The sequence below is a fragment of the Anabas testudineus genome, chromosome 4, assembly GCF_900324465.2.
Source record: "Anabas testudineus chromosome 4, fAnaTes1.2, whole genome shotgun sequence".
NCBI classification, from domain to species: Eukaryota; Metazoa; Chordata; class Actinopteri; order Anabantiformes; family Anabantidae; genus Anabas; species Anabas testudineus.
This window is the reverse complement of record NC_046613.1, coordinates 19,462,354-19,691,357: the sequence shown is the minus strand read 5'-3', so window position 1 is coordinate 19,691,357 and position 229,004 is coordinate 19,462,354. Positions and strand designations below refer to the sequence as shown.

General features: G+C 39.5%; 3 protein-coding genes and 1 pseudogene across 3 annotated transcripts; 3 read left to right on the top strand and 1 right to left on the bottom strand.

The window, feature by feature from the left end:
• The first annotated feature begins 14,760 nt into the window (after positions 1-14,760).
• Positions 14,761-78,752, top strand: cachd1 (cache domain containing 1). Its single transcript, XM_026346102.1, has 27 exons — positions 14,761-15,316; positions 38,658-38,720; positions 44,490-44,638; positions 50,699-50,805; positions 55,292-55,418; positions 56,706-56,850; positions 56,946-57,162; positions 57,305-57,454; positions 60,690-60,974; positions 61,073-61,222; positions 62,512-62,635; positions 62,738-62,855; positions 64,171-64,339; positions 64,490-64,632; positions 65,359-65,540; positions 65,996-66,106; positions 67,187-67,309; positions 67,848-67,947; positions 68,240-68,356; positions 68,771-68,931; positions 69,166-69,252; positions 70,016-70,132; positions 70,445-70,596; positions 70,960-71,121; positions 72,046-72,123; positions 72,261-72,362; positions 76,727-78,752. The coding sequence occupies exons 1-27, from the start codon at positions 15,068-15,070 to the stop codon at positions 76,969-76,971; spliced, it is 3,933 nt and encodes a 1,310-aa protein (XP_026201887.1). The 5' UTR covers positions 14,761-15,067; the 3' UTR covers positions 76,972-78,752.
• A 2,463-nt stretch (positions 78,753-81,215) lies between these two features.
• On the top strand, positions 81,216-150,473 carry LOC113151362 (ribonucleoprotein PTB-binding 2-like). Its single transcript, XM_026344322.1, is given in 18 exon segments — positions 81,216-81,332; positions 87,917-88,198; positions 101,295-101,361; positions 121,575-121,882; positions 122,587-122,751; positions 133,138-133,329; positions 137,299-137,419; positions 139,776-139,858; positions 139,945-140,043; positions 140,812-140,923; positions 142,771-143,114; positions 144,105-144,213; positions 145,859-146,040; positions 146,735-146,845; positions 147,158-147,277; positions 149,191-149,366; positions 149,368-149,404; positions 150,136-150,473. Coding segments are annotated over 17 exon segments (2,640 nt in total). The 5' UTR covers positions 81,216-81,332; positions 87,917-87,925; the 3' UTR covers positions 150,277-150,473.
• Positions 150,474-166,252: 15,779 nt separating this feature from the next.
• LOC113152473 lies at positions 166,253-190,008 on the top strand (annotated as a pseudogene).
• jak1 (Janus kinase 1) lies at positions 189,610-222,868 on the bottom strand. The gene is made up of 25 exons (XM_026346184.1): positions 222,612-222,868; positions 213,036-213,247; positions 212,227-212,350; positions 208,748-208,901; positions 207,919-208,082; positions 206,576-206,844; positions 205,711-205,826; positions 205,150-205,332; positions 204,762-204,919; positions 204,361-204,475; positions 203,255-203,453; positions 200,463-200,560; positions 199,405-199,557; positions 199,152-199,239; positions 198,937-199,064; positions 198,619-198,757; positions 196,346-196,497; positions 195,290-195,440; positions 194,362-194,450; positions 194,062-194,254; positions 193,467-193,591; positions 193,158-193,330; positions 192,355-192,472; positions 191,855-191,965; positions 189,610-191,456 (listed from the first exon to the last, which is right to left on the bottom strand). Exons 2-25 carry the CDS (start codon positions 213,238-213,240, stop codon positions 191,331-191,333), a joined length of 3,531 nt encoding a protein of 1,176 aa, XP_026201969.1. The 5' UTR covers positions 213,241-213,247; positions 222,612-222,868; the 3' UTR covers positions 189,610-191,330.
• Positions 222,869-229,004: the final 6,136 nt, after the last annotated feature.

The window sequence follows — 229,004 nt, the reverse complement described above, 5'->3', positions numbered from 1 at the left end:
CAAATCTAATGACCAGGTTATTCAATCAATGGATTTTTTCGTCTTTCTTTTTTTTTCTTCATATTCTATAATAACAATGACAGGATTCATTGGGCTCAAATTGTGAAAGAGTGGTTCAGGGAGTATGATACATCATTTTCACAGATGCATTGGCCTCCACAGAATCCAGACCTTAACCCCATTGAGAATCTCTGGGAGGTGCTGACTTGGTGCAGTGGTCTGACTCTCCCATCATCAACACAAGATCTTGGTGAAAAATTCATGCAACTCTGGACGTTAATAAATGTTGTGACATAGCAGAAGTTTATCGAAACAATGCCATGGTGAATGTGAGAGTAGCTCCTGGTAGTGACACAGCTACCTTAAAACATTTTCTTCTGCAGCTCTGAAACTGTTTGGAACAGTATGATGAACAAGCAGCATTAACAGACTAAGCTCCCATGACTTCTTCATCTGAGTCATAGCGCTCTGAAACTATTTGATAGTTAATTTCTCCCAAGAACAAAAATCATGTGGCGAAGAAAGTAATTGATTGCTGTGGTGATGGGTGTGTCCTGTCCCAATACTAAAATCTTTCTAATTCAAAGCCAGACTCACTACTACCTGTGACCAGACCTGATACTGAGAACTACCACTCCCTCTCCACCACTGACAGGCAAGCCCTGAGGGTGCTCTCTGCTAAAAGAGCTTCATATAGATTCTTGAGGTGGTGTTTCAGGGCGTGATGTGGTGTAATGGTCTGTGAAAGGAGAGGCTGAACGTGCATTTGACTTTAAGAGAGAGACATACTAATAAAGGCAGGAGGAGAGGATCCAAGCAGAGTGCACTGATTGGCTGAGAGGGATTACGCATGTGTCTTAAAAGTACGGCACGAACCAGTGGGATTAAGTTACAACAACATTGTGGAGATAACATGTAAACAGTGAGTCAGAGGAGAGTGGTGCAATGCAGAGGGATTCAGAACCTGATTGTTTCCAGTTGTGGGATCTGGTTTTATCTGAGTCCATTGAGAGGATCAGGAGGAGAACTGAGGGATAGAAGTGACCTGTTCAGAGGACAGAGGTGAAAATAAGAAAGTAAATTTAACTGTACGTTAAGATGTCTCACTTCAGTGTTAATGCAATATACAAAGACTGAAGGAAGTTTAATAATTTTAATAGAAGATTCAAAATTAAATGGAAAGTAGGAAAAAGACAAGGGTGCACTCAGGTCTGGCAATTAAGCTAATATAAAAATTAAATGTTCTCTCAAATCTTGACCTCCATCTTGTGATAGCTGGGTCAAAATAAAGGTATCACTTTAGTTAATGATGAAGATAATAATTGGTGCCCTGGTGAAACTGAAAACACAAATCAGTGAAGCATATTGCTTTAAACGTCACCTTATCGGAGCACTACATGAAGTGGAAGAGTCACTAGCAGGTTCTCATAAAAGACAGAGCTCTAAAATCAACAAGACACTTGTGAAGCTTCCGTTGTCAATGACTGAAACGACGGGTTGCAGAAACACAGTGGAGAGATGAGAGAAGGACAGAGGGATATAGTTTCACTGTCGTATCTGTCAAGGCGGCGCTGGAACCCTCCAACAAGCTCCTGATTGTTGAGGAACATGAGCTGTTTTTGTTGAGGAGCGCTTGACCTCTGCTGTCTGTGCTGCCACACACTGAGCGTGGAGAGAGGAAGTGAAGTGAAGCCTTTGAACGCTGTCAAGTGAACCATCAGCGCCCGGTTTAATTTCTCCAGGGGCCTCGACAGAGCTGGGATAGGTCGTGTGGACTTGTATGTTCATTTGAATGTTTGTTTGTTTGTTTGTTAAACTGACATATTTTGTTTAACACAATCCAGGAAGTCACACTGCTGCAGCACGTGTAAAACCTGATCATAAAACAAACTGTGTACATGATATTCAAGCTGAATTCCTGTTCGTAACATTATCTGCAGACGTGCTGAAGCTCTGCCTTGTGCTACGGCCGTGTCTTTGACAACTGAAACTCATTGTTTAGGTCGAAAGCATTCAGCTGTTTTAAACATTAACAGTCCTCTTCATTGTCACACAGATGCTCAGATGAGCACAGAGTCAGACAGATGAGTGGAGAACAATAGAGTTTATTCATGTTTCACAGGTCCGAGGTCACGTAAGTCCTCCAGAGACGGGAATAAATATTATTGGTATTGTTTTAATCCGTTTTTAAATTAAATGCCACAGTTACAGTTCTGTATTCTGATATTTATCATGTTTTCTGGGGCCACCGAGGCCCAACCTATACCCAGGTGTGAACCTTTTCTTGCCACCAGTTGGCCTCTGAACTGGAAAGTAGGACAACACCTGAACTGACAAACCACACAAGCAGCAGGCAGAGAAGGAGGGAACTTTGCTTTAGTCACCCAATAAAACTTTTTTAAGGCGCATTTTTCCCTTTGCATGAAAAGCACTGATGTAATTAGAAACAACTATTTAGGTGAGTTATTTTCAGGATGCTGGTGTTGTGCATGCTTGTCCTGTATAATGGATCATAATTAAAGAAATGATTTACACCTGTACTTTTACTCCTCAGACAATTTAAGCCAACAGACACAAAAGGCTTTGTGCTTCCTTCAGGACCTTATAGAGTGAACCAGTCACACTGCATTTCTGTTGTGAGTATGCTACTAGCTATATTATAACATGTACTGTGCACTGTCTAACTGTGTAGCTGTGCTAATATGTGGTCAGCCGCTGATTTCACAACACATTTCATGAGGGTGTGTATGCATCTATTAATTTGAGTAGGATTATAATAATTGTCTCCAAATGTTTCAAATACTTTTAGTTCTTTGTTTAGTCAAGCTGAAATAGAGAGTAGATCCATCTTTGTAAGAGCTGAGCTGCATTATATTCAGGAAAATGCTGCATAAATTGAGTGCCTGTGTGCATTTACATACCATGAGGTAGTGTCTAAATAGTTCTAGTTTCAATTCCCCTATTTAAATTGTGCGCGATGTAAATGTCGCACACCACTGTAAACAAACATCCCTACACGTTTTCAACAATACAGTAGATCAGTGGAGCTGAGGGCTGCTGTTTCAACTTCCTGTACCCAAAGACACTGAACCCCGAACCCGTAAGGGGACTTAATACTAACTTGCCAAAGTTTAAAAGATTTGATGTTTGTTTTTGAACTTTTTTTATCTTTTACTTTTATTTAATAAAGGCGAATTTTATTTATTAGCGGTTTTAACATATCCACCCAGATTTTGTCCTGCGATTCTGAGGGATTGAATTTAGTACAGCATGTTAGCAACTAACACATTCTAATTAGCTTTACACATAAGAGTTCGGGATGATGAGAGTGCTATTCGTTTTAGTATTTAGTCATAAACCAACCAAAAATACTCTTACAGTACTTAATGGCACTAATTGAGATGTCACACCACCAAGGTTATTGCATTGTACCATCTGTTGAAAATAGATATCTATATCAACTGTGGCATGGTAGAAATAATAAAATATAGTTCATGTCATCTAGTTGTAAAACAGCTTTTTGGACCATTTTTGTGGTACATTCACCATCACAGAAGAAACACCCCAAATCCACAACAGATGTTAACTTGACTACTTAATGTCGTATGTATATTGACATATAAAGTTTGGCCCCAACAAAGACGTAAGCACAATGCTTTGATTCAGTATAATGTTGTATTGGACTTATTCTGTCAAACAGTATCTCTTATAATTATTTTGTACTAGTACACACAATATGTATTTCTAGTCTCATTGGAATATACATACTGCTTTCCCTTTCTTTTATTTCCTCTGATCCCCCTTTTCTCTCCGTCTCTTTGACTACACTCCCTCCCCCTCTTTTTCATTTTCTCCTCCCACTCCACTCAGCCTCTCTATCTAATAATCCATCCATCTTTGTGCTGGAATGGAGGTCTAATGTTTTCCATCTGTGTGCATCAGTGGTGGGGCTCCAAGGGCAAGGCCTGCCACTCGTTATTCACTCCCCCCCCCCCTCTCCACTTCAACTCTTTTCCAGCAACCTAAAGTCTGGTTCCACTCAGTCCTAAAAACTGATCTATGTCAATGATGGGGCCCCTCCTGGCCCGAGGCAGCAGGAGGAGGTCAGCCAGAACCCTGGATCTGTACACCGGCGATTCTGGGTCACGATGAAATGAGCCACTCAGTCATATTCCTTAAGTTCCCCATCCCAGAATAACCTACCCCAAATACTAAAAGACAAATAAAACACCTTTAAGTAACACATTGTACACACCGAACTCTCTTCTCTCACGTTTAAAGGTATCATTAGACCATGATGGTTCAGTTTTCCAGTTTTTACAACACAGTTCTCAGGATTCCTTAGAAAACTGGAAGCAGAAACAGAGAGAAGAGGCCATTTTAAATCACTTCAAAGTGAAATTAAAAGTGGAATTACTTTATTTGAGATGCCCTACCTTTATTAAATTTAAAACACAGGTGAGGTTTTTTTGTTTTTATTCTCTGTAAGACTACACAACAGTTCTTTATATTTCAACAAGAGCAAGAGCACGTAGAGTCGTGAGAGGCATTATCTCCACGTCACCTGATTTAAAAGCTGAACCCGAACTGTTTATAGAAGTCTGTATTCATCAGTCACAAGAAACTTAACATTTCAAAGTTTTCAAATTAGAGGCTCTCTGTTTAACTCTGGGAATCTTTGAAACTTTGGAATAGATATAATTTGGACATGAGGCGTTCTCTGGTTTCATTGAGGGTTACACTATGTTCTGCATGTGTTTAACAAGATTTCAGTTTCAACTCGTGTTCTCGTTAATTCAATTAGGCTGCAGAGTTAATTACCAATGAATTTAATAATCAACCATTTGATTTTATCATTTAAATCTTCAATAATATTATGTATCCCACTCCCCCATAGAGTGACTTATCTTTACTTACACTTTTTATCCACGGCCCTTAAAACTTCACTGGAATTTTTATTTCTTAATTCTTTTAAAACTTTTTATGATTTTATGCAATTTTTGAAAATACTTACTGTAGCCATTAACATCTGTGGAGCATATTTTGTTTATTTGCTTGTAAAGCGTCCTATAAATTAAAGATCATTACTTATTTGTAAGTCATTTATGAATGGAGAATTTCCAACATTTTTCATTTACAGCTTCTCAAAAGTTATTGATTTCATGTTTTTCTGTTTTGCGTCATTGTCAATTAAATTAAGCAATCAACATGTGGCTAAGAGGAACAGTTTATGAATGGTTTAAAATGCATTTGTATGGCAATATACATGTTTATTGGTACTTCTCATACAGACAATCCTGCATGATTACAGATATAAAATGTTAAATACAGCTTAAACAAACTAATTAAATAAATAACTGGAATAATGTTTAATGTTAACACGTAACAAAAGGGGGTTTAATAAAAAACATTATGTATAATCTTAATGTTCACATAATGACAGTGAAGCCCTGTATACTATCAAAAAGCTGTTTTTAAAGTATGAGTTGCTTTAGAAAGCCAATGTGTTTTAATTTTCTCCTCTCTCTCATTTGCAAAAGTGTTCATAAATCTGCTCATTGTGGAAACTGAAATGATGCGATATGGACCACCCATGTTGGCTACATGTGGCCTGTGGACAATGACAGTGATGCTGGTGTTTAAAAATAATTGTATAGGGGTAGGCCAAACTCTGCAGGAGATTTTGCAGTATAATGACATCTTGTCATGTTGGAGGAATGCACTGGCGCCATCAAAGAGAAATTCCACCCTAAAACTGAATGTTAATATTGTAATTCTGTGCTGTGATTTTTGCATTAAACAAACAAGCATGAGAGTCGTAAACAATATAGCTTGATGATAACCTGTGAATCCATGGGCTGGATGCGTGCCTTTCTGTGCAGAGTTTTCATGCTCTCCCTGTGCCTGTGTGCCTTTCCTCTAGATTCTCAGACGTGCAGTTAGGTTAGGTTAACTGCCTATAGGTGTGAATGTTAAAGCCCTGTGAGACAATGGTGACTTCAACAGGAACAGCGATTAGGATGATGGATGGATTTCAAAAAGGAAGTAATTTTAGGGTAGAATTCTGCAGCACTAAAACTCATTCATTTTAGCAAATTAATGGAAGAAATGATTTGAGGGAGATTTTACTTTGTATAGCTGGCATTGAGACATTCATACAGCCCTCCTCCTTTTATCTTCCCTCGTTCACTGTGACCAACGCAGTACTGCAGTCTCAACAAAACTGCCTTTGTGGAAAAGTCCTGATTTGGATTAAAGGCGGTGAGTGTGTTGTGCACATTAGGCTCAAGGTCTCTTTCAACTCGACTGTGCAGAATTACTGTTCAGATCAGATATGTGATTATGTTCTCTCTCCTGTTTCGTGGTGATAAAAGTTTGAATGGATGTCTTTGCTGTATTAAAAGAGAGCCGTACTGTTCTGGGTTCTGTGTGGAGGAATCATATTTGACATTTACATTCCAGTCGATTAAATTCTATTTTATTTGTATTGAGCCAAACCACACTAGAAGTCACCTCAAGGTTTAAATGTAGATGGATAGTAAATTACAATAATCCAGTCTGGAAGTAATAAATGCATGAACTAGTTTTTCAGCATCACTTTGAGACACGATGCTCCTAATTTTACTAATATTCCTCAGGTGGAAGAAGGAAGTTCTAGAGATTTTATTTATGTATGATGTGAAGGAGATATCCTGGTCAAAGATAACTCCGAGATTCCTCACAGTATTACTTGAGGCCAACTTTCTGTCATCTAGACATCATGTCTCTGACCAAATAAAATAACCTCTGCCTTGTTGGAATTTAAGAGAAGAAATTAGTGTAACACCACCTCCTTTCAAGCTCACGTGATGTCTGCTTTAAGCTACAGATTTGTGAACTGTACCATGGAGCAAGCTTCCTCTGATTCACTACCTTCTTTTTCAGAGGAGTAACAGTATCAAGTATTGTTTCGCGTGAGGCTGCAGTATTATCAACAAGATAATCATTTTGTACTGGAGTAAAGTTAAGTCGACTGCCCTCCTCTGTGTTGGAACTTGGCTCTGAAATAAAAGATGTGATCAGTTCCTGAACAGCGTTTTCAGATAAACATCTACTGTACTGAGATGTTTTCTTAGGTGAAGTAAAGTTCAGAACAATAAATTCAAATGTTATTAAAAAGTGGTCAGATAAAAGAGGCTTTTGGGGAAAACTATGAAATGATCAATTTCAACACCGTGTGTCAGAACAAGATCAAGGGTGTGATTAAAACGATGAGTGGGTTTATTTACATTTTGGGTAAAACCAATGGAGTCTAATAGTGAATTAAATGTAGTGTTGAGGCAGTTATCAACATCTAAATGGATATTAAAGTCACCCACTATGATTTTATCTGCACTAAGAATGAAATCAGATAGAAAGTCTGAGAATTCAGTTAAAAACTCACAGTAAGGGACCAGGGGACGGTACACAATAACAAACAGGACTGGGTTTTGACTTTTCCAGTTTGGATCAGAGAGGCTAAGAGTGAGGCTCTCAAATGAATTCAAACTATGTTTAGGTCTGGGGTTGGTTAATAAGCTTGAGTGGAAGATTGCTGCTACTCCTCCACCCCGACCTGTGCTTCTAGGAATATAATAATTTACATGACTTCGGGGGGGTTGACTCAGTCAGACAGACATATTCATCCTGCTGCAGCCAGGTTTAAGTAAGACAGAATAAGTTGATTTACTTGTACTCTAGGCTTAAGACCTGTTACTGTGTGCATCAAACTGCTTTCAGAGAGTTCAGGATTGACATCAGACTTTGAAAAACACTGATCTGTGAGAGGAGTTTGGTCGGAGCAGTATGTGTATGTTCTCATTAATAATTCATTTTTACCTGTGTGAGACACAGAATTGGAAACACGATGATGCAACGTGGCATGTTGCTGTGCTCCTTCCTTCCTGTAGCTCTCATCCTTTCCTCCCCCCTTTATCCTTTCATCTCCTCTCTTCTTCCTCTCCTCCCGCCGTCCTTCCCTTTTCAACCCCTCCTCTCTCCCCCGTTCTCTTTTGATATCTTTTTTAAGGTCTGTGTCTGTACTTGCATGCAGCACACACTCATACACACAAATACACTCACATTCACAGGTAAACACATGAAACAGCACTTGTCATTATGAGTCCGGACCAGCAGCCAGTTTTCTAATCACACTGTTAATGTTTGTTGTGCACATATTCTATATCTACTTGTGTTTCTACTGGGTTTCCTCGCACATTTTTCACACAAAAACAGACTGAGTCATATTATTTTTCCTCTCTGAAATGCTCACATGTCAAACACAACACTGCCACAAAGCCACAGCCCCAGTCTTGAATAGAGCCAGAAATAGCTCTGGGTTTGACTTGGAATCGGCTTAAGTCTTCAAAGTGAAAATTTTGATGTAGCAAAGGGAGTGAGAGGGAGATGGAGGGAGAAGGGTGAGAGTGAGGGAGGTGGTGAAGGGGAGTATACTGGGGGAGAACGGAGCAGATCTGGTTCTTATATCCAGCTGCAAAAAGGGGGCAAAAAAACTTCAAAGACTCCCATTGCCATGGTAACTGCATGGGTGCCTGCTTTAAAGCCCCAGCCCCACCCTCACCCAGACACACATACATGCAGCAAACGAATTCATAAAAATTGATGGCAGCAGTAGTGGGTGCAGACCATCTCTGTCCTGCTCTTCTCTTTATGGCCACTGCTGTTGTCCATCTCCAGCAGAGATTGTATTGATGTGTGCAGCGATGGGTACTGCTGCAGCTAATTAAAACCCAATAGGGTTCGCGGATAATGCTTTAGTTTTCCTGTGTGAAATGATTGGTTTTGTCTTATCTGGAGGGACTAGAGTTGCTTCTTTATGCTTTTTGTATTGATGTTTGGGGCTTGGTCTCAAAACACTGTGACATGCTATCACTTCATAGCCAGATTTAAATCCCATTTGTAATCAGATCCATGTCTCTGTCTGTCTTTTTGTTTTTTTGCTTTGTTTGTGCAGACCAGTTTTTGCCTGTGTTCTTCTTTTATTGGCTTATATAGAAAAACTATACAAGAGCACAATATAAAAGTTCTTTCTTACATCTCCAAGTTATGATAAAAAAGATTTCTCTAAACTAAAGCATACGAGCACAGTGGAGCAGTTTGCCCCAAGTCACACCAGGACGTAGCAGGCAGTAGTTTGCACATGTGACGTGTGTTAGAATAAATAATAAGATATTGAGATGGCAAGTATAAAGGACATGGATTTCTGAGCTGCCCACATGCTCAACAATGATAAAGAAAACAATTTATTACTATTTGTATGGTAATAAATGTCACTGGTAATAATGTAGTAAGTTTTTCATCAAATAGATCCAGCTATGCCTCCATATCTGTTTACGACCTCTGAGCTTCTGCCTTTTTCCATTTGGCTCTGTCCTTCTTTCAGGGCCATGTGAAGTGCAGGGGTCTGTCATGCATTAGGAAGAACTAGGTCTGGCTGGTTTGTCCCCGGAGCGCTTCCTGTCTGCAGATGGATGGCTGCCCAGAGACGCTGAAGCTAAAGTTCTGAAACTGCCAGTGAGTTCACATCAACTGGGAACTGAGAGGTTGTTTGTGTCTGAAATTATTTCTGTTTTTACCATGGGGTGATCAACGAGGCGCCGTGATCATCAGGAGAGAAAATCATCTCTATACTTGTATGTTATCGCATGTGATTGGCGTTTAGAGGAACTGAGGAGATTCTTCTGGTTTGTTTACTATGTGAACAGATGATTTGGGCTTAGCCAAAATTCTTAATTACTCGATAAGATTTTAGTCAAAATTTCATTTCTGGTACACGGACAGGGGATGAATGATGAATTTCATTAACATGATGATTTTGTTGTCTGAACCAACCGGCGGTATTAGGAGCAGCTGTAGTCAGAACATTTCCTCTGAGTGGTTTGAGGCTGACCCAGGAGTAGCTGGAAGGGAAGACATGGCAAAGAACTGCGGTGAGGACACTCATGCAATGTGTCATAACCAGTGTCGTGCAAGCTCATATCTCCTGTCAGTCAACTTCCTATAATTAGTGAAAACAGGTTGATTTCCATGTTAATGAAAATATTTTATGGACACACTGTTATTTTTACTGCTGGCACTTGAGCAGAAGACGGACCTGTGCTATGAATCTCTCTTGCATGACAAGTAGACGGATTCTCCTCATCAAAGGGATATTTGTGAAGCCGTATTCCACAACTTGATGCGGTACAGGCAATGAGAAACAGAACCACATCTGCATGATCCTCAAAGCAATAAACAACAGTCAGTACAGAGTAAAACTCAAATGACATGCCAACTGGGGCGGACAGAAAAGTGAATTCCTGTTTTACCTTCACATTGACCTTTCATATTTCTGAGGAGACAAAGACAAAAGTTGTCAATTTGTTAGTTTTTAAAAAAAAATCGGTCTCCGACCACATTTGCCACCAACATGGACACAAAACCATGTACATTTAAGCATTATGTGATGTGGAAACTAAGCAAACTCTCGCCCATGTAACTATTATACTTTATATACTGCTTTAATCTCTCGCTGTGCAGCCATCTCTCAGAGAGTTTATTTACATGACTCCTCTATGGGTTTTCATTTCCACCTGTCAACTCTTATTTGTGTGTAAGTTATGTAAGAGCCTTGCTTTGCCAGGAAGAGTGTCGCTGTAATAGTCTAACAAGCCTCCACATGTCACCATGAACCCCTATATTTACTGATTATTGCAATGGGAAATTGTCACGCTCAGTCAGTTGCATTTGGCTTTGGCTTTATTTACACAGCAAGAGAAAAACCAATAGTAGCATCGCACACCTGTGCCAGCAGAACAGTGCTTTCTATTAAGAGCTTTGTAAACTCACAAGATCCGACTTCACATCTAGTCTCCACATCCACTGAACAGGTAAAATTAGTTCCTGAGATTTCCTGTTTACACGTTAAACAAGAACAGTTCAGTTACTGTCTTCGAAGCCAGATGTGACATGCCGGTCTTGTTGTCATGCTTTGAGAAGGACATCCCTGCACCTCAGCCCAGATCTCATTTAATGCATTCACAAATCCTGAATCCTGGGCTAATCAGCCTGACTTCCTGCTCTTCTCCTCTTTATCTTCCTAAACCAGGTGGCTCTGTGGGTCTATTTTGTAATTAAAATAATGCAAATGGGGTAATCCTGTAAAACAAATCCTTGTGTCTCTGTTAATGAAGACCTCTAACTGCTTTCTTGTATAATGAAATATTTGCCACTGAATAAACTCGCAGCGTTCTCTCCGCAGAGATGTGCCAGTCAGGATTATAATTTTACAGACAGATGCAGCGCTTTGGCTGAGCTGCGTTTGGAAAACGATCTAAGAGATAAAGGGAAAAAACAATGAGGGCAACTTAAACTGGTGTTCTGGTTGCAATTATGGCGTAAACCCACTGCAGTGAGAACTCATAAATAATGCCATATTTTACTGTTGTACAAGGCAAAAAGTCTCAGTGGTAAAGCACTGATTCAGTAATGATATTTCATCATACCCACTGAGGCAGTTTGGAAATCAAGTATGAGCTACATGAGCATCTCTCCACATTGAGGCGAGTTATGGAGCATATTTCTATCATAAAATATTTCATATATAGAGACAGAAAATGTGCACAGTGAAGCTTTCATTCATGGTCACATTTCATCTCTGTTTTACAAATATTCACTCTGTTTCCCAGTTGTTTCATTTGAAGCATTCAGTTCAGTTCTGCCACATTTTATCACTGTGTTGTTTAAATATCACATTATATTTTTTAAAGACTGTGCATTTTTATCACTTTAGTCTGTTTTCACAGTATCTTATATTCATGGAAATGTTGAATGTAAAAACACATACACACACAAAAAAAACTGTGTCAGTGCAGTGAACAGAGGCACCTGCTGTAGCAACACACACATTCAGACACATGAACACACACAGTACAGTACATGCCTGCATAACAGGTGCGGAACAGAGAGAGCGAGCATGTTTCCAAAATCCTCCAAACTCATAAACACTTCTCTCAAACAGACACGAGAGCTTTGATGAGGTCAGCTCTGTGGCTGTGAGGAGAGGTGAGAAATTCATCGTATCATTTCAAAAACATTTTATTTTCAGTTATTATGGTTCTTATTATGTTTATTTACACGGTGCATATCTTTCTAATATTGGCTGAGAATCTTTATATAGTTTCAGAGACCAGTCATCGGTCGGACCAGTATAAATCAAGAATGCTCGGTTTCCACAATTAAACCCACATTAGTTTATTAAACAGAGGTTTTAAGGTGAAACAACACAATCCACAGATTTTTTTTTTTTACTTGCAGGACAGGTAATGTATGTGTTGAACACACAACATGCAACCACTCGAGAGACATCCTTGTGTTTGTAAGTGTCTACAAGCATCTGACAGCCATGCAAACATCTGACGCCATCTGCAGCCAAACACAGACAGACGATCCATTCAGGAGTGTAGTGAAGTCAAGAGTCGGGGTCTTTTTTTTTTTTCCTGCTGCACACTGCAGTCTGTAAAACTGTTTGCCTCATGGATCAGTCACACTTGCTTTTTACAAGCAAAGCAATCCATTTGTGTCATGTCAGGGGGGACAATAAGAAGACTGATGAGCTGTTCTGTTATTGTTTAATCAGAAAATCCCAACTTGAGCTTTGTTGCCGTCAGACCTGATTTTACTTCTGTAAATACCACACACCAAAAATATTCCTTCATTTGACAGATGGTATTTCAAAAAGGGCTGAAGTTATTTTGGCTGCAGTGTGAAATGATCATGGTGGGCAGCCTGCTCTAACCTCACTATGATCAAAGCCATGACTAAACATTGTTGACTGACTGACTCAAACATAAGAATTATATATTTTTTGTATTCCCACTCTACAGCAAGTGGCACATTACTAAGAAATAAAACAGAAACCAACAATGGTGTTACAGCTGCTTGTCAGGGTTTCAGATAGGTTACTCTAGCAGATGCACATCACAACTACAATCGTGGTAAACATTTGAAAAAGTTTCTTCAGTCGTCGCCCATGACTAATTGACAGTTCGATATGAGTTTATGGAACTGTCTGAAGTGTTGTTGCACAAGCAGCAGATCTGTACAGTCGTGTGTTTGATCCCACTACGTCTGTCTGTGTGTCTCTGCAGGCGACCTTAAAAAGTTGTGGATAGATCAGCACAAAAGAAACTGAAGGTGGTGAACATGTACAATGTGAAAGGGCATGTTGCACTATGAGATTATTAATAATGACAGACTTTATTTAATTATTAAAGTGTTCACTGAATGTATTATCTACAGGACTTATTACCTACAGGATTTATTTTATCAGGAGACCAGGAGACATAACCCCAGCAAAGCATATAATGTAATTAATTTGTGATAAGTGTGAACGACAATCTCACCTCTCCCCAAACTCTGTCACTTTGTAGTCGTATTAGAGGTTAACGTTTCTGAACCGTCAGTAGCATAACAGTTTCAAGGTGCTGGGGGTGGTGGTGAGTGAATACCAACCCAAAGCTGCCTGTATATTCCACAAGTGACAATGAATTCTCTTCTTGTTGTTCTTCTTTTCACATTTACATTCAGTAAAGTGTTGAAAATGTACCTTTAAACTGAGCCCACTAAATGAACCTGGGTATCTTTGTTATTTGCAAGGTGACATTTCACTGTTCCAACAGAGCAGAACGTTGGTGAACCAGATAATCTCTAAAATGTTATAAGAAGAAGCAGTAAGATGAGTGAGAAGGGTCCAGCTGTGCAGCTGCACATCAAATACACTTTGCAACCCAATGAGAGAAAGAGATTGATTAGAGGTCAGCTGCTGGATGGGTTCGAGAGCTGTTAGCACATCATCACCCTTGATACAACAAATGAAGTATCTGTCATAGTTGTTTTTATTTTTATTTTTTTGCAGTCAGCAATCTAAAGGTGAATTGACCAAATTCACACAAGCCATGATTCTTTCTCAAAGCTGCTCTAGCAAAGTCAAATCGAAGCTGTGGTGAAAACAAGAACTGGATTCAGGAATTGACTCTCTGCTTGTTGCTACACCCATTAATACCTTCATCCATGCTCCATATGCTGCTGTTTGTTTTCCCACTGTTACACCTGTGTAACTCTAAATGTAGTGAATTCTGAATGCCGCCTGTTGAACACATTTTTCTGTTCATGTCTTACTACAGTTCTGTTCCACGCCGACAAAGTTTACGTCATGGATGCTGTAGTGCACACACGGACGTGGAGAATGTAAATGGGATTTCATAGCAGAAGGTAATTTAATCTACATTTATTTGAGGGAATGTTTGAGGATTTTACCAAATCTGGGGGAGAAACTGATCTCGGATGGTTCTTAGTGGCATTTTAGTGACTAATTTCATATCACTAGACACAACATTCATGTGTGTCCATCCTGGATAAGGTCAGTTACAGGGTTTTATTCTCACTTTACATACACTATAATAACAAACTATATAATATAAAGATATTCCTCATCACTTCTGAACTCCTATCTACAGCCCTGCTGTCTCAGCATGAATCACACTAGAATTAAAACTTGTATTTGCCTCCAGAGACCAATACAGGCCTCTCATACAAGTCACTGGTCTAACAATAGTGTGTTTCCCAGCAGCAGTTGAAAGCATCGTGAAACCCTGATCCACTCATACAGAAATCCAGGCGCCGGTAGGACTCCTGGGTTTGCGCACCTCCCACTTTCACCCCCATTGTGGTGAATCTCCGGCTCACACAGACTTTGCCAGACTTCCAGGAGTTGGAGCGAGTGACGCAGACGGAGCACCTACAAGGCTTTAAAAAAAAAAAAAAAACTAAACCGTGTCCTCTTTCACGCATGGATGTGTTTTGTCCTCTTGAGGGATTTCGAGGAGGTGCGATGGTTCGCGCTGCTCAACATTTTGGAGAGTCGTTCCGCAGAGAAAGGGCGCACGTCCTCTACCCTGTAAAGTTGTAAAAGTAGTTTCCCTTGAAGTTTTTTTTTTCCCGCAGCCAGTTCAGACTCCGTGTTTCTCCAGCCTGCAGACCCACTGCCATCATGGCGAGGCGGGCTGGGGAGAGATCCGCGACTTTGACGCCGATTACGCGCGCTGCTTTCCGGGATAAACACCTCCAGCTTCACGGGGGCTTGTTGGCTGTTTCGTGGAGCTTCGTGTTAATCTCCTCGGCTCTTTCTTGTGGATATTGCGAAGCTGACACGGAGTTTTCCATCCTGGAAGAAGCGCAAGTTTTGGCCGATCAAATGAAAAAGCTGTCCTCTCAGGAGCTGGGGGTCTTCACCATGCAGGTAAAACGGGGACAGGAATGCGCCTGTTGTTGTCTTTACATTAGTTTGGGGACATATTTGGCACTTTGAGCCGTGGTGGGTATAAACTGGCACAAACAGGATCAGTGAAATAGGCGTACACACCAAAAAAGATTGATAATCACCGAGGGAAACTTTGACAGAGACCGTGCAGCCAGTGTTGCAGAGCAACAACAGGCTCTTTGAAGTTGACGACGCATTTATCTGGGACATCAACACGCTGGAGGTTTGCTGTCTTGTGTAGCTTGTGTTTCACCTTCATGACTCCACAATCTGTTTAAATAGACGCGTTTTCACAAAGGAGCTCTGTTACTTCATCATTTATTATAGTGCAGCCTGAAAAAGCCAAATAGAAAAGTGGATAATGTGTCACCTGCAGTGATCAGCAGGAGCTCTGAAGCCTCGTTTTATTTGTGTGTCCTCCCCAAAAAAATGTCCTTATTTCTAACAGCAACTCGATGCAATCAGCTGTGATCTGTGCTGAGCTCATGTGATTTATGCTGCGGTTAAAAAGATGGACGGACTATTGTGTGAGATCAAAAGCTACTTAGGATTAAACTGGATGTGCCCTCCAGTGTGTCTGGGCATCTGTAGGTCTCCTTAAAATCAAATAACAGGAGCAAATCAGTTGTTCTGGACACATCCAGGGAGAAAATCAGCTTTCCAACTCCGGGAACAGATGCTGTTTAGAAATAAATCCAGACAATGACTCAGATTTTTGTCCCCATCAGGACGTGAAGAGCCACATTTCCTCCATCATCTGTAGACGGATCATTGCACTGCACCATTTGCACTGCCCAGTTATCATTTAGCAACCTGCATCTTATTATTGGATGAATTCACCGGTCATTTAGTTCCAAATAAAATGAACTCAAGCTGACACTTGTCTAAACTCGGAGCCAAAACAACATAGATTTTTTTTTTTTTTTTCTTACTCATAAAACCAGTTAATGTGTGAATATGAGAAGCTGGAACCAGGCGTTCATTCAGCATGATGTCTTATTTAAACTCTAGTTGGCATGTTTTTACTGGAAGAAGTGAGAGGTTTCATGGTTGTGTGTGAGCTTTTCAGCCTCACAGGAGACGTAACACGTTTCTTTGAATAATCAGAACCCCACGATTTTGAAGATCGTGTGTGGATCTCGACTCCTCGTTGATTTTTGAGCTCAGATGTTTCATTGATTGATCAAGTTGTGGATTCACACACGTTTTCAGCAGCAGTCTTAGCTTCCTGGTTATAGCTCTGTGTAGCTTCTGCCATTTTATAGATCATAAAGAAAATAATCGTTAGCTGTCGCCTAATTGGTTTTAAACATCCTATAAAAACCCAGTGAAGGCTCTAACTTGCCGTGTCCGTCCATGTGGAGCTACACTGAGTCACCAAATGGCAGGAGGTGCTGGGCGGCTTAGTGCTGGGTGTGAGGGGGATGTTTAGCACTTCAGAGCCAGAGGAGCTCGCAGGCCCCGAACACAGAGGCGAAGCAGCGGGGGGGCCCGGGCCCCAAATGGTGCTTCATCTTCTGTGCTTCCAGACTGAGCTGCCTTCATCCCAGCTCTGGGAGTCTGCTTTGAGGGCCTCCTCTGATCCTCCTGGATCTGCCTTTGTCACGGTTCATCCCTCCCTGAGCTCCAGTTTGTGTTCGGTTTCTGTCTGATTCCTGCTCTTCCTGTTCCCCGTTTTCTCTGCTGCTTTTTTTTACCTGTTTTATCCGTTGCAATTAGTTTTTTCTGATGTTGCAGGTGTATATACTGAAAATCAATCGCCACTCTTCCCATGCTCCATCTGCCTGCCTTTCTGTTTTAATTTCATGAGACTAGAAGCCACTGAGATCTAGTTTATAGAAAACAGTTTGGCTTTTGTTCGTCTCACTTTATGTTTCATACAGCCCTGTCAAATTATTCATAAAAATATAGATCCGTCATTGTTCCTCTGTATCGTGGGAACACAGTTGTGAGGCCGTCGTGTTGTTGTACAAGCTGTTAAAGTCTGACTTGGCGTGAAGTGAGTTCGATTGAAGCGGTACGCTTGATGAATTTGTGACGCCGTGTTACCATAAGTGTAAAAGCTGCAGATCCAGTAAAAACAGAGAAAAGAACTGCAGGGATGTGTCGGCCGTGTGCGGACACCTGCTCTGGTGCTCAGATGTGGCCTGAATTGGCGTCTGCAGGTGCCGCTTGAGCTGAATTTCATGTTATCTTTCTGTCTCTTTGGTATTTTCCCCTTTTCCCTGTGTAGTGTAGAAGCAGTTCTTTCCCATGCTGTTATTTCATGGTTTTTATTCATACTCTCATTTCTCGAGTCACATGAGACATTCTTTATCTGTAAGAGGCACCGCCCCCCCTCCATGTTTTCCTTTTGGGCACAGAGACATCAACATGCACCGTTCACACTCTAGTGTTTTGGACAACATCTGAAGGTTTCCTTATCCACCATCTCCATTTAAAATGTAATCCTACTCTCCACCACCCCACCCCTCATTCTCTGGCAGATGTGTAATTTGAGGCTTTCCTAGTCACTGGGTCAACCTTGTTCAATCGGTCATTCAGTTACCCAGTTATCAGGGGACCCAGGGGTGTACAGTTGACACTCTGTTTAAGTCGATAGGTCAACTTTTCAAAGCAGTTCTTTCGGGGTAATATGAGTAACATGCTGTAATTTCAGTTTTTTGGAAACATTTAAAACATATGTTTATCTTAAGCATATAGAAAATAGATGCTCTTAAGCTGATTATTGATAAACTAGGTTCATAACAATGCAATAAATAACAGTAAACCTTTACACGTGCTTAGAGACGGTTTGATCAGGTCTGTAGAAGATATCTGACATATAAATATCTCCTCTTTTCTCTCCACCTGCCTTCATTTTAACCGTCTTATTTCAGTCTCTCTCTTTTCTCTTTTATGTTTTTCCCCCTCACATAATATTAAAGCCTTTGCAGAGACAGGCAGATAGGGAGTAGGAGGAGGAGGGTTTAAGGATATACAGCGGGACATCAGAATTCCTGCCAGGTTCTCAGCAGTACAGCATCAAAGCTGCTTGCCTCTTACTGCACTGCCTGCATGGCTGTGTGCTCAAACAGCCAAGGTTACTATGAGCCTCAGTGGTTCTCTGCTACATGTGGGACAAACCACGCTCTGTTGTTCATTTTCTCTTTTGACTTTAAATCTGTATTTTTCTCTGTTTTGCTCACAAATGTCCGAGGATGTTCTTTTCAGTCAGTAACATTAAGCTAAATGTATATAGGAACCCCTGTACATCTGGTCTGATAGTCACTCTGTGCAGAGTTCACAAACGTTGACTGAAAGTTGAACTGAGAAAGGTTAAAGAGCATAAAACTCAGGCTCTAAGAAAGGAGATGTTTAACATTTTTCTTTACAATAACAGTCACCCAAAGGGCAAATGTATACTTAGTTGTCAGATATATCTCTAAGCAAATTCCTAGACTTGTCTTGTTGGGGCGATAATGGGGCACTTTATGTTCCCTTTCCTCAGGGCTCATACGTTAGATAGTATAACTGTGAGTTCATTTACAGTTAGTGGCAGTTTCAGGGAACTCTGCACTTGGAGTATGACGTGGGACAGTGTTTGTTCACGATGTGCATCCACAGTCACAGGTCTTCTGCGTTCCGGGACAGTGTCAGGAGAAGGTTGCACAGAAAGTAGGCAATTTCCAGGCATTGCTTTGAGTTGTGTGTTCATATGTTGCTCACAGCTGCCAATTGTCCGAGAGAAACCAGATCTCCGCAAAGGCATAGAGGCCTGTGTAGTGTGTGCAGGAGGATGAGGCACTACAGAGATCACACTCAAACATTGACCACACCTTGGACTAGGAGGCTCATAAGATAAAGTCCAGGTAACCTGTGGACCCAGGTAATGTCTAGAGAGGTTCAGGGTTCTAGAGCATGTCTGTGAGCAGCTAAACACAGACTCCTGGCGGCCTTTGGTTCTTCGATGATGGCTTGATGTGTCACTGCTTTTGGAGCAGTTGAAAACCCCATTTAGGATCAGACTCAGATAATATGCTTTAAACCATTCTTACCGATTCCACCTGCTTACAGTGTCTCATCACTGTGTCTGGTTCTGCATGTTTGTTCTATTTTTCCACCTTCTCTCTCTTCTGTATGCGGTCAGCTTCAGGTTGAAGGAGCTACAGGTGCTTTGCATTAGACAGCCTTATGTACTGCATCGTGACGGCACAACTCCTCATTTTTAGTGCAACCATAAATCGTTCTCTGCCTCAGCGGTTTATGAGCCCTTCCAGGCTGTGCTGAACTATCTGCACCTCTGTTCTTTTTCCATTTTAACTGCTGTCTTTTTCCAATCTGTTGTTACAGGGAGTGTTTTTTATACTCCCTTGCTTTCACACGCACTTATTGGATTCTTCGTTCCAAGTTGCTGCTATTACATTAATACTTCATAACTCTAAGTTATACTGTTTTTGTGTTCTTTAGTTTTTATTTTTATCCGAGCTGAATTTAAAATGAACACGGTAACTGATGTGTCTATGACCTTAGTTTTCCAAGGTTTTCTGTATTCTAAAAGTTGCATTGTTGCCTGTCACTTTTATGGCAGAATCAAGCCTCTCTGCCAACAGCTGCATAGTCCCGTAGTGATGTCTGCAGTGTTTTAAAACTTGGAATGACTTCCATATCAGTCTTAAAAAATCTTGGCCTGTCCCAAACATGGGAAAACGGCTCGGTTCTATAGACTACTACCTTTATCTTCCCATCACAGTGCAGGAGAGAGCAGAACAAAGGGCCATGTTTTCATTAAATGTAGGGCTGCTTGTATGTTTTGGCCCACGTCCAGGCACCGAGAGGCTCAGGCACCCCTTACATCCAACTGTCTTGCACCATAGTGTCTCCAACCTCCAGATTTAAGACATACCAGACATGGTGTCCCCAGACTAGTTGGATGATACTAGGAATGAAATGCTGCTGTCAGATGGAAACTTTATTGTGTCTGGATGTAACAAAACAAATGATCAATCTTAAAGTTTTTAATTCCGACAAGGAGTAACCGGTTGAGCTTTGGTATTATAAAGGTTAACTGTAACTGTAAAGACATTGCCTGTTATTTCCATCTATATTTTACAGCTTTTAGTCATCACTTGGGTCCACACTGAAATATCTCATCCATCATTAGATAGATAACTGCAAAAGTTTGCATCAATCCTTCTATCTTTGGTTATTCTATGAATTTCTTCTAGCACCAGAATCAAACTAGGGGCCACTGTTGGGTTAGAAATGTAAACAGATATGAACAAATGTCACCTGTCATTTGAAATCTGACTTTGTGTTTCTTTGAATCTACCTGCAGCCCACTGCTTTATGTAACTTTGTGCTGAAAGCCTGTTGGAACAAACATAAAAACATCTTCAGTTCACAGTTTTCAGTTTTTTTTCAATGACACACAGAGCTTTTGAATGACACAGCTCCCATTCATTTCAATCAGATCCCTTTAATTTTTGACCAGTGTAAGTACAGCCTGGTGCACCGTCTCTTGGCTCCTGCTGGACTGCGGTTGGGATGGAGCATGAAACTGATGTTCTTCTCCTTCTGCACCAGCTGTTGTGGTTTAAATCTGTCTGTACTGTCGTGGCCAGATCATTTATCTGACCGCTTTTTGATCTGTTTCCACCATTTCTCAGTTGAAGATGGCCTCTTTACATTTTCCCTTGACTGAATTTAATGTTGCAGTGTTTTTGCAGGATCCTCAGCTTTGCCTTTTTGTATTTGCTTTTTTCTTTCTCCCATGTTGTACTAACCTGCACTGAAATGGTTAGGTCCTGCTAAAATCCAACCCAAGCCTTTCACTGCTTGCTATCTAAAGATTGAGGACAATAACATTTTTATTTACAGCAGCAAACATCCTGTCGTTATCAGTTTTGCCTTTAAACACTGGGAGACCTCTTGCTCATGTGCATGTGTGCACATGTCCTCATGTATGTGTTGTATCATGATGATGTGAAGTGCGTGAACAGTTTGTTGAGCTTGGTTGACGACCGGCAGAGAATTATTTTAATAATAATCTCCATTTTTAGTTTGTAGGTTTTATTTTTCACTTTGTAAATTACTTCTGTGATTAATCGATTATGAAAATTGCTGATGATTAATTTTCTGTCCCATCCTTGTGTGTCTTTGTACATACTAGCCTAGGTTTTCAGTGATTGTAGCTAACTCCTCTGCTTATTAAGGAGGAGAACTAATTAACTGGATGTGTTTAATCAGCTCATTTGTGTGTGTGTGTGTTTTCGATTCTCCTTTTCTCTATTACCTCACTCACTCTTATTTCTCATTCACTATCACTCTGCCTTGTCTTTCTTGACGCAGCCTCACCCACTCTCTTTATCTAAGACACACACACACACACACACACACAATGTAATGACAAATGCACTCAATGCAAAAGAGAAAGGGATCTTTATTGGTGATCCAGTCTTTGTTCCTTTTTTTTTTTCTACCAGATTCCTGCCAATGTTACTTAGTTAGCTCCAACAGGGCTGACCTGGCAGTGTGAGCCAAGAGACCCCAGGCCACCCCTTAGCAAGTCAGTCCCTTCACTCGCCACAATGGGCAAGACTCAAAATGAACTCTCCCTGAAAGCCAGAAAGAAGGAACGGACAGGGGTGGGGGCTTGTGGTGAAGGCAAGGGAGCAGTGAGCAAAATACCCAATTGGGAGGGCAAAGAGACTGGGACCAGCTCCCTCCCCCAGACCCCATGCATTTGTAAGGCCCCCTTCCCCCTCAGTATGCACACACACTCCTGCAGAAGAGGCTTTGCATTCTTGATGAGGAGAGAGTTGGAGTTCCTACTGTGGAGAAGCAGATCAGACTGTTTTTCATGCCTCTTTTCTCTCTTTCTCTCCCTGGGCTCTGTGTTGCCTGCGTAAACTCGCTGTAAACCCAAACGTCACAGTTGTTCAATGCTGTTAAGTGCGTTTTCTAAAGTTGTCCCAAATTTCCATCCGTGTTTTGTTCCTGTTATTTTTGTGTTGTTTGGGTAACGATTTGACTGTGAATCCACCAGAAGGCTTTGAGGTTCTTCCTCATGGCAGTGTGCAAGAGAGAATAATAAATTAGGTGCAGGGGGTAAGAATGACAGAAGAGTGGAAGAGATGGTGTGCAGCGGTAGAAGCCAGCAAACGACAGGTTCTTAAATTGTGGATGCAACACAATTCACCTCCTCTGTCGCAGCAGTGTACATCGCTGTCTCTGATGGTGAGAAAACATATGACACGTCCCAACTCAGGGGTCACAGGGTGGTGGAGGTGAGCTCAGTTAGTCCAATTTCTCTCCTCACAGCCATTCATACATATGAATACTGCTGCAGCACGGTGTTTGTCTTCAGAAGGTTAATTCTCCGATCAGATTCACACTGTCACGTTGTTTGTACCCTGAAAGCCAGAGAAAGGAGCGTCTGTGCTACAGTTTAACATTTTCTGCCTTAACATACATCTGCATGTGACCATTTTTAAGGAACCTTAATAAGCTTTCAGGAAAACGAGTTACTGACGCGTTCATTACTGACTGGCTTCACTGAAATGCCTCTGGCCATTATTGTATGCTAATTATTTAACATGAAGGAAGTTAAAGGAAATGTGTGTAACACACAAACACGTGAGAGGCGTCAGTATTTATCAGTTTTTATCTCATTCTCGGCAGAAAAACAACTCAAATTATCTAATTGTGATGGTTTTAGGACATATTATTTGAAAAGAGGATAGAGGGAGGGTTCAGGTTCATTTTCTGGTTTTGCTTCGTGCCTTGAGGTCTGACAACATGCTGCCTGCAACCGCACTTAGGTTCCTAGGTTCTCCTTTGTCTACCTTCTTCACCCACTTCATCGTCTGTGCTCTGACAAGGTTCCTATTTCTTGGTGTAATCGTTTCTGTGGGTGGTGGCATGTAGAACCATGCCTTGTGCCTTTTGTCTTCTGCTGCTTCGCTGCCTTTGAAGATGAGTCAGGAAGTGACCTGGGCTAATGAGATGAACTTTGGGCTTTCTGCCTCTGTCTCTGGAAGACGAGGCTGGTTGGAAGATGAAAAGAGATGCATGGTTTTTATTCTCTCACAGAGAAAATGGCAAGGGGGAAAATGTGATACAGCTTGCTAATTAGGAGGTAAGGAGGAGTGTCGAGGCTTTGAGTGCGAGATGGGAAATGAGAAGACTGAAACAACACTTTCAATGCTGGAAATGGTTGTAAACAGCCTTGCACCATCTCTGTTTCTCTCAATATACACACACACACACACACACACACTTCACTGAAACACATATGCATATAATGCTACATGCATGGAGCGACTGCAGCTGTGTTTAGCTATCAGTGTCTCTGAGCTCACTTACCAGCCTGCCAAAGAAGTGGCTTATTTGATCTGGACTGACTCATTTCCAAGATGAGTAATGGAAGGGGAGCAGTAGAGAAACTAAACAGGCATTGGTGTTTTAGGTGTTTTCGACTGAACTGGACATTTTCTCCTGCTGGCATGTCAACATTGCTCCACTAGTGAAACTCATTTGTTCTGGCTGTTATGACGAAAGCGTCATCCTTAAAAAACAAAACAAAAAAAAAAAACAGTGTTTATTTAGAGCTTGAACATGTTTTTAAGATAAGTATTTTAATGCAAACATTTACCTGCACGTTGAGTGTGTGGACATGGTGTTTGCAATCTGCTTGATAGTGGAGATTTCCTCCTCATTGTGATAGCAACCCAGAGGAGAGCAGAGCTTATTTTATCAAGTGAGCCTTTAGGTTTTTAACTTATTCAGCTTAGGTCCCAGATGATCACCATAATGTCTCACACTAGATTCCAGATTCATAAAAATATATTGCTCTTGTAAAAGGAGCATCTTGAAAGCATCTTTTATTGTAGCTCTTGGCCACTTGTTTAAGACACTGGATTTCCTCCATTTTACTGATTGTCTTAGTCTCTGTGCTCAGGTTTCTCTTTGTTTTCTCCCTGGTTCGACTTCACTGCTAAGTCACAAAAGCCATGTGGGTGTTGGGTGAATTAGGCAGATAGCATCATATGGTCTCAGTGGATTACCTTGACTTGTCTCAAGATACCTAAGGAACAGAAACGCAAACTAGTCTCCTATGTAAACTTGTTAAATACACTGTTAAATAGAATAAATCCACTTTAAACACATTGTCAGTTTGTATTGGTGATTGCGTGTGGGTGCATCCACAATGACATAAGTAGTGATGGTGTAGCTGAGAGGTCTAAAGTTTAGCCAGCGGTATTCATTTGTATTTGTATCCTGCAGAGGCTCAGTTAACTCTTTGTACAAGAGCCCTACATTCTCATTCTATTCAGTCTTCTCCAGTCCTCCTTCCAAACTTGTATATCTCCAGATTTGTCTTTCCAGAAGGTCTGCTTGTTGCCAGGTTTGGCTGGCTGGTGCCATGCCAGTGATTTGTAGTCCGTCTATCCCAGGCGTTGGCACCGTCAGCCAGCCGGGGTGTCTGCTGGCATCTCTTGGCGACTGAAAAAGAGACCAGGCCTGTCTACTCATGCAGTCTTTTTTGTGCATTTTGTGGAACTTCTTTTTGAATTGTGATATGTAAATAAATACAACAGTCAATTTAGCAAAAAATGTACTTTGGGTTGCAGAATAGAGCATTAAGAGGTAACTAAACAAAATTCTTTGACTGAATGTCTGGACTGATGTGCTTATAAACCTGCACCACAGACCTTTTCATACCAGGACCTTAAATCTAAATGAAAATTAATGCATTTTTAATTTACAGGCCATTTAAAACATGTTTCCACTCTCAGTAGCACAAAAAATAACCCTTCTTTTGAGTTATTGTAACAACAGCATTTAAAACCTAAACAGTGGCAAAACAGGACTTCAGCAAGGTTTACAACATTTCAGCGTTAAGGTTTGTATTTGACTGCAGAGCTCGAAGTCTGGTGGTATTTCACGCTGTGTCACATTCTGAACAGTGTGCAGCAGCCTTAAACCTGCTCTGTTTTCAGGAGTGCCAGTCAGAAGGGTGCAGTTGATGATCGTGTGAACAAGTCAGATCTCTTACCTTTTCCGGAAACGTTAATCCATCAGTGTTACTTAGTCCATGTGTTAAAGGGCTCTAAGACTGATACTGAGCTCTGTGGGAACGGGAGCCTGTGTGTGTGTTTCAGTATTATGTGTACTTTTGTGTGTGCCCATATGGGTACAAGTAGTAATGTGTTCATTTACATTACTTGGCCTGTGTGTGATTAAAGTTGCTTTGTAAAACGAGGCATCAGAAAACAATATCTTCTGTCGAATTTCGATTAAATGAAAGAACAATACATTGCATGGATGGTGTATTTTTTTAGATATAGTGCTAGTGCCTAGAGTGTTGTGTATGTATTTTCACACAACACATCAAAAAACTAAAAAAAGAAAATAGAATAATGAGGTCCCAAACCAGGCATTTTGATTGACCGTTACAGCAGGAAAAGCCAAATAAAAGATTCTTCTATAAGGGGAGCTGTCATATGTCTCCTCCGTGCATCATCAGCAGAAAGGCTGCTCTTTCTCTCCACACACCCACAACAGCTAAAGCAGTAATCATTTACATACCAGAAACTAGTGAATGTCCTTGGGGAACTCTCTCTCTCTCTCTCTCTCCTGAATCTGCATCGGCTGTTCTCTCTCCGCCTTGTGAAAGTACTCACACTTGAGCTTGTGCACACAGCAATGATTGACTCATGAATCTGAATAGCAGAGGTTTCCAATGTTTAGACAGCATAGGGAAAAAAACTGATGCATATTCAGCTGACATCTCACATCGGCCTGTCTGCTGTCTCAGAGCTCAACTTGACACGTCTGTGAAACAAAACCCTGTGTGTGTGTGTGTGTGTGTTTGTGGTTTGCTTGAGGTTAATGACTATAAACTATATAGTTGGTCTATATATTGGAGCCTATAAATGTAATGAGATAAGATGTGAGTAAATATGTTTAGTCCTGTGCTCTGACTTGGCTCCATGCTTTACTATGCAATAGCCCCTGTGCTTGAAGCTGCACTTGAAGCTTCTTGAGGGAAGAGAATGGCACTTGTTCGTCTTTTCTACCGGGCTTCAGTGCAGCCCTGTAGCGCCAATGCCATTGAAACCAAGGTAGATGCACCTTGTTAATTTTTATTTTTTCAGTGTGATTTGTGCAAGATACATAGACACCTGGGGAAATAATCTTATCTTGTCATTCATACTTTTTAAAAATTGTCATGTCATATTTTCAGGGCTCAGAAACCTTGAGTCCTGACAATCAACTGAAGAATCATCTTTATTATCTTTATTTTTTAGGATGGTAGGAAAGAAAGGGTGCTTGTATTTCTTATGAATGTGTAACCCTTTAAGCAGTTGTGCTCAATCACATGGCTCCACCGTGGATGTTAACAGTGCTGGATACGTGCTGCCCATCAGCCCCTCAGCTAATTTTCCTAGAGGTCACTCACAGTAGTGCAATGAAAACATTTTCTCTATTGGCAATAAAAGAGACAGTCAGGTCACTTTTGCACAGCATATCTTTGTGACAACACATTGTAAAGTCTATGGATCGAGTGGGAATGGGGGGGGAGGGGGGTTGTACAGTGCAGAAGCAAACCAGAATGCCAGAAAAGTTTTTTGGCTTATGCACCAGGAAAACAGAGTCTCTGCCATGATTTAGTCCAGTATCCTGTCGGTCCACCCGCCCTCGAGGGATTTTTGTTAACATTATGTCACCTCCCAGTGTAACACTGATTTATAGAGAAGCTGAATGTGCCTATGTATTTAAAACACTCCTTCTAGCAGGCTTGTGCATCATGACCAACCAGTAGGGATGAGGGACAATTTCTCTTTGTGACAGTAGCCAACTATTCTGAAAACAGCAAATACAACAAGCTATCACCCTCCGTTATTGTAGGAACTTGTTTGATAGACTGCACCTTTATTATTCACCATGTGTAAGTCAAATCTTTATTTTTTACTTTCAAACTTTCATTTCTATTTCTCCCAGTATCATTAGTTTCCAGGTCTGAGTCTCCTGGATTGTATTTCCTGGTGCTTGTAGCTTTATTGCTTTGTTGTGTTGACCCTTGACAGCCTTTTAATTCATACTCTTACACATAAACGTGACTGTTTGTGCACTGACTGACTGCTTCACCTGAGCCAAAATCGGCAGGTGCACATTTCTGGTGTCTTTTCTTGCTTTCTGTTCCTCCCTGCCTTTCATCTCTTTATGGACCCTCATTCCCCCAAACACCATTTCTCTATACTTATCTCTAACATATCTCCAAATGAATTTGTTTTGACTCAGGCGGTTTATGAAATGGTTCCGTTATCAGCTGAGATTGGTTGATAGGTAAATATTTCTCTTGTCTTTTGTCAATCATTTATTCTACTTGCATGAATATCCTCCTTTGTCCTTTCCAACTCTTCCTTCTCTGTTTGTGTCCTTTAGCTGCTGTGCTGATTTCTGTTTACAGGTTGTATTTGTGACTCAACTGCACGACAGCACAGAAAAAGAGGTTTATGTACAGTATGCACATGTATTTTATGTGGATTTTGGCTTTGTGGTAGCTCAAACGGTCCTTTTATTTCACTTGTGTGCAGAGCATCGGCTTACAAGTAATTTGTGCTATTTGGTGGATGATTTTGCGTAGAGGTGTCTTCATGTGATTCTATACAACTATGCACGAATGCGCTTGTAGTCTCAAATTAACCAAAACGTGGGCCAATGTTTTCCTTCCTTGCCACAGCTCCCAGGTTGCCTCCCCTCCGTATGTCAAGCAGCCGACACAAATGCTGCATCTAGTTAAACATCTCATGTCATAGAGATTAATGTTGTGCTGTGTTATGGTATGACATAAAGAAAGTGTCTTATCATTTAAAAACCTTTTCACACATACTCTCTGCATTGCTAAATACTACTACTATTACCACTCCTGCTACTGCTAGAAAACATGTTGATTTAGTGAAAGGAGCAGGAATCACCATATCACGCAAGATGAAAAATCTGCTGTTTACATTATTTTTAATGTACCTGATGGCGTTAGGTAGTACTGTTAGGTAGTTCAGTATAAAAAAAATCTAGATACGTACTCAGGCCTATGTTCAAACAGGAAGGCACTAAGGGTCCTAACAGCTATTTGCATGTGGCAAATGCAGCTTTATATGCATCACTTCTGTCTAACAATCATGACCAGTGCAGGTGACATAGAGACCTTTCATGGGCCTGAGTTGCACGGGATATTGGTTCTTGCTTTGGTCCTGCTACAATGTTCAAATAACCACTAAATCAGGACCAGTCTGTGCCAGATTTAACTTGGCAAACGTAAAACTGGTATCATATGTAGCTTAAGCCTCTCTACAGAGTGACCCATGCCTCTATTAATCAGTGCGTGTAACTGCCCTAACAGTACACCAAGTAGAACAAAGCACCCTGTCTATAGAAAGACCTCACAACAGTGGCCAGACATGATCTCACATCATGCTAAGAAACCTGAGAAGGAGACCACCGCTGGGATTTTTTCCCCCCCACTCTGTCCTGTATCCTGTACTCGTCTTTATCTCTCCACCATCTCTTCAGTCTGTTCCAATGTGTTTTTTCTGCTTCTCCCTCACATGTACCTGCCCAAGATAAGCACATGAATAATATCGTCGGTCTATTGTTGTTCTTAATCCTGTGTTTTAATTCTGCTCCTTCTCCATATATTGTGATGGTTGTAAATGTCAAGTAAAAGCTGTACAGATGAGTCCATAGAAGAGGAATGTGAAGATAATCCAGGGTAGCTTGTACAGACAGTTGCGGCGCCCCATCTGAACGTCCTTTCACTTGGCTGAGAGAGGGACTCTCTTGGCAGGAAGCGAATATCAAAGTTTTGAATTTATTGGCGCCGGGTGATGAGCCCCTTGCGCTGTCTCTCTTCTCCTTTGCTCTTTCTTTGACCCTGACAGTTCTTCAGTTCTTTTCACACACTGTCTGATCCTTCTTTTTCACAGTCCAGCTATAAGAGTCAGTATGAAGCTTTGGCCCTGGAGGGCTGTACCACTAGGGTGTGACTGGGACTTGTGGTGCCAGAGACTGCTGCCTGACTGGCTTTGGGCCCTGAGGTGGCTGTAGGTTAAGTGTTTTGGACAATTTTACTTGGTTTCCACTGCTGCTGCTGCCTGTTTGCCTCCGTCATGCCATTTGTCGTAAACTGTTAGCGCTGAAATGGGTGATCCCGAATAGTTCTCCAGCTGTAAAACAAAATCTACAATTGGCACCACCCTAGATTGTTTGGAATTAAGCATTTTGCCCAACCCAATTCTACATTTACCAGTTTAAAGATTCACATTTCTGTGACTTCGAAGCTGCAAACATAACAAACAACGTCAAGTGTTAGTATCTGTTCCTACAATTTAGGTCCCAAAAGATTGGATGCCCTTTATTTATACAGTCATCTAGTGGCTTTCAACCTCAGTTGTGTCCTGTGATCACAAACACCATCATCTTTGGGCCTTTTAATATAGACACATTCAGATCCCCTATAAAAACACAGCACTTTCTCATTATCCTGCATTCTTTTGTTGAACTAATTTGACTGCAGTGTGGGAGATTTTGTTTTCATCCTCATTCAGTTCTAGATTTTATCAGCTTAATGGAGGTGTTCAGGTATGCAGCTTTGATCTGTCTTTGGAACGTTTTCACATTTGGCTCCACTTGCTACTCCCATAATGCACCACTGGCCTACCGCTACTTCTCCTACATACTGATTGTGTGACTGCTTTCAAGCTAAAACCAAAACCAACAATTAAAGAAAGCCAAATGGGGTGTTTATTAAAAAAATATAAAGTATGATGCATTTTGTAAGAGGCTTACATCCTCTAAAATTAGGAATGCTACCATTTTAGCATGTCTGATTAGTCAAGTGTGATTAGTGTGTGGTGCTGTGGCCTGAGGCCTTGTTTTAATGACTCCACTGCTTCGACATCAAAGGGCCTTGTGTGGAGAGGTAATCGCTTGTGCCCAGTGTTTCTTACCACATGCACCCTACTTGTGTTGTTATAGGCAAATACAGTCTCTATCTTATGCTTAGAGGAGAAACCTCAATAATTAGACAGAGGTTTGACCTTTAAACCGTGTCCTGCTTTTTCACTCCGAGCAAAACAACTTAGAGCTTTGCTGTCTTGCTGTTTCTGTCCCTTGACCTTCAGATTTTTTCTTCTCCTACATTTTCATCGTCACTAAGAGAGAGACAGGAGGGTGGAAACTTACATAAATAAATATAATATGCAAGATTATTTGTCATTTGAGTCAGTGCTTCATATTCAAGCTAGTTAAGCCACCGTTACACACCCCCTCGTCTTTATGTACCATTGTAGTGTTAAATAAACTGAAATCCTGGCTGCACTGCAGAGAGGTTTCAATCCAACCATGGTTTTGCCATCTTTCTTTTCTCAGTACAGCTCGTCTTGTCTGATCTCTCCCCACTTTTCCTCAGTTCTTGTACGCCCCTTTGCTCCCTTCTTTTCTCCTCCACCCCGATTCCCTCCTGTTTTTTCTCTCACATGTGGAAAGCATTATATCCTGTCTGGTGGAGAGGGAGAGCAAACATCCCAGGCCGAGACTGAGAACCTCTCGGGTAGGTGTAGGGGCGGTGGGGAGGCTTTTAGGATCTGCATGGTGGTGACGCTCCCTCTTTCTTGGCCTTGACGCTGTTTGGACAAAAGGGGGTCTTGTTATTTCAGAACCACAGCACCCGACAGTTGACAGGCTTCACCCTCCTACCAAACTGCACGGGAGGAGACCCTGGTTGAAAGAGGGAGTGGGGGATAAAGAAAGTCCTAGTGCTCCTCCTGGTCCTGGTCTGTTGCCTTGTCTGTCAACATTATCTATGCATATTGCTCATGTTATTGGTCAATATGTAGCAGCTCTTGGTTAGGTTCAGTACTAGTTAGCAGTAAATATTTAAAGGTTACTGTCTTCTTTAAATGACGTGCCTAATCACACCCAGCGTTATTTTGGGTGCTCACTAGTCACGAGAATTGGATCTTCTGGTGGAAAACATACAAAACATTGATGTGTGCTGCTTTTTTTCTTTTGTTGTTCCCCACTGAAAAGACATCATATGTGGTTAGTGTGACACATTTGTGCAAAGCCCTGCAGTTCTCCAATGTTGGTTCTCAGTCTTCACTTTATGGTCAAAAGCTGGAAGACCTGACAACAGGCTGAAACCACCACCACCACCATCACCACACCCTCAGTGCTTGGATCCATGTCCTCCAAATTGTGTTGTGTTGTAGACATGTTTTTTAGATTATCTTTTTGAAAATCCACAGGTTGAAAACCCAGGTTTGGGGACACTCTGTGGTTGTGTGCAAAAGGGCCAATCACTGAACTTTCTTTCTTAGCTTTATGGCTAAAATCTGGTTCAGCGGCAGCGGTATGAGAACAAGGCATGAATGCGGTTGGGGGGGATTTCTCGATGGACACGAGGCCTAAAAGTTTAATCTTTCGCTGTTTGTGTGTGGTGCCCAGTGTCGCCTGGGATTTAGGCTTTGCCTTAGAAAGAGCATTGAAATGTTTTATCCATTACAGTGTAAAGTCAAATTACTATGACAACCAAGTTATATTTTTATGAAGACATGAAGGCTAGGAATCATTTATGCATGTGGCGCAATCCTCCCTATTTTTATTTATGCAGACTTTTTCCACATAAAAACCTCACATGCGCAGAAATATATGTACAGAAGAAAATTGAAAATGGAGCACACTAAATCAAAAACAGACGTGTGTTTTTTTTCTTTTCTTTTCAATCCTTTGACTATAGCAAGCTGCACACAAACTGCATTGAACACAGTGTGTGGGCCGAGGCTTTGGAGCCATTGCCTCAGGTTGTCCGTTAGTTAGATTCAAGCAAATTAAATTGACCCCACAGCACCCTCTAAATGCAGCAGTTGGCAGACACTGACAGCCAGTCATTTAATTAGCCAACCTGCCCCACTGGGTCGAAGTAGAAACACACTTAATTAGCAAGGTTTAGGTTTCTCAATGGCCATTATAGTGACATTCAGAGATCCAGATTTGACATGGCTCTTCCTGTTCAAGCCCTCCTTCTTTTTCATGTCTTTTTTTAATTGTGCTATCATCACAATAACGATGAGTTTATGTTGCTTTCATGATAGCTAAAGTGTGCTTTGGAAATCTGTGTCAGGCATGCCTCATGCATTATGGTTAGATATTTATGATGCCTTATACGTCATGAGGAAGAACAATGAAGATTTGTCTTAAATCTGAAGAAGCTATGAAGACTTCTACAAAGATTTTTGCTTTATGAATTTTCTCTTTGTCAGCACTGCGTCTGCTTCATAAACAGCAATTGAGACATGAGCAGGAACCACGTGTTGCAGGTGAAATGCAGGGTGCTGACTGGTGTGTTGAAAAATAATCGACAGCCACGATAGGAATTATGCAAAGAAACCGAAAACCCATAAATAATTTACTGCTTTTGTTTGTCACGAAGCGGCGTAAACTGAATATTTTGTCTGTTTTGACTTTTGGGTGAGAAAACAAAACGTCTGATCTTCATATTCAGCTCAACAAAATGTTTTGATCTTTTTTTTCTTTATCACTAGCTAATTGCAAACTGTATCTGTCTGCCATCTGATCCTCCAGTGTTAGTATACAGATTGGTAGTATTGAATCAAAATGATGAAGCTGCTGTTCAACCAAAATATTTGTAGATGTAGTGTTTATTTATGACATTCATAGGAATCACAGTTAACAGTTTTTAAGCAGTTCTGAGTGTGCAGGGTTAGTGCTCCAAGTTTGTTCCTGTAGAGAAATGAACAAATACAAATGCTGGATCTGGAATCTGCAGGTGCAATTATTTCACATGTTTTTTGTTGTATTGCGAACCTGTGCCCTCTATCCGCTCCACTTTTCCACTCCCAGGTGCCTGTTTCTGTTCTTTGTAGCGTTCAGAAAAAAAAAATTGAGATGGGAGGACGAGGATGGGGATGGACACATGGCAAAGGGTCTGGAGGAAAAAACCAAAAAAAACCAAAAACCAAAAACACACACATCAGAGGCAAAGCTCTGATGTTGCATCCCTGGCTCAAGCCCTTTGTAGTGCAATGAGCGGTGAGTTGGCTGGGGGCAGGGAAGGAGAGACAGAGGGAGGTAAAGAGGGAAAGCCAACAGGAGGATAAAGTACTGAAGGAAGGAGAGAGGCTGAGCTGTCTACCAGCAGCATGGAGGAAGCAGAAGTTACAGTCCCTTGGGCTTCAGGCTTTTATCTGTCGGTTGTATGGAAACCAATCTCTCCGGCTTTACAGCTCCAAAACATCTACACTGCAGCCTAATGTGTGGATGTAAAGTCTGTGTGTGTGTGTGTGTGTGTGTTGATGTTTGTAGAAATATCTTAGAGTGAGATAAGCAGACGACGAACTAAACACGCTCATGTAGACCACATGTGTTTATTTGACTCACAGTTGGCACACAGTCACTCTGACTCGCTCTCAGAAACACGCACACAGTCGTTCAGGGTGTGCTCCAAGTGACACTCCCATTTTGCCCTCCAGCGTGTTTACAGATACATCTCAGACCACTGATCAACAAGCCCTAAAGATAGGATTAGTGTGTGTGTGTGTGTGTGTGTGTGTGTGTGTGTGTGTGTCTGTGTGTGTGTCTGTGTGTGTGTGTGTGTGTGTGTGTGTGTGTGTGTGTGTGTGTGTGTGTGTGTGTGAGAGCGGCTCACAGCTCCACACTGGCCTTTGAAGATGGGTGAATTGCTAATCTGTGTTTTCTCAATTCAGTCCTACCACTTCAGTTGGCCGGACTATTAGCTATGTTTTCTCCATGTGTTTCCCCCTCGAAACATACTCTGATGACTCCCAGTGTCTCTGTCCTTCGGTATTGTCAGTCATCTGTCCGGATTTTATTCACCACTCCACTAAGAACAAAGGAGTCACTTTAAAGCACAAAGGCCTCTTAGGGTAGTTTATGGCATCCCCAGCGGAGCCTGACAGCAGAGCTGAAGAGGCAGGCACCATTAAATGTGTGTCATATACATGGAGGGTTCCCATCGTCGAAGGATGGGAGACAGAGGAGCAGATACAAAAAGGGATTTTGTGTGTGACTGAGCACGTGATCAGGGCGATCGAGCAGCATGTACTTGGTGTACTGACAAGACGGCCTGAGTTTGTAATCTGCTCAGTTTTCTGCTGCTTCTAATACATGAAACAGAATGTCACTGACTACAACCTAGTGTCATTACAGCAAACATACACAGGTTTAAAAAAGCAGTTTAAGGTATTTATCTGAGTAATTCTTCCACTGAAGTTTTCCCATTCCTGTGAACCGCTGGTCTGTGATTAGGATTAACCCCACGCTGGATGGATTTTATAAACTGGTCTAATGAGACAAAGGCTGGCGCTCTGTGATCAATGGACGGGAGGTTTAATGCATTTCTAGAGAGATTAGTGTTGAGAAACCTGCTTAAGGGAATCCAGGGTCTGTTAAGTGTGCATTTTACGGTGGTCTCTTTATCCTGAGGTTAAAAAGGAAACAGAAATTAAATGTTGGTAAAGCTGTGCAGATCTGTTTAGTTCATTCAGAAAAGTCAGTGCAGTCAGTCCAGAAACACGTTCTTCCAGGTCCGATGGATCTATGTCAATATTTTGTTCAAATATTATTTTGGCTATTTAATTACTGCCTGTGTGGGCCCATCTCTGTTTTTTTCCCTTCCTCATTTCCACCAACTCCATCAAACTTGAATGATTGAATCTACCTTTTAGCCAAACAGGATGCAAACAGTGTGCATGTACCTTAACCTTGTTCTGTGCAACATGTGTCACTGTGTGACACGTTCCCTGTAGAGATGTGCAGACAGGCTGGAACTGTAGTGTGTACAGTGTCTACTGTAGTAGAGATTTATGCTATATACTTGTCTAAAATGATGATTAAAACATTTACGAAGCAGCATTTCTACCAGAATCCTAACTTTAAACTCACCGTTGGACTAAACACAGTAAATGTCAAATGTTCTGGTGTCTGTGATTCAAGCTTCTCCATTAAATCCAGTCCTACCCAGAGAAGCTAAGCAGTAGATTGCCTCTGTGTGCCCTCTGTACTGGTGTGTGTGTATCTGTGGATGTTTCACTGTTTGATTATGGGTCAGGGGAGGCCACAGGCCCATGGTGGCTCAGGCAGCCTCAGGCCTCTCCGGTTTCAGAGCTGAACATTCCTCCATAGCTGTGAAAACCACAAAGCAGCTCCAACAACAAACAGTCTAGGCACTGGGGGAAAGACAGCTAACCTGTGGCTAATCAACAACAGCAGTTTTCAGTCTCTTCGGAGTTTGTTCCCAGTGTTTCAGAATCGCTGGCTTAATGGTGAAAAAGCATTTTTCCATTCTAGTGCCCAATTCTCCCCCCAAGTTTCTTTCTCTTCTGTTTATGCTGAGAACATGTGATTCCTGCTAAGTAGTGGCCGCTCTGTTTGTGTGTACTTGTACATGTTTATTTGACCGTTCCACATGTCGGACCTGCTGTTTTTCCACTAAGAAGGGTGTGGAACACTAGACCGTCTACGCACTTCGCAAATAACTTGATAGTGAAGTATGCAGCACTGTGTGTGTAATAGTAACAACATGATGGGACTGTTTGTTTAGCACTGTGCTGTTTGTCACATGGCTCTGTAAAATCAAAGGAACATGCACAAAAAGCTCTAACACAGTCTGTCACAACAAAGACCGACCGCTGACTCCATTTAGAAAGTCAGGATTAGAACTGAGCACTCCAAGTTCTGTTGAAAGCAGATTGACAATTAACAGTGTCTGTGTTTATCTCAGCCTCCAGTTACAGGCTACATTAGATGTAATTGAATTTTCAGAGATTACATTTGACGCCTAATCAACTGGAGTGTGAGCTGAATGGTCTAATTACGGCCCAGAAGAGGGCATTGTAAGGGCAATTTGGACAATTTTCTGTCATTACTTGACACTGTATCTCTGTGTTTGTAGGAGTTTCCTTTTATTCTGTAAAGGTATTGTTCATTTCTATTTAGAAAATTTATTAAAAGTCAATTTGTTCTTTTTATCAGATGAAAAAGGGTGTAATGCTCAAATCGGAAATTCAGGTGGAAATTGTTCTCCTCTATTTGGAAAAGTATATGACTGTGGTGCATCTTGTGTTTAGGAATCTCCAGTGTATTGAAGCAACTGCTAATGTTGCTCTTTGAATGTGTGAAACGACGTGAGACTTTGTTTTGTCATGCTTTGTAGAGACCCGTTGAAAGGTGGGAAGGTGCAGTTATGGCGGGGCTGTAACAGTCAGTGATGAATCAGCTCCAGGTCAGTTGTATGTGGCGCTTTGTGGGTAATTGATGCCCTCGGTAATGTGGCTTAACAAAAGGTGTGGACAGGCAGCAGGAAATGTTTGCCGTGTGGAACCAGGCAATTTAAGGCTTTGTGTGCAGTGTGGCAGCTTACAGTGAAACACCTGCCCACCTCCTGCCTCAACACAAACATTAGTTTTACTCCGTAGCTGCCACATACTACTCTCGTGTTTTGGAAAGTGTGTGTTTTTAGTGTGTCTAACAGAAAAAAGAGAAAATATTTAGCTGATAGGACCCAAGAGACGTCTGAATAAGTGTGTGTGTGTGTGTGTGTGTGTGTGTGTGTGTGTGAGAGAGAGTCCTAGCTCTTATTCAGACAGCTCTTAAAATGTTTTTCTGGTGCTCTCTAAGCGCTGAGGTCACGCCAGGACTCATTTTCTCCATACGTTAATAAACCCCTCTGCTTCCTATTCACTCAACAGTATAAATCAGGGACTATTAAAATGTTTCAGCCTGGAAAGGGAATAGGCAAATTTAACATCACCCTGTGATTCGGGGGCTCATGAACACATTCATTTAGTGTAATGACTCCAGACCGACTGTGTTGACCTCCAGACTTAGCCAGGTGACACATTTTCCTCCTCAGCCTAGAAACAGATGTAAAAAACAGGTCCATACAGTCTGGGGCTGTGGGATGGTTGTTTTTGGCAGATATCAGTGTTTATCATCCTCTCTGGAGAAGTAATAAAATGGCTGCAGATGCACCTGTCTGTGCAGAGGAATGCATCAGTCCTAATGCTAATGTGAGCCTTATTTAGGATCTAGACTTAAGATAAGACAACAATTGGAATACAGTAACTTAATGAAACTGGTATTTTGACTTGCATAACACAAGAAGCACAGGTATCTGTCATATCTGTCAGCACAATGGTTAATGAACATGGTTTTGGTAATCATCTTAATGTTTTATTTCTATTTACTCAGCATATAATGTTGGATGGTAAAGCTCTAAGCTCAATATTCAGAGCTTGTTACAGCTGAACAGACAGATGGACGAGGAGAAAGAGGAGTACAACATGAAGGAAAGGTCACCAGCCAGAACTGAACAGAGGATATTGTGACTGTACAGTATCATCTGTGTCTAAACCACTGTACACGAGGATGCTTGTGTCTGTCTGAAGCTTTCTGAAGTGGCCTCAGGGCATAATGAACATTTTAAGTATAATATCTGTGCACGTATCTTGAACCCCTTCTTAACAAGGGCATAAGATGGTTGTGTGGTGTCCAGGCCAGGACAGGGGGAAGGATTTCTCATTATAGTGGTAAAATATGTCCTCTGAGAGATCTTGTTTGGTCGACATGACACAAAATCCCCTTTTTTTAATTTAACAAAAACAAGGCATGGTGCTAGAAGTGTCCGTCCTAAATGTGTCCAAACAAAGAACTCTAAATTAAGCTTCAATAAAATGCAGTATAACATTTACAAAGTTAAAATTAAAATCGGGGACAAGCGCCTGATCAAAGAATAGGCAGAGAATCAGACCAAATGTTTTCTGCAATGGGCCCATTTGGTCTGCAGTACCCAGCCACAGTGGCAGCTTCATTATAGCTGGCAGGTTTAATTAGCGTGAATGGCACACGGCCACAAAGAGGTCTTGGTTTGACAGGATTTTTTATTTATTTCTTTTAACAAATGTGAGGACGTGCAGTCACGGCACCAAACATAAAAAGGAAAGAATGGTTGAGCTGTTCAGTAGCTGTAATACTAATGCAATAGTTTGTAAATGGCCAGAGTGAGACTGCTTTTGCCATCGGCCTCTTTTTGCTTCTCCAGAAATAGGAATAAAATGTGTTGATGTAATTCCAGCATGTTAATAACAAAGCTTTCTGCTCAACAACACCTGAAGTCAGAAGCTATCTGTAGAAAGAAGCTCTGCTGATACTCGCCCTCAGGTTATGGTTTAAACCTTCTGCATTCCTCCTCATCTAACCTTGCGGTCTCTGTTCCCTGTCTGTGTCTCTACAGAGGATATTCAACTCATTTGTGTACACCGAGAAGACATCAAACGGGGAGACAGAAGTGCAGCAGGTGAGTAGCAGAGACTCCTCCTCTCCTCTCACTCTCTCTCTCTCTCTCTTTCTTTGTGTGTGCATCTGCCTGTTTGTGCATGCATGTGCCATGGATGGAGTCTGTTTGTGGTCTTGCATGGTGTTCAGTTCAGCAGCAATGAATACACACACTCGCACATACACATACACATACACCAGCCATCAGAAGAAAGAAAAGGGGCTCTATTAAAATTCTACAGCTGAAGTCTCATTGGCTTTGAAGTTCTCTGTCTGTTTTTCCACTTGTCTCCCTCTCCTTCTGCTCGCTGTGCGAGTGCAGAGCTGCAGTCAGACAGAATAAGAAAGCTTGAAAGAGACAATGACATCTTTTTGGAAACACACTGCCAGAATTGGGAGATTTGTTTTAAATGACCCTGAATCAACAAGTCAGAATCTCTTTGCTCAGTTTCGGCCCTAGATTGGAAAGCTATGCGCAGAATTTCTGGCATCCGCTGTCAAATCGCACATGACTGTGTGCGGGCATGGCTTGTATGTGTGAGTTTGCACTTGTGCATCAGGGATCTTGGAAGAGTGACAGTAAACACCAGACTGGTAAACTGCCACCAGCAAGAACAGACAGGTTGATGTTTGTTTGCATTTCTCCGGTGACTGTTTTCATCAATGTATTCATCTGTGTCAGCCCGTGCATGTGTGCGACGGAGAAATATATAGTATCTCCTCCTCTTGCAGCTATTTACTATTCTAGAGGCAGCTCAAGTCGGCCTTGAGGCATAGCCGTTTCTTCTTCTTGATAGAAATGAGGCTTATTTTCATTAATTACTTCACAAAAACTGACTTTGTTCATTTTTGATTTTGGTTATGGGCAGCTCACAGAGTCATAGAGTGCCCATCCATTCAGCCCATAACTTCTCTCAGGCAGGTACCAACTAATTCAGGTGACAGCTCTGGCACAGTCGGTTCGCTTGTCCTCTCTGGGCAGAGGGGCAGAGTCTCGGAGCCAAGGCGAAGCTCAATTAGGAGCATATCTGCAGAGGAAGAGGGGAATGGGATCGAGCCAGGTGAAGGGGAGAGAGAGGAAAGAGATACCAAGAGGAGCCACTGGCTTCTTAGACACATTTCTCCTCTGGAAATTCATTATTCAGACATGCAGACATCTCGACCTCTCTGATGCCACAGTCTTTCCTCCTCACTGTCTCCATCTCTGCCTCTGTCTTTTGAGTCTGTTCTATGAATGCATTCTCCTTGTTTCACTCATTGACGTGTGCTGTCAGAGAGAGGAATCTAAAAGTGCTGCCTGCATGCAAGTTCATGGTTCACATGCATAAAACACTGCGTTACCAAGAGGTTTCATTGTTTTAATAGAGCAATGGGATGTTTCTGTTGTTCTCCATATGTGGAGTACAACATATGGAGAATGATTTCTTTAATAGATCAGTCTTTGTTTTTGTTTTAGCTAAAATCATCCATTATAATGTCGACCAGCACTGATGTAACATGTTCTACCAATAATAACCCTATAAGATAACGTACATTGCTTTAAAAATGATCGAAAGACATTAGCTTCAACAGGGTATACTTCGGAAATTGAACATGATGGTTTACTTTTAGAAGCGCTGCATTTACCCTCAACACGGGCTGTAGGCACCAGGTGCTGTGGATTGGTTTGACATGTGGCCAAATGCCAGAACCTTGACTACACAAACAAAGGAAATGTGAACATATACTTTGCTTTTAAACAAAGGTGCACATAAGGAATAAAACACAGAACAAGCCAAGAATCACATACCCAATACACCCAAATCTGTGGTACCGTTAGACGTGTCCTTTTATAAATATAAATAAGTAGAAAATAGACATAAGATGCTACAGTCTGAGAGAACATGTGGTGTACCTGTGTTCAGAAATATGGAAGCTGTTTAGAATTGCTGTATTAGAGGTGGGTACACCACTATGGCTGTGTGTGTGTGGCAGTATTTTGGTTGTTAGTCACAGTCTTTACAAGGTGACCTTTAAGAAAGTAGGATAAGGACAAGTAGAATTGGTTCTGTTCAGATCAAACATGAGAATTTGATGTAGAGGTTCACGTTGCTGTGTTCGCTGTTGGCTTAGTGTATTTGCTCCTACTTGCAGCCTCCAATAGAGCTTCTGAAGTCTGCAGAACAGACCTGTGTGCCTCTTACACTTATCCCTGTCGTTTTACTTCAAGCTCTTCAAGTCTCGGTCTCGTCATAAACACTACTGCCAGTAATTATGGTTGAAGGCTGCCTGGCAAACCTCAAAAACTTACAACACAAGACACGAGGGTGCACCCATTCTACCCTCTCCAGTTTTGTGGCTGGACCAACCCCACTGGGTGCTTTAAACCCTACGAGCTTGTTGGATGGGTTGGAGCGCCGAGAGAGGATCCCTGTGTTCTGTAGAGTGTGGTGAATCTGCAGAGCACAGGTTGGCTTTGGCTGCAGTGGGGATGCATGTAACCCAAGCTTTAACTTGCATAGCTCAAAGTTTCTGGTTTCCCTGAAGTCACTCTATTAAAAGTTCTCCCTCTGAAACGCTGCTCAGCTGAACACTAGCCCGTTTTCCTCTTTTTAACACAAAGTCCACTACAGCTAATTGCCACACTGGAGCGCATAGGCAGTATTGTGTGTGTGGGTGTGTGTGGGTGGGGGGTGCCACATTTGTGTGTTTAGGTTCACAGCTGTGTGTGAGGGTACACATGCTAGTGTCTTGGTGTGTGTGTGTCCCTTGTGGTGGAGTGGCAGTAATTGTGGCCTGTGCCTCGGGCCCCTGTTAAACCCCTAATAGGAATAGTGGCCGGCTGATTAGGTGAACAAGCGGTCAGTGGGTTGTGGTACATTTCCCTCTTCCTGGCTTGAATCGCTGCCATTTTTACAGGCACCAGCAATTATGTGATGTGAACAAAGGAGATCCGGTTACTGTGGAAATTAACGTTTTTCTGTATTAAACAAGACTGAGCAGGTAGCTCACAATGGCTTCGGAAAGAAGTTGGACTGTTTGCACTTTTAGACATTGGTTTTGTCTTATACTTGTCATGATTGCAAATATAATATTTTACCAACTTGAAATAATTAATGAGAGAAATAAGACATGAATTCAAAGTGTATTAAATCTGCTCAGCTTTTGCCTTGAACCCACGGGTTCTGTAGAAGTTGATTCAACCTCTCCCCTTCTGATTTACATACAAATATAAGTAAACTTACCTAAGGTTAAAAACATTTTGGTATATCCCAAAAGCCAATGACTGAAGTGAATAACGTTTGCTTCACAAATTCTACTGCAGCTAAAACGAGTGAAATAATATCATCAAAACAAACTACAACTTCCCAGGATACAAAAACAAAATATTGCTTTTATACAGTGCTGTGAACAAATATTCAAGTCTCTCCTGATTTATTCTGCTTGTGTGTGTATTTCATACTAAACTGTCTCAGATCATCAAACTAAATCGAACTTAAAGACAAACTGAGCAAACACAAAGTGCAAGTTTTCAATGACAATTATTGCTTTTGAAGGAATAGGGCAGTATGATTCGAACTAAGCCTGTGGGGAAAAATATTCACTCCCTTAGTTACTACATCTTAAAAAAAAGTTTTGCAGTGACCTAGTTAAAGTCCAGACCTAAAGTAGCTATTCAATTCAGGGGTGATTACTTTTTCACATCTGTAGATCATCACAATGCTTCATGCTTCAAATATCATGTAAAAGTTTTATAAGTATTTGCTCAGGTTTCATTTGTTTTATATTTGATTTTGTTTGGAGATAAAGAAACAGACACAAGGTGAATTAATCAGGAGGGGGTTTAATATTTTGAACTGTACATTGAAATTTTGGACACTTAACCAAATTAATCACCATTTGGTATCATTAACATCAGTAGTTGAGTAACTCAACTGTGAGCAGAAGGTTTTGAATTTGTTAAAGAGTTTTCAGGTTTTGATTGCACACAGAGAATTTGGAGGAAATGGGCTCCATGTAACCTGAGAAATCTGCCATATTGGATATGCACAGAGCAAAAATATGATCTTGAACAAGACGATTCAAATCTTTATCCAGATCAGGACCAAAACCTCCAATCAGTCCTGTAATGACCACGTGTTCAGTGTATTTTTGCTTAAATTAAGTGATTAGATTTTCCTTGTGTATCCTACTTTGTTATCTAGTTATAGGATTGCACTAAGCAGTTTGTCCCATAGGTTTATAGGTGCTGTATAAATGACGATGGTGGTGATGATCATTTGACAATGAGAGAAATGTAGAATGCATTTTTGTCCTCCCACCCATTAGTTTAACAGATCTTAATAAATCATGTGTGGATCATGTGACAGCTTTGGAAGAGAATAACCTGTGACAGATTACACACATGTGACGGATCAGATTAAGTGGAAACGAGCCTCCCCACTCCTAACATCCTTTGAAGGCGTTTTGGCAAACAGAAAGCAAGAACAGGGACCTGTTGTGAAGAACTGCTGGTGCGCTGCTTATTAATGTCCCCCAAGAGGCTTCTGCAGCGCTGGTTATTAGTTTCCCCAAAGAAGCTGGAACCCCATTTTGAAAAAGTGCTGTTATATGTGTGCTCAACCAGAGCATAGTCCATCAGAGGAGGAAAGACAAAGCATCACATATGTTTATTCAGGGGCTTGAATTTAGGGCCCCAGTTATCACAGCTGAATGAACAGTTGAGTTTTCGTGCAGACGGACCACTTTACTTCTAGTTTTAACCCCAAAACACAATTCACACCTCACTGGAAACTAGAATAATCTTCATTTTCTTAAAATTAATATAGAGGAATCAACATAAACTCACTACATAAAATAGAAAACAGTAAAATCCAATGTATTCAGATAACAGCAGTGTGACTCTATTATTCTTTTTCTTCCTTTTTCATGCTTTAGAAATATTTTCAGCAGTCTCTGTTCTCCAGCCTCAGGCGTCCATAATTCTGCACTGCTTTTAGCAGTGATGGATTTCACACTTGGGGCAGATTTAACTACAGTCCCCAAAGCAGTGTGGGACAACTTTGATATGAATTCATGTGTGTTTGTGTACATACAGTATGTACATACCTTTTGAGCCTCAGATTTTCATACAGAGGGCTCTAAATGTGTGTGTGAACCCGTTTTCAGTCTCGCGGTTCACACAGACACCAGTCTATATGTACAACCACACCTCAAACCAGAGTTGACAGATTTATAGTTCTCTGGGCTAAATTAGAAAAAAAACAATGGTGTTTAAAAATATGAAAATGTGGGCTGAGGTTTGTAGAGTTAAATTCTGGCAACCTGAGGATAGAGACAGCACTGTTTGCTTTGCTTGCACCAATATGCAATTATAGTTTTACTAGATCTGTCACATCAATGTTGCTGAAAGAAGACTAAATTTAGAAGTTGTGTATTTGTATTCAAAACCTAAAGACAGAGTAGAACGCAGAGTCTGCGGTGAAGGAAAGGAGGTGGACTAGAGAAGTAAAAAGCTAAGGAAAGTAAAATATTGTGAGTAATCAGTAGACGAGTTAAAGAGTTTAAACATACAGCTTTGCTGATTGGACAAATTCCTTACTCCTGTTTCTATTCTGACTCTACTTTACAATACATTTCAAAATTGGGAACAAGACCACTATTTGTTGGCTCATACCTTGATCTTTTTAATTACAGCACCCACCCCTATCTGCAGTGTAAAGGGTTTCTATGTCAGTCTTGCAGATGTAGTCAAAGTAAATGTTAAATAATTTCAGTGTCCTCACTAATCATTGTCTAATGTCTGTTTCAGTTGGCCAAGAAGATTCGGGAAAAGTTTAACCGCTATCTGGATGTGGTGAACAGGAACAAACAGGTGGTGGAGGCTTCCTACACTGCACATCTAACCTCTCCACTGACTGCAATACAGGACTGCTGCTCTATACCAGCGTCTATGATGGAGTAAGTAGCTTGTTTTAACACAAACTTCCACAGACAAACTTCTCTCTCTTTCATGCCCTTGTACACACTTTAAACTCACACAAAATATCTGCAGGGGGTTCGTTCTCTGTCTGTAAGCTCCATTTTTCAGTTATCACGTTTGACTTGGTCGTGGTTGTGTGTAAATCCCTTCACTTATATATTCTGACACCTGGAAGCCTTTTAAAACTCGTCCTTTTATTTAAGAACATATTAAAAAAATGTGCACATATGCCAGTTGTCGCCTTGCTGCACTGGAACTTAACAATAAGGTTTATGTACGTTAGAACCAAGCAGGCAGAGAAAGATTTGATTTCTATTGGCAGTGATGTCTTTATCATAATGAAATGACAAAGCTGCTGCACCTTTGTGCAACACAAATGTCAAGATTATTAATAGCAAAATGATAAAGTTCAATTTTAAATTTGAAGATGTTGTTTTCACTATGCTGGAGACATGATAAGAGTAAACCTGGATGTCAATATTTCATATTAAATCCTGCGCCGAGAAAGTTTAAAATGGCCCCAGAGATAGTGTAGACCCAGTTTTTCAGCCAATCACTGCTCCCAACAGGAAAGAACACAGTTCAAAGCTGAGCTCAGAGAGAGAGAGAGCGGTGCCTTCAGTTCTAATCTACTGAGCAGCAGCTGTCTCTCCCCCTCATCCTCTCTCTCACCATTTCTGTCCGTCTCCCTGCTCTTTATCAGCCGATGTAACCAGTTATTGCTCTCTGAAGTTTGTGTGCTGCAGACTTCACAGGCTGCAAGGTCACCTGTCTTTCTTTCAGTTGTGCAGAGGAAGCGGCCATCTGGCCGCCAGCCACTGGCCACCTGTAGCAGAACCACGTGTGCGACATATTGTATGTGCAGGACTTGTTCACACGACAACATACTGTGTTTATGTAATGACGTGTGCAGTCTAAACCGAAGTTTAAATTCATGGACAGAGAGTTTGAGGCACAAATCCCAGAGTGATACAGACGGAGTCACATGGGTACGGGTGGCGGGGTTGGACATACCAAAGTGAAGCTGTATCTGAGAGATGCCCGAACTTCAAAGGACTGTCCTCAGGGAGGGAAAAAGCGTAGAGCTCCCAATATTTAGGTTTATGCAGAATCATGAGATGCTGCTGTACTTTCAGGACCTGTATGTAATAACCTGGCTCTCCCTTCCCAAGGCGTCTGCATCAGAGAAGTTATAGCTAAAACATCTTTCTCTCTCTCATGTAAACTTAAAACTGTGTTCTTATCACCTGCCTTTAATACATCTAAAACTAGAGGGAGGTCTATCTGGTTCATATTCATGCTGGAGTTATTTCTTGCTGCAGAAACTAATTGGTCCGACATCCTTTTGTCTTGCCGTCACCGTGGTTGGAGACAACTAGAAGAGACTCCAGAAAGTAATTGACGCACACAAACAAGTGGGGCATTAACCGTCTTATCTCACTCTAGGAAAGAGCGAGAACGAGTAAATGTATAGTACACACTCAAAAAAGAACCTGGGCTCGTATCTTGACACGTGAAGAACGCGCACAATGCAAGCAGCTTGAACAGAATTTAGCCGTGAACCGGGACGGGACTTCGTCTCTCTGTAGTCCACTTCAGTGCCCTTTATTAGTCCCAGGCATCAGCTGCTTCTGGGTGTTTCGGTCAGGTCAGCCAGTTTAGAGAGGGATCAGGTGATTCACAGGGTGTCTGTGTCTGTTAGCCATCAAGCTAGCAGGCGTCCATTTCACACGGAAGCCACAGAGGGCAGTGCTTAGCACCCGGTGGTATGCTTTAATCATTGCTCGGCCTCAACAACAGGCTGGACCTGAAAATAGCAAATGAATGCAGCTTGTAGAGTTGGTGTGTGTGCACGTGTGTCTTTATGTTTGTATTTTTGAACATGTGATCTCCAGGTGCCCATTTCAACAGTTCCACTGATGTGCAGTTGTAAAAGTGAGAAGTGTGCTTGGGAGCAGCCCAGACAGCACACGATGGTCTCAAATCACCAGGAGTTCTAGATGAGAGATAAACTGCATGCGGTCTGCGGTCCGTTCATATGAGTCCTGAGAGTTTGTTTATGCAAAGAATAGAAAGGTAGAGGAAAACAATACCATAGACATAAGATATTTAATGCATCTGCATCTAATACGCGTTGAAATCGCCTTGTTTTATTCTGTCAACCATTGAATTACTCTTTGTTTAGTTGTAGTGTGTTATCTCTCATGAAGACCACACCAAAAGCCTAACTTAACCCCAGTGATCACCGTTACTATACAGTCTGTAGTAGTATCATATGTGAGCGCTGATACCGCACCAAGAATTTGCAGTAGCCAACTTTGACTCATAAATTTAACCCTCGAGATTAAAGACGCCATAGTGCTAATACTTAGCTCCTGTTTCTGAAGATGAATTCTCACTATCTGAGCTACTGTCAGGTTTACAGTTTAGATCAAGAGTATACATGGCACCAGCAAGTAGCTGCTGCAACATGGTGCTTCAGATCATGCTGCTCTTATACGTATCATCATCAGCATGCTGACGATGATGATACCTCTGTTTGCATATTGGAGAAGGAGATGGCAACACACCATGCAGGGTGGGAGGAGGTTTGTTTAAATGACCCTAACAGCTGTAAGGTCACTTGAACCACTAGCCAAAGTTTTTCCTGCTCTCTCTGCGGGCCTCTCTTAATGTCAACTTCCTCTTTCTTTCTCTTCTTTTCTTACATTTAATCATTCTTCTCCCAGGCTCTGTTCTCCCTTCTTCATATACCCAATTTCTGTCCCTTTTTCCTCCAATCCACCCTTTATTCCTTCCTTATTCTTTCCCACAATCACACTGTGGTTAGATAACAAAACGCTGTCTTTGTCAAATGCAGTGAACCCTAAAATATGACTTACTTACATCTTGCTATAATTTGTTGGCCCGATCTCAAATGGCACATATTTCCATGTGTAATAACCTTGGACCTTGATACTCCAGGGGCAGCACCTTCAGGTTAGCCAGGACAGAGAACCCCCTGGTCAGAAGCCTTCAGGCATGGACCCTATTGGTAATCCATGCTTGATGACAGGCAAATAATCCTAAATAATCCTCCCTTTCTCTTAATGGACAGATAAGTTGATCGACAGCACAGCTGTGTAACTTTCAAAATAAAAGTGTGAATAAGATGGAAAATATGCAGACTGGCAGTGGTTCAAGTTCAATTAGTCACATACGATACATTTACAGATTACAGAAAGAGTTCAGGGTTCACGTTTTGAAGCAGTGAAAAAGGCAACAAACATTTTACTTTAAACATTTAAACTACTTTCTCCTTTTTAAACCACCATTGTTATCTCCAGTTACTTTACTTGAGGTAACATTTTCCCACCCTAGTAACTTTCTACCCTTGTAGCATTACAATAAAACAAATAATTTGTTATCAGACTAATTGCATTTGCCTTTGAGGTGTAGCATGCATGAGGGAATCCAGAATATTAGAAACTCCTCACAAGGTAATGCATTTAATGGCAAACCACAGACAGGGTCATGATGCAGTAGAGACTTTTCTCCTGAGATCGCACTTCCAGATACCCTTTAAAGAGCTGCTGGGCTGTAGCTTTCAAACTCCATTATGTATATTGACACTACAATCAAATATGTTGGTATTGGAGCCGTCACTGAAGCCAGATACATCAAACGTCCTGTATAAGTACTCTCCATTCTCCAGCTAGCATGCTGCCTGCTTTACCGCTGCTAGTCGATGAGGGATTGCAAACACACGAAATGGTAATTCTCTTGACACCGGAGCTCGCACAACAGCAAGCCTCCACAAGGTAATTGTACTCACTGGGCTTTGTGAATGGCATGTGATTGCCTCCTCTGTGGATATACATAGTGCCTGCAGCAGGGTGCAGTTTAATATAATGGATTTTAGAAACCGTGGATTGTTAGTAACTGCTGAACACGACAGGCGCTGCGTTATTTACTGGACTCCGTGTCTTTTCTCTAGTGTCTGACCAAAGATTTGTATCCCCAAAATGATCAAATCTTATTCTAGTCTGCCTCTGGTTTTTCAGAATTGGAGTGTTACACATATTTGACTTTATTCCTCGATAGCGCCGCAGAGAAAGTGTCACTTTTCCTTCAAAATTCAGTCAGCATCAGTTCACACAGTTGAGTTTAAATTGACACAAGGGTCCATTACTGGTGCTGACTGTCATTTGAATTGTCCTTAGGGTAATTTCTGATTATACTCCCTTCTGGGAAATATGGTAATAAAGCATGTTGCAATACATATGCATGTTGAAAAGAAGAATGATTTAAAGCACGATGGTTTGTATTTGTAGCTTTCATAGATAAGACTTTGTCAGTATATTTATTCCTTTAAATTATGTAAATAAAATCCTTATTTAGTTTTAGTTACTTCTTGTGTATATTGATGGAGTCCAGCCTTTTTGCAAAACAGATTTTTCTGCCTTCATTAAGATGTCTGATCAGAATCGAAGCCATCCTTCCTCTCTCTCTCTCTCTCTCTCGTCCCCTCTCGCCCCCCCTTCCTCACTCTCATATGTTTTTTGATGTGAAATTCAAAGCGCCTGCAGATGTATTTTTTATCTGGTGCACATTTTGCTGAGCGTCCTGCCCAGCCCTCTATGCAAAGTGGGAAGAAGGAGAATAGTAATGACTTTAGTCTTATGGGACTCTAAATGAATCAAGTTCAAATGCAGCCTGTACATCACAGTACCTGTCAATCAAACTGGACCAGTGCCACGTCTGCAAGCAAGCAGAGGGAGCCAAAGAGTGTGTGTGTGTGTGTGTGTGTGTGTGTGTGTGTGTGTGTGTGTGTGTGTGTGTGTGTGTGTGTGTGTGTGTGTGTGTGTGTGCGTGCGCGTGTGTGTGTGTGTGTGTGTTTATATGCATATGTGTGTCTGTAGTCTGTATGTTGCTAAACCAGAAAGCAGGGGAGTGTATTTGCAGGATCAAAGCACCCAGGCTTGGTGCAGTGCACAACAGTCTGCTTCTCTGCGTACCTTACCTTTTGTCAGCTCTTAAGTCCACAGATATAGGCTCTGAAGCTTTACAATCCACATGCACACAGCTGCATTTTAAAATAACCCTGCTTATGTTGTTACGTGCACCTCTTTAACACTTGTGGATGTGTGTATGCTCAAGGATAGCACTGTATTACTTTAACAATATAACAGTTCCTTGTAGGGACCAATTAACAGTGCAAGTAAACAGCTCTGCTGGGGATAATGACTCGCATGACATTTCTGAACATAGCATGTATTCGTTAAGAGCCCATTCTTATTGCAGAGGAAGATATTATTGCTGATCTTCTTTCTTTTGTCAAAGCTTTGCAAGTGTTTAACTGCCCTCAGAGACATATCCTCCATGCTAAGTGTCAGCAGTTCTAATTATCTTGATGAGAGGAAAAGCATATTAGAAAATATTGCTGCTTTGGGCAAAATTAAATTGATGTTCGCCCTACATGACCATCCCTACGCCATGCAGCATGGTCAAGGCAAGTCAGTTTAATGTGTATAATCCAATATCTCAGTAGCTCAGGTGGCATCATAACTTTATTGCATAATTTCTGTTGATTAGTGTGATGAAAATGATGCGCTCTGTTACATATGGTTTAAATCATTGAATCAGGCAGGCATCCCTGTCTGGAATCACATTAAGAAGCATTCAGGGAACTGGGTCTTAACTTTGTTTGGGTAAAAAAAACAGAATCCAGTAAGTTCTTGATGGAAACCTTAACTTTAATATCTGGTCTGGGCAACATATGATCAACAATAATCAGGCACCGTTAGTTTCACCAGATGTTTCATCTAATTGGATTAACTTCAGGGTGTCACATAGCCAATAGCTGTATTTTTTTAATTTAAGAATGAATATTACCGTAAAGTCGTAGTATGAGCAAACCTGAGTTTGATTATATTGGACTTAAAGCTGTAGAGCAGTATATCTGTTGGTGGGGAGAGAAAAGCCAGAGCTGCTCCACCAACAAATGAATTGGCCACACTCTATAAATTCTCAAATGCTGCCTGTTTGTGTGTGTTTAGGTTTGATGGAAACTTCAATACCAACGTCTCCAAGACCATCTGCTGTGACAGACTTTCCCCCACCGTCAACAGCCGAGCCTTCAACCCCGGACGGGACCTCAACTCAGGTTTGTTAGTCAGACACAAACATCAGACGAGAGGATTTTCTGTTATATGAACTTACCTGTTTTTTTACAAATGAAACATGAATTCACCATCAAACAGCTCTCCGACAAATGGAAAGTAATTTAACAGCAGATAACAAGGCACCCAGTTTTTAGTTGAGAAGATGGATTACCTTTTCTATCTCCTAAAATGGTAAAAAGGAGACAGAATTGATTTAAGATGGGGGAAATAAAGAACTGTGCATGTCCAAAGAGATGTTTTTATAGTCCCTCCTGTGCTCGCTCTCTCTCACTTTGTTCCTTTCTCTTTTTTTTTCACTCTCTCATTTTACGGTGCATTTTTATAACTTGGGATCAAATGAACTCCGTTTGACTTTGAACTCCAGTCTGGAATTGCATTAAGCTGGTACATGTTTTTGTCATTTAGTTGTAAAGGGCTTTGTAAGCTGTTTGTTTTTGCCTTCACTTTTACCTCTATTAAAAAAAAGGCATCAGTTGTCACAAAAAATCTGGAAAATTCACTTAGTAAATGCACATACAGTGTAGCCTCACAAATCATCACGAGTAACCGCAATGGAAAACAGTTTGATGGTGCTCTCACTGCTCTCACAATGCATTTATTGAGGCTCTGGATTACATAAGCACATAGCAGTAATATCATGTGAAAGCCCTGTGTCTGCACCACAAATGGCGGTTTGCTTTTGATTAAGAAGAAAATGGACTGAATTGAGTAAAAATCAGCCAAAACACAGTTCTCCCTGCTGATCTTTCTGTTCTTTTTCCATCACTTCTCCTCCTGGAGTAGAAACATGGAGCTGTACCACATCCATTTGTGACATACATTGACTTAAATTTCCCAGACTAATGAACCACTTTTCCATGTGTCTCTCAACCTTTTCAGTTCTGGTACAGCACACATTGTCAAATCCCTGCCAACATTCTCCAGGAATTTACATTTGTATTACTGCTCAAATTAAAGCAGATTCTGACACTTCCTGTAAAGAAATTGGAGATTGTCTAAGTGGAACAGCGTTGCCTCATTTACCAAGCACTGCATAAAGACAGTCAATTTCACAACCAACCAACTAAAGTCAAATTAGAATCCAGCTTCAAACGCCATTAACACATTTCCTATGTAACTACACAGGGGAGGACTGTATTTCACTTCAACTTGTCTGGCAGTCATGGGATGTTTCTATTTTTAATCTGCCCTTTTGTTTTGCAGAACTTGTTCAGAGGCCTGTACAGTACAAATCAGCAGAAAGTACAAGCGTTACCTTATACATTGAGATTCTGCGACAGAAGTTAACTGAGCATGCTCAGCTTCCTGGCTAGATTCCTTCAGAATATTGTAAAATAACACATTTGAGAGGCTCTTTAAAGGTCATGTAACGTCCTCCGTTTACCGGCATCCCACTGTTGTCCCACACCTTATATTTTATTCCTGATTTCCCAGCCTCTCTGCAAACCATTTATAACGTGCCATTCATAACATGTCACTGTCGGCGGAGTTTTATTTTCTTCACTAAATGAGTTCAAGTTACCCCTACACCTCCTCTTTCCTCTCCCTGTTCCTCACACTCAGTCCTCCTTGACCCCAGTGCTCCCAGTGTATTCATGCTCTCCCATTTGTCTCAGCCCAGTCTAAACAAGCAGCCACAAAGGGGGAGGGAAGGAGCGGGTGAGAGAGTGAGGGATAATTGAGAAGGGGACAATGATGAATGAAGGGGAAGAAAGGACGGGTGAGAGCTGATTGAAATGGAGTAATTGTATCAAGACTGCATTGTATTCCTTCCATCTTCTCTGCTCTCATCTTCCATTTTACTTTTTTTGGGGAGGACGAAGATGATGGGAGAGAGATGGTGGACATGGGAAGCATCAAAAAGTGCTACCAGCAGGCGGGAGTGGAAAGACCGGTGGATATGAGAGATGGCTGGAGTTGAGTGCCATATGATGAGAGGACTTCAGTAGCTAGATTCATCTTTCTCCTCCATCCATTTTCTTTCTTTTTGGGGTCTTATTTCCTAAGCAATTTGATCCATTTTCTGGACTCGGAGATGTTATGTGACCTTCCATTTGCTGTTCTCCTGCTCGCTCAGCCTCAACTCACAAATGGTCCCTAAGTTGTTCCACTGTGAGTTTTCATATTCAGGATGTACATATTGTTCTGGTTTCCAACTATTCCATGAAGTTGTTTGACTGTGTGTGACAAGCTCGCAGACAAAATGGTAAACTGACGGGGAGTTTCAGAAATGACTGAAAGAGCAAACGGCATTGCAGAGCTTTGCCTTCATTTACATCAGAAATTCAGCTCAAGTGCCTGGGACTTTAATGAACTGTGACGCTGCTCATGCTGTCAATCACTTAGGTCAGGTTTTCACTTTAAAAAACAAAATGGTAAGAGGGAACATGTAACAGAATGATATACCCCCTTGGCATGAAATTTTATACAGACATTTCTGGTTCACAAAAGAGAAACTACATTTAGTGCCACCATCCTGTGAAATATCCCCATGTCTCAGAGGTTGGCATTTTTCATTTTGGGTGAAATGCCTAATCAACTGTTGGATGGCAGCACCCACATGTGCTAAACTAGCCAACGTGGATAATAAAGCATTTAACCTCTGTGAGCATGCAAACCTGCAGAACTCCACAGAGCTGCTTGCAGACACAAAACATAGAAAAAGGAAAGTATGCTTTAGTGTTGCACCATATTTTTACAGCACCATGCTGTACATGTTTACACACTTGTGTTATTGCTCTCGGCAAACGTGGTTAAAGATCATGTCTGTATGTGGTAAGTTAGAGTAGGTGGAGGTGATGGCTGAGTGGTTTAACACGCTGTAAGTTAGAGTAAAAGAGCAACAGAGGTATCACTGTGCAAACTCCAGCAAGGCCCAAGTTTAGCCACAGCTTTTAAAGTAGGTCAAGATGTAGATGGACTTGGGTAGAACATGATTCTGATGTTTCTGTAATGTCTTTATGATCCTCTACTTGCGGGTGATACTTAAAGCTGCACATATCACCATATGTTTATGTATGGATGTAGATACAGATATATCAAGTGGGTCATTTGCAGATAGTCAAGAGTAATAACGTTGTAGGAAATGGGGTTCTATTTCTTTGCTTGTCCATCTGTTTCTCGGAACATCTAAACATTGGTGGCAGCGTGGAGCACTGTAGCCTGACAGATGTATACAAAACCCTTCTTCCACTGTCAACACAACTGAGTGGTTCCTGTTTATATGAGCCTCAGAGATGGATGAAGCGACTGGGCAGGGATAATGTATGATGGGCAATTGTGTGGTGGAGCGAACGGCTCTGTCTCGAAAAAGGAAGTTCTTTGCCAAACACACTTAGCCAGAGCTGCTTTTTGGTGCTTTGCTTTTCGATTTCACAGTCCTCCTGCAGGTTATTTGTTTATGCACATATTAATTCAGTTTTACATCTTGGTCTTAGTTGAATATTTGACTTTTCCACCCCTCCCATAAAAAAAATATTCTTTGGCTTGTAATATTGCTGGGTGATGGAAAAGGTCAGAACAGGTACTCTTTAGTAGGTGATTAATTCAGTGTGATCACAAGCCAACAGCCACATTTCTGGGACTATTTAGACACAGCAAGAATGGTGGTTAGCATGTTTGGCGTAGACCATAGCCCTAATCAACAAGATGTTCAAAATCATCTTCCAGCTTCTTGCATGGTCGGCCAATATTGGACCGAATATTGGGATTTCTGCTAGGTTGTTAAATAGGTTAGTTTGTTACACTGTCTGATGGCTTCAGGTGGATTTTCCATAGCTCTTGGTCTGCATTCCTTTATTATAGGGAATGAAAAGTTGTTTTAACAGCTGCATTATTCTTTCATGTTACTTTAATGAAGCCTGCATTGAGGGCTTCTCTCTGTTCTTTCTCCCTTCTGTCTCTGCTTTCTGGTTAAAGGCCCAAAGTTTCTATTTGTGTCTCCTCAGCTTCAGCCCTTCTCACCCCCCGTCTCTTTGTGAAAGGCTGTTTTGTGTTGCAGCGAGCGGAAGCAAAGTTGCCAGCTTTGTGATAGGATCTCTCTGAAGATACTGTTGACTCTGTGACCCAGTAAAAAAAAAAAATCTGTCTGTTGGTGTTGAGCCACTACTCGGGCTCATTGTCTCTGCAGAGGTTATAGTGCAGGCTGTTATTTAAGTTTGCCCCACAGTCACAGCTATGACACAGGTCAAAATCCAGCATCCAAATGAAACGTACTGTCTGTTTCCCAGGAGTTCACAGTTCAACCTTATTCTTCATGGAGTTAATTTAAATGCGTAAATACATTTACATACGTTTTTCATGCCTGAAAAAGCAAACTTAGCTCTGCATTAGGTGCTCTATATTAGGCACTAATATTTATTAAATAAAATGTGTGTGCAGCAGATCTGAGACATGGTCCAGATATAGTAGATATTTACAGTATTTCACCACAACAGTAAAGACATTCTCTGTCTCCTTCTTCTGCAGTGTTGGCAGACAACCTGAAGTCCAACCCGGGAATAAAGTGGCAGTACTTCAGCTCAGAGGAGGGCATCTTCACAGTTTTCCCAGCCCACAAGTTCCACTGTAAAGGAAGTTACGAGCACCGCAGCAGGTATCTGTTTTTCTCATTCAGCTGGGAAAAGAGGAATAATAATGAAACTCCTCCTTACAGCAGACTATAGAAGCAGAGCGGCTGAGGTAGAAGTCAGAGCAACTTGTTTCTATCTTCATCTTTACCACTCCCCCCCCCCTCTCCCTCCTCCTCTGTCAGTTGCTCTGGGGTGGCCCAGAGGGCATGTTGATGGCATGCCACCCTCACACACCCTGACCACACATTCCCTTGGCAGGAATGTGGCTCTGTAAGACTAAAGCCTGTTGGAATTTCACACCTCCAGTGTTATGTTTTTCTTGTGACTATAATTGAACGATGTCTTTCTCGTCTGTCTTTTATTTCCATAGTTTTATTCTTGCTCCGAGGTGCATTTTGCATCGCTCTTGTGTTTTTCTGTCATGTCTTTTTGGATTTTCTTTTGTCTTGCTGTTTGAGTCATTGACCTGGCACATGGCCATGACGTTGCTTGGCCTGCTTGAAGTGTGAATGGGGCTTTGTGAGCACATTGCTCCCCTTCTCCACCCTGTGTTAGCATCTCCTAGTCCACCAGACCACACACACAGAGGTGCTGACCCCTATTCTCTGCACACCTTTGTACACCATAAAACTAAAATGCATATAAATACAGTGACACACACTGCAAAGGATAACTTATACTAAAATTACAAATACTAAAAATATGACTTCAGAATAAGGGTTTAAACTAACAGTCTTTAAAACATAAAATACTCCGTTATTACACCAACAACAACTTTCTTGACATTTATGTTACATCAAAATAATAGATCAACAACAGCAAACCAACATAGTTTTCTCTACATTGCTTGTGCTGCAAGCTGGACAACAAATACTTTGTGTTATTTGACACAAGTAGAATCCATGCTACTTTACTTTTTTACGTTACAGTGAATTGATATGTATAAATGTATTTTTTTAATTTAAAGACAAAAGCTTAAAAGTAGTTAATTTTTTAACTGACGTTCTGCACAGATGCTGGAGAGAGATAACAGTATTACAGACAGAATGTTTTGAACGTCCTCCAAAGTAAAAGAAAGGGAGGATCTCTTGTCAAAACAGCGGCTTAGCACCACAAAGGATAAGAGATGAGAAAGATGTGAATAGAAAAACAAAACAAAAACATAATGCTCTTTAATCTGCGTGTTAAATTATCACTTTGCAAATGCTGTAACAGTTTGCATCCATTGTCATGTGTTAAGGTAGGCGTAGCGATTTCCTTCAGGTCAAAGGGTCTGATCTGACCCTGCCTGTTTGTGTGTATTCCCGCAGACCTGTGTATGTGTCTGCAGTGCGTCCTCAGTCTAAACACATCGTCGTGATGGTTGACCATGGAGCATCTGTAACCGACACCCAGCTTCAAATCGCCAGGGATTCTGCACTGGTTATCCTCAATGCCATTGATGAACATGATAAGGTTAGTTACAGTGAATACACCTCACCTGTCTTACCTCAGTTTTACCATCAATTTTACTCTAACCACCATGTTTTTTACCTAATCTCTTTTTTTAGATCTCGATTCTGTCGGTGGCAGAGACCGTTCGCTCCTGTTCCCTGGACCAGTGCTATAAGAGTTTGTTGTCACCAGCCACAACTGAAACCAAGAGGAAGATGAGCACCTTCATCTCCAACATCAAGGCTTCTGATGGAGCCACACAACATGCAGTGGGCTTCCAGAAGGCCTTCCAGCTGCTCCGAAACACCAGCAGCCTCAGCAAGCAGAGCAGCAGTAAGAGCTAAAAACAGAACCATTCTTGTTATATTGTAGTGAGGTGATCGATTACAGCTTCTATGCACGGCTTCATTGGGATATTGGCTCACTTTTTGTATATTAATGAATATGTGCTGCACATGTTCCTGTCCTCTATCAGCGACAGACATGATGATCATCTACCTGTCGTCTGGTATCACATCTCGAGAGTCGTCAGAGCAGGAGAAGAAAGCAACGCTCAGTGTGGTGAGGGAGGAGAACCGACACCTCAACAACTCCGTCATGATCCTCACTTATGCTCTTATGAATGGTAAGTCACTCATGTTTGAGGCTTTTAAAGAAGCACAGTAGTTTCCTAAGTAGTAATCATGGTTTTTTACCTAGAATTCGTAAAGATTCGCTGCTGTTTATGGTTCCTCTTATGATGAATATTTAGAGGATACAATGAGGAAATTGTATCATACTATGTTGTTTTTTATGCAATGTTAACGTTAACATTTTAACAAATTTTTGGATCCTAGTGAGTAAATTGATGTTGCATATACCACAGATGGCCAGTCCTCGCCTTGAGGGCCACTGACCTGCTTGTTTTCCAACCATAGCTGCACTTACAGCTTGTGATTGACTGAAAACAACCTGATCCTGGAAATCAGCAGTGGGTAGGGCAGGGATAGGTGCAAAACAAAAGGGAGACTGGCCCTCGAAGACTAGGACTGGCAACCCCTGACGTAGCTGGTGATGCTACTGTATGGTTTCAGTGTGTAGCAGCGCACTTCGACATGTGGCCAGGAGGAACCGACAATTGAACCATGCATCCTGGTATTCGTGGAAAACAGATCCACTGCAGCCCCCAAAGCACTTTACTAACAGATTATACAATTTGAGATTGAGAAATTCTTTTATTTCTCACGTACAAAGGTTTTTCAGATGTCTGCAACACAACAAATATGAAAAGACATGTTGTAGCTTTAAGTTTATCTCAGATATAACTATAAATTGATTTACTATAGCTATATATTTAGAAAGCAGCCAAGATTTCAGTGCCTTTTTTTTTAACTAAAACATGAGCATAGACCAGCTTTGGCCAGACACTAGTTAATTTTTTTCCATGCAGTATTAATGTTGATTTCACTTTTTGCTCAGCACATAGCCAGAGCACTATTCCCTTTTCTGGCTCTGCTGGGAGCTGTTTCTGTGTGTTAGATACCATTTCTTTGTGTTCTTGGGTACACTGTGCTGAAGACCGAAGGTTAGAGAGGTGCTCACAAACCTCAAAGCCTTTTTTGTTTTTGTGGTGTGTGTCTGTGTGTCGGTGTGTGGTGTCTATGCTTCCTTTTCCTCCTTTATTGTCCTCCTCCATCCATCTGCCCCCTCTAATTCCCACCTCCCTCTGTTGCACATACACACACCTCTGCCGTGCATGCATTAGTCCACCATTAATACAAATCATTTTTGCATTGGAGAATGGAAATGAGGTACATCTAAGAGAGGAGATAGTGAGACTTCAAAGGGCATACTGCTCATTCTGTGTGTGACTGACAGAGGACCTTGGCTGTTTAAAGAGCTCCATGATGAAAAGGATGCAGAAATCTATCATCCTCTGAGTTTATTAGCATTGCTTATCCAAAAAAACATTTGTTTTGTTTCTGGAGCTATTGCACACAGCTGAAAGGCCCACTGTGGGTGTGTGTCTTATTCCCTGCATCCCCTGCCAAATGTGAAGTGCTGATTGTTCAAGGAGATCAGCAGTCCCCAGGCAGTATAATGCACAGTTGTTGTTGAATGTGTTTGTGTGTGCATTTATGAGATGCTCACCTCACTCACCAAAACAGTGTGTGTTAGCCAGATTAAAATATTCTCTTGGTAACTGCAGTATCGTTTTTTCTTGTTTCTACTCTGTTATATTTTGTATTAACCTGAGTTTTTATGTAGATTATTTAGTGCAAATTCTGAAATATCAGAACATATTTGGGTTATATTTCACAGTGATCTCTTCTTGTTTGTCTTACTTGAAATGAATTTTAGAGCCCAGCCATATTCAGTTCAATTCACAATCTGATAAAATAGAGAAAAGCAGCAAGGTGAGGAGATAGAGAGGAGACAGAGAGACTTCAAAGTCTAATACTGCTCTCTGGGTGTGTGAACAGCCCAGGAACTTGGCTGTTTAAAGAGCTCCATGATGAAAAGGATCCAGAGAAGCTGCAACCGACCGTTGGCGTATTTTCTCAGATAAATGACGTCTGTGAAGCAGTTGTTTAGCTTGATTTGGTTCCATCCTTGTTCTTCACGGATTTTTCAAGGTAGACATTTGAATTATGCTGCACATCCTCTTCAATTCAGTTTATTTAAAGGTAATCGGACAAGTTTCTGATGACAGTTTGAGCTACAGTATGGAGCAATGGAGCCTCAGAGACTCCTTTATCTAAACAGCGCAGGTTGCAGAAGATTAAAACAAATCTGCTTTACATTTGTTGTTGCATACTTTTGAGAATTTTCGAAACATTTCCTCATTGGAAAACTTCTGGAAGATCACCATAAAGCAAGACGATCAGTAAAACAAAGTTTTTCATGGATTAAAGTGAAACAAAACCTGTGCAGTCAGCAAGTTTTTCCTCTTAGTCAGTTTGACATTGCCACCCATGACGCTATTGCCGCTCACCAGTCGCCCAGCGTGACGATCAGCAGAGCAGAACCTTGGCATTAAAAAGAGATTCTGCTTTAATCCAGTCGGCGATTGGATGCTGCCAAACATTCGGTGCTCTATCCTTCCCAATAGATTGTGGGATGCCAAATGTTCCAGGTGACAGCTGCAGGAGACAGCCACGTGTATCCATTCTCCTCTGAATGACCTTCTGCGGCTTGGAAAGATAAAGTCTGAAGTGTGCATTAGCGTGAGCTGCATATTTTCTTTAACATGATGAGGGGTTTATAAATGTCATGATCTCTGAGCTAGACAGATGACAGTTGAGTTTGGCAGATGCATGGGATTGTACGAATAAAGCCTATAAAGATCACGATGCGGCATCACAAGTCAGGGCATGCGTGCATGAAATGCCTCTGCTGCTGATGCCAAATTAGTTTAGGAAATCCATGTGGCACAGTAGACTATGTGCTTTGATTAATGATGTGCTTCATCGCCAGGCTCTTGCTGATTGGCCATATGAACTGAAAACCTTCTCAAAACACACCTCGTTTGGGATGAATTCATCCGTCATTTGATGGCGGGAGTGTGATTTTCTGTTTCCCCGCTCTTTGGAGGAATTGTTTTTTATAGCTGGAGGGGAAAGTGAAAAGTGGGTTGCCTTTTATGATAGGAATTTGAGTCGTGCTCTTTAGTGAAGAACTGTTTACTCCTTTTACCGCCCTGTCAACCACTCCCTCCTCTTTTCATTTGCACAATTACCCTTTTCAATAGACTCTTAGCTTTGCCGCCAGTTGCGGATTTGTTCCTAATATCCCTGCTTGATTAAATCAAACAAATTCTGTCATCAGCCCTCCCTCCCTGTCCTCAACTAATTCCATTCCCTATCTATCTCCTCTGTCAGAGGGAGTAACAGGCCTGAAGGAGTTGGCCTTCCTGAGGGACCTTGCAGAGCAGAATTCGGTGAAATACGGCGTCGACCGAATGGCAGACCGAGATCGTGCCTCTATGACGTCATCATCTGGGTCAGCGGGAGCTTCCATGATGCCGGTGGTGAAGGGAAGCATGATGGTGCTGAACCAGTTGAGCAACCTGGAGACAACAGTGGGCCGTTTTTACATTAACCTTCCCAACCGCATGATCGACCTGGCACGCTTCAGCTTGCCTTATGCTGACCCCATGGGAGATGGTCAGTAGTCTCGACCCAGCCGGGCCAAACCTACACAACATGTAGGTAAATGACCTATTGTACAAACTTAGCTTTGATTCTTCTTCTCCTGTCTCCAGGGTTTATTATGACTGTGAGCCGGCCGTGTTATTTTGGTAACCTGCTCCTAGGCGTGGTCGGGGTGGATGTGAACCTGGCCTACATCTTGGAGGATGTCACCTACTACCAAGACTCACTGGCTTCATACACCTTCCTCATTGACAACAAAGGTTGGTCACATGGACACAGGTGCAACGAGCAGCATGTTATCATTTTTATATCTAGTTTGCAGGTATAGTTGAAAAACACAGATGAACAGAGTCACAAATGCTGTTGGCTTAGATTTCTGAATCCTTTTTTAAAGCAGAGGCTGTAGTGTTCATGTCCAGTCTTGGTTTGTTTTGGCCTCAACTGAGGAGGAATCTCGACTAAACCACTGGCATAGTATTCTAACTAAGTTGTGCTCTGTCAGCCAAGAGAGAAGTGTCTTTAACAAGTAGGGTTGTGCTAGATATCACTATAGCAACAGATAAAAAAAATAGTTACAGCAAGTAAAAGGTGAAAACTAGCAGAAATTCCTTTGTGCACTAATTATTATTTGAATAAAGGTTTAAGACATTTATTAATACAAGGTGATTTTTGCAGCTGTTGGATGTCTCTGCTGCACCTTCCATTGAATCTTTTTTTCCCTTCTAAAATGTTTGTTATTATATTATTATATAAATATCCTGTCAAATTATAGCTTATTACTCCACCACAGTTAATAGTCAACCACTCTGTAAATAGTGAGAAATTAGTCCCATTAAAGTTATTAGCTGGCATTCAAATAATCTGCCACCAATTAGAGTTTAAGTAAATATAATTAGGAACTAAAAATAGTAGATGAATACTTTATTTTACACTTATTTTATGAAGCTGTGTGCACATTGATCAGAATCTTCTACAGCAGGTAGATAAATCGACTGTTTCCTCGTGTTTCTGCTAAATACACAGAATTATTTCTTTTTAAAAAGTACACAGCGTATTTCAAGTGTGTAAAAGCACATTATACTTTGTTTGTTCACTCCCCTCAACACAGATGGGTTTTCACTTCAGTGTCTTGAGGGCTTTTTGCCTCCCAGAATTATTACTTGAGCTGTTAAGAGCTGAGTTTATCATCACTTCTTAGGAGAGGAGCATTTGCTGCTTGGTTTCTTTGAAAGGTGTTTGTAGGTGCTGCTTTTTTGCTCAGTTGAATTTCAGGGAAATTGTCCCTGCTGTGACCTTATGAGCAGCTTTATATAGTTGGATACACATGTTAAGTTTTAGTGATCCAGACCTATTTACTTTACTACCATCCCCAGCTGATTTTTTTTGGACAGGCTGCAAACTAATAAATGTATCTGGTGTGACAGTACCGCTGTCCTTTGCTGCTTCTTATTTGACAGTGGACTCCAAATTCACAGCTGTTGATGTTTCAATGAACAATACAGATTCAGGTTTGATCTAATCAATGATGTCACTGTGGTTGATATTATAGGTTATACCCTGATGCATCCATCACTGACACGACCCTACCTGATGACGGAGCCTCCCCTGCACACAGATATTATCCACTACGAGAATATCCCAGGATTCCCTGCTGTCCGACAGAACATCCTTAGGTAAGAAAGATGGAAGAAGTGGATCTTTAGTTTCAAAAGCCGTTTGAAACCACAGTTGCAGTCAATCATTCATACATATGTTGTTTTGTGTATGTTTTTCAGTCTCCCTCTGGGCAGTCAGGTTATTGCTGTTCCAGTCAACTCCTCTCTGTCCTGGCATACGAATCGACTCAGGGACAACAGCAAAGATGCATACAATGTCAGCTATGCCTGGAAATTGGTAGGTGATGGTTTACACAACTGAGATACACGTAACTCATTTTAGTACACAGAACGCTCTAGATATAACTTCATGCCCAAAGATTAATAATAAATGAACACAGGTTGAAGGTTGAAATTATGAACTCATGGTTGATTTATTCATTCTTCGTTTGTCTAACAGTAGACAGGAGTAAACATGAACAAAATGATTTAGATAGCTGTGAAGCACAACAAATGCTTGCAGAGTCAGAACAGAGGTGAATTACGATCTCTGGCTTGTGGCCGATGAGCCTTTATCACGGTGGGACAATAAGTATCTCATATACTTATATCTCTCTGTCTTTCCCGTCTCTCTGTAGCTCTTTATCATCACTGCACCGCTGTTTAAAAGCAACATAGAGATTTATGATCCCAGCTTTTGTGTCTCCACCAAACCTTCACCACCTTTAAATTAGTCAATCTACTATAAACCAAATGTTGAATGGTCCACTTTTCTACCTAGCTGGCTCTCAAAGCTCTTTTACACTGCGTCTCATTCAAGTGACGTCATGTTTTAGAAACAAGTGTCAACAGGACGATATCATGCCATATTGAGACCTTTTGCTTTCTGACATTTAGACTTTTGGCAGGAGCAGAAATATCCCACTTAATTAAGGCACTTTACTTTTAGCTGTTGTGACATTTAGTTTTTTTTTCTTTGCCATGCTTTTGGCAGCTTTCTTTGTTTTTTTTTTAATGAACTTTCCAGAGCCAAAAGACCGGCCTAGAAAGCAACAAACAAGAATGTTTTGTATTGTTTTACATGCCATTCTGTCCATTCACCCAACAGATAATATCCAGGGGGATTCATAAACTGATTTTTCATATTGTGACGTTTTCTGCTCCTTGATCTTTCTGAAAGCGGTTTACTGTTTGTGTGACAGTTTCCATGTGTCAACAGAGAAAGTCTAAGAGTTTAGGACCTGACTACCTCTGCATGGTTCATGTAGAATTGTTCAGGTCAAAGCAGCTGTAAAGCCAGATAAAGCCAGATGTTTATCTTGTTGGGAAGACACCTGTTGATCATAAAATACTGACTGTGATGTCTTGACATGAAAAAAGAAACAGACACGAGCGTCTGCTCATTTCTGAGTAATGTTTGATCAAAATTAGAAAAAAGATTGAATTGTTTTTTAATGGGAACCTGCTCAAGTACGGTGCATCTCAGGTTGAAGTAGTTCTAAATGGGCTTTTAGGTTAAAAGCTGGTGGTAATAATAATATTGACTATCATCAATCTTATGCATTAATGTCACGTGTAAATTAAGCCTCTTCCCCTCCTGTCTTCTCTTCTAGGTTCAGGACACATCATTCATCCTGTGCATTGTGTATGTGCAGCCTGAGATCCCAGTGAAACAGCTGAAGAATCTGAACACAGCTCCCAGCTCCAAGCTGCTCTACCATCGTTTAGATCTACTGGGCCAGCCCAGTTCCTGCCTGCACTTCAAACAGCTCGCTACTGTCGGTAAGAAAAACTCCACGTCCACAATGCTGCACCAATATGTAATGACTCAAACTCCACAAACTTTTTTTTTTTTATCCATATTGAGCTCTAAAACTTTGATCCAACCAACATCTCTGACTGTCCATTTTTCCCTTTCGGTGCCTTTTTCAGAGTCTCCCACAGTGATGTTGGCAGCTGGCAGTTTCTCCTCTCCATACGAGCATCTCAGTCAGCCAGAAACAAAGCGTATGGTTGAGCACTACACTGCCTACCTGAGTGATAACACCAGGCTCATAGCCAACCCAGGCCTCAAGGTACGCAGTCACACATGCATGAAGGCACACACGCTCCAACACAAGGGTTAATGTTGTTTATCTGACAAACCTGGCACATACACAAATAAACAATGAATAAACAATATAAACACTTTTTATTATTACGTTTTTTGTTAATGCGTCAGTTTCTTGTAAGTTCTCAGAGATGTGTTCAGCTTTTTAGGCTGCTCACATTAAAACCAACAACTTTTCAATGAGGTTCTGCATCTTTAAGAGGAGGACAAACCCCCACATGGTTTTGGCAGTCTGTGTGCATTCCTGTTCTGGGGGGAGCAGGGGGTTAGAGTTTGAACTCTAAGCCCCAGTCTCAGCTCTGATTCCCAGGCTAGTGTTAAAGGCCCCCTCCGGTGACCTCATCACCCCTTTCAAACTTAGAAGCTTCACTGAAAATGGCACCGGGATGTGATTTCTTTTCTTTTCTATGGTGTGTTCAGGGCTTCAGAGGTAATAAGAATCCCACTCATCAACAAGTGTGAGCCTTTTTCTTTATGGTTTCTTAATCACACCTTGAAACTTACCCTTATGTGAAGTTAGGTTTAACTTTAGACTGTAAGAGAAGAAAACACTGCACTGAACTTTTTTACTCTACTCTCCGTTTACTTCATGCTTCCTCTTCTATCTACTTTCACCATTGTGCCATTCTACCCTCACTGTCACTTTTCTTTCTCTGTCTCCCTCCATCCCTTCATGCCTTTCTTTCTGTAGTCCTCTGTCAGGAACGAGGTTATGGCGACCAGTCACGTCACGGATGAGTGGATGACACTAATGGAAATGAGTAGCCTCAACTGCTACATTGTGCGCCGTTACATAGCAACCCCCAGTGGGGTGCTCCGGGTTTACCCAGGATCACTGATGGACAAAGCCTTCGACCCGACCCGCAGACAATGGTAAGGCTTACTTTACTTATGGAGGAAGAAGGGGGTGAAGGTGTGTGTGTGATTCTTTATTTATTTAGTAGGAAAATAAAGTATTAGACACTTTTGGGTAGATGGGGAATTAAAGGAATTGAGCATGTGTGTGAGCTGCAGGTGCATTTTAGTGCTTAAGAATGGTCTCCAGTCTTAAATGCGTTTAATCCAGTTAAGATCTTCTCATCAAACTCTTGAGATGTAAAAGCAAATATACTACAGCTTTTCCAAGACAATTCTGAATTGATAAAAATGGCATTAAAATACTACTACTCCTTTTGTTTTTGAATAAGTCAAGAAAAGAAACTGCATCAGGAACTCTCTGAGTTCCCCACAAAAAATAAAACGCACAGGAAATCTCTTTTTTTATTCTCAATAACAATTGGCTGAATAAAACCGCTATGAGATAACAGCCGGCGCAATGTGCTGTGCAGGTACCAGCATGCTGTGGCTAACCCTGGCCTCATCACCTTCACGGGGCCGTACCTGGATGTAGGAGGAGCCGGATATGTCGTCACCATCAGCCACACTATCCATGCCTCCAGGTAAGTACAGTCACGCACATTCAGCAGTGTTCCCTAAATATTTTTACAGCATTATGTTCTGTAGACTGTGAAAGACCTAAATTCTTTTCAATCTTGACATCTGTTCGTGCATTTTATAAAAAACGTTTCTGCAAATGGGGTTTGGTGTATTTCCATCGCCCCTATAACTCCTCTGCTATCAAACTTGGTCAATACTTAAACGTTTAATAAAAGTATCCAGAACAATTTCAGTACAATTTCATGATTTCTGTGAATTTCTACACTTTAATATTATCAGCTCCACTTATGAGATAATGAGCCCAGCCATAATTGTGGACAGTTAGGCTCTGAGCCTGGAAGTCACTGCCGCCAGTCTGCTCTATCTCTGAAGGCAGGAAATAATTTGAGGGAAACTAAAAGAGGCCATTCACTATTTTTGCTTCGGGGCTGTTTAGTGAGTGACATAATATTCTTCATCCAAATCGGTCTGGATTCAGTCACAGTTATCTTCAACCATCTGCCCTTCCAAATTGCTCTTGAGCAAATCATTGTACTCAAAGCAGCTCCAGTGATCGGTTTCCTTCTCTGTTTGTCCTGTGCTTTAATACAGAATGTTTTATTGTAGTAGGAGAGCTAATGAAGGTTGTAACTGTGGCTGAGTTTGATGTTTGTTTGTAGTTTAGTGAGCTTCAAGTAGCTGCATCAGTACAATACACTCTGTTTACCTTGGTCCATGGAAATGTTCAGTATATACACAGCGTGGCTGATAAGTCGGGATTAGTGTGTTGATTACTAGCTCAGTGAGCATATCATCGTGCACTCTGTGGTGTGCCTAAACACAGATTTACTCAGTGTGCAGGTGTGTGTGTGTGTGTGTGGTGTATTATGTGTATCTGTTTAGTGGATCAGTTTTTTTTTTTTTTTTTTGCACACATGACTAAACTTTATCCTGAAGATCTTGTGTCAACTAAAAGTTTGGAAGATACAGTGTACAGTAAACCTTTCCACGCAGTCACTGCGAAAACAAAAGTTTAACCTTTCCCACATCTTTTCAGTCGCCTCGTGCTGCATTTCTCTGACATTGTCTCTCTCTCTCTGTAGTTCTCAGATGGCTCCTGGTTATGCAGTTGCAGTGATGGGTATAGACTTCACCCTGCGCTACTTCTATAAGGTTCTGCTGGACCTGCTGCCCATCTGCAACCAGGACAAAGGCAACAAGATAAGGTAGGACGAGTGAGGTGATGTGATGATTGCACACATTCAAATCACTCATTCTCATTTTCCCTTTGTTCCGTACTTGTTTAGTGGTGGTTACATTTCTCGGTCAGTGAGCAAGAATTCAACTTACAGATTTAAGCTGATTATTACAGCTGGAGAAATATTGTTGTTACTGCCTCATTCCCACATACTTTCTCCTTTAGTTTTTCTGTTTTCATCTTTTCAACTTTCCTCTCCCAGTACCTCTCCCCTAGTCTTTCTCTCTTTTCTCTCTCTACTTCCTCCTTCATGCTCTGTCTGTTGGTGTTCTGGGGCAATCTAAAACAGGATTAGCCCATACAGAGTGTGGGGAAGAGAAGAGCAGTATTTAACAGAAGGAGCAGATCTGAATAAAATGGAATTGAGCACAGTTAGGGTTAGGGTTAGGTAAAGAATGATGTAATAAAAACAATGATCAGTGACAAATGGGATGAATAACATAAGTTTACATATTCGCTCTTTGTCATCAGCCCTCATTTGTGTGCATTTCTTTCTTTTGTTGTAGGTGCTTCATAATGGAGGACAGAGGATACCTGGTTGCCCACCCTACTCTCATTGACCCCAAAGGTCATGCTCCTGCAGAGCAGCAACACATCACCCATAAGGTAAAGCATCCGGAGACAAACTGAGCTAATTAAAGCATCAATCACACATGCAAATCACATCAATGTCTTTTTCACAGAGATACCTCAGTGAGGTCAAAGAATGCCCCTAACAAACCCCAAATGTGCGTGACTGTAAACCCGAATCCACAATTGAAATAACAAATACAGTTCTCAACCATGAAGAAGCAGATACATACACATTTTAATGATTGGAAGGATTCCTTCCAAGATTTAGTTTTATATGTTTTATATATAATTTCTCACTCTGTCATGCTGGTCCTTTTGATTGCAGGAACCACTTGTGGCTAACGACATCCTGAACCATCCCAACTTTGTTAAGAAAAACCTGTGTAACAGCTTCAGCGATCGCACCGTGCAGCGCTTCTACAAGTTCAACACCAGCATAGTGGTAAGTCAGAGGAATATAGGATAACTGGGAGTCTGGATAACAACACAGGAACACACGTTCACATGGATAAAGTCAGTGAACCACAGACACAAGCATCATGTAATAGTATAAGACGGCCATCTAGTGGGGATAAGTGGTGTTGCATATATGACTCATTCCTTCATGTGATGCCATTAATATAAACCTCTATGTAGTTATAGACTGAGTGAATTTGTCTGCAGTTTATTAAGGTAATTATTTCTCAGCATGTTTTCAAAGCAGATTGAATGAAATAACACTTACTCAAACTTCAGTGCGGTTTAAATTCTGTTGTCTTTTTTTATAGAGACTTTAATTTTATTATAGGTAATTTAGAGGATTGCTTTTATTTATTTGCATCTGATATATTGGATTTTGAACGTTATTGTTTTTCAGGGAGACCTCACCAACTTGGTCCATGGTAGCCACTGCTCTAAGTACCGTCTGACCAGAATCCCTGGTACCAATGCCTTTGCTGGTATCGTCAACGAGACGTGTGACTCGCTGGCATTCTGTGCCTGCAGCACCGTGGATCGGCTGTGTCTCAACTGCCACAGGTCTTGTAACCACACATTCATTAAGGGTTTCTTGTGTAGCGCTCAGACACCTTGAGGTGTTGCCAGCAAAAAATAATACTCCTGTTAGGAACTTTTTTTTCCTGTGTTGTCGCTCTCAAGAATAAATAAGTTTAAGATCCAGGTCTGATTGTATCGAGCAGGAACAGAGTCATTATAGGAGCCATAATAGTAATGAGAGAATGTCTTACTAAATACTTTGCTCTGGTTTTTTAGGATGGAGCAGAATGAGTGCGAGTGTCCCTGTGAGTGCCCTCTAGAGGTCAACGAGTGCACAGGCAACCTTACCAACGCTGAAAACAGGTCAGTGCAGTGCAAGACACGGCTGTGCTTGGATCTAAGCATCCTGTATGCCTATGAATTGAAATCATCAGTGCACAAAGACTAATTCAGATGCTTAGTGAGTGATATTAACATATAAAATTAACATTTTGTTGCTGTCAGTAGTATTTATTAGTAATGACTGAGATCTTTCATAATCCTGTGGATGTGTGTGCTCCTTCAAACATTGTGGGAGCTGTTGGCCGCTGCATGTTCAGTAAATGTTTGTGGGTGTTTCCTCTCTCTCTCTCTCTCTCTCTCTCTCTCTCTCTCTCTCTCTCTCTCTCTCTCTCTCTCTCTCTCTCTGTCTCCTTTGCTTTTTCAGTCCTTTTGTCTTTTGGTGCCTCTGCCTATTCTCTGCGCCTCTCATCTCTGTCTCTCTTCACCCACTCTATTTCATCAACCATCAGCAGCCTTTGACAGCACATCAATGTTTCAAATGCCAATTCCTCTTTTATTCCAGGAAGACATGCAATTATCATTTTTCCTTGTCAAAATTTTCTCAGCTTTGTGTCAGGCAGCACTGATGTTTGTCCTTTTTTGGATCTGATTTGCATACATTGACATGCTGAACATGTTGCGTTGTGTGCTGATACACTGAATTCCTATTATGTGCATTTTAACTGTCATGCTTGGACTTGGTTAGATTTGATTGATTGTCAGCTAAATGGTTTAACCAAGAATGTGTACTTGACCTGCACCTTTCTGTATTTTCACCCTGCTTATGATTGTTTGTGTTGCACAGGAACCCTAGCTGTGAGGTGCATCAGGAGCCAGTCAGTCTGAATGTGATTGATCCCAGTCTGCATGACACTCTGCCCCAGTGCATCAACACTCGCTGTAGCCAGAGATACACCAGCAGGTACACACACTAAAGTACACACTTGCACAGTAAATATCAACCCTTATAATGAATAAACCGATGCATGTCTGAAATATATATATATATATATATATATATATATCAATGTTATTCATGTAGAGCCATAAAATCAGCCACAGCATAGTGCCACCAAGTGGTAGCTAAAGTAAGGAGCTTTTGTGTATAGTTATAAAACAGTCACAGTGTTAATTAATCAAAAGTGAAATTAATCAAAATAAATACATTAAAAAAAGTATTTCTACCTGTATAAGTAGAGAACACGGACAATATGTCTTCTGTACCCTGTTTCAGTGATTGTTTCGGCGTGTTGGACTGTGAGTGGTGTATGGTCGACAGTGATGGTAAGACCCATCTCGACAAGCCCTACTGTGCCCTGCAGAAGGAGTGTTTTGGTGGCATTGTCGGTGCCAAGAGTCCCTATGCCGATGGCCTGGGAGTTATAGGTGAGACCAACATAGATATAACTTGTACTACAGCATTTTCATCCTCTCAGTTAGTTGTCCTTGTCTATTTCTGGGACAACAGAATAACCACAATTTATAGGTCACAGATACCCACCTATTATAATAGACTGAAATTTCTTTTGCTTGATTATTTTTTTGGTGCTGATTTTTTTAAATGAGAACAGCCTGCAGTTGAATAGCTTTTCTGTGACATTTCACACTGATTAGAGAATAGAAGCGAAATGGAAAATGTACCAGCTTCGCAGCGTGAGTTGGGATCTGAGCCCAAGCTGCTTGATACTGGCTTCATTTAAAATCCTTTGTGACGTCCTTAAACGTCCTTCTCTCTCTCTCTCTCTGTAGATGAGGAGGTGGCATCTCTGAACATGATCAAGAGCGCTCCTGTGGGTCCCGTTGCTGGGGGCATCATGGGATGTATTATGGTGTTGGTACTGGCTGTGTATGCATACAGGCACCAGATCCACAGGCGCTCACATCAGCACATGTCACCACTGGCAGCACAGGGTAAGTGTGACTCAGTCTCACCAATACATACGTCCACAAAGTTAAAATCAGACCTAACAACTTATTGTTGTCTATAATTGAAATGGAAGTGAAATTTACACATTTTTGAGAATAATACATCACAAATAAAATAAATCTAAACCCCTATTTGTAGTGGATTTTTGGTGAAATGACAGGATGGAAACCAGACCTGTAGCTGCTGTCGTGAATCTTTATATTTCCTTCTTCCAATACTGACATTTTATTAAATACCAACGAAAGAATCAAATTTTAAATGCAGCTTGATTAACAAGCGATGTGCCACTTGCTATTGGAGCTAAACAGCTGACATTAGCATCACGCAGCAGCAGCTGCTGCTGCATGATTTATGTAATTACTCAGCGATATTGACAAAAACATCAAACAAGATTACAGTCTCATTAAAGCTCTTCGGTCCAAGTCCCTTTCAGTCTGATAGTTTGGTAAACAACTTGGAATAGATGGTTGAGTATGGCGACAGTATCTCAAGGCATTACTGAGGAATTGACTCAGTAAAGTCATAATAATTAGCTTTATGTGTGCATAAGTCATGTTTATCTGTTGTTTGCAGCTTCAGTCTGCACCAACAACACAAACATACTGTACATGGCTGAAAATAACGTTCAAAGTATCTTAATTTGGTTGTTTTTTCGCAGCATGCATGCCCTCCATTTTGTAAAAACTGAATGTACACATGCACACACATACACAAACATCTTTATACAAAGGTTATCTCACATTAGCTGTAATTCCAACTTTGTTTGGATGAAAAAGAATTGTGTTCACTTCTATTTCCTACTTGTCGTGATTGTAATACCTCACCTTTTAAAACAGTACTGCAGAATCTCTGTCGGCTCAACCTTATGCTTGTGTTTTCCTGCTCTCTTCACCTTCAATTTGCTTCAGAAATGTCAGTGAGAATGTCTAACCTGGATAATGAAAGAGACGAGAGGGATGAAGACAGCCACGAGGACAGAGGGATCAGTAAGTGCTATTGAAATATATTAAATATTTGCTTTAAGTCTTTTAACCTCGTGAATCTTTTACTATTTCAAAGCAGAAATATTCGAGTGTTATTAACAAGATATCAGTGTTGACCTGTGTTCTGTCTTCACTTTCAGTCAGTAACACTAGATTTATAGCTGCTGTGATCGAGAGACACACTCACACTCCTGAAAGGAGACGACGGTACTGGGGACGATCTGGGACGGAGAGTGACCATGGTAAGACATTTTATGTCTCTGTCACACTCACACATAGATAAACGGAGGTGAGGAACAAACAGAATGGCTCTTAATACTGTTAATGGTGTATATGTGCATGTGGCCATCACGACATCAGCAGTGATGGAAAGAGGAATTAAAGCTGTGCTGTGTCACAGTGAATTATTTATAAACCTCCCATTTGTAACTTATGGTAACGTAGTTCTCTGTAGTTTGGAAATGACTGAAATTCGTTCTAACTAGAATAAACATATTTTAATCTTTTTGCTTTGCTAACACTCAACATGAATAAATATAGATACAATCAAATATCAAACATTGGCAAGCACCAGGTCACTAAATTAATACATCAATTCAATGAAATGATCAAACTTAATGTGTCATTTCTTGAGAGCATGGCAGAGGTATGATTTTTATTGCCTCACTGTCCATTGTTGTCATTGCTTGATTACATATTATTATAAGAGGCTTGATTATTGTTGATGTTACCTGTGTCCAGAACCTTACACAATAATTTTAATGTAAAAAGATAAAAAAATCATTTAATTGCAGCATAAATTGATAACCAAACAATCTCTGATGAATCCAAGTGCCACTTTCCTAATGTTCAGTGCAAGACATGAACTGATGAGGCTGTTCCACCAGATACGCCCATATATGACTGCGCTGGCTGGTTCAAGTGATTTACTGTATATATAAATCACAGAGGGCTCTCCACTGAGGTAATTGTAGCAATTGACCAGTATTTACCTCCATGTTGTGTTCATGTTGTGTCATGTTCTTACACAACAGGTTGTTCAGTTGAAAATAATCTGGCTTGTGGAAAATGAATCACTCACTGGTTACAAAACAGGCACATCTACTGACGTTATGCTTTAGTCACAGATAATATAACCATAGCTACAAGTGTAAAGTTGGAATATTGATACAAACACAACCATGAAGGCTCAGTACCACCCCCATACACATCAACATTCGTGTCCTGAATTAGAAACTGGACTCTCCTTGACAGAGGTGTAGGTCATCTCGTTGTTAGGGACAGGATGAGAGGCTCTGATAGTCAGGGGGATCTTGGAAAAGAGCCACTGCTTCTTTGTGTTGAAAAGAACTACACAGGGTTTAGTTATGTAATCCGGAAGCTTTGTGAACATGAGCAGCTGGGAGGAGAGCCTAGAGTAGACCCAGGTCGTGCTGTGGGGCTTTATTTCCCACCTGGCCTGGGAAAGCCTCTGGATCCCCATGAAAGAGCTGGACGACAGGAGATAAAGAATGTCTGGATTACCCTGATTAACTTTCTGCCGCAATGACTGGGGCCCAAAGAAGTGACAAAATCTGAAAGTTTTTCTCTACTAACATACTTTACTGAATTTAAAACCATTCCGATTCTATGAAATCATCTTTTTTATGTGAATATTCACTTTAAAAGTCCAATATTCATTTTTAAATCCACGTTTAGCTCTCAGTTGTCTGGCAGTACTTCAGCTGCTGGCTTGTTCTTTTTATTATATCACAGCTCAGAATCTTGTTTCTCTGGAAGAGCTGCTCATGTTCGCTGTAATCATTTGTGCAACTTGTACAGTAAGTCTGACACTCGCTGAGTGTAGATGGACAGTTTCACCCACATGGGCTCTTACCACCTACATATGGCATCTCTCCACTTCCTGGCAATGAATGTCACTGTTACTTGTTGCATAACTGCTGATGACGGAGAGATAAATGATAGATTGAGCTGGTTAAAGTGAAACAAAGACACTGCATGTTACTTACAGTATAGCTGTAAAACCAGAGAGGATGAATAGTGTGATAGATAAAACGGGTCCCATTTGGTTCCTCTTCCATGACTCCAGTGTTGTATTCTCTGTACTTCATTGAAGTACCACTTCCAGGACCAGTGTAAAAGCGCTAATAATAAAAAATAAAGATGCTTGTGAAGTTTGGAAAAATGGAAAGAGGGGTTGTTGGTCCAGTATAACATTAGAATAAATTCATTTCCAAGTTGGTGCCAGAGAGTTGCTGCTCCTCTCTGCTTGGTCATAGGTGGAGTACCACAACCCACTCACTCATGCTGCTGAAGGGTATCACATACAACACATGCATCTCACCAAAGGATCAGTGCGTTAAATGTGATGAGTGAGTGACACACGCATACACAGTGCTGTTCAATAGTGGTGGCTTTCAGCTGCAGTAATAGCTTCCAGAATTGTATAGTATTGTATAATAAATAGTACCTTAACAGACTTACTTGATTTCTTACTGAGAGTTGATACCATTTATATGAAGCTAGCTGTCGGCTGAGTTAACATATTCAGTATGCACTAAGTAAGCTTATTTATGTAGCAACTTTCAAGAGCAGACACTCTACAACAGCACTTAACCAACTGAAACAGAGACATAAAAGCTGTTTGGCTGCAGCATTTTGAAACACCTGTAGGGGATGCAAGGAGGTCTTGCTAAGGCAGGTGAAAAGGGAAATGCTCTAGTCAAGACAGGATGAAATGAAAGCATGAATAATGGTTTTCCCTTCCCTTTGGGACACAATAGACCTGATCATAGCAATGATGTTTAGCTGGTAAAGACAAGAACATATGAGGCAGTTTACATGCTGATGAAAGCCTGATCCATGTAGAAAATGAAAATGAAAGAAATCCAAGATCTTCTTTCACTGTCAGAGTCAGTTTTATTAATAGAGTTGAGGCATCTGGGTAAAACATTTGACTGTTAAGTACAATCTGCAATGGTGTCATATACCTGTTTCTACCTGAGTAGTACTACTGTATGACACATCATCGCTTGTAAAACTAGATGTGTTAATTAATCTGGTTTTCTATGTCTCATGACATTAGAAGGATGTACTTTATCACCTGATACATCTGAAAATGTGCCACATGACTCAGTTAGCTGTAGACCTACCTGAAACTCCGGCTCTTGCTTTGGGGAAAATGGGGATAAACATTGCTGAAGTTGGCACCTTCCAAACCTGGAATGTCTTTGAAGTCTCTACCCCTCCCTGTTGCTTAATCCCTCCCTTCCCTTCTCCTTCTCTCTGGCTTCCACCATTTCTTTTATTCTTCTTGTCACTTCCTCTGCTCATCCTTTTGTCTCTTCTCTTTGTCCACTGGCTTCTTTTGGTATCAAAACCCAGCTAATCTTTGGAGTTTGAGTGAGGGACGCTTATGAGAACACTTCTGTTACTTCTTTTTTAGCCATGCCGTTAAAATGAATCTAGGTATATCAATATCAGTTGGTTGGTCTGTCTACCACTTTGGCCAAGACCGAAACATCTAAATTCAAAATCCTCAAAATATTAAATATTGATTTCTTTAAGTTAAATATTCTTTTTATTCAATCACTGACTCCCTAGTTCCTTTTTCTCTATTGAGCAACTGCTATCCTGCATCCTAACTGACATGCTGGCATGTGTATGTGTCCTCAGGCTTAGCATATGTGTAAAATGTGTAGGAAAGTGGTCATAAATATGTATACTTGTTTTTCTTTTTTTTTTATACGTGTATAGATTCAGATGAGGAAGCTGAAAACATATGGAGAAAATGCCCAGCGGGGATGTTTAGTTGTCAATGCTCATCAAAGAGCTTGTACTGCTTTCAGAAACATGATGTCTTCACTTGTATCCAACATGTGTTGAGTGTTTTGGACTGCAGGGTGTCATGCAGAGTGGTTTCTTCTAAGGGGTCTTCCCATTTCTTGTCAGTGTACTGAAGCTCGTGCCAAACTGAAACATGTAACTGTTATGTTCTTGACATTTGCCTTTCTGCCCACTGTTTAAATGAGGGTTACTGTATAATACTTGTGTTTTAATGTTTTATGTTGCATTCTGTTCAGAATTTGAGGCAGAAATCTACAAATCGAGTATGTTTTTAGGGTATACTTGAGGAAAGTATAAGAATTTATTAAAAGAGGCTGAGATTGGACTTTTCAACAATTTGTGGCTCATTATGCAACTTCTAGAGTTCAACATCTCATGAGTTATATTCAAATGATAATGCAATTAAAATAGTTATTTTTGTGTTTTTGACAGCCAGTTAATACAATACAATACTTTTTAAGGTGTCACTATATACTTAGGGAAGTTTTTATTAATGAATCTGTGATTCAACAGTACTACAGTTCTACTTCTGTATCTGTTTCATGAATGTTTAGGATGTTTAAAGTGGAGAGAAAACATAATTCAAACAGATTAAATCAAATCTGTCTGCCAATTGGATATTCATTGACACACCCTGTCCAAGATTACAAGGCCAGTGCACACTGGGGGATTTAGGCTGGGGAATAATGTAGAGGTTTTATTTGAGAAAGGGTTGTAAAATACAGGTCTTTGATGCCAACTTCTGTTTTTTTGTGTCCAGGATACAGCACCATGAGTCCCCAGGAGGACAGCGAGAATCCACCTGGAAACAATGACCCGCTCTCGGCCGGCGTTGACGTCGGTAACCATGATGACGACCTGGACTTAGACACACCACCACAGACCGCTGCATTACTCAGCCATAAGTTCCACCCATACCGGCACACGCACACGCACCACCACCCGCTGCACACGCACCACCTGCAAGCTGCAGTGACCGTGCACAGTGTGGATGCAGAGTGCTGATCCTCAATTAAAGAAACATTTGTGCTTGATTAGACAGCACACAGTGGATACTGTCAGAATGGATGGAGGGAGAGAAATACTGGACTCGAACCCACACTCCAATGGGCCACTGAGATCTCTGTTGTGAATTGATCTTTATCTTAATATGAGTATTACCCTTGTGGTTCTACTGTGCCAACATCTCCAGCTCAGTCCCTTTTAACAGCCCAATCTAACATCTGCCAAGTGTACACAGTTTTACAAACTGAAAGTGACCAGACTTGGACCAGTAAAAATAACCAAATGGGATTTTGTGTTTGTTTTCTGAAGGAATTTGGCATTAAGGACTTGGTGAGAATGTAACAACTTTTGGGAGCAAACAAAATGCTCAGTGAGCTCATTCACTGGCTTTCACTGAGGAGAGGACACAACTGGAACCTAAATGCCTTGAAGACAAACCTCATAATTGCATGGGAGTCCAGAGCAAACACTATATTGGACCAGTGGAAAATAAATTGAATCTAGAGTCTGGTGTGAACCCTTTTTGCCCCTGGCTCCAGCCTAACCTTCACAGGTTGTTTCCCTACTTAGCCCAAATGGGGCGATGGGAACAGAGCACTCCTTACATTTGTGAAAACTGATGAATGTCACAGATGATAAACAGAAATATCAACTTTCCAACACTTAACCTGGAACTATTATGGGATTCTATTGTGGATTCTATCACGCGTTTACTGTCCTTTTCTCTACAAATAGACACTCCAAGCTTTGCCTTTATCCAAAGGAGCAGCTGCTGGCCTTATATAGAATGGTTCGGCAAGATATTTGGACGTTTTCATGAATGTCTGTGAACTTCAAAGTAGGAAAACATTTTCTCTGAGTCACATAAATAGAGGAGGATAAAATTAAAAGAGGGAAATATTATTTTTCTACTATTTATTAAAAAAGGTAGATTTTCAGGACAGATGAGCAAACAAGACCGCAGTAGTGATATGTACTGGCCCACTTTCTGCATTTTTGAATATCGGTAATACTTCCTATTACCAGAAGCACCCTCTCCGTTACATGATTCTGTTCACTATACAGGGTTTAAGCAGAAACTTAAAATCTGAGTTACAGTCACTTCTGCTTCCAGGTATTTTTGCAGTGAATAGAAATGTAAAACAACTATAATCATCAGCCTTAATTCCATCTATCACGATCTCGGTCTTTGAGATGTAGCACATTTTGCTGCCTGTTTCACAGCCCTGAATCACCCAGGTGTTTTGTATTCTTGTAAGGTTTGCTGTGCTGAAAAAGTTCAAAACGTCCTCATTCTGGACATGTCCTCTGTATCAAGAAGAAGAACTTGCTCGCTCCATGCTCGCTGGCCTCAAGCCTTCTGGGGATTGAGAAAAGAAGAGAGGAACTAACGCCAGCAAAACATTCCTGGTTTTAGTCACTGCTGGGGATTTGGTGTGTGAGGATAATTGGGGGATCGTCACAGAAATCCTGAGCCTAAGTGTTGTGCTGTCTTTCTGCCTGTGCAGGAAATCCAGTATACAATGTTCTTTTTGCCTCTGAGGTCAAGCTGATGTTGTATGTACATGGAAGTTGTGTGCTGGATTTTATGCAAAACAAGTTGAATTTCCATTGATGCCCAAGATGGAGTCGCCTCCTTGTCAAAGAGAGTGAAAGTGGGAGAAATGCTGCTGTTATTGTACAGAGGTTACACCCATCTGTCAGCTCCTCTGTGGTTAACCACTCAAAATGTCTCTGGTTGAACTGTTCTGTGCGTGTGATCAAATGCGTGTGTGTGTGTGTATGTATGTGAAAAAAGAATGATTATCCAACTGGGTCATTTTTTAATGAATGCATTATTGTATTTTTTTCAAGATAGTACTAGAGAATTATAGGTCAAATAATTATGATCGAGAAATCCACTTATTTTTATTCTGAAGAAGAGTCACATGACCCGGTCTGTGCTTTGTGGGTTTGATTGTTCAACTGGTCAAATCATGTCAGTGTGGCATCCGTTTACTTCTGGGTGCCAGTATGTCAGTTGTTTTTCTGAGTGTCATTATGAAGTGTAAATACAGAATCACAAATAGTTATTAATGTCCTGTACACTCCATTTTTATGTTGGTAAGACATGATGTATGCTTCAAATGATGCTCAGATATTTGGGTTGATATTTTGAATTGTCTGTTCATGGTGTCTCTCTATATTTTTGATGCCTTGGATGTTTTTTTTTAGATTTATTTTTCTTTAGGTCCATATTGGATGGAAGTCAAGTACTTGGAAAAAAAATATTAATACACACTTTTTACGTTTGAGAGACTTCTAGTTTTTAAAGTTTTATTGTGTGTCTTAAAAATGTTAAAGAAAGCTTATGTCCTAATGAACTAATTTAGACTTGCAAAATAACAGTACTACATATATTCACTGAGTAATGACCAAAACGTATAACAGCCTTGTAGTGGATTGAGGTTTACAGTGGACTGCTGTAAGCCGTGCTGTGGTTCTGTTGCTACTTACAACTGTCAGCTATTTTCATTTACAGTTATTTTAGAGTGTCTGTCACTTAAATAGAATATTGACTTTTCTGCACTCATGTGGAGCTCATTAAACCTACAGCTTCAAAAGTGTCAAATGATGTGACACCACTGAGAGCGGAGAGATTAAAACATCAAATTCTTCAAAATATTACTGTAATTTGGTGTGTAGTAGGTTAAATAAGCTACTGAAGACTCAAATTGCAAAAAGGTTCTTCATCGAAGTCAAAATGAAAATGGTCTTGTTTTTGCCGCTCTAATATGGTACATAATTTCAGTTCAGTTTGTATTGAAGCAGCCTTGTAGCATTTCAGGGCAATCTTCAGATCAAATGCAGTCTTGTGAGTAACTTTTAATGTGTGTATGCTGGAGCAAACTTTTTCTTTGTTCTCCAAACTGAGTGTGATGTTAAAGACATTTTTATTGGAGAGCTTTCAAACAGTATTTACCAGCTGTTGTAAACAAGTATATATGTGTGTATAAAGAACACCCTGAATCACATTAATAATGTACTGAAGGAACATGTGTACATCACCTCTCTCATGTATCATATAAAGTTATCAAATTGAGATTTATTGCAATGTGAATGTGATAAAGTCCATTTTACACTTAAATGACCTGTCTTTTGTTATTCATGCTGATTTCTAACAACAGTTTTAGTTTTTTAGTATTTAATTTAGTTTATTTAGTCAGGTTCAGTCTGAGATTTGAATGGGTGCAGAATGTATGTCATAGCATTTAAAGCATAATTATGAGCAGCCAAGTGTGAAAACTTTCTCGTCTGGCTCCAATTTGCAGTTCCCATAATGTGGATTTCTGACATTTTGTGTAAAGAACTACAGGCATGTCAAGAAACTTTTGGGATTTTGGCATTATGGTGCACCACCACTTAAAATTCTGTGAAAATAGAATATGTCTTTAAATCTAGTATCAATGCCATTAAAACACATCTACATTTGTGTGTATCTTGTTAAATATAATTTATGTAAAACAAGAAAATAAGCTTATTTGTTTATAATGTGTTACTATAAGTTAGAAATAGGTCTAAACATCTTGATGAGCACCTGAGACGATGTAGTCTTCACACAGCTCCCTCTGAAACAACAAAAGTCTTAATTGGCTTACAATTAAAAAAACAAAAACAAAAAACAAATCATGCTGTAAATAAATAATAATAAATAAATATTTTTTTATTGTGTACAGCTTCTGTTATTTCTTCATATTTAATTACCTTTATATAAAAAATAATCTGGGCTCAAACACATTCAACACAAACTTTAAGGCCTTATCAGTCCAGTATCAGCTGTTAGCTGTTGTGGCTAACAGCTGATACTGTTATCAGCTAAAACAATGAGACCTATTTCTAGGCACCTGTTGGATATAAGGCCAGTATTTATTGTGGTTTTAGCTCTGTTTTTAATATCTACTAACACACCAACCGAACAACAATCATCCTTCATTTCTTTTTCATTCATCTTTCGTTTCTGACTTGTGTGTTTTGGGATGTTAGCCTTTAGCTTAGCTAGCTCCGATCACAGAGGTAACGATTAGGCCAAGTTTTAACAGGGAAGATGGTCACTTACTTAAATCACTAACTGGTGTTTTGAGATAATTCATACCTTACCATAACCTCCTAACACACTTCAAACCAAATGAATAATAATATTATTCAGCCCGCTGAGTGTAAAAAGATTTGAAGTCGTATCCAGAGTGAGGCAAAACAAAGATGGCGGCCACCTGGTTGGGGTCGCCACTAGGAAAGTGTTTGAATTAGTTTCTGCTGCTGCAGGTACGACTTTGTTCATCTAGGTGGTTAGAAGATTATGTAGGAAATAAATAAGAACAAAGGTAAGTTTGTCTTGTGCCACACGTCGCTTCGATTATGTTTTAGATAAACCAATAGGACCTTCTGTGACCCTATGGTATGCTAGCACAGAGTTGGGTTAGCATATTGTAGCATAAGTGGGGTTAGCATACCAGCTATGTATTATTTATTTTGTTATGTGAACAGATATGAAAATTAGTTTCATAAGATTACAGTTTACAAGGTGTTGTGAATAATTGGTGGGATTGGAAATTAATTTGAAGGTCTCACTTGTGCTCAAAGATCTGTAAAGCGCAGTCATGATGTGGGCTAACGTAACTAATAGTAAGTTAAGTTAAGTCAAAGGGGGTTGCATCTGCAGTAGCAATGTTTTGATAAGCTTCTCCAATTCTCTCACATTTATTTCCATTCAGAATTGCATTAATGCAATTCATGTGTGAAAATGATGTGTCATGCTCCCTAAACCACTCTTTCACAATTTCACACAGGATATGCGGTGTCATCAGGGAAGAAACAATCCATTGTTGTAATAACCTGGTCCTTCAGTATATTCAGGTAGTCAGCTGACCTCATTCTTTGGACACATAACGTTGCTGAACCTAAACCTGACCAACTGCAGCAACCCCAGATCATAGCACTGCCCCCACAGGCTTGTACAGTAGGCACTAGGCATGATGGGTGCATCACTTCACCCGCCCCTCTTCTTACCCTGATGCTCCCATCACTCTGGAACTGGGTAAATCTGGACTCACCAGACCACATGACCTTCTTCTATTGCTCCAGACTCCAATATTTATGCTCCCTAGCAAATTGAAGCCCATTTTTTTCTTTTAACCTCACTGACAAGTGTTTTTCTTAAGGCTACACAGCTGTTTAGTCCCAATGCCTTGAGTTCCCTTTGCATTGTGCATGTGGAAATGCTCTTTTATTATTAAACATAACCGTGACTTCCACTGTTGTTTTTCTATTATTTGATTTCACCATAGTTTAAGCCGATTGCGATCATTCACATTTTTTTCCTGACCACATTTCTTTCTTGAAGATGATGGTTCCCCACTATCCTTCCAGTTTTTAATAATGCGTTGGACAGTTCTTAATTTTACTAACTTTAGTAGTTTCATCAATCTCCTTAGATGCTTTCTTTGCTTGATGCATGCCAATAATTACATCTTTTTCACAGTATGTGTCTTCCGAGATGGGTGTTTAATAAATGAGAAGCTACTCACTGCATCAGTTAGGGTTAAATAACTTGTTGCCAGCTGAAACATAATCATCCATGCAGTAATTATCCAATAGGAGGCTCTTATCTATTTGTTTAGTTGGATCCAAGTGGTGATTCTTTTTTTCTTTTTTTTTGGACAGGCAGTGTATTTTGTCCCATATACAGCTAATTAATTGTGCCTTGCCTGGCCATTTTGCTCTTACTTGTAGGAGGTCACGGAACACGTCACCTATACACCAGCCTGCAGTAAGCCAGGGAGATTATCTCTTGGGGATTTTGTGTGTGTTGTTTCAATACCTAGCCCAGGATTCACACTCACTGATAATATAGTAATATTGTCTGATGTCTCTCCAGCTTTTAATATTTTCTCTGGTTCACAGGGACATTTAGGACACCTACACAGTGCTCTTCAGAGGCTTTTTGGCCTTGTTTGGAAGAGAGTATTTTTAAATGTTGTGTAGAGCTGTTTTGAACTGAGACAGTTATTTAATGCAGTGGTTGGGGAAAAATGTGCTTTAAAATTAAGATCATACATGCAAATATCCACTCAGTTTGACATGTAAATTAATGTGTTTTGAAAATGATAATTAAGTTGTTGTTTTAGATAAGTCTGCATAAAAAAGTAACATGTTTAAAATACAAGAGCTTTATGACTTTTGTAATATAAAAACCTCTCTACCTCTTTTAGCTATTGACTTCTACTTGAAGGAAAAGGCATTTCAAAGTAAAATGGCGTGTCAGCCACAATCTGCACTTAGCACCCCCAAGGTGTTTTTCATTGTGTTTCAAGCTGTTGGTTGTAGGTCATGCCATTTGTGGGCGAAGAAAGAATAGTGGAACATACTGCCTGGAAGACCTATCAGTTATTTATGAGGCTTTTCTGTACATACGGTATTTCATGCCAGGGGATCTGAGAAACAACCACAGATGGGAAGGCAACATGGTTGTTCCACAACATGACAAAAGACTGCTTTGGTTTTGGGGGAAAGAGCACTATACTGTTTTTGTGCTATTTTATTTACTGTTAGTAGGCATCAGTGCTACAATTTACACATTTTAAAAATGTGTAACAAAACAAACAACAAAATAGTATTAATTTTCAGTCAACCATATGATGGACAGACTTCAATTTAGAATTGTAGATGTAAGTATTGAGGGTATATATGGATGTGTTGACAGTAAAAAAGAGAAGTAAAGGAACCTTGAATAAAGCCAGATCTGTTCTCACATTCCTGCCCAAATAGTAACAGACCTGTGCATAAATTGTCCAGTGCATCGCTACAAGCTTTACTGGTTAGACATAGCACAGCACAGTTACAGAGATAAAAAAACTTGCTGGGTTGTAAACTTACTCAATATTTCTGTTTAAACAGTCCTACTTGCACATGTCTTAGAGGTGGGAGTCCAATTAAGTGATGGAAAAATTATTGAAACACCTACATTCATTTTATTGTATACAGAATCAACTGAAGATGAATTCAATGCAGCCTATCAGTGAATTTTTCAGTCTTCTTTGATATTTACATTTGGTCACGCATTTTAAATTAATAGAACAGGAAAGCAGAGAGGTAGTTTCCCAAAAGATGCTGTGTCTCTGTCTGTTTGAGGACAAGGTCATAGAGTGCAGCTTAGTAAATTGTTTCTCCTTGAGGTGGATAATGACTAAAGAGGAAGGCTCTCAGTTTACTGAACATCAGCAGGGAAGTAGTTCAGCTCTGTTGAGAGCTGAAGGAGAAAAGGAGCTCTCTCCCCATGTCTCTGTCTGCCTGTCGCCATGTCCCATAAACCTTATCAGTTTGTCGACATTCATTCATACCTCCCCTACATGTCCCTGCCTCCCTCTGTCACTGTATCTCCTCTACTCTCCCCCTTTCTCTTCTCTTGAGCTTTCTGCACGTCCCTGCCAGAGAAACGCTGAATTAGAGCACTGAGCTGAGTGTCCAAGCACCCTTAGGTCATTTCAGTCAGTCTATGCTCTGCCAACTAGTACAGCAGACATGCATTAGCAGCATATTTTTGTGCAGTCCAGAGACCCAGTTTCCCCAGTGCATCTTAGCACTGTGATCATCTGAAGTCTTGCATGCAAGCAATTTGTAGTGCTTTGAAATCACATAGACAGACATGTGTTTTGCTAAAAATATGTTGAAAGCATGAGGTGTAAACTGATACAGTTTGAACTTTACAGCAAGATATGCCAAGGAGGGGTTTAATCTGCTTAAAAGTACTATGTAGTTGTAGAACATTAACAGAAAAAAGAAAAATGTAACTGGGGCCATTTGGGGATCAAGACATAAAACAAATTGCATATTTGAGTTATGCGTTGGTTGAAAACGGCATATGCGCATCTTTACTGACTCATTTGCTGGCCACATAAAAGTGGCTTCCCTGATGCACTGGCAAGGAGATATGCTTATGACCACTGTAATTAGGGCAGAAATTGAACAGGGAACTCTTGTACATATTGTCCCCATGGGTTCAGGTCAGCTGTTTTTAGTAGGTCACATGTCCCTTAATCTCTTCTATGTTATAAGCAAAAACAAGCCACGCCATCACACTGTGCATGTGATCACTTACAAGAGCAAAGCGCTGGCTCATAAGCGTAGGCAGCGCCTACAGTCCATTTTTACATCTTTACCTGCTTTCATGACAGCATTGCGGGATATCTGTAATCGCACTGCACAACAGGACATGCGTACACGTGTGCATGTGCTCATTGCGAGTCCCACGCGCAATGAACCACTCAGGGATCACCCCCCTCTCTTTCCCTACCCCCATCCCCACGCCTACCAAGCTCATCCCAGGTGCCTGCTTTGCCCGTTCAGCCACTCTGCCCACCCACGCCCTCACACTCTTAGTCCCAGCAAGCTGCGGTGAACATTTTTCCTGCTTTCTTCTCTCTACTCCCACCCACTCCAAAAGGCTGTGAATCACTGGCTGACACACTGAAGCACCAGCAGGGCTCTTGTGTTTTAGATGGAGAGGGACATCTCTGTCTTTCCTTTGGTTTGTGAAGCATAGCCCCAAATTATGGGGTTTGACTTGCACATAGGTAAAAAGCTTTGAAAGATGCAGATTGTGTGACTGTGTAGGGTAGTTTTAGGCTCTCATGAGTAAATGCAAGCTTCTGTATGTGTTGGAGTGTGTCTGGGTGTAATACAGTGCTGGCATGAGTATGTGCCAGGAGACTGAGAGAACAAATTAATTGTCCTCTCATGGAAACGTTGTTTAGCACTTAGTGGAGTGATTCATGCATCTCCAAAATCAGCCTGTGCAAGTGACAGGCAAGTCACTGCTGTCTTTTCAAGGAACCACTGCTCACTGATTCATGTCTCTCAGTCTGTCAGCAGGCTATTGTATGGGTTGTAGTTGGGTCCAAACCTTTCTTCTAAGTGTTTTTCAAGTGTAAAAAATGTATTTCAGTCGATTGAGATGTTTGTTGAATATAAAAGATTGTTTGCATAGAGGATCATGCAGGTCAGGAGCATGTGTCACCTTTGATTTCCTGAGTTTGTCGTTGTATAACATGTAGCCCTACGACTGAATTATTAAAATTAAGTCTATTAAATTGAGTCTAAGACGCAGCCTGATGTTTCTCATACCCAAACTGTCCATTAGAACTGCAGCTCACATTTTTTTCTAACGTAACAGACTAATAATTTAAGTTTCTGTTTGGAAAATAGTGCAATAATTATCCAGAGCCTGAGAGGACACCCTGAAATGTATTTTGTCCGATTGTCACCACAAAGCCTAAAGATACAATATTAATTTTAATATCTAAGACAATAAACAGCAAGTCCTCTCATTACAGACACTGGAAGCTCTGCATTTTTAATTTGGATATAGAGGAGGACATATTGTGACTTACAGTCCATGTAATACTAGGTAGCATCAGACTGATACATGACAGCATGTTGTGTTGCACAGGAACAAAATGCTGTTTTTCCTCTGTTTCGTCTGTCTAAAATTACACATCCCCCCTTTTCTTTGGCCTTTCTGCTCTTCAGTGGACAGAGCATAAGCTTGACTGAAGCATTCATACAGTCTTCATACAGTCGGTGTGTTTCAGTTACTCTGGTTCATCCACTTGGCAATGTGAGATCGTTTTCACCCACTGACAACTGTGATTGTCTGGACTCCAGTCTGCCAAGAAACGCTTCTCACAGATGGTGGAGAGAGAACATGGAGGTTGGACGATGGAGGTTGATTTCACCATCTCTTACAGGCCTTAGCATAATCGCGCTCTAAATATTTCCTAAGTGGGTTGATGTGTGCTTACTGACATGTTTTTGTGCCCACATGAGTGTGAATGCATCCTATGAGTGTGCGTATACGGAGTGTTTGTCTGTCAGCCTGCGGAAGCTACATAGGCATTGTGAGGACTCGGCAGGGAGCTCTGTTCCCCTTGTGTTTGCCAGGAGCAGCTTCCACCCACGGTGGGCAGGCAGGCAAGCAGGCTCAGTTGGCTGCTAGGTTGGCATTCATTGGATGACTTGGGTAAAAAGGAGGGAAGGCACACAGCCATTCATGGTCACGTTATGCACATGGAGAACAGTTGTTTAGAGATATTCAGCCCCACTCTGCTTCTCTCTCTGAACCAAAGAAGAAATGTGCTATTGGACCAAAGAATAAAAAAAATAAGAACAGAGATTATCGCAGTAATCAAATGTACAAGGGTGTGCGTATATTTACCAGTTCAGTGCTGTATAAAATGTAGGACTGTACATCCTTCACACAACATAGAACAGTCTTATTCTAAGGATGGTTATTATTCATTTCTTTGTTTTTGCTTATAATTTGGAGCCATTTTGTTTGAAGTACTGATGATTAGCCCTGGCAACAAACAAGCGAGTACCAGAGTTGTTGATTACAAAACAACAATTCAGAAACCTACACAAACTATTGGTAGTTAGTTGATATAACTAGTGATAGTTGGACAGGTTGTTGACTGGCTCCTATACATTGAGCAGACAGCTGGGGTCGCCAGGAGGCTGAAGTGCAGCCTGGGAAGCTGGAAATACGCATTCAACAACTAGTTTAATCTAATATCTTCTGTCATGTTGTTGTTGTTTTTTAATAGAATAAAATTCCACCAGTTGTAGTTTCATTGTTCCGTTTGGTTTCCAAAAACAAAATCACTGCACAAGTTTAAAGACGATTCTTTCTTTTAATTACAAAGAAAAAGATAAATATTTTGTAGCCTAAATAAGTAGATGGAAACGTTTTATTCCGAGATTAACATTATATGAAGGGATATTTCCTTGACATTATTAATGTCGCTCTTTCTCTTTTTACGCACACACCTCCCACCTGCTCTCTCTCTCTCTCTCTCTCTCTCTCTCTCTCTCTCTCTCTCTCTCTCTCACTTCCCTCACACTTTTCTCTCAGATACCCAAGATGGCGGCAGCCTCATCCATCCAGCCGCCCAGCGTTCACTCTTCTCTAGCCCGGGAGAGCGCACTTTCCCCGGAGATGGACAGCCCCGAGATCCGGCAGCCGGAGGATGAAGAGGCGGCGGCCGCGCAGCCCTCCGAGCCGGGGATTAGCCTCCGCGACCTGCCGGACCTGGAGCCGGAGGAAATCGAAAGGAGACTGGCCAAAACTCGCCAGGAGTTGAGCAACAGGAGGAAAATCCTCATTAAGAACCTGCCGCCTGACACCACTAACCAGGTACTTAACACTGGGAAAAAGTGACGTGCTCCAGCAGGTTTTCAGTTTTTACGCAGGTCGCGATCCAAAGCGCATCTGTGGTTTCCAGTCATGTAGTTTGCACCGACTCTCGGACTTTTCAGTGCATTTAATTCTGTTTCGTGATCAGGGATTTGGTCGGATGCTGCTGACAGTGCCCTGACCTCACGTTACCTTCTGCTTAACATTGTGATTTATTGTGTATATGGGATTTATTTCAAACCACATCCTCGTCCACATTTAATTTGAGTTTCATTCGCCTCCTCAGGTTTTCATTAAACATTATGTAGTTGAACAGTTAAAAGCACTTTTTCCTCACAAGACATGACGGTTTACATATTGTGTGTAATCAGAATTACATATAGATGAAAAACATTTTATATAACACCTGATTGCCAGAACAATTGTTAAATGTTTAGTCCTTAAACTAAATATAACAACAAACCACTAACAGCTTTGTAAACATCTGTATTTTATTTAATTTGCTCTGAATTTACTCCTAGGTCCTCTGATTACTGGAAATCATGGTATTTGTTATGTGTCTCATTCTCAAGTGTGTTGCAAAAGCAGTCCAGTGCTTTCAAGTCTGTCATTGCAACAAGCGGAGATACTGTATCTCTGTGTGTCTTAGCTCTGTCAGCCACACGGACAGAGGCAACACTTGTGATTTGTAAACTGCCTCTTACTTGCCATTTTACAGTGACATAAATTTAGTCATACACGTGTATTTTGCCACATTGGCTAAACTGAATTTGTTACGGGCAATGCACCATCTTTTAAACACTTAAAACAAGAGTAAGAACTTATTGAGCTTATTCAGTTTGCCATGTTTTCAAGATAGGTGGCCAGGTGGTAACAATTATTTCTGACCTGACATGTTGTTTAACAGTTTGCTATAATCAGATTTCTTCACTGGTGGAAAAAGGAGATCAGTGAGTTTATCTTTCATTGTTTATTGTACTTCAAAAGCATGAGACCACAGACTGACTTCACTGTTTATAACTTTAGGACTTATTTCATTTATCATGCCAAGTGTCATTCATTACTTGCGTCTGCTTGCGAGCCTTCATGAGGCAGCATATCAGAGGTGCTGATGGTGTGTTCCTTCAGGGTCGTGGCACCAAACATTCTTACTGTAGAGACAGGTGTACTGCCAATAGAACCAGCTTTCTGCCTGGTGGTTGTATGTGTGTTAAAGGAGATAGAGAACAGAGTGTGGATACACATGGTGTGTGTTAGAAATGAGAATTAAAGGGAGAGTGAAGAAAAGTCACTTGGATCAGGTGGAGGAACACAAGTGGAATTTCTCTCTCTGTATTTTCCACATTATTCATGTGTCAGATTGAGTGTGATATGTTGAGTGAGCCTGAGCAGAGCAGTCGGAAAGCAGAGCTGCGTGAAGCCTGCCCTGTTCAACATGTCACATAAATCTATTCATTTAAAGGAGACGTTCACACTTTGACCTTACACAGTCACCGACTGTGGTAATACTGTTAAATTCACAATAGATCAGATTACTGGATCTTATGTTTGGAGATATCGGGCTGGCAGCTTGTTGGACAGAAGCGTGTAGTTAAAAACATCAAAAATGCTGAAGTCCTCTAGAATAAAACAATCTTTTTAACATTTTTAGTCCTCTATTGTGGTTTGAAATACTCCCTTTGCTGTTGTTCATTCTGTCCTAAAAAGGCTGCAGAGATTCTGAAACACTTTTAAATAACTATGGATCATAATTGATTATGCAATAGAAAAAAAAAAAAATTCTTGTTCCAGCTTCTCAAATGCAAGGACTTGCTGCTTTTATCTGTTTTATGATTGGAAATTGAAAATTTGTGGGTTTTCAAAAGCATGGACAGAAAAGTAATTTTAAAAATGTGACATTCCACTGTGGGAAGTTGTGACAGGCATTTCTCACTCTTTTCTGACATTTTAGAGACTAAATGATTAATCTCAAGTATTATTTTAATGAATTAGCGAGTAAAGAAACTTAATGAACCATAATGTGCATCTACTTGTGTCTCAGTGGGTTGTCCATTGACCACAGGGCTGGTGGTTTGAACGGTCCTTGAGCAAAGATTCTGAAACTTGTTCTAGCACCTGAAATGGCAGCTTATATGGTCATTGTTGTCTTAAATTTGCCACGGGGACCCAAAATTAAAAGTAGATTACACTGTATGTCTTTGTGGAGAATATAGCTTAAAGCCTAAAGCTCTTTTTGCCAGTTTCTGTTCAGGAAACCAGAGATTCGTAGGGCAAGTGTTGACATTACAGTATCTCTCATAAGGTTATAGATTTATGGTGACGGAAAGACCTCATCACCTGTCAGATGCACCTCCATCTCCTATTCCCCTCATACCCGCTGCCCCATTAGTGAACAATATATTGTGTGGTGCTCTGTGTCAGATATATAGCCCTGCTGATGGTCCTCATCTCCAGCAAAAGCGGGGGGGATGGTAAAGAGGGAGAGTAAAGTGCAAGAGGAACGAGGTAGGAGAATAGAAGAGTAGGTTGAGAGGAAATGATGGGGAAAAAAAAGTTAGAAGAAGAATTCAGAGGAAGAAATGGAAAGGTTCGTAGAGGGGGTGGTTGAGGAATTTGATTGGAAGAGTGAAGAGGATGAGACTTGGATTTTCTTTTTATTTGATGTTTAGTTAGGAGTCATTAGCATAGATTCGCCATACCACTTAATTAAAGCAGTAGGAGTTGGAAAAGTGCTATTGGTTTTAGCATTTTAGTGAGTGAGAATCCATTTATTGGATCCAAAAATTGCATGTTGAATGTAATTAGAATATTTACACACAATCAAAATTATACTTAATTAAAACTGAAAGATTCAATTCATCAGTTTTATTTACGTATCTGTTGTTGGATAGAAGCAGTTCTGTTCTGTATTAATAATATTCAAATATTGTCCTGATTTAGAGCTAATAAACTGATACGCTTAAAACATTGATGCTTCTTATTAAATGCGTCAGGATTCTTCTGAAACTGACAATGTGAAAGGTTTGCGTGTTTCTCAAGGGAAGAGCTGCCACTGTGTGGTTCTTGCTCAACTACAAAAATGCAAAGTCACTTGCAATCATGCACTGATGTCACAGAATGCTATGTTTTTTTTCACCCTTAGTCTTTGGTCGAATACAGACACCATCTTGAAGATTAACCAGCCGAAAGTCAAGTTTAATTTTAGCTGCTACCAATTAACATTAATTAGTGACAGCTGATTTGATCTGCCTCTGGCTATGTTTGGCATTTTAACCTGCACAATTGATGAAGTGCCAGAGAAAACAAAGAAGAAACAAAGAAAAAAATCTAACTACCAACCCTGGTCCAAAATGAAAAGTTTGGCCATATATTTGTTAGTATTAGGTCTTTGAGAATGCGGGTATCAGATCTCAACCTTCCCGAGTGTTTACAAGTTGAACTTAAGTATCGAGCAAGAATTTTGCCCCCCGCAACTGTGCATGAGCGAGTACAGCTTGAATTTTAAAGAAGACTAAAAATGAATTCCTATAAAATCCAAGCATGTTGTATGAAAACATATTTGCAGATGCACAGAAGGGTACAATAAATGCGACGACTTCTGGGATTTTTGGAAATGTGAAACAAATACGAAATGTATTCCGTCCACGTGTTTGTTTCTTTTTAAACAGTGCACCGAGTGTGTGAAGTTTTTTGCATATGTACAGGTGAACACAAATACATGTAAATGTGACAAAGCAGCATGTGCCTGAGCTACTTTCCGCCCACTTCCTCCTCTCGCTTTACATGCTGTTCTGTGTGTGTGTGTGTGTGTGTGTGTGTGTGTGTGTGTGTGTGTGTGTGTGTGTGTGTGTGTGTGTGTGTGTGTGTGTGTGTGTGTGTGTGTCAGTAGCAGATGTTCATGATAGCTGCCCCTCCTACCTGTGGGTAGCCTTCCTCACCTTTGTCGGTTTTGATCCTGCGTGCACACGTGTTGTTGTGATTTAGCTGTTTACCTGTAAGTTTTGCAGATGTTTGTGTTGCAGTAATTGCGCAGGCAATCAAGATTCACCTGCTCTATAGTGCTAATAATAAAACTAGGACAAATCTACAAGTTATGGATGAAATTAATTTTATACAAATTTAGAAACAAATTTTGATAGTTGGCTTTATCATTAACAGGGTTTTGTAAAACCCAGTATGTTCATACTATCGAGATGTTTCCACAGAAAGGAAATACAACATCATTTTAACAGTAGACTTCCAAATAGGCTGCTGAGACATGGTAATGTCTGTGATCAATCTGGATTTGCTGCACAAAAAGAGGTAAACCAGCACATAGGTTAAACGATATGGTCGTAGTGCTGACTGGATAAAAGGTTCAATTTCAACCTAGGAGTGTGAAATCCACTGACTGGGCAAATACAGAAATATTATGTAGACTTACTGGAAAAAAGGCAAAGGAGAAATTGTCTTATGGGAGTTATGGGATGAAGTGAAATTGTTGGCTAAGCCACTATCCGGTAAGAAAACACCTTTTATTATTATCATCTGTCATTTAGATTTTCTCTCATAGAGCAGATTAAGTTATGCTTGCACTTTACGGTCGACAACTGCTGCCATTGTTCTGTTAGTGTGAAAGCGGCTGGGGGGGTGGGGGGCACATGATACTGTCAGGATCCTGCTGGTCCCCGTTTACTAGTCTGCATCCTTGATGTTCACAGAGCAGCACCTCAGACTTCAAACCGCCTGTGGTGCTTTTGATATACAAGTTAAGATTGATCAAACATTTGAAGTCTGACCTTCATGTCCATGTTTTGACCTTCGCATGGATGGGAGGAGGCCCTCCACCGTGACCCCATGATTACAGAATTGCACAGTGTAATTAACTTTGAACAGTTAAGGTTCTGTCACCACCACCTGACCCTTGTACATTAAAGTCAACAACAAAATATACAACCAGAGACGGCTCTCTCTGGGTAACACCTCAGTAATTAGACAGGTCAGATTAGAATGACCAAAGTAGTCCATGCCAAGTTCTGCTTTTGTTATCCAAGAATAGAAAATAGAGTATACCAAACAAGTGAAGCCTAAAGAGTGTAAAACTGCACAATTGCTCAAGTGGGCTTGTTGGGTTTTCTATATAATTCTGTATACAGTTATATTTTGTATGGTCTTAAACCTTAAACTCTGTAAAGTGCCTTGAGGTGACTTCTGTTGTGATTTGGGGCTATAAAAATAAAACTGAATGAAATTGAATTGAAATTTCCTTATTTCTGGTTTGTTTTCATAAACACTTCTAGGAGTTTAATTCTACCCACGGGGAACAATAGGAAATGTCTTTGTCAGTTTAAAAAATAAGAGGCTCAGAAATGTCACTATTGTGTACCTTTTATCTTTTATTGAGTATAAAACATAAACCAAAAATTCCTTTTTTGATAAAACCCACCAATGAGAGCCTGACCTTCTAGAAGAAACAGTTGGCAGCATTTAATTATAATGTGTGTGAAATTTAGATGAAAATTAATTTACTGTGTTCTGTAATTGAACCAGCCATTTGCAGGAGAGTATTATATCTAATCTTTACTTACTCTTAGGTCAATTACTGTAGATTCTGAGCACTGAGCATCGTAGCTGCATGTATGTAAGAAATGGCTGAAAAGTGATGATTCAAATACACTGCGTATGAGTTGTAGAACACATTTTTCTGTTATCTTCAGAGCATATTCTAAGTAGATGCATTACAAATAACTATTTTAGATTTGTGGTTAAGGACAAAACTATTTTATCAAGCTACAACACTTCAATGCTTCATTTAAGTACATTGCTGTGCTTTTGAGTGTTTAAAGTCAAATGTAATAATGTTACAAAATGGTGTGTTATGCAAGTACAGAACACATTACCTTTCCGACATGGAGCTTCTTGATGTACATGTTAACTTCCACTGGTGCCTCAGAGTACGAGTACGAATTACTACAAGAGGCCGTTTAGCTTTTATGTCTGAGAGCTTCTTTGTCTCCATCTCCACAAATCTTCAGTTACTTTGCTTTTTATTCTGCCATAATGATGCTTCATTGTACCATGTCATTTTTTGACATGAATGTAGCCAAACTGTGTGAGTGTGAGTTAAATGGCCACAAACACACAAAACAACTGAGCAGTGTTCAAAAGACAGGTAACAGTAATTCGATGTTGTATTCTACTCTTTACCTTAAGGCTAAGATTTACCACATCCAAGCTCTGTTACACAACTGTAAATAGCTGATAAAGTGAAGCATTTGAGCTTTGGTTTTCACTGTGTAAACACTTACATGTATTTTAATATATATTATGTTATGTTGCATACCGTGCACATCAGGTGCTGAACGCCAACTCATACAAAAATAACAAAATTATGCTTTGATGCGATGTCTGTAGGACTGTTGATATGTGAGGAAGAGTGACTATTGGCTCAGTGTGGAAAATAACCTCCAATCTGAACCCTGTTGCTTCAGGGCCAGAGCCAAACTGAGACGGGTGGATGTGGAAAGAGGAGGGAAGTGGGGTCACACTGGTTGACAGCTGAATCGGTTCTGACTCAGGGCAAGCCACCTGCTTCCCTCAGCCCACTGCTTCTATCCTTGCTGAGATTAAATCAACCAGCTTCTCCATTAAAGACATATGAATGAAATGAAGAACTGGATGAACATAGGCAAGCGGTGCTAAACTGTAAAATGCTATTCCTCTAACGGCAGCATCTCTGACTGTATGGAAGAATCAGGGAAAAGCCTCTGACTTCCCATGTGAAACTGAAAGTCATTACCTTTTCCACACAACAACGTCTTAATGGGTAATTTCATGTGCTCTAATTGGAGTCTTGGAGTTGATTTAGAAAAATATTGTTCTATTGAGGTATAAAGAGATGTTTTGTGTGATTGAGCTGATCACACTATTGTTTATTGCAGCTCCACCTACACTTCCCCAACATTATATAGGGGGTGTCTGTGCCATTGTCTATTTGTTACTCAACTATTTCTGGCCATCTTTAATGTCCTTGTTCAGAATCACTACTATCTGGAAATGATCCCTTCCCTCTCTTTCGGTGTGGCCATTTGAATGACAAACACGTTTGAGTTCAGACAGTTCTTTCTTGAATCGGCAAGTAAGGAAGCAATTGGCATTGCCAGTTGCCACACTGTGGCAATTTTATTTTTGTACACGCTAAGCTAATTACAATACAATCAGCAAGTTCTTTCAAGTTGGTTTGCATTGATTATATGTAGGTGTAGGAATTATTCCATTGTATCCAAGTGGACATGTGGCCCAAGTCCATATGTAAATGTGCAGCTATTTACATAGCATTTTCAACCATTTGCACACAATTATGCACTGTGGGGTGGCAGATACTGTGCAAAGATTTCAACAAGTTCTTAGCTGAGAGTCTCTGTTGTTGAATTTGGCAGTCGGTGCATAGAGCACCTCTTGGGCCATGTGGTTGTGACTGCTGAGGTTGATTATGGGTTTGAATCTCTGCTCCTGCTGTGCTGCTTTACTGCATCATCTGGCTCTACTCAAGTGGAAATGAAACATCTGAAACTAAATATCTGGAAAAGGCAAGTAAAAGAAATGACAGGAAAAAAGTCATTAAGACATTGTCCTCATGTTACCATTTTACTATTAAGAGAGGGGTCAGAGAGGAAGAACATTTGGGATCTCATTCAGTATCCCATGTGTGTATTCCTCGTCCTTTCCTGCAGGGTAATAATTACTCTGCATGAAAATTTAACCAGACAGCCAATGTTTAGTCCATCAATGATAAAGACAAAGGCAGGAGAAAGTAGTGTGAGGGGAAGATGAACAAAAGGCAGAAAGAAAGAGGTGGAGAGTCTGTGTGTAGAGATGGTAAAAGAACAGAAGAGGGAAGAAACCAAAACAAACTTAAAACCGAGGAATTCTACCAGTGTTCGTACAGTGGGGGTGTTAAACTAGCATACAAGGTGTGAACGCTCTGGAAAGTGTTGGAGAGATAGAGAAAGGAAGGAAAAGGAGATGGAGGTCTGCACTCGTCTATTTATGCTTGTTCACAATATGTGAACGCACACATTTTCTAAGAAGCTCTCCTGGCAGGCATTTGATGGGCCAGTGATCCATGCTGTGCATGGTTTGAGCCACCTGTCACACACACGCTCACACACACACACACACACACACACACACACACACACACAAAGCATGCCTTGGACCACATATGGGAAATAGTATTAGCTTTTTTCTGATTAGAGATAGAAAATCGTAACATTCACTGAATATGTAATTACTTTGAACAGCTAAACAGTTAAAGTTCTGTCACCACCACCTTCTTGTACATTAGAGTTAACAGGCAAATATTCAGCCAGAGACGGCTCTGTCTGAGTAACACTTCAGTAATTGGACAGGTCAGATCAGAATGACCAAAGTAGTCCATGCCAAGTTCCACTTTTGTTATACAAGAGTGGAAAAAACCAGACAAGTGAAGCCTAAAGAGTGTAAAACTGCAAAAGACAGACTGTTAAAACTGAATGTCGCTGTTAATGCAGATGTGTTGCATTTTTTCTTTTTTCTTTTTTTGGTGAATTATAACCTAAATAAATTATACAGTTTTTTCCATTAATATGACCAACATTAATCCCAAATAGATTTTTTTTTCTTGCCTATTTGTTAAACTATTTTTAAATCATAGCCTACAGTTCTCATAAAAAGTACAGGCTTACTAAAATCTGCTTGTATTGCTGCTCAATAAATGTGGGTAATGATGATGATGATGCAGTGATTGTAAAGCTGCATATTTCAAACCGCATGATAGTGTTGAGTGTGGGAGTAACATGCTGCTTGCAGACAGACCTGAGCTTCATCCTCTTCTCTCTCTCTGCAGCATACTGTATATCACTCCTATCAGTAGGTCAAGGACATAGTTACTGGCGGTATGGAGGCCATGCAGAGTGTGTTTGTCCCCTAATCCCCCTGTCCCTCCATCTCTCTCGCAGAACACACACATGCAGTGTGTGGAGTTGAAATGATAGCCTACTGTTTCAGTTCCCTCCGGTGGCCCTGTTTGTGTTTGTATGCCATCTCAAAAGGCTGTGGGATAAAAGGTGTATGTGTGTGTAGTGAATGAACAGATGTCAGAGTAAACACATTATTCTCTTCTCTGCCTCTACTTTTGCTATTGGGGAGGAAAACCATTGTAGTTTGGCTTTCTTGCCTTGTATTTATATTACCTTGTACTTTTTATGCTAAATGTGATCCCCAGGGGAGTTACAATTACTTTAACTGGCAAATGGTACAAGCTGTCAGTGTTAAAGTGGAAAAGGGTCAAAACAACACCCAGACCAAATGAAAGGCAATTTGCAGCTTGTTTACTTTGCATTTGTTAGAAATTGATAGAAGCTCTGAGTAAAAAGAGAGCTGCTGCAAACTCAAGGTAGTGACCTGCAGAATTTTCAACAGATATTAGATTTCAAGTATAATATGGTTCTTCAGAGTTTGGACTGAAAGGTGCTCATGCATATTTGTACAAATATTTTATTTTATTTTATTTTTGAAACCCAGAATTCATGTCAAAATTTTAGTTTGTATATAAAATAACTTACTTCCCAGGGCACACACGAGTACATTCAAATGTATATAGTAGTTGGCAGCGTCAGTAGCTAAGAATCAAGGGTAGATGAAGTTTGGTTGGTGGGTGGCATGTTTCAGCTTGCAAAGAAACTAAGTCAGTACATAAAAGACAGCATCAGCAGTAGTCTTGAATTTGAAGCTGGTGTCCTCAGCTTCATTCTGTGGCCAGGTGTGAAACTCATGTAATTTGAGTGGTTTTAGATTATTCATGTTCCATCATGAACCTTCACTATGGCCATGAGCTCTGTGCAGTCTTAAAGGATGCCAGAGCAGGCTGCTATCACATTCCTTATCAAGCCCCTCCTCTGAGGGCAGCGTGCTTGAATGTCCCAACAAAGTGTGAATATCCACAGTATGCATGCAGGAAAATCGGCCCTGGGTGTAAATCTGGTTGTGTGGTACTGATAGGACTTGAGGAAATTATCTAAAAACATGATAAAACATTCAAACACGATGGAGCATGGGGCAGAATGACATGCTCAGTTATTCTATAAAATAACTTGAGATAAAGGAATATACTGCAGGATGGACTTCTGCTCATGGTCTGTCCTGTCACTGCCTGCCATGAAAACGTGAAATAGGGAAGGATTTAGAAAATGCTTTATTTCAACTAAACTAATACAATTAAGTTCGGTTGTTTGTGAGTTTAGCTTATTAGTGTAGTGCGTTTGCTTTTGTAAAGTTGTAGTACTAGTTTCTTTACTGAACCCAGTGGCTGTTTTGAAACACAAGTGAACATCGCTTAGCTATTAAAGTATGTTAATTAGAAAATTGTTCCACTGAGATCCCCACTACACTATTTCAACAAAATAGATAACAGCGTGATGGGATGCAGTGAAAGTAAAACATTAAATGTAAAAGGAAATAGGGTGAAACAAACTGGAATATCATAAAGTGCAGCGTAGTGTGCCCAGATGGTAAATTGTGTGGCTGAGACGAGAGGCAGAACAGTTTGGACTCCTAAAAATAGTCTTAAATTTCTTGTAATGTGCCAGTACTGTAATAAGAAACAAACTTTCAGCTCAGTTTAAGTACAGACGAGCACAGGCCTACACAATGAAACAGCACAGGAGAAGATTTGTACTTCACAGTGTCAGGATTGGCATATTGTCCCATGCAGCATTTAGCAGAAGAATGACAAAGGCGGCATTTACATATATTGCACAGATTTCCAGATTTTAAGTACCTGTTTTGTTGCATGTTGTATACTCTCAGTATTTCTTGCATTGAGCAAGTGCTGGATTCTTTTTGTTTAATTACCTTTTATTTAAGAATTATAGTTGATTTTTTTTTTTTTTTACAGCTGAAACATGCTTTGTGGACAGAAACATGTAACTGTGGGATAAGCCTACATAAAGGAAGGAGAGCGTTGGTTGGCAATAACAGCTTAAATCACTTACATTTAATCCTGACATGCTTTGATTTAAATGGTTTAATCCCGTTGTATTCTTGTATTTGCCTTGTTGTCTGTGTGCTAAGTTAATGCACTCCAGTACAACTCCACCACCCACTATGACCTCAAAAATAAACATGTAGAAGCATTATCACCTTTCTGACATATACACAGTGAGAAATAAAAGTAGAATTCATGCCAGAGCTGTTGTATTGGATTTCATTAGATTGTACAGGTGTATAAAAAAATTAGTGTATTATTAGTTCTTTATACATATATGTATGATCGATCCAAATCCAGTATCACTGACAGACAAATTAAGATTTGTTTGCATTGTTTTGCGGCAGCTCTTCATCCCTTCATAACAATCTAGAAATCTTTTCTGTCTGTAGCAGTATAGATGGATCAAGAAACACATAAGTACAGAGCAAAAACCACAAATAAAATACATTTTTCCTGTTCTCTCACTCTCTGTTTCCCTCTTAACGATTACAGCTCACTCCGCTCTGATTTTTTTTTTTTTTTTTTTTAAAGGGCGAGTGAGCCGACCCTCTGTGTGGGCTGCCTCACATGGCCTTCGCTGATAGGGAACATGCCTGCTCACTGTGTACATGAGTGGGCTGGTTGGTGCTTAGATGGATAGAAAAAAAAAAGAAAAATGTACATTTGAGAACACCTCAAATGGTGAGGTAGATGTTTTTTCATTATAGATATAAAATGTTCTTTTTGTGAAGTATCTGTCCACATGACCTCTTAGAAATGTCTAACCTGCCTTCACTTGTGTAAAAGGTGACCATTGTATGAATTTATACGTCACAATAATGCAAAGTTCATTTCTTTGTTTTCCAATTTGAATGAAAGCACAGCCTTCCATGAATAAAAGCACCGGATATAAGCAAAGATACTAATGATTCAGAACAGACGCATCCTTCCAAATGGTTGTTCACATTTCAAACCTATCTATTTGCTCCAACCCAGCATTTTATTCCTTGAATCGTAAAAGTTTAAATAAAATCTGGATGGCAATGTAAGAGAGGTGGGGAAACAACTATAGACCTTTTTCTTATTGCTATATGCTAAGCTTCTTGTTCTTTTTTCTGTGAGGTTGGCTCTAACAGATATTCCAAGGCAGATTAAACAAACTCTTTTGCACAAACCTGTAGAAAATAGTTAGTAAATAGTGTGATTTCATCATTAGGTACAGTGTGATGAGTAGAAAATGATTCTTGCCATATTATACCTAATCATGGTGAGTTCAGTGTGTTTGTGTCAGGACAACTGAAAGTCCTGTCTGATGAGCCCCATTGCTCCATTGCTGGCATTTTGCATTAATTGTATTATCCTGGAGTCACCTCTCCACTGCCATAGATTTTTAGTAGGGATTGTTGGTGTAGCACTGCAGTTGTTGTTCAGGCCCACCGCCTACACCATGCTCTTCATCAGTCTGACACTTTTGTGGTCTTGGACAGGTCTGACAGTGACTGGATCTACGAGGTTGCTCATATCACAGGATCTAAGGGATCTACCTGTTGCCAAGCTCTGAACAGTTTGTGCTGTCATTGCCACTGTGTGCAGTAGAGACTCTCTGGCTACATAACGGTGAAAGCCATCAGGAAGGCTAACAGAGTTAGTAGTGAGCAGTGGAGTTCACGTGCTCAGACAGGGTGTGAAGATCTTGCTTTGCTGCTGCAGTTCTGTCTTGGCTCTCTTTCCTGTCTAACTTCATGATGTACTGTCACCAAAAAGAAATGCATTTCTTCAGGAGAGAGTGCCTCTGTTTAAAAAAAAAAAAAAAAAAAACTTTTAATAGTGAGTCTACTTTTTAAAATGATTTCTGCATATGTGGGAAGGATCCCATCAAAGACTCGTGAAGGAGGAGTGCTCAGGTGTCGAAAATTAAGGTTTCATCATTGTGATGAGCGAATATCCATTTGATAAAATGTATCTCAGTTGTCACCGTGACTATTTGAATATTTAGTGTGTTTCTAAAGGCAGTTTTTTAGTCAATAACTGTCTTGCTGGTAAAATAGTACTGTCATATTTAAGAAGGCTTTCTGAGAATAATAATGACCTCTCTCTCTCTCTTCGTAGGAAGTCCATGAAATTCTGAAAGAGTATGAGCTGAAGTACTGCTTTGTGGATCGCAACAAAGGCACAGGTACAGTAAAATCTAATGTGACATACTCTTACGTAGGTTACTGAAAACCTTTATCTGTGTCCACTTGTCCTCAAAAAGATGCCATAGACACAAAACTGCGCACACACACACACACACACATCAGAGCAGGTTTAAACCTCAGATGAAGCTGTAAACTAAACCCTAAACCTACAGTCGTCCCATACTGTATCTGTCATCACAAATTTATATTTATAGTTTTATGGAAAGTAGTGACAAATACAGCCTGGGTGGGGTGAAGCATGACTGAAACACTGAATAGTTTCATACCTCAGAAGCAGTGGGTGGTGGGCACCAGTGGACTGGTGGGTACTTTGAATCCCTTTGACAGAACAGAGGTCTCTGTTATGGCGATTCATGTATTTGTTAGGTGCTTCCCCTTTTGAGGCAATTGTTCAGTTATACATTTGGGTTTTTTTTTTTTTTTTTTGCACTCAATCTAGCTTTTTGCTTAGATAAATAAAAATGTCTTTAACCAAATGATCTACAGCTGGAGTTTAGACGATTAATCTCCTTGACAGGCTGAATGCATTGTGCCATGATACATATTTAAAAACTGCTAGAATAGCATGTGGAGTCAGTAATAGGTTGAATTCAAGTGCTTATGAATTTATATATATATAATATTTCAAGCATTTGAGTGGAAAGTTATGTAAGTTTATGAAAATGAATTGAATTCCAATAGCAATAGTCAGTACAAAATAACAAGCTGTTCTGGGACTCTTAGGTGGGTACCTTTTTTCTTCAGTTATCTGTTGTTCATCATAATTGACAAATTGAGCACAAGACCTCTCCTTTATGTTTTTACAGTTTTGGCAAATCATGGGTGCATACATAAGTCTGGAAATAAAAGATCATAAAAGAGCATAGAGCATACCCCCTGCCCCTAGAGTGTGTCCCTTTCCAGGGAAATCTTACATAGTGCCTATATTTAGTCCGAGTAGTCAGCCAAGCACCTGAAACATAATACTTTTAGAAAGTAGAAGGGAGCTGTAAACAGCTGAGATATCAAAGCAGCAGCTTGTCCAAAAGGTTAATGGTGTTTCAGAGCAAATGAGAGCCTGATGAAACACTGGCCCTCGTAGGATCAGCAGCCACGCTGCTCTGCTAATTAGGCCACTGTGGTGGCATTGGGTGTTAGGCTCTGCAAGTACTGAGGTGGAAGGAGTGGGATGAGAATACAACATAATGAACAGCAGAGCCCGATAAGGCAAAGTTTAATTTTTCCTTAACAAACCCATGGTGATACTAGCTATGGCACCACTGTCCTGTGTTTATTTTATCTTTTCTTCATTTCACTTATCTGCTCTTTATCTTTGTCATGTGCTGTCGTTCTTTTTCTAACACTGCCAACATCACTGTCATTGTCTCTGTCAGCACTTTTGCCCTTTCTCTTTTTCATCTTCAGTGGAATACTACTTCTTTCACCGACTTACTGTAGCATTTTGACAATATAACACGGTAATGTTTGGGAGTGTCAGTATTATCTCTTTGAATTAAGAATGAAAATGTTTCGTGAAGAATTTATATATGTCTTCAAAGAGTTCTGTCAAGGAATGGGTGAAAGATCAGCTCGAAGACAGGGTTTTGTTTTTTTCGGGTAATACAATCATGGATTTTCTTAGGGACTAAGATGGAACATTTCAGAAGAGATGTGGCAGGTGGAAGGCTTTGTCTGCTTCACAGTAAGAGCAGGAGCTTTCACAGCTTGTTAGCTTTACACTGGTGCTGGAACTGGTCAGCATTCAGTAATGTGTTGATGGTTACACAGAGAGAAGCAGTAACACAGTGTTTTCACCTCATGGTTTGTCCAACCTTAATCACCATAAGAATAAAATGGTCAATTATATTAACACCATCATATGGTTAGTAGTGCAGGGGTTGAATGGGTGGATCTGTATAATAGCCAGAGTGTAAAAATCTATCAGCGTAAAACATGTGTATTCCTATAATGGTGAAACTATATGTTGATATCCAACCCTGTTTGTGGACAGTGCCAACATTACAGTATACAGTATCAGTGGTGACCAAGGTTGACCAGTATGAAATTGTCAATCTGAGCAAAAGTTCCACCTTCTTGTATATCACAACACACAATTTTAACTACTGATAGTTTAAATATTTTGATAGTATGTTATGTTACATTCATTTAGCTCCTACCTATAAAATATTTCACAACTCCATTGTTTACCATTGTTTATCTAATAACCCTTATGCCACATTTAAGATGAATTTCCAATCTATGAACTTTGCTGGAGCTGGACTATTAGTTCTCTTACACTTTTTTTCTCCACAAAGTGTAGCCTGAACAGCTTGTTTGCAGCTCAGATGCTCCATATGTGTCTATACAGTAAGGGGGTGCACTATGTGGTCTCCATAATATCTTATTTGCTGCTTAAGGATGTGCAAGCTGACAGTCTGTCTGACAACTGTGTGATAATACTGCAGTTTTTCACCCAAGTGAAATAAGTACAAGTACGATTGCTTAAGGTAGACACTTTCCTGAGTTGGTATGAGTGTGTGTGTGTGTTTGTGCAAGTGTGGTGGGAGATCCCTAACTACTTCAGTGAGACATGTGGAAGATTGATTAGCTTGTGTGTGTGTAACAGGATTGAATATTTTCTCCTGATCCGGTAACCCCCTGGCTTGTCGCCTCTTCGTTTACCTTAAACACACACTTCCAAGCAACCTCATCTTCTATAGTTTTTATATTTGGTGTGTGTTTGTGCTGATGTATACATGACTGAATGTGTATTTAATATGTCAAAACAAATCTACAAATGTGTTTTATAGTGTGTTTGTGTGTGAGAGACACGACAGTCAGTGTGAACTTGCCAGCCATTGGATCAGTTTTCATGGCAGCTGGATAATCTCACCCCAACCAAGTGTTTACAGTCTGACTCACCCTCTCCTTCTTCTCTCCCCATGCCTCTTTCTTCTTTTCACTTCAGTCTTTAAACAACTTAAAAAATAAGATTATTTTGTTTTTTCTAGCTGCACCACCAAGCAACACTTGAAAAAGTGAAATACACTGAAATAATTTTAACTGAAGTAAACTGAAATATGTTAAAGTGAATTTAAGGCTCTTAAAGTGCAGATGTTTAGCACTGTAGAGGAACCCACAATAGTGCGCATTGTTCATCAACAGGAAAAGACACCATTTTATCTGAACATGAACTGTGTTTCTATCTGACTTTTACTTTATCTGACTGACATTGCTTGGTTGTCACCAGTAATTGAAACGTTGCGGCAACATAATAACCCGATTGGGTCTGAAAGGAAGATGAAAACCTGGAAGATCACATTTTTAAAATGTCCTTTGTTGTGTTCTCTAAAGTGTGAATATGCGTGTTTCATTATTATTATTTTCATGTCTCAAAGGCCTTGTTGTATTTCTCCCCCTCTTCTTCATGAAAGTGAAATCCTTTAAAAACTAGTGTTTATTTTTTAAGTGAAACATTTTTGCGAGGTCCTCACTGCTGAGGCATTTCTGATCTGCACTCCAGATGTGTCATTTTCCATGGCTTTTGAGATTATGTCATTGAGTTGACAATGGAGAAGTGTAAGCTGTCATGAACATATAGTTTGAATTTCATTTGTGTAGTATAAGTAGTTGACAAAGTTGACACTAAACAATATTTGAAAACGGTTGCATTGCTTCTTTAGCTCTCACACACAGATACAGACACACACACTGAGCTATTATGGGAATAAAACATTCATACAGTAAACAGCGCTGAAGTCCTATCCCCTGTTGTAGTTGATCTGGCTTCCACTATCCATGACCAAAATGATATTTGATACTGCAGCTACTATGTTGTATGCTTATTAAGTGAAGATTACAACAGGTTTTTAAATTCAATCTTATCCAAAATTAAATTGGTTTAAAAGACTCACATTTAACTTCAAATTACAATTTCAGTATAAAGAATGCCACTGTAACATTTCATTATCATTTTGTTGCTTAAACACCGGCATTAGCATAGGATTATCCAAAAATTAGCTTTAGCCCATCTAGGTAAACTCTACATCTTTGAGGCTATGATGTAATTCGTTCTTCTTTAACAAGGAAGGTGATCAACAGGTGAGCTTGTCGACAGCCATTTTCAGATTTTCTTATGTAAAGTTTTTTTCCTACAAATTTGTTGATAATCTTTTATTTAATACAAACTAACATACATTGAGAATTTATACCCCTCATAATAATGGAGAAAATATTTACTATTATTGCATATTTAATGTCATTACAGTATTCAAAAGCTTATTTTATTTATTTATTTATTTTGGTCATTGTCATGCAGAATACAGTTGTAATCTGTTAAATGAGCCTAAGATATTAAATTGTTTTTTCTAAAGGTTTTACGTGTTTATGCTGTTATTACAGAGGCCCTGGGCTAAAAAATGCACAAATGAAATGCACAAAAAATAATTGCACAATAAAATTTTAACACAACACAAAAGGGAATTAAATTTCACATACAGAACTATATAGATAGATATAAAGCCGCTGCAGTAAATTTGTTTATTTACAGTCAGCAGTAATTTTTCATAATTATCTGCAAATATCAATGTTGTTATTTGAGAAACCTGCACGGGTCAGTCTCTGCTGTTGGGGAGGTATAGATCAAAAATGTCAAAATCCCCATGGGAAACAGAGAACAGCTCTGTGGTTTTATGTGTGCAGAGAGAGTTTTATAATTGGTGTGAAATGCAGCATATTCCCTCAGCTAAGTGTATCATAAATGCAGACAAAAAGCACAGTCAAGCATGCATGGGTCACTTGGGAGAGGGAAAGTCTTGTTTGTTTTAAATATCTGTTTGGTGTGTATGTGTGTAGTTGGGGACTCGTTTTATTGGTAAGTTTATAGAACAGCGGTATTGCAAAATATGGTTTACACTGTGAAGTCACTGTGGTAGTCATGGTCAGTTCCAAACTTGCTGTAGTCTTTCAGTTTAATTGGTCCAAAGGATCTCCATCATTCTTTTTTTTATTGTCTATGGCAGAGTTTAATCTTGTAGTTTTGTGCCACTTTTTGAGGAATTGTTTCTTGGACACCATCCACAAAGATGGTTTTCATCTTGTATCCTTGTCACTGTCTGATTAGTCTCTGAAATACCAGTTCACGCCAATATTCTTTGTGCCAAGACAGGAGCACTGTGCTTTCACTTAATGGTAGTATGGCTTTTTCTGTTCCTCCCTAAGCACAGCAGCAACTGTATTTGCATTATGTTGTTTCCCAGTTCTCTTATACCTGCACAACCTGTTTTATTTTTTCACATTTCCTAACCTTGTTGTTCTATGTTGCATTAGATGCAACCAGGGACAAAACTAACAAAGCTGTGGTGTTAACAAGGTATTTGATAATATTGATCATGCCTTAATTGGGAATCATGTGGAATAAGGAGATGTGATTGGTCAGTCTGTTTAATGAAAAGGTCTGATCAGCAGTTCATGCAGATCCTGTGATTTGTCTGAAAGCTCTGTAACAGCTACTAAATAAACTAGTTAATTACAAATCCACCATGTCCTTTAAAATGAATTTAAATACAGCAGTTGTGTGATAAAATGGTTGTTTTTGTAGGAGACAGGGTAGGATTATTTGAACTGATATAAAAATTTACTAATGTATATCTACAGATATTTTTCTCACTGTTAGTGTGGTATACGTAATTTGTGAAACCTCCTCTGGCTGGTTCTCAAACTCCACTCTAATTGAAATGTACTTCTTGGAACGGCTTTGGCATGTATCTGCACCTCATGACCATCAGTTCAGTGAGCCAGCCTTGGCGGTTGTACTTATTAGGTCATACCGAAGAGACTGTTTGTATCTGTCTCTGTTAGTGTGTGCTACCGTGCACACATCTGTGTTAATGTGTGTGTTTAAGCATGTCCTGCTGTGTGTGCGTGTATCTCTGTCTCCATTTGTGGCTTTGCTTCGGACCGTTGCTTCAGCTCCACAGCTAATGATATTTTTCCTTAAACACCCACCTGCCAGCATACACACACTCCCACTCGCACACAAAACAAGAGCATCCACTACCTTTCTTGCCCTCGCCTGCCCCTTTTCTACTAACACCAAAACTCCTCATCCTCAGATATGCCAGTTTTCTTCTTTGAGCCTCTGTCCCTCCTTTCTTCCCTTCTTTCTTTCTTTCCTTGTGTCTTTTTCTCACCATTAGCAGGTATCCATCATAGCCATCCATCATTGTCAGCTTCATGCTCACATTGCTGTCTGGAATTGCCAGCAATGTCATCATTAGAGCAGATTCTAAGTTGGCTACAAATTTTGCATATTCACAGTCCAGCTCTTAAATTTTAGACTTTCCATACAAAAGGTTTTAATTCACCTTTTGCCAGAGGCTTTAGATAAATTATGCTGTGTGCATTTGCCATTAATTCCACTCTGCATTTTTTATTTTAATAAATTAGATTGTTTACTTGGCTTTTTCAGAACTGGCCAAACAAAATTTATTTGCAAATACAAATTTTATTTGAGCTTTTAACTTAGGTAATCAACACATTGTTATTAATATTCACAAATCATTTGCGATCACAAACTTAAAAATACGTTTAGTTCCACATCAATGTTTCCCCCAAGAGCCCTTAAAGTCAAAAAGACAGTTTACTTAGTTTTTAAATATTCCATATGAAAAAGTTTTGTTTGTTTTTATTAACAGGTCTGTTTCGACACAACCAAAACTTAACTCTAAACTCAGCTCAGCTCAGCTAGTCAGGATGGCAGACAAGCACAGGATGCACACATTTATATATGGTATGTACCCACAGGCAGGCATATGAAGCTGTCTACTAGCCTGTTAGGAATCTGCAAACATCAGTCCATCCATGCAGTCACCCAACTAACCAGCCTCATTCAGCTTAGGCGCTTCCACATGTCACAGAGGTATGTGGACTAATTCGGCAGTGCTGCGGAACAGGGGATCTGGAAATACAATGGTGAGGGTTATCCTGGGAATCCCTACTTTTCAATGGGGTCCTTTGTGTTAATGCACTGTCCAGTAATGAGGACAACACAGGCTGGCATGTGTGTGTGATGGTGTGGATGAAACCTAAAAATTCACAGTCCAAAGGACAAATGTGGGGCCAGTGACATGTTCTGTATCATAGAAATCAGAGATGCCATGAATCATTTGTTTTAAAGGCACAATAAAAATCTTCTATCTACTGCTTCTTTTTTTCTGTTGGGGTTTATATTAGTTTCTTTCCTTTGTTGTTTTCACTACCTCTTACAAAGATTAATATCTCTGTGTTTGGGTTGCTGTTGGTTTGTGTTGTTCTGTTCTGGTAATGATGCTGCTGAAGAGAAAGTCGATTAGCTTGGCTGTTAGTGGTTTGTGATGTCTGGAAGGGTGCATTTAGTTTAGGAGTACAACATGGAAGTTAACGGTCAGAGAAAAGCTTGTGGTTCATTGCCTGGGGTTTCCTCAAGTGTCGGAAAAACAAACTCATTTTATGCATCACCATGGTTATACATTTGGGGCCATTTCAAATTTCAAATTGTAGCCCACCTGTGGGAGGTATAAATGAGACACAAACATATTTGAGCATATTCACTTTAAAAGCACTTCACAGCGTCCACTACAGATGTGGGAGAACCTGCTGGAATGGTGACTATGTCCGCAGCACTGCATAAATCATTCCTTTATATGGTACAGTCACCAGACACAGGCCACAGCCTGTGACACAGAACAGATGGTAACATTAGCCATGATGATACGGTACATTTTGGCAACAGCAGTGGAACCAGAAGTGAGTAAAGTTAGTACCATGCTATGTGTCTGACATAGCTAGATGCCATGCACTGCTCTTCAACTGCTAATACCATCCCTACGGAAAAGATGAAGTCTTGTGGTGGCAGCATCATGCTATGAGGGTGCTTTTCAAGGGCAGGGACAAGTAATCTGAGAGTTGAGAGGAGGATGACTATTGTCATAAAGCTTTATGACAATAAAGCTTTATCTTAAGTAATCTGAGAGTTGAGAGGAGGATGACTGCAGCCAAAAACAGAGAGACCTGCTCCAGAATGCATGAGACCATCGGCTGGGTAGCCAAAACAACACTGGAATGGCCTCAGGAAAAGTTTCTGTCCTGGAGTTTAAACCCTGCGTAATATCTTTGGAAAGACCGGAACATGACAGTTTAGATGTTTTCCATCCTGCGAAGAGGATCTGAAGAATAGTATGAACTGTCCATATCCAGATATATAAAACTTGAAGAGACTCTTCCAAGACATTCTGAAGTTGTAATTTATGCCAAGGGACATCTACACAGCACTGAACTAAGGATCTGAACATGTGTGTGTTTGATGTTTAATGTGTATATATGTTTCACTTTATCTTTATGGGTTGTTGTGGGTAGATTGATGGACAATGGCAGTTTTTCCTTTTTGCATTAAATTTACAATGTAGTGCAAAAAGGGGTAAATACTGTAAATACTTTCTAATGAAAATGCATACAATTAGCAATGGTGGTATGTTACCTAATTTTGTGTGATGTGATGGTTAAAATGGGGTTTTGCTTAGGCGTTTCAAAATTTAGAATTTGAAAAACCTAAACAATACTCAACTAATCAACTTTATTTTACATCATACTCAATTACAAGAATACATTTATTTAGTGCATATGTAAATAATGAATTGTGAATATTTTCCAGTTATCATGGCAGCAAACAAAATGAGAGTGCCAAAACCTTTTTATGGATGTTCTAAAACTATATCCTCACTTCAAAACACATAACACCTTCCTACACAGTTAAGTATTCTTGTCAGCTTCCATCATTTTTCTTTGTAATGACAGAACTAAAACAGATTTTATGTGAGCAGTATACTGAATAGCTTCTGAGCACTTGTGCAACTGCTTTGGCTTTACTGCACATTAAGAGCAATTATTCAAATTAGGGCATTAGTAATTGGACTTGATGCTTTGGCTCTTTAGTAGAGAAAGGCATGTGGCTTTGTGTGTTTTTGTTTGTGTGTATTTGGGGTTGTTCTCGCAGGACTGCACAACACTACAGTAGCTAACAGTGCCATTATAAGACTCATAAGACTCAACACTAGTCTCTTACTGTTTTCACTTTTTGTTCTCCATCTTCCTGTCTTAAGTGACAGAAGCAGAGTCCATCTAATTGCTTCCCTGGACAGCAGCTTGTCACTGCTCTCTCTTCTCTCCCTTTCTCTCTATGTTGCACCCCCTCCCTTATAGCCTTCTATCTCTTACTCCCCTTTTCCTTTTCTCCCTCTGTGCCATCATCTGTCCATCTGTCTACTTGTGAATCTCTAAATGCAAATCAGCATAGGCCACGCAAATGTGATGCGACTGTTATCTTTTGATCACAGACAGCACTCGCACACAGGCCTTGTTCCTGCATATCTTACCTCTTGCTGTCATGCTTACTGAATATGTCATAACGTGTTTCATTGGTGTGTGTGTTTCCATTATTTTAAATTCTCACACTTTTTTCATTGGGCCAAGTGTACTGTGGGTAGGCAATGAATCATGTTTCTTAGCTAAAAAACCTATTTGACTCAGAAATGATGATGATAATGTCAATAATGATGGTTCTTTTTCCTTTGCGGGTTCGCACTAGTATTATTGCTCTGTGCCTTGGGTTAACACAAAGTGAATAATGGGGCCTAAATTATGCAATTCTTGGACAAATATGAAACAGTACTGCTAATGCACCAAACTGCATCTTAGTTCCTGTGTTGCACATCTTTGAAGTATTTTTTGAACTGTATTTTTGTTTATTTATATTATATCCTATGAAGGGAATTGACAGATGCAGCCAAACATAGCAGACATTCACTAACATACAGGTGTTTGAGGTTACTTTGAGCTTTTTTTTGTTTGATAACATACTAACTCAACTCAGTTGCAATGGGTGCCACTGAAACACAGGATTGTTAATAATGGCCCTCTGTACACCTATGTAGTTATTACACTAAAATAGTTATTTCCTTTTCTTTCAAAAACAAGGACATTTCTTTTGAACAGTAGAGTGTATATATAATGGGGTGGGTGTATATATAGTGGGGTATTGGTGCAGCAGGTGCATTAGCATGGAGCATTTTTGTGATATTCATTCCTTCAATCACAGCTTGGAGGTTCTTTTTAATTTTTTTAATTTGTAGAGCGCACTTGTTCACAACCCCTGGACCACAGACTGGTACTTGGCTCCTGGCTTTGGTATTAATTGGCCAATTCTGCAGCAATTACTTGTGGTAGTTCATTTGTAATGCATCTTTATTCCTGTCATGCCGCCAACAGCAGTGATTTTAAATTAAATAAGGGCATCAACACCCACAGTAATTCCTTCACCAACTTACCTACTAGATTTACTTTTGGTGTGTTTGTATGACTTGCACCTACCTTGGTAAAACAACTTTGAAATATCAAGAATTGATGTAGTTTGAGGATCTTTTTTCCAACTGAATAGAATTCAGTTCAATAATAATTCTGTGTGGTTTACTGTGCAGTGTGATGTGCACATATGCAGTGACTAAATGTAATAGAGCTGGATTGGTTACTTGATTAATCAGTTGAAAAGTCAGTTGACTGAAGTTAATTGGTGAATACTTTGATAGTCTGCTTTTCTTGATTGATATTCAGTTGTGATCAGTGTTGACTGAGAAAACATTATCTTGTGTTGTCTAGGATATTGTTGGACATATTTACGGTTAATGGAAATAAGTCTAGTTTTATAGTCAACTCTGACAATCAGAAGGAATGGGCGTTTTTAGTTTTTTTGTTTGTATTAACCCTGTCTTATCTTCTACAAGAGACCAGATACACATGGTCTCACTTCTTCGGTCTAACGGTTTTGTGACAATCAAGACTTCACACACATACTCTGAAGCACAAATACATGTGCAAGTGAGGACACACGGCTATAGATAACACGTACTGTTAAGGTCTGAGTTTTTAGATAGTCAGATGTTCACAGTGTGATCAGGACAGGTGTTTAAGGCACACGCAAATGCACACAAGAGCTAAGAGCTTATGACAACAGCTAATGGAGCAACAAACGCACAGCTGGCCTTAAGTCATCATAGTGCATCAAAAGAGGAAGTGTACCTTTTTTGTGCCTCCCTGATGTATTGTCAGGATATAGTTTTAAATATTCATAAGTTCCTTTTTGTGAAAGTGTCTTTGTAGTCTGTCTGATAAATGAAATAAATATGAGTAAGAGACCAAATGAATTATAAAGCAACTGAAGCGCTTTTTCTATTGCAGTCATTTATGTACTTTGTATGTATTTATTTAGGGGTGGCTATACCATCAGTTGATCATTAGTAAAACCTTTTAATTATTGCATTTGTTATGGTTGTGTGGCTTATTCAGATTCTGAGAAAACGGTTTCATAGTTTCCTTATTGCCTTGTGGTTCATGTGACTTTCTTGTATTGTGTAAGACAGTTTCATGGGTGGCTGTGCATGGTTTTACTGATTTGTAAAAGAGCCGATGATTACATTGAACAACATTAGGACCAAAACTAATTGTTGTTTTCAATTAATGAACTATTTATTTTAATCATTGATAAGTTGTTTTGTCTACAAAACATCCCCAAAAAAGAGGAAGAGGGTGAAAAGACGAATAATGTGAAGTAAATGAATTGATGAAGGTAGGGACTAACATAAAATGACACTGTATAACTAACAAATAAAGAGAGATGAACTGAGGGAGGATGCATAAAAAGAAAAATGAGAGAGTGAGTGTTCTGTAGGATGGATCAATGGATGACGAATTGATGATACAGTGTCTGGCAGGTGAGGTTTTATAAGCAGAATTTAAATGCACTATCACTGTTATTTATTGAACTGAAGTATTTGTGACGGGTGACAGACTGCTATAATAGCTTCTGCTTTTTATCATTGTTATAAATTGATTTCATTTGAAATGTAAATCTCCATATGTGTACAAAAAACTGTATTTAATGTTTTATGTTTGTGGTTGTATTAAACTATGCATCCATTTTTACAGTGAAACATTTCAGAGGGGGACTGAGTAGCTGAGTGAACAATGTAGCTGTGGGCGGGTTGAGTGGGCGACTGGTTGAAGAGATGCCTAGTGTTACATCCACTCAATACTGCCTCGATTTAATCCATCTATCCCTCCATTTCTCTTATCTCTATATATTTGTGTCCATCTATACATTAAACACCCACCCAGCCACCCACCTCACATAAGCACTTGACTATAAACCTTAATACTACTACTAAAGCTATTAATAATAAACATGATAATTGGGACTCCATTAATATTAGTTATATTACCATAGAATATTCAGTTGGCTACAATATGTTCCTCACAAGTAGTGGTACTAACACTAGCAGCTTGCAGACAAGCCTCTTGTGGTAACATTATTTCAAATTCTAGCAGCAGTTGTTCCTGTCTGCATTTTTTAGTCATTACCCAATATAATAAGAGCTCAAAGGGGAAGCAAAGAAACAAAGCAAGTTCATGATGCAAGTTAGAACTGTGGGAAAAAAAATCAAGTTTCTGAAGTTAATGAATGCGTTGACTGTGGATATAAAGTCCCAAGTTGGACAGAAAGTTCAAACACCGCTTTTGCTATATGCAAAATGGAAGGGAAATGTGTAAGAGTAGCTTAAGATATTTTGCCACCAATACTGCAACTCATCTTGTCACATGGCAAACACATACATGAGCCTGATAGGCATAAATATTATGCCTTGTTGGATGTGGAGAATATCAAATAGATTCAAAGATACTGTTCATGTTGATAATGATTTGGGACTTTTTCACAAAATGTAATTTTGACCTGCTGGATTACACTGAGTGTGTTCAATCCAGAACTAGATTGATTTATGAGCAGCAGCTTAGTTAGACAAGAGCATATTGTGGCCATATCTGAGATGAGAATGTGTATTCAGATATGTATGGGGAGTAACTGCTTGGTTAAGTTCAACACTGCCGTTTCAACACAGTTCTGGATCTGCAGAAGCTTGAAATGTGATGTGAAAAGAAAAGTATAAATAAGCATAAATTGTAAATTATTGTCTAAAATCATATTGATGTTATTGATTGATTTTTGGTTTCCCTTTCTGTACATTTTTGCATAGAATAACATGTCTAAAACAAGGAGCCTATAGCTTTATATTGCAAGGAGTCAAGCACACAATAAGCTTTACCTGCACTTTGCAAACGGTACATCTCCACTGGGGAATGACAGCTAACTTAGCAGAGCAACCAGAGATAGTGGGCAGAAAAAGACAACTGGACTTGATCCAGAAGACCGTAGAGACTGAAAATGCAAGGTTAGGGGCTGAGACCAAGATTAGTCATAACAGAGAAACGGTCTTGTTCATCTTTTTAATTTATTAGTTTGTCAGAACAAGTGTGGGAATGGTTTACAGAGATCCAGATGTTACATGCAGTACGTCTGAAACATGGCTGTGCAATTAGCGTTTGATCATTACACCTGTTTGAAATTATACATATTTTATAATTAAATGTTAAGTATCGAATCCCTGAAGTCTGCTTGAAGACTGGCATGGAAGGGCTGATAGATGGAAACAGCAAGAGAAACTGAATCAAGAGGAGGTGGTAATGATGGAGAGGAAAGTGTGGGAGGGCCAACGTGTTAGAAGACAAAGGGCTCTGAGGATGAGAGGAGTGCTGGAGAGAGAGGAGAGGATGAGAGATGAGGATACAGCTCCTCTGAAGTGTTTACCAATGTAGATACTGTAGCAGAGAGGAATAAAGCTACAGAGATGCAAAAGAGGCTGAGGGTTTATTGGTGCTACAGAAATAAGAGGCACAATCAAAGCTGTGTTATAGCTATTTTAGTGAGTGCTTGTGTGTGTGTGTTGTATTTGTAGACATACTTGCTGATGGTGTTTTACCACATGTAGTCAAAGGTAAGCAATCTGTCAAAGGGGCCACATATCATTGTTCTATTTGTGTGCTGTTTTTAATCCTTATTTGTGGAAACACTTTTGTAACAGCTGCCTTTCAGGCAATGCAAATGTTTGGATAGCCTTTCAGATCAAAGCTGTGATCCCCTCGAAGATGATGTTTGCTGTGATCTAAAGATTTATACACTGCAGTTCGCAGTTAAGAACGTCCTTAGGGGCTTCATTGTTAGGATGATTCAGAGGAGACTCAGTGCTCTCACTGGTGTGTGTGTGTGTGTGTGTGTGTGTGTGTGTGTGTGTGTGTGTGTGTGTCTGAGACTGATAAATAGAGAGAGAGCAACAGATCCAGAGAGAGCTCATCTTTCTTGGCCTGTCGGCGCTGGCTCACACACTTAGTATAACCTTAGTTCAGGTTCAAATTGCAATGATGATGTAATTTCTAATCAGCATCCCTAGTTTCTAAAGCAAGTTTGAACTTTTCAACATAATTACTTAAACAACCTTTCCCCTTTAGTAGAGATGAGGTTCTATGGAATGGTCCAAATGATAATTTTGATGACCTGTAAGAGAGAAAAAAACGGGTTGCTGGTGAAATCTCTCATATAAATTGTTGTAAATTTTAGCATATTAACACAAAAATTAACATTTCAGACTGGCCTTAGGTCAGGATGTCATATTGTGACTGTGAAGGGCTAATGATTAAACATTTCCTTTTAAAAAAACATCACATTTGCTAAACAATAATGAAACTAAAAAAGTTCAGAACCAGAATCTCCGGCTACTACACCATATCCAAATAAACATAAAGCAATTTTACAGTGTTGTTTAAAGCAAGACTAAGTCCACAGTCCACAACTTGCATTTTGGATCTTTATAACTGGTATGTTGATGTGAATTTTATTCACAGTTTGCTTATCGTTGCCATAATTCCTAAATGACATGAACACAATCTTACCCTGAGCTGACAGGAGACAGTACATATTTAGCCCAAACTTATGGCATGTCAGCAGTTTTGGAGTGAGCAGTTTCATGGTCCAATTCCCCACATGGTAGCTGTCAAAATATGTCATAAATGTGACAGGTTGTTTTAACAGTATTGTAGTAGTATATGTTACATGTTATTTTACTGTATTGTAAAGACTGCTGTGACACAACACAAACCACTGTAGAACAGACACACAGTGATGTCTGCAGGTCCGTATTATTCTTCTTCTCCTTTCATTGTAAAACCACGAAAGATAAAGCCATGTTTCTCTGTGTTTTAAATTGGAATAAATATTATCCAAATTGTAGCTGCACAACCCTGACTGGAGACTCCATGCTGATCTTTGTGAGCTCTTTATCGCAGCTGATTGACTGATCCATATGGTGTGAGCAGAGAAATAGTAGTGGACAGACTGACATTGAGCTGGAATCATAAAAATGGGTCCAACTTTAACAGCAGAATAGTTTTACATGTAATGAAAGAAAAACAAGCTTCGACTCAATTCTATTGATGCAGATCTTACCAAGTGCTAGATACCAAGTACATTTAAAGTGTTCTTGAGAACCATAATAAGACAACAAAGGTGGATTGGGCTGAGATTATTGGAGCAGTTTTCCCCTGTTGGTTTTTTTTTTGGTTGGAGTTATTTATTTCAGGGGTTTTCTATGTCCACCTGATATTCATCTAGGCCCCCCGAGGCTAAGATGAAACAGCAGGGCCACCTTGCATACAGTGTGAGTACAGCGTGAGGACGAGCCCCTGGAGTTTCAGGGGTCCACTGTGCTGTTCGTAACTCCCCTGTTTTTAATTAGCTCCTTCAACAGGGACTGTGGCAGCAGAATTGCAGCCTTCGAGGTGATTTCAATTGAAGATTTTCTTTTTCTGCGCCCCTGCACACTCCTCATAGGAAGTTGGGGTAATAATCGACATGTTCAGAAGCAGACCCATAATTAAGACGTTGGCGCTTTTGTATAAATTTTTTTCATGTTTTCTCTGGGTCTTTTTTTTTATTATTATTTCTTTCTTTTTTGACAAAGTTCACTTGGAAGCCCACTCAGTGATTGCCTGACTATGAATTATAAGATTATTTTGTAAGCTCTTTAGGAGTCTTAGAGTTCTCCCTTTCACTGCGGCAGAAAGTATTGAGCAGAATTTGACGTCAGCCCCCGCTTGCCAGGCTGCACTGTGTCATTAGAGGCAATAGAAAAAAGAAGAGAGAGCTTTAACATAAAATTCAAACCATATTCTCCCCATCTCCTTGTAATGACTAATGTTAGGTAGCATACTTAGCGGGTTAAAACCAGATTAGGCTCCCAGCTTAGTGTAAGAGATCCATTACAGTGTGTGTCTGTGTGAGCGTGAGTGTGTGTGTGTGTGTGTGTGTGTGTGAAAGAGCATTAGATGGAGTTTGAGGTAATTGATTTGGGTGGAGGCAGTATCTGTAGATGGGCGCACAGAGCTGGAGCTAAAGATACTGGGAGAGAAGTAGTAAGAGACCAAAGGACAGACAGGCACACAGCCAATAGATAAGACGAAATACTGCAGTCAGAGTGAACTAAGGTGGGAAGAAAAGGCACAAAAACACAATACAGAGATCAATAGAGATACAGAACCGCGAGGGGAGGGGAAGGGGGGTGACTGCAGAAACACATACAGGCTGATAGATGATATACACAGAGGTGGGGATAGATTTTCTATGTGTGAGCCTGATCCTGACCTTGTATTAGATCTGCCTACAGTGATGTTCTCTGTGAAAACTAAAGGACACCTGTGGAGCATGTGTCCCGATTGTTGCTCATTTTGACACTGTTGGCAAATATTCTCCATGATCCCACCACCTACCTGATATGCGCATACACTCTGTCATAGATGCCTGCACATTTAGAGCAGTTTTAAAGCAGTTTGATCTGCGACTTTTGAAGAATTTGTATTGTATGTGCACATTGTGTTAGTGTGTTTGTATCTTCTGTTGCTTGATGTCACATAAGAGGTGGTGTTCGTGAGCAGGTCAGTCAGGGCATCCTGCATCACAGCTGTTTTTAAGCCACCTCCAGATCTCCTTTCTGCTCCGCATGTGTTCTACTGTTGAATGCATTTTGATGTGGCAGCCAGTACGACTAGAAAGGGAACGTACGTACGTACATACAGATTTGTGCCAGTAGTGTTCCAATGCTAAGACAATGTCTAGGTTGATCCATAACTCTTATAGTAGGCAACCAAGATAAAATATGTTCAACTCTCTATTCACAGGTTCTCAAATTTGAAGATTAGCAGCATTTCTGTGTTTTGTATCATTGAAGAGTGGTGGTCATTGATTTTTGAATTCATGGTCAGACCTAGAAGATTTTGGACCCTGGGGACATTTCTGGCGATTTGTTCGACATTTTTGTTAGAGTAAAACGTTCTTCAGATAATAACCAACATAGAATCGATGCAAATCATTGTTAGCTGCCGCCCTACATACGTACGTTAATATCTTTAATAGTTATTAGCTATTTTAGTTCATGTTTAATGAACTTGAGAGGGGTTTATAGGATATGCAGAGCAAGCAGCTGTGATTTACTAAACTGTAATGGCACACCATAAGTCTTACCTCATACTAAATTACCATTTTTGGAGTAAATTTGTAGCTTACTTCAGCCGATGGCCACAGCTGTAATTAGACTGTGTGCAGAACTTTTTGATTTGCCTTTGGGTCAAGAGGGACAAATGAACAGTTCAGAGCCACCTTCAGGCACTGAATATTTGAAACTCAAAAGATGGATATATGTAGGAGGTTGTCCTGCCCAACTTGCTATTTTATTGGTTTAGTTTCACAGATGCACCAGAAATCATCGTCATTCTGATGTTGTTTGGCTCTGTTGCTCCCTCTGACAAGTGTTGGAGACATCAGCTGCCAGTTCTGTCATTTGAATAATTTAACAATTACTCACTCAGTGATTTGTGCCTAGCATATAAACCTACTGTTGTGTGCTTGGGATCAGACATGGAACTTGAAATTGTGAGTTTCCTTTTTGTCACTGAACTGTTCTACAGATGTGTGTAGTGACTTAGAAAGTCTGGAACTAGCTGGTGTATGAATCACCTCTTTTTTTCTTTTCTCTTTCCGTTTCACTGTTTCTGCCGGTCGTTCTCCAAATGTGGCATTGACACACAGCACAGTCGAGCACAAGCACCTACATTTATGCCGATTGAATGTAGGCTGTGAGTGACCTGTTGTTTGGAGATTACTCTGGAATAGCTCAAACATATTCAGTTTTGCCCAGTCAAACAAGGCAAACACATTTACATACCTGTTTGATGTTTCACACTGATGTTGAAAAAAATGGTGCTACATTCCCAGGAGATATGTTTTACCTCCTAGGTCAGTCCTGAAACAAAACATACCAGTGATGACAGTTTTTGACGTAGTTTACTTTGTGTTTGCTTATAATATTTTCACATGTTCACAGTGATCCAACATCATTTAATCTTCACGTCATTACAATAAATTGTATTTAAATATATCCTTACATTCTTGACATGTAGGATAGCATAACCATTGGCCCCTTTTTAAAAAATATGACATTATTTAGGTTCCCAGTGACTGTTTTGAACTCTTTGCTTCAGTCTCATTTAAATACTGACTCTCAGTATTTGAAGATCATACCTCTTTGGCTTTGACTATACGCACAATGCTGAATTTTAACACTGATGGATGTGGTTTTTCCATCTTGTCATTGGTAATGGAACATAAGAGCTGAAAGTGGGGCTCAACTTATCTCCTATGCTACAGTTGTCAGGCTTTTTACTTTAACTTCAACATGTAGCACCATTATATAGGATATATATAATATAGGAGCACATGACATAGGATTCTTCAAATAGCAGTCACAGGGTACTAGTGTGTACTGTGCACAGAAATGGTCAAACACTGCCTTTGTCTGTAAATATCCTTTGATAACTCCACTAGCTGTATTGGAATCTTATATTAAAATAGGTTAAATACACAATATTTTATTTAGGCTGCAGTGGATGCAGTGAGGAATTGATTGCAGCGACACTAAACTTAATTTTGCACCATGGGGTCATTGGTTTTTACATAGTTTTTCCATGAAACACTGAAGCACTTGCTCTGTAGTACCAGCATAAGTAGTTGTTTATAGAGGTGGTGAAAAGTCTCTTTTGCCTTTTTACCATATTTTCCTGGCTGTGACAAAAGTAGCAGCTGTTTTCACAGGACCACACTAAGTATTTCTGATTTGTGTAGTTGAGTCCAGTTGGGATGTTTTGGGTCAATGGTGGATTACATTAGTTTTGGTAGATATGTTTTATCTAGCAACTGGGCAAAGATTTCTGTTCTGTCACCGTGGCTGTGCTTTGGCTGTCCATTTAGGTTTGTCTATTTGAGTCTATATATGTTTTAAATTTGAGTCTTTGAGCCTCTAGTTTTTGTATTTAATATCTGTTCAGTTTATGGGGTGTTTTTCTCAAACAACCTGTGCCACACATAGCTTTAGTACAACTGACACAAATGTTCTCTGGGTTTTTAGATTTTTAGCTTTAATAAATAAGTCTATTTATGACCTTACAATTCCAATTTATATTAAAAAGAAAAACTAATTTATCTAATGTTTAAGTGACTGTAATATAGTAACTATAGTAACTTCTCAGCCTTCAGGACGTACAGGGTATACAGTAGGCTTTTATAACGACGAAAACAAACACAGTGATTAAAAAAAGAGGCTCTGATAATACAAACTGTAGTAGTATATATTTGAAATATGACATTAACAATATTACTGATATAAAAACACTTCTTGAAATAGCACCGTTAAATTGCCAGTGATATTTAATATCTTACAAAGAATACTTACACTGTAGTACAAATCAGTATTACTGGTTGTCTGCCATATATACAGTCAGTTTGTATGTGCATGGGTGTCACAGTGGATTCCCCCTACATAGTGGCTCCTTATGGGCTTTCTAGCTAATGTGTTGTCTTTCTCTCTGTGTATCTGTGTGTCTGTCTTTATGACTGTCTGTGCCCAATTTTTCTTTTATCTATTGTCACTTTCCACATTCGGCTTGTCATTTATTTTCTTTGCTTTCCATGTGAGTTGTTTTTTTGCATGTTCTTTGACTGTGTGTTTTCACTCTGCATTTTCCATGAACTGCTTTCTGCCTGTTTTTTGAATGTCTGCTTTAAATGTATGTTTGTGTGAGTCTTTCACACGTCCTTGTCTATTTATGTCTGTGCATCTCTTTCTTTGTGTCCGTTCTTGTTTTTGTTTGTCTTTTCCCTCGTTGCTGTCTCCATAATGTCCTCCTCCAGCCTTTGTGACTTTGCTGAACGGGGACCAGGCTCAGGATGCCATCCGCTCCCTCCATCACAGCACTGTCCGAGGTCGTCTGATCAACGTCACCCTGCAGCCCACCGACTCCCTGCTCTGTCTCACCAACCTGCCCCACACCTTCACCGCCCAGCAGTTCGAGGAGCTGGTGCGCTCCTACGGAAACATCGAACGCTCCTTCCTGGTGTACAGCGACCTGTCGGGCCACTCCAAAGGCTATGGATTTGTTGAATATATGAAGAAAGACTCTGCTTCAAGGGCCCGCTCTGAGCTGCTGGGCCGACCATTGGTATGTTACAGCACTGGTTAAAATGACTATGTCATAGAAAAATAACAATTATCTATAGTTCAGAGAAAGTGTGCAAACAGAATCATCCTAAGGAGGGATTGTTCGATGGCATAAAACCTGAACTGTACTTTTCCAAGTATTCACGTTCTTAATTGATTTGATTGCTAATACAAGGTAGTTTACATGTTTTCTGTGTTTTATTTAAAAAAAAAACTAAATTGAGACCAACCTGTCTTCTAACTTAGTGATTCCCACACCTGGTCCTAAAGCTCCCCTGCCCTGCTTGTTTTCTATCCTTTCTGATTGACTGAACACACCTGATCCAGTTAAACAGCAGTGGTAGAGCAGGATAGGGGGCCTCGAGGACCAGGTTTGGGAGCCACTATTCTAACAAAAGGGAGCAGAGGAATGATGCATTTCAGTCTTTGATCATGTTCTCACAATAAATTATTTACTTACAAAAATATTTGACTTAAACATAAATTAATAAATTGTGGCTGATGGAAACGAGCAGTAGAAATAAAGGAAAATGTGGGTTTGTTTGAGTTGAATTTCAGTTTATCACCAGATTATAAAATAAAAATCAGTAGTTTAAACACAAACAGCAAGTAAAGTCATATTTATGCAACAGAATTTAAAGGGTACTTATTGTAGGAGTGTGAATCCAGCTCAGGGTCTGATTTAGACCACTCAACTCTTTGCAGGGTGATCGCTCCCTGATGGTGCAGTGGATGGATGTCAACCAGCTCAGCCAGGAGGAGAACCTGCATTCAAAGTGTCTGTGTGTGGACCGACTGCCACTAGATCTTTGTGACTCTGAAGAGTTGACCCAACTCTTCTCTGAAACCTACAAACCCGTCTTCTGCCAGGTGAGTTTCTATTTCTGCAAACAGAAACATATGAGTGTTTAGAGTTTCATTGTATGTTGAAAGTGGACTTATCCTAATATGACAGGCTATTTGGCAAGTATAATTAATGCCTAACAAAAAAATCTGACAAGGCCATTAGTTTTCACACCTTGTACAAGCAGATCTGCAAAATTATGTATCCAGATTTTACAACTCATTGAAAATGTCTCAGCTGTGCAGCCAGTATTTGAGATAAATGTTCCTAATTTCTTTTTCATATTATGGGAGCCTGAAACTTTAAGGAAAATGTTATCCATTAATACTGGATACATCAAACTCCAATGAAGGATCTGTGCTCATTTTGAAATCATTCCCTCCTTACACACACACACACACACACACACCTTTATCACGTGGACGCCAGGTGAGAGGTGCTGATTTAAACTTCAGAGGTCAGCGGTCCCAATTGGACAACTTCCTAGTATCACTAAGCTGCAGTTTCCATGGTGAGGTATGGCTGCTGTGACACCAGCCCCACCCTTGAGCTCCCTCCATCCCACTCTGCTTTGCTTCAGTTTTTTTACTTGCTTCTTTCATCTGTGTTATATACTCACTGGTCAATTTATTAGGTACACTTGTGTAATACAAGAACTCATGAATTTAGCTTTTTTTTGTTATTATTTCACAGTCTTTGATGAAACTGTCAGACAGACTGTATACTGGAGTTCATTGCATTAAGAGGTGTTCCTAATGTTTTGTCCCCCTCATTTACAGTATGTAAATAATGTGGCCATAGTAGGTGTATACCACCCTGCTCCTTACATCCACACCACCCCCACTTGTCCACGTAGAAATCACTCAATGGTCATCCTCCAAATTTCCAGTTTTAGCTCCACCCCTCTGCCCTACTCCCACACAGAAATCAATACACCCACATCATCCTGGTCCCATGATGCTTTGTGGGTGTTTAGCTCATGTTGCTTCACTGTTGCAGAGCCAGCAGGCTTTGACCTATGGTGTATTACTTCACTTCAGCATGTTTGCACTGGAATATTTAAGGCACCAAGCTTATGAAACCTAGTGCATCAGTAAGATGATGCACGATGTAGCAAGACAGCATTCAAAGGAGTCGTCATGTAGTGACAGTATTGTTACACTAGTCTGGCTGTGAAACAGTACAGCAAAGCCATTTTAACTAAGGCTGCTGATTTAGGCTTGTGTGCTTGAGTTTACTTGGCTATCACAGCAGGAAAGGACTAGCCTTCTACTTTACTAGATTTATTGCCAACTATTTGGCTGATATGTGGACCAACAGTGAGTATAGCTCCACAGGCAATGAAACAGGAAGAGTGCTACACCTTGCTAGAGACTACTCACATTAGCTAAATCCTCATACAGTAATGATGACATGATGGCCTTAGCAGGTATAATTTTTACCATTTTCACCATCTTACTTTAGCAGTGATAAAGGATGATCTCAGAAAGTCCATAACTCCATGTTCTGAGGATCACAAATTTCTGTACCACATTGGCAAAGTGAAAAATTAAGTAGAAAGAGATTCACACACACACACACACACACACACACACACACAAATGTGAACCTTTTAAGGTTTAAGATGATAGAACAGTCGGACAGTGCGGCTTGATTTCACTGAAAGAAAATGAAAAGGCTGTGTGAATAAAAGCGGTGTTGTCTGTCTGCTTTACTATTTTCCACTATTAAGAGCCGAGTAGGGCTCAGTTAGTAGGGTAGTTGTCTACGAACCCCGGGGTTTGTAGTTCAACTCTTGGTTCCCCTGATTCCTGACAACATGTCAGAATGTTTCTATGCAAGACACTGAACCCCAAACCCTTTATGAAGGCTGCCTGTCCACAAGACGTTGCCAAGACTATTCTTAGTATCAAGTATTAATTATTATTGTTATTAATTTCTACTGTCTGTTATGGCAGAATGGCCCAAAAATGAAGAAGAAAGGTCTATATTACTTCTCTATGAAGTGAAAAGTATTAAGACGGATTAGAGGTCATTGTCTGCTCAACACATCATCTCTAGATATACATACTTATGGACACAGTCAAACCATACAGTAGAAAGACGTTTGCTGCATAATAATGTCTCACACCATTATGTAATGTTTTGCAGTCTGCCTTACATAAACATTCTTCTTCCTCCATGTGCATAAGTAGAACTGAGCCCTCTTGTCACTTTTCCTCTGTTCAGATTGCATTTAACCTGTGGCCTTGGCCCTAAGTGCTATAATTCTGCTACCCACCAAAGGGCCCTCTAGGCAGCACTTTAGCTTGAGTCAGCCAGGAGAGATGGAGGGAGCAGAGGGTAAAGAATGTCAACCATATTAGAGGGAAGGACAGTAGACTGGAGACAGTAAGAAGGGAGGACAGACCTGAGAATGCCAGACCTATTAGAGAAAAGATGCAGTGAGAGAAGGCTGACAGTGCCAGGCCTAATAGAGAGATGGTGGAAGATGGAGAGAGATAGAACTGAGGTAAAATAGTGCAGAGGCGTAGAATGTCAATCACAGTAAGGAGATGGTTGGCATATTTTTAACTGTAAATGTAATAATGATGAAAATTTAAATGCACATTTACTTTCAGATTAGGACACTGAAAAGAATACTTATTTTATTAGTAATATATAAATGTCTGTAATGGGATTGAGTTGTGAATGTGAGCAGAGTTGGCAGGAACATGGTGGATAAAGAGAAGATGAAATGGAGTATGGAAGGAGAGAGACAGGCTAATGTCCTTCTACTGTTTATAGGCCACAGAGCTATTTAATTTCATCTCACATAATGTTCCTTTTTTTAGTGTATTCTTAAGTAAATTTCCATGTTTGGAAGACACAGGAAAAGAGACGGGAACATCGACAGTCAAACATTTTACTGGAGACAGTGTTTAATTGACAGAAAGGATCAAAACAAAGAAGTCAAATCAACCAAAAGCATAAAAGGCTTTGTGTTTTCTCTCACCACCAACTGAAACAAAATGAGGCTGTGGATGTTTGGTGGATGTAAATATATGATATACAGTTTATATATGTAAATATATGAAGTTTAAAAAAGAGGGATAGCATCAATTGCACAGTTAGTAAAATAGGCAATAGATGTATTGCCATGAAGATGGTTTTAAAGATAAAACCGCCTTAAATTTTTGAAATTATGAGAGGAAAACGAGTTTTATATTGCGTTCAGAAAACATAGGCAGATGCTTTGTTTCATTTAGAAGCAACAGACAAAAGCAAATATGTGATGCATTTTACTCTGAAAAACACGTTCTTCACAATCATCAGCACTCATTGTTGCACAGCTAATTAAAGCCTTCCCAAGTACAATCCTTAGATGCTTGACATAATTATTATTCACATTTGGAAAAACTGACAATGCTCAAGTTTTATGCAAAGGAAGGATAACTTTAAGATAGGTGCCCTGTTTCATGACACCTTTTGGTGATCACAAATAGAATAAAAAAACTTTGTGCAAAAACTTGTTTGGTAAACAAACATCTGTGATACATAATGTTATCACAGTTTATTTAAATGTCATGTAATGCTTGCCTGAATCATGTTATGTGCCTCAAATGACGTATAATTTATGCTTCTTTTTTTAAATAGTGGAAGCACAAATGTATTTTTTCCTGGTAAACAAACTTAAATGGTCTGATAATATCCTCCTACTAACTAAAAATGGTTAACCTTTGTCCTATTCACTTACCTTGTTAGTCAAATTATATGTGAATTTTTAGATGAGTCTGAAAGGCTGCAGAATAACTGAGGTCAATGAAGTTAAGTATGGATGCAAATTAGTCACCTTTTAAGTTAATCAGGAGATGTTTCTTTTTATGTAAATGTGTACAAGCTTGGCAGTTATGAAAAGGAATTGAATAAATGTCTTGGATCTTACAGGTTGCCTATCTTAAGTGTGTTCACTTAATAGACAGTAAATGGAGAGATCAGCAAGGAGGACAGGAGAGAGGGTAAAAAAGGGGCAGAAAAAACAATGACGTACCTCTAATTACACATTACGTCCTTCAGTCTGCAGTTTTACTCATCTGTGCCATAGAGTTACATTGTTAAATAAGTTATTAATTTAAAATTAATTTATTAAATTATTAAAAACTCATCAGCCAGCTGTGTTTTGACATCTGGCTCCACTGGTTGACAGGTTTCTTCATTCCAAAATGTTTGTTGTGAAAATGAGGAATCTTGCTTATTTTACACTGCTGCACGAAATATCGCAAATTGGAGCGTTTTGGGAAATAACAGTTATGTGACCAAGCGTTTTGGAGGTTGTAGACTGATGGACAACATGTGAGTTGAGGAGAGCTATTTTAGTGCCTGAATAAGAATTGCTGAAAATATGAACAATTTAGAAAATGACTTTGGAGATTTTTTTATGTGAGATCTAAAATCTTTTGTCACCACTTTTCCAAATTTCTTGAGTGCCACCTAGAAAAGAAAGGGACCAAAGTTCAGGGAGAGGGCTGCAGAATTAACCATAAAGTGCTTGGATATGTGGCACATTGTTAACATGTAGGCGGATTATATCGAATAATTTCTTCATAATTCATAAAGTTGTCATTGTGATAGCTCATGTACCTTCCTTCACAGAGAGATGTGACAGGACAGTTGTGACCTCATCACTTGGTTCAGACAACTGATGTGGCCGTTTAAACTGACTCTTTCACACACTCAGACTGACAGGGCTGTTCCTCAGAGCCGTAGCCCTGCCAGTGACTCGGTCAGCATCTCTTGGCTGGGGATCAGGACTTGAGGTCAAGAGCTGTCAGACACACTGATAGCTAGCTTAGCATTTTTGGTTTCTGCACTCCAACACACACACACACACACACAACTAATTTAGGAAAATATTGTCAATTTATGACAATGGTTAAATATTTCAAAAAAATTAGTTCCCTAAAGTAGGTCAAAAACAAATAGTAGAAACCGCCTAGAGCTGTAATTAAGGGAAACACTCCTGGTAGTTTATGTGGAGTATCCATGAAACAGAGCTGTAACACTGTATAGCAGCATGACACTCGCCCCATACGTTGAAGCTACGTGTTGTCTGTCAGGTATAATTCTGAGTGTTCACCTTTTTCTGTTGACACGCGTCATTCCAGTGTTGCTTTATGGTTTTATGTACATGTTAAGTCTGTACAACTTTTGGTTTCTGTCTGGATGAACAGCAAAAATACAAATGTGAGAAAGATACACAAGCACAGCGAGAACCAAATGGCAGCTAGCATGTAGTACAAGGCTCACATACAGGTCTCCCTTTCCCATTATAAATGTGTCTAAGAGTTTTTGCAGAGCTGAATAACGATTGAATATTTTATAGATTGTGAGTGCAGTTGCAGTAAAAGGAGTATGGAGAGGGTTGCTCAGTCTTTTCACACACACATACACACTGTTGATGATAACTGGAATTCCATTTGCACACAATCTAATTTTATATAATGCGTGTTTCGTAGTTTATCCACTTTTACTCCTGTTGTATTTGTTGTGTGTTCACAAAAATTAATGATAAGCAGGTTTTTGTTTTCCTTCATCTTTTCTAGATCAGATCCTGCGTCAGCCACCCTCCCTCACACAGTCCACTTGTCAGTCACTTAATCAATCGCTGATGTTTTTGCTACTTCACTCCTCTTTTCTCCTCCCCTTCCTTTCCATCCCCTCCTCACTCCCACTCTCCTCCCTTCTCCCATCCATCCATCCATCCATCTCTCAAGTGGTAAAGTGGTTTTGGTCATTTCCATACAGTTTGCTTAATGTATGCTGATGATAATAGCCTATCGACCTACTCCTCCACACATACATCAATTTTCCTCCCTCATTCTTTCCATCCATCCATTTCTGTTCATACCGGAGGGAACAGCAGACGAATGAGGGGAGAGGTGGAGGGAGGGAGGAAGTGGAGAGCCACTTGATTGAGAGCTGTGGTAACAGGCATCAGTGCTCAGGCTTAGAAAGTACAAATACGTTTGTGTCCCACTGATTCGTAATCTGCCCACTTTTACAGTCAAAGTATTTGATATGATTGTGTTACATATATGTGCATCTATTGGTAATTGTTAGTTTAATTGCAATCACAAATCCTTAGTGCTTTGCCAGCCTTGTTGTCGATTCTGTTTATATGTATTTTTCTATTTATTTACTGTGGTTTTTCCCACGTACGGTAAGTCAGAAAATGCATTGGCAACCATTTCAATTTATTGAAATTAATAGATTTTTCCCAAATCACAAGCAACACTTGAGGGATACTAGCTTCTCGATTACATGAATATGTGGATGTTTTTGTGGACTTCTGTAGCAGTATCCTACAACTGTCCGTGGGAGTAAACTACTGGGCTTTTGGGAAACTTACTGTATTTTTTGCTGTATTTTTTATGATTTTTTGAAATTACACTGAGCAATCAAGAAAAAATAATATTAAATATAAATTCATGTATCAGAAGGATCCTCATCAAATATAGTGGGGATTGTAGCTCACAACAAGTCCCTGGATGACATAAGTTGAACTTACTTTTTTAAAACTTCTAATTTGGCCTCATCAGTGGGACTACCCTATTAACATTGCAGAAGTTTTAACAGTTTATTATCTTTGTGATGTACTCATGAACCAGGACTGGAACAAACTGTTATATTCTGAATAATGTCACTTATTTTTTCAGCAAGTGTAAATTATTAAAAATGCAGAAAAATACCCATCACGACTTTGCAAAGTCCAAAGTGACATTTTTTAATTGCTGTTATTGTCAGACCAGCAGTCCAAAACCCAAAAATGTTCCATTTAAAACCTTTTAAAACACAGAAAATTATATTTAAGAACCTTCACATATTTGGCATTTTGTTCTTGGTAAAAATCATCTAACAGATTAAATGTTGACAACAATTATAAAGACTCAAACATTTTCAGGATGAAAACTACAGGCATACATATAGTACCATCAACTGTTAATATGATATCATCAAGCCATGCTATGTGATGCGGGGGCTGGTTGATTTCTCTCTACAGCACCCTGGCTTCCCCTCTCTCTGATTTCTTATTAACCATGAATGTCATGACATCTCGTGTTCTATGTGTTATAGGTATTCATATCTACAAGAAATGAACCATTTAGTCCTAGAATGTGTCAAATGTGTTTCCATTAAGTAAGGATGTGAGAGGTCTGTGACTCATCATCAACCAATGAACGTGAAAACAGTCGTCAGTTTATAAATCATAAATGAATAAATCGAATCACAAGTCAAGTATAAATCCTTCTGCATACAGAAATCTCAACGGCCACGTGAAGTAACATTGAGCGAAACATCATTTTGGAAGGGGGGGGGGTCATCAACGTGTTTTTTCAACAGTTAAGACTTTATTTTAAAAGTGAGATTAATCCAGCACTCATTATGCATGATTTAGTATTTAACTTGAATTCACACCACTAGTACAATACATTAAGTAGCATGTACCAATATTATCCATTAGCTTTAAGCTAATGGGCTAACTGCATTATTTAGTTGTGCCCCACATTTTGGAAATGACTAAAGCTTCTTTATATACAAATAAACCTTCATCTAAAATGTTACTCAGCAGTACTCTGTAGTCAGATCAATTTATTGACCTGTACCCATAAAAACATAATGCTGAACACGGCCGGATAGTGCTGTGAGGTTTCTAGCAGATTATTCACTTCAGATTGATCCCAACTAGGATCGCTTTTACACAAAAACAGAAACTCATGTGTGTTTGTTAGGACCAGAATTAATTTTTAACCATTGGGCTGAGAACATTTTTTATGAAGTGAGGAGCCAGTCCTCACAATGAGAAGGTTTAAGGCTAGGTTTTAAGGTTGGGGTAAAGTTTAGGGTGAGGAAGTTAGTTGTGATGGTTAGGGTTAGGGTGAGGCGGAACACCTGATAAATTAAAAATTAAAACAGAATAAATTAGCATGGCCTACACAGTAGGGGGCTAGGGGAATGCATTATGTAAACGAGTGTTCTCACACTGACTGCCATACAAAACTGTGTGTGTGTTACTTCCTGGAGCAGTACAGGAAGAGCAAGCGGATGCATCTCTTACATCATGTCATTTTTTTGTCTACCCTTTTGACACAAGCAGCTGAGACAAGCTCTTTTACCTCCACCACAACACAATTATCTGCCGATTTCTGTCACAAACACACACATACACACACTTGAAAGCAGAACTGTACATTCTTGTTCCTGAGATGTGTTTGTTCGAATTTACAGTTCAGTTCAGTGGTAGCCTAAACGTTATATGAAACACTGGATGAATTAGCAGTTGGTTATCAGTTTTGAACTTGATGTCTTTGTTTAAAATATGTCACTATTCTAAACTACCTGTATGGATACCATACTCTGGAGAGGTTGGCTGTTGAACATATAAAATGCTCAATCAGTCAGTTTTAAGGATAAATGGTGTTACCATTGCTTGATGGTGCCATGAACATGATGTAGAAATAGAAAAGAGGCTGTTTGCAAAGCCCTTTTCCCCTTGCCCTTGATTTATTGAAAGAATAAATGAAAGTAGTGTTTCCAGGCATTTTGCCTTCTCTAGTGAGGAAAAAGGCGCCTTCTATTAAGCCGAAACCAGCTTATTTTAGATAGTTAGAATTATCAGTGAGTACATTTCCTCTTGCATATTCAAGGAAATCCACTCTAAAACACATTCACTCAATTAAAACAGCTGTGTGCGATAATGACTCTGCTGGTGTGTTCGTTTTTTATTGCTGCAGATAGCTAGTGAAGTCTGAAAGTAGAAATGTGCACCAGACATTAGTTTTAAGGGTGAGTTTAATCAGAAATAAAGTCCTGTGTAGCAGTTTGTCATTTTAGCTCATATACAAAAGTTATTAAAGCAAAAAAAAATCCATCATAGAGACTGTTCATATGGGATACATGATTTTGATGATGATTTGCTCTTATTTTATAAGTCCTCACTATTTCTTTACTGCTGGCCACAACCGATTTTAGCATTGTTGTGCCCCTCCTTGATGGTTACAGATTGATGACTAAGGCACCTACTGTCTGTCCATCCATCCATTATCTATATGTGCTTATCCTACTCACTGTAATGGGTGTATGGATAATGGACAGGACAGAGACTCACATTAACGTCTAAGGGAAGATATGAGGCTAGCAATCCATTACATTTTCTTAGGATTAGAGGGGGAAACCAAAAGCCAAGTAGAAATGAGTAAAACATAAATCCGCACAAAATTGGACCCGGGTCAAAAGAGGTTCAAATTGACAAGTGATGCCAGGAAATTCAAAATTATTAATTATTTCGTGAAAATCTGTTAACCTGGGTTTTGAGGGTTAACCTCTTGAGGAAAATAACACAACATGTCAGTTGTGAGTCTTTTTACTCTTTATCAGGGGTGTAAAACTCAATCGCACAGGGCGCCAAAACTCAAAGCACACTTTAGGTTAGGTATCTATTAGATTATACTGAATAATTACAGTCACATCTGCTACAAAAAAAAAGACACAGGTTTAACGGCAATTTCAGTAAATCAACATTCAAAAAACTTTATTAATCCCAGAGGGAAATTGTTTTGCCTTGTTACAGTTGCTCAACACAGAGAAAGAAAGGGAACCACAACCAGGAAAGATCCACACCAACACAAATACAGAATAAACACTCAGCCTCCCACCAGTTTTGAAAGGCTCTGTTTTCAGACTCAGCTTTTCTCTTGGCCATTTGGAGAAGCTGGCTTTGACTTGAAATTACAGTTGTATACATTAACAGACTCTTGATTGATCTGACGTAATGGACCAGGAAAGGATTGCAGGTAGCCTATCATTTGGTAAGACAGCTGTTATGCTGCATAATGGCATTTGTAGTTTGCCTGTTAGCGGCGCTTTATATCGCCGGACCATTAAAAAAAAAAGGCAGGAAATATTTGTATGCTGGGGCGGATGTGGCCCACGGGCTTTGGGATTGACACATATGCTCTATATAAACATAGTGTGTACATAACCCAAATAATTATATGAATGTAACTCTAGTAATAATGAGATTAGCTCAAAGCAAAAGGAGAGATTATACTGTGCACCAGTGACACATATCAGAGTCCTGATCTCACAGAGGTAAAAGGAAATAAAGCTATGAAAGAGGTGAGATTTAATTAAACTTTTCTTGCAGAAAGAGATACTGGAGGAACATAAACACGAAATAAGTTTTGAACTTTGTAAACTCACCTTCCAGCCTTTGCTGTCACATAATATCAAAAAGGTGGTTAAAAACTGGATTATTATTATTGCTCTGCTCTTTGCTTAGCACTTGCTTAGCATGGTTTTACCATTCTTTGTGTGGTTTTGTGTAACGCTAGTTAGTTACCATAATGTAATTGATTTTCATGTCATTCTTCCAGCTTGCACAGGATGAAGGAAGCCCAGTCCGGGGTTTCGGTGTGGTGGAGTATGAGAGTGCGGAGCAGGCAGAAGCTGTGCTGATAGAAATGGACCGAACACTGGTGGGAGGACAGGAGGTCCGTCTGTCACTATGTACCCCAGGCACCTCAGGGAGAAGCACTCTGGCTGCACTCATCGCCGCCCAGGGTATGGTGAGTATGATGCATGCAAGAGCGACACAGTCCATGATGTTACAGGCACATATGCTACACAAGATCATTATTACACAGGATAAACATTACAAAGCATTTAGAAAGTGATTCCAATCTGCTGTTTAGACAATAAAATACTGACACTGACATAGTAGCAAATGTATATTGTTTAACATGCAGACCTGAGAAACCAGGGATTCAACCCTGTGATTAGTGGATGACCTGGTTAATTTCCTAATCCCGACAGCTGCACTTTGGCTCGTAGCACATGGAAGATTAGTACATGCAAAGTGTTTGTATAGCATACTATCCTTTGTCTGTGTTGAGATAGCTGTGTAACATTCGAGAAGCATCTGAATTGAATCCACCTACACTTCAGACAGAAATGTTAGTGGGTAAATTGGGAAAAAAATAAAAAATAAATAAAACCCCATAAATATTTAACACCTGGAAGTCCAAATACCATCACACATATCACATATCACCAACACATTGGACTTTCCTGGATAACATGTAAACACACTAACAAGGTGACATCTAATTGTGAAGCCAACACCAGCTGGTTTTTGCACATCCAGTGCTGAGATATACTAAGGTTTGACACAGTGCACATGCATGAACACCCTCTGGCTGAAATAGTCTTTTTAGCTGTGGTATCCCTCCTACACAGTGCTGTGGTAGCAGAGAGGCACTGACACGATAATTATAGTTCTATAGACTGATTGGGCTCCTCCGCTGTCTCCTTCTGCCTGAAATAAACCAAACTTGCAGCCAGCGACACAGTATGACACTCATACGTACACTCATACAGATATTCACATAGATGTTCAACAGCCGACGTGCGCACACACTCACTCACACAGAAGTTGCAGTTAGTTGTAACTAAGGAACAGTACTTGTTATTGTTGTTGTTTGTTGATGCACAGGTTTATTTATAACAACATAGTTGTTAGTTATATACAAAAGTGGGTAAGGAAACATTATGATTCAAGTCTCAATGTTTTTGCAATTAAAATCAATCGCATGAGTACTAACAAGTATGTATGTTTATCTAAGGGATTAAGAGAGTTAGTGAGATTTCATGTTTTACGATACCGCTGTAATGGATTTTTGCTTTTTCCTGAAATGTGGTCACCTTCAAGTCTTTGTGTATATGTCGAGGAGAGTAACTTACTGGCTCTCGTTATTTCTTATATAAGTGTCAGTTGTTATTCAAAGTCTTCATCCAAAATAGGTGAGAGTAGTTTCCCATGACCGGTTCTATCTTATTAATATCTACGTTATACAAGCCAGTTATGTCCTATACACGTTCGTAGGTTATTATTTTGTTTTATATGACCCAAACTTAATAAAGGTGTTCATTCGCAATACCAGTAATTATTTAGGAATTTTGTTGCACATTGTTTACTTTAGGCACCTATAGGAACAAAACATAATGTTGCTCTTGCCACAATGAAATCTTCGATAATATTTTTGCAACACTTACAGATTAATGGTTAATTTTGAGTTAGACATACTGTCGGCCATCGGAAACAATTACAGCTTACCATTTAATTTACATCTAATGAGAAATATGTTTATATTACACTGATTGAGCTTACGCAGGGCTACAATTAATAGTTGAATGTCCTCAATCCAACACTGTATGTTCAGTTTCCACAATATTTCCTATACATAATGAAGTATTAATCTTAAATTTAAAATCACTGCACTGCTATTTTATTATTTTTTTTATATTAATGAAATGTAGAGAGAGAGACTCAGTCTCTGATTTTATTCACAGCTGCTACAGAGCAAAAATCGTCAGATGCACTTAGAGAGATTGTAGCCTTGAGATGGATGGGTTGAAAACTACAGGTTAAAAAAACAGACCAGTAATGATCAGTCAGAACTGCAACATAGACGATTAAAAGACGTTGAGGGAAAATGTGTTTCTGAATAAATTAGCTGACGAAGATAAGGCAGACGTGAGAAAGAACTCGATAAAAGGGGCATTGATTGAGAAAGAGAAAAACAAGGTAGAAAAACAGAAGGCATTCAGCCTTAGAAGTTGAAGTAGTACCAAGAGGCTCTATTAAGATTATTGTGGTGAATTGGAGCAGCTCGTAAAACAAACATCAGGTCTTCAGAAAGAGATCAAGACCTACTCCTGGCTACAGTTCTGGTCTGAGGCAGTTCTCTCGTTCCTCCAGTGAGTGAATGTGAGTGTGAACGCTGAGGACCAGATGGCCTCCTCTTCCCTCCTCCTTTCTTCTCCCTCCATCTTCCTCCTTACGCGATACTTCTCGCCTTGCCTTCTTCACAGCTTCCTTACCTCGTCTGTGTGTGTGTGTGTGTGTGTGTGTGTGTGTGTGTGTGTTTTAGTGTGTGGGTGTGTGGCTGGATTTTGTGCCAGTAGCCATACAGACTGATGCATGCTGACATTTTCTCCAGCCGAAAGAAAAGAAATGAGAGAGCTCTCCTCCTCATCCTGTCCTCTTTCTCTCTTTCTTCTTCTGAAAGACACTGTCGGCTACAACTGGCCTTGTTCAACACCAGCACACACATGCACACAAACGCCTTTTTTTTTTTTTCTTGCTGTAACGCATAGCTCCACATACTGTATACTGTATGTGCACCACACTCTCCTCTTTCTTTCTTCCTGACAGGCTGGAGTCAAACCCACTCCATCCCCATCAGTAATGCTCTCTATTCAGAATGTGACAGGGAGGAAACAAGGTTGACTTGAGCTGAAGTCTTGCTTTGGCTCAGGGGCAGACGGGGAGGAAATATCACTGTCCTGCTAATGTTGTTTTAAATAGCCATGTCTTTGGGCCATCCAGTGAGTTCTGCAATGTCAGTGCTGATGGTATCTACCAGAGCAAAGGCTGCTCCATTTGATTTGACACAGTCTAATTCAATAGGATTTCATTTGAGTCTGTTGAATTAAATTTCCACAACGCAATGAATGATTGAATTCATATTTGGGAATGTACTTTACGGTACGTCTTTCAATTAAACACGAGTCAGCAGAGATGCTCTTAGTTCCAGGAAACTCGGCTCGTGTCAGGTGAAATATAAGCTTGTAACCTGTATCAACATGAAAACGTTAAATATATATATATATTTTTAAGTAATATTTACTGTAATACATACAGTATACTTATACAGTAATACAAGTCAGGACTGTCACAACTGACAGGACTATATCTTGAATTGCTGGGTCTTGATTACAGTTTATTTCAAGTTGTGTGACTTTGAGGAAAAGAACATGAGCTATACGACAACAGAAATTCGATTTAGATTTGTCTAATACAAAAATTAATTATTTGATATTCCCTTTAACACTGTCTTGCAGTTAACCTTGTACTTTATGCTTTTTCTTAACTTTGGTTGTTGCATTTGGTAATAAAATATTTTATTATAAAGACAGTTTGCATACAGTCTGCTAAAATGTCACACGTCAGGTACTTGTTTGTTACAGTGTGATATTTTTTTATTCACACCTCACACAGATTGCATGATTGTCACAGATTGCCTCAACTCTTACAGAAATGTGGCTCAAGGTGTTTTTCAAGCATGTATGCTGACATGTTAAAATGTCAGAGAACATATGAATTACAAAACTTCCACTTCTCAAGTTTCTATTTCTGCTTTTTGTTCCCATCACTTCTGCCTTGTTTTTTTTTTATATATATACTTCTTTTCTCTGTCCCTTTTTCCCCTCCTGCTCGTTCCTCACACAGCTCTGTCCCTTTCTCTACTTTATTGTTGTTCATTTGTCTCCCAGATCGACTCTGCTCTGTTGACACTGCAGACATATTTTGATGATGTAAACTAGTGTAATGATTACCACAGCCATCAGGAGCTTCTAATGACAAGATCAAAACGCAAACTGTACTACACACACATACATACACACACTCTCGCACACACAGTCCAATTTTTCCTCCTCAGACTTTTCTATGTGTGTATTTGTTTCTTCTCCAGATTCTGAGTAATAGGAAAGGTCTGCTACCAGAACCAAACCTGGCCCAGCTGTTGACCAGTATGACCAACCCTGCTGCCCTGCAGATCCTCATGAGACCGTACCACACTGGAAAAAGAGGAGGTATGACTGAATGGCAGTGACGAGTGCTGCAAAATGGAGCAGCGACATTATTTGGCCTCTTTGGGGTCATTTTGCATTTTGATTTGTCTTTTAACTGAATTCTGCAACTTTCTGACAACACATAAACAAACATAAATGTTTTTTTCTCCTTACACTGATACTAATTGAATAATTACATTGCTTTTAATTATTGTTGTAAGTTGAAATCACTGGTGCATGACTCGTGATGGATTGCTGATACAGATAACCTGAAACAACTATAGATGTAGTACCTCTACTTGAAGTTGACGTGGTAAAGAGACCATGTAGCCACCTGAATAATAGGACAACCGTGCTTGTTTTGATCTCATAAAGCAGGAGCAGCAGGTGTATGTGGAGGTCAACAGTCCTTTTACCATGAGACAATATCTAAATAGTATACATATATCCATTTGAGATCACACTTGTATGCTCATGGCACATTTTGAATCATCTTTGAAACTTTAAGACCAATCAGTGGCCTGAACTGCTCAATCTTTTCATTCCTAAAGGGCTTGGCTGATAATCAGAGATCCACTGTATGAGCCTGTCCCTCTGTTAGACCCTGCTACATACTGTAATCACTTTGTCGCCGACTTCATTATTTGATGAATGGCTAATCGGGTATTAAAATGAAATCGTCTGACATTAGAGGAACAAATGAGAACAGGAAGAAGAGAAGATGGGAGAGGTGGGTGAGCTCTCTTAAAGAAGAGCATGCACAATTAAAGTCTAAAATTAGAACCTTGATTAAATGTTAAATTTTCTCTACCTGTTCTGGAGGAAGCTACCATTAACATTGACGCTTACATTTATTATGAGGCTGTGATTCAACAAAGTAGCAGATACGCACACAAAAGCTGAAGAATCTGGCTGTGGTGATGCAGGTTTAGAGACCAGTGTAACATGAGATTTATCTGTTCTGTGTATCTGTTCTTACAGTAACTTAAAAAAAACTCATCTGTGCTAATTAAAATCAACAAATGTCAGACAATCCAAACTTCTTGTTGTTGCCATGGTGACTCCAATTGATCTATGTGTGCTGCTCATTTTCAGCATCTGTTTAGTTCAGATTAGGTCGTTGCTTGGGCAACAATCAGGTTGTTGTTGCCTGCACCCATTTCAAAATAGTTGTCACCAACTAGTTTTGTCTTTATCATAGCCACGCACCTCCAGTCAAAACTGCTAAAGAGGATTTGGCCTCTCTTGTGAAAACAATAGTAAACATGTTGAAAACGGCATTGAATTAGAAAACAAGTAAAGACTGACTGTAAAATTAGTGCCTAAAAAAGTATCAGTGAAAGGTAAAGATTAAGCATGGTTTCCATAACACCCCATCCACACACACACACACACACTCAAAAACTCAACAATATGTATAATTAAGAACACTATGATGAACAAAATAACTCAAACTTTTTTTTCTTGATAGCTCTAGGTAATATTTTCAGTTTCCAATAGTTTCCCTAACCACAAAATATAAGCAAGATGGATATTGGTCTCTACCAGTATCTTATCTTTAAGAATATAACTCGATACACGTAGATAAAGTTTTCTGCAAGTCTCAGATTTACTTGATAAGTCGTCCTGGAACCTTCTACCTACAAAGTTTCTGATGAACTTAAACAAAAGACTGTTGCAGGGTCTCTCCAGTGTAGGAGAGTTCGAGGGTGTAGTCGTCTTTTAATCCATCCGAGAATAAAACAGACAAACTGGTGGATGTAGTGATGTCAGAACTGCTACAGAAGTGTGCCAGTAGGTTTTGCTATATATATAACGTCCAAATGAGTTTATAGTTTAGTATTACTTTTAAAGTATCCTGAATATATCTTCTTAATAAATCAGTACATGAACACACTTAATATCTGCAAGCACAAAAAAAGGAGTAAGAGGCTGTTTCTATTCTGTTTAGACATGTCTGTAGCATTTACACTAAATACAAACAGAAGAAGAAGTTTGAATTTAGAATTTCTCTGCTTTTTTTTCTGCACTGATTTTTTTGTTTGTTTACTGGAGCTCATTTTCAACAGCATCATAAACCACAAAATGAAATTTAAACTTGGGGGTAAAAAAAGTTACGAGGGAGGCAATTTGCTGCGTGCCCACATAATGTCCCAATGTGGGTTTATCGTAGGTTGTTATAAAACTGAAAGCTGCGTGACAACCTAAGATGTGGAGTAAATGACTGATGGATTGGTTGTCTGACTAATAATTCCTCCTGTGTATGCCTTTTGAGATGATGATTGATTAATGCATTAGTGAAAACAAAATATAAAAAAGAAAATCACAAATAGAGGCAGTGATTGATGTTCTTATTTGTTGACTCTGTGTGTTTTAGGGAAGTATGGATGTCACACTAACCTGCCGTTCTTCAGACCTCCTCTCACCACAGCTCTGCTCACCCTGGGGAAGGCGCACCAGGTCCCAACAACATCTATGTGGGAATTTGTTTGTGTGTTGTGTTGATGTGTTTGTAACAGTAGTGTCTGTTTCCCTTTTCCTTGCAGAGTGCAATGCTTGGTAATGGACTAGTTCTCCAGAACCTCTTGCACATGCAGCTCGCACAGCAACAGCTTCTTCACATCAAAGACAAACGCATCAGCAGTGTAAGACACCTGGTTGTTTGTTTGTGACTGTTTGAGGAAAATTTGCATAGTTGGTGGTGAGGGTTAAACATAGTTGTGGCCAAATGCATATGTGCTTTTACATCCTCAGCACCTCATGCATAATAAAATTATACAAATAATACAACCTAATTGCTTCTTTTGTGCTTAAAGGAAGACCTCGAGGTGCTGCAATTTCCCTCCGTATTTTCATTTGCATATTTTCTTTTAAAATGTCTCTAGTCTTTTCGTTAATTGCTGAAGTGAAAGTTAAGTCTCATTAGCTAGTCAGATAAAGAATACTCTGAATATATGTATATATTTTTTATTCTTCTAATCCATTATATACATGTAAGCAACTGTAATTTTGTAGATTGACATGTAAAAAAAAAAGAGGAAATGATACTGTATACACCTAATGTACAGTTTCACTTCTGTAATGTAGTGCATGTATATATGCCAAGTAAATGCCTACTGCTAGAGGCAGAGCTGCTGTTTTTATGGGTTGTATTATTGAAATCATATGTTTGTGTATTATCTAATAGTATGTGACTATTGTGGTGTTTCCGTTTTGTTTCCCACTTTGTCTCTTCCTCCCAGATTCTCCTCCTGCGTTCAAATCTGTTCGTCCATCCCCCGTTGTCTCCCTACTGTCCCCTCCTTCTTTCTACAACATCTGTGTTCTCTTTTGTTGATCGCTTCTGTTTTTTTCTTCTTCTTCTTTCTGTCCTTAATGCTTTTCATCTTTCTCTTCTTCTTTCTCCTCCTAAGGTCTCTAGTCTGCTCGGGGACCCGTCCAGGCTGCTGATGCAGAAAGCTTTGTCTCTGCGGCCTCCAGGCCTTGTGCCGCTGGGGAAAGGCCTCCTGGGAGACTCCCCTACAGGTGAGCAGGGCTGAGTCTCACTACTATGCACTTGTCAAATGATTTGATGTAATCATTGCATTTAAATGAGACTTTAATGACACAGTTGGCTTACTGCTTATAGTTGCTCTATAGAGGTCAGGACCTGACATGCAACAGACCTGTGGACAACCCACTTGAACCTGTCATGCATAAATTAGCTGCTTAGGTTTAAAATTGTTCTTGCATAAATGCAATTATGTCCTGAATTGAAGATAGAAGTGCAACTTTGACCAGTCAGTTCCACCTTTTTTTCAGTAGTATGGGAGTTTATGCTAAATCAAGTGGCACATATCTATTTCTAGGCTCATAGTGGCTGCTGAGATTCTCTGGTTGCCTTTTCTCATTTCTTTCTGTGGGATTGCTATATTTGTTAGACTTAGACTAAGAACCTTAAATACGATGAATAAAACATCTTTATCCAATTTGATAATATAAGCATACCTTAAGTCATTTTTTATTACCTGCTTTATGTGGCCTGCCCTCAAAGGTCAGCAGGGCATACACATGTTTTGACCAAACATGGGTAAAATAATGAAATAGTTTTTTGTTGATGTCAAAGTGAAGCAGGAGAGATAAAAGTGGTTCATCTCCACGAAAAACATAACCTTTACTTGTCAGACTTACCCTTATTAAGTCTCGAGTGTCTCCTTGTTAAATGTTCTTCAACTCAAAGCCAATATTCTGTTAAGGTTGTTAAGTTAAACAAGATATACGGCTCTTCAACTTTATATCCAACACGGAACATTTTGCCATAAAAACACATGCGTTTTCTCAGCCATTTGTCATATGGTGATAAAAGGTACTTATTCTTTATACTAAAGTGTAAATAACTTGATGTGTAGCAGCTGGGATTTTTTTAAATAACTGTTGTTAAAAAGGATGTAAACACAGAAGAAGGGGGTGATGTACACCCACAGAAATATGTAAATAACCTTCATAATGTTAATGTCAGGTGTCAGGGTTGTCTCTGCAGATTCCTAAATGCCTCACAGTTTTGCATTACTGTACAACACATCCCCAGGAAGCTGCAGTGCATTTACAATTCAAATCTCCAGCTGAGAAAAGCTGTTTTAAATGGAAATTATGTATCACGGACTGTGGGTGCACAAACAGAAGAGAGTGTGAGTGTGTGTGCGCGTGTGTCCCTCTTTGATTGTGTGTATAAGTTTGCAATTTTGCGTATGTGATGGTGTCTATGATGTGAGGCTTTTATCAGTGCATGTGTCTGCTGGGATTGTTAGCTTAAGGCTCGTTATAGCTGATTCTTTTATTGTGCTGCAGAGGCCATTTGTCACAGCAATATTGGATTTATAATAACTGTGATCGTGTGTGTGTGTGAGAGAGAGAGAGAGTTCACCTTTAGTGTGTATGAGCATCTTTAAATTATGTGTGTTCGTGTATGTCTTGTGCTCGTGTGTATGTATGTGTGTACATATTTGTGTTTGTTAAACCCTCGAGTGAGTGAAATATTGAGAGTGTGGAGAAAAGTGCTCGGCTGTAAATAAACATGATAAGTGATGATGTATGAGCGAATATTACTGGCTCTACAGAGACGGTTGGGCTGAGCTCTTAGATTTCAGCCGTCTGAGTGATTTGTCTCTGTTCAGAGGAGACAGACACTGATGGTCATGTGTAAAAAGTCATTTCACGTGTTTATCTGGCATCTTTTTTTTGCCTTGCTTTCATTTCCCGTCATTACCTTTACTTTATTTTGTTTCTCTGCTGTATTTTTGTGTCTTATCTTTTGGTGCCTTTACTTTTTTGCTTCCCTTTTCTTCATGTTTATTTCCTCTCCTTGTACCTTGCCGTCTCTTCTACTCTTACAGATATAGGCCAGGAGTCAGTGCCACCGTCTGCCCACAATGCCACAGTAGTGGTCTCAGCAGCAGGTGTGATGCCGTACCTCCAGGGTCGAGCTGGAGAGCAAAACAGCGCCCTTTCTATCGCTACAAACCCTTCTGCTCCCTCCTCCACTTCCTCTTCTTCATCCACCTCTTGTGAGAGGCAGCCAGCTCCTCCAGGGACGATGGTGAGCTCCCAGCTAACTGGAGAGAGCTATTCCTTGGGTATAAGTAACTCAGGCCTTGGCCCACCTCCCCCTAAACCCCCTGGAGGAGTTTATACATCAACAGGCCAGCACAACAGCTCAGACGGCTGCCTGACCAACATGGTGAGCACATCGAATAAAAATGTTTTGTATTATTCTTGTTGCTTCTGGATCTACGTGTGATGCTGATCTGTCTCTAGATCTCTGGTTTGCAGCAAATTGATAACTTCTGCTTTCTTCTGTCTAAAACCATTCAATTTTGGAGAGTGTAAAATGTGTAAAAATAATAAAATGCACATGACATCAGAGCAGACACCATTAATTAAAAGCATAATTTGGCTGAAAAAAAAAAAATAGGATCATTATAAAGAACTGTGATTGTAGTTCCCACACAGCAGTCAACTACACTACCATTTTTCTTTTTGTCCCTTGTGAACAGGTATTTATTCCTGACTTAAGTCCATTGGGTCTCTCTCTCATTCAAAACACACAAACACATCAAGTGGGTGTATGAATAAACAGCTTCAGTCCCTCAAGGGCTTCTCCTTTGGGAAATTCCCATAATACACTTCTGTCTCAACACTATTTACTGATACGATATAGAAGTTGTGTCTGCCTCTGTGCCTGCCCAGCTGTCTTTCTCCTTCTTTGTCAAATCAGTGTCTGTTCACCTGCGTTTGTCTACACTCTGTGCTTGTCTATGTGTCCTTGACTATGCCTGGTTTGAATAAAGCACTGCTATGCTCACGTCATCTTCCATAATAAGCCAGTGTACAGAGATCTTGCAGGAACAGATTTCAGTCCCAGTGCTCTCGTTTTTTTTAAAGAAGGGAATGTGTAATTAACAGAACAGTCCTCCCAGATTTCCTCATCAGCTCTTCAGCAGTTCATCAAATGAAAATTCCCTTTTAGAGTAACACAGCTGACATCACAAGCCACAGTAACGTTTTCAAATTTAATTGAAGAGTAAAGATATAAGAAGGTGCAACAAAGGCTGAGGTACCAAGTTATAAAAAGCAACAGAATGCTTTTTTTTGTTTGTTTGTTTTTTACTGATTCTTTTTTAAGTGGCACTGTGAATAATACTATTCAAATCCCTTTCTTTCTCCTCAGGTGAGCAGTGGTCAGAGTTCACTGTTGGGCGATCCTCCTAAAGAAGTCAGATTGCCTTCTAATCCTTATTTGAACCTGGCCAGTGTAATGCCAGGCGTGGTTTTGCAAGGTAAACATATAGTAGAAGGATAAATTATGTGAAGCTGTTTTTTTTTTGCATTAATAAAATAATGTATTCTGATCTTCATCAAAGTCACAAATCTAGACAAAGACAGTGAGCATCAGCTAAAAACACAGTGCTAAACTTCCATGCTCACTGAAGACAACTGCAAACTATATCAAATTAACTTTGGAAACAGCCCTTGGCTACTGATTTCAATAAAAGCTACTTGCAGTCGAACGTTAGCAAACCTGGAATCGAGTCAATAAAATGATACTGGAAGTGTGGGTTAGAGTTACTTTGACTTATAAAAAGCTTTTGCTATTCACAAGAAGCATCTGCTGATGTGAGCCGTGCCTCACCAAAAAAGAGATGTCAGAAAACCTCAGAACAAAATTTGTTGATTTGCATACAGCTTGAAAGGGTCACAAATTCATCTCAAAAGAGCTCAGACATTCATCACTTAGACAAGTTCTTTCTAAATGGATAGGATTTGGTTTTCTCCCTTGCAGTATTCACCTAGCCAAGATGACTCCACAGACAGAATGCACAGGGAGCTAAATATAAGTAACAGATAAAGGCTTGAAGGGATCATTAAACCTAGTTTACATCTCTGTTTATGTATCTGCCATAGACGAAACCCAGAATAGGCAAAGTGTCCAAGGTAGGACACCTTTCTACTCTCCAATTTAAAAAAAGTGCCTGAAGTTTGTCAAAGATCAACTTAGAAATCTACAACACAGATAAAACTACTGTGAGAAGAACACGCAGCGCTGTAGCACATACAGTGTAAAGAACGTAACTGGGTATCAGCAAGAAAACATCAACAACAATTTTGTTGCCAATGGGCCTGCAGAGCTTGCTGTTATGGTGGCTTCACGGTGGGTGATGCTGCAGGACAATGACGCTAAACACTGAATTAAATCCACTACAAAAACAGTAAATCCACCTTTTACAATGACCCAGCTATCAACCCAATAGAGATGCTGTGGAATGACCACAAGAGCCAGCAGTTGGATGGTTAATGAATGTGTTCAACAAAGGAATGAAAAGTTGTGGAAATACTAATAAGTACTTGTGACTTACTGCAGATGAAGATCAGATCACAACACTCCTACTGTATTTCCTCTCACACTGTGCTATTACAACATCTTCGCTTTTTGAACACAGATATAACAGAGGTTTAGGTGCTTTAGGGGCTGTTTTTCGTTTATTATCACTCTTTGTGCTAAATAAGGTGAATCAGCTGATGACTTTAGCATTATAATAAGCTTATATACGTTGCATTAGAACATTTACAATGTGTTGAACACTACAACCCTAGAATAATTAAATACACTAGTTCTGTGTCAAGTTCTTTCTTCTCCATATCGTCTCAGCTCTGCCAGAAGCTGTGTAATTTTTTGGCTGAGCAAAGATTGTTTGGTACATAGAGTGCTGAACATAAAGATCAACTTTAGAAGAAGGGGATTATACTGTAGGAGCAGTTAACTGTGATGACTGCAGCTGCCATCCATCATTACGGAACAAGAGTGAAACTTATCAGAGTCAAGTTTCAAGGGCACAAGCAATATATGTAGTTTTTGGAATGATTTGCTGCTGAGATTAGACATACACATGATCTAACTTATGCATCTCCTTCATGGTTCCTCAGGGTCAGTGGGGAGTAAAGCCCAGGGAGGACAACCTGGCTCTGGAGTGTATGGCAGCTCTGTGGCTCCAGTTGTCTCCCAGAGCTCCAGCTCCTTCTCCCATAGTGCTTCAGCTACAACAACAGCTCCATACAGCACTGATACCTCCACCGACTACAGCCAGTACAGCCAGGCCTACCCACAGGTACTGCAACACAATACACACCCACTCCACACAAGGAATGCAGAACTAGGCTGTTGGATGTGTGCATGTGAATGTTATGGGGTCCAAACTGTGGGAGAGATGGATGGCTGCTGAATTGATAGATGCATGATGAGTGCAGCAGTGACAGAGTGAGCTGTAACTAGGGGAGGCAGGGAGGTGGAAGAGATGAGAATGGGTATGGATATTTGGACAGACAGAATGAGAGAGGATTTGGCAGAGAGCGCTGTGTGTCTCCATCTGTCCCTATCACTTCCTCTCTCTTAACACTCCACTCAGAACAAGTTATGAAGCCTCCCTACTGGCTGTTTGTCTTTTCTTTCTTTGTCTTTCTTTCTCTCATTGTTGTTGTGCCTCCTCTAGCAGCAAGTGACATATCTGATATTGCAGTGCGATGCAAACCCAATTTTAAATGTTAATTACCCTCTACTCATCCAAACAAATGAGTCATGATTAGATAACCAATAAAACGCTCAGTTTAATTTGTCTGGAAAGACAACACAAAAGGGGACGAGGAAGGGAGAGCCGACGGCAGGAACAATAGTTAATGAAGGAGACGAAGAGAAATAGAGGAGACAAAAATCAGCAAAGGATAAAAAAAAGTCAGTGAACAAACATTTCTGTGCTCTGGCCCCACTTCACTGGATGTTTGCTGAGGAGTTTGTGTGTGCTTTAGGAGGCCATGCAGCAGTGGTACCAGCACTACCAAGCAGCACAAGCTCATTCCTACAGCACTGCCGCTCCACAAGAAAGTACGGCCACAGACTACAGCAAGGAGCATGCACAGGTAACACACACACACACACACGCATGTATGTATGTGGGTTTTGTAATGACAGCGATTTAAATATTTAGCTTTTTATTCTATGTCTTCAGAAAATGTTTTGTAGTAAGTAAATTGGCTTCTTTCTTGAGGACAGCTCAGTAACTGCTGTTACATACAAGGAGGGATTTGACTTTTGGGTTTATGTAACATCATAGGTTTGTGTAGAGGTTGTACTTGGTTTCATTTGAAAAATTTAGAAAACATGAAAAGTGTCTTTTGCATACAACTTTAAATAAATCCTACAAATATTACTTGTGCAGTATTTATAAGCAGATTCTCTTCTCTTCTAGGCTCCACCGGTTTTCCTCCTATGGGGATTACAGCTCCTACATGCAGGCGGTCACTCAGTACTACTCCCAACCTGCAGCGGCCAACCAGGCCTATGCGAGCAAGGTGTGTGCACACAAAACACAAAGCACACATAAACATTCATCTTAAAATCAAGTCAGAACTCTCAACATTCATTGCTTGTACGACACCTGACAGAGTGAGTTAAAGTTGCAGCAGCAAAGACTATTTGTTACTCTCACAGGCTGCATCACTGATGGATTAAAAACTTATTTTGCTGTTGAAGCCTTAATTAATGACCACGAAGCGCTATGAACACGAAGAGCGCTCCGGCTCATTAGATCACAAATGCAGCTGCCTGTTTTGAAATATCTGACACCAAACATCAGAGTTTCAAGTTGGGACAACAGGAGGCCCTAAACATGAGCTACAGACATGAAAAATATGAATGAAACATGACGGCTAGTAGCAACAGAGAGAGAGAAATTACCTGTGTAATTAAAGCAATTACAATAAATCAGTTAATGTTGTGTTTAACGATAGGTTAAAAAATTCCTATGAAATCGGCTGTTTTTAAATCTATATGAGACTCTAGATACTGTATCAAGGCCAGGCAGAGCTGCCCTGTCAGGGTACTTACCTTTCATGACTCTTTTGCCTGTTTATTTCCTTCCTGTGGAAAATTATAAGCACAACATTTCCATCCAAAGCCGTCAGTCTGCTCCTCCATCAGCTGTTGTACCTGTTCCCAAACGCATGTCAAATACAAGGCCCCATCAATATTCAATAAAAATTTTAAACACACTCACTGTGAACCCATTCCTTCAAGTGCATCTCACTGAAGACGTCACTTGGAAACCTGTCTGTCTGTCTGTCTGTCTGTCTGTCTGTCTGTCTGTCCACACTATTGCATGTGTTGTGTTTTGCAGGAATATTCTTTGATTCAACCCCAGAGCAGGGAGAGACTCTGAATATTACAGTGGTGCATGATGATTATTTTTTTAATCTCCTTTTTCCCACTTGAACTTAAAAACAGGAAAATTGTTTTTATAGAATGATCAAGATAAGAAATTCCTCAATTGTATTCCTCCACTGTCCTTCATAGTTGGACTCATTTTATTTCCTCAGTGTATAAAAAAACAACGATGGTGATAATGAATTTTTCTCTTTGAACATTTTTGCTGCTGCAACCTTTATAAGGATAATCTGTCACTATTCATTTTGGACACTTCTTTAAATGTTGTTGTGTCTGACCTGGTTAGATTGTCACTGTGACTCATTCAGACATGAGACCAGCATGGTAAAGAATGGGCTGCTGTAGTGTTCACTCAAATTGAATGTGATTATATAACTATTATAGAAATATTTAAGATATAAGTCTTTCCACTTTTGGTTTTACTACTTCCTGTCCTGCAGATGGAGTGTAAATGATCCGGGCTGTAGCTCTTAGAGCAACTTGCTGGTATTTACATGAGGTTTGTATGTGTGTTTATTTGGAGAGGGTGACCTCTGTCTTAGACACTGATACCCTGTTAGAGAGAGCATGTCACTCTGCACCCAGCAGCTGATAAAAGCCATCTCCACACACCCTGACCAGCCAGGTCCAAGCTTCTCTGCCAGGGCCTGGGGGGCGTCTGTGTCTGTGTTTTTTGAAGTGTGCGCTTGAAGATGCAGCCATGGGTCTCGTTGCGTGGCAGAGCGGTATCTTGGAGCAAATGAAATGATGGATTTCAGACACAAAGTTTCTTCTTGGCAGTGAACTGAACTGAAACTATGTTGACATGACATTATAGCTCCATAGTCCTCAGGCAAAAAGAACAAGCCCTATATTTCACGAGACAAACGCTGATACTGTTCGAGCCTGTCAGTCTATCATATAATGGCCACTAGGGGAAAGAAAGCTGTGAGCCAGTTACCTTGTGAAATCATTTCAACAATAAAACACTACCTACCCACAAAATGGGTTCAAAAAAGGCAGCGTAGTGCCCTAACTGTTTGTGTCTGTGTGTTTCTGACAGGAGGATGTGTGTAAGCCTCTGGGAGTTTCTCTGCACGCAGTCAGTAATGGCGCGGCCCCTCCACCAGCCGTCCTGCCAGCTGCTGCTGTGCTCCCTGCCTACAGCACCCTGCCATTAATGCCCGGCTTCCTCGGGGCACCGCACCCAGCAGCAGCCACACCAAGCCCGGTCACACACACACACTGCCACCACCGACTGGAACACCTACTACTACGTGAGTAAAGAAAGATTCAGCCTATAACATGAGGTGATATTTTAAACAAAGTAGACGTGTAGGTGAATTTACAGGATATGCACTGTGAAAAAAACATTTGTTTTCACTATGTGCTTACTTTTAAAACGATCATACAAGAGCGTTGGGTTTGTTCTTGTTCATCATTTTAAAAACTAAAACGTGTGAAGAGAGCTGGAGAGGAATGACGACCTGAGCAGACAGACGTCTTGAGCTAAACCGTGTTTCTAGAAAGATTTAGATTTGTTTGCACAGACAGCCTCTGTGGTCCTGTCTTACTGGAGTTAAGACCTTTAAGCTGCGAGTCTGAAACACACATACACACAAACACAGGATGTTTGCATTGCCGTCAGTTAGTCACCTTTTCTCTACGTTCTTTGTCCACCTGCAGTTTTCCAGTCTTTTAATCAATGAAGTGATCCAAACGTAGACAATGACGGTAGAGAGGTGTCCTGTTGCTTGATGTTATGAAATCACAGAAAAGCTAAAACCAAGCGAAAGCTTTTAACTTTTAATGGACGTCTTCCTTTAACATTTAATTGTTAACATTTAAAACAACATCTTGACATTTTAGGAAATCTGCTAATTCACTTTCTTGTGCGGTAGATACTCAGCGGATCAGTTTACTCTCAGAGCAACAGAGTGAATGTGTGTTTCCTTCGCGTCCTAACCTTTCTTCACCTCTTCTTTCTTTTCATTCGTTCACTCTTCAGAATCAGACGAGGGGCCACAAGAGAGAATATCCTCAGTTGGTAGTGCAGGAAGTGACGTCATCGGATGGTGCCTACATCGGGCAGCACTCCCAGGGTCTGGGGGGGCAGTACGCCGACTACTTTAAGAGGAAGAGGCTCTAGTATGAACCAAACCACCTTAAAGCCTAAAGCTTATGGAGGGAGGCACAAACGGCATCTGCTGGATGTCACAACTCCCTCTAGTGGCCTTTCTGTGGCTGCCATTTTGCATCCTTACAGTAGGTATTTAGTCTACAGTAGTAGAATTAGGGTTGCAAATGGCTCAAGTGAAAGTAAGCCATAGTGCTCTTTGACCCTGGCACTTATGAAGATCACATATCACCAACACATTGGACTTTCCTGGATGAAACATGTAAACACACTAAAAGGTGACATCTAATTGTGGAACCAACACAGCGTTTTTGCCATCCAGTGTTCTGAGATAGACTAAGGTTTGACACAGTGCACATGCATGAAAACAACCCTCTGGCTGAAATAGTCCTTTTTAGCTGTGGTATCCCTCCTACACACTGCTGTTGGTACAGAGAGGCACTGACACGATAATATAGTTCGATAGACTGATTGGGCCCTCCGCTGTCCTCCTCGCTGAATAAAACGAACTTGCATCCAGCGACACAGTATGGACACTCATACAGTACATAGACAGAATGTTCACAAAGATGTTCAACACCGACGTGCGCAACACACACTCACTCACACAGAAGTGCATTAGTGTGTACAAGGGAACAAGTACTTGTATTGTTGTTGTTTGTTGATGGCACAGTGTTATTATAACAACTAGTTGTTAGTTATATAACAAAGTGGGTAAGGAAACAGTATGATTCAGAGTCTCATGTTTTTTGCAATTAAAATCAATCGCATGATACTAACAAGTATGTAGTTTATCGAAGGGATTAAGAGAGTTAGTGAGATTTCATGTTTTAGTACGAACCGCTGTAATGGATTTTTGCTTTCCGTGAAATGTGGTACCTTCAAGTCTTTGTGTAATGTCGAGGAGAGTAACTTACGTGGCTCTCGTTATTTCTTATAAAGTGTCAGTTGTTTATTCAAGTCTCATCCAAATAGGTGAGAGTAGTTCCCATGACCGGTTCACTTATATATCTACGTTAACAAGCCAGTTTATGTCCTATACACGGTCGTAGGTTATTATTTGTTTTTATATGACCCAAACTGTAATAAAGGTTGTTCATTCGCAATACCAGTAATTATTTAGGAATTTTGTTGCACATTGTTTACTGTTAGGCACCTATAGGAACAAAACATAATGTTTGCTCTTGCCACAATGAAATCTCGAGAATATTTTGCGCAACACTACAGATTAATGGTTAATTTTGAGTTAGACATACTGTCGCCATCGGAAACAATTACGCTTTACCATTTAATTTACATCTAATGAGAAATATGTTTATATTACACGGATTGACTTACGCAGGGCTACAATTAATATTTGAATGTCCTCAATCCAACACTATGTTTCAGTTTCCCACAATATTCCTATACATAATGAAGTATTAATCTTAAATTTAAAATCACTGCACTGCTATTTTTATTATTTTTTTTATATATGAAATGTAAGAGAGAGACTCATGCTCTGATTTTATTCACAGCTGCTACAGAGCAAAAATCTCAGATGCACTTAGAGAGATTGTAGCCTTTAGATGGATGGGTTGAAAACTACGGTTAAAAAACAGACCAGTAATGATCATTCAGAACTGCAACATAGACGATTAAAAGACGTTGAGGGAAAAATGTTTGTTTTCTGATAAATTAGCTGACGAAGAATAAGGCAGAGACGTGAGAAGAACTCGATAAAAGGGGCATTGATTGAGAAGAGAAAAACAAGGTAGAAAAACAGAAGCATGTCAGCTTAGAAGTTGAAGTAGTACAAGAGGCTCTATTAAGTATTGTGGTGAATTGGAGCAGCTCGTAAAACAAACATCAGGTCTTCAGAAAGAGATCAGACCTACTCTGGCTACAGTTCTGGTCTGAGGCAGTTCTCTCGTTCCTCCAGTGAGTGAATGTGAGTGGAACGCTGAGGACCAGATGGCCTCCTCTTCCCCCTCCTTTCTTCCTTTCCCTCCATCTTCTCCTTACGCGATACTTCTCGCCTTGCTCTTCACAGCTTCCTTACCTCGTCTGTGTGTGTGTGTGTGTGTGTTTTAGTGTGTGGGTGGTGGGCTGGATTTTGTGCCAGTAGCCATACAGACTGATGCATGCTGACATTTTCTCCAGCCGAAAGAAAAGAAATGAGAGAGCTCTCCTCCTCATCCTGCCTCTTTCTCTCTGTCTTCTTCTCTGAAAGACACTGTCGGCATACACGGCCTTGTTCAACACCAGCACACACGGCACACAAACGCCTTTTTTTTTTTTCTTGCTGTAACGCATAGCTCCACATACTGTTACTGATGTGCACCACACCTCCTCTTTCTTTCTTCTCTTCCGAAGGCTGGAGTCAAACCCACTCCATCCCATCAGTAATGCTCTCTATTCAGAATGTGACAGGGAGGAAACAAGGGGTACTTGAGCTGAAGTCTTTGCTTTGGCTCAGGGGCAGACGGGGAGGAAATATCACTGTCCTGCTAATGTGTTTTTGAATAGCCATGTCTTTGGGCCACCAGTGAGTTCTGCAATGTCATGGCTGATGGTATCTACCAAGCAAAGGCTGCCTCCATTTGATTTTGACACAGTCTATTCATAGGATTGCCATTTGATCTGTTGATTAAATTTCCACAACGCATGAATGATTGAATCATATTTGGGAATGTACTTTACGGTACGTCTTTCAATTAAACACGAGTCACAGAGTGCTCTTAGTTCCAGGAAACTCGGCTCGTGTCAGGTGAAATATACTTGTAACCTGTATCAAACATGAAACGTTAAAATATATATAGTATTTTTTTTTAAGTAATATTTACGGTAATACATACAGTATACTTATACAGTAATACAAGTCAGGACTGTCACAACTGAACAGGAACGATATCTTGATTTCTGGGTCTTGATAAGTTATTTCAAGTTGTGTGACTTTGAGGAAAGAACATGAGCTATACGACAACGAAATTTGATTTAGATTTGTCTAATACAAAATTAATTATTTGATATTCCTTACACTGTCTTGGCAGTTTACCTTGTACTTTATGCTTTTCGTACACTTTGGTTGTTGCATTGGGTAATAAATAGTTTTATAAGACAAGTTTTGCATACAGTCTGCTAAAATGCACCACGTCAGGTACTTGTTTTGTACAGTGTGATATTTTTTTATTCACACCTCACACAGATTGCATGATTGTCACATGATTGCCTCAACCTTACAGAAATTGGCTCAGGTGTTTTTCAAGCAGTATGCGGACATGTTAAAATGTCAGAGAACATATGAATTACAAAACTTCCACTGCTAAGTTCTATTTCTGCTTTTTGTCCCATCACTTCTGCTCTGTTTTTTTTTTATATATATACTTCTTTTCTCTGTCGCCTTTTCCCCTCCGCTCGTTCTCACACAGCTCTGTCCCTTTCTCTACTTATTGTTGTTCATTTGTCCTCCCGAATCGACTCTGGCTCTGTTGACACTGCAACATATTTGATGAGGTAAACTAGTTGTAATGATACCACAGCCATCAGGAGCTTCTAATGACAAGATCAAAACGCAAACGGTACTACACACACATACATACACACCTCTCCGCACACAACAGTCCAAGTTTTCCTCCTCAGACTTTTCTATGTGTGGTATTTGTTCTTCTCCAGATTCTGAGTAATAGGAAAGGTCTCTACCAGAACCAAACCTGGCCCAGCTGTTGACCAGTAGACCAACCTGCTGCCCTGCAGATCCCATGAGACCGGGACCACACTGAAAAAGAGGAGGTATGACTGAATGGCAGTGACGAGTGCTGCAAATGGAGCAGCGACATTATTTGGCCCTTTGGGGTCATTTTGCATTTTAGTTGTCTTGTAACTGAATTCTGCAACTTTCTGCACAACACAATAAACAAACATAAATGTTTTTTTTTCTCCTTACACGGAACTACTGAATAATTAATACATGGCTTTTAATTATTTGTTGTAAGTTGAAATCACTGGTGCAGGACTCGTGATGGATTGCTGATACAGATAACCTGAAACAACTATAGATGTAGTACCTCTAACGTGAAGTTGACGTGGTAAAGAGACCATGTAGCCACCTGAATAAAGGACAACCGTGCTTGTTTTGATCTCATAAAGCAAGGAGCAGCAGGTGTATGTGGATGTCAACAGTCCTTTACCATGAGACATATCTAAATAGTATACATAATCCATTTGAGATCACACTTGTATGCTCAGGCCCATTTTGAATCATCTTTTGAAACTTTAGAACCAATCATGGCCTGAACTGCTCAATCTTTTCATTCCTAAGGGCTTGGTGATAACAGAGATCCACTGTATGAGCCATGTCCCTCTGTTAGACCCTGCTACATACGTAATCACTTTGTCGCCGACTTCATTAGTTGATGAATGGCTAATCGGGTATTAAAATAAATCGTCTGACCATTAGAGGAACAAATAGAACAGGAAGAAGAGAAGATGGGGAGGTGGGTGAGCTCTCTTAAAGAAGAGCATGCACAATTAAAGTCTAAAATTAGAACTTTGATTAATGTTAAATTTCTCTACCTGTTCGGGGAGGGAGAAAAGAAAAAAATTTGAGGTGAACATAGGCGCGTGATACAGTGAAGCGGGTCATTAGTATACATGTAAGAGATTATCAACAAGTATACAGATCGCTCTCACACAAAACTGAACTGTGTCTGATGTGATGCAGGTTAGAGACCTTACATGAGATTATCGTTCTTGTATCGTTCTACAGTAACTTAAAAAAAACTCACTGTGCTAATTAAATATAAAAACAATGTCAGACAATCCAAACTCTTGTTGTTGCCAGGTGACTCCAATTGATCTATGTGTGCTGCATCATTTCAGAATCTGTTTTAGTTCAGATTAGGTCGTTGCTTGGGCAACAATCAGGTTGTTGTTGCCTGCACCATTTCAAAATATTTTGGTCACCAACTAGTTTGTTTTATCATAGCCACGCACCTCCAGTCAAACGGCTAAAGAGGATTTGGCCTCTCTGTGAAAACAATAGTACCAGTTGAAACGGCATTGAATTAGAAAACAAACGTATCAAGTAAAGACTAACTGTAAAATTAGTGCCTAAAAAAAAGTATCAGTGAAAGGTAAAGATTAAGCTGGTTCCATAACACCCCTCCCACACACCAACACACACATCACTCAAAACATATGTAAATTAATACACTATGAGAACAAAATAACTCAAACTTTTTTTTCTTGATAGCTCTAGGAATATTGTTCAGTTTCCAAGTTTCGCCTAACCACAAATAAAAGCAGATGGATATTGGCCTTACCAGTATCTTATCTTTAAGAATATAACTCGATACACGTAGATAAAGTTTCTGCAAGTCTCGATTTACTTGAAAGTCGTCCTGGGAACCTTCTACAACAAAGTTTTCTGATGGAACTTAACAAAAGACTGTTGCAGGGTCTCTCCAGGTAGGAGAGTTCGAGGGTGTGTAGTCGTTTTTAATCCATCCGAGAATAAAACACAAACTGGTGGATGTAGTGATGTCAGAACTGCTACAGAAGTGGTCCAGTAGTTTTGCATATTATAACGTCCAATGAGTTTAATAGTTAGTATTACTTTTAAAGTAACTGAATATATTTTCTTAATAAATCAGTACATGAAGACACTTAATATCTGCAAGCACAAAAAAAGGAGTAAGAGGCTGTTTTCTATTCTGTTTAGACAATGTCTGTAGCATTACACTAATACAAACAGAAAGAAGAAGTTTGAATTAGAATTTCTCTGCTTTTTTTTCTGCACTGATTTTTTTTTTGTTTACTGGAGTCTTTTCAACAGCATCAATAAACCACAAAATGAAATTAAACTGGGGGTAAAAAAAGTTACGAGGGAGGCAATTTGCGGCGTGCCCACATAATGTCCAATGTGGGTTTATCGTAGGTTGTTATAAAACTGAAGCTGCGTGACAACCTAAGATGTGAGTAAATGACTGATGGATTGGTTGTCGACTAATAATCCTCTGTGGATGCTTTTGAGATGATGATTGATTATGCATTAGTGAAAACAAAAATAAAAAAGAAAATCACAATATAGCATGATTGAGTTCTTATTTGTTGACTCTGTGTGTTTTAGGGAAGTATGGATGTCACACTAACCTGCCGTTCTTCAGACCTCCTCTCACCACAGCTCGGCTCACCCGGGGGAAGGCGCACCAGTCCCAAACAACATCTATGTGGGAATTTGTTTGTTGTGTTTGTGTTGATGTGTTTGTAACAGTAGTGTCGGTTTCCCTTTTCCTGCAGAGTGCAATGCTTGGTAATGGACTAGTTCCCAGAACCTCTTGCACAGGCAGCTCGCACAGCAACAGCTTCTCACATCAAGACAAACGCATCAGCAGTGTAGACACCTGGTTGTTTTGTTTGTGACTGTTTGAGGAAATTTGCATAGTTGGTGTGAGGGGTTAAACATAGTTGTGGCCAAATGCATATGTGGCTTTTACATCCTCAGCACCTCATGCATAAAAATTAAAAATACAAAATTACAACCTAATGGCTCTTTTGTGCTTAAAGGAAGACCTCGAGGGCTGGAATTTCCCTCGTATTTCATTTGCATATTTTCTTTTAAAATGTCTCTAGTCTTTTCGTTAATTGCGGAAGTGAAAGTTAAGTCTCATTAGCTAGTCAGATAAAGAATACTCTGAATATGTATATAGTTTTTGTATTCTTCTAATCCATTATATACATGTAGCAACTGAATTTTTGTAGATTGACGTGTAAAAAAAAAGAGAATGATACTGTATACACCTAATGTACCAGTTTCACTTCTGTAATGTAGTGGCATGTATATATGCCAAGTAAATGCCTACTGCTAGAGGCAGAGTGCTGTTTTTTATGGGTTGTATTATTGAAATCATATGTTTGTGTATTATCTAATAGTTATTGACTATTGTGGTGTTTTCCGTTTTGTCTCCCACTTTGTCTCTCCTCCCAGATTCTCCTCCTGCGTTCAAATTGTTCGTCACACCCGTTGTCATCCCTACTGTCCCCTCCTTCTTTCTACAACATCTGTGTTCTCTTTGTGTTATCGCTTCTGTTTTTTTTTCTTCTTCTTCTTCTGTCCTTGACTTTTCATCTTTCTCTTCTTCTTTCTCCTCCGAGGTTCTCAGTCTGCTCGGGGACCCGTCCAGGCTGCTGATGCAGAAGCTTTGTCTGCGGCCTCCAGGCCTGTGCCGCTGGAAAGGCCTCCTGGGAGACTCCTACGGTGAGCAGGGCTGATCTCACTACTAGCACTGTCCAAATGATTGGAATGTAATCATGCATTAAATGAGACTTTAAGGACACATTTGGCTTACTGCTATAGTTGCTCTAAGAGGTCGGACCTGACATGAAACAGACCTGTGGACAACCCACTTGACCTGTCATGCATAATAGCTGCTTAGGTTTAAAATTGTTCTTGCATAAATGCAATTATGCGGAATTGAAGATAGAAGTGCCTTTGACCGAGTCAGTTCCACCTTTTTAGTAGTATGGAGTTTATGCTAAATCAGGGGCACATATCTATTCTAGCCTCATAGTGGTGCTGCGATTCGCTCTGTGTTGCCTTTTTTCTCATTCTTTCTTGGGATTGCTAATTTGTTAGACTTAGACTAAGAACCTTAATCGATGAATAAAACATCTTACCAATTTGATAATATAAGCAACCTAAAGTCATTTTTTTTACCTGCTTATGTGGCCTGCCCTCAAGGTCAGCAGGGCAACACATGTTTTGACCAAACATGGGTAAATAATGGAAATAGTTTTTTGTGTTTGATGTCAAAGGGGAGCAGGAGACGTAACAAGTGGTTCATCTCACACGAAAAAAACCTTACTTGTCAGACTTACCCTTATAAGTCTCGAGTGTCTCCTTGTTAAATGTTCTTCAACCAAGCCAATATTCTGTTAAGGTGTTAAGTTAAAACAAGATATACGGGCTCTTCAACGTTATATCCAAACACGGAAGCATTTGCCATAAAACACAATGCGTTTTCTCAGCCAAGTTGTCATATGGTGATAAAAGAATACTTATTCTTTATTCTAAGTTAAATAACTTGATGTGTAAGCAGCTGGGATTTATTTTAACTAACTGTTGTATAAAAGGATGTAAACACAGAAGAAGGGGGGGATGTAACACCCACAGAAATATGTAAATACCTTCATAATGTTAATGTCAGGTGTCAGGGTTGTCTCTGCAGATCCTAAATGCCTCACAGTTTTGCATTACTGTACAACACTCCCCAGGAAGCTGCAGTGCATTTACAATTCAAATCTCCAGCTGAGAAAAGCTGTTTTAAATGGAAATTATGTATCACGGACTGTGGGTGCACAAACAGAAGAGAGTGTGAGTGTGTGTGCGCGTGTGTCCCCTTTGATTGTGTGTATAGGTTTTGCAATTTTGCGATGTGATGGTGTCTATGATGTGAGGCTTTTATCAGTGCATGTGTCTGCTGGATTGTTAGCTTAGCTCGTTATAGCTGATCTTTAGTGTCTGCAGAGGCCATTTGTCACAGAATATTGGATTTATAATACTGTGATCGTGTGTGTGTGTGAGAGAGAGAGAGAGTTCCCTTTAGTGTGTATGAGCATCTTTAAATTATGTGTGTTCGGTATGTCTTGTGCTCGTGTGTATGTTGTGATTTGTACATATTTTGTGTTGTTTAAACCCTCGAGTGAGTGAAATATTGAGATGTGGAGAAAGGGCTCGGCTGTAAATATAAACATGGATAGTGATGATGTATGAGCGAATAGTACTGGCTCTACAAGAGACTTGGGGGCTGAGCTCTAGATTTCAGCGTCTGAGTGATTTGTCTCTTTGGTGTCAACAAAGAGGAAAAGAACCACTCAGAACCCTTTTGAAAAAAATTGGTCACTTGCCATTTCAGTGTTTATCTGCATCTTTTTGTTTTTTTTCTTTTCACCGTCATTAATTTATATTTTTTGTTTTCTCTCTGTTTTTTGTGTCTTATCTTTTGGTGCCTTTACTTTTTTGCTTCCCTTTTCTTCATGTTTATTTCCTCTCCTTGTACCTGCCGTCTCTTCTACCTTACGGATATAGGCCAGGAGTCATTGCCACCGTCTGCCCACATGCCACAGTAGTGGTCTCACAGCAGGTGTGATGCCGTACCTCCGAGGGTCGAGCTGGAGAGCAAAACAGCGCCCTTTCTATCGCTACAAACCCTTCTGCTCCCTCCTCCACTTCCCTTCTTCATCCACCTCTTGTGAGAGCAGCCAGCTCCTCCAGGGACGATGGTGCAGCTCCCAGCTAACTGGAAGAGTTCCTTTGGTATAAGTAGACTCAGGCCTTGGCCCACCTCCCCCTAAACCCCCTGAGGAGTTATACATCAACAGGCCAGCACAACAGCTCAGACGGCTGCCTGACCAACATGGTGAGCACATCGAATAAAAATGTTTTTGTATTATTCTTTTTTGCTTCTGGATCTACGTGTGATGCTGATCTGTCTCTAATCTCTGGTTTGCAGCAAATTGATAACTTCTCTTTTCTTCTGTCTAAAACCATTCATTTGGAGAGTGTAAAGTGTAAAATAATAAATGCACATGACATCAGAGCAGCCACATTAATTAAAAGCATAATTTGGCTGAAAAAAAAAATAGGATCATTATAAAGAACTGTGATTGTAGTTCCCAACACGCAGTCAACTACCTACCATTTTTCTTTTTGTCCCTGGAAAGGTATTTATTCCTGACTTAAGTCATTGGGTCTCTCTCTCATCAAAACACACAACACATCAAGTGGGTGATGAATAAACAGCTTCAGTCCCTCAAGGGCTTCTCCTTTGGAAATTCCCATAATACACTTCTGTCTCAACACTATTTACTGATACGATATAAAAGTTGTGTCTGCCTCTGTGCCGGCCCAGCGGTCTTTCTCCTGCTTTGTCAAATCAGTGTCTGTTCACGCGTTTGTCTACACTCTGTGCTGGTCTATGGTCCTTGACTATGCCTGTTTGAATAAAGCACTGCTATGCTCACGTCATCTTCCAAATAAGCCAGTGTCAGAGATCTTGCGGAAGAAAAAAAAAAAAAAACAGATTTCAGTCCACAGTGCTCTCGTTTTTTTTAAAGAAGGAAGTGTAATTAACAGAACAGTCCTCCAGATTTCCTCATCAGCTCTCAGCAGTTCATCAATGAAAATCCCTTTTAGAGTAACACAGTGACACACAAGCCACAGTAACGTTTCCAAATTGAATTGAAGAGTAAAGATATAAGAGGGTGCAACAAAGGCTGAGTACCAAGTTAAAAAAGCACAGAATGCTTTTTTTGTTTGTTTGTTTTTACTGATTGTTTTAAGTGGCACTGTGAATAATACTATTCAAATCCCTTTTCTTTCTCCTCAAGGTGAGCATGGTCAGAGTTCACTGTTGGGCGATCCTCCTAAAGAAGTCAGATTGCCTTCTAATCCGTTTGAAACCTGGCCATGTAATGCCAGGCGTGGTTTTGCAAGGTAAACATATAGTAGAAGGATAAATTATGTGAAGCTGTTTGTCTGCATTAATAAATAATGTTTCTGATCTTCATCAAAGTAACAAAAAGACAAAGACAGTGAGCCTCAGCTAAAACACAGTGCTAAACTTCCATGCTCACGGAAGACAACTGCAAACTTATCAATTAACTTGGAAACAGCCCTTGGCTACTGATTCAATAAAAGCTACTTGCAGTCGAACGGTAGCAAACCTGGAATCGAGTCAATAAAATGATACTGGAATGTGGGTTAGAGTTACTTTGACTTATAAAAAAGCTTTTGCTATTCACAAGAAGCATCTGCTGATGTAGCCCGTGCCTCACCAAAAAAGAGATGTCAGAAAACCTCAGAACAAATTGTTGATTTGCATACAGCTTGAAAGGGGTCACAAATTCATCTAAAAAGAGCTCAGACATTCATCACTTAGACAAGTTGCTTCTAAATGGCATAGGATTTGGTTTTCTCCCAGCGTATTCACCAGCCAAGATGATCCACAGACAGAATGCACAGGAGCTAAAATATAAGTAACAGATAGGCTTGAAGGATCATTAAACCTAGTTACATCTCTGTTTATGTATCTGCCATAGACGAAACCCAGAATAGCAAAGTGTCCAATGTAGGAACACTTTCTACTCTCAATTAAAAAAGTGCCTGAAGTTGTCAAAGATCAACTTAGAAATCTAACACAACTGATGAACTACAGGGAGAAGAACACGAGTGCTGTAGCACATACAGTGTAAAGAACGTAACTGGGTATCAGCAAGAAACAGCAACAACAATTTTGTTGCCATTGGGCCTGCAGATCTTGCTGTTATGGGGCTTCACGGGGGTTGATGCTGCAGGACAATGAGCTAAACACTGAATTAAATCCACTCACAAAACAGTAAATCCACCTTTTACAATGACCCAGCTATAAACCCAATAGAGATGCTGTGAATGACCACAAGAGCCAGCAGTTGGATGGTTTAATGATGTGTTCAAACAAAGGAATGAAAGTTGTGGAAATACTAATAAGTACTTGTGACTTACTGCAGATGAAGATCAGATCACAAACACTCCATGTATTTCCTCTCACACTGTGCTATTACAACATCTTCGCTTTTTAACACAGATATAACAGAGGTTAGGTGCTTTAGGGGCTGTTTTCGTTTATTATCACTCTTGTGCTAAAAGGTGAATCAGCTGATGACTTTAGCATTATATAAGCTTATATACGTTGCATTAGAACATTTACAATGGTGAACACTACAACCCTAGAAATGATTACACTAGTTCTGTGTCAAGTTTCTTTCTTCTCCATATCGTCTCAGCTCTGCCAGAAGCTGTGTACTTTTTTGGCGGAGCAAAGATTGTTTGGTACATAGAGGGCTGAACATAAGATCAACTTTATAAGAAGGGGATTATAACTGTAGGAGCAGTTAACTGTGAGGACTGCAGCTTGCCATCCATCATTACGGAACAAGTAGTGAAACTTATCAAAGTCAATGTCAAGGGCACAAGCAATATATGTAGTTTTTGGAATGAGTGCTGCTGAGATTAGACATACACATGATCTAAACTTATGCATCTCCTTCATGGTTCCTCCCAGGGTCAGTGGGGAGTAAAGCCCAGGGAGACAACCTGGCTCTGGAGTGTAGGGCAGCTCTGTGGCTCCAGTTGTCTCCCAGAGCTCCAGCTCCTTCTCCCATAGTGCTTCAGCTACAACAGACAGCTCCATACAGCACTGAGACCTCACCCTACAGCCAGTACGCCGGGCCTACCCACAGGACTGCAACACAAATAACACACCACATCCAAACACAGGAATGCAGAACTAGGCTGTTGGATGTGTGCATGTGATGTTATGGGGTCCAAATGTGGGAGAGATGATTGCTGCTGAATTGATAGATGCATGATGAGTGCAGCAGTGACAGAGTGAGCTGTAACTAGGGAGCAGAGAGGTGGAAGAGATGAGAATGGGTATGGATATTGGACAGACAGAATGAGAGAGGATTTGGCAGAGAGCGCTGTGTGTCTCCATCTGTCCTATCACTCCTCTCTCTTAACACTCCACCGAACAAGTTATGAAGCCTCCCTACTGGCTGTTTGTCTTTCTTCTTTTCTGTTCTTTCTCTCATTGTGTTGCTTCCTCCTCTAGCAGCAAGTGACATATATCTGATATTGCAGTGCGATGCAAACCCAATTTTAAAGGTTAATTACCCTCACTCATCCAAACAAGTGAGTCATGTTAATAAACCATAAAACGCTCAGTTTAATTTGCTGGAAAGACAACACAAAAGGGGACGAGGAAGGGAGAGCCGACGGCAGGAACAAATAGTTAATGAAGGAGACGAAGAGAAATAGAGGAGACAACAATCGCAAAGGATAAAAAAAATCAGTGAACAACATTTCTGTGCTCTGGCCCACTTCACCGGATGTTTGCTGAGGAGTTTGTGTGTGCTTTAGGAGGCTGCAGCAGTGGTACCAGCACTACCAAGCAGCACAAGCTCATTCCTACAGCACTGCCGCTCCACAAGAAAGTACGGCCACAGACTCAGCAGGGCCAGGCACAGTTAACACACACACACCGCACAACCAATGTATTTGGTTTTGGAATGACAGCGATTTAAATTTAGCTTTTTATTCTATGGCTTCAGAAAATGTTTTGTAGTAAGTAAATGGGCTTCTTTCTTGAGGACAGCTCAGAACGCTGTTACATACGAGGAGGGATTTGACTTTTGGGTTTATGTAACATCATAGGTTTGTGTAGAGTTACTTGGTTTCATTTGAAAAATTTAGAAAACATGAAAAGTGCTTTTGCATCAACTTAAAATAAATCCTCAAATATTACTTGCAGGTATTTATAAGCGATTCTCTTCTCTTTCAGGCTCACCGGTTTCCTCCTATGGGGATTACAGCTCCTACATGCAGGCGGTCACTCAGTACTTACTCAAACCTGCAGCGGCCAACCAGGCCTGCAAGCAAGGTGTGTGCAACACAAAACACAAGCACACTAAACATTCATACTTAAAATCAAGTCAGAACTCTCAAACATTTTCATTGCTTGTACGACCTGACAGAGTGAGTTAAAGTTGTAGCAGCAAAGACTATTTGTTACTCTCACAGGCTGATCACTGATGGATTAAAAAATTATTTGATGCTGTGAAGCCTTAATTAATGACCACGAAACGCTATGACACGAAGGACGCTCCGGCTCATTAGATCACAAATGCAGCTGCCTGTTTTGGAATATTGACACCAAACATCAGAGCCAAGGTTGGGACAACAGGAGGCCACTAAACATGACTAAAGACATGAAAAATTGAATGAAACATGACGGCTAGTAGCAACAGAGAGAGAGAAATTACCTGTGTAATTAAAGCAGTAACAATAAATCAGTTATGTTGTTGGTTTGTTTAACGATAGGTTAAAAAATTCCTATGAAATCGGCTGTTTTTTAAATCTATATGAACCTAGATAGGTATCAAGGCCAGGCAGAGCTGCCTTTCAGGGTACTTACCTTTTCATGAACTCTTTTTGCCTGTGTTATTTCCTTCCTGGGAAAATTATAAGCACAACTTTCCATCCAAAGCCGCAGTCTGCTCCTCCATCAGCTGTTTAACTGTCCCAAACGCATGTCAATACAAGTCCCCATCAAATATTCATAAAAATTTTAAACACACGCACGGTGAACCTTTTTGCCTTCTCTAGTGAGGAAAAAGGCGCCTTCTATTAAGCCGAAACCAGCTTATTTTAGATAGTTAGAATTATCAGTGAGTACATTTCCTCTTGCATATTCAAGGAAATCCACTCTAAAACACATTCACTCAATTAAAACAGCTGTGTGCGATAATGACTCTGCTGGTGTGTTCGTTTTTTATTGCTGCAGATAGCTAGTGAAGTCTGAAAGTAGAAATGTGCACCAGACATTAGTTTTAAGGGTGAGTTTAATCAGAAATAAAGTCCTGTGTAGCAGTTTGTCATTTTAGCTCATATACAAAAGTTATTAAAGCAAAAAAAAATCCATCATAGAGACTGTTCATATGGGATACATGATTTTGATGATGATTTGCTCTTATTTTATAAGTCCTCACTATTTCTTTACTGCTGGCCACAACCGATAGTGATTTTAGCATTGTTGTGCCCCTCCTTGATGGTTACAGATTGATGACTAAGGCACCTACTGTCTGTCCATCCATCCATTATCTATATGTGCTTATCCTACTCACTGTAATGGGTGTATGGATAATGGACAGGACAGAGACTCACATTAACGTCTAAGGGAAGATATGAGGCTAGCAATCCATTACATTTTCTTAGGATTAGAGGGGGAAACCAAAAGCCAAGTAGAAATGAGTAAAACATAAATCCGCACAAAATTGGACCCGGGTCAAAAGAGGTTCAAATTGACAAGTGATGCCAGGAAATTCAAAATTATTAATTATTTCGTGAAAATCTGTTAACCTGGGTTTGAGGGTTAACCTCTTGAGGAAAATAACACAACATGTCAGTTGTGAGTCTTTTTACTCTTTATCAGGGGTGTAAAACTCAATCGCACAGGGCGCCAAAACTCAAAGCACACTTTAGGTTAGGTATCTATTAGATTATACTGAATAATTACAGTCACATCTGCTACACAAATAAGACACAGGTTTAACGGCAATTTCAGTAAATCAACATTCAAAAAAACTTTATTAATCCCAGAGGGAAATTGTTTTGCCTTGTTACAGTTGCTCAACACAGAGAAAGAAAGGGAACCACAACCAGGAAAGATCCACACCAACACAAATACAGAATAAACACTCAGCCTCCCACCAGTTTGAAAGGCTCTGTTTTCAGACTCAGCTTTTCTCTTGGCCATTGGAGAAGCTGGCTTTGACTTGAATTACAGTTGTATACATTAACAGACTCTTGATTGATCTGACGTAATGGGACCAGGAAGGATTGCAGGTAGCCTATCATTTGGTAAGACAGCTGTTATGCTGCATAATGGCATTTGTAGTTTGCCTGTTAGCGGCGCTTTATATCGCCGGACCATTAAAAAAAAAAGGCAGGAAATATTTGTATGCTGGGGCGGATGTGGCCCACGGGCTTTGGGATTGACACATATGCTCTATATAAACATAGTGTGTACATAACCCAAATAATTATATGAATGTAACTCTAGTAATAATGAGATTAGCTCAAAGCAAAAGGAGAGATTATACTGTGCACCAGTGACACATATCAGAGTCCTGATCTCACAGAGGTAAAAGGAATAAAGCTATATGAAAGAGGTGAGATTTAATTAAACTTTTCTTGCAGAAAGAGATACTGGAGGAACATAAACACGAAATAAGTTTTGAACTTTGTAAACTCACCTTCCAGCCTTTGCTGTCACATAATATCAAAAAGGTGGTTAAAAACTGGATTATTATTGCTCTGCTCTTTGCTTAGCACTTGCTTAGCATGGTTTTACCATTCTTTGTGTGTGGTTTTGTGTAACGCTAGTTAGTTACCATAATGTAATTGATTTTCATGTCATTCTTCCAGCTTGCACAGGATGAAGGAAGCCCAGTCCGGGGTTTCGGTGTGGTGGAGTATGAGAGTGCGGAGCAGGCAGAAGCTGTGCTGATAGAAATGGACCGAACACTGGTGGGAGGACAGGAGGTCCGTCTGTCACTATGTACCCCAGGCACCTCAGGGAGAAGCACTCTGGCTGCACTCATCGCCGCCCAGGGTATGGTGAGTATGATGCATGCAAGAGCGACACAGTCCATGATGTTACAGGCACATATGCTACACAAGATCATTATTACACAGGATAAACATTACAAGCATTTAGAAAGTGATTCCAATCTGCTGTTTAGACAATAAAATACTGACACTGACATAGTAGCAAATGTATATTGTTTAACATGCAGACCTGAGAAACCAGGGATTCAACCCTGTGATTAGTGGATGACCTGGTTAATTTCCTAATCTCCACAGCTGCACTTTGGCTCGTAGCACATGGAAGATTAGTACATGCAAAGTGTTTGTATAGCATACTATCCTTTGTCTGTGTTGAGATAGCTGTGTAACATTCGAGGAAGAGAAGCATCTGAATTGAATCCACCTACACTTCAGACAGAAATGTTAGTGGGTAAATTGGAAAAAAATAAATAAATAAATAAAACCCCATAAATATTTAACACCTGGAAGTCCAAATACCATCACACATATCACATATCACCAACACATTGGACTTTCCTGGATAACATGTAAACACACTAACAAGGTGACATCTAATTGTGAAGCCAACACCAGCTGGTTTTTGCACATCCAGTGCTGAGATATACTAAGGTTTGACACAGTGCACATGCATGAACACCCTCTGGCTGAAATAGTCTTTTTAGCTGTGGTATCCCTCCTACACAGTGCTGTGGTAGCAGAGAGGCACTGACACGATAATTATAGTTCTATAGACTGATTGGGCTCCTCCGCTGTCTCCTTCTGCCTGAAATAAACCAAACTTGCAGCCAGCGACACAGTATGACACTCATACGTACACTCATACAGATATTCACATAGATGTTCAACAGCCGACGTGCGCACACACTCACTCACACAGAAGTTGCAGTTAGTTGTAACTAAGGAACAGTACTTGTTATTGTTGTTGTTTGTTGATGCACAGGTTTATTATAACAAACATAGTTGTTAGTTATATACAAAAGTGGGTAAGGAAACATTATGATTCAAGTCTCAATGTTTTTGCAATTAAAATCAATCGCATGAGTACTAACAAGTATGTATGTTTATCTAAGGGATTAAGAGAGTTAGTGAGATTTCATGTTTTACGATACCGCTTGTAATGGATTTTTGCTTTTTCCTGAAATGTGGTCACCTTCAAGTCTTTGTGTATATGTCGAGGAGAGTAACTTACTGGCTCTCGTTATTTCTTATATAAGTGTCAGTTGTTATTCAAGTTCTTCATCCAAAATAGGTGAGAGTAGTTTCCCATGACCGGTTCTATCTTATTAATATCTACGTTATACAAGCCAGTTTATGTCCTATACACGTTCGTAGGTTATTATTTTGTTTTATATGACCCAAACTTAATAAAGGTGTTCATTCGCAATACCAGTAATTATTTAGGAATTTTGTTGCACATTGTTTACTTTAGGCACCTATAGGAACAAAACATAATGTTTGCTCTTGCCACAATGAATCTTCGATAATATTTTTGCAACACTTACAGATTAATGGTTAATTTTGAGTTTAGACATACTGTCGCCATCGGAAACATTACAGCTTACCATTTAATTTACATCTAATGAGAAATATGTTTATATTACACTGATTGAGCTTACGCAGGGCTACAATTAATAGTTTGAATGTCCTCAATCCAACACTTATGTTCAGTTTCCACAATATTTCCTATACATAATGAAGTATTAATCTTAAATTTAAAATCACTGCACTGCTATTTTATTATTTTTTTTATATTAATGAAATGTAGAGAGAGACTCAGTCTCTGATTTTATTCACAGCTGCTACAGAGCAAAAATCGTCTAGATTGCACTTAGAGAGATTGTAGCCTTGAGATGATGGGTTGAAAACTACAGGTTAAAAAAACAGACCAGAATGATTCAGTCAGAACTGCAACATAGACGATTAAAAGACGTTGAGGGAAAATGTGTTTTCTGAATAAATTAGCTGACGAAGATAAGGCAGACGTGAGAAAGAACTCGATAAAAGGGGCATTGATTGAGAAAGAGAAAAACAAGGTAGAAAAACAGAAGGCATTCAGCCTTAGAAGTTGAAGTAGTACCAAGAGGCTCTATTAAGATTATTGTGGTGAATTGGAGCAGCTCGTAAAACAAACATCAGGTCTTCAGAAAGAGATCAAGACCTACTCCTGGCTACAGTTCTGGTCTGAGGCAGTTCTCTCGTTCCTCCAGTGAGTGAATGTGAGTGTGAACGCTGAGGACCAGATGGCCTCCTCTTCCCTCCTCCTTTCTTCTCCCTCCATCTTCCTCCTTACGCGATACTTCTCGCCTTGCCTTCTTCACAGCTTCCTTACCTCGTCTGTGTGTGTGTGTGTGTGTGTTTTAGTGTGTGGGTGTGTGGCTGGATTTTGTGCCAGTAGCCATACAGACTGATGCATGCTGACATTTTCTCCAGCCGAAAGAAAAGAAATGAGAGAGCTCTCCTCCTCATCCTGTCCTCTTTCTCTCTTTCTTCTTCTGAAAGACACTGTCGGCTACAACTGGCCTTGTTCAACACCAGCACACACATGCACACAAACGCCTTTTTTTTTTTTTCTTGCTGTAACGCATAGCTCCACATACTGTATACTGTATGTGCACCACACTCTCCTCTTTCTTTCTTCCTGACAGGCTGGAGTCAAACCCACTCCATCCCCATCAGTAATGCTCTCTATTCAGAATGTGACAGGGAGGAAACAAGGTTGACTTGAGCTGAAGTCTTGCTTTGGCTCAGGGGCAGACGGGGAGGAAATATCACTGTCCTGCTAATGTTGTTTTAAATAGCCATGTCTTTGGGCCATCCAGTGAGTTCTGCAATGTCAGTGCTGATGGTATCTACCAGAGCAAAGGCTGCTCCATTTGATTTGACACAGTCTAATTCAATAGGATTTCATTTGAGTCTGTTGAATTAAATTTCCACAACGCAATGAATGATTGAATTCATATTTGGGAATGTACTTTACGGTACGTCTTTCAATTAAACACGAGTCAGCAGAGATGCTCTTAGTTCCAGGAAACTCGGCTCGTGTCAGGTGAAATATAAGCTTGTAACCTGTATCAACATGAAAACGTTAAATATATATATATATTTTTTTAAGTAATATTTACTGTAATACATACAGTATACTTATACAGTAATACAAGTCAGGACTGTCACAACTGACAGGACTATATCTTGAATTGCTGGGTCTTGATTACAGTTTATTTCAAGTTGTGTGACTTTGAGGAAAAGAACATGAGCTATACGACAACAGAAATTTGATTTAGATTTGTCTAATACAAAAATTAATTATTTGATATTCCCTTTAACACTGTCTTGCAGTTTACCTTGTACTTTATGCTTTTTCTTAACTTTGGTTGTTGCATTTGGTAATAAAATATTTTATTATAAAGACAGTTTGCATACAGTCTGCTAAAATGTCACACGTCAGGTACTTGTTTGTTACAGTGTGATATTTTTTTATTCACACCTCACACAGATTGCATGATTGTCACAGATTGCCTCAACTCTTACAGAAATGTGGCTCAAGGTGTTTTTCAAGCATGTATGCTGACATGTTAAAATGTCAGAGAACATATGAATTACAAAACTTCCACTTCTCAAGTTTCTATTTCTGCTTTTTGTTCCCATCACTTCTGCCTTGTTTTTTTTTATATATATACTTCTTTCTCTGTCCCTTTTTCCCCTCCTGCTCGTTCCTCACACAGCTCTGTCCCTTTCTCTACTTTATTGTTGTTCATTTGTCTCCCAGATCGACTCTGCTCTGTTGACACTGCAGACATATTTTGATGATGTAAACTAGTGTAATGATTACCACAGCCATCAGGAGCTTCTAATGACAAGATCAAAACGCAAACTGTACTACACACACATACATACACACACTCTCGCACACACAGTCCAATTTTTCCTCCTCAGACTTTCTATGTGTGTATTTGTTTCTTCTCCAGATTCTGAGTAATAGGAAAGGTCTGCTACCAGAACCAAACCTGGCCCAGCTGTTGACCAGTATGACCAACCTGCTGCCCTGCAGATCCTCATGAGACCGTACCACACTGGAAAAAGAGGAGGTATGACTGAATGGCAGTGACGAGTGCTGCAAAATGGAGCAGCGACATTATTTGGCCTCTTTGGGGTCATTTTGCATTTTGATTTGTCTTTTAACTGAATTCTGCAACTTTCTGACAACACATAAACAAACATAAATGTTTTTTTCTCCTTACACTGATACTAATTGAATAATTACATTGCTTTTAATTATTGTTGTAAGTTGAAATCACTGGTGCATGACTCGTGATGGATTGCTGATACAGATAACCTGAAACAACTATAGATGTAGTACCTCTACTTGAAGTTGACGTGGTAAAGAGACCATGTAGCCACCTGAATAATAGGACAACCGTGCTTGTTTTGATCTCATAAAGCAGGAGCAGCAGGTGTATGTGGAGGTCAACAGTCCTTTTACCATGAGACAATATCTAAATAGTATACATATATCCATTTGAGATCACACTTGTATGCTCATGGCACATTTTGAATCATCTTTGAAACTTTAAGACCAATCAGTGGCCTGAACTGCTCAATCTTTTCATTCCTAAAGGGCTTGGCTGATAATCAGAGATCCACTGTATGAGCCTGTCCCTCTGTTAGACCCTGCTACATACTGTAATCACTTTGTCGCCGACTTCATTATTTGATGAATGGCTAATCGGGTATTAAAATGAAATCGTCTGACATTAGAGGAACAAATGAGAACAGGAAGAAGAGAAGATGGGAGAGGTGGGTGAGCTCTCTTAAAGAAGAGCATGCACAATTAAAGTCTAAAATTAGAACCTTGATTAAATGTTAAATTTTCTCTACCTGTTCTGGAGGAAGCTACCATTAACATTGACGCTTACATTTATTATGAGGCTGTGATTCAACAAAGTAGCAGATACGCACACAAAAGCTGAAGAATCTGGCTGTGGTGATGCAGGTTTAGAGACCAGTGTAACATGAGATTTATCTGTTCTGTGTATCTGTTCTTACAGTAACTTAAAAAAAACTCATCTGTGCTAATTAAAATCAACAAATGTCAGACAATCCAAACTTCTTGTTGTTGCCATGGTGACTCCAATTGATCTATGTGTGCTGCTCATTTTCAGAATCTGTTTAGTTCAGATTAGGTCGTTGCTTGGGCAACAATCAGGTTGTTGTTGCCTGCACCCATTTCAAAATAGTTGTCACCAACTAGTTTTGTCTTTATCATAGCCACGCACCTCCAGTCAAAACTGCTAAAGAGGATTTGGCCTCTCTTGTGAAAACAATAGTAAACATGTTGAAAACGGCATTGAATTAGAAAACAAACGTATACAAGTAAAGACTAACTGTAAAATTAGTGCCTAAAAAAAGTATCAGTGAAAGGTAAAGATTAAGCATGGTTTCCATAACACCCCTTCCACACACACACACACACACACACTCAAAAACAATATGTATAATTAATAACACTATGATGAACAAAATAACTCAAACTTTTTTTTTCTTGATAGCTCTAGGTAATATTTTCAGTTTCCAATAGTTTCCCTAACCACAAAATAAAAGCAAGATGGATATTGGTCTCTACCAGTATCTTATCTTTAAGAATATAACTCGATACACGTAGATAAAGTTTTCTGCAAGTCTCAGATTTACTTGATAAGTCGTCCTGGAACCTTCTACCTACAAAGTTTCTGATGAACTTAAACAAAAGACTGTTGCAGGGTCTCTCCAGTGTAGGAGAGTTCGAGGGTGTAGTCGTCTTTTAATCCATCCGAGAATAAAACAGACAAACTGGTGGATGTAGTGATGTCAGAACTGCTACAGAAGTGTGCCAGTAGGTTTTGCTATATATATAACGTCCAAATGAGTTTATAGTTTAGTATTACTTTTAAAGTATACTGAATATATTTTCTTAATAAATCAGTACATGAAGACACTTAATATCTGCAAGCACAAAAAAAGGAGTAAGAGGCTGTTTCTATTCTGTTTAGACATGTCTGTAGCATTTACACTAAATACAAACAGAAGAAGAAGTTTGAATTTAGAATTTCTCTGCTTTTTTTTCTGCACTGATTTTTTTGTTTGTTTACTGGAGCTCATTTTCAACAGCATCATAAACCACAAAATGAAATTTAAACTTGGGGGTAAAAAAAGTTACGAGGGAGGCAATTTGCTGCGTGCCCACATAATGTCCCAATGTGGGTTTATCGTAGGTTGTTATAAAACTGAAAGCTGCGTGACAACCTAAGATGTGGAGTAAATGACTGATGGATTGGTTGTCTGACTAATAATTCCTCCTGTGTATGCCTTTTGAGATGATGATTGATTAATGCATTAGTGAAAACAAAATATAAAAAAGAAAATCACAAATAGAGGCAGTGATTGATGTTCTTATTTGTTGACTCTGTGTGTTTTAGGGAAGTATGGATGTCACACTAACCTGCCGTTCTTCAGACCTCCTCTCACCACAGCTCTGCTCACCCTGGGGAAGGCGCACCAGGTCCCAACAACATCTATGTGGGAATTTGTTTGTGTGTTGTGTTGATGTGTTTGTAACAGTAGTGTCTGTTTCCCTTTTCCTTGCAGAGTGCAATGCTTGGTAATGGACTAGTTCTCCAGAACCTCTTGCACATGCAGCTCGCACAGCAACAGCTTCTTCACATCAAAGACAAACGCATCAGCAGTGTAAGACACCTGGTTGTTTGTTTGTGACTGTTTGAGGAAAATTTGCATAGTTGGTGGTGAGGGTTAAACATAGTTGTGGCCAAATGCATATGTGCTTTTACATCCTCAGCACCTCATGCATAATAAAATTATACAAATAATACAACCTAATTGCTTCTTTTGTGCTTAAAGGAAGACCTCGAGGTGCTGCAATTTCCCTCCGTATTTTCATTTGCATATTTTCTTTTAAAATGTCTCTAGTCTTTTCGTTAATTGCTGAAGTGAAAGTTAAGTCTCATTAGCTAGTCAGATAAAGAATACTCTGAATATATGTATATATTTTTTATTCTTCTAATCCATTATATACATGTAAGCAACTGTAATTTTGTAGATTGACGTGTAAAAAAAAAGAGGAAATGATACTGTATACACCTAATGTACAGTTTCACTTCTGTAATGTAGTGCATGTATATATGCCAAGTAAATGCCTACTGCTAGAGGCAGAGCTGCTGTTTTTATGGGTTGTATTATTGAAATCATATGTTTGTGTATTATCTAATAGTATGTGACTATTGTGGTGTTTCCGTTTTGTCTCCCACTTTGTCTCTTCCTCCCAGATTCTCCTCCTGCGTTCAAATCTGTTCGTCCATCCCCCGTTGTCTCCCTACTGTCCCCTCCTTCTTTCTACAACATCTGTGTTCTCTTTTGTTGATCGCTTCTGTTTTTTTCTTCTTCTTCTTTCTGTCCTTTATGCTTTTCATCTTTCTCTTCTTCTTTCTCCTCCTAAGGTCTCTAGTCTGCTCGGGGACCCGTCCAGGCTGCTGATGCAGAAAGCTTTGTCTCTGCGGCCTCCAGGCCTTGTGCCGCTGGGGAAAGGCCTCCTGGGAGACTCCCCTACAGGTGAGCAGGGCTGAGTCTCACTACTATGCACTTGTCAAATGATTTGATGTAATCATTGCATTTAAATGAGACTTTAATGACACAGTTGGCTTACTGCTTATAGTTGCTCTATAGAGGTCAGGACCTGACATGCAACAGACCTGTGGACAACCCACTTGAACCTGTCATGCATAAATTAGCTGCTTAGGTTTAAAATTGTTCTTGCATAAATGCAATTATGTCCTGAATTGAAGATAGAAGTGCAACTTTGACCAGTCAGTTCCACCTTTTTTTCAGTAGTATGGGAGTTTATGCTAAATCAAGTGGCACATATCTATTTCTAGGCTCATAGTGGCTGCTGAGATTCTCTGGTTGCCTTTTCTCATTTCTTTCTGTGGGATTGCTATATTTGTTAGACTTAGACTAAGAACCTTAAATACGATGAATAAAACATCTTTATCCAATTTGATAATATAAGCATACCTTAAGTCATTTTTTATTACCTGCTTTATGTGGCCTGCCCTCAAAGGTCAGCAGGGCATACACATGTTTTGACCAAACATGGGTAAATAATGAAATAGTTTTTTGTTGATGTCAAAGTGAAGCAGGAGAGATAAAAGTGGTTCATCTCCACGAAAAACATAACCTTTACTTGTCAGACTTACCCTTATTAAGTCTCGAGTGTCTCCTTGTTAAATGTTCTTCAACTCAAAGCCAATATTCTGTTAAGGTTGTTAAGTTAAACAAGATATACGGCTCTTCAACTTTATATCCAACACGGAACATTTTGCCATAAAAACACATGCGTTTTCTCAGCCATTTGTCATATGGTGATAAAAGGTACTTATTCTTTATACTAAAGTGTAAATAACTTGATGTGTAGCAGCTGGGATTTTTTTAAATAACTGTTGTTAAAAAGGATGTAAACACAGAAGAAGGGGGTGATGTACACCCACAGAAATATGTAAATAACCTTCATAATGTTAATGTCAGGTGTCAGGGTTGTCTCTGCAGATTCCTAAATGCCTCACAGTTTTGCATTACTGTACAACACATCCCCAGGAAGCTGCAGTGCATTTACAATTCAAATCTCCAGCTGAGAAAAGCTGTTTTAAATGGAAATTATGTATCACGGACTGTGGGTGCACAAACAGAAGAGAGTGTGAGTGTGTGTGCGCGTGTGTCCCTCTTTGATTGTGTGTATAAGTTTGCAATTTTGCGTATGTGATGGTGTCTATGATGTGAGGCTTTTATCAGTGCATGTGTCTGCTGGGATTGTTAGCTTAAGGCTCGTTATAGCTGATTCTTTTATTGTGCTGCAGAGGCCATTTGTCACAGCAATATTGGATTTATAATAACTGTGATCGTGTGTGTGTGTGTGAGAGAGAGAGAGAGAGTTCACCTTTAGTGTGTATGAGCATCTTTAAATTATGTGTGTTCGTGTATGTCTTGTGCTCGTGTGTATGTATGTGTGTACATATTTGTGTTTGTTAAACCCTCGAGTGAGTGAAATATTGAGAGTGTGGAGAAAAGTGCTCGGCTGTAAATAAACATGATAAGTGATGATGTATGAGCGAATATTACTGGCTCTACAGAGACGGTTGGGCTGAGCTCTTAGATTTCAGCCGTCTGAGTGATTTGTCTCTGTTCAGAGGAGACAGACACTGATGGTCATGTGTAAAAAGTCATTTCACGTGTTTATCTGGCATCTTTTTTTTTGCCTTGCTTTCATTTCCCGTCATTACCTTTACTTTATTTTGTTTCTCTGCTGTATTTTTGTGTCTTATCTTTTGGTGCCTTTACTTTTTTGCTTCCCTTTTCTTCATGTTTATTTCCTCTCCTTGTACCTTGCCGTCTCTTCTACTCTTACAGATATAGGCCAGGAGTCAGTGCCACCGTCTGCCCACAATGCCACAGTAGTGGTCTCAGCAGCAGGTGTGATGCCGTACCTCCAGGGTCGAGCTGGAGAGCAAAACAGCGCCCTTTCTATCGCTACAAACCCTTCTGCTCCCTCCTCCACTTCCTCTTCTTCATCCACCTCTTGTGAGAGGCAGCCAGCTCCTCCAGGGACGATGGTGAGCTCCCAGCTAACTGGAGAGAGCTATTCCTTGGGTATAAGTAACTCAGGCCTTGGCCCACCTCCCCCTAAACCCCCTGGAGGAGTTTATACATCAACAGGCCAGCACAACAGCTCAGACGGCTGCCTGACCAACATGGTGAGCACATCGAATAAAAATGTTTTGTATTATTCTTGTTGCTTCTGGATCTACGTGTGATGCTGATCTGTCTCTAGATCTCTGGTTTGCAGCAAATTGATAACTTCTGCTTTCTTCTGTCTAAAACCATTCAATTTTGGAGAGTGTAAAATGTGTAAAAATAATAAAATGCACATGACATCAGAGCAGACACCATTAATTAAAAGCATAATTTGGCTGAAAAAAAAAAAATAGGATCATTATAAAGAACTGTGATTGTAGTTCCCACACAGCAGTCAACTACACTACCATTTTTCTTTTTGTCCCTTGTGAACAGGTATTTATTCCTGACTTAAGTCCATTGGGTCTCTCTCTCATTCAAAACACACAAACACATCAAGTGGGTGTATGAATAAACAGCTTCAGTCCCTCAAGGGCTTCTCCTTTGGGAAATTCCCATAATACACTTCTGTCTCAACACTATTTACTGATACGATATAAAAGTTGTGTCTGCCTCTGTGCCTGCCCAGCTGTCTTTCTCCTGCTTTGTCAAATCAGTGTCTGTTCACCTGCGTTTGTCTACACTCTGTGCTTGTCTATGTGTCCTTGACTATGCCTGGTTTGAATAAAGCACTGCTATGCTCACGTCATCTTCCATAATAAGCCAGTGTACAGAGATCTTGCAGGAACAGATTTCAGTCCCAGTGCTCTCGTTTTTTTTAAAGAAGGGAATGTGTAATTAACAGAACAGTCCTCCCAGATTTCCTCATCAGCTCTTCAGCAGTTCATCAAATGAAAATTCCCTTTTAGAGTAACACAGCTGACATCACAAGCCACAGTAACGTTTTCAAATTGAATTGAAGAGTAAAGATATAAGAAGGTGCAACAAAGGCTGAGGTACCAAGTTATAAAAAGCAACAGAATGCTTTTTTTTGTTTGTTTGTTTTTTACTGATTGTTTTTTAAGTGGCACTGTGAATAATACTATTCAAATCCCTTTCTTTCTCCTCAGGTGAGCAGTGGTCAGAGTTCACTGTTGGGCGATCCTCCTAAAGAAGTCAGATTGCCTTCTAATCCTTATTTGAACCTGGCCAGTGTAATGCCAGGCGTGGTTTTGCAAGGTAAACATATAGTAGAAGGATAAATTATGTGAAGCTGTTTTTTCTGCATTAATAAAATAATGTATTCTGATCTTCATCAAAGTCACAAATCTAGACAAAGACAGTGAGCCTCAGCTAAAAACACAGTGCTAAACTTCCATGCTCACTGAAGACAACTGCAAACTATATCAAATTAACTTTGGAAACAGCCCTTGGCTACTGATTTCAATAAAAGCTACTTGCAGTCGAACGTTAGCAAACCTGGAATCGAGTCAATAAAATGATACTGGAAGTGTGGGTTAGAGTTACTTTGACTTATAAAAAGCTTTTGCTATTCACAAGAAGCATCTGCTGATGTGAGCCGTGCCTCACCAAAAAAGAGATGTCAGAAAACCTCAGAACAAAATTTGTTGATTTGCATACAGCTTGAAAGGGTCACAAATTCATCTCAAAAGAGCTCAGACATTCATCACTTAGACAAGTTCTTTCTAAATGGATAGGATTTGGTTTTCTCCCTAGCAGTATTCACCTAGCCAAGATGACTCCACAGACAGAATGCACAGGGAGCTAAATATAAGTAACAGATAAAGGCTTGAAGGGATCATTAAACCTAGTTTACATCTCTGTTTATGTATCTGCCATAGACGAAACCCAGAATAGGCAAAGTGTCCAATGTAGGACACCTTTCTACTCTCCAATTTAAAAAAAGTGCCTGAAGTTTGTCAAAGATCAACTTAGAAATCTACAACACTGATGAAACTACTGTGAGAAGAACACGCAGTGCTGTAGCACATACAGTGTAAAGAACGTAACTGGGTATCAGCAAGAAAACATCAACAACAATTTTGTTGCCATTGGGCCTGCAGAGCTTGCTGTTATGGTGGCTTCACGGTGGGTGATGCTGCAGGACAATGACGCTAAACACTGAATTAAATCCACTACAAAAACAGTAAATCCACCTTTTACAATGACCCAGCTATCAACCCAATAGAGATGCTGTGGAATGACCACAAGAGCCAGCAGTTGGATGGTTAATGAATGTGTTCAACAAAGGAATGAAAAGTTGTGGAAATACTAATAAGTACTTGTGACTTACTGCAGATGAAGATCAGATCACAACACTCCTACTGTATTTCCTCTCACACTGTGCTATTACAACATCTTCGCTTTTTGAACACAGATATAACAGAGGTTTAGGTGCTTTAGGGGCTGTTTTTCGTTTATTATCACTCTTTGTGCTAAATAAGGTGAATCAGCTGATGACTTTAGCATTATAATAAGCTTATATACGTTGCATTAGAACATTTACAATGTGTTGAACACTACAACCCTAGAATAATTAAATACACTAGTTCTGTGTCAAGTTCTTTCTTCTCCATATCGTCTCAGCTCTGCCAGAAGCTGTGTAATTTTTTGGCTGAGCAAAGATTGTTTGGTACATAGAGTGCTGAACATAAAGATCAACTTTAGAAGAAGGGGATTATACTGTAGGAGCAGTTAACTGTGATGACTGCAGCTGCCATCCATCATTACGGAACAAGAGTGAAACTTATCAGAGTCAAGTTTCAAGGGCACAAGCAATATATGTAGTTTTTGGAATGATTTGCTGCTGAGATTAGACATACACATGATCTAACTTATGCATCTCCTTCATGGTTCCTCAGGGTCAGTGGGGAGTAAAGCCCAGGGAGGACAACCTGGCTCTGGAGTGTATGGCAGCTCTGTGGCTCCAGTTGTCTCCCAGAGCTCCAGCTCCTTCTCCCATAGTGCTTCAGCTACAACAACAGCTCCATACAGCACTGATACCTCCACCGACTACAGCCAGTACAGCCAGGCCTACCCACAGGTACTGCAACACAATACACACCCACTCCACACAAGGAATGCAGAACTAGGCTGTTGGATGTGTGCATGTGAATGTTATGGGGTCCAAACTGTGGGAGAGATGGATGGCTGCTGAATTGATAGATGCATGATGAGTGCAGCAGTGACAGAGTGAGCTGTAACTAGGGGAGGCAGAGAGGTGGAAGAGATGAGAATGGGTATGGATATTTGGACAGACAGAATGAGAGAGGATTTGGCAGAGAGCGCTGTGTGTCTCCATCTGTCCCTATCACTTCCTCTCTCTTAACACTCCACTCAGAACAAGTTATGAAGCCTCCCTACTGGCTGTTTGTCTTTTCTTTCTTTGTCTTTCTTTCTCTCATTGTTGTTGTGCCTCCTCTAGCAGCAAGTGACATATCTGATATTTGCAGTGCGATGCAAACCCAATTTTAAATGTTAATTACCCTCTACTCATCCAAACAAATGAGTCATGATTAGATAACCAATAAAACGCTCAGTTTAATTTGTCTGGAAAGACAACACAAAAGGGGACGAGGAAGGGAGAGCCGACGGCAGGAACAATAGTTAATGAAGGAGACGAAGAGAAATAGAGGAGACAAAAATCAGCAAAGGATAAAAAAAAAGTCAGTGAACAAACATTTCTGTGCTCTGGCCCCACTTCACCGGATGTTTGCTGAGGAGTTTGTGTGTGCTTTAGGAGGCCATGCAGCAGTGGTACCAGCACTACCAAGCAGCACAAGCTCATTCCTACAGCACTGCCGCTCCACAAGAAAGTACGGCCACAGACTACAGCAAGGAGCATGCACAGGTAACACACACACACACGCACACGCATGTATGTGGGTTTTGTAATGACAGCGATTTAAATATTTAGCTTTTTATTCTATGTCTTCAGAAAATGTTTTGTAGTAAGTAAATTGGCTTCTTTCTTGAGGACAGCTCAGTAACTGCTGTTACATACGAGGAGGGATTTGACTTTTGGGTTTATGTAACATCATAGGTTTGTGTAGAGGTTGTACTTGGTTTCATTTGAAAAATTTAGAAAACATGAAAAGTGTCTTTTGCATACAACTTTAAATAAATCCTACAAATATTAACTTGTGCAGTATTTATAAGCAGATTCTCTTCTCTTCTAGGCTCCACCGGTTTCCTCCTATGGGGATTACAGCTCCTACATGCAGGCGGTCACTCAGTACTACTCCCAACCTGCAGCGGCCAACCAGGCCTATGCGAGCAAGGTGTGTGCACACAAAACACAAAGCACACATAAACATTCATCTTAAAATCAAGTCAGAACTCTCAAACATTTCATTGCTTGTACGACACCTGACAGAGTGAGTTAAAGTTGCAGCAGCAAAGACTATTTGTTACTCTCACAGGCTGCATCACTGATGGATTAAAAACTTATTTTGCTGTTGAAGCCTTAATTAATGACCACGAAGCGCTATGAACACGAAGAGCGCTCCGGCTCATTAGATCACAAATGCAGCTGCCTGTTTTGAAATATCTGACACCAAACATCAGAGTTTCAAGTTGGGACAACAGGAGGCCCTAAACATGAGCTACAGACATGAAAAATATGAATGAAACATGACGGCTAGTAGCAACAGAGAGAGAGAAATTACCTGTGTAATTAAAGCAATTACAATAAATCAGTTAATGTTGTGTTTAACGATAGGTTAAAAAATTCCTATGAAATCGGCTGTTTTTAAATCTATATGAGACTCTAGATACTGTATCAAGGCCAGGCAGAGCTGCCCTGTCAGGGTACTTACCTTTTCATGAACTCTTTTTGCCTGTTTATTTCCTTCCTGTGGAAAATTATAAGCACAACATTTTCCATCCAAAGCCGTCAGTCTGCTCCTCCATCAGCTGTTGTACCTGTTCCCAAACGCATGTCAAATACAAGGCCCCATCAATATTCAATAAAAATTTTAAACACACTCACTGTGAACCCCATTCCTTCAAGTGCATCTCACTGAAGACGTCACTTGGAAACCTGTCGGTCTGTCTACCTGTCTGTCTACCTGTCTGTCTGTCTGTCCATCCACACTATTGCATGTGTTGTGTTTTGCAGGAATATTCTTTGATTCAACCCCAGAGCAGGGAGAGACTCTGAATATTACAGTGGTGCATGATGATTATTTTTTTAATCTCCTTTTTCCCACTTGAACTTAAAAACAGGAAAATTGTTTTTATAGAATGATCAAGATAAGAAATTCCTCAATTGTGTTTTTCCACTGTCCTTCATAGTTGGACTCATTTTATTTCCTCAGTGTATAAAAAAACAACGATGGTGATAATGAATTTTTCTCTTTGAACATTTTTGCTGCTGCAACCTTTATAAGGATAATCTGTCACTATTCATTTTGGACTCGCACTTCTTTAAATGTTGTTGTGTCTGACCTGGTTAGGTTGTCACTGTGACTCATTCAGACATGAGACCAGCATGGTAAAGAATGGGCTGTTGTAGTGTTCACGTCAAATTGAATGTGATAATATAACTATTATAGAAATATTTAAGATATAAAAGTCTTTCCACTTTTGGTTTTACTACTTCCTGTCCTGCAGATGGAGTGTAAATGATCCGGGCTGTAGCTCTTAGAGCAACTTGCTGGTATTTACATGCAGGTTTGTATGTGTGTTTATTTGGAGAGGGTGACCTCTGTCTTAGACACTGATACCCTGTTAGAGAGAGCATGTCACTCTGCACCCAGCAGCTGATAAAAGCCATCTCCACACACCCTGACCAGCCAGGTCCAAGCTTCTCTGCCAGGGCCTGGGGGGCGTCTGTGTCTGTGTTTTTTGAAGTGTGCGCTTGAAGATGCAGCCATGGGTCTCGTTGCGTGGCAGAGCGGTATCTTGGAGCAAATGAAATGATGGATTTCAGACACAAAGTTTCTTCTTGGCAGTGAACTGAACTGAAACTATGTTGACATGACATTATAGCTCCATAGTCCTCAGGCAAAAAGAACAAGCCCATATATTTCACAAGACAAACGCTGATACTGTTCGAGCCTGTCAGTCTATCATATAATGGCCACTAGGGGAAAGAAAGCTGTGAGCCAGTTACCTTGTGAAATCATTTCAACAATAAAACACTACCTACCCACAAAATGGGTTCAAAAAAGGCAGCGTAGTGCCCTAACTGTTTGTGTCTGTGTGTTTCTGACAGGAGGATGTGTGTAAGCCTCTGGGAGTTTCTCTGCACGCAGTCAGTAATGGCGCGGCCCCTCCACCAGCCGTCCTGCCAGCTGCTGCTGTGCTCCCTGCCTACAGCACCCTGCCATTAATGCCCGGCTTCCTCGGGGCACCGCACCCAGCAGCAGCCACACCAAGCCCGGTCACACACACACACACTGCCACCACCGACTGGAACACCTACTACTACGTGAGTAAAGAAAGATTCAGCCTATAACATGAGGTGATATTTTAAACAAAGTAGACGTGTAGGTGAATTTACAGGATATGCACTGTGAAAAAAACATTTGTTTTCACTATGTGCTTACTTTTAAAACGATCATACAAGAGCGTTGGGTTTGTTCTTGTTCATCATTTTAAAAACTAAAACGTGTGAAGAGAGCTGGAGAGGAATGACGACCTGAGCAGACAGACGTCTTGAGCTAAACCGTGTTTCTAGAAAGATTTAGATTTGTTTGCACAGACAGCCTCTGTGGTCCTGTCTTACTGGAGTTAAGACCTTTAAGCTGCGAGTCTGAAACACACACACACACACAAACACAGGATGTTTGCATTGCCGTCAGTTAGTCACCTTTTCTCTACGTTCTTTGTCCACCTGCAGTTTTCCAGTCTTTTAATCAATGAAGTGATCCAAACGTAGACAATGACGGTAGAGAGGTGTCCTGTTGCTTGATGTTATGAAATCACAGAAAAGCTAAAACCAAGCGAAAGCTTTTAACTTTTAATGGACGTCTTCCTTTAACATTTAATTGTTAACATTTAAAACAACATCTTGACATTTTAGGAAATCTGCTAATTCACTTTCTTGTGCGGTAGATACTCAGCGGATCAGTTTACTCACCGATCTCTCAGAGCAACAGAGTGAATGTGTGTTTCCTTCGCGTCCTAACCTTTCTTCACCTCTTCTTTCTTTTCATTCGTTCACTCTTCAGAATCAGACGAGGGGCCACAAGAGAGAATATCCTCAGTTGGTAGTGCAGGAAGTGACGTCATCGGATGGTGCCTACATCGGGCAGCACTCCCAGGGTCTGGGGGGGCAGTACGCCGACTACTTTAAGAGGAAGAGGCTCTAGTATGAACCAAACCACCTTAAAGCCTAAAGCTTATGGAGGGAGGCACAAACGGCATCTGCTGGATGTCACAACTCCCTCTAGTGGCCTTTCTGTGGCTGCCATTTTGCATCCTTACAGTAGGTATTTAGTCTACAGTAGTAGAATTAGGGTTGCAAATGGCTCAAGTGAAAGTAAGCCATAGTGCTCTTTGACCCTGGCACTTATGTACACACACACACACACACACATACAGGCACACACACACAGGTCTTTCTACAGTTGTGAAGACAGTCACCGACAGAGTGCATTTTCTAGCTTTAACCTGAACCTCATTCTAATCTGAGCTCTAAAATCCTCAAACAGCCCTGTGGAATATAGAGAACCGGCCAAAATGTTCTCACAACTATGGTTCAGAATTAAAATGTGTCCGCACAATTGTAGAAAACCACACACTCACACACACACACTCACACCCAAACATGATGTTGCTTTTGTCCTGTTCAAGCCTTAACTTAAACTGTTGTTTCTCAGTCAGTGTGTCCGCTGTACTTAACTAATAATATCTTGTACATTTTTCTAGCATAATATAAACTAAAGTATATTGTATCTGTATGTATAAGCTGCTTTTGTATTTCCAGCCCGGCGACCTGTCTACCTGCTCAAACTGTCTTAGGACTTGTCTTACAGTCAGGTCTCTCCCTCTGTATTGTTTTTGATTTTATTTCCCCAGAAGACAAAAGAGTGTTGCACACTCACACTTTGATTCGTCAGTTAAAATGACATCTGTTTGTTCCCGCTTCACTGTCTTTTCTCTTTTCCTTTTATTGCCCAGGTTCCTCTTTTTATATCTCCCCGTGGAGAATTAGTGCGCGTGTGTTCGTGCGTGCGTGTGTTTGATATGCTGTATCTGTAGGAAGTGTCAGCCATTTCAATCCCAAGCTTGGGAGCACATCAGGAAAAAAAAAAAAAAAAGGGCCTGAACAAATCAAAGCGATTTATTGTAGTGACTTACAGTGGCTTCCCTCGATGAATGGACCTTTCTCCTAAAGACTGAACTCAAAATAAAAGGCTTGTGTATATACAATGTGTAATACAGAATATTTAAAGCCATGCGTAACCAACAATATCATATATATAAAGGACATTTCCCACTTCTTTTGTTTGTGCATTGTACTACGGGAATGAAAGGAAAACATTGACGGTGTTGGATTTTTTTCAGTCTATACTAGTTTATATTTGTAAAATAATACAATAGTATTCAAAGCATTTTACCCAGGTACACAAACAGGAGCTTTATTTACAGCTGTCGTTAGAACATGATGGTTTCCAGTGTCCTACACATTAATTTCAAGAGACACTCACTCATTATATATATATTGAAAGCTCAGTTTGTTGAGTGTTGTACATTATGTTGCAGGAAAACACAAGATAAATGGACATGATGCACAAATGGCATCATGTCCGCTTGGTATAAAGCGGTAAAGTGTGTTTATTTCTTGTTTGCAAACTGTTAAAACCAGTGTAGTTTTACAGTATAGTGTAAATACTAAAATGTATTTAGTATGAGAACGGGACACAGTTTTGTCTTTTGAGGGATTTCGAGATTCACCAGTTTTGTTTTTTGCTTTTCTGTTCAGGCACTAGAGTTAATCATGCATCTGTGCATGTGTGTTTTTTTAATGGGACACTGGTCATGTGGAGAAAGTTTCATGTCACAAAGCAAAAAAAACTAAAAGCTAATTATAAATGTTGATGTTTGTGGGGTTTAATTTCTTCCAGTGGCTTTTGATGATATAAAAAAAAAGCCCCTGTATGGTTTGGTTCATTTTTAAAACTCTTTTTATTATTTCAAACCCCATTTTGTCTTTATCAATAATAGAGCACAGGCTGTCTAGAGAGCGTGTTGATGTTTTTAGTACTAACGAGAGGGTTTTGGTATTTTAATATTACAGTTTGGACTTTAGGTTTGTAATGTGCACATGCCTCTTATATGTCAAACCGGCAATAACTAAAGCTCCTACTAAACTGTAGAAAGTTGAATGTAAAATGTTTATTTTGTAGTGTAACGCTCCTGATTAACAATAACGCCGTGTTGGGTAAGAACACTTTTTTAACGTGTCTTTCTTTGTATTCTTCTTATAACTTTCTGATTGTACATCGTAGAGCACAATATTACTTGCATCGCCATGGCAACCCCGTTCCCACACTGTGAAGACCACTAGAAGGTGAGATCAGACAAACGTGTGCGTTTACTCCAGATACGGGGTGTAATGGAAGACGGTGGTTTGCAGGAGGGTTGACATTAAACTAATGGCAATATAGCGTGTATCTGTGTGTGTGTGTGTGTGTGTGTGTGTGTGTGTGTGTGTTTGTGTTTGTGTTTGTGTTTGTGTTTGTGTGTGTGTGTGTGTGTGTGTGTGTGCGCGCGCGCTCTGTATCACCATGTTTTCCATCAGTCCACTCTGTCTTCTCTGTTGTTGTCTGCTCGTCATCTAGACGCGTCTAGAAGCATGAAAGTAACTGGTTAAAATGAAAGATGGGAGCCAAAGAAGAAGTTTTTACATACACGGGCAGAAAGAGCATGTTTATTAGAAAGTCCACGGACAGATCACACACTCAGTGGTTAATGTTTGAGATGTGCATGAGATCAATTTTATTATTATTAACTTAAAACGTTAATCGTGTTTTAGTTTTCAGGCCAGTTGTTCTTATTTAATGTTATACTTCATGTTTTACTGACTTATCTTCTTCTTTTTCTAATATCTGAACAATGCAGGGTTTAAGTGAAAACAAATTTACAGAGAAAATAGTTTTATTGAAAGTATGGAACTAATGTAAAATAACAAATGCAACGTACGTTTCTTAAAATGTATGATTAGTTTCATTGGGCTGAAATAAGCATAATATTCTAAACTATTTCTTGAGAATTAGATTCTGAATGTGCCTTTAAAGCTGGTTTTCATTGCTAATGAGTTTCAAACTGTTCAGTATATTATGTGAACAGGTACCTGCCCTCACTTTACAGAAAATCTTGGTGAATGGACTTAGAAGCTGCACAGCAGGTCTGAAAGTTGAACCTCTACAAACCCGTGTCTTCACCTTCTCTACTTACAGTTAATATCTGTTCAGTCTGATTTGCTGTTTTATGTTTGTTTTCCTGAAACAGCAGATTAAAGTCATTCTGGACAAAGAGGGGGAGTCTCCGTCTGCTCTCCACCTTCATAAGACCTGTCTCTTCCCGTCTGTGGCCATTTTGCATTTCCCTTCTCAAGCTGCTATTGATTGCTTGCTTGCTTGTTTGTTTGTTTGTTTTCCCGTACTCTGCTTTTATCGTCCTGATCTTCCGTGAATCAACCGTAACCACTTAGACGCATTCGACGGTAGCTCTGGACTCACTGGCTTGGAGCCTCCGGTTGATTTGCTTTCTGTTGTGAGTGAATGAAGAGCAGCCACCTGGACTCCAGTGCTCACTCTCTGCCAGGCGACTGCTCTCTCTCACCTCCACCTCCACCTCTGTAAAAAAGCTCGAATTGTGTTTGTGTGTGATGTTGTGTGTTGGGGCCAGAGGCAGAGACAGGACCTGTGCGTTTATGCGTGCGAACAGCTGATGCAGCAGACTTTCGAAATCACAGTTTTCCAGCCTGAGTGTCTGTCACAGTAGATTCAGGTGCTGAAGCTGAAATATTTTAGTGCTGTTCCAACAGTTGTGTTAATGTCGTAACTAGTGAGGTCAAAACAAATTGGAGCAGATTCCCTAAGTGACTGCTGCTCTTTTCATCTCTGTATCGTTGAACTTGTCGATTCGCTCTGTGTGACACATTCTCTGCTTTATCGTCCATCAGTCAAACTTTCTCTTGGGTCTGTGTCGTGTTTTCTGTTCAGGTTGTTCAGAGCTCATCTGTTCACAGCTGTGTGGGTTTACGCTGTTCTGCGAACCTTGTTTGCTTGTCGCCATGGCAACAACAGACACTTGTTTGTTTGTTTGTTTTTTTGCTGCACAGACGAGACGCATGTGCAAAATGTTTCCTGTACTTTATTGTACAGTGAGAAAGGTATGACGGCCAAATGCTGCATGTGCACGTGCTGACAGTGGTGGTGACGAACACTCGCAGGTGTGTCACGTCAAGTCGGACCCGGTTTGCTCCAACATGTTGACTTGCAGATAGATGAAACGTCCTGTTTGTCACTCAAGAGTTTCATAATTTCTGAATTTCCTGTTACCGAATTACAGTTACAGGAGAGTTGAACTTATTTCAGCTGCTGTGTGTGTGTGTGTGTGTGTGTGCTGCACCAGTAATTGTATCCGTTCGTGTGCTTTCCTGTGGGTGTAGCTCACTAAAAATGTGCTCCTGCTAGGTAATGGGGGTAAGCAGAGACGGGCTCAATGGGGAAAAAAGAGGAAAAACAACTCCAGCTGCCTTCAGCCACTCAGCCTGCAGGGATTTCTTTCTCTTTATTTTATTTTTCCCCCACCTTCCTCTTCTCCTGTCTGCTTGTGCAGTGAAGAGTGTTGCTTACGTCTGCCAGACTCCTGCATGTTGCACAGACCTGTAGAGCTGTCACACACAATGCAAATGTCTCCTCTCTACTCTTGTTTATATTAGATGGACTCTCTGAGACCATTTCTCCATGTGTGATACAAATCAAAATAAGATTTACGGTTTTGATCTGTTCGTCCTTGTTCATTCTCATCGTCTCCTTCTTTAGCAGACTCCTGGTCGCTGCGCTCTGGCCCCTGTGAGCGGATTCGTGCTGGTGTTTTTGTCTTTTTCTGTTTTCCGTCAGCTTCTCGTCCAGCGTCCTGTGACGTCGTTCACCACCTTCAGTCTTCCAGGGGTGTAAATAATGCCATGAATAGTTTATATGTATGAATTCACCTCATACAATGTTCAGTGTTGAGGCACAAAAAAAAACTCCATCAAATCACTACTTGGCGTTTTCCCTTCTCCTTTTTAAAATGGCACAAATTCTTCTCGGTGCGGTTTTGTTCACTTCCAGACACCTCTGGGGTTTTTCCTACTTCGGGTGTCATAATGTCTTCAGTCATCCTTCACTGGCTCCATGACGTTCGAGATCAGGGCTCTGCACTGGACACGTTGCATTTGAAGGCGGCTGCATGTTTGGAGTCGACTGATCTGACTCCTCTCTGATGCTTTGAAGAATAAACTCGAACGTGTTCTGTTCACATCTACTAGTTCTAGGCTGTGGAGCTAAAAAGCCCCGTTAGGGAGGGAGGGGTCAGTTGGAAGCTTCCATTGGTTTTAGAGGTCAGCGTGCTCTTCACCTGTGTTGAGCTTTTCTTAATGAACCTCTACACTGGGTGATTTTATTGACGTCTGCTCTTGAATTATTTTCGAAGCCTTGACTCCACTTTTTTTCAGAGTGATGCAGTTTATGTCGCAATATTATCTGTGAAACTGCTCCCACAGTTGAATAGTATAAATACAATAATTCTACAACTGTGGGAAGACGTCGTTTATTGATGTGTCGTTAAGTTATTCATATAGAACGTGGAAAGCGTTGTATCTCCAGAAAGGGGCCTGGTTCCCTGGAATAAACACAGCACAATCAAACCCTCGAATCAGAGTCGGCTGCAGTTTGCACCTTGGAGAGTTTGGGATAAATTCTTTTGTCTTTAGTCGTCAGTGGAACTGAAATATCGTAGATTTTATAGTTTGTCTGTTTTCGTGGGATGAACATAAACACAGCTAAAATCACTTCAGGTTATAACCCAGATTTTTCTGTTCTTGTGTAAATGGAGCCTCCTCTCAGCTTCAGCGCGTTGCCATCGTACTGGTATGAATACTACAATTTACACTTGGTCAGAGGTGAGGCTGGACTTGGCAATAGTGAATGAGTGTGTGTGTGTGTGTGATTTAGAAAGCTTTGCAATACTGAAGTATTTCTGATTTTCTGACACATTTTAATGGCTGTAGAAAACTCTAGACTTTGCTGTGCTTATTGCTTTGTAAACAGTTTTTGCTTTTAAAGTATGTGGATTTTTTTCTGACCTGAAATATACTGTAGATTTTGCAAAATTTTATATCTTACTAACATTGATATTGTTTTACTGTGAATAAGGTATTTCTAGAGCAGGTTTAGCATGCATACTAACAACTGTAATATACAGAAGCAGCTGTTTTCAGTAGTTCATGGTAACATTGCATTTGGACTGACACGGACAGAACACGACGAACATTGATTTTATTTATTTTTTCATTGTGTATTTAAGGATACCTTTACCTGCCATAATCATACTTTTGTCTTACATTTTGAAAAATATATTTCTTTTCTCTTATTTTGAGCAGAAGGAATTGTCTTTTACATTCCTCAATAAAATGTGGACTGAAGCTCAACTTTCTCCTCTCGACAGTCCTGTTGTTGTTTTTCTTTTTCAGTTTCACAGTAAAGCCACAGAGCTGCGTTAAGTGGAACTGACCATTCATGACTGAGCAACGTTTCACAGCTACATCCTGGATTTCACACAGGAGACAAACTCTCTGCTCAAACCTCACACATACATAGATAAAATACACTTTTAAAAATTATCTGGCTTGTCGGCAACAAAGTTCAGCAAAAAAAAAAAAAGAAAACGATACAATTAAAATGGACAAATATAGTAATGAGTGACCCTAAAAAAATAATCTGACTGAATTTAACACGAATGCATATGACTTACCTGCGAAATCACTTCTTATCACCTTCTACCCTCTGAACCGTTTACATATACAGACCTGCAACAATAGCAATCACCTCTTTTGTAACATTATGTAGAATACATATCGACAGCACATTAATCGTGGTTCTTTTAGATTTAAAGATGAGTTTAACGCTACAAAACAGCAGAGGAAAAAGTGACGAGATACTGCCCCCAAGTGTGTCTCACAAGTATTAAATCTATCAATTCGAGTACTTAGACATGATCATTCAGATGCACAAAGCTTCTTCAGTATATATATCTATATCAAACTGCGTGTTTAGAAGACGAAGAAACAATAAGACACATGATTATACAGTTAGAAGTGATTAAAAGTAGAATAGAGATTTTCTGTTACTGTGCAAATGCAGCTCTCACTGCCTCTCCACAAACGCCGTACTCCACCGTGATTAGAAAACACAGAGGCACTGACGAGCAAAATGCTAAATGACTTAGCTAAATAGTTTCCAATTAATTTTCAGCTGATAATTTGTTCTAGTTCTTAAACGACGGCAGCGGGAGCACTGCAGACGGACTGCTGGCTCTGGTTTAATGCCGGTTCTCACTGACTGAATCTGCACACGTGAACATGCATCTCTCCGTGGCTATAAAATCCAAGATCAGGTGATTTCTCTCCCACACAGGAGTCCATGAAACAAGCAGAAGTGGTAAAATGCTGAAAACAATATTTTCGGTGACGTGGCCTCTTTCTCACGTCCGTCCACGCTCTTCAATGTGATTTATCAGTGATCCTCTCGTGTGGCCACTTCAGCTTCCATCAGTAAAAGCGATATCAGCCTCGAGTCCGTGCGATCCTGAGGCCTTTGGAGTACATTATAGTCTATCAGTGATGAGTCTTCATGAGTTTGATGTTCCTCACAATGCAGGCAGTTAAATCTGTTAGAGCCACGTGGAAATCCTTTTGCAGCAATAAAGTCACATTTAGCAAAGAGTAAAGCTACGAGATTAGACGGTGCTGACGTTCCAGATATCAGGGCATCAAAACTTTTGCACATATGGCTAACTAAGCTGTTGGACTGAAGTCTTTAAAAGGTTATAGACGGTTTATATATGATGGATTGTGGCTTTGCGTGACTTTCTGGTCCTTCAGGACTGTCAATCAGTAAAATGAAGCCGCACAAGCACCTGCCGAGCTGGGATCAGTCTTGCAGCTTGCGTGTTGTCCCAGGTCTGCAGGCTGAGACTCATTCAGTTAAAGACTCAAGTCGTTTCGTGGTTGGAGCTGTTGCCTCATGTTGGTTAACTCCTCGATCAGTTGCTTAAAGCTGATTCTCCTCTCGGGCAGCTGCTCCCAGCACCTGCGCATCAGGTCGTAAACCTGTCGAACACGAACTGCGTCAGATTACAGCTGGTAAAAATGTAACCAAGAATTTTAAACTAGGACTCACAATAACACCGGATTTTATCATTAATAATAAATTAAAATGACTGTGGTACAGTTAGGTCATCTGTCTTTGTTCAATCAAAGCTAAATAAACAGGAAGACAGGTTTTTAGATAGAGGTGGGCAAACTGTCAAGACGTCCTCCATATTTCCTTACAGGTAAATCAAAAGTACAGAAACAGCTGCACATAAATTTAGACCATTGTTGATATCGGTTTCCTTGTTTGTTTTTTTGCATCTGTTTTAATGAATTCAATTCTTTAGACCACATCTTAAAAGAAACACTGTCTATGTCATTGTGTTTATTTTAGTAATAAGAAGGCTGTGTCTCACAGGCTCAGGACAACCCTCAGGACGTGGCAACCTCTTCCCTTCTTGCAACACCCGCACCAGTCGGATTATTGTCATCTGACCTTGAGTTTTACCGATCATACTGAGGAAGAGCTGTGGGGGGGAGGACAGGTACAGGTTACTAAAAATACAAAAGAACCACACAAACAGTTCAGCCTGGTGTCCCGGTGTAACCGCGTTTCCTTTATGAATCTTTCACCTGAGCTGTGCAGGTCTTTATTTCAGGTCAATCAGGATAAGAGAGCCAGTTAATGAAAGATCTTTGATAAACCGAGCTCTCAGTGTTGGCAAAGACCGGGTGCTGCTCCTGCCATCATTTCTCAACACCATCTGCTGTGTGTGTGTGTGTGTACTTTTATTTAAAATGTATTTCTGATTGTAGTGAGGTGTGTGTTATATGTGTTGCTATTAAACAACTTTCCAAAAATAACCTGTAACAATAGACGTGTTGTGACAGGGCAGAGATTAAGGTTGGTACTGACCGACATTGGGCTCTTGCTGGAGTCACAGTAGGTGATGAGTTCGTACATCGTCACCCCGAAGGACCAAACATCTGACGCACGGTAGAACTTACAGTGAGTCAGACACTCTGGAGCATACCTGAACAACGAGAAGGAGTTTAAGAGCATGAAGTCACATGTTTGCTTTATCAGGCATCATCTGGCAGTTTTTAATGTTAATATCACATGCATTACTGTAGAGTCACCCACAATATGGACAGACAAAGCTACTACGACTAATTCCCAATGCTGCCGTCAAAGATTTTATTCTTCAAATGGGACCATCAATAGTTATTCTATTTAAAAAATACATATGATATGTTTAAATAAAGAAATGAGACACTTGATCATTAACTTCGTCATATTAACTTTGAAAGTTTAAAGTTCTCCAGAAAAATTGATTTCTAAACTGCAGTAATCTGGAAGTTGAATCATAGCAACTGCTTCCAGTCAACTTCAAGACAACTTCACCTGGAAGACGGGGAAAATGATTTGACGGACGTGAACTTTTATTCATCTGACAAAAGTACAAAGAATTTGTTTTCAGTGTTTTCATGTTGTTGAGATATATATAGTTAAATAAAGCTTCATGAGAATTGAAAAAAAAAATCACTGTTTTTATTTGGAGAACATTTTATGCAGTAGGTTTAATTATTTTACCAGCTGGACAGGCTGCAGTCAGTCCTTACTGATCTATACTTTTTCATTTCACCCCTCTTCTTTATTCTCTCCTTCTGAACAATATCATGCTAGTGTCTCTCTCTCCTCGCCTCCTCTTAACTCACCAGAAAACAGGGCTGTCGTGGTCGTCCTTCACGGTGTAATATCCCTCATTGTCCTTGATGCTCTTGGTGAGGCCGAAGTCTCCGATCTTCACTGTCGACTCATTCTCCACCAGCACATTTCGGGCGGCCAGGTCCCGGTGGATGTAATTCTGAGATCCCAAGTAGTCCATTCCCTTAAAAAAAAAAAAAAAAAGATAAGCAGGCTCAGTGATTGAAATTCAGCCAGTGATTTAATGTGATTTTAATCCAGTGACTAGAACATGCTGACAGACAAGAAACGAGAAATCCTCTGTAGAGACAATGTGTTACCTGGCAGATCTGGATCGAGTAGCTCAGCAGGGTGCTCAGGCTGGTCTTGCTTTTGTTTCTGGGCAGGTACTCTTTTAAACTGCCAAGTGGAAGATACTCCATGATCAGCTTAATGGCCTGACCGCCTATAAATAGATGTACAAACAGATGCAGTTATTTTTACATAAACATATATAGGTCAACAGCAACTGTTTTTTATTTTATTTTTATTCACAGAAACCAAACCCCTTCCTGAACAGTGAACACTTTAGGACAATAAGCTAGGTGCTATTTAAGCACCATTTACCCAGAAAGGGTAAATTTATGGCCTCTAGTTGCTCTAGAAGGATATTTGAAACGTGTATGACCAACAGAGGATATTGTGTTTTCAGCTTGTCCCACGTTCCAGTTGAGACAGATTTAAATAGGTGCACACTAGTTCCTTTTACATCATGTCAACAGAACATGAATGAAACACCTGAATAAAAAGCTTTCATCCTGCACCACATCTGACATCTGAAGGCCTCAGGAAGGTGCTTTAGTGACTGGAGTGTGGATCCAACAATACAGCTTCATCTGAATACATGCTTTTTCAGTGTCTGTGTTTATTTCTTACCTTCCTCCTGACAAATGCCCTTGTACTTGACAATGTTTTCATGGTACAGGGCCTTCAGGATGTTGATCTCACTCGAGAGGTTGTTGCTCTGCTCCTCCCTGTTCTCAGGCTTCAGTGACTTCACTGCCACCAGCTCGCCTGTTTTATCTCCTCGAGGATCATAGCGACACAGCTCCACCTTACCAAAGTGGCCCTGCATGAGGAAAGAGAAATGTTTGTTTGAAGCCCATGAATGAGTTCTAGTCTTATGAGACACCTGTGTTGAAATACTGATGCACAAAAACAGCAGGAAGAGTTTACCTCTCCCAGTTCTCTGATCTTCTTCAGGAATCTCTTTTCAAACACAGTTGGGTCCACCTCTGGTGTAGGTTGGGGTTTGATAAACGGGTCTGAGGAGAAAAACACAATTACATTAACCCCGCTGGGTACAACATGTCTTTTCTTCAGCATAAGCAGACATGCGTCATAGGAAGTCAATTGTGGTTGATAGTGTCAAAGTTTTCACAGAATTTGCTATAGTTACGTAACTGTTCAATTGCTCTGGTTTTCACACAAAGGCTACTTTAAGTAGGACAATTCATGATTTGAGCAAAATACAGTTTATATCACTTTTTACCAATGGTTAGGAAAAGGTTTATTTAAACTAGGCAGACTGTCAAACCCTTTTGTTGCAAACTACAGGTCAACATTTAAATAAAGATGATTTGTAACATAAAAGGCTCCAAAGGTATGTTACAAGGCCAGCTGCAGTATCCACTTTTGACCAACAGGTGGAAGAACAGAGTCTATAAAGTGGCCATGGGGCCCAGCTGAGGGGCAGATTAGTGATAATGCACCCAGTGAACTTCCTCATGAACATCTGAGTTGAGTAAACAACTCCCTTTGAGCTGCTTACCAGGCTGCTGCTAGGTGAGACATAAAACATGCAAAACATACAGCTCATATTCTAACTGAAAACAACTGCCTTAGGTTCTTGTACCCGTGCTAATGTTTGGCTTGTTCTGCCGTGTACTCTCAGGGACAGTCTGCGATACTGTCTTATGGATGTGTCTGAGGCAGAAAAGCTTGACGCAATGAAAAAACTGTTAAAGCTGCAGAAACAAGATGTCGCCTGAGGTTTTACCTCATTTCTACCCCTACTCAATTAAATAAATATAAACATAAATGCTATATATGACATAAATACTGTCAATTTGAATAACAAAACGCACATTTGTTCAACACATACTTTTTTTATCTAGCTCATCTATGTCGCGGACAATAGCCCTGAAGAAAGGCCTCTTCTTGGGATCGTAGTTCATGCAGCGGGTCATCAGTTCAGCCAGCTCGCTGCAGTCTGGGGTGGCCAGCTGGCACTCTGTTTCATAAAACCTCTCCTTCTGCTCGGCACAGAAACATACACGTCAATGAGAATGTGCATACAAACAGAGTTAATGTGTTCACAGATATTGTTACTGGACAGGTAGTGAAGAAAGGTAAAAATAATAAATGGGAATCGCATGTGAAACCAAACCCAGCATTAGTTTAAATGTATGATACATAGTCAGGTTCATACGTAATAGAATCAAGGTAGGTTTTTGAAAATTTGTTACCACCTCCACACATACCCTTTTTGAGAGGCTCATAAATGATGGAACAATTAGACAAAATTAGAAAGAGGAAAGATCCGTTGCCTTCAATGGAAAATGTTGGTCTTGCCAGGCTGTTACTGCAGGAGCCTTCAGTCTGTGAAAAGCTGCTCTATTTAGTTAAATAAGGTGACAGACTTGCATTACGAAGCTTCTGGTTAGCGTTCGCTGTAAATTTCGCCTTTTCTGCTCTTGAGCATTACCAAGGTTTGAAGTGTAACTGTTCTCGACTTGACTAGATGCTGTGAGAGGGTTTGGACTGTGGACTATTCCTGCAGTCATCTACCTTAGCAATTGGCTGTCTCTCTCTGTGATAGGTTTATTTTTGGTTTTCACTCTGATGGCCTCCTTCACTTGCGTATACATGTCTTTGAACCTCAAGTTGAGAGTTTGAGATAACAGCTACCTACCAAATGCAAATGTGACCCACCTCCGGACTTTTTATCAGCTTGATTAGTTATGGAGGAACAAGGGAACAGGCAACACTTGGCCACGCAACTGCCTGTCAGCCATTTTTCCATTATTTATTAACCGCCCAAAAATAGCTGTGTGTGTATGAAAATAGCTGTGTCTTCACCTCTTTTCTCCTTTGCATTAGTTATGAACCTGTATGTACGACCACATATTCAGGTGAAGAGCTTGTGTGTGGCTCATACCTCAGTGAGTTTCTTGTCTTTAAGTGGGACTTCTCCATCATAACAGATCTCCCATAGGGTGGTACCAAAGCCCCACTTGTCAGCTGCAACACTCAACACAGATGCACTCTTCACACACTCCGGAGCGATCCATGGGATACGATGTACACACTCTGCAGAGACAATCATCCAGTTTAGCAGTAATTCAATTGAGAACAGACTTTTTACAGCCCCATGGTTTTCGCACACATTCATAGTCATGTTTCCATGTTGTTATCATTGGCTATTATACAAAATACTGTAGAACATATTAAGAGATCCGAATATAGCCACTGTACAACATCTAAGGCATGTCTACTGGACCAGGAAGACACATCCACTAGTTGATCTTCTTAAGGGTTTCTCTTCAGTTCTTAAGACTTTCCTCTGATCCTAGGGCATAAGGATACAAACTGTAATTGCAATTTACTTGCATTATCTTGGACTATATAAAACACTTTACAGTGTACTCTTGGTCAAAATCGTATTCTTTAAAGTGCCTGCGATTATTACTTTCCTACTAATAATGTGATAAAATGGCACCAACTCAATTATCATTTTGCTCTGCAGCTGTTGAATGTGCATACAGAGTAAGTGAATGTTGGCTTAGAAATAAACCATGCCACTTTCAATCAACATCCGTCAGTGTTCTTTGCACAACTCCTTGGAGTCGTTCTTTCCTTCTCTTCTCATTTGTTGTTCAGCAGAGAGCAGATGTTTCAAGACAAATCAATTTTCCTCTGAGATTAGTGAATCTTGAATCTGGTTTCCGCTGCAATGAACTGGCCTAAACAGTCGCATACTGCTAATCTTTGTCTTTAAAAAGTTCTTTATTTGCTATTTTTTAAGAGTAAAACTATGAATAATATGATCACTTTGACCACTTGCTGACAAAGTCTCTATTGAAAATGCATGAAAACAGAAAAATGTTATTTGGAAGCCATGGTGAGTGTGACTGCATATATTGCACAAGCCTAAGTTTTCGACTGACTGGAAAACTGAATAACTAATTGGCTGAGCTCCACAGACGGCCTTCTGGCTTCATGATTCCATAACATTAGATCTATGTTAGGAAGTGCTTGCAGGTTGAACGGGAACAGAGAGTGACTGACAGGAGGCAAAGAGAATAAGGGAATTAAGATGTGAGGGCGTATAGACACTGGAGTGGGAGGAGGCATACAGTAACTGAACGCAAGGACAAGAGAAAGAGGAAAAATAAGAAGTGAGGAAGTGATGCGTAGATTTGAGGGTTTGAGAAAAGCAAGTAGAGACTGCTGGGAAGAAAGAAGAGTGCTCCCAGTGGGTTTCTGAGCACTTTATCCACTATGTGTTCAATCAAATCTATGTACAAGGACATTGATGTTTAACTGGAAGACTGGCTGATCAGCAAAGTGATGGAGACAGAAGAAATGTTAAGAGTTCTGGGAACAGAGCGAGGGGGGAGTATTCCCAAGAGCGAGCAGAAATTGACATTTGCACAGAGACATTTCCAGTCTGTCCTGTGATTTGCCTACATGGCATAACTTGTACAGTGGCTCTGACAGACAAACCAAAATATGAGACGGCCAATTGAGGGGAACTGGGCAATCTGAGAAATGTCCTTGTTGTGCCTTTTTTCCTGAAGTCAGATCTAGCTTTTACAAACTGAATTACAGTGTAAGAGGGAAATGCGCCCAATTTAATGTCTATTGATTATGTGACAAATATGATTCCTACAATTTGCTTGATCAGAAATGTTCTTTTTTTCTGTACGGTGTGGGAAGCTATACAAGCAAAGGGGGCTAAAAAAAACTCTACGACAAGCACAATAATTTATTCTTTACAGTTAAAAGTGGTGCAACACAGAAAAAATTTCTATTTTGAGTGTTTTTGATGTGGCCAGCCAGACCCTCAGAGTCTCAACCTCAACATACGTCAGCGCTTTTTCCATTAAGTGTGTGTACGTCAACATTTTTTACATAATTATTTAAATCTTAATTAGTTTTAATTGATCATCTAATTCTAGCTTGAGAAATGTATTTGAATTATTTTAACTATTCTCTACTCATCCAAATTACGGCTGGTTGGTTTGGTTTAATGTAATTGCCTATATTTTATGGGTGTCATTTTGGTTTTACTTTCATTTAAAGCTGACTTGGAAAGAAGAAGCAGAAGTTATTGTGAAATTTTCCATGATAGCTATGGTGTAACTTTGTAATTTAGGTTTCACTTTAAGTAATGCTGAGAAACACTATGTGTCTATGCAGTGTGCTTACCCTCTCTGGTGAGCACTGTGATTGGTATTCCTGGGTCGCTGAGCTTGATGAAAGGCCCTCCTTCATCAGTGTCCAGTCCGTCTCTGGCCAACAGGATGTTCTTGGCACACACAAAACCATGGACCAGCTTTTTATCCTCCTACAAACACAAACACAAAAAGATAAATGTATTAGTCCACAATCAAGAGGTCATATTTTATGATTATGTTGATTCAATGGACCAAACATTGTGCAGTTTATGCAATGGCTGCATCCAGGACTTCATTAAATTAGTAATGAGTGCAAGTGAGTTATGTAAGTATTATGTTCCTCTCTTACCAAGTAGCTGAGAGCTGAGGCCAGCTGCATAGCCACCTCAAACTTCCATGGTGTGCTGAGTGGACTCTGCTGTCTCCTCATAAACACGTCAAGTGGTCCAAGTTGGACAAACTCCTCCACCATGATATCTTGTGACACAAACAGTCAAAACGTTGAGACATAGCACCGCAACATCATTCACTCATGTGCCCACACAGTTCTTAATATGCACTTACTCTCCAGATGGCGGACACACACTCCATACAGAAGCACAATGTGTTTATGCGACACTTGTCGCATCATACTGGCTGTTTCAAAGAAAGCCTGTCAACCGAAAAACAAAGATGACTCAACACAAAGCACATTACTGTTTTATACTTTCACAATGGTTACAGGTTACAAAACAGATTCAGTCAAAGTCCTTGCAAGAAACGTTCTAAGAAGAGATGTATGTTAGATGAACAAACAGTCTCTGTAAATAAATCTTACCAAGGAGATGTCTCTGTGTCCAGAACCCAGCACTTTCAGGACCACTTTGACCTCCTGGAAGGATGAGTAACCTACGTCCTCATCCTCCTCGCTCTTCACCCTCAGTGTGCCTGAGTAAATGTTGGTTCTTGTACCCAGGCCAAGATGCTCCTCCTTGTTAGCACAACGGGAAGCAGAGAGTAAATATTAAAAAGGTACATCCAAACTATGAGCAGCACATGTCCCCCCCACTACTAGCACTATGAGGTTTTTATGGTTGTTCTCAAAGTGTTATTATTTTAGGCACTTTATACTGGTTAATACTCTTGACTTAGATGAAGATCAGATCACATTTTATGACAAATTAATGCAGAAAACCATGAAATTCTATTTCATTAACTGTATATGACATGCAGCAGAAGTTTCTAACTCAAAAATGCATCAATAAAATTTTTTATCTTTATAATATGTGTGGACATCTACAGTACTGTGCAAAAGTCTTAGGCACAATTTGCTTTGTTCTTTTATGAACGATGAACAGTATTTATTTCTCTCTACACACAAAAATTGGTTTCTTGGATTTTGCATTTCCACAAAAAACATTTCTGGTCAAGCTTCTTTAGGCTGCGGAAGGTCCAACTTGGAATCCACATAAAGCTGCCAGATACTGAACAAGGTCCTTGCTGGACTCTCTCAAAAAAGAAACTCTGGGAAACTTCTCATCAGATCTTCCACTTCTGTTTTTGTCCTTGACCTTTCCAGATTCCTCTACAGAGGTTACACTTATTATTTGTCACATTAGCCAACATAATGTTAAAACAAACATGTTTATTCTGATATTTTTTGTGATTTTTATCACTGTTTATCATATTTCCTATGTACACTGGCTGTATTCTAATCAAGTGAATACAATATAAATAGGTATATAGTTATAATAGCACTGCCAAACCAAAGAAAAACGTAATGGTGCACAGTAGACTTTTTGCACAGTACTGTACATACATCCCTCTACAGCACTCTATGAACTGAAACACAATGTTTAGGACATCGGAGACAAATGCAAAGATGACAAGGCATACCTGTTCAATCTCCTCTTTGAGAATGCGATGGAAGCTGAGCATGGGTGGCTGTGTGTCTGGAGCTCTATCTTTAGTGACCACGAGCAGATTAGAGATCTCTGAAACACAAACGCACATACGTATGCGTTAAGTAATCTTTTACAGAGAATGTCATGTTTGCCTATATTGTTGTCAAAGTTACTGTAACACAGTCAAAAGTTACAGTTCATATGAAAAGCATGGGCTGGATTCATACAACAATATAAGAACAATGAGGTAAACTAGGCTTGACTTGCCTTTCACAACACAGGAATACTACAAATTTATGGATACTCGTGTTTTACATGCACTGTTATTCAGCTTGAAAGCAAAATTGTGTTTACATGTGGTAAAACATGCTCTCAGCAGTTACATCAATGCGGCAATGATGAGAACAGCTATTCAGGTTGGGTTACTATTCTGATTGTTTATTTTTTGTACATGCTAAGCAGCCTGTGGGAGGGTAAACTGTCTTTGGGCCTGTTACCGTATTCTATGTGTGCATGTCTGTGGGTGTCTAATGTTGTGACAAACCAGCACACTGTGGTCTAAGGGGAAGAAAAGTATCTGCACTCCATCAGCTTCACGCCAAAGAGTGTTAAGACTGCTTTCCGTGACATGCAATCTGTGTTTTCATGCAAAAACCAAACAAAGCATGCACCCACACCTACCATAAAATATTACATATTACACTGCACCCACTACTTAACCTATTGACCTTTATCTTCATCATTTACTCAAAGATGGCTAGCCAATAGGAATTCTAGTGAGACAGGTGCACACAGCTGCCTACTCACTTTAGCCCTTCAGCCATCATAATCTCTTGTGTATGATGGCTATGAATACACTTGTATTCATTAAACACATATTTTCACAATAGTTTAAAACCATGCAGAGACCCAAAACAACACCAAGTTAAAGCAAACTGATTTTGTGTGTGTGTATGTATATGTGTATGTGTATGTATATATATATATATGTATATATGTATATATATATATATGTATATATGTATATATGTATATATGTATATATGTATATATGTATATATATATATATATATATATATATATATATATATATATATATATATACATATATATATATATATATATATATATATATATATATACACACACACATATATATATATACACACATATACATATATATATACACATATACATATATATATATATATATATATATATATATATATATATATATATATATATATATATATATACACACACATATACATATATATATATATATATATATACACATATACATATATATATATATATATACATATACATTATATATATATATATATATATATATATATATATACTTAAGCAAGGAAAACAACACAGCACTCCAGTGTATTATCTTCCACTGAAACAGATCTAGCCCTAAATCTAAACCAGCGAAACATAATGATAATAATCAACACACCCAACCTCAAACAAACATAAACAGCTCAGCACATCCATCCAAGCACACATAGCTCCACCTTTCCCCGAGTGAAGTAAACACAAGAGTGCAAGTTTGGCAGCGGAAACCCACATTTACAACTCTCTTCCTCCTGACACCATTTCTGACACACAGACGTTGTTCCTGTCAGCAGTGCTTTACTTACCCTCCGCTAGTGAGAGACACAACCACATATATGTAGATACACTTAAAGAGCAACTCTACATTAAATTGTCTGTGATGCGAAAGCCTTTTCTGGCTGACCTCTGGAATGAAAGGTTAAAATCTGTTGCCCTCGAGACCCCAATCAACATCACAGTCAAGTGTGGTGTTTCATACTTGCTACCACACCCAGCTGTGATGTAGCCTTGCACAAATGGAGTGCATAGTGAAGTGTTGTACTGCAAAGGGTGTAGTCAGAAAATGCAAACAATGTTATGTGCCAGGTCAAGCAGACGTTTCAGTTGCATTTAACATTTTTATACGGAGACATCCACTATTTATTATATTTATTTATTAAATGAGGAAACTTGCTGTAAACCAGTGAAATTACTCAATGCTGTATTTGTATGCAGTCCTCCTCTTCAAATTTCCAAACATGTAGTAGTGACAACATCTGTTTGCTCTGGCTAGTGGAAACAAAACACAAAAGCTAACAGAAAAAAAAAGTCACATTGGCATTAGCAGAATTCCTGCTGTTCACAGTAACTCTGCTTTTCTTTGTGCAACTGGTACAGAAACCTGTCTTTTATCACTTCTGTCACACTTGCGTGACACACTTTTTACCGCAACTGCTTTATAGGCCTTTAGTTACTGCATCAGGCAAAAAGATTGATGAACTGTCATAACTGTTTCATACCTGGATTCAAAATAGACACTTTAAAAAACATATTGATTTCCATTTGTCTGATCATCTGTGAATGTCAATATTGACCTTGCGCTGCATAATCCAGTAATGCAGACACTGTTAATTGATTGATGCTCTTATTTGAAGCTCAGCTGCTCTTTTTACAATTTAGATTTAACGTTGCTGGTTTAGCACCTGGTGTGATTTTTCACAGCTTTGATGCCATTCAGTCCAAAGATGACTCACTGGGACTGAAGGTAAGTGCTTAGTGAATCTCTAGTATTGTGTGGTTCTTTTATATCGTGTACTGGACAATACTGCACATGCTTTTAAATGAGGTTTAAAAACTATTCTGACTGTTGCTGCATTTGCAATTTCGTTGTACTGTTGTACCAAGTGTGACTGTACAATGACAATAAAGCTTTATCTTATCTTATCTTATTAAGCCTACCTCTAGGTTGTGGGGGACAGCAGTGGAGCAGCTGGAACTGGAGGTTGTCTGTGCGGAGACTCTGGCCTTCCAGGTGCTCCAGCAGCTCCCTGAGAGTTTTCCGCAACGTATCAGTGCCGTACAGGCGATATCCGTCAGGGACTACCTCGATCTGGAAGTTCTTATACTGGCGCACAGGATGAGACTCTCTCAAGTCAATCTAAAATCCAGAGAAAGGGGAGACAACAAAAAAGAACAGATTAGAAATAATAAAGAACATGAATAAAATGCAGAAGGGGAAAATAAGTTTTACATGAGAAGAACAGAGAGAACATGAAAGGGAGTAAGGTGATGAAAAACAGAAAATTAAAATACAAGAAAGAAAGATTAGGGATTTATCTTGTGTTTGTTCATTCAAAAATCATCCTTATGTCAGAAACATATACGTGTGTGTGTGTGTGTGTGTGTGTGTGTGTGTGTGTGTGTGTGTGTGTGTGTGTGTTCTTACAAAGATTCATATAACTCCAGTACAATGAATGAAGGCAATATTTGGTTTGGAGCTTCTGTGTGTGTCTCGGGTATGCCAATAGATTACTGAATTCTCTATTCACATTTACCAGAACATTGCAGGCATGCTTGTTACTACAGATTCCAATAAACAAAAATTATTTCATAGCATCTTTTACTGTAGCCACACTGCACTGTACAGAGTTCACACTAATTTTAGCTAATATGACAGTATGAGGACAGATGGCTTAAGATGGTCTTTGTGCACACAACATTTTTATAGCAGAGAGGCCTGTAGTCAGACAGACAATGGGTGGTTTTGATTCAGATCAAATCAAATTTTAAAAGGCCCTCACTTAAAGGGCTTTACATACAGCATCATCCTATGTCTTTAGATCCTCACATTGTAGGACGTCTTTAATCAGGAAGAAAATAAAGGTGAAGTTTACAAAACTCAACTCGCATATAGAAACATTCTTATATCAGCAAATGAGGAATGTTTTGTCAATATGTTTATATTTTATCCCTTTTATATCAGAACACATTCTAAATTCTGAGTTTATTCTAGCTGTTAAGTGATACAGATTTCTAATGTCTAATGAATAAATCTTTTTCCTTACCTCAGTGCAGACCACAGTGATGATGATGTACTGGTAGTCAGTGCAGCTCCAGCGCAGGATATAGGTGCCCTCTCCGTTGCCCTCCTGACGCAGCTTGTGGATGGCATACTCCGTACTGGAAACAGAAGAAATAGAATAAATAGGAGTAGCGGTGGAATTTTATCAAAAATAACCTAATGTTTTAAGGATAGTTAGGACCTTTTGTATGAAGTGTTATTTTCTTTTTCACTTTACACCGTTGACCAAACCAGTTTCTCTTTTATTAATTAATTTAGTTCTCGATCTACCAATGATCTATTTTGTCTGACTAAAACCTTTTTCAAATTACATCAACAGAATACTAGAACAAGAAAAGTGACTGAACCACAGAAAGATGATGGGAAGAATTAAAGGTGTCAAACCAGATGGGCCCATGGCAGCCGTTGTTGATGTTGTGCACAACTGATGCAGGTGCCACATCCTTGCACAGGTAGTGGTGAGCATCCACTGTCAGTCTGAAATACCCATCTACAAGGGCTGCAAAGGACAGAGCCTGAGCCTGAGAAGTCATCTGCAAATCCTGCAATCAGATGAAACAGAAAGATATTTTAATAAAAAGCAGGAGGTAAAGATATGTTGAGAGTAACAGCTATTATAAAGTAAAAATGTTTAACTGATAGGTGGTGACAAAGGTAATGAAGCATGACATGACAGGTTTAGTCATGACTAATGACATGAAGCAAGATACAAGCCTTGTTTTAACATGTGATTCCACATGAAACACAGTGCACTTTGGGTTGTTTGTCTCACCATCCTCTTGTTATCCTGTCTGTAGATGGTGACTGTAGCCTCCTTGATGACAGTGTGTGTGATCTCATGGAAGTCACAGAACACAACCCAGCCTTCGTTTGACTCTTTATTTCTGTCGGCCTTCTGTTTCCCATCCAGCTTGTTCTTCTTTGACTTTCCTTTTTCTTTGGGGATCACAGACGTCTATTTCAAAGATAAACAAAGCTGAGTTTCGTAAGAAAATAAACAAGTGCACTACTGACATCTGAAGTTTGTCCAACATAATTTGCAGCTTTACCGCTTTGGATTAATCAGTCTAACATAATTTGGATTTTTGTATGCCATTTTTTACATCAAAATATTAATTTAAATATACATATATTTCATATATTATAATCTTTATTTATTGTTGTACTTCTTTGGTAATACGATACCATCAGTAAATTGCACTAAAAGCTAAATTAATCTGTTAACCCTTATTATTCAGTGTATGACTCCCTAGATACCGGTAAATTATATGACACCACCACCTTACCTTTATGAAATCAGAGTAAAGCATTATTAACACACAGTTTCACTCACCGAAACATGCTTCTTCCTCCAGCATATGCCAGTGGTACCAGTAACCAAAACCTGCATGTCTTTGCTTGTCTCCATGTTCTGACTTTGGGTTTGGCCTTGGCCCTGATTGTAGTACCCTAGAAACAGCAGTCAACCATTATACTGCAGTAGTTACACATGAAGGCAAAATACTTACATCCCATAGATATAAAGCACATTGATCAGTTAAGACATATTTAGTTACATATTATGATAAGTGATTTCAGTTTGTTCTTGCACTTATCATATAGAGTTGCCAGAGAAATTCTTACTGTAGCTACTGTAAATTTACATTGGTCGTAAGCAAGTTCCTGAAGTTCTGGAGCAGTGCTTCATACACTGGTTGCAATAATTTAAGGTTTCTGTGATAAGTAGGTTAATGTGACATGTAAACACCTTGTTTCTTCTTTCACTTTTGGTTTTCAGCATCTGCACAAACTCACACAATCTTTTTGACGAATTCAGTGTCAACCAACTTTTTTTTTTTAGACACCTGTGGGTAGGACACCACAGATATTTTGCACGCAATACCAAAACAAACCACTGCCACATAGAGGTTGTAATTCAATATACCTGAATAAAATGCAGTAGGACTATATTTCTGTATTGTCCAATTATACTTAATAACGTAATAATAATAAAATTTGTTTTATCAAGATCCCTTTTATCTATTACAGGAATTACCTCAAAAAACAAATCATTAATCAAGAAATCATCTACAATGCCATGCAGTTCTAATGAAACTGCATTTCAGACAAAATCCCCTAATGAGCAGTTGCACGCCACAAACCTGCCATGGCTGCTGAGAACTTGTGGGTACTGCCTCATCATGTTCCAGAAATCTTACCATAGTAACCTCCATTGCAGAGGTCTCCTTCCTGTGTTACGCTGAGTGTGATGGGTTCAAACAGCTCAGTGCCAAGGCCACTGGTCAGACCCTCCAACGTGGCCAAGTACTTGATCTTCAGGTCATATGGTGTGATGTTGCTGTCCTTGACTGTGCGATGGTTGAACTCACTGAGAAATTTCTTGAAGACATTGTTGATGCGGATGCGTGTCAGAATGTTGCGCTGCTTAATGTTGCGGTTCAGTGAGTCTGGGATAAAACGCTTGTAGCTGTTGGGATTAAAAAAAGACAGAAATTTACAAACTATTTCCTTTGGTGCAGGTCTCATAATCTTTATGGTTAGATAAGGAAATAAAACGTATCCAGTGACTTCTAGGAAACTAAGTAGTATAGGATTAGTAGTCATCAATTATGACTTATGAATTATGAGTTATGTAAAGCTGTGTTTGTATATTTACAGGCTCTCTAAACTTCAAATGTAGATAATGATAATGTACAAGAGCATGTGCAATTTTCCTAGTATCAAATTTATTACAGAAAATACAGATGCACCCACTTAAAATTATTATCATTTTTTCAAATGCTGTGTGAAAACAATAGTATTTTTAGGTAAAATATGTATTAAGGCAATGTAATGTCACACCTTAATCCTTTACATATAAAGCCTGCAGTGTTGTCTTGCAGCCATCTCTTAAGAGTTGCATGCCACTAGATCAACTCTACTTTTAAAATATAACTCAAAATATTGTCACTGGAGCTAAATAGCTTACCACCACCTGGCTTGTTGAAAAGTCTTTACCATGACCATGAACAAGAAAACATTGTTGATTTTCCCCAGCATGAGATAACTACTGGATTAAATTCACAAGAAATACTGGTTGTTTGTGGACGTGCAATGATCTCAATCAAATCAGTGTTTACATCTCAAGTCTTTTCTAAGCATGTTATACACTATCCAAATAATAAATACAATTATTCATACAGCAGGTTTTTATTTGTCTGTACATGTACGTTCAAAAATGTTTTGTTTTGCCTCCACATTTGTTAAGGTTTCAGATCAGTCAAATTGCCACCCACAATCATTACCACTCTTCAATAAAGGGGTGTGTCTGTCTAGTAAAAGACTTCTGAGAGTGATGGTCTTATAGATATTTTTATGCATATTTGCTTATGTTTCCTCAAACATCACTCAGCACTCCCTTAAATATGGACAATCAGAATGACTTCTGGGTCGAGCAAGGATACAGGAGCGAGGAACAATCTTATAAAAGACTTGAGATGCACATGATGATACAAGCGCACGTCATATTTCCCACGTGTGTGAGTGTATGTGTAGGAGTTACCTGATTTCACGAGAAGCAGAGGGCAGAGGCATCTCCATATGCATGGCATAGTGAGTGATAGCAAGCACAGCCATGCCCAAACACTCGTTTTCAATGTCATGTTGCTCTGCTTCTGTCTGGCATGTTCTCAGTGGAATCACCCCCATCTGAAAGTCATGTTGGCCCTGCACGGCAGACATATATTTATATTTAGAACAAAGGAAACAACAACATGAAGACCTGAAATACCCTGAAAGATAATTATCATTTTGTTTTTATTGTGGCCATAAATCCTGTAAAAATGCCAAAAATGAAATTAACATTTACATCACCCTGTTTCATTTTCATGGACTTTACTAATTCAAATTTATCTGACTTCCTGAGTTACAAGTTCTTTCAGTGTTAGATTTTAATGTGTTTTGTTTATTTTGTTATATGCTATGTGATTTTGATTTTATTAAACTAAAAGAATTTAATCAACAACAGCAGGTTTAAATGACACTGAAGAGGTGTACCGTCTATCGCTGACCTTAAAGATGCACTTCCTGATATTGTTACATTTCCTTTCAGCTGTTGATGTTTTTAGTCTCAACTGCGAACTGAGTTAATGTTTGAGTTTTCAAAACAGAATGTACTTTCAAAATGTACTTGAAAAGAGGACATAACAAATACAAAAATACTTTTGGTTGAGCGAAAACTTTTTAGCTGGTCTGCCCAAATATTATCTTTATACAAGCAACAATGAGAAAGCCTAAGCCAAAATAATATACGCTAATACTTAGAAAGTTATTAGAAACTGATTGCAACTGAAGAACTGAGTACATAATCTAAATCCGAGGTAAGCACACACCTGGGCAAATAGGTACTCGAGAGAGGCAGCATCAAGTAGAGGAGTTCCCTCTGGTGCTTTCTGTGGGCTAAGTCCTCCTCTGAGTTTACTGATGCAGTGTCTCCAAACTGGAAACTCTCCTTCCGTGGTGCCATGCCAGTTTCTGAAAAAAAACCTGACGGAAGAGAACAGTCTTTATTGCATGGGTTTGGGAAAGCACAGGTAAATGTACACAGGTATTACATAATAGCATAAATACCGCTTTAGTATATACGTTTGCTGTTATATAGTTTGCTGATCTCATCTCCCCAAATGTATTCAAAACTAAGTTTTGAAATTACTTTCTAAAATTGAGAAAGATATTAGGTATATAAATAACAAACTAAGCCTCAAGTGTGCACTGATGAGATTCCAGGCTTTGGTGAAAGAGATGCCAGTTAGTGCTGGCATTTTAAAATGAGCAACTCTCCTAATATGACACTATAAAAATACCAATAACTACAAGATTAAAAAGAAGCAAAATTTCTGTAGCATTGAGCTGACTGCACACCTAACCATGTATGTGGAAGAAAACGAAAAAAGAAAGAAAACAAGAGGAAGTGCTCCATTATCTCCGGTATTATAAGCTGTGAGGACAGTTAATGCTCACTGAAACATTGCCTGGATTATGTATTTCCACTTTTCTCAGTTATTGAGTTATTATGTAAGATTACCCAGTCAGTGAGAATTTCGGTGCTGGGCTTTGGGTTTTTACCCATTTTCCTGTTTTTCTGAAGTGAAGCATTTTTCAGAGGAAATTCATGATCACTGTCTGTAAAGCGTCACAGACATCTGTCTATAGCCTTTCAAGTATTCAAAAACGGCACAAACTGTATTTTAGTATTTTAGTTTGGTGTCTGCTATAAGGATTGTGTGTGTATAAATACTTGACCACAACACACACACACCGTTTGTATGGAAGGCAGCATTAAATTATGCAAAGCATACAAGCACACACAAAATGCTCGCTTTTCTATCTCCACTAACTATTGTCAAAGCAGAGCACAGTTAAAGAGGAAGTGCAGTTGACACCAAAGTGATGTTGTTTTCCCTCTATGCACACAATGCTATCCAAGTTGTAAAATGGATTCTCTGAAGAGACATAATGCTTTTGAAAGAATCCAGGCTGATACAAATGTCACAACTCCAAAAATCTGTTTATAACAAGCATTAGAACAAAGGGTTACAACAATCAATCTAGTCTGTTATCATTGGCTCAAGTAATTAGACCATTAGCTTATTTTTGGCTAATGCCTATTTTTTAATAATGTTGAGTTGTATCCAGTTAAATGATATTACTCTGTCAACAGCCCCTCCAACATTTAACACCCAGCAGTGACATGCATACACCACCTGTCTCTACCTTATTTAATATTTACAACCTTTACAAAGAACAACAATGATGATAATCTTTGTTGTATCTTTACATTTCAGATGCCTGCCACTAAACTCTGGGGTAGTTGATGAATATAGAAGATGTATGCAGGACACTCTGAGGGCAGTTAGTCACTTACAAATATATCAAATGATTTTGTCCTGTAATTAGTTTAATTAGTATTTAATTAGTATAAAAGTAAATTATTTTTATGTAAGTAACATTATGGATCCTTTCTGCGATTCAAGCAAACCTATTTTGCTCTAACATACAGTGGCAAGAAAAACTTTGTGAACCTTTTGGAATTTCATGGTTTTCTGCAATAATTTGTCATAAAATGTGCTCTGATCTTCATCTAAGTCACAACAATAGAAAAACACAGTCTGCTTAAAACAATACTACACAAACATTATATGTTGAACATAACATGTAAACATTCACAGTGCATGGTGGAAAAAGTATGTGAACCTTTGGACTTAATAACTGGTTGACTCTTCTTTGGCACCAATAACCTCAACCAAACGTTTCCTGTAGTTGCAGATCAGACCTGCACAACGATCTGGAGTAATTTTGGACCACTCCTCTTCACAAAACTGTTTCAGTGTAGCAATATTCTTGGGATGTCTGGTGTGAATGGCTCTCTTAAGGTCATGCCACAGCATTTCAATCGGGTTGAGGTCAGGACTATGACTGGGCCACTCCAGAAGGTGTATTTTGTTCTGTTGAAGCTATTCTTTTGTTGAATTACTTGTATGCTTTGGGTCATTGTCCTGTTGCATCATCCATCCTCTGTGGAGCTTTAGTTGGCGGACAGATGGTCTTACGTTTTCCTGCAAAATGTCTTGATAAAGTCTGGAATTCATTTTTCCCTCTGCCATGTTTTACAGTGGGGATGAGGTTTTGATGTCGGTGTGCTGTGCCTTTTTTTCTCCACACATAGTGTTGTGTGTTTTTTCCAAACAACTCAATTTTGGTTTCATCTATCCACAGAATATTTTGCCAGTAGTGCTGTGGAACATCCAGGTGCTCTTTTGCAAACTTCAAACGTGCTGCAATATTTCTTTTGGACAGCAATGGCTTCCTCCGTGGTGTCCTCCCATGCATTCCATTCTTGTTTGATGTTTTCCTTATTGTAGATGTGTCAACAAAAATGTTAGCATGTGCCAGAGATTTCTGTTTGTCTTTAGCTGGAACTCAGCTATTTGTAGAAAGTCTGCCTTACCTTGTACACATGAACATCAAGGCATTTGGAGATACTTTTGTAACCCTTTCTAGCTTCATGCAAGTCAACAATTCTTGATAGTAGGTCTTCTGAGAGCTCTTTTCTGCGAGGCATGGTTCACATCAGGCAGTGCTTCTTGAAACCAGTAAACCCAAAACTGGTGTGTGTTTTTCTTTCAGCAACACATCCAATATCATCACACTGATTGGACTCAAGGTTGACTCACTCCTGGCTCCAATTAGCTCTTGGAGAAGTCATTAGGCTAGGGGTTCACATACTTTTTCCACCCTGCGCTGTGAATGTTACATGTTATGTTAAATAAAAACATGAAAACATATGTTTGTGTACTATTATTTTAAGCAGACTGTGTTTTTCTATTGTTGTGAGTTAGATGAAGATCAGAGCACATTTTATGCCAAATTATTACAGAAAACCATAAAATTCCAAAGTTTTTCTTGCCACTGTAACTGGTGTGTTGGTCATGTCCCGGACGTTTCGAACTAAAAGGAGCAATTTAGATAGACTGGTAAATCAACTCAGAGACAGCAACCTCAACAACTTGCCATATCATCCGATTGTCAATTAAAAATAAAATTAAAAGATACTTAAACTTGTGAACATCTTGCACCCAGAAACCAGTTCATGAACTCGCCAGTGGACTGACTGCCATTTGTCAAAATGTCACTGAATGACACTGAATCCAAACTAGATAGTCTTAAATACAGTTTCTCCAAGACAAGATCTCTTTGTTCTTCATTGTATCTGTTTGTTTGTTTCAATTTAATGGAATATATGGCTGACAGAAATGTATCATTTTATAAATGAATTCATAACTCTGTAGTTAGCCTGTGATGCCATTCTTACCTCATGCGATAGTGCAACTTGATACACGATTCATCTGTGATGTTAAACTCATGGTTGGGGGGGTACCATGTGCCGGTTGTCTCATTGTACAGGGCAAACAGATTGTGGCACAAGGGAGAGATTGCTAAGAAAGAGAAAAGAGATTTAAAAAAAAAAAAAAAAAAAAAACATGAATAAACAGGCCATTGTTAGTTAGAACTCAAAACAAGAGCAGTGGCAGAAGATAAACAGAAAGAGCTGTATGCTCCAGTACATCTATCTAACCTATTCATGTTATAAATCTGCAGTTGAATTATGGAACAATATTTGGTTCAGTTTTTTTATATAAAACTATTTCCATCTTTGCCCACTTAAAACAATCACTTAAATGTCTCATGGTTTTGTAGAGAGCAATAGCTCTTCTAAGAGCTCCTACAGTGGTACTAAAGTAATACAGAAAGTGATTCAAAGCTTTTGACCTACAGTTGTAATTGACTTAAAATGGTGCCATGTACTATTGGGAAGTCATATTCTCAAGGGAAGTCATTGATTCTCTAACAACCATGATGTCAATCTTATTTGTAATGTAATACATTTTATTTTACATCTTAGGACCTCTCAGTGTGGCTGGTAGAAGATATATATATACCTTAAAACCAGATGAATTATAGTAACTATAGTGGGAAACAATAATAAATATAATAGTTTTAAGTGCTGCAACTATTTCTTTCACACTTTCTTCAGTATTGGCAATAGTAGACCTTATAGACCTTATGAATAAGCAAAACAGGCAGTTCTTCATTTTGCCATCTAACGCGTCAGTCACTTACAGCATTTCTTGGCAGCTTCCACACAGAGGTCCTCGACAGTGTAGCATCCTTTGAAGTACTCTAGCTGGTGTACCTCTGGTAAGTAAAAATGGATCTCCAAGCCCCAGGTGTAAGTAGTAGAAGAGGTAAGTTGGGCCTTCCTGGTGGACCTCCTCATCTTTCCACAGAGTTGCCTGCCCAGCTCCATCACCCACAGAGTTGGCATTCAGACACTAGATATGTGAAGTGAAAAAGAAAAAAAATGGGGGAAGTAGGAACATTACATAACTTCTTTTTAGAGGTCATTTCATATTGTGTACTCCAATTTCAAGGAAAAGTCTGGCGATATTTTGTGGGTTTCTTAATGTCAACAAATTCCATTTAAAGACCAAAACTGAAAATGAATGTGTTTAAAAAATTTTTTTTTGTATTTTGTAACACAATGTGCTATATTTTGATGGTTAGTGGAATGATTAACATATTTCACATGTAACGCTAAGTTGCATTGAAAACATTAACTAATTAGCTTACATTTTCTATAAAAGTAATTTTCAAGAGACACCTGTGAGATCTTTTATTACCAGGTTAATCAAAAAGAGTGTGCATGTAGGCTGGTAACAGCCTCAAGTTAGAACTGTCACTTTCTGAGGAAATGAGTCAGTCAATCAAATATGTTCAGACATGTCACTGTAAGTATTGATAGACACTAATGCAACAACTATGCCTTTAAATATAAGTATAGCTTTGAGCCCAAATTGTGCAATTAACTATATATTTGATAATTTACTAATGAAATACAAGCTGTATATACTGTACATACTTCCACATCTGCACATATCAATGCTGCAGTATGGATATAATGCCATTTATTAAGCTACCTACTTAACTATCATTTACAAAACAAATCAACATGTATACTTGTTTCACTTCTACCTGTTTGTACATTCTGCCATATGGTGAGTTTTGTTTTGTGTGTGTCAATATTAGTCTTGCTTGTTACTATTATTGTGTGTAAGCTGAGAGCCAACCAGAGTCAAATTTCTTTTATGCGCAAACATACTGGGCCAATAAAGATAAATGGGATTCTGATTGAGTGGTGAGCTCAGCAAACAGCAGCAGACTCAAGAGAGAATTCATTAACCTGATGACTCATTAATGCCAAGCAGAGACCTGACACACACAACATAGTGATTTACCACTCAGCTTACGTAGTGCAACTAAAAATGACGTCAGCTTCTCAACTGAGCTGATGACATCAACGCAATACAGAGACTGCTGCTGCAGAGTTAGAGATTCACCGTGTCCACACAGCATCTCTGAGTGCAGCTTTGCTCTCAACAGTACAACACTTACATTTCCAGTGATATTCAAACATTTAGACACAAATGCTCATTCTGTTTTTATCATTTTCTACACTTGATTAATACTAAAGACAATAAAACTGTAGAAATTAACAACAATGAAATATCTCAAAGATTACAGGGGCAAACAACACAGATAAATGATTGGTTTCGGCTCATTCATGATTCATCCTGACAGCTGTCGTTACCACACACATTGAATATAGAAAGTAAAGAAATAGCAACATGGGCATGACATTGGCAACATTGCCCACCAGCAGGTCATGTGACCACATAGAGTGGTGCTCTTGAGACCTACATATCACCTCTTTATTCGTCGATACATGTACATTTAGATAATAAGCAAACTGCACACAAAAAGAAAAGGTTGTCACATTCACAATAATGTTAAATATTTAGTATTTAATTAAATTGTTTTTAATATTTAATGAAATCACAGTCTTTTGGTAACAGCGACTGCGATTAGATTATTCAGGCAGCACTATTACTACTTTTTTTTGCAGAATTAAAAAAATTGAATGCTGGATTCATGCAGTCTCCTGCAAAGAGTTGATGTTGGCATGCGTCTGCTACTTGGCCTCTGGCATACACTGATGTGGGCTCTAATTTGTGGCTCTGTTAACTGGCCATTTCGGAGGCTCCAATTAACTTATCTTCCGCAGCAGAAACAATGCTTGGTCTTCTTTTCCTAGGGTGTGGCCCTTTGAGAGCCAAAGTGATTCATCATTAACATTTGAAAGTTTTGCAAGTGCGCTTGAAGAAAGTATCAAAATTCTTGAAAATTTTCATGATTAGCTATTATTTAATGTCTGAAAGTATTGAGCGTCTCCTATCAAGCCCTAACATGGTTTCAGGCTGACATGCAAATACAAGCAGTTACACAAACAGTGTAAATGATTATTCAACACATTTTAATTTGGTGACTAACTCTCAAGCAAAATTGACAATTGGTTCCTTCTTTTCGATTGTGAGAGTTTGACAATTTGATGATTGTGTTGACAAGATAAAATTAGATATTTTGAAAACAGCAAAGCAATGTCACTGATAAACTACACCAGATGGATGTCAAACCATAACAACAGACAAAGAGCCACCCTGTGAACTGCAACCTATAGTTCAAGTAGTGTCTTTGTTCAACAATTTTATCACTTGTCCTTTTGCTGGTCATAACTTCCTATTAAACTCTTCCAGTAAGCTTAAATTGATCCTATGGAAATGAACTGCCAAGCTATTTTTAATTATGTCACCTGGTATATGCCAAACTTTAAGCATAACCACAGATAAGCCTAGCAGTTGATCTGCTACATGTGCTATCTTCTAACAGTCATCATTTTCATTTATTGCTGCTGAATTTCTCGAGAAGAGGTTTTCAGTGAGTCACGCCTTTTGCAGTGAGTGACTGAATCACTCTTCCTCTTTCTACCTAATCCCAACCTTATGCTTCTGAATGCTGTTTTACTACATTAAAATGTAAAAAATATTTATATTTTATTTGTTTGGGATTTTATGTTAAAAGCTATCTTTAATAAAAGACATGATCAGCACTAGTTCAGACTGGTAGCATTGATCTAATGCCATTTCTACTACTATTGTGCAATCATTAGAAATATTCAATTCAGAAAAAAAGTGTTCAGCAACATCAGTCAGCATGTCTCTACATGCTCCTATTCCGAATAAGGCAGAACTATAATTTCTATTCAACACAAATGAAACCTTACAGTAGTTTAATATGTAACTAATAAACATCTAGCCAACAGCTGTGTGTGACTCAGCAGTCATGACAGGTACTGGTGCCACTTGTCTGTTTCCCAGAAAGAAAAAGTACAAATAGATTGAAGATTAATTGGTAAGACTGTATATCAGCAAACAGAAAAATTAACCAAAACAAAATCTGAGAAACATTTTTTCAAAAAATAAATAAATAAATAAAAAATAAAAAGGCTTCTTTGATTAGAGAATGGTAATTATTGTTCTCGTTCAAAAACAAAAATATGAATTCAATTGTTTCAGCTCTTTACTGTTTGTTGTCACTTAAACATGGTGTATCTAGAGTACACATGTTTGTGATTTAGCAGCTTGGGGGTTAGATGCTAATGCTTTCTAATGCTTTTACATGTTAAGGCAGCAACAAATTATTACTTTAATTCAATAATAAAGTTACTAATTAATAATCTGTAGATTATTTGTTTGAATAATCCGTTTATGAAAAGAACAAAATAAATAAATATCTATGGATGATAGAAACATATAACTTGGTGTTGTTTACTGTATTCAATTTAATTCTTGTCTATAAATTATTGTATTTACACCGAAAGACAAAAACAAATCAACAGCTGCAAGTTACTATTGTTATTTTATATGCCTGCTAATTAGTGATAAACTGGAAACTAATTCAATAATTAATTGATTTTTATTGATTTGTATAAAATTAAATAAATACATAATGTGTGTGATGTGTTCAAGTAATCAAAACAATGTGTTCACAGGCACCAACTAACTGGCAGATCTAGTAACTAACTTGTAGTGAGGCAATGCTTAGAAGTAGTAATTAATTAGTTGATTGACAGAAAATTAATCTAACCCTTTTGATTAGCAACTGTCAATCATTTTCAATCTTGTTTTAAAGAAAACAAAGTCAACATTCTCTGGTCTCAGTTTTCAAAATGTGTTTATTTTTTGGCTTCCTTGTCAATTGACTTAATTAATCAAGATAATAAACAACACATTAAAATTAAACATTAAAATGAATGTTAGTTGGTTAGTAGGGTTGACCTATGAAAACGTTACTATGTTGGTTGAGTGAATGAAACGTTAAGCTACAGGCAATGTCAGTGAGATAGGAAATGCTACATCTGGATTGAAATCCTAGAGGTAGCAGTATTTTGGATTTCTCTGTAGAGTCTGCTAAAATCTTTTTGAGAAACGTTTTTGTGCTTCAGTTCCAGAAAATGATTTGAATGGTCAAAAACAGTCAAAAACATATCTAAATGGACTTTTGTGTCCCCTACCTATTGTACAACAATGGCAGCATAGCATTCTTCAATCACAGAAATTCAATTATTTCTGCTTGATAAATACATTTGGGAGCACTCTTATTTATTGCAATTTTACAATGAGTGGACAGAGAGTGCCTGAGTGTAGCAGAGCAGGGAGAGGTAGGGTTAGGTGGAATGAGTGGATTGATTGCAAGTCTCATAATAATAATAATGCAAGCTTAAGTTTCTTTGGTTTGCAGCTTTAATTAAAGCACTGGCTAAAATTTTGTTCTACTTCTTTTTATTTCACATCACTGATGTGAACCAAACCTGAACACAAGGCTATTGTTTTCAGACACTGCGTCTCTGCTTTTCACAGATAATGTGGTTGTGGTGAGGTGGCCTCCATTAGACCATGACTTTCCAATGTGCACTGGAGCAGCTTAAGGTCTAGTATGAACTGGCTAGATGCGTTCACATTTGGGGGAAAGAAAGAAGCATGGTACAACAGCAAAACACATGGCAAATATATATATACTTGTGTTGTGCTGATCCTATCTGCTGAAAGGGAGTGTTTTCAACATGCCATCTTGCTTGCTTTAATTCTCTGTATTAAATTACTAGTACTTTTTACTTGAAAACCCTGTCTAATTGATGAGAAGACTGTCCCTTCTTAATGAAGGTTTTGCCTATTTACACTAAACTTTGAAAAGCTGCCAGTGTTCATTTTATACAGATACTGGCCCCCCGTTATTAGCAGCATTTAACATAACATCAAAAACATAATAACAACTGACAACCTTCTTCTGCTGCCTTCTTCCAAAGATCTGCAGGTCACAATGGTCCTTTGCTAGTCTTTCCAAATATCCAGCGAAGTGTTGCATCTGATAGCTTAAACACGTTGCTCAAACACACCCAATCCTAATTGTAATCATTAACACACTGAACACAGTGTATGACAACTACACTTGATTTTGAATCACAGTGTAAATGCTGTGGCAAGAAAAAGTATGTGAACCTTGAATTTCATGGTTTTCTGGATTCATTTGTCATAAGATGATCTGATCTTTATCTAAGTCAGGAGTATTAACAAATATAATGTGCCTAAAGTAATAACACTACAAATAATCTGATCTTTAATTGCTGGTTAACGCCCACTTGGCAGCTTCCTGTAGCTGTGGCTCAGACCTGTACATTGTTCAGGAGGAATTTTAGCCCATTCTTTCTACAGAACTGCTTCAGGTCCATCATATCCTTTGGACATCTCATGTGTATGGCTCTATTCAAGTCATTCTATACCATCTCTATTGGGTTGATCTGGTCTCTGACTTGGCCACTCCAAAAGGTGGATTTTGGTTTTCTGAAGCCATTGTGTTGTGTGTTATGGTCATTGTCCTGTTGCATCACCCAGGTTCTACAGCGTTTCAGCTGAGGTACAAACATTCTTACAAATTCTGAAGAATTTTTTGATATGCCAATCACTGCAAGCTGGCCAGGCCTTGATACAGCAAAGCAGGCCCAAATCATAATGTTTCCTCCACTACACTTTACAGTTGGGATGATGTTTACATGATTATATACTATCCGCTTTTTATGCCAAATGTAGTGCTTTGTGTTCTTTCCAAATACTATATACTTTGGCAAACATCAGGTGTACAGCAATGTTTTTAGTAAGCAGCAGCTACCCCGACATCACAAGGTAATCCTTTCCAGCTTTATGTAAATCAACAATACTTGATCATAGATCCTCTGAAAGCTTCATTTGGCGAGGTATACCTCACATAAGCATATTTATATAACAGTGTTTTTTGTCAGTCAAAGTAGCTCTAGTCCACACCTCCAAACTCATTTTCTTAACTTACGCTAACTCCTGACTCCAATTAGCTTTTTTGAGTTTTTTTTCCCCATAGGGTTTGGATATTTTTTTCACTTACACTGTGAGGGTTTTATGGTTGATCTCAATAAAGACATGAAAGATCAGAATGTTTGTTATTATTATTGTTATGTTTGTATTAACATTATATTTGTTAATACCTTTGATTTAGATGAAGATCAGATCACATTTTATGACAAATTAATGCAGAAAACCATGAAATTCCAACAAGGTTTACTTTTTCTTGCCACTGTGTGTGAGACAGTCTCCCAGGAGAAACAACCACCTCCACCCGCCCAGAGTCTTTGACATTATCTAATGCTACCTCCCAAGATGGCTTAAAAAAGAGTCACCTTGAACACCAAGATATGGTGCCTTTTTTTACAGAATCGTAAAGCAGTATGTTAGCATGGTAAACCTACCTTGAAAAGGCAGTGTAAAAGGAGCTATTATATTAACACATGAGCTCAACTTAACATTGCTCTGTTTAATGTCTAGTCTGACTGACTTATACATTTGCATTCTCCCATTAAAACCCTTCTGGATAATGTCTAGAGATGTTCAGGGTTCCAGAGTATGTCTGAAAATTGCTTAAGTCTGATACCTCCATCTCCCCAGCAAATGCTTGATTGCTCTCTTTGAGTTTGGAATGAGTCATTGTCCCAAATGAAGACGTTCAAGTATGTCAGGGTCTTGTTTACAAGTGAGGGCAATGTTAATAACCGGATTGGTGCAGCATCACCAATACAGTCATTGTACCGTACCATTGTAAAAAAAAAAGGGAGTATGCCTGTGGTCATGAGTTTTGGGTGGTAAGAATTAGGTAGCAAATAGATATGGGTGAAGTAAGTTTCAGTATGACTCAGTAGACTGAGGATTAGAGACAGGGTAAGGAGTTTGGACATCCAGAAGCAGATCGAAGTAAAGCTGCTGGTCGTTTTTTTCCCCTCTTTTGAAAAAAACTGTGATTTCTGCACCATGTTTGTATCACTGTCACGTTGGAAAATTTCTTGATTCAAGTCATCTTTACATTCTGTATTTTATTCAGTATTTGGGTTGACAAACTTGCTTTGATAGTGCCATCTATGAATATCATGCCCCCTACACCTTTTACACTCACCTCCAGAGAGAGTCCAACTGGCACTCTGCTGGCTCTTTGCCAAAAATTGTGGATTCCATCTAACTGATTTTGGTTTCATCTGACTAATGACCTGCCAGTGTTCCACAGATTTCTCTTCATGTTGTTTAGCAGAGTTCAAACTTGCAGTTTTGTGCCACTTGTCCACTCACTTGATCAGTCACTGAAACACCACCATCCAAGTGAGAAGAACTTACCAGCCCATTTTTCCAATGACAGGCTACACAAATTGCTTTGGTGTCCACATGTTCTTTAACAAATTTGTCCATGAATATTGTCAATATCATTTTTGTTGCACAAATTCCAGGTAAAATAGCTTTTGTTGGATTGAGTTTGTAGTTTAGGGCCCTATTTTTAATGTATGTTATATTACATGTCAGTCAATTTTATAAACCTAAATATGAGTTTATAAATGAGGGGAGAGTCTACTTTGTTAAAATTAAAACATATATTGGTGTAATTTTTTCTGACTTAAGATTTATTTTTAAATGACAATTTAGTTTATTAGTTTTCATTATATTTTAAACAAATGTGTTATACTTTGTCTAAAAAGAAAACGCAGTGGGCAGACAATAGACTGGTAGTACATTTACATCACAAATTTAAAATAGTTTGGTTATTACAACAAAAGGTGAAGTAAGAGATCATTCAGTGCTCTCATGTTAAATATCATGTTATCATATAACTGCATTAAGTTTTCTTTTATTCAAGTTAAATTAAATTATAAAGCTTAAAAAGTGGGAAAATCAAAGAACTACAAACATGGTAATTATCCTATATCTATCTATATCAGATTAGTAATTAAATGTTGACTAATTCTACATTTGTAGCAGCCTATTTTGTGTGGGCAGAATTATTAGTCATTAGTTAAAAAAAAACATGTATATTTATTTTTAATGTACTTTCATTTTTAATAAAGGTTCCTTCTGTTTTTTTATGTGGATATGAACAAAATGAAAATTAAATAAAATTGTGTTGGTAAAGTGCTTCAAACATTTAAAAACTGTGTCTGTGTGCGCATGTGTACTAGTCTCAGGAGGAACCCCCTCCTTTTGTCAGCCTCAAATGTGTGTGTGAAGTCCCTTATGCATCACTTGTAGAGTTCTCATGATTTAGTACAGTATTTGCGAAACAAGGAGAACTGCAGATGTGAGTTCTAATCTGAGTCTGAGTTGCAATCTTGAAATGTCTTATATGGAGAAATAAAACACCATTGAAGATAATTACCATTTTAAAAAAATCATAGAGAAAAAATATTCACATTTAAGTATCTTTCTTTTTGAAAATATATAAAAATAAACTTGGATGATTGAGGCAATGTCCATTTGTTCTGTTAACTATTTTTTATTTAATCCATCTTCACTGTGTTGGAGAAGGGTCCTTCCACCCCCAGTGGACCATCTGGTCCAAGAAAGTAAAATCTGACAATGTCATTACATATTTTGATAATAACTTCATGTTCTTAAAATGCCTATAAATCATTTGCTTCCAGCTTCTCAAATGTGAATTAACTTACAAACTAGATGTCCCCTTGGACCTGAGAATTTTCAACATTTTACAGACAAATGACAATTGATTAATTGAGAAATCAAATCGCACAGTCCCAACAGCAAATTTACTTAAATCCATGGTCTGAAATAGGGAAATCTTTTAACACTCCATGACAGAAGGTAGACGCCTGGAGACATACTGTCGGTCTATATAATGAACTGTTTTCGCTTTCAGTTTTCCACATAGTAGACCGATACGTGTTAATATGCATAAAGTAAAACAGCAATACAACACAACAGCCTTGAAATACCTAATTTACTGAATGTTAAATTTCTAGATCTGACATTTGTCTTAGGAGGATGTCAAACTTGTTGTGGTGTAAGTTAGCAGGACAGTGTTAGTGATGGAGTTTTTGTATTGGATTGCATCAGATTATAATACCATCCTGCTGCTTTGTTCCCACTCTGTTCCCTGTGATATTGTATATTCATGAACCATTTTTTTTTCTGACCAACATTTATCTGCCTGTACCGAACATGGATGGATGCGATCGTGCCAAGTGGGCTGGCGCTGGCTGACATTAGCTTCTTAGCCATTTACTTGTTCAAACCAAGCAGCGAGTGGGCTTTTTTTTTTTTTTTTCTCCCCCCACTTGACAAGAACGGGGAAAGATAACAAACGTGTGGATGTGTCCATCGGACCAGAAGCCGGGCTTTAATACCGATGGAAAAGTAAACCAACAAACGGTTATTTACTCACCTAGCAAGTTTAGCCAGACAGCTGGCAAGTTACTTCCGTTCCGTTTAGTACATTAGACGCTTCGACCAAGTTGAAGCTCCTTTCTAGAAGAATTTAAAGTATCACACGTCGGCGGTTTGATTCCGGAACTTCCCAAGAAAATATCCAGTATCCAGACGTAAAAAATGTGAAGTTAAATCCACGGACTGTCGTGATATTCGAGAGTCTCTTCGGAGACGCAGTGCTCCTCTCTGCTTGCTAACCCTTCCTGTCAAGCATCGCCCCTTCCCGAAAACAACGCAATAGAAGGCGGAAGACCGCGGCCGCTGATTGGCTGGTTGTCCCGTCACTCACGATGACGACATTTGCCCCTATTCTCACTCACCAAAACACTGGGGGTGGGCGGCTGTACTTATAAGTACTTATATTGGTAGTATTTATGTTTTCATTGTACTTCTACTCCACTATAAATCAAGAGGTGACAAACTACTAAGTCCATTTACTGAAGTACTGTACTTAGTACTGTGCACAATTCTGAGGCAGGATATTAGTGTTTTACTGCTTTTTTTCCCATTTGTCCCAGTTCTGTAGGCTACTTTTACTCCACTACAGTTCAAAGGGAAATATGGTACTTTTCACTCACTACATTTAATTAACAGCTCTAGTTTGGCTACTTTTTGCAAATGCAGATTCTAGTCTTTAAAAATAAACTAAAAACTAAACCAATAAATGATGATGTGCTGTTATGGATTAAACTACTTTTAACCAGAAAATGGTTAAAAGTAGCTTTAAGTCTAGACACCAGCTGCTGTCTTTGTTCCATGTCAAATCTCTGGATAACAGAGATCTTTGGTGTAAATTTTTTACTACTAGAAAATTTAATTTGCCAAGTTTTTCACCAATAAATATTTTCACCTCTCTCTCTAAACTCGAGGTTGCATTTCTGAATAGAAGAAACAAAATACATGTTGGGTCATTTTCCTAATTAAACTCTAAGAAATAGTTTTTTTTTAGTCATTCTGTCCTTGATTCTATACATAAATCTAACTCAACAAGCTCTGACCCTTTCAGTTTTCTGCAGAAACATTTTTCAGATCTGTGCTTGACTTGCTCATTCACAATTATTAACTGCATCAAAAAGCAAAAAAACAGCATTTAAACATGAACCAAAATATAAACACTTTATATTTGTTTGTTTTGATTAATTTTATCTGTCCAGATAAATCATTTTCTTAGTGGAGTACTTTGGAGTAGATTTTAGAGCAAGTACTTAAACTTGAGCAAAGAATTTGAATTGTTACTTTATCTGTAGTGAAGTACTTTTCTTAATAATCAATTAATAGGAGAAATCAACAAGGAACTAATGTGTTGTAGGAAATGATGAGGTTTATGTGATGTTGCATCTTTTCTTTTGGAGGATGACCTGCTGATCATTCTGTGCAGATTTTACATTCATGCCTCCAAATTGTCTGGCATCAATTCATGTTCTCATCATTTCATTGGATAAAGATGTGAGAAAAGTAAAAATTAGAAGACTTGTAATATTTTAAATGAACATTATTTTATCTAAACTTTAAAATGAATTCCAGTGAATTTGCTCCACTTGAATGTATAAACTTTTCACTTTTACCTTTTTATTGTAAATAGTTTTAACTAAATAGACTCTCTAGGTGGTCAAAACCAATTTAACAGGCTCTACCTGTCCACACAGATCATGTATTTTGTTCCTGGTGCCTCTTTGTCTGTTTTCCCTTCATTTTCACCTTTAAATCACAAATACACACATGTTCTTCATCACATAACCTCAGCATTTCCAGAACAAACCCACCCTTCCTTCCTTCACACCTTAGGCTACACACAGTGTGTGTGTGTGTGTGTGTGTGTGTGTGTGTCTGCATGATAAGAACTCATTCCACAATTGTTGTTAAAATGCATTTTCCAGCTGCTGCCATAACAATTAAGAACATGTATCCTTTGCCAGAGCAAATCACAATCCCCCAGAAGCCACGCTTGGATTCAGTTTAATTTGAATCTGAAGTAGAGTTATTGAGTTGTCAGTGTTCTGATGTCCACTAACTCTTCAGTTACTCTTAGCTTAATAGGTGCTTAAAGTGATACTGTGGTGTGTACTTTAGGATTGTTTTGTGATTAGGTGCATTATACGACACATGAACTAGGATCAAATTGAACGGGAAACTTTTCAATAGCTAAATAACTTTATAAACTGAAAAACATACATGACAAAAATAGGAAAAGGGAAGGTATAATTTTAAAATTACTTAGTAGCAAGCAACCAAAAAGAATGCATTTCTGTGTTGGTACAGTAGAACACAGTGAATTGTTACTGTTGTTGAGTAAATAAAGTTGGAAAAATTGATACTTATATCTGCTTGTGATGTGTTATTACAACTTGTGATAAGTGGAGTGAAGAAATCATATTTCTTACAGAACTCTGTTGCAGGTCATAATCGGTCAATTTATCATCCACATTCTGAGTTCACAGCATCCAAACCTTGCTGTTAGTGAATGTTTTTATTGTTGAACTTGAAGTTAAAACTTAAAGAAGATCTAAAGAACAAAACAGCGAAAAAAACTTTTTATTTTATATGTGAGTTTAATTTGAATAATTTACTTGAATACTTTACTTAATGAACTTCAGAGGACAAAGTTTATACTATTTTATATTGTATTTTGTGCAAGTTTCACACACTAAAAGTAAAGCGACAGTGCTTTTAAAATGATGCCATAACTAGTTGTTTTTAGCAATAAAGTTAAGTAAACAGAAATAATCATATGCTTTTTACTTTTTGCATGATTTGTTATACCTCTTTGCTGCATATAAAGACATACAATAAAAACAATATGTCTCTGTGTGCATTTTCACTATTATATTCTCTCCTCTTTACATGCATGTAGGAACACAAATCTATTCACATAGTGAGAGACTTGCTTTCCTTTTAGAGACAAAAAGGTATTCAGTTTCAATAACTAATCAAATTTAGAAACACTAAAAGATGGAGAATGGAAATTCGAACACCTACATTTCTGTGGCAAATGGCAACACCACCTAAAATTAGGGTGATATCAAAAGCTACTGAGCTGTGGTGAGATCATGTTTTAAACTGTTGGTTCAAGTCAAGAGTGACCTTTCAATCTCAATAAAAGGTTAAAGTTAACACTTGGATTTCAATTGGTGTTTTTTTTTTAGAGTTAGGTTAAAGTTAAAGATTATTGTTATAAAATATGAACAATACTACTGTTTCTAATAAAACCCTTTCTATTCACTCAGTGGTAAAATGTGATATGTCTTTGTTTGAGCTGACACAAATATCTTTGTAAAAAGCTAACAAATAGTTAACCATTGCAAAGGTCCCATCTCTGGCAAATTTGCATAACTGTCCTTTTGGATGTACTTTCATCAGTGGAAACTGTTTGAATACATTCCAGTGGCAAAGCAGCAACAGTATCCCAAATGTGGTCTCTTGTGGTATTACTATACCTGTAAAAATGAATATATATATATACAAACTATCTGGCTGATGTCTCATAGCAGAACAAATTATGGACTTTCCCCACAGACTGCAAAACATAATATCCAACAGCAGACGAGGTCTATATGTGTGTGTCGACATATTTATTGCTCTATAAATAGTACTTTGAAAACAGGTTGTGTGGACAGACAGAGAACAAATAAAGGTGTTTTACATAACTGATGATGATTAGTCAGGTAAAGGTCAGCTATAGTTAGCCTTCTTGGTTGAACTTAGCAGAACGTTATTATATTAAGTCCCATTTTAGCTTCTATGAGGTTGCACTATATGTACAGTATTTGTACACAGGTCATAGTGTTTTAAGGCTCTGCGCTAGTTATGGACTTTCATGCGTCACAGCTGAGGGAACAGACTGGGGCCTGTGTAGATACAAGGAAAATCAGCAGTCTTCCTGCAAGTTAAAGAACAAGGATGTGAAGGTTTCTGTAAGACAAAAAAAAAGTGTTTTTTTTAAGGGAGGGACTTCCCAGGCCACATCCCAGCCTTCACTGTAGGAAGTGTGACAGAAATTCCCCATGATCAGTGCCTTTAGTGACGAGCACAGTTTTGGGTGTAGTACACACAACAGTAGCTGATTGATCACGAAATGTGGCTGCCTGAACACTTCTCTTACAACTTATGTAAGGCTCCTTTGACTTTTCATATTTTATTATCAAGAAGTAAAAATTACCCCAAACTATCTTGATATCGCATGGTGAGTCAGAAAAACATGCGATTCAAGGCACGTTGAGCAGACTGAGGTTAGAGTGAGACAAAAACAAAATATGTATCGTGACTCTTGGGGGATTTCCACAGCAGCTACAGTGTGTACCCTTTCTGTGAAACATACTAAGGACAGGTGGAGAATGACCTGTGGTTGAGTCAGACCGTACATGTATTATTCAAACTAGTGTTCTGAATACATGAAAAATATGATTCATTGTGGTGTATTCAAAACAGCAGAGGTCTATGAAATATTGATGGCAAGTCTTGAAAATTAACCATCACACAGTAAAACAATAATGACTTACCAATTTATACCAAAACATGAGACTGTCGTTGTCATTCAATCACACATACTTTAAGTGTCTTGGATTGTTTTCAACAGTTGCTTTTATTGGAAAAAAACCCACAACAACATAATCGGGGAACAAGGAATACATGCTTCCTCTTTGTGTTGTCAAAACTGGATTCAAGCACTAATTTAGGTAAAATTGAAGATTAATCACAACAAATACTATATTTGTGTTAACAACTTTGCCATAAAGCATTGATTTTGCCAGAATATTTTAGAAACTTAAGGCACAATAAGACATTTACAATCTGGCCCACAACCCACATGAATAATAGATCTTTAGCTCCCTCTGTTGGCAGCAATGTGGAAGACTCATACCCACCCATGCTTACTGTACTTCAACCTTTAAACCAGCGCTCTAAGCAGCACAAGACAGTTTCAAATCCCTGGTACTTAACTCAGTAAGAGGTTTTACTTTTTTTTAGGAGTTGTTAGGACGTATATGAAAAGTTAAAGCTGCATTAGAATGAACAGCTCCATAAGGAGAACACGTTATACAGCAAACTGTGGTTGTCTTTGTCAAGTTTGTATTGGTTTTAATGTTAAATTGAACTGGGCAATGCTGTAGAGAGAGCAGTAAAAAAGTACCGAATGTAATCATAACACTAAACACATGAAAACTCCCACTCACAAGCAGCCTGTTTTATGACTGCAACTTATTGTATCAGACATCCACAGACTAGTCAAAAGGCGAGATAAATAAAACACTATTAATTTTATTTCCTATAGTTAAGCAGAGGTTACATGAGTAATGGGGATTACAGTAATTTACAGGATTAAAATGTATTTGTTTCTTGTACTACAGCTGAACATGTTTGTCATTGTGTCACAGAGCATTTCATAATGTGCGGACAGATTCATCAAGAGCACGTGACTTCACTAATATAACAACTGAACTTTGGCATACTTCATAAACGTTTCCCTTTTTTTTCTTCTCATACTCACACTTGTCTGCCTCGTCTTTGGTGCTCCAGCTTTGATCCACTGCACCAGTGTCAAGTTGGCAGCCATCCTTCAGTTATCACAGTACTGTACCTTCGATGGGGACAGCATCAGCACTGTGATAACTGAACCAGGGCAGCCTGGCAAATCTAGCAGTCCATGGCTTCACTCCATTCATCACCCACCAATTATACTCCAGGACGAAAGGTGCCAAGGTAGAGTGGTCCTTTTGCATTTTGGCAGCTCATTAGCATCTCACACAAAAAAAATATGAACCACGGATCCAATCATGTGACCCACACATAGAATCCATCTGACACTGGACCTAAGTGCTGTGAAACAAAATAAAACAGATAATGTTTGGCAAAAAATGCACAAATATGAGGAAGTTAGCAGCTAATTACAGGGTTGGTGGTGCGATCCCCAGTTCCTTGTATCTACCCACTGTCACTAGTGTGTGTGTGTGTGTGTGTGTGTGTGTGTGAATAGGTAGCTGGGGGACAAACTGCAGAGCACTTTAGATAAAAACAATAAAAATGCATATAAATATTTGAACTCAATGCAAACATATGCACACAAAAAAACGCAATTCTCTGACATTAAAATATTATCATTAGCACTTTGCATTCATTATATGAAGGTTTTGTTTTTCATTATTATTAAAAATGTCTCCATTCCTCTGGGGCTTAGACGGCTCGTTAATTAGGTTCAGATATGTTTTCCTCACCTCTTTTCCTGTTAGGACTTGGCAGCATCAAAGTACATTTTTTTAACTACTGTATATTATTCATATCAACCACAAGGCCGAGTGACGTCAGACTTGTTATGATCCTCCGAGCGGACTCCGCCCCCCGTCGGCGGGAGCAG

What these genes read in the sequence shown, in the direction of transcription:
- cachd1 (XM_026346102.1), top strand. Translation starts at nt 15,068, where the DNA reads ATGGCGAGGCGGGCTGGGGAGAGATCCGCGACTTTGACGCCGATTACG. An exon ending in GGGAGACAGAAGTGCAGCAG is followed by an intron (nt 38,721 to 44,489) that starts GTGAGTAGCAGA and finishes TGTCTGTTTCAG; the next exon opens with TTGGCCAAGAAGATTCGGGA. An exon ending in CCACGAGGACAGAGGGATCA is followed by an intron (nt 72,124 to 72,260) that starts GTAAGTGCTATT and finishes CTTCACTTTCAG; the next exon opens with TCAGTAACACTAGATTTATA.
- jak1 (XM_026346184.1), bottom strand. Translation starts at nt 213,240, where the DNA reads ATGCCAACTCTGTGGGTGATGGAGCTGGGCAGGCAACTCTGTGGAAAG. An exon ending in CTGTCCCCCACAACCTAGAG is followed by an intron (nt 200,561 to 203,254) that starts GTAGGCTTAATA and finishes TTTGTGTTTCAG; the next exon opens with AGATCTCTAATCTGCTCGTG. An exon ending in GGGCATTTGTCAGGAGGAAG is followed by an intron (nt 193,592 to 194,061) that starts GTAAGAAATAAA and finishes ATCTATTTATAG; the next exon opens with GCGGTCAGGCCATTAAGCTG.